Source organism: Podarcis tiliguerta (genome assembly GCF_965153285.1).
Source record: "Podarcis tiliguerta genome assembly, chromosome: 13".
Classification (NCBI taxonomy): Eukaryota; Metazoa; Chordata; class Lepidosauria; order Squamata; family Lacertidae; genus Podarcis; species Podarcis tiliguerta.
Genome location: NC_139546.1, coordinates 35,309,277 through 35,534,749, shown reverse-complemented (window position 1 = coordinate 35,534,749; position 225,473 = coordinate 35,309,277). Strand labels below are relative to the sequence as shown.

The following is a 225,473-nucleotide window of genomic DNA, read 5'->3' as shown; positions in this document are numbered from 1 at the left end:
TATCATCATCATCATCATTACCTTTATCAGCAGCACCAAAGATTCACAGCTGATGCTGCTGGGATAATGCCAAGTAAATACAGTTCGTTAAAAATGTTAATGATAACAAAACGAGACACCCACAACTGGCACCTGCGCCTTAGAACACCACCTTGTTTTCTGCACACCTCTATGAAATGCACGTAACTCTCCTTCTCACCACCACGCGGGCGCGGAGTCCCCCCTTAGTGTGAGCATCAGGATGGGTGGCGAAGGGAGAAAAGAGGTTTTGTAATGAGCCTTCATACGAGGAGTTCCTAGGACTGGCCGTGAGGGGACTGAGCGTCGGTGCTCTCTGGAGCCAGAAATCTTGAAAAGGGGAGGGAGATCTGGCTTGGCTTTCTTTTTTCCTTTTTTTTTTCTTTTCTTTCTTTTTTTTTTTTTGGGGGGGTAGTCTCGGTTCCTGAGGTCTCTTCGGAAGCTGAAGGGACTCCAACCTAAGTCAGGAGGGCTCCTGGTCTCTCTCAATGACAGCCTCGTTCAGTACACAACAGAAGATAATCCTGTTGACCCACAAGAAATGACCCAGTCCCATATTATGGCAAAACCTTTATCAGATCCTCATTAGATATCATGGCCTTATGAAGCTAATTGCCATAGTTATTAATATGAGTTTTGGTCACGTTGGAAGCATCAGATTCCTTGGATCTCCAAGTGGTAATCTAGTGAGTTTACAGAACTGGGTTTTGGGGTTCCCTTGGTATGTGGAGGAAGTAAATGGGAAGAAACTGGGAGAGGAGTAGCTGTAGACAACTGGGAGGCAAGAAACTGGGAGACAAGCCAGCAGCTGTCGTAGCTGAGGATGATGGGAGTTGTAGTCTCCAAGACGTCTGAGGGGCACCTGGTTGCCGAAGGCTGAGTCACAGGAGAGACACATCAGTGGGTTTTAAAAATTTATTGTTGTGATTTATTCATCACCTTCCGCACATGTCCCAAGGCGATGCACAAAATAGGATTGAAACAGCTAAATAGCAGTTACAAAAATAAACAGAAACAATGTGGAATGAACACAGTATGGGAGACACTTATTCATCCTGCTGGGTGCAGCAAAAATGTCTCCTGGGGAAATGTAGAGAGTGGGCTCCTGGCCTATCTCAACAGGGGGCGCTGTTCCACATAGCAGGGGCAGCCACACTGAAACCCCCATGATTTACTGTTTGGAGCTGAGCTTCTGACCACTGCAGGAAATAGGGGCCAGTGCTCAAGGAAAGTGGCAACAGGTAAAGGGACCCAGGGGCTGATGGGAAGTGAGGGCCTGAGACAGTGGGAGCAAGCTGTAGGAGCTTGTGGGAGCCCAAGGAGCAATGAAACTGATGGGGATGGGTGGGAAGGAAGAAAGGGACTGAGACTCAGGTAGATACAGCTGTAGGGGTGAAGGAAGGAGGAGGGTCTGTTTCAACATTTCAGCATGCTTTAATCTGATCCTCTGTGTGTGGGAGCTAGGACTATTCAGGGCCCACACTTTGCACGTGCTCAGAGGCACTCTTTTTAGTACAGTGGTACCTCGGGTTACAGATGCTTCAGGTTACAGACGCTGCTAACCCAGAAATAGTACCTCAGGTTAAGAACTTTGCTTCAGGATGAGAACAGAAATCGTGCGGTGGCAGCGGGAGGCCCTGTTAGCTGAAGTGGTACCTCAGGTTAAGAACAGTTTCAGGTTAAGAACAGACCTCTGGAACGAATTAAGTTCTTAACCCGAGGTACCACTGTACTACTTCATAGAATCACATGCTTCTTGAATTTTTGCATGCCATGTATTTGTTTAAAAAGCAACACAAACACACAGCCCTGCTAGGAAAAAAAGAAGTTGCCAACTTTGCATTTATTTGTTTGTCAACTGTATACCCGCACCTTTCCTCCCAAAGGAGCCTAGAGCTGCAAACAACAAATGATAAAAAACCCCTCTTCAAAACAATTCCAAATGTAGACTGTAGAAACATGCAAACATTCCCCAGTAAGCCTTCAATGAACTTCAAACCACAACCAGGCACTCAAAGAACCTGAAAAGATAAGATACCACAAAACCCCAATTTGCAACCCTGTCCCCTCCAGAAGGCAGCTGGGCCTTCCCATTCTGTTGCAGAACTGGGCTTCTTTGGTACCAGGTGCTGCAAAAACACCAAATGGCGTCCATTCCTCGCCTTGAGGCATTTTGAGTGGGCGAATGTAGAGATATATTTATCATCAGACAGTAACAGAACAGAAGCCTCCTTTTATCCTTCTCCCCCCACAGCCCACAAGCTCAGCCTCCCTCTGCTCCAGTGACAGAGATGAGGGAAGATGGAGAGAAATCTCAGAGCTGGTGAGATTGTAAACAGTCAACAGGAGGAAGGTGGCCAAAGGGTAGGCTGGAAACTGGAAAAGTTTTGAGTTGTTTCTGCAGAGGGTATTTAAAAATCTCCAGCTCCTTCTGTGAGATACGATAGCCTGAGATATTTAATTTGTAAAATTAATGTCTCAAATATGCAAACACAAAGACACAAATCACCTCCTTTATTAAAATCAATAACATGAATACAAAAACAACATATTCCTTGATCTGTGGTTGACATACTCCTCTGTTATTCTGTTCTTTAATCAAATGTGTGATCAACCAAGCTGTTTACTCTTAATTCTTCATCTATGCCCCCAAAACTGAGAGGTGTTTTTTTTAAAGAGAAAGAAAGAAAAAGATGCAGAGGTAATCTTCTCAGGGTTGTTGCCACAGTCACACATCACTTGCTTGCAGACCACTTTGGATCATGCAGTGAGGTCATCATTGTGCGTCATGAGAGGCAGCTGCCACCGCCCTGCGACACTGCCTTCTCCTTGCCTTCTCCTTCAGTATTGTGATGTCATCACACCCAGCATTTCCAGGGCCCTGATCCATTTCCTTGACTGTTGCTTGTTAATGGCAGCCAGAGAAACACTGAGTGTGATTGCCACCGCTTTATGAGTATTATCATTATTAATAATAATATTTATATATTGCTTTTCAACATAAAAGAAATCTGTAAAACCTAACAAAGCAACAATATGAGAGCAATTAAGACCAGTCAAACAAACCATTAATCAATTAAAACAAAGCATGTAAAATCCAGGGATTCTGCATAAAACAAAAGCCTTTCACACCATCTGTGTGCATGGTGCTGTACAAATAACAAGTTTGAAAGGACTCAGCCCCAAAGGACTTAAAATCTAAAAGAGACTCAGGGAAGCAGCAGGTGAAGGGGGCGAATGGAGACGTGAGGAGGCAAGGGAAGAATATGTGATTGCATCAATTAAATGTTCTTTAGCTTAGGGCAGCGGGAGATCCAAAGACTTTGTGGGAAATGTGAGGTTTGGACTTGAAGCAAACAGGACTGATGGTCACACAGAGGCATTATGGGAGGTGATTCCAGGCATGGGCAGCAGCAAGAGAAAGTGGGTAGAGTCCATTCAGGGTGCAGGAGACCCTTGGACGACTGAGCATGGTAGAGTTGGTTGGGCGAAGATCACAGGAAAGGGCCTTCTAAACTAAGTTCGTGAAATCCCACCTAAAAGAGAGTAGAAATGGGGGTTGGAGGAGCCCTCTGGAATGTGTGCTTATGCTTTGAGATCTTCAGACAAAGGGTGGTATACAGATTTAATAAATAATAACCAGGGGGCCACAGCAAGCAAGGCCCTGTTCCTGGCATCCAGCAATCAGATCTAACCTGGCAGCAGGTCCAAGGGAAATCCTCCAGTACTCAGGAAGGCTCAATTGCCCTGGTGACTTTTTCTACTACTCAATGGCGTCTTCCCTATATCATCTACTTTGGGCTACAGATTCATAGAGAGATACATTGGTTTATCAAAGGTCGGAGCAGCAATATGTAACCGGAGTAACAATCACACAATGACAACATGGCGAAAGTGAGTGAGTTGTAAGTTGATGGCAGCCACAAGTGTCCCATCTCTGCATCCTGCCCGTACCTCATTTGAGCCTGTGCATGCTACCAACCAGAGATAATCGCTGTGCCTGTTCGCTCCCCCCCCCCCATATTTCAGCAGTATCCCATCATGATACTGCTGGGGTTAACATTCGACATTTTGCTAGAGTGAGCTACCACTGTAGAGAGGCATCAGAGTTTAGCCTCCCTTCCCAGGGTTTCTAGAAGTGGGTGAATGCATCAGAAATTTGAGTGGGTGGGTAAATGCATTGAGTCCCTTGGGCACACAGAGATGAAGTGCATGGGCATGAAAGCTAAGGTGCCATGTAGGGCACAGCCTGCCATTTTAACACATACCACAGTTCCCAAGGATAGCATATTGTCAACCCCGTTTTTCACATCTAGGGAGCTCATAGCTAAGATGAAATTTGAGTAAAGATGTGAAGGCCAGGGAGGGAGGAGATGCTTGTGGGAAAGACTCAAAAGCATTTCCTCCCTATGAAATGGGGAGATGTGGGTATTTGGGGCGGAGGTGATTGGGGTTTATATCTTGTGAGCAAGTTTCTGTTTCAGAAGGATGAATGAAATAGGTTTTAAAAGAAGTGACTTGAGCTAATATTGTTACTCAGCCAATTCACACTGCCTGCAAACCTGTTAGTTCCAAGCTTCATAGGTGGTAATGTTAGTGATGACAGCATCGCTACCATGTTGGATTTGGCGGCTAAGCAATCAACACTCTTTGGTGTTAGAAATGTACTTTCAGAAGTTGCAGAACATAGGCCATCTTGATGTGTTTCGGTCCAGAAAGGCAGTCTGGGAGTCTGGCAAGCATATTGCTCCTACAACAGGGATGGGAAACCTGTGCCCTCCAGATCCCATTGACTCCAACCCATATCGGCCCCGGCCACCCAAGCCAGCCAATCTTCAGGGATCACGAGACTGTATTCGAAGGGTGTGGAAGCTCCATCCCAAAGGCCAGATTTGGCCCACCAGAGGTCTCTGTTTGGCTTGCAAGGCCATGTCCCTCCAAACCATGCCCACTTGCTCCACATTTGATGACGTACATGATGTCAGGTGTGGGGCAAATACTGATGTGGCTGAAATGGAGCAACTGTGAGCTCCAGAATTGTTCCTTTGCTGCTGGAGCAAGGAACGCTCCCACTGCTCATCTGTTGGCTTTCAGAGGTTCAAAGACCAGCTCAGAGCTGTTTGCAAAAGGGCTTTCAAAAAGCCCCTACACTGCACTTTGAAGTTGCAGCAATCTGAACTTCAACACACAGCATCATCTGATGTTGTAGTGACACTAGGTAATTGACAGGTGTGTAGCCCTACCCATGTGTCAAATTTGCCCCCCCCCAGCTTACCCTAGGGTTGGGGGATATAAGGGTCTGGCATGCTGATTAGAAAACATTTGCAAAGGTTGCTATAGGGCTTCATCTCTTGGCTTGCACAAATCTTTTAGAGCAGGGAGTCTGTCCCATCAATCTTGGCCAGTGAGGCCAATGGCTAAGGATGATGGAAAAGGTACAGGTGTCTCCCCACATATGCACATTTGACCCGTGAGTGACCACATATATATGCGGGGCTGGGAAATAATTGAATCAATTTAAACTGCAAAAAAGGCACACAAAAAGGGCAAAAATGGCCAAAGAACAGTGAGAAAGCTACAAAAATGGAGCAAAAAGAGCAATCCCAAGGACTTTGGGGTGCCAATATATTTCTGAATCACAGCCAGGCACTCCGGGGTACCCCCCCCATTGCTGTTTCCACATCATCAGCGATGAGGAAGACTGAGAGCCACCATTGCCACCATTCATGCCAGTCTGCTAAGTGCTGCTGGTTTTTCAAGGGTTCCCAGTGGTTTTGAGGGTGTTTGCAGGCTTTTCGGATTATGTTCACCACTACACGTGATTTCACAAATATGTGCGGTAGCCGGGAACGTGTAAGTGGGGAGATGCCTGTATGTGCACATGAAACACAGAAGGTTATAACTGCCCCCTTGCCAAACTATGAAAGCTCACGAACGAAAGAAGTAGTTGTTCCCTTGCCCCTTTGGGGGCTGGCTCAGACCTTGCCAGTCTGCGATGCTGCTTAAGGCCTCGCCCTCTCCTGTTGCCCAATAAATGCCTTGTCTGCCTGTTCCCAATCTGACCATCACCCTTCTTAAACTATTCCCCCACAACGAGAGCCAGGCGCAATTGTGAAGGAGCTCTGGAAAGTCAAATTTTGAAAAGAAGATTGGGGGGGGGGGAGAGAAGAGCAAGGGCGGGTGTCAGATAACACTGAACTCAGCACCCAGAGCTCAAAGTGCTGAATTGCCTTCTCTCTCTCTCTCTCTTCTCCCAAGTACATTTTCCTCCTCTAATAGCTTCATGTTTCCCTTTGCTCAGCTGTCACAGCTCACGTCCCCTTCAAAGACTCTGCTTTGAAACACAACATTATTTATTGAACAGGCAATTTGCCGGGGATGGGAGGAAGTGGGGGGGAAAGAGGTATCCCTGCCCAGTCCTGCAGATGACCCTTGATCCCTGGACACCCATAAACCAACAGGCAGTTGGCCTTTCCCTCTGGTTTCCCCCAAAACCCCTGGCACAAAACTGTGCAAAACATCTCTCATTTCCTTGCAGCGTCCCTGGGTTCCCTGCATTTTCGCGATTTGCCGACAACAATGTGCAGCAGCAGCAGCAGTTGCTGAAGATTGCTGCAGCGCCCAACAAATCCTGGAATGCCACTGTTAACTCCAACTCAGGGCAAGCCCAAGGCATTTTGCTGCCTGAGGCAAAAGATGAGAGGCCCCTCTCACCCATTCCGTGCTCGGAAGCCGACCAGACTGGTTGTTGAATCTCAGTGGATGAGACAACGTCCTCCAGAATATCTCAGGGCAAAAGACTTGCTTAGGGGGCACAGGGCAGGCTGGGTGTGACACATAGCTTTGCCATCCCAGCAACTCACCGCTGACCCCCAACACCTATATCTGCTGCTAGAGGCTGCCACCACATCCTGCCTAATAGTAGAGCTGGCCCTGGCTCCCACTCTCCCTTAGTGACCAGGAACAGCAGGAGTTACTAAGAATTTAAATGGCCTGGGTCATAGGCTCCCAACATGAATGAGCATAAATGTATGGCAGGCCTGTGGATGGGTGGGTCTAGTAGGCAGGTGCCCTGGAAGCAAAGGGTTTTTTTCCAAAAAAGGAAGAGGGAAGGGGCAAGAGACCTGGGGCCTGGCACAAGAGACCTGGGACTTCCCTTTGGGCCAGCTCCTAATAATTAACACCCCTGCCTTGCGTAGTATACATCCCCTGGATCACAGTCTCAATAATTCACTGTCCTTACTTTGGACACTTCCAGACAACCTGTTTCCTTGAGCATCCGTCCTGATTTGTTCCTGGGGAGGTTAGATGACATTGTACCAAAGCAAGGACTCAGCTACATTAGTTAAAAAACAACAACAGTGTTTTGAATGCATTATAAACATGTAACACTAGATGGCGCAGGAGAGCAAAACAAAATTCTAAGTGCTTTTCCATAGCATTTTTTTCTTTCTGACTTATTTATAGTGGGTTTTTCCCCCTGGGTGTAGATCCACCCCAAGTGTTATCCCTCACTTTCCAATGCATTTCCCCATCACTTATTGCAAAAAGTCCAATCTTTTGGAGAAGCCGGTTTGTTGCACAAGAACTCCAAACCAACCTGAATTTGTCAGCACATAATTGAATCCCACCTGAAAATAGTGATAGCCTGAAAGTGCCCGCTTTTGAGAAAGTCTTGTTAAAATGTGTTAGTCCAAGTTGTGAGTGTTGTCGTTCTTCAGAATTCAGTTGTCTGTCTGTCTGTCTGTCTGTCTGTCTCTCTCTCTCTCTCTCTCTGGGTGCCTAGAAGTTAGATCTCTGAGCGAGGAAAAGGTGAGTCTTGCTACCTCTAATGCACATGTGCACAAATGCTTGTGCATGAACACTAAGGCATAACGCAGTGTACACAACAGCAGTTTCAAATGCTAGTAAGGCTTTGAAACTTCTGTTAACAGATGGTAGGACAATTCTATACACACACCCAGCATAAAACACCTTGGTTTTGAAAAGTGGGAAATGACATGTTACTGGACACAGCAAATAGAGCCTTTGGCAATATATGGGTGCAATAGGCAGGGTGAGCATGTGTCAAAATAATAATCCCTTGTGTGCATTAAATGTTTCCCTATTTTTGTCTGTGAAATTATGGAGGGGACAACTATCAAATTTATGTCACAAACACAGCTGTCAGTCTGGGTGATAACAACTTCTGAACACTCTTCAACCTCTGATATACTTGTTCAAAAGCAGGGTTTGATTATCTCGCTCACCCTCTTAACTATAGCTCTGAACTGAAGTGGGAGCAGAGCATCTTGGCTTGCTGTGTGCAGTGTACCCAAGAGCCATTGTGAGCTAAGGGCATCCACCCAGGGCTGTGGCACAGCAACCCTCAGCCCCCTTCTGGTTCTGAGCTTCTTTTCTTCCCTGCCCCTAGGGGCAGATGGCTCTTTTAATTTTGGTTTCTCTGAGTTACTCGGTTTTCCAGTCTTAGGTTTGGTTCACTGCCCTTGCACATCCGTTTGTAATTTTTTTTGGAAAGTCCTCATGACAATTTGTCATTATTTTAATGCACAGTTCTCCTACTATATACATTTTTTTTACAAGCAATTTGCACACAATTTTGTATGTTGTTTTCACAAATATGGTGTGTTGTTGTTTTGCATTCTTTAGTACACACTTTTTGTTTGGAAAACTGCCTTGCAGAATTTGGAGAATTCCAAAAGGTAACTGGTTTTTTGTTGTTGTTTGCATATTGTTTTAGGAAGGTGCGAATCACCAAATCGAATTTCTGCCCTGTCTGCCTCCTCCTGCATCAATTCTAAGCTTAGAGCCATAAAGATGAATAGGTGCTTTCTACCAGAATTCACACTGCGTTTCAGAGACATATAGCGTAAGGTCAGCGACACTACCTTGTCCCGTGTGTGTGTGTGTGTGTGTGTGTGTTAGCAACAAGCAAATTTTGGATGGCCACTGAGGCCACCAAAGCTGAATCAGCCCTTGCTCAAGAGGTAAAGGAGATTCAGACCTGGTCTAAATATAATAAGCAAAATAAGCTGGCAAACGAAGTGATGAAAAAACTCGAAGTGTTAGTGTGGATTGTACCAATTCAGCTGGGGAATCCAGTTTCTTAATTCTCCTCCAGTGCTTTTCTTCTGGGGGGGGGGTATGCAGGTGTACGCATACCCCTAAACATTTTGTGAATCTAATTTTGGCCTCATTGAGGGGCAGTATTTCAATACGAGTAGGAAAATAAGAGTACCCCTAAACATTTTTTTAAGAAAAAAAAGCACTGTTCTCCCCTGTGCATGAAACCCCCTACAGTAGAAAAAATGGCATGATTGGGAGAGGGCTGAGCTTGAATCCTCCTCTCTGAAGTATTTTTTAATTTTATTTCTTGCTTGCAGGGATTAAAATTATTTTCTGAGGTTCTTCTTCTTGTTGTTTTCACCATACCTAAACAATAACAATTAAACGAGAAGCTGGCTTGCAGGTTCTCTGCATGCGGTGCTCAGAAGTGCTTTCCCACTCAGTCTGAAGTGGTCCAGGTTCATCCCATTATCTCTCCACCGCATCGTTCTGCGGGGTGTGCAGAGCAGGCCTCGAGGGGCTGGGAATCGAAAGAGAGTCAACAGCACTTGCTGGCAGCAAGGGGGCGGCTTTTGAGTCCTTGTTCTTTCATCCCAACACCAGTTTAAACTGCAAAGCTTTCTCTGCTGTTCCCTAGAGGAGCAAAGCATCCTTCGAATGAATCAAGAGCGTCAGCAGGAGAGTGAGAGTACTGGCCCTGTTTAGAGACCCTTCTGGACTTCGGCCCTAAAGTCCTGCAATGACGGTAACAAATGCAAGAGCCTATGATGGATGTAACTCAGGCGGTAGAGCTTGAGACTCAAGGTCGTGGGTTCGAGCCTCACGTTGGGCAAAAAGATTCCTGCATTGCTGGGGGTTGGACTCAATGACCCCTGTGGTCCTTTCCAAATCTACCGTGCTATGATTTTATTATTCTAAGAGAGCGTGTGGCCAGGTAAGAACGCTGGGACTTATGGACAAGGCCTCTTATGTCTGGATAACCACCTTGCAAGGACAACCTCTGAGCTGTGGCTGTGTAAACATGAGATCTCACCAGAAGCTTAAGGACAGTCACATGTCAGAGATCTTCTCCATGTGGTAGAGTTAGCTGGAGGAGAGCAGGGCGAGAGCTTCATCAAGGCAGCACAATGTCTGTATTTCGGTGAGAAAGTAAACATGGATGACTGCCTAGGCAATGCCTAAATCCAGGTGATTATTAGCTATCAACTAGGCTTTATGATCTTGGATGCGGGTGGCGCTGTGGGTTAAACCACAGAGCCTAGGGCTTGCCAATTGGAAGGTCGACAGTTCGAATCCCTTGGTCCCTGCTCCTGCCCACCTAGCAGTTCGAAAGCACATCAAAGTGCAAGTAGATAAATAGGTACCGCTCCGGCTGGAAGGTAAACAGTGTTTCCGTGTGCTGCTCTGGTTCGCCAGAAGCGGCTTAGTCATGCTGGCCACATGACCCAGAAGCTGTACACCGTCTCCCTCGGCCAATAAAGCGAGATGAGTGCCACAACCCCTGAGTAGGTCACATATGGACCTAATGGTCAGGGGTCCCTTTACCTTTACCTAGGCTTTATGACAGAGGTGGAGAGGTGATCCTCATGTCCCCTCCATCCTCTGTGGCTTTTCTTTGATAGGTGAGCAGAACCGCCCACCTGTCAATCACCTGGTGTCAGAATGACACTAGATGATGTGTTTTGCTTTGCAGCATGGTTTGAAATCAGACCACAGCAGGCAAAGGACTTCAGGGGCAGAGGGAGGAGATGGCAGATGGGACAGTCGTGCAGCGTTTGGGCAGTGAACTGAAGCGAGTGACTGTTTAGTCCCTACCAACTCTCCACATTGGCAACTCAATTGGCTTAGTCATGCTCGCAACATGACCCGGAAAAACTGTGGACAAACGCCGGCTCCCTCAGCCAGTAAAGCGCGATGAGCATCACAACCCCAGAGTTGTTCGCAACTGGACTTAATCACTGCCTCAGCCACCCTTCTAATACAATGTCCGGGGCAGCCGCCCCTACCACTAGGCAAAGTGAGGCAATCTCATCAGGGGACAAATGCTGGCTGTTTCTCATGACTCTTCCTGACAGAGCTGTGTATGGCACATGGCTTGATCCGGCCTCTCAAACAAGCCAGCTTCCCCATGTGTGGTCAGAGGTGGTTTTAGGATACTGTGACCAGTTTGGCTGGACCATGTGCTGTGCTGCAAGCGGTGCCACAGCAATGCTGTAGAATGGAGCGTAAGAGGCAGGGGGCAGCAAATTTTAGCATCGCATGGGGCGCCACTGAAATTGGAGAGCCCAAAGTCTGCCACTGGAGTTTCTGAGGCCCCTATTTCATTGATGGTCAGATTAAACAGCCAGCCCACTCGGCTTTGCCTCAGGCAGCAACATGCTTTGGGCTAGCCCTGACAATGTCTGCTGCGTGTCGCAGTGTTTTTACTTTGCATTAGTGGGTGGGGAATCTGGCTTTTTGTTAAGAACATAAGAGCCGCGCTGGATCAGGCCAGTGGCCAATCTAGTCCGTCATCTTGTTCTTGCAGATGCCTATGGGAAGCCCAAAAGCAAGACCTGAGCACAACCGTTTAAATCAGGCATAGGCAAACTCGACACTCCATATGTTTTTGGGACTACAATTCCCATCATCCCTGACCACTGGTCCTGTTAGCTAGGGATGGTGGGGGTTGTAGGCCAAAAACATCTGGAGGGCCGAGTTTGCCTATGCCTGGTTTAAATCAATACACCTCAGCATCTGTTTCTGAGGTCTAGTTCTCTGTGAGGGACAGGGAACCCGTGGTGCTGCAGTTGTTGTACTCCAACTCCCATCAGCCCCAGGCAGCATGGCCAAAGGTCAGGGGTGATGGGAGTTGTATTTCAGCAAGATCTGGAGGGCCACAGCTTCCCCAACCATCCTTTGGAGGCTAGAGGGTGACCTTACTCATGTATGTTATGGGGTCCATACACTGGGGTGAAGCTTTATCATCAGCCGCAGGGCTTCCTTCCTTCGTGGACAACCTTCTGCATGTCAAGAGATGGGCGTGGCCAAAGGCTGCCATGGGCAGAGCAAGGGACATGACTCTCGTTTTTGTACCGTCGGCTCCATTCCACCCATGAAAACTCCAGAGGTTTCTAAACAGCCACAAATCTTTACATCAGCCATCCAGGCAAACAAGACGCATAATCAAGGTATCAAGGACACAAGCCAACCAGCCAAAAGCATGCACTGAAGGTGCAGAGTGAGGCCCAGGGAGAGTTCTGAGGGCCTAATGATGAATGGAGGGCCACATTTGCCCCCGCCCCAGATCTAAGGTTCCTTACCTGTGTTGCAAAACCTATCAGTCCTGCTGGCTTCCTCCCGTTGCCTCTGGGATCCCAGTGCCCCTGACTATTAGTTGCTTCTCCCTCCCTCCTGCTGCTAGCTGGATGCCACAGCCAACTCAGGTAACCCAGCCCCTTCTCCCCCTATGCTTGGGCTGAGTTTAGGGCTTTCAAAAAGGCATTTTCCTTCAAGTGCATCAGTCATAGCAGCAAAAGAGGGGGGAAATGCTTCGCTCTCCTTGTGACTCCTAGCCTCTGCCCCTCTCTCTTGGTTCGCCACATTGCTTACCTCTCCTGGTCTCATTTATTCCATGTATAACACTGTGCATATGATGTGTCCTGTTGGACAAGATTAAGCAGACCTTGTCTGATTCAAGGCTGAGACGGGGGACCAGAGCTCCCTCTGCTGGCGATGACCCACACTGGTTCATTTTACTCTTGGGAAATGTTGCTCAGGGATACAGAGAGAGTGCCAGAAGGTTTGAGGCTCTTGTTGGGGGGCTGCATGCGCACAAATGCAAAGGGAACCCCAATGAGCCTGCCAGCAGCTCTGGTGTTCAATGTGATTATGAGAAGGGGGGAAACTTGCAGGTGAACACACCAGGGTTTTGTTTTTAAAAAATAAATCAACAGCACTTGGAGAAAGGAGACCCACATCCTTGCTCCTTTAGCAGTCTGCTTTCCTCTGCAGCCCCTATCCCAGCAGCAGCCCTGTCCATTGACATCTCTAAATTGTCCCCCCTTGTCAGAGGCATGAGACTATCTGAGTTCTCAGGCTGTAGTATGAGGAAGGACCACCAGTGGCCCATGAGCTTCCTTCAAGTGGTCCATGGCAGGTTGGTAAAAAATGGCAGTGGCTGTGAGTGGTTCTCAGAACCCAGCAGTCTGGCCTGCCTGGAAGGTGAAAGGGACAGAGCCAATGGAATAGCTCAGGCGGTAGAGCAGAATAATCTTAATCTCGGGGTCAAGGGTTCAAGCCCTGCATTGGGCAAAATGTTGCTGCATTGCAGGGGCTAGATGACCCCCCACCTCCACCCCTGCTGATCCCTTCCAACTTTTACAGTTCTATGATTCCATGAAAGGAGTGGAGAGGATTATCATTGCAAAAGACAGAGCGACAGGAAGAGAGAGGAGGCAAATTTAAAAGTGTGGTAAAGGTCTACGGAATTTAACACCAGTGGAAATCTGCTTATGTATTGGAATGGTTTTTACATACTTTTTAAATTGTTTTATCACTTGTGGTTTGCTGCCCTGAGCTCCTTTGGGAGGAAGGGTGGGGTGGGGTATAAATTAAATAAATGATGATTTAAAATGTAATACAATATAGAAGAAATAAAAGAAGTGTTAAAAATGGCTGGGGAAACCCAGCCAGATGGGTGGGGTATAAATAATAATAGTAGCAGTAGTAGTAATTAAAATACAAATCATAGAGCATCTACCACAGCTCATTCTAAATTATCGCCATGGGCCAAAAAAAGCATTAAGTGGTCCACCAACACGCTCTGCAGTTTTCAAGTGGTCTGCTGGAGAAAATGAAGACGTAACTAACCTAAGTGGCCTAAGCGTGCTGAGTCGAGGACTTTCAATGATGATTGAATTATTCTCTCATGCTCTCCAGCTATCTTCACAGGTACTTTGCAATTAAAAAGTATGGTGTTTACCCTATCCACTCTTATGTGTTTTTATGGGCAAAAAAATAAAATAAAAATCCCCATTAGTGACAATGAAAGATATGCCAGACCACTTTGGTCCATCTAAACCCAGCCATCTAAACTGGCAGTGTCTCTCCAGCCAAGGTCTTTCCCCAGATTGGCTTACCTTGACATTTAAAAAAAAAAACAAAAAACAAAAAACAGGGGATGGTGGGAGTTGAACCCAGGACATTCTCTATGGAAACCATGCGCTCTTACCACAGAGCTACGGGAACAAGAAAGAGAACATTTAAAGCTGCCAGGCAGTTGATCCCTCTAGCCCAATGTTGTCCTACTACAACCAGCATGGTGTCCTGTGTAGTAGTCTATCTGTTAAGTATTCTGTCTTGGCTGGGGGACTGCATGCTGAGCTTCCTGCATTTCAGGGGGTTGGACTAGATGACCCCCCGCCCCAGGGGTCCCTTCCAATTCTAGGATTCTAGGATTCCAGGCCTTGCTAATAGTCACCCTTCGCCATCTGGTGGCCATGTGTCCTCACTGCGCTTGGAAGGAACACATCTGCTATCATTTTTTATGCACACTCTGCTCATTCCAAGGACCAGCAGTCCTTGCAATCCCTGTAAGGCTACATAACCCCAGCCAGGGTTTCAGCCCCTGCTGTCCACACACACCCTTGTGGGTGGTAGCAATACACACTCAGTTTCCCATCGTCGGTGCTGTGGTATCCAGGGGCAGGGAGTGGCCAGCAGGGAAGAGATGGGTGAGGCTTTCTTTATCCAGGAAGACTTCAGGTTGTGCACTACGGGGTTCAACTGAGACTTCTGCTCAAGGGCACAAAGGCAGACATGACATTTGTAGGGTAGTGAGGTTTTCAGTAGTCATACTGCTATGCTCTGCCCAACCCACTTCCACCAAACAGTGAGGAGCTCCAGGATGCAGCAGATTCAGTTTTCTTTGGTAGGAGGTGAGCGGAGGCTTACTGACGTTTCTGTAATATTTGCATTTGTTTACAGGTTGAGCATAGGTAGAGGCATCTGGTTTAAGCCGCACAAAGCCAAAGCCCTTCTGTTGGTTCTGCATCAGATGTTTACTAGGGAGACAGGGCCCCAGGGTTGCACTTGGAAGTCTAAGCAAATGCAATGGTCACCGCATTATTCCATACTAGAAAAACCGCTGGTGCTTAGTGCCTCCCCCTCAAAAAACCCCCCAGGAAAACAGCTACCTCCTTTCCAAAATAAAACAAATAAAACACAAATAGTAAAATCACCACCCTGAGAAACAAGCAATCCAGCTCAAAGAGAAAGAAGTTCAAACATTTCGAGTAAAAGATAAAAAATATATATTTGGGAGCTGCAAGGGATCTTGGCAGGCCCCAAGGGGGCGCTTGAGGGTGCCAGAGTCCATATTGGGGACTCCAGTAATAGTGGGTATTATATACACATAGCTATAAGGGATCGGGGGGGGGGGTGTAAGGTGTAAGGGGAGTAGTACCTCTGGTGGGGGACATGTTATGCTCCTTCTGGGGCACTTTGTCCTTTCATCCCTACCCTGCACTGTGCTCTCACCTGCGGTTCCTAGGAGCTGCCAGAATGTGACAGAGGCCACACCTGGGAGTGTCTTTGACTGGCTAGCTAAGCCATGTGAGGGGACTTCCTCTGGTGTGAAGACAGGCTCCAGTGGAGTCAGCGAATGAGATCAATAGTGGGTCCATAGAATCATAGAATCATAGAATTGGAAGAGACCACAAGGGCCATCGAGTCCGACCCCCTGCCAAGCAGGAAACACCATCAGAGCACTCCTGACATATGGTTGTCAAGCCTCTGCTTAAAGACCTCCAAAGAAGGAGACTCCACCACACTCCTTGGCAGCAAATTCCACTGTCGAACAGCTCTTACTGTCAGGAATTTCTTCCTAATGTTTAGGTGGAATCTTCTTTCTTGTAGTTTGGATCCATCGTTCTGTGTCCGCTTCTCTGGAGCAGCAGAAAACAACCTTTCTCCCTCCTCTATGTGACATCCTTTTATATATTTGAACATGGCTATCATATCACCCCTTAACCTCCTCTTCTCCAGGCTAAACATGCCCAGCTCCCTTAGCCGATCCTCATAAGGCATTGTTTCCAGGCCTTTGACCATTTTGGTTGCCCTCCTCTGGACACGTTCCAGTTTGTCAGTGTCCTTCTTGAACTGTGGTGCCCAGAACTGGACACAGTACTCCAGGTGAGGTCTGACCAGAGCAGAGCAGAATACAGTGGCACTATTACTTCCCTTGATCTAGATGCTATACTCCTATTGATGGTCAAGAAGGCAGTTTCTGCACATGCAGAAGTGAGGGGCAGATGGGGCTCCTCAATTTGGGAAAGTAGCCCATCTAGGAGAAGGAAAACTCTGGTCGTAAACCTCCGCTGCATTGTGGGACATCTTCAGGAGAAGAAAAGGCAAAAGAGTAAACCCTACACAGATCCAGAGTGGACTCCCTCAAACACAGTTGGATGGCACCTTTTATGCCTCCTTGCGACAACTCCTGTTGCCAGACATATGGCTCTGCTTTCCTCCACATCAGCGGGGCTGAGAGTGAGGTCTTGTCGTCTGGGCAGCCCAGGACCTCCATGCACACTGCCCAGGCTTCTGCCCCGAGGAGCTCACTTTAGTGCTGCTTACATAGCAGTTTGACTTCACCCCCGGAGGTGCGCTCCATCGTCTCTTGAGGCAGACGGGTGCCAACAACAACATAATGGATCAGCACACATTTTTGGATTCTCTCTGGGGGTGTAGCGCAGAGGGTTGTCACGGGGAGCTCCTGAAATCCACCACAACAACTCTGATGGCAGCTGCTGCCATCGCCACCGCCTCCCCTCCCTCCCACCATTGCTGTCCCCAAGCTAGAGAGAGGGAGCTGTTTTCAAGGCGCTTTGTTCCCCAACAGGAATGGGGTGCGGGTGGGGAGTGGAGATGGCGGCAGGGGAGCAGCTGGCCAGGAGGAGGAAGAGGGGGCTGCAACAGATGCCAGCATTCAATACGCTGCTATACGGAGCTCAAAGCGCATTTGCAGTTCTGGGGGCCTCTTTTTGACTGACGTCTGTTATGTCATAGAGCTTCACTGATTACTTTAGGCTTGCATACATACCCCATCAGAAACATATCCCCCCCCCCCCCCAGAAACAAAAAGAATATTTGGAACTGTATCTCTGTGATAGGAAAACTACAGCTCCCAGGATTCTTTGGAGGTGGGATGTATGCTTTCAATTTCCTTTTAGTGCATGGTGTGTGGGCAGCCTAGGAGAGACTGCCCACGGAATGATCCAGAAGAAAGATGATCCACGAGGACTGAGAAAATACACACCTCAGTGTTTGGATTGAGAACTGTAGCAGAGCTGAAAAGCTGCAGTGGATAATTCTAAACAGGCTCCCCCAATGTTCAATATACCACAAAAATCCTTTGTACGTTAAGCAATAGCCTGGGGGGAGAGCGTTTCTGAAACAGTTAAAGCATTCTAGAAACAATCACAGTTAAAAACATCTAAAAGCAGTTACAGCTGAAAACATTCTGAATGCAATGACAGTAAATAGCATTCTTCTGTCCAACGATCACAGAGTTGCCAGGAACAATATTCTTGAACCACCAAATGCCTGGGTAAACAAGCTTGTTTTCATATTCCTCCAGCTATTTACTAATAGGGATGCAGGTATGCACCTCAAGAGGGAGGGCATTCCACAATGGGGGGGGGCTACCGCTGAAAAGGCCCTGTTAGTGTGAGTTGCTGGCATTGTCAGCTGCCTCTTCAGACTCTCTAGGGCCTTCTGTACTCCTGCTTGAGCTGCTCTCCAGGGACTGCTCACTGTTGATGGGTAGTGAAGGAAGGTGAGGACAGGTGACCTCACCTAGGCCCTAAGTCACCCCCCACCAAAGCAGGCTCAAAGCTTCTCAAAACTTTTCAAAATCATTTTCTCAGCAGCTAAGCATCAGAAACATTCCGCTCTGCTGTAACAAAGGTAGAGAAGAGTCCATTGTTTCTCAGGCCTTTCTCATGTCTTCTGGCCTTGCTAAAGAACCACATTGCAACTTACTTTCTGTCGGGGAACCATGCCAGAACAAGAGATTGAAACATATCTGAACATGCTGAAAACCCCTTGGCTTCTCACCCCCCCCCTTTCCTGGGAAGGGTGTCAAGAGTCCACAATAGTCCCAAGACAGCTTTCTGTTCATGCTCAGAGGAACTCCTGAGGGAGGAGAAAGGGGGAGGGAACTGGAAAGGGGTATATATGCTTGTGCACATGATTGTGAACTCGTGCATGTTTTTGTGGACTATCACACTTGCTCCTTCTACCAGTTCATGGATGGTAGAAATAAAACCTTTTTCTCCGAAACTATTCCTTGAGTGTCTGTTGACTCCCACTTCCCTTTCCCAGGCGCAATCTTTTTCCCACCCGAGGGCAAAGCCTCATAAGGCTACAGTAGGACCCCCATGCTCTCTTCTTGGGGTTCTTTGACTTGGATGGGAGAAGAGAAGGAGGGAGTCTCTGTCAGCTCCAGGCTGTAAGCATCCTTTCCGACATTTAAGGCTGGGCCACTAGGGTGAGTGGAGTGCTGCCTCACCAACTTCAGTGTTCACTCAGCCCATTGTCTTACTTGCAACCAGCTCAGAGGGTGGCCCTAGCTGCCAGCATCCTCCTTAAGCCACATTTATGCCCTATGTTTTAAGCACCATTATATTACTTTAACCCATGGGTAGGCAAACTAAGGCCCGGGGGCTGGATCAGGCCCAATCGCCTTCTAAATCTGGCCCGTGGACAGCCCAGGAATCAGCATGTTTTTACATGAGTAGAATGTGCCCTTTATTTAAAATGCATCTCTGGGTTATTTGTGGGGCATAGGAATTTGTTCTTTTTTCTTTTCTTTTCAGAATATAATCCAGCCCCCCACAAGGTCTGAGGGACAGTGGACTGGCCCCATGCTGGAAAAGTTTGCTGACCCCTGCTTTAACCCATCATTCTTCCCTCAAAGAATCCTGGAAGCTGTAGTTTGTTATGGACACTAAGAAAAGTTAGGAGACACCCCACCCACATTCCACTCGCAGAGCTACTGTTCCCAGAGTTTCCTGTGAAGGTAAAGGGACCCCTGACCATTAGGTCCAGTCATGACCGACTCTGGGGTTGTGGCGCTCATCTCGCTTTATTGGCCAAGGGAGCCGGCGTACAGCTTCCGGGTCATGTGGCCAGCAGGACTAAGCCGCTTCTGGCGAACCAGAGCAGTGCACGGAAATGCCGTTTACCTTCCCGCCAGACCGGTACCTATTTATCTACATGCACTTTGATGTGCTTTCGAACTGCTAGGTGGGCAGGAGCAGGGACCGAGCAACAGGAGCTCACCCCGTCGCAGGGATTCGAACCGCCAACCTTCTGATCAGCAAGTCCTAGGCTCTGTGGTTTAACCCACAGCGCCACCCGCTTCCCTTTTTTTCATATGAAGAGGGATTGCCTATTACTCCACTCTAGGAATTGGCCCAAGGGGCTCCAGGCATCACTGCTTTCCACCACTCCACAGATGAAAACAGCAGCATGCTTGTAGTATTATTTTGTTAAGATCTTCCTATTCACTTTTCTGGAAGGGGCAAATATTTTTGTATTCCTACACATCTTTTTTGGGGGGGGGGATGGTACACCTGGTGCCTGTTAAGTACCAGCTGTATGGATGCCCTCAAAGACGGTGAGCTGAATAGCCAGTTGAACAACAGTAACAAAACTTCCCAGGTTTCACAGGCTGCCTTTGTGTGATGCCTGATCGCCAGGCCTGCCAAATCATCCCTGCCAAATTGCCAATTCAAACTCAGCGTTTTGTACTGGGAAGCCTGACGGAGGCAAAACGGCTTTTTATTGACACGTGGCACTCAAACGTACAGACTGGCTGTCGGGTTTCAGGCACCATTAAGGAGAGCAGAGTGGACCGCAGCCAGATCTGACCCAGGAGCCACCATCTGCCAGGAAGATCACCTGTACAGGACTTCAGGGAAATGAATGAGAAATGCACAAGAACTTGACAAAATTATGCTTTTCCCCCCTCCTGCGTTTCCAGTTCATTTGCCGTATGTGGGGCTTGCCCTAGAGATATTCCTAGTGAATCCCACTGGGTGCTGTAGGCTTTTACTCCTTACACGCTGCCCAGCCTTGCACCCCAGAGAAGTCATTTCGGTGCGGCTAACACAGAGGTTTGGCTTCACCCTGGAGGCACAGTCCATTGTCTCTTGAGACAGACATGTGCCAACAAGCTTTTCCTTAGAAAGCAAAAGAAAGTAGTTCAGAGCCTCTGCTTTGTATGCAGAGGCTCCCAGGTGCAAACTCAGGCACCTGCAGATAGGAGTGGAAAATCTAGAAGGCCAATGCTCTGAGCAAGTGAAAAGCATCTTTTTATATTCCTATTAGAAATAAAGGGTGGTGGTCCCAGATTTTTAGGGGCGGACAGCTGCAGTCCAGTGGCTGACCACCTGCTTTGAATGCAAAAGTTCCTGTGTTCAATTCTTTGGCATCTCCCTACAGGACCTGAAAGGGATGTGGGTGGCGCTGTGGGTTAAACCACAGAGCCTAGGACTTGCCGACCAGAAGGTCGGCAGTTCGAATCCCCGCAATGGGGTGAGCTCCCTTTGCTCTGTCCCAGCTCCTGCCAACCTAGCAGTTCGAAAGCATGTCAAAGTGCAAGTAGATAAATAGGTACTGGTCTGGCGGGAAGGTAAACAGCGTTTCTGTGCGCTGCTCTGGTTCGCCAGAAGCGACTTAGTCATGCTGGCCACATGACCCGGAAGCTGTACGCCGGCTCCCTCAGCCAGTAAAGCGAGATGAGCGCCGCAACCCCAGAGTCGGCCACGACTGGACCTTTACCTTTACATGACCTGAGGTGGGAAGGAAAAAAAAAAAATCCTGAAACCCTAGAGAGCTGCTGCCAGCCAGTGCAGACAGTACTGAGCTAAATGGACCCGTACTCTGACTTTTATCAGGCACTACGGCTACCTGTCATGGATGCTTATTTGAGATTCCTGCATTGCAGGGGGGTTGGACTAGATGGCCTCTGCTGGTCCCCTTCCAGCTCTATTATTCTATGATTCTCTGTTCCAGCCAAGAAGCTCAAATGGCTCAGTCATCCTACAAGCCCAGCAACCTCACCACCTGCCACCCAGCCTTTCCTCCTTTCTTTGAAGACACCCTTACTTTTCCTGCGAGAGAAACTAGGTCAAGGAAAGATACCTCCTTTTGCAAATGACGTTTCGCACTTGTCACGGCTTGGGATCCTCATAGCAACAGCCGCCGTACTCTTGAGATGGCCTCCCCGCCCTCCGGCTCTCATCTCATCTGCACTTCCTGTATGCTCCAGCCGGGGGCAGCATTGTCTATCTGCCTGGATGTCTCGCATCCATGCGCATGTAGACGGAAGGAGATCAGATTGCTTGCAGCCCCCTTTTTTTAAAAAAATAAAATAAAAATGCTTAACTATTTAACAAGCAATGCTTCGTGAAACAAAAACAACAACAACACACACACTCCATCAATGTTTTAAGCAGCACTTCAGCTTGTGGTACATGATACTTTCGGAATTGACCGAAAAATAACAAGAGTTAGATGAAATAATAGTTAAAAATGATGTCCTTGTGTTCTCCTCCATCATCATCATAGTGTGCCAGCTGTAGAAGGACGTGGTAGGGTCTCCTTGATCGCAAGCCCCCCAACAGTCGGCATCCTGTGTGTGTGTGTGTGTGTTACTCCATCACATCAGACAAACGTGTTACTTTGGACAATGATTGCCTGCATCATTCCTGGTTAGAGCGCTGGGCTGGGGCGGCCCGGGTCCCATCCCTTCTTGGGCTCATGGCTTGCCCGGTGACTTTGGGACAGTCAGTCTCCTCAGCCTAACCCACCTCGCAGGGTTGCTGCGAGGATTAAATGGAGGCTGGTGGTTTCTATGTGTTCTGTGTGAGCTCCCTGGAGGAAGGATTGGATCAAAACGGAATGCCGCCCCTACTCTCGAAAAGGATAGAAAGGAAAGTGCAGGGGCTTAAATTCTGTGACCTGCTTCCTCTCCTACGGTAAAGGGAAGCACTCGGCATGACCTCAGAGGCACTCTTTCTTCTTCAAATATCCCTAGGGTGTGAAGGTATGGCAGCGGGTGTGGGGTCGGGAATGATTTCAAATATTTTCAGATTAAGCGCTGGCTGGATAGATGAGGCATTCATCATCATCACCATCATCATCATCATCATCATTCCACTCTTCACCCCAAGGTTCTGGTATCAGATGTGTCCGGGGTTAAATCTCACCCACCGCCCCAGCTGTCGTTCCCTTCTTAGATGCACGAAGAATCAGTAGTAAAGCGTTCTGCACATGCTCAGAGGCACCCTCTTGGTTTCACATATTATACAGACGAGCCCTTGCATTGGAAAAAAAATGGTTCTGGGGCAAAGGCTTCAATCTCATCCGATGCAGCCTTAAAACGGGGTGTGTTGGGGGGCGAAGCTCTCCGGCCACCCTCTGCCTGGCGTTCCTCCCCACCCGCGACCCTCCCTTTGCCCCACTCTCCCCAAAGCCCCGGGGAGCGTTGCTGCTCCTGCCGCCGCTGCCTCCGCGTGTGGTTATTGCTGTTTAGCATTCCATCACGCACTCGCTTCCCCCTAATCACTGCTAGGAAAGCGGTGCCTTTACCGGCAACTTCAGACCTGCCAGGAACAGCTAACGGCCCTGACTGCGCATGATTAGCTCATAAACACCACCCAAGCCAGGAAGAGAGAGGGAGAGAGCGCAGGGCCAGGACGCCTGGGTTCTCTGGCCAGGGAGCGAGGGGTCCAGAGCGCTGCTGTGTCAGGATGCCGAGGCTCTCTCACCAAGGGGGAGTGGCGAGTCGCGGCTGGCTCCGTGGCTCCATTGGGGCGGGTGCCTTTAGGGTGTGTGTGTGTGTGTGTGTGTGTGTGTGTGTGTGTGTGTGTTGGATTGCTGTAAAATAGAGATACATCTCTCTCTCTCTCCCCCCCCCCCCGCACTCTTCCCTGCCCCCAGCCATTTATATTGGATGTACTGACTCTATTGTTTTCTACTGCACACACAACTGATCGGGGATGGACGAGAGATGTTGCAGCAGCAACCCGCACCTATTCTGCATCCCTGACGCAATGTGTATACTCATTAAGCTCACACTTCTGGGAGCTACTGTGAAAAGAAGGGAGAGTGCCAGTCGCTATAACCATTAAGAGGGATTTGCAAACGACGAAGGATGTAAAAATGATCATTGTACGTCAAGCATGCCACTTTTTGCAGACTCATTCAGCACTGCATGCACATCTACATATAAACACATCTGCGCATGGGTAACATTGCCCATACAGACCCCACGTGCTCCATAAGCACTCGCCAGGACGCCATCACACTATACATTCAAACCAGGATATGTACATATAACACCATGTGTGCAAACTGTGTACACTCCCCCCCCCCGCAAAATGTACACAGACACTGTACTGATGCACACAATCATATTTGTGTGCATGCTCCTCATGTGTCAGATATAGGAATAGAAATAAACACACCCACATTGGGCATCATATATGAAGGCATTTTAATGTATGTGCACCCACCAAGGGGACACACACACATATGTACACCTTACACTGCAATAATATGCACAGACAAACCATAGCTATGCATTCGCAGTATTTACCCTTAAGGAATGATCTACCCAAAGAGACACACACGAATAACAAGAGAGCACAGATTTATGCATGTCTACTCAGAAGCAAGTAAATGTGCATAGGAATACAGCACTATACACACACTCCAGGGCAAATCCACAAGCTCCATGCACATGCCAATTTTACACAAGCATCCACCTATACATATGGGAAGGTATACACCTGCATGTCTGCACGTGCCCAAAATGTGTATACTTGGTACTGGTGTTACAATGGTTCTGTAAAATCGAGAGGTACAGTACAACAGAAGTATATTAAATAAAACTAGCAAGTGACCCCCCCCCAACCTATGTATTGCATTGATTTCTTTTTCACATTTGTATCATATCAGGGTCAAGGTGGCAGACATGGGACCGTCGCGTCTACATCACAACAGCCCTACAAGGTAAGTTACGAAGAACAGAAGAAACTGGCTTGTATAGAGTTGACCAACCTAGCCCAAGCACACTGGCTGGCAGTGTAGGACTAGCAGTGGGGTGTCCAGGGTTAAGAACACAGGTCTCTTCCAGCTGTACCTGGAGATGCCAGGGGGTTGAATCTGGGACCTGCTCAATGGAATACATGAGCTCAGCCACGGAGTTTCAGCCCCTTCCTAAGTTAGGCTCAAAACCAGCAACTAAACTAAGGATAATCGCCAAGGCTCATTCCAACCCAGGTATCTCCCTGGCCCAAGTCCACCACTATATGTGTAAGACTTGTAGCACTATAATCCTATATCCAAAATCCACAGGATCAAACATAATGTTGCTGCATAGTGAGCAAGCTTTGGAACATTCTCCGAATTCTTTCATCAGCCTAGATATTAGGCAGATAAAGGAACACAATAGTGATACCTTGGTTGTCAAACGCCTTGGTACAGGTATGTTTTGGCTCCCGTACACCGCAAATCCGGTTTGCGAATGTTCTTTGGAAGACAAATGTCCACCGCGGCTTACGCGGCTTCTGATTGAGTGCAGGAAGCTCCTGCAACCAATCGGAAGCTGCGCCTTGGTTTTCGAACATTTTCAGAAGTCGAAGGGACTTTCAGAATGGATTCTGTTCAAGGACCAAGGTACGACTGTATCTGCAGGTTATAACAAACAATGTATGTGTAATGTATATGGAGCTTTAGGGGCAAATGAGGGCCAGCAGATTTATCCTCACACGAACCCTGTGAGGTAGGTTGGGTTGAGAAACAGCAACTGGCCCAATGTTACCACCTAGCCATCATAGCCATCATTGCAGCTGAGCTTGAATTCACACCCTGAACTCCCCAGTCTCAACGAAACACCAGATCACCACACTGTAAAGTACCGTTTATGTTCATCTCCAGCTTCACTGCTGAACAGGAATATAAACCCAGGTCCTCATTCCATGCTCTTCCCAGAACACCACACTGTAAAAGTAATAGTAGGTAAAAGGTAAAGGACCCCCGGACGGTTAAGTCCAGTCAAAGGTGACTATGGGGTTGTGGTGTTCATCTCGCTTTCAGGCTAAGAGAGCCACTGTTTGTTCGCAGACAGCTTTCCGGGTCATGCGGCCAGCATGACTAAACTGCTCCTGGCGCAATGGGACACCATGACGAGTGCCAGAGCGCACAGAAACACTGTTTCCCTTCCCACCACAGCAGTACCCATTTATCTACTTGCACTGGCGTGCTTTCAAACTGCTAGGTTGGCAGGAGCAGGGGCGGAGCAACAGGAGCTCACCCCACCCAGCGGATTTGAACCGCTAACCTTCTGATCAGCAAGCCCAAGAGGCTCAGTGGTTTAGACCACAGCACCACCAGCTCCCCTTAGTTTTTGGTGTTTAGTTGTGTCTGACTCTTCGTGACCCCATGGACCAGAGCACGCCAGGCACTTCTGTCTTCCACTGCCTCCCGCAGTTTGATCAAACTCATGCTAGTAGCTTCAAGAACACTATCCAACTATATTATCCTCTGTCGTCCCCTTCTCCTTGTGCCCTCCATCTTTCCCAACATCAAGGTCTTTTCCAGGGAGTCTTCTCATGAGGTCACCAAAGTATTGGAGCCTCAGCTTCAGGATCTGTCCTTCCAGTGAGCACTCAGGGCTGATTTCCTTCAGAATGGAGAGGTTTGATCTTCTTGCAGTCCATGGGACTCTCAAGAGTCTCCTCCAGCACCATAATTCAAAAGCATCAATTCTTCGGCAACCAGCCTTCTTTATGGTCCAGCTCTCACTTCCATACATCCCTACTGGGAAAACCATAGCTTTTACTATACGGACCTTTATATTTTACTATACACCCCTTAGCAGTAGTAGTAGTAGTAAGTAGCAATAACAATAACACATTTTTATTATTATATTTATGAGATGCTTCATTAAAAATCCCTATAAAACTGCAATAAACTTAAGAGACAACCAGCCTACGAACTCAGAAAGCAAAACCAGTGATGATATTCAGCAGTAAAATACTATCTATAGCACTTCCAAGTGTTCAGAGCGTTTCTCCGTGCGCCAAGCAGTTCTAACCCCTTTAACAACTCTGTTAGCCAAGTCACTATTATTACCATCTCTCCTCTCTGAGTTCACAGCCTCGGCCTCTATTTTACAGGGAACGATGGGGGCGGGTGGAAGTCAGTGCCTGGGTAAGACCGCCTAGTAGTTAGCTCACGGCAGAGCCGAGATTCGAACCGGGAACCTTGTGGCCCGCGGACCCGTCGCTTAGCCGCTGCGCTACACCGGTTCTCATTGGATGTTCCTCTCCATGTTCCGCGCACAGGACGCTCTACCTACACCGCCTAATAGGTGCGCACGAACAAAAACTCCTGCTCCGTGCACGCGCGTCAGTGCAAACTGCCCATGTGCAGAGGGCAACCTCATGTGCAAAGTGAAGGCGGGTGGCTGGAGCGGGAGCCGTCGCGGCCACTTGGGGGAAGGTTTTCCTGCTTCGTCTCTTGGGACGCCCGGCCGCGAGGGGGTTAAACGGGTCTCGCGTGGCTGTTGTTTTTTTGCTTTTCGGCCCGCGGGATCTCCCTGCAAGCCCCTGGATCACCTTACCCAACCTCTCTTCCCTCTTCTGCAGCAGGGATAGGCGGGGACCAGCTCGCTTTCCCCTCCTCCTTACCAACAGTCCCCTCCACACTTCCAGGAATCACCCAGGAAAAAAAAAAAGGCAGGAGGGGGAGGGCGAGGGGGAGGGAGCCTAGCGGGGTTTACACAGCCACTTCCTGCCAATCAGGAGCCTGCCAGCCACCTCCGGCGGCCAATGAAAGTTCTGACCATTCATAAAAATAAATACTCTTGCCACACTCCACCCCAGCCACACACAGGCACCAGGAATCCAAGCCCCAGCGTGTCAGTTTCCCCGTGAAATATACAAGCTCCTCTTGGAACCGGAGCAGCTCAAATATTATTCTTGTAGCTCTCGCTCTCTTTCCCGCCCTTCTCCGTCCCTCCAGCTCCCAGCACGATGCAGCCAGCAGCAGCCACACGCTGACATGAGATGCGAGTTCACCGGCTCTCGCTCTCTTCCTCCTCCTCCTCCTCCTCCCACCGCCGACCAGCCCCGCTTTACTCCGCTAACGGGAAAAGCGCTTCAGAAACGCGCGCGCACATTCACACGCACTTCCAGGAAACCAGAAAGACGCTGCGATTCTTGGCGAGAGGAAACGGATCGGTCGGCCTTTCTGCGCGCACACTCCTCCCCCCTCCTCCGCCCCGAGCAACTTCCACCACTTTCGACTCCTCTTGAGTAGTCCTAATCCGGGAGGTATCCGGTGTGTGTGTGTGTGCCGGGGAGGGGGATGCGGGGGAGAGAGAGAGATTAATTGGCCCAGCCTGGGAACAAGCCTCCCATCCGGTGCGCCCCAGGCGCGCGGGGCGTTTGCAGACTCTTCTCGGCGCACCGCTTCCCCCTCCCGACCACAACCCGCCCCCCTCGCCGGCGTTGCAAGTATGGCAAAGGCAGGCGATCGGACTGGGCTCGCTTTCGGCAGAGGATCCCGCGAAGGGAAGAGCATTTTTAAATTTTGATTCCCCCCCCACCCCACCCGTTTCCTCCCTCCCTCTCTTTTCTTCCACTCTTGGAGAGACACACACAGGCACCTCGCTGCTTTCACGCCGCCAAAGGTAAGTGAGTTTAAAATAACAACGACGGCGAAGGCAATAAGAACCCCCATCCGACTCCCTGTTTTATATTGTTGATGCCAGAAGTGGGGGACAGGGCTGAGATTGCAAAGGTGGGGAGAAGACGACGAGGAGACAGGACCAGCCCGCCCAGAGCTGGAAGCGAGGAGTAGTCAGTGCCTGGTAACTTTGGCTCCTACACTATAGTGGTGGTTTTCATGTCGGGTGCTAGTCAGCCTGGGAGAAATAACTTTCTCCAAGTTTAATTTTGTATCCTCATAAAGGATTAATTATTATGAGGGTTATTAATTATTTAGGGAAATAAGGGGAATCCAGATTATAGGCAAAGCAGCACGGTGGTTTAGGTTGGTGAGGGGGTGGGGGGTAAACAAGGACTAGAATCTGTACAAATTGGAAATCTGACCAAAAAAATAATAATCAAAGAAAATGCAAACTTCCAAAACATTTAACATTTTGCTTTTGAGAGCTGACTTCTGGAGGACATTAATGTTCTATCTTTGTGGCTGTTGTAATTAAAACAAAACAATATGCACAGCCAACTTGCTACATTCAGGACTTTTCCATTTCCACCACACACGCCTTAAAAAAACCTAGTGGGATTGCACAACTGGGGAGTATTGGGAGGGAAGTGGAAAATCAGCAGGATTTTTAAATTCAGCTAACCCAACAGAAAATTTATTTAGGAGTTGGTTTTCGAACCGTAGCAAAACCTTGCTTGGAAGCCCCAGCTTATTTCCACATATTCCCCTTGTAAAGATGAACCGTGTTTCTTTGCGGTTTTGTGGAATTCTATCCCTGGTATCATCAACATCATCATCATTTGTTATCACCACCATCAAAATAGGTATTGATTGCCTTTCCGTAAACCATCCTGAAGGCATTGTTGCTGCTTTAAAAATGAAGGAGACAATAACATGTAATTAAGAGCAGCGAGAAAAGGAGGGGCCTTTTGGGGTAAAGGGTGCAACTCAGAGGAAGAGCATCTACTTTGCATTGCAAAAGGTTCCCTGGTTCAGGTGCGGCTGGGCAGGTTCCGTGTCTGAAACCCTGGAAAACCACTGCTGATGGTGCTAAGACTGAACTAGACGGACTAATTGTCTGACTGTGTTTAAGGCTTTTTACTATGTTCCTACAGTCCAACCCAAGATGTGCATATTTAAGTCCTGTTTATTTAAGTGGAAAACTTATGCCCATGCTTAAGCCTTCCGTTTTAAATGTGATCCCCTTTTCTAAAGCCTTCCAAGTCCAAAACGATTGCAAAAAAAGTTTTGCTAACAGGAAAGAGAGAAAGAAAGGCAATGAGGTGTGGCCAGCTTGGCAGCGTGTTCTGCCATTGCGATGCCGCTGTTAAGGAGACTCTTCCTTAAGTATAGAGGAAAAGGTGTGTGGGACTTGCCTTAGAAGATCACCGGTGCCAAGAATGTTCCTATGTGCCTCTTGTTTATGGTTAACCATCAAGGACTCGATTTAAACCCATGCAGAGATTCAACAGGTAACCTCCTCCAGGGGACCATTCTGCAGCTCCCCCCCCCCCCCCGGGAGTGAATTGTCCAACTGCACCCAAGGCAGAAGGAAAACCCAGAGCGCCGACTCACACAGAGATATGACAGGCAACACCCATCTGACATCTGACAGCAGCTATTGTATGACTGGAAGCTGCTAGCACAGCTGATCCAAGCACGGTTTCTCTCCTCCAGCAAAGACTGGAAAGCTATAGCAGTGACTCGCTGAGAGAGGCAGCCTTATTGTGGGTGGGTACTTCAGGCTCACAGAAACAGTCAATCATTTACTTTCTTTTTTTATGAGGGGGAAAAAAACCATAGGAAACTGACCTATGCCTGGTCAGGCTGCTGATCCATCCAGGATGTAGATCTACCTACTGCCTTTCCCATCACCTGCTACCTGATGTTTTTAAGTGGGGGTCCAGGAGTTGACCCTGGGACCATCTCAATCCAAAGCTTATGCTTCACCCACTGAGCCAATGTCCCCTTCCCCAGTTTCCTAATGGCAGGGCTTGCAGTTTCTTCATAGTGTTTGTTGCGCTTAGGTAATTTTAGACTCTGGACACTAATGGGCTCGCAGCCTGCCCCACTTTAGGCGGTCATGTGTTTTGCTTCCCTTTCTTCAGAATGTGGCAAGCCTTTCACCCCCTGTTCCTGCTGCCGAGGGAGACAGCTGGACCTCTGGCACAAAGACTTGCCCCATGGCAGCCACTGTTTGCTTGTGGCACCCAAGTTGGCAGGGACATTGATGGGTAACTTAACCGTTTCAAGGCCTGGAGACAAAGGCAAACATTAGCATAACGTTTCCATGTGCTAATGTATATGCAGAGATGGGAACATCTCTAGGGATTGAATCTGAGACTCTCTGCGGGTGCTGCAACCACTAAGCTGACTGCCCCCCCCCCTTAAAAACAAAAAATCCACCTACAGATTTCTCACTCAAATCATCCCAGATAAATTTTTCAGTTAATTTGGAGCAGAGGTTGCCTCTACTCAGTTCCTCTTCAGATTCATTTATCCCCATTGATTTCTCACAGGCCCTTCTCCAAATCAATTCTTTTTGCCCAAATCAACTCTAGATAAAGTAGTCTTAAATTAATTTATTTCCCCAGGTGATTATCCTACACAGTAACCTAGAGCTCTCTCACACACATGCATTCAATTTCCCTTGAATTCATTACCTGGCTTCAAACACTAGGGGGCATTAGAAAAAGGTCTGAACCCCCGTATCTCATGGGCCCACCTGTATCAACTCTACAGTTTGGGAATTACCAAATTCCCAATGTTTGCGTGTGGGTGTGGGGGTTTTATTTCTGCATCAGAACCTCATCACAGCCCTGCCAGCCTGTACAGGGTGCTTTGGGGGGGGGGTGATTTCTGCCTGAAAAATGATAGGTGCAGAAAGCACCGCTCAACTCAATTTTTTTCCAGGAGAGATTGGGGAACAGGGTACTGTACTAGAATCCTGCTGCCACATCCAAGCCCGTGTATCTGAACAACAGAACTGTGCTCTAATGTAATATAAATCCCCACCCTCCCTCTCAGTATTATTCACAGATGCCTCCTTTAAAAAATAAGAAGAAGAAATTCCATATATTGTTTAATTTTTCTGGAGTAGCATTCGCCACGTCGATTCTGCTGTGGGAATGAAGGCTTCCAAAAGCACTTTTCTGGCAGAGGTTCTTTGTAAACACTGGCATAGCATAGCTTCTCTCCCGCTCCCCCCAAAAGCAAGTTAACCACACCCATCCCAGTTAGTCTCCTCCCCCTAACTTTTCCAGAGGGTCTTGGGAAGCAGCTACAGTGGGATGGTAAGATCTTCCAAGATGGCGTCCAGCAGCAGAATGGTCACTGCAGCCTGATGTGTTCTTGGGGCTGTACCACTTCAGTATTGAGGCAGGAGGAATTGAACGATGGAGTGTTTTCTCTTGCACTCTGCCCACGGAAGCTAGTATGTTGGGGGAATGGTTCTTGATTTCTGTATGCAGGGATGTTTTGGTGTGGGGAAACTTGTCAAACGTGCAGCCTTCAGCTTCCAGTGGTACAGCCCTGAGGAGGCTTTACCAGGCGGAGCCTGGATATTAGCTCTAAAACGGGGGTTCAGACCTCGTCGTTGCTTTTTATGCTCACAAGCAGATACACATCGGGTGAAGTTTCCCTATCGCTACAGCTCTCTCAAGGAAAAGCATTACCTGTTGAATTTCTCCCCACAGACAGCTGGCAGAAGTATATGACGCCTACCAGAGGGGAACCAAAAATATGGCAGCCCTGGTCTAAGCCACACTTGAGTAGGCTTTGAGTCCTTATTATAGGAGACTATCAGGAGGTTCACACCTAAACGCGTGTTGATTCGGTATCTGAACCCACATAGCATAGAATCATAGAATCATAGAGTTGGAAGAGACCACAAGGGTCATCGAGTCCAACCCCCTGCCAAGCAGGAAACACCATCAGAGCACTCCTGACATATGGTTGTCAAGCCTCTGCTTAAAGACCTCCAAAGAAGGAGACTCCACCACACTCCTTGGCAGCAAATTCCACTGTCGAACAGCTCTTACTGTCAGGAAGTTCTTCCTAATGTTTAGGTGGAATCTTCTTTCTTGTAGTTTGTATCCATTGCTCCGTGTCCGCTTCTCTGGAGCAGCAGAAAACAACCTTTCTCCCTCCTCTATGTGACATCCTTTTATATATTTGAACATGGCTATCATATCACCCCTTAACCTCCTCTTCTCCAGGCTAAACATGCCCAGCTCCCTTAGCCGTTCCTCATAAGGCATCGTTTCCAGGCCTTTGACCATTTTGGTTGCCCTCCTCTGGACACGTTCTAGTTTGTCAGTGTCCTTCTTGAACTGTGGTGCCCAGAACTGGACACAGTACTCCAGGTGAGGTCTGACCAGAGCAGAATACAGTGGCACTATTACGTCCCTTGATCTAGATGCTATACTCCTATTGATGCAGCCCAGAATTGCATTGGCTTTTTTAGCTGCCGCGTCGCACTGTTGGCTCATGTTAAGTTTGTGGTCAACCAAGACTCCTAGATCCTTTTCACATGTACTGCTCTCAAGCCAGGTGTCACCCATCTTGTATTTGTGCCTCTCATTTTTTTTGCCCAAGTGCAATACTTTACATTTCTCCCTGTTAAAATTCATCTTGTTTGTTTTGGCCCAGTTCTCTAATTTGTCAAGGTCGTTTTGAAGTGTGATCCTGTCTTCTGGGGTGTTAGCCACCCCTCCCAGTGGGGTGGGCAGATTCCCTGAACTGGGCACCAGCATATATTGTTCTGAGATGGGCAACAACTCTTGGGTTCTTAATGTGTGCAGTTTGCAAATCCGTGGGAAATCCTAGACAGCTGGACAGTTCAAATTACTTGAGAATGTGCAATGAACATAACAGTGATTCCTTTCCAAAGTGACAAAAAAAGGTCTTTGCTTCCTCTTTCCCAGGAAGTAGGAAGTTGCAGGGTATGGTTCCTTTTAATGAAATATCAGTTACAAAGGCTTTGCAGCAGGTGTTTACTTATAAAAAGACAAAAACATTTTGGGAGCAAACAGGCTTATATTTACCTGGCCCCGCAAGTGCTATTTTGGGTAGTAGACTCTCAAGGTGGTACTAGGTGAACCACTACAGCCCACCCCAAGACTTCATTGCCAGCTCTTTGTGAGATTCCTTGTACGGCTCCCTATCTCCACCCCAAACTCTGGTGAGTGTTGCATTCCAAAGGAAGGAGAGTTTTCCATCCATCAAGGACCAGTATGCTGTTTTGACTACCATAGAAGCGGGTGGCACTGTGGGTTAAACCACAGAGCCTAGGACTTGCCGATCGGAAGGGAAGTTTTTAATATGTGGCATTTTAGTGTATTTTTCATCGTTGTTAGAAGCCGCCCAGAGTGGCTGGGGAAACCCAGCCAGATGGACGGGGTACAAATATTAAATTATTATTATTATTATTATTATTATTATTATTATTATTATTATGTTGGCGGTTCGAATCCCCGCGACAGGGTGAACTCCCGTTGCTCGGTCCCAGCTCCTGCCAACCTAGCAGTTCAAAAGCACATCAAAGTGCAAGTAGATAAATAGGTACCGCTCTGGCGGGAAGGTAAACAGCGTTTCCGTGCGCTGCTCTGGTTTGCCAGAAGCGGCTTAGTCCTGCTGGCCACATGACCTGGAAGCTGTATGCCGGCTCTCTCGGCCAATAAAGCGAGATGAGCGCCGCAACCCCAGAGTTGGCCACAAATGGACCTAATGGTCAGGGGTCCCTTTACCTTTACGTGCCTCTTACAAAATCGTTTTATGACCAGTCATATCCAATTCATTAAATCTTCAGCACATTTAAAGCACCTGCCTTTCCCCAAAGAATCCTGGGGACTTTGGGGGAAGCCACCTGTTGAACGGCTGTAAATGTGCCTTAAATGTATGGTGTTAGATGTGATGTCAGAAGAGGATTTGAACCCAACTCTTCCAGGTCTGATTGCATTTAAGCAGGCCTGGTTCTAGGATAAATAGCACCCTGGGGTGAGGGATGCCTGCAGAACTCCCCTTTGTGGCTGGCTTTGTAGAGTTGCCAAGTTATGCAGCTTGTGCAAAGTTGCAAAACCCAAAGGTGTAACATGCCCTTGTTGCTCCCAGGCGTTCCCAAAAATGCTCATGAAAAGATCCCGGAGCTACCTGTCAATGATTTTGCCCCAGCAGTGTAGACAGAACAGTCAACAAACTCTGAACTTAGCTGGACAACAGCACACACACACACACCCCTTCTTCAGCTTGGCACCCAAGGAGAGCAACACAGCTCATCCACCTGTATGTTTGAGCTACAGCCATTAGTTCCAAGTAATCACACAACCAGATCTGCTGCGAAATCAAACAGTCTTCTATGCTTCTGTCCAGTTTAGTAACAGGAAAAGCTTTGGAGATGTGTCAGCAGAACAAGGTGGGAGAGGGGTGAGGCAGTGGAAGGGAGAGTACCACCGTACACTGCAGATAAGATGTTCCTACAAGAGCATCTTCTCAACGCTTCGTCCCTGCAGCCTGTTTTGGATATACAATCCCCTGGGCTATGATACAGTGGGGGAAATATCATTGCTTCTTAGAATGATGGCATTGTAGAGTTGGAAGGGACCCCAAAGGTCATATCTGCAATGCAGGAATATCTGCTAAAGCATCCACCCAGCCTCCATGTAAAAACCTCCCAGGAGTGTCTGCCACCTTCCAATACAAGGGAGTCTGTTCCACTGTTGAACAGTGCTTGGTGTTAGAAAGTTCTTCCTGTAGAGTCAGGATCTCCTTTCTCGTCACTTGAATCCACTGGTTCCAGTCCTAATCTCTGGAGCGGGAGAAAACAAGTTTGCTCCATCTTCGATGTTAACAGCCCTTTAGATATTTGAAGATGATTATCATATCTCCTCTGAGTAGAACTTAGCTGGATACAAGTCATTGATTGTAATGGGTGTATTCCCTGTATGACTAATTGGATATCACTCAGGATCCTAATATGTCCTGCCTGCTTTGATATCTGGGCACCCAAATTTGCCTTTGTTCTTCTGGGTATAACTTTCATGAATGATTCCCTACTAGTGGCAAAGGTTTGTGCAAGAGCTGAGTTTGCTCAATCATAGCCAGCAAACACTGGACAACATAGCTAAGGCTTCCTGCAAGAAGTCGAAAGCTGTGAAGCCAAGTGCTCTGACAAGCTTGGCGCACTGGAATGTCAACACAATATCCTTGGTTTGATCTGGTCAGCCAAAGAGGTTTTTTTCTGCCCCCACCCCCCAAGGCCTTACCAATTTTGATGAAGTGGCAAAAAAATAAAAATTAGGTACAGCACTAGAGTGGGCAGAGAGACCCAGTGCCCTGGTTAGGTTGCAAACCACCTCCCGCCCAGTTGGCAGATTGATCTGGTGGCCACAACCTCCCATCTCAGCTGATCTGCATGGAGTTGTGTGTCTGCAAGTGTGTGAGGTGGCCACACACACCATTGATGGACAATACCTGGAAGTTTTTGGCCAGGGGTGAATGTGGCTCTCAAACCAAAAAAAAGCTCTGCTTTGGATAAAATGTCAAAGCTACTTTTCAAACAAACTTTGCTAAACCTGCTTTGTTCAGTCGTGCCGCTCTGAGATCTTTCACAGCAAATGCACAGGAATAATATGAAGCATTTTTAGTTAGCATGCCTCCATTTATGCGCATATTGAAATAGACCTATTTCCCAAGTTTCTTGGTTCTGCTTTTATGCCTTGTCTCGAGCAAAGAAGACGTGGGTTCAGGGGAGAGACCCACACCTTTCAGCTGGAGTTTGAAAGCCAGCAGGTTCCTGCTGCATGAACTGTCTCTGCCTTCCTTTTCAGATGCTGCTCCGGTAACTGACTGAGCGTCTCTCCCGGCCAACTGGAGGCGCAATGGTCCCCCTGTGCTGGTGCTGCCCGCCAGCACCTGCACCAGCTGCGGCGGCCATGACGGGCACGGCCACAACCTCCTACCACTTCAAGAGTTTCTGTGGGGAGTTTGAGCGGGTGGAAAGCGCCCTGGAACGCCTCGAGGCCAGTGGCTTCTACTGGGGCAGCCTGTCTGGGGCTGAAGCCAAGCGCCTTTTGACCTCCCAGCCGCCCGGCGTCTTCCTCGTGCGAGATTCCTCCGACCACCACCACCTCTTCACCCTGAGCGTCCGCACCAACACGGGCATCACCAACCTGCGCATCCAGCAGCAGGGCTCAGCTTTCCACCTGGAGGCCTTGCCAGGCGCTGGCCACCCCCCGGCCTTCCACTGTGTGGTCCGGCTAGTAGAGCACTATCTGTGCCTGGGAGCAGTAGAAGGGGGGCCTTGCTACCTGGAGAGGGAGGGGCAGCCCCCAGTGCCTTTGGCCCTCGCCCATCCTCTCTGCTGCAAAGTGCCCACCTTGCAAGAGCTGAGTCGCCGGGCAGTGCGTGCCAGTATGAGGGGCAGAGGCGATGCCAGGGCTCAGCTGCAGGGGCTGCCAGTACCGCAGGGACTCTTGAACTCGCTGTGCACCTGAAAGGCTCGTTTCCTTCCTAACATTCCTTGTACAGTACATAAGCAGGCCTGTCTGCACAGTGTATTGCTGGGGGCGCCTGTTTATCATTATCTTTGTGGAATAAACCAACTGGTATACTGGGGACAGCCATCTCTTCATTCATCAAAAGCCTTCAAATTCATTCTGATGCTCTCAAGATGTCAAGTATCACCAGAAGCAGAGAAAAGGAAAAAAGCTGTCTATTCCAAGACCTGGGTGGGCTTGTAAGACAAGCCCCCATCTCAAAAGCACATTCAGAGAAAGGTATAAAGAACTCCTGCTCTCAGGAGGAGTTGCATCCTTGCAGGTTCACACTTGTAATCTCCATGGCCTAAGATGTAACTGTTGCCCTAGAACAGGTAAGAGTTGCCCGATCACCTCACAGTTCTCTTCTTCACCGGAAAGCCACTAGGAGATGCACTGCCCAGTGTTAAATGTGGGGTAGATGCAGTAAATCTAGCAACAATCAGAAGTGTAGTACGTAATTTGTCAGAATAAACCTGCAGTATTCTAGGTGTGAGCAACCTCCGTTCCTCCAGATGCTGAACTAAAAGCCTCCTCATCCCTGACCACTTCTCATGCTTGTTGGGCTGATGAGAGTTGCAGTTCAGCAACATCTGAAGGGATAAAAGTTCCCCGTATCTGTTTTAATGTGCCACAAGCCAAGGTTCTTAAAACGTTTAGCTAGAAATTGTGCACTATGCTACAAATGAGAAGCCCTTGCTTCCCGTGGTGTATGGGGAAGGATGTGGGCATTCCATGACCAAGGAAAAGGCATTCTTTGTGCAGATCAGACTGGTGTTCTGTTGCAAAGGCATCCTTCTCTCCGCACCAGAGCCTTCTCCCACTCGCTTTTCATGTTTGACCACCACCACATCCCATTTTTCTACACGTGACACAAATCTTTCCAGTCACTGCCCTAAGGGCAGGTCATTACTGTAACTTGACAGGCCTCGAGAATGTTGACACAGGAAACTAGTTGTTGAGAAAAAGACGTTTTGAGGCAAAAAGAAAGTACAAGCTCAGCTAATCTGATGCTGCATCTGGCGACTCTTTAGCTTGTGTATGTTTTCATAAACAGCCTGGTGTGTGCAAAGGAATGTCACTGGGGAGCTTGGAAGAGCAGAGGGGGGCACAGATCTGCAGCAGTGTTTAAAGAAAGGAGTGGCTTCTAGTTTATTACTAGGGACTAGGCTATACCAGTGAGCATATATGCTCAATACTTGCCATGCACTCAAACCCTGTACAAACTAGCAGGAACAACCTGCTATACCAGATGTGTTAAAGCTTTAAAACAAACAAACAAAAATAATCTTAAGCTACCTTTGTCTAAAACTGTTAATAATTGAAGTTAATTTTTGTATCCTGTGCTGTTCCAGTTTACCCGAACGTTAACTTGAGCCACCCTGCCCCCATTTAAATCAACTGCAGTCATGGGTTGCCTGATTTCAATCTTATTCTTGGGTTGTAGATTCTGCATTTCTTGTTGGCAAGCCAGATCTCTTACTGGAAACTCTGGGAGTCCCTGCCAATTTGTCTCCAAGGCGAGGTGACCCAGAGCTTCAAGCTGCTCTGATAAAACTTGAAGGCTAATTTAACTTCAACTTCTGTTTGCTTGGAAGTCTCCTTGAAAGGAATGAGACACAGCACGCATGGGAGGTGCATGCAAAGTTGGCACCCAAAGCGCTCAATTCTGCTCCCGGACCCCAAATCTCTCACTTTTCCACCTGCCATCTGTTCCCGTAGATGCCTCCGGGAAAGATCCCAACTTGTTTCCTGCCAATTTCTTTACTCATCGCTCACCTTTATGCTATTTTCAGCAGCGATCGTTTCCATCTACTGGAGATAAGGGTTGCAATTCAGCTATACATATATGCATGCTAATTCCAGGAATAATCCCCCTTGAGAGTGTACAGAAAAACAAGGGGAAGTATAGTATTATGGGTCCAGGGAATGAATGACCCAGGAGGCCATTGGGAATGGCCTCTCCTCTAGATTTCAGTTTCGACTTTCCAAGGCAAGGGGGAGGGGGTTGGTGGAAGACAAAAAACAATTACTGCTCCTTATTTTTGGAGTTAACCATTTCATAGATGGAAAAGAGGCATGTATATGTTAAGAGTACAGTATTGGCCTGAAATGCACTGCACCCTCCTCAGCCACACTCCACTACTAGCCCCATGCCCAACCAACAATAGGCTGCTGCTCCTTCCTATGCAGATGTCCTGTTTGTCAAAGTGCTAGGAACCACCCTCAACCGAGCTTCTCGTCTGAACAGAGCGCCCCATGCAAGATCACTTGTTGCAGGTATTATCAGGTATTTTCGAGATGCACCCCTGACACCAGAAGGGCTACAATATTTTATCCACAAATATTTTTTATTGTATAATGTTGCAGTTAAGGCAGGCTTGATCCCCCACCAGCATGTGTGGAGGGGGGGCACCCCACAGCTTAATCTTCTTCCTCATCATCACCGCCTCCAGCACCACCCTGGCCCTTCTTGGCATTCTTCCTCTTGACGCGACCTGGGCGGCCACCACCATATGGTGAGCGGAGGGAGAAGTCAATATGCTTTTGGGAGTCCAGGCGGACGATGAAGGAAGGGATGTTCACTACTTGCTTCCTTACACTGAAGAGAGAGAAAGGAAGCAGTTACAGACGTTCCAGATAAACCCAGCAGGCAGCATTCCTCTTAAGAACGGTTTTTCACAGAACTAGAGAGCTAAAGTGATTGATCGAAGAGAGCCAAGTGAGGAATCAAGTGATCACCCCCCCCCAATTCCAGCTCTCAGGGAGCTTAAAATTTAAAAGCTCAGCATTTGGGAACATGGACATTAACATCCTGCTCCTATTATCAAAGCCAGGGTTAACCTCAGCCCCTTCCTTAATTAACACTGCAATGAATTCCTAAACATGATACTCTGAACTAAGTCCCACCATTCAATAGGCTTTTCTTACACATTAATAAGTGTTGAGCAATACAACTCAAAGCAACTATGCCCTCACAACTTTTTACTCGCAAACCTGGTCACAGAAGAAAGGTTCAGAACTAACCAACAACAGGAAATGCTTGGGAGAAACTGACTCAAGTTTGACATTTACTGCTGTTGCCCTCAGTATACATGGCAAGATGAATGCCTGGTTATACTGAAAACTGGGTGTAACAGCAGACAATTTGCTAACAAGAGGGATAACATCAACACTTTGTGCCAAGAAGGAGCAGAGTTGCTAGTTGTTACCTCTACTCCCCACACGCCAAGACCTTCGCAAGGTGTACGGCTGAGCCGCAGTGAACCTTGCCGAAATTGTTGGTGCTTTTGGCATACAGCCTCATTAGGCAGATTGCAGGGCTTTTAGGTTATCCAGGGTTCCAGTCCAGGGGAGGGATTGGTGGGGTAAAAAGACACACGGCTGGGACATGTCCACACATTTCCCTGCACAGGCCACACATAAGAGACATCAGATGCATTACTTCAGAGGTAGACCCTATCTTTACAACCCACAGCAACTCAGTCATTGCTTTTGGCTTTGTTCTGCTTAAGTGAAATGCAATTTCACTTCACCAAGGCAACATACCGGATGTGTCTTTGACGGATGAGCACCCGGGCATGGTGGATGGACTTGGCCAGGCCCAGCTTGAAGACCTGGGTTTGGAGACGCCTCTCCAGAAAATCCTCAATTTTCAGACCCAGGATGTAATCCAGCTTCATCTTGCCCTCATCCAGCACCCCAATTCTGACCAGACGGCGCAGCAAGGCATTACCTAGGAAAAGATATGGACATGTAAACAAGCTGAAGAGGCCCACACACAATTTAGAGAGTCATGTAAATCATGGGCACAAGATTCATGTAAAAAGCATTCTCTATGAAATGCTAATGACAGGTGGGGGAGAGAAGAGGAAGAAATGGCACCAAGTTGACGCCAGCATTTGAAACTCCCTTTGTTCTAGGCACATTTTGCGACAGGGAATTTCATTAGTGTGAGCAGTTTCTGAGCTCTGGGTGCAGTACTGCACCTAAGATTTCATATTAAAATTGCCACTGCTAGAAGGAAAGGAGGACCCTTTTCGGCCTCCCCACTTTCAGCCACTCTGAAGACTGGAGAAGGGACCCTCATAAGAACATTACAGGGGCAGGCAGGGGAAGTATGGATTTGTTTTTTGCAGTCTTCAGATAAGGACCAAACTATGTGAAAACTCAACTTAAGACTTTACCTGCAGTTCATTCATTTTCAGCTTTGTATTCTTGTTATAAAAAAGTGAACCTAGAAACTCTGTTGCAACACCCATAACATAGGTGCCATTTAACTCCTAGCTTTCATATCTCAGTTTCTAACACAGGGTGACATGTTTAGTTACATACTACTAAGCAGCACTTTAGTATATTACATTGACCTTGAAATCACAGTTCAAATCCTAGCTCAGCCACAAATGGTGGGCAGTCTTTGAGAAGTGAGTCCCTCTCAGCCTTAGTCTCTGATCTGAAATATGGGACTGATTTAAAAGATTCTCAAGACAATATATAAATATAATTACAGCAGGAAAAACAATACAACATAGGTAACTGATATTAATCCAATAGATCTGGTCTATTCCCTTAAGGTCCGTATAGTAAAAGCTATGGTTTTCCCAGTAGTGATGTATGCAAGTGAGAGCTGGACCATAAAGAAGGCTGATCGCCGAAGAATTGATGCTTTTGAATTATGGTGCTGGAGGAGACGCTCGAGAGTCCCATGGACTGCAAGAAGATCAAACCGATCCATTCTTAAGGAAATCAGCCCTGAGTGCTCACTGGAAGGCCAGATCCTGAAGCTGAGGCTCCAATACTTCGGCCACCTCATGAGAAGAGAAGACTCCCTGGAAAAGACCCTGATGCTGGGAAAGATGGAGGGCACAAGGAGAAGGGGACGGCAGAGGATGAGATGGTTGGATGGTGTTCTTGAAGCTACCAGCATGAGTTTGATCAAACTGCGGGAGGCAGTGGAGGACAGAAGTGCCTGGCGTGCTCTGGTCCAGGGGGTCACGAAGACTCGGACATTCGTGACCCCATTCCCTTAAATCTAACACAAGAAATAAGCACATCTGAAAGGCATTAAATATGTGTGTGTATACACACATACACACAGAGAGAGAGAGACCGGGACCTGGTAGGATTCATAAAGAAAGTGAACTCACATTCGAGATCCCTTAATCTGCTAGTAACCATTAAAGGGATCCACAACAGCAAAAGAACCATTAAAGATGCCGAAGACTGGCATGTCCAGCCCTAACATACCCTCAAAGAGACGCCTCTGATCCTTCTCATCCAGGGTGAGCAGCTCTCGGGCAGCTTTGCGGATCTTGGCCAAGGTGAACTTCACCCGCCACACTTCACGCTTGTTACGCAACCCATATTCACCTAGGAGGGGATATAAAAGTTCAAATGTAACATGCACCTGCCTTTGGAGCATAACTGTTTCATTGAACAACTCTCTCTTTTCTATCCAGGATAAACTAACCAATCAGTTTCAGTTCCTGGTCAAGCCGGGACTTCTCAAAGGGCCGCCTTGGGGTGACATATGTCTTCCGACATACCCAACTCCTGGCAACTGGCATGTTGGCCTAAAGGGAGTCCAGTCCTGTGGAGAAGAAAGTTGAGAGATCTATAGAAGTGGCAGGCAGATGAAACAAGTGAAGCAAATGAAGTTTTGATATATTTCACAGCTACTTCTCTGTATAATTTATTATTACAGTCTCTCATTTCATTTATACATTCATCCAAACCTATGACGTAGGCTAGGACAGCCAGGAATTTCAGGTCTAAAGCCAGCCTTTCCTACTTGTAAGGTCAATACTACCCAATGAACTACACCACTCAGACTGAGTTTAGGGTAAATTCAATACAGGTTTTGTTTTCTGGAGTCTAGACTGACCCTTAACTGACACTACTGGGCACCAGAGGGTCACATTTGTTCTATGTAAAGTTGTGTTGAAGCCCTGAAGGTGATATAAATCATGGAAGCTTACCCATTAGAAAGGGGAAGAATAGTTTCTTGAAGCAATATGCCAATTTGGACCACTTGCAATATCCAAAAGAAAACAGCCACTTGCAGTCAGCATTAAACACTGCACCAAATTTCAGTGCAGATACTGAATTACAGCAAACAACTAAAGTAAACTTTTTAACTATTTAAATAAACCAACAAGGCCCTTTGGCCCCTTTTAACGTCCTGTTCCCCACAAACTAAGCTAAGCAAGACCTGTAATATATGTAGCACAATTTACTGCTACTTCAGTATTTTAATATGGATATAATTTGAGCAGGAAAAAAGAGTGTGATTCCATATAACAATGGTTAAGCCCAAATGCTCCCAACTAAGCAGGGAGGTATGAAAATTTGTGAATGCTCAAAGATGTTATGGGCCATCAGTAAAATAATCTCAAAGAAAGGCACATTGCTTACTTCTCATATCAAGGATGATTTAGCATAAGCAGCGTTCACTCACCCAGCCTCTGGGAAGGAAACATTTAACACTGAATCAACTCACACTGACTAAAGTTTTGAAAACGATTCCACCAAAATTATAAAGGGAGCACCTAGAAATAGCTGCTATTTCTTCAGCAACACGTGGGGTGACACCAAGTCATAGAATTGCAGAGTTGGAAGGGACCAAGAGGATCATCTAGTAGGAATCTTTCTGGCCAACGTGACACTTGTAAAAGTCACAAGACAGGGAAGGCTAATTCCCCTTTAAAAAATAATTCAAATCACGTGAGACCGGCGGTTCGAGGGAGCGTGTTTAATCCCCACCATCCACGAATCCCCTGAATAGGCCGAGCAGCACCGCGGAAGCAACCACGCGACACGTGTGATCTGCGCACGCGGGGCTGCCCTAGTTCTATAACCCGCACATGCGCATTGAGCGAGTGAGGCGGGGGCCGCGGGAATAAAGGCTCCAACTCCCTGATTTAAAGTGGATTCGCAACCGCTAAGGCACTTCTAGCAGCTGGTTGCCGAGAACAATTTATTTGGAGTCACTTAAAACGTCCTTCTCGGCCACCGGGGCGCTTCTTATTCCCCGACACCGCGCCTCGGATCGCCGTGATACAAAACCTCCGCTTACCTTCCGACGCGCTTGACGGCCACCACTAAAAGGAAGGGAGCGGCCTACGAAGGTTGCTTATATATGTCGTGCGGTGCTCCGCCTACCGTCTCCGCTAGCCAATAGCAAGGCGACGTCTTTCTGCCTAACCTATTGGCGGAGGGCTGCTTCGCGGCGCGGTAACCAATTAGCGCTTGCTCCAAGGATGATAGAGAAGAAGACGTAGAGTGGTCGAGGGGAGCGTAGCACGTTGCATTAACAGTCCAGGAGTCGGCCGCGTCTGTGTGCCGAGTGGAGCCGCCATTGCTTTGTGGGGGTTGGAGCCCTAACAGAGCTATTCATTGGGGCCGGGGAGTTTCCCCCTCGTTGTCCGCGCCATCCCTGCCTGCGGTTTGAAGTTGGCTGAAGCGAATAAACAGGCGACCCTGCTGCTTTCTGAAACCGACTGTCTCAATGGTTCCTTATAACGCCTCTCCCCCCCCCGTGCCCTGAACCATAGAGATGCCAAAGAACCCACAATGCGTTTCCGCTCCCTTTTCGTTATAGAGATACACACAAAAAAAGTAGAGTCGAACATACCTTCGCCGCGGTTTCTCACTTCCGGTCTTTAGACCTGGCGTTCTACTCTGTTTCTATCAAAAGAAACGCGTGGCCAGTGACGGCTTTTTCTGGTTGTGTGCGTGTGTAGTATAGGATGCGTGTCAGCTCTTAGTATTTTCTGTCTCCATGCTCTCACCCAGTAGTACCCTAGTATACAGCAACTATGGCCATTCAGTACCTTATGAGAGGCAGAGGGGGAAAGATGGTGCTTTAGTCACAGCCGCTCTGGCTATTGGGTGATGGCAAGGAGCGTGTGTGCAGCAAAAAGTGGCTAATTGATTTAGTAAATAATAAGGGGCGGGGCGGGGGGACATGGGCAGAGAAAGTGTTGGGAGCTCAGGCAACTTCAGATATTTCTTTTTTTATAGAAAAAAACAATATTATACATCAGTTTACATAAACTTAAACTACGGTATATTATACATACAATACATATATTACTTACCTACATACTCAGACATTTCTTTTCCCCGATTTGATGGGGGCAGAGATGGCATGCACTGCAGAGACCTGTGTGTGTGTGTGTGTGTGTGTGTGTGTGGAGTGGCCCATCTCTCTTTGCCCACCCAGGTACTCTGCAGAACCTGGCCAGGCCTGGTGAAGCAAGCAGAAAACTGCTTGGACCCGTGCTTTCTTAGGCATGGGACAAGCGGAAGTGTGGAAGAGCCCTAAATGTCTTTGCGGAAAACTATTCCAGAGGGTCACTCCGCTGGGAAGTGGTTTGACCATAACTAGGTGATAATTCCAACTCCCACTAACATCCCGACCATCCTCCCCTAACCCTGAGACATATATGAAATCCAGGGTGTGCCTTCGCTTCTGCATTACATCAGTGACAAGCTGAGACAGCCCCATGGTTGTCATGAAAGCCATGAAGTTCAGTGCTGGGTCTTGGCATGGATGTTGAAGACCTTCAGGAACAAGGCCTTAGGGTTTTTCAGCACCACGCCCAAGACAAACTCAGGCAGCAGAGCTGTTGGGCAGCAGGGTGCATGGTATACCAGTAGGAGGCCCCTGTATGTCTTCTAGCCTTATGCCAAATGCAGGCTCTCATCGCCTGACCAAGGATAGAAGGGTTTCCTGGCTGGTCAAATGGTACTTGTGTGAACTATTTATTTTATTTACATCCCACACCTTCCTCCCATGGTGGCAGCTCCCCAACAACAACCCTGTAGTCTGTCTTGAAGCTGCACACTCACCCAGGTCTCAGTAATACGTGCCGGCACAACTTCCTTATCCATGATTTAATAGTAGATGAGGGAGATTTCATTTTAATGTGAACTGACCTGGTATTCACCAACAGCACCACCAGGCTAGAGGGCACAGTGGTTAGTCCACCAAGTGCCTGTGGCATGGGGAGGGAGTTTCAAAATCGGATCGGCAGTAGCTATCTTGGACCTCACCTCTCCACCATTAATTTAAAATACTTTATATTACAAAAATTACCGTATATATGGCTTGATTGTAGTAAAAACCCTTAAGCGATTGACAACAAATATGAAAATTATCAATAAAAACAGTTAAAACAATTAAAAACTTGTACAAATAATTAAAATTACAATAAAAGAAATTAAAATACACCAACGTCTAAGTGTCTGGCTCTGCTTGCCTATATTTATTTTCCTGTATTCTAATGTCCTTCAGTATTGCTGCTTCTGACAGTGGCAAACAGTAAAACGAACATGTTAGCAAGAAAATGATAAAGCATGTCATGAAGATAATAATATATATATAAAGCAAGGCAGCAAAAAATATAAATCCTAAAAATGCCATTGAAACTTTAAACGGCCTCGGAAAAGGAAGCAGTTTTCATCTAGCATAAGAGAGATCTAACTTTTCTAGATAGCTTGGGCACTGTACTTGTAGCATTGCTAACTTTGGAAGTAGACTACTGCAACGAGTTTTGTTTGGGGCTTCCCTTGTGTTTCCCAGCAACTTGCGCAGAATGCAACGGGCTGGCTCCTGATAAGGGTTTCATATCAACAGCACAGAACCCCTCTCCTTAAGGATGTTTAGTGGCTGCCTATATACTACTGGGGCCAAATTAAAAGTCTTACTGCTAGCTAGTTTATAAAGCCCTGAACAGTTTGCTTGAGAGACCGCCTGTCTTCATATCTAACTGTCCAGGTTTTATGTTTGGCAGGAAAGGCAGTCTCTGCAAGACAGAGGGCATTTTGTGTGAATGCACCTAGGTAGTGGAACTCCTTCCATCTGTACTTTTCTGCTTACACTTTTCTGCTTTATCTGTGCAACCCATCAGTTATTGTATATCATTGTCCAGCTCAGCTGCTGGCTAAGTATTCTTATGCTATGTGTTATGTTCAGCACCTGGGCACTCTGTTTACTATGTGGTATCTAAGCTGGTCAATCCTCCCCACTCACCTCAAGCCTCTTGGTTTGAAAAAAAAAGAAGAGATATGGTAAAGTTAAAAATAGAATTCCCCGAATGGTTGGGAGCAAGTACTCTTTGGTGAGAGAGCCCCAGGAGAGATTTTAAATCACAAAACAAGCAGCAAAGTAAAGCGTGGAAATATAGACTGACTTTTAAAATACCCCAAGTTGCTTCTAAAGTTCCCCACTTCCCTTAGCTTGGAATGAGGCCACCAGTTTGGTAAGCTAGAAATGGTTTACTTACAAACTCTTCAAAGGTCAGATTCATGTGCTTTTCCATGCAGCAGCAAGAAAATACAGGCAGTACAGTACAACATAGATTCCAAAATGGCAAGTGTTTCTAAATTATTTTTATAGAAACATAAAGATGGCTTTCTCAAGCCACATGGCTTGCAGCAACCAGCTTGGACCTCCTTACTGGTAGGGTTCACATGGTGCAATTGAGGAAACAAAGAGTTTGATAACCCTTCCACTCCAAGGTGAGGTGGAGTGATCCAGCTAAGCCTGGCAGAACAGCTTACTCTATGGTCTTAACCTCTTCATACATTAATCAGAGTTAAGCATCTTGGTTATATGAGGCTGGATATCCCGCAAGGCTCTGGTTTCAAGCTGTGGTCTCCTCTCAAATCCATTTCTGAGTTGGGCTAGAATCAGTTTTGAAGAGAGTTGAAAATGGTCTTCCATGTATGTGATATTTACACTGAAATTAAGATTTCTAATTGAACAAATGGGAGCTTGCATTTCAAGGCAAATAACAGATGCACCCCCACCCCCCGCAGCCGCCACCTGCCACGCCTCTGATTTACTTTCTTTAATGCCTGAAATTGCTAATTGTATGAAGGATGGCGTGTCTTGCTTGGCCCTGAACGACACTGAGAATGCTTGTACATAACTATTTCCACATTAACGAATGCAAATACAGCAGAACATATGGAACTCAGGAAGCATGAGACATAAGGCACTAACCGCTTCATATTATTTTTTCTTTAAATGAATGATTAGGAATGCTTCACTAAGTATCAGGCCTGGACAAATATATCTCAGGGATAGACACATTTGGATGCCTTTAAGAGGTAAATACAGTCAAAGAACAATATGGAGCAAGAACCACACATTGGATGACTAGGATTTTAACTTGTTCAATGTAAAGTTTCTTTCTTTCTTTCTTTCTTTCTTTCTTTCTTTCTTTCTTTCTTTCTTTCTTTCTTCAGTGGGTGGCTGAATTTGCCCAGACAATGAGTTTCTTTCCCCTTTCTCCTGCACTGTTGTGTTCTGGGATGTAGAAAATTGCTCTTGGCTCAGGGAGCCTGAAGGCTTGTAAATCACCCCCCTTTCATTAGACACTTTCATTTGGTAAGCAATAAAGCGCTGAGGAACAGAAAATGCTAGATAAATGAAGCTGCTAATTTACTGGGTGTCTTTTAAAGCAGAGGGGAAAACAATAAAGTTAGGTTTGTGTAAGCATTTGTTTGTGGCTCAGCCTCCTGTCCTGCTTCTATCCTTAAAGCTCCGCTTTCGCTCTCTCCCTCCCTCCGTCCCTCCAAATGATCCTCTCAGAAGACATGGCTCCAGGCATCTATTTGCCTTCAAGACAAAAGTATCCAGGATCCCTAACATCTTGTCCATTTCTCTCATGTAACTTCATGGCTGAGTGGGGATTTGAACACAGGCCTCTCTGGTCCAATCCCTAAGAACATTCAGCATATTACAGGACAACAAACCCGGGTTTACCACTAGGGGCTTAACTTTACATTATGTGCAAATGTGCACCAGAGCTTAAATTCCCTTTTGTTAAAAGAAGAAAAACGGTTTGAGGAGGGTGTAACGGAGAGTCAAGAAGTGGTATCGCGGGATGCAGGTGGCGCTGTGGGGGACGCGGGTGGCGCTTGTGGGTCAAACCACAGAACCTAGGACTTGCCGATCAGAAGGTCGGTGGTTCGAATCCCCGCGAAGGGGGGAGCTCCCGTTGCTCGGTCCCTGCTCCTGCCAACCTAGCAGTTTGAAAGCACGTCAAAGTGCAAGTAGATAAATAGGTACCGCTCTGGCGGGAAGGTAAACGGCATTTCCGTGCACTGCTCTGGTTCACCAGAAGCGGCTTAGTCATGCTGGTCACATGACCTGGAAGCTGTAGGCCAGCTCCCTCGGCCAATAAAGCGAGATGAGCACCGCAACCCCAGAGTCGGTCACGACTGAACCTAATGGTCAGGGGTCCCTTTACCCTTCACCTTTAAGTGGTATCTAGGGAGAGGGGAGGGGAACATTCCCCTTTCCCCACTCCAGATCTCCTCTCATGCAGCTCTCTCTCTCTCTCTCCACCCCCCTTCCTGGATTTCAAGGGCGTGTTTGCCTAATAGTAAAACAAACGCAAAACATAAGTGAGAACTGTACCTTTTAAACTGGCTTAACTGTCCTGATTTCCCCCCAGGAACTCTAGGTACTATAGTTCCATGAAGTGGTTTAGGGATTCCAAAGAGCAATTTCCCATCATGGTCCCAAAAGACAACCCTCAAGTTCATGGACAGAAGCCAAGGCAGTTAAACGCATCTCATACCAGTTCAAGTATGACATGTAGTCATGGTCTTAGTGAATTTTCATGTGTTTTTCATGTGGGTTTTCTGTACAGCGCTGTGACAGTAACATGTGCTGACAAATTATGAAAGTTTTCCCATTGGAAAGTTTGAGAAGGCCGTGATGGCATACACACCATACATTTAAAGCACCCCTAAAAAGTGGAAAACTCAAGAATTACCAACAATAGAAGAATGGCAGATGAAGATGATGGATTTTTCGGAGCTAGCCGATCTAACCGGAAGAGTCCGCGACCAGAAGGAGGAGGAGTATCAGGAAGAGGAGAATAAATTTAATGATTATTTAGTTAAATTTGTTAAGTTAAACTAACTGAAAACAGCTTGCAGATACTTAATGGGCTACGGATTTTATTTATGTTAAGTGATGAATTAATATGTTTAATTCCATAAGGTGAAGATCTAAGGATGTTAATGTTTAAGTTAAATTTCATAAAAATTGGGATTTGGAAAACCGTTAAAAGGACATGCAATGAAATTCAACCAAGGGGAAGCGAGGAAGTCACTTAATGTTAATAACTGTAATTTTCAATAAGGCTATGATTTATGTTTGTATGTTTTGTGTGTGTGTTTGTTTATAATATTGTGAAAACTATTTTTTTTTGGGGGGGGAATAATAATAATAAAGCACCCCTGAAAGAATCCTGGGAGCTGTAGCTTGTTAAGGGTGCAAGGAATCATAGCCTCTGTGAGGGGTAAACTAGAGTTCCCAGGATTCTTTTGCAGGGCGGAGATGCTCTTAAATGTGCTTTAAATATATGGTTTGCATGCAGCACATATTTTAAAGGCCCCATCTGCACTATCCCTTTAAAGTGGTTTTCTACTACTACTTTAAATGGTCATAGCTCTTCCCAAAGAACTCTGGGAACCCTAGTTTGCCCATCACAGAGCTATAATTCCCAGCACCTTTAACAAACTACAGTTCCTAAGATTAATTGGGGAGGTATGCTTTAAATTTATAGTGTGCATGGAGCTAGCTGCACCTCCAAAAATCCTGTTTTGAGTAGCCAACCAGTTATTGCCGGAAAGCCCACAAACCAGCCGCATGATGGCAAGGGTCCCTCTCTCACTGTATGATTTCAGTACCTGCTAGTCAGAAGGCACAAATTGTGTGTCTTCTTACTCCATGGTGCATGAGGAATAGCACCAGGTATCTGTGCGCCACCATTTTGTGTGAGTGAAACACGGTGGCAACTGGGGTCTGCATGCATGCGATTATTTGTTTATTTACTTATACTTATTTATTTGTTTATTTATTTATACACTGCTTGGCTGTAATAATAAAAAACCACTCAAAGCTGTTTACGACAAAGTAAAACAATAAAACCGATAATAATTCACAGCCAACATACAAAAGTTGAAAATGCTAAAACAGATTAAAATTACCTCAACTTTCTAAGCATCTGAGCAGACTTGTCTGAACAAGGATGTTTTTAGCAGGTGCCGAAAAGAGTATAGCAAAGCCACATGCTTGATCTCAATAGGCAGGGAATTCCAAAGTTCTGCCACACTTAAAAATCAAATTCTCACTGCAGCTTTAATGGCTGACACAGTGAAATTATTACTGTAAGCCCACAACTCACACAGGGGTTACATTCTCAGGATGGCAACTAAAGGCAAAATCACATCTAGTCAAAACCCACTGGGTTCAATGGTAGGCAGGTTTGCCAAAGTCGTTTCCCCCAGAACCCTTTTTAGGTTTTTAAAAATTATATTTGCCACATACGTAAAGCTAAATGTGCACAAGTTAAATGTGTGTAAGTTGCAGGCTTACAGTATTATTTTTTAATTGACCACACTGCGTATGATTCCAAGACCGTTTCAGCATGTGTGGAAACTGCTGCCATTTTGCACTGGATTATTTATTCATCCTGTTTGCATTCTACCTCCAACAAACTCAGGGCAGAGTATTTTTCAGCATCCCATATTTATCCTTTACAAAATCCTAGGAGGGGGCTTAGGCTGGAAGGTAGTAACTGGATCAAAACCATCCAATATGATTATCAGAGTTGAGGAAGGCTTTAACCCATGTTGAAGAGTGCCTGGCGTGCTCTGGTCCATGGGGTCACGAAGAGTCGGACACGACTAAACAACAACAATGAACCCATGTTTAAGGCTGTTCACCTTGTGGTTAGTGCACCCACTAACTCCCCCTTCTGACACCAATTGGCCACACCCCTCATTGGTCAGAATTGTGGAGGCCTGTCTGTACACAGGCCTCTTTTCAGACCAAAGCTGAATGAGTGGCTGTCAGGCAGATGTGGCCTCAGTGTCATCCAGTGCTGTGATTGTGGCTTGCAGCAGGTCCAATCCCCTGCCCCATATGTTTGTTGGAGGTGGGCCATTTGAAGATTTCTTCTCTCTGATCCGAATGGGAATCTTTCTCTGGGATGCATGAGGCAACGTGTATGGATGACCTTGAGAAAATAGTTCTGTGTGACATAAAATACAGTTCATGACACCATGGGAATGGAGTCTAGTCTGCCGTTGAGATGGAGCAGGGACTTTTCAGTGGCGGCCTCTAAGCTCTGGGATTCCCTCCTACCCATTCTGCGGTCCTTGTTCTCACATTCTGCCACCTCTTCCTTCCAGAGGACAGGGAAAAAATATATTTCATTCTGCCTTTCCTGTTTGGTTGTTTATTTGATAATTATGGGATTCTGGCACCACTGTTTCAGCAGCTGTTTCCCTTTATTCAGTGTTTTAATTTTATTGTTGTTTACGTAACAATTAATTGTTTTCACAGTAATATCGTTTTAAATCTTTTTATCACTGTTGGACACTGCTTGGTGGTCAAAAAGCAGTATGCAGCTACTGTAAATAAATACAGCAACACTTCCTATCTACGTGTAAGTCATTTTCTGCAAGCATGAAATATTGTGCATGATCTGTTATGTTTGTGTGTGTATGTTTGTGTGTGAGAGACTCTGTTTATGCCTGTGTGTGTGTGAGAGAAAGAAGGAGATTCTCCTTATGCTTATGTGTTTGTGGAATATGACACTGAATCTGGCAGATGCTCAGCGGCGTAGCACTACTTGTGTGCAAAATATCCTCTCCTCTTTTGCAGCCCTCTCTGCCTCACTGCCCTGAACCCCTCTTTTAATCACTCCATCCTTTCACCTTCTTGCTCCTGCACTCCCTACTGCTGCTGCTGTTGCTGCTGCTGCTACCCAAGAGCAGGTCTCCATGGTGATAACACCCCCCCCATCCATTCCTGCATCCTCCTCCCTTCAGCCTAAGTGACATGCCCATTGTCCAATCCACAACCCGGGCTGCATGGGAGGGCTTTGATCTCCATCAATTTCTCTGCTACCCGAAGAGCAAGGTTTCCGAAGGGGGGGGGGAACACCCAGCCTCCTTCCCCCCTTTTTCTCTTCCCCTCTTTTCCCCCCTCTTTCCTTCCTTCCTCCTTTCAACTGGGATTTTAGGTTTTTCTCCTTCACCTCTTCCCCACCCCCCTCTTCCCCACACATCTGCTTCCTCCTGTTCCCTCCCCCTCCCCATGTGAGATCACCTATTGTTACAATGGCTTTCTTCGCCCCCCCTCCATCCTTGCCGCCACTTCTCTTCAGCCACCTTTGACTATCCTCTGCCCTCCCCTCCCTCTTTATTTATTCCATTTCCCATCTCCTCCCCTTCCTCGGCAAGAAGATGATGCCTGGGGATGAGATCCAGGTAGCAGCCAGCCAAGCGGTCGCACATCCTCCGAAGGATGCAGGCGACACAACGATCTGTTGGGTACCATTGTTCTTGGCGTCTTCGGCTCTGCTCCATCCCTTCTGATGACTGATGCCCACCGTGTCTCTGCTTTTCTGTGCATTGCTGGGTGGCGGATCTCTCCCTCCCTCTCTCTCTCTCCCCCTCTCTCTCCACTCCCCACCCCCCACTCCGCACCTACGTCTTGAGACCTCTCCCCGCCTTCCTGATCCATGATCCCAGACTCCCCCTAAGATGCTAAGGCAAGGCCCCTTCCTTCTCCTGGCTGCGTCCATGTCGTATTTCAACCCAGAGAAAGCTTTGGCAGCGCCTTCGGAAAACGGTGAGTCTTCTTGGCAGGTTGCGAGGGCTCCCATTCATCTGTGACAGTGGCCACCCCTCCTTGCCTTTTGCCTCCCTCGCCTCCACCATCTGTGGCCACCTGTTTGTGTGATGGGTTACCTGCCCAAATTAGACAACCATCCCACTTTCATGTGTGCAAAGCTGGGCTTGCGGGATTTCTCGCTTCCCAAACAAGAGGCTGGCGGTGTTTTCTGGGTTAATAAATTCCATTCCGGAGAGAAGGCTGGGATTCCTGTACAGACCAAATTAATCATTGCTGGTTTTCCTCAGATGCCTATGCCGGCGGTGTTTGCTGGTTGACTGGATTCCCCCCCCCCACCCCTTCTTCCTTTCCGACCCTGGCGAGGGAAATTGAGTAGACCTGGAGGGGCTGAAGGAGTGGCAAACAAGAATAGAAGTTATTTGGGGTGTGCGAGAACAAATATGTTTTTGTACATGGTGGGGCCCATGATTAGAGCACAGCAGCAAAGATCTGGGATTAGTGTGTGAAGAAAACAAGGAATGTGTGTGTGTGTTTGTGTGTGTGTTTGTGTGTGTGTGTGTGTGTGAGAGAGAGAGAGAGAGAGAGGTGGGGAGGGGTGGGCGTGAGGTCTGTGGCATCTTGAATATATAGCATGAAGCCACATTTGGTCTGGCAGCCATCTGGAGAGAGCGGCGTGACTCACTATGGATGTGCCCTTGGCACAAGGGTCTGGTGGTGGTAGAGTTTTGTGGGAATTGGCATGTGCTGTGGGACTGCTGAAGTGCTGGGAGGGCCGGCATGCCTGAGATGGAGAAGGTACTTGGGGCCTGAAGGGGGGTTGTGAAGATGAGCTGAAAGAGAGAGGAAAGTAGAGGTTTATGCGTAAGGGACGAAAAGCTGAAGGGAAGGGTGGGTGGATATGTACTGATGGATCGTACAGGTAAGAGTAAGTGACAGGACCTCATCCACTGCTTACCCTTCTGTAAAATGGGAGCAATAAAGACTTTCCTCATAATGTTAGCTTGTGGGGTGTTTACAAGTGTGTGTGTGTGTGTGTGTGAGAGAGAGAGAGAGAGAGAGAGGGTCGGGTGGGGGACAGAGGTCACACCCACACCATACATTTAAAGCATATGAGTCCTCATAGAGCTACAATTCCCAGCACCCTTAACAAACTACACTTCCCATGATTCCTTGAGGGAAACCATGCTCTTTAAATGTATAGCATGGCTGCGGCCAGAGATTAGGACAAGGGAACATTGCTTGTGGTTTTACTGGAAGTCACTGCCTGGCCTGTTGCGTGAAACAGGATGTTTGCATTGGATCAACTTTTGGTCCGATCCGATAGGGTTCTTGTTTTCTGCGAGACAGAAATAATCACAAAGATTAGTTCCTCGCAGTGAATTCTGAAACACTGTTGGATCAAAAGGCCTGTCAAACAGGCCAGGAGTTTTATCTTCCTTATACCCTTAAAGGACATTCAAAACACATTCTTTTCATCAAAGAATTCTAAGCTTTGTAGTTTACCCCTCATGAGTTGCAGTTCCCAGAAATCCTTAAGAAACTACACTGCCTCAAATTCCTTGAGGGGGAGGGGAATGTGCTTTTAATGTGCTTTAAAGCTCTAGTGTGTATGCAGCTTTGGACAAATTCAGTGTTATTCTTGACAAAGTAGCTAATGAGTTTTATTTCAGGATCCTGTCACCCCTACTGTTCCAACAGCTGGAAAGTTTTTTTCCTGAGTTATAATCAAAGCCCTTTCTCTTTCTCTTGCAAAGCCAGTGTGTTCCCTCATGTACAACCCTTCCAATATTTCCCTCTCTTTTTCACCTCTCGTTCTGTACATGCTCTGGTGCCATACTGCAGGCTGGAGTGGTGGGACTCAGGCTACCATTGGCTTACTTGCCATGATGTCACCCGGAGGGTAGGGCGTCCTGGGTTGAGACCTTGGGCCTTTTTGGCCCAGATGCTTTCTTCTGCAGACAAGGGCAGATAAATCCATAGGGAAACAAATGATTGTTCTAGTAGCCCATTTAGGGACAGGCTAATCAAGGCCATTTGGGTGATGTCAGAAGAAGCAGTTTGGTGGGAAGCCCCATGACTTCATGATGGGCTCGGGACAGAGAATGTGACATTTCTCTTTGCTTCATCAAGAAAAAGTCTATGGGCTCACCACAGACTGTTTGCCAGGCTTCTCTTAATGTAGGGATTCATATATTTTCCCTGGAAAATCCAGCTGGATTTCCAATTCTGGTATAACTTTTTCCATGTAACCACCCCCAAGCCTTTAGAAAAGAGACACCTCCAACTAGAGGATTAAACTGGTTTAACGGTCAATTCCCATTCCTACAAAACCCTGGGAATTGTAATTATTTTGGAGGAAGGGGCTAGACACCTCAGCATCTTCACCAAACTACAGTTTCCAGAATTCTTTTTTTTTGGGGGGGTGGGGGGAGTAATGGCAGTTAGAGAGGTATAAAACAGTTTATATAGCCATGGCAGTATATTGACTGTTTTAGGTTTTTTTTCAGTTTTAGATCTGAAAAATACATCTGCACAGTTTAGAGTTCTGCTTCTGAGGCACCAAATGGACAGGTGGTTGGCAGTGAATGGAAAGTGGGATGGATAAAGTAATTGACAGGGAGTTGGTAAAAAGTTTCCATTGGGAAGACCCGGCCTCAGAACCCAGCATGTCAGGGCAAATGTCAGGACCCTCCTGGATGGGTGCCACCATCCTTTCATATAAATTTTGCCTAAGCATTTTGATAGGGGAGCAACTGCTGCCACAGCCATCTTTATCACCTAGAATGTCTCTAGGCCTCAAGTCCATGGAACCCAAAGGCATTCTGAGGGGAGGGAAAGATGGTGGCAGCTATAGCTGCTTTCCTCAGCTGCTGGTAACCTTCTGGGGTGTCCAAGTGAGGTTGTGGGGAGTGAGAATTGGTAGGGATGGGTGGTGGTGCTGAGCCCAACACGCAGCAGAGCAAGTGGCAAGGCACTGGTGTCTTCATTTGTCTGGAAAGACCCACCAGCATGGCAGTGTGGAGGACTGGAGGAAAAACTTGCTGAGGACCCATTCACACTGGGCGCTGTAGGGCTAGATGTCAGGAGGTCTGCATGTGGGGAAAAGAGGAGACTGGAGTCACGTGGCTGGGAGGGTAAGTAGTACTGTAGTTTGTTAAGAGGATGAGGAGTGGAGGAATGTTTATGATGATGAATGGAAGGAACGGTTTCTGCCCTGGTCTAGGGAAGTGTGTAGCCAGATTTGTGGTGGAACCGGATTAAACACGAAATAACAGATGAGTGGAGAATGGTGCTGTAGGTCCTGAACAGATGTGTAAGGGCTGAAACCACAGAGAATTTGTTTACATTTGGGGGGTTGAAAAACACACACACACACCCCTGACATCTGTCCTCCATTCCCTCTCATTGACTGCATCTCAGTCCTAAGATGTAGAATTCTGGAAGAAAATTTGAATGCTTGCTTATTTACTCTCACTCCCAGTCCTAGCGTTAGGCAGAGTGAGGCGGCTGCCTCAGGTGGTGGATGGTGGAAGACAGGCAATGGCAGCGAGGTGTTGGACAAAGCTGTGTGTTCCCTAGGGGTTTCTCTGCACCTCCTAAGCACGTACGCTGCCCTCAGGCAAGGTGGAGGAGGCTAGCCTGTCGCCTGTCTTCAGCTCTCAGGCTGCATATGCACCATGTCTTCAAAGCACATTGAAAGTACATTGATTCCCCCAAAGAACCCTGCGAATTGTAGTTTACCCCTCACAGAACTATAGTCCCCAGCACCCTTAACATACTGCAGCGCCCAGGATTCTGCGTGGGGAAGCAAGATGCTTTCAATGTGTGATGTGTGTACAACCTAGTCTCATTTCTTCTATACAAGTAATAGGAGGGTGTCATCTTGTATTTTGCCTTGGGCAATGAAGAAAGTTTGGGTCAGCCCAGCTGCTTTGGCTGATTCTTATAAATGCCATATTATGGGTTGTGGACAAACCTAATGAAGCCTTATTTACCTAGGGATCCATTAGCCACGCCATCCCCTGGACCTCGGAGGGAACAAAAGTACCAGGAAAGCAGAATCTTCTTTGGAGAAAAAGAGTTTATTGAGATCTGAGCACAGAGTCAAGGTCTGTACTCAGAGACAGCCTGCTGGTTAGTTCCTAGAAATACACTGGCTGTAAAGCAAGACACTTCAGCAGACTTTCTTATACCCCCAGACTTCCCCAATCGGCTAGCAAATATTGCTTGCTTAACACATTTTATTGCTTGCTAAATATTCCTGTCTTTCTGCTAAGCCAAGCACTCCCTCCCACCTCCTTGTACACGTGTTCGCTAGCTAAGCATTCCCTTCGTATCTCTTCTTATCTAAAGCAGAAGTAAAGCAGGAAACATCTTGCTAGTGGTTTTTAGTTGACAGCAGTTTTTGGCTAGGCAGGAAACGACCTTCTGACCTGTAACTAGCATCAGCAGTTTCAAGTAGCTGGTTAGACAGGAAACGGCCTCCTGACCTGTCTGATTTAGACTTTGCAAATAACTGCATTTTTGGGTTTGAGCTTGTGTAACCATCCTAGCAGAGTGCCGGAATTTACTATGTGTAGATAATATTTGAGAGCAACAGAATAAAATATTGAGAGAAACCTTTCCCATCTCCCTTTACTCCGTCCTCTTCTTTTGAACAATCTATTACTTAGATTCGTTCTGGGGTAGGGGTCTATATTCTCTCATTACAGCAATCACGCGAGGTCCCATCATGCGAGACATCATCTTTTTCATCATATGTTGCAGGCATTGCATTAAGCAGGGTATACAGAAGCAGAAAAGCAATAGAAGCATTATTGGGCCTATTCTCCCCACAAATACGATACCGTTCATGCCAACAGAAATACGAGAGCATCCATATGACAAGGGCGGTACATATCACTCCTACCCACCAAACCCAATATCTCCATGGTTCCTCCCACCAATATTCAGGGGGTGTGCTCATTGTTGAAGAGCCCACTGATATTTGTGCCCGACTACCTGTTGAGCCTCAAGGATGAGAGCCCACCGGTGAGCTGATGCTCCCACTATGTGGGTCAATTTTTCTATTAGCCCTGTTGGGTGGATTGAACTCTCGTGCTGCCTCCCTAGTGACCAGAGCATATGGAAGCTGAAATCCTGGGGTGGCAATTCTTACTGGCACTTGTTTAGTAATTTCAATGCACACCTGGCTCAGGCTCCCATCTATCACCTGGGTTAAGAGTAGGACCTGGTCTATCAAATGAGGTTGGTACAGTGCTCTACCTTCCAGATAACAGTTGACTACCCTCCCACAACAGCAAGAGCGGTACAGAACTAGATAGATTTCGATCGTCTCTACAGCTTCCCGTAAGAGCACTGTCCACGCATGCTGGTCAGTGGTGTGGGAGAGGAGCCACAACGGGGCAGTGGGGTGTCTCAATACGGTAATCTCATCAAATCCCAGTTTCCAATAGCCATAGAGCACGCCATCTCTTACCACCGGCAAGACGAACCAGTCGTAGCAGAGGCCAGCAGGCCAATAGGGTTGGTATGGTTCGGTAGGGTCAGGGCAATAAGACATAGAGCAAGTCAATAAAGAAAATAAGAGAGAAAAGAGAAAGTCTTTGTAACTGTCCTTGTGATGATTAGTCGCAGGATCTCGTTGCCCGTGGCCTAACGCTTTTCCTGGTAGCGTCAGACACAAGGTGATGATCAACTTCAGAGGGTCAGCGGGATTTCTTTTGCAAGTCCAGACACCCTTCTTCAGATGCGTGTGATGTACCCAGGGGATCACCTCGACTACTTTCACTGCAGTTAGGGATGAGGGGGTCGCCAGACGCTGTCACTCAGAGGGACTGGTGAACCGGCTCAGCGAGACTGCCACGGGACTGCAGGTGTACGCTTGAGGGAATACCTGGAAAGAAAGCAAACACACACAACAAACACAGGGATTGCACTTGTTCTTGGGTGATGTGATCTCCCATCTGCCCAAACCGGCGGGGATGCCTCGGACGAAAGGGGTTGGCCTGCCATATAGAAGTTCAAAGGGTGATAGTTCTCAGTCTCTTGGTTGGCGCACAGGGCACATTTTGGGATATAGCAGCAGTTAGTTATAGCAGCAGTTAGTTGAGGTAGAATATTCTCCCAAGGTGCGCCTTAGCAGCTGGGCCTCCCAAATGGGTGGACTCGTGGTAATTCTTTACAATTGTGCTGGCCAGATGTTGGGGCACAAAAACACGGCTGTCCGGTCCTTCCTGGAGCGTTGCTCCTTCTTGGCTGGTCCACTGCTGTTCATCAAGGGTGTAACGTGGTTCCACATCGTCTGGAGTGAGTTCTGGTACCAATATCAAAAGTCCCGGTGGTGCCTCTAAATTGGCTGGAGAACAAATGTCTACGTTGGGGGCGCTGCCTGCGGGCGCCCCTCCCATCCAATTCTTCACCGTGCGTAGAGATATCAGCAAGGCGGTCGTCACTGGAGGGGATCTTCAGGATGCTGAGACACAGTCCAATCTGAAGCAGCTTTCTTATGTGGTGGACCCAAGGGGTGGTGCCAGCGACCTTCACAGCTGTGGGTGTGGAGAGCAGATGGGCCCTTCCAGCACGGCGGCAGTGGTGCCTGGGACCAGTCTCATCCACACCTCGTCACCTGGCTCAAACTGGTCATGCAAGAAGTTCGGGCCTGGGTTGAGAGAGAAAATCTCGAGAGAGAGACTGTACATAATTGTTCAATTCCACATCTTGAGCAGGGATAGGTGAAAGCATGCACACATAAGGAACCGGTCTCCCAAACATCACTTCAAAAGGGTGACAAGTGAATACGTTTCAATGGGAGGCTACAGACTCTAAGCAAAGCCAAGGGCAACATGGACACCCAATTAGACCCTGTTTCTTGGGTCAATGGTTTTTTTTCAAAGTCCTGTTCATCCTTTCCTCTTTTCCAGAACTTTGGGGCCTATATGCGGTACCCACCATCTTCCTTCTTCACTGGCAACAGTGGGGTGTTTCACTGTGATTGGCATTGTTTCAAGATTCCATGTTGAAGCAATCGCTTCAAATGCACCCACACTCCTTCAGCTGCCTGTCGTGGGATGGGGTATTGGTTTTTATCTTTCGCCCATAGTCCAGGGTCAACATCATGAGGCAGGCTAACAGGGAGGATTCCCTCCTCTTCTTTTACCATCATCAAGCACCAATGGTCTCCCAGGGGCATTTCTAAAGAAAACTCTCCTGCTGGTCCAGTTGTCATCATTACTTCCCCCATTGGTTGGAAGGAAATCTGGGCTTGTAATTTTGTTAACAAGTCTTGGCCCAATAAAGGAATGGGACACTCTGGTATATACAAAAAAATTGTGCTGGACTACTTGGCCACCTAGGCAGCAGGTAACAGACTGCAAAAAACGGGGCCTTTTGTGATTTACCTGTGGCCCCAATTATATTAACCACTTGGTTTGTGGGTTTTGTTACAGGCACAGGTAAGACTGAGTGGGCAGCTCCCTTGTTCACCTTCTCCTACCTGTAATAAGGTAGCTAGGTTAAGGGCTGTGGTAACCTGAAACTTCAGGCGTGAATGTAATAACAGCATCTGGCACTTCCTCATTTTCGCTTGTGATAGGAAATAGGTGCCTTTCATGTCAAGTAAGGCTGGGACTGCATGTGGAGTCACACAGGTGGTGTCCTGTCCAAACGTGAATTTTATCTGCCTTCGTGAGTAGGGTGGCCACTGCCACAATCGCTTTCATACAGGGGGGGGGGCAATCTCTGTTCTGTTGGGGTTAGCTTCTCTGACAAGTATGCGACGGGTTGCTGCCAATTTTTCAGTTTCTGGCATAAGACTCCCTTGGCTACCCCCTGGTCTTCATCTATGAACAGCGTAAAAGGCTTCTTGGGGTTTGGATGCCAAGCACTGGGGCTTGTTGTCACTTTGAGATCCTGAAAAGCCTGCTGCTGTTCCCTGCCCCATATAAAAGGATCCTTCTCTATTCCCTAGTTGACTCATGCAGGGGCCAAGCAATGCTTCTGTAATTAGTAGTGAGTCCAGGAGATATTGTTCATCATCATAAGTGGGATTATAGGTTTAAAAAAAAAAAAAATCCCTTCAAACAATTTTACGATCTTTGCTGGATTCTCCTCAAAAGAGGGGTTCTGATTTCTCCAATTACAAACATCTGCACTTGAAAAGGGTATATGCTGGACCGTGTAGGTCTGTGGTGCCTTCGCTTGTTCAGCTGGGACAGGGGCTGGTGGATCATAAACCCTCTGAAGGGGCATTTCTCCAGTTGCCTGATCCTTCCTGGTTTTCTCATACTATCTGTGAGACATAATTCTCTTCGCCGCCTGTCCCCACTTACGTTGCCATCTCTTCCTCTTTTCAGGGGTGCAGCATTCTGCTGCCTCAACTAACAAGGGGCTTACATCCAACTTCTTCCTCAAATGGCTTTACAAACTCCTTTAGTCTCTTTTTCTGTCTTTCTGTCCACATTTTCTTTCCTTGATTCATATCATCTAGTGTCTTCCTAAACTCTTCGTTATCTTCCTCATCTTCCTCTTCTTCCGTCTCACTATCCTCCTTCGCAGGTCCTCCTCCCCCCTACACCAGCACCTCCCTGTGCTTCTTGATCTTGGCCTGGGGGGGGGGGTTTTGGAGGGGCTGTTGGTGGAGTGTAAGGTGGTGGCTTAATCACTCCCCCTCCTCATCTTCTGGGTCTTCTAACACCAGAGGCTTCACTGTACAAATCCTGTTCTGTGTGTTGCTGTCACAGCAAGACTTTAGCCATGGTAGATTCTTTTCTTTACATTGGTCTTCCATGTAGAGATATAGGGGATCTGGTCTGGGTGGACATTTAATATATTTTGCCACAGGGGGTTGATTTGCCACAGGGGGTTGATTAATTGCAAATCAAAGCCACGCAGTTCTCTGGGTTGGCAAGTCCACCTCACATAAAGTTTTGAGTCTCTGTTTTTTCAATGTGAATCATCACTCTTTGTGGCTGTTTTCCAGTTATTAAAAAAGCATTCCAGAGGAATACATTGGCTTGCTCCAGACCCTATTTTTTTTTTTTTTTTTTTTTTTTTTCTTCAGATACTCCGCACCTGACTGGGCTGTAAATTCTTTCACAGTTCACACGATACAGATTGTGGTCTGCACGAGGTCGCCCTGGCAGAAAACGCACAACCCTGCAATCGCTCGGCCAAGGGGAGCGCTAGGCCCCGACCCACACTTGACAACAATTCAGTCACTGGAGTATCTGACACACAACATGTCAACAAAACACTCAATTCCCTCTGCCCCATTCCCTTTCCCAAACCTTTACCAATTCCTTTCCTGGTGGCATTCTTACTGCCGGGCACTCTACTGCCAACTACCAGGTGAGGCTGATCAGGCCTCTGGCCCTTTCCCTCGGGCCCCTAGCCCTTTCCCTCGGGCTTACCTTTCTCCGCTGCGGACCTGTCCCCTCGGCGCCGTTCTGTCCTCTTGTTCTCCCTCAACTAGATGTCTCCGCTCCAGGACGGTGTGGCAATCTCCCCCTACAAACTGGCAGGGTGTGCACCGGAAATGCGAACGCCGATTGGAGCTGTTCACCTTAGTTGAGCCTGGCCCTCCGGTCCGTATTTGGGGAGGGGGCTGATCCCGGGCGAGCCCCCAAAGAAATGAAGCCTTATTTACCTAGGGATCCATTAGCCACGCCATCCCCTGGACCTCGGAGGGAACAAAAGTACCAGGAAAGCAGAATCTTCTTTGGAGAAAAAGAGTTTATTGAGATCTGAGCACAGAGTCAAGGTCTGTACTCAGAGACAGCCTGCTGGTTAGTTCCTAGAAATACACTGGCTGTAAAGCAAGACACTTCAGCAGACTTTCTTATACCCCCAGACTTCCCCAATCGGCTAGCAAATATTGCTTGCTTAACACATTTTATTGCTTGCTAAATATTCCTGTCTTTCTGCTAAGCCAAGCACTCCCTCCCACCTCCTTGTACACGTGTTCGCTAGCTAAGCATTCCCTTCGTATCTCTTCTTATCTAAAGCAGAAGTAAAGCAGGAAACATCTTGCTAGTGGTTTTTAGTTGACAGCAGTTTTTGGCTAGGCAGGAAACGACCTTCTGACCTGTAACTAGCATCAGCAGTTTCAAGTAGCTGGTTAGACAGGAAACGGCCTCCTGACCTGTCTGATTTAGACTTTGCAAATAACTGCATTTTTGGGTTTGAGCTTGTGTAACCATCCTAGCAGAGTGCCGGAATTTACTATGTGTAGATAATATTTGAGAGCAACAGAATAAAATATTGAGAGAAACCTTTCCCATCTCCCTTTACTAGCTGTTGACATTTTAAAATGTGCTTTAGAGAAAGACCCTGTCCCCTTTCTTCCTCTGCCTCTTGCCTCCCCTGCAGATGGTTTGTCCCAAGGCCGGGCTCCCCTGGCCCCTCCCTATGCTGTGGTCCTGATCTCCTGCTCAGGCTTGCTGGCCTTTATCTTCCTCCTCCTCACCTGCCTGTGCTGCAAGCGGGGCGATGTGGGGTTCAAGGTGAGCCTGGTTGTGGGGATTTGAGGTGGTCATGGAATGCTTTGGGGAAGGGATGTTGTTGTTGTTATCTGCTGAAAGGCATTTGTGGCTTGTATTCTGTGAAGCTAAACAGCATCATGGATTGGAGTGTACAGTTTCCTAAGCAAAACCTATAGCCCTCCCATTAGTCCCTGAAGGACAGGGATGATGGGAGGGACACAAGTTCCCCATCCCTCATGTTGGTGAGAAGACCTTGTACCAGCGGTTAACCACATTGGGCATTTCCTGTGGGCCCCATTACTCTAAAGTGCTCCTCACCAGCCTGATCTGCTGCCCACTAGCTCACCATTGGGTTCAGCTCCACCCCATAGCAGTTGGCTAGCAACCTCCACCTCCTTGCTTGAGCACTGAGAAAGGGGGCAAAGGGTCCTTCTTCTCAGATTCTGGCATTCTTGGTGAGATGGCTAGGCATTGCCTGCGCTAGTGCGGTTTGCTGTGATAGCTAAAAAGGCTTTTGAAAATCATTTATCTTTTTGAAAAAGTTAATAATCATAGACTTGTACAGTTGGGTCCAAGAGAATTGTCTAGTCCAACTCTCTGCAATGCACGATTCTTTTGCCCAAAGTGGGGCTCGAACCCACAACCCTGAGATTAAGAGTCTCATGCTCTATTAACTGAGCCGCAATAGTAGAAAGGAGCGCCAAAGGTCAGTCCTCTGTGTTTAAAAAGTCTTTCGAGCCGCCATGGCAAACCACAGAAGTGACGCCAGGGGCATTCTCCAGGCCACCACATCACCAAAATGCTTGTCTTTATAAAGGATGTCTTTGGCCCTTTCTCAGAGCCCAGGTGCTGAGGGAGGTGTTATTGTAGCTGTGAAGAATGTTTTTAAACAGGATTAAGAGAGACGTCAGGGCGGAAGGGAAGAGGAGGGCGGCAGTGTTGTCCCACCAAGGGGAAGATCAGGTGCAGCAGGGGTAACTCTGGTGATGGTGGTGTTGCATTGGCCATGCCAAGGTCCCCATTAAACCTGGCACCAGCCCTGTTGGTGGGTTCTGACGCTTAGGGATGGCAAGGCCATGGGGAAACACTGAGGTTGCTAACTCAGGCAACAGACTGGGAAATAATGGGGAAACCAGCAGAATATCTTATCATCCTTACACTCACCTCTGCCCACCTGGCAGGAATTTGAGAACCCTGATGGAGAAGAATATTCTGGAGAATACACACCACCTGCAGAGGAGACGTCCTCCTCTCAGTCTATCCCGGATGTCTACATTCTGCCTCTCTCAGAGGTCTCTCTCCCGTCCTCCAACCAGCAGATGCCCAAAACAGGTAAGATTCATTGGAGAGGGCATGCATGCACCTGCCTGTCTCTTTATTTGCTGATTTGCTACTGGGTTAGGTTCAAGGTACTTGTGTTTATCCACAAAGTCCTAAACGACTTGGGCTCAAAGTGCCTTGGGGACCACCTGATTCCTCATGCTCCACCTTGATCACTGGGATCCTCTGATGGGGCCCTTCTGGTGGCTCCCCATGGCCCTAAGGATCAGTTGGCCATCTCTAGGTCCCAGGCCTTTTGTATGGCAGACCTTGCCCTGTGGAGCTGCCTACAAATGGAGGCTTGGCAGGAACCATCCCTCTCTTCCTTCAGATGTCGTTTGAAAACTTTTTCTTTTACAATATCCCCCCCTCCCCTCATAGCCAGCCGGTATTTATTGATATTTATTGCTGTTATTATGGCTCCTCTGATTTTACCCTTATATGTGTACTCCGCCTAGTTCTATTTTTATGGAAGTGTGGATTATAAATTTGTAAAAACAAACAAACAAATCCCACACCAGCTTGGCCCCATATAGATGGCAGACACGCTAGTGGAGGAATGGGGAGCTTTTGGTCCTTCAGACGCTGTTGAACAACAACCTCCACCAACCCTGGCCATTTTCTGTGTTTGCTACGGCTGATGGGAATTGTAGTTCAGCAACATTTGGAGGGCCAAAGGTTCTCCATTCTTGCCCGGTATGATAGGTGGCCTACAAAGGGAGAAGCAGCGGTCATTATATTTGCCAGGAAGCTGGTACCATCCTGCCCCATCAGCTGCTGCTGCTAGCTTATGTCCCGGTAGCTTGTCTATTAACCTTTGAACGTGGGGGGAAACGAAGTTGGGAGGTTCATGCTAAAGTCATCGGGTCATGACATTGACTTCTGTTACTTTTTTTTGGAAAATAATATTTATTACTTTTCCAACAATTTAAACACTACAAAACAAAACAAAAACAAAACAACAACAATGCAATACAATACAAAACACTACATATCACTAACACATTAAACTAACAAAACCAAACAAGAACAGTTTAAAACACCTCAAACAATTTCAATATCTTATCTTTCATTCACTTATTTCACCGACCTCCTCACACCTTCCTTTTTGTATACCACTTCTATCAATTGTTTCAGCAATTCCTTTTCATCTTCCTCTGTTTTCTATCCTATAATTATCTTAACACATTCTAACCTTATTTTTTCCTTTAATATTCTATTAATCTATTTATACTTAAATCCTTATAACATTTCTACTAAAGCCATATAACTTCATTCCAACATTCTTCTAACATTCATTAATTTTACAGTATTTCTGTAAATAGTCTTTAAACTTTTTCCAGTCTTCTTCCACCGACTCTTCTCCCTGGTCTCGGATTCTGCCAGTCATTTCCGCCAGTTCCATGACATTGACTTCTGTTACTGCCACGCTCTGCCTCTCTTTCAGATCTAGTTAAACACTTGGGACTCAGCAGACAACACCTCAGTTATTTGCAGGAGATTGGAAATGGCTGGTTTGGAAAGGTGAGCAAAAGCTTGTTGTTGGGGATGTGCTTTTTGTTGTGGGACCCAAGGTTCTTTCCTGCGGGCTCCAGTTTTATTCTCAGGGAATATGAAGAGCCACTGTAAGTTTAAAAATAGCAATAATTTGAAATATTATTATGCAGCTAACAACAACAACAACAGAGTAACAGGACACTTATGTAATGCAGATGCACAAAATGAAACAACAGTAAATAAAACAACAACCATGGTTACATCCACACCATATATTTTAAAGCACATGGCTTCCACCAAAGGATCCTGAGAAGTGTAGTTTGTTAAGGTTGCAGGGAATTGTAGCTCTGTGAGGGGTAAACGACAGTTCTGCAGATTCTTATGTCCTTTAAATGTGCGTTAAATATTCTCTAACTGTGTGGTGTGGGTGTGACCAGTCACTTGCACAATACAGGAAAAATAAAGAAATCTCAATATTGGGTGGAAAGGATAAAAGAAAACCTACAGCCATCTTACATTTAAATAACCAGGATCGAGAAGGTCCTCTCTCTCCAGTTGCCACCTGCCTAAATTTAGATTAGAGGGACATAGAGGGAAGCCTTCAAAAATGAACAGAAGGTTCAGTGAGTCTTGTGTGGTAAAAGGCGGTATCCAGACACAAAGCTGGGTAGGGCTTTATAGGTAATTATGAATTACCTTTGAATTGTGCCCAGAAATGAACTGGCAGTCAGAGTGGCCTTATAACAACTGGCGAGATGTGTTCTGTTTAGTTGGTTCCAGGCTGCATACATATCCCTGGCTTAAATCGCTCCCAGGTCATTCTTTTTCTGAACTCTGAAGCTAGTTTGGAAGAGAAAAAAAATGGATGTGCAATGTTTCATAAGAAATGACAGGATAGATATGGATCATGCCCAATGTCGTGTGGACACTGCTTCCCTAAACCAGTGGTAGGATCACACTGGATGGGAGCGTGTGTTCACAGCTCTGGTTAGTAACCATTTCCCCCTCTGTTCCACAGGTAATCCTGGGTGAAATATTCTCAGATTTCACCCCTGCACAGGTGGTAGTGAAGGAGCTACGGGTGAGTGCTGGGCCACTGGAGCAGAGGAAATTCCTGTCAGAGGCCCAACCATATCGGTAAGAAGCAGGAGAAACTGAAGCGGGAGGAAGAAACAAGGGGCAAAATATCCCCATATAAACAGCTACCTTATTTTGAGGCGGCTGCTGCAAGAGCTAAAGCTGTCCATGATTCCAGTAAGTGTTATAACTCATGCCAGTCTCCCCAGTAGCCCATCATCATGTAATAGGCGAGACTCCAGTAACACAATTGCAGTTGTACCTCGGAAGTCGAACAGCTTAATTCCCAAACGTTTTGGCTCCTGAACACCGCAAACCCAGAAGTGACTGTTCCGGTTTGCGAACTATTTTTGGAAGCTGAACGTCTGACGGGGCTTCCGCGGGTTCCGATTGGCTGCAGGAGCTTCCTGAGGCCAATCAGAAGCTGCGCTTTGGTTTCCGAATGTTTTGGAAGTCGAACGGACTTCCGGGACGGATTCCGTTCAACTTCCAAGGCACGACTGTACTCCCTGCTCTAAATAAAAAAGCCTGGTGGAACATAAGAAAAGGGAGGAGCATAGGAAAGAAGGAATCTTTTTTAAATGGATTTATACTCAACCCAGTCAAGCTTTGTGTTAAGTTGTGGGTGAACATATCAGACGACACAGCGATTCTTCAAACAGCTCTTGTTTATTCAGAGGCCAGAACAGAACTGAACTGAAGGGTTCAGCCAGCCTGCTTATATAGAGCTCTGGTACAACGTAACTGTAACAACTTTTTGTAACTATCCAATCACTGAACGTTACTTTCGATCCCTTATTTGCATATGTGGACCTGAACTATCTACAGTATCCCCCTGCTGCCCAGGGTGAGAACTTCAGTACATAACACTTTGCTTACTTTGGAATGTAGTGTCAGCTCTTTTTAATTTTATTTGCTAAAATGCAGTTGGGGTACACTTTCAGCCCTCGAAAACTGAGCAGAAACAGGTGCCGCCTCTTTGTGATGAATGGAGCAAAACCTTCTTTTCCCCTCCTCTTTCTGCCCTTCTCTCCATCCACCCACTTCCCTCAAGAAGCCTCCAGCATCCAAACATATTGCAATGCCTCGGCCTGTGCACAGAGACCATTCCTTTCCTTCTCATCATGGAATTCTGCCAGCTGGTAAGTATACTTAAGCCGAGAGATGAAGTTGGGTGGGAAAACACAAAAGGGATAGATTGCTCTTGCCAGGGGTCCAAACAGATCGCTGTGGGGACTGGTGGGGAAGGTTCTCCTAACATCACTCCATCTGTTTGGCCATAGCTGCCAAGTGTCCCAGGAAAAAAGGGACATTCTGTTTTTTTCACGTGAGGTTGGGGAAATTGCTTGGATCTGTAGGAAACTTTGTGCTAGCTTCGCTGACTTCACTTGCCAAACCTTTTCTCGCCCTGTGTTCCTCCAGGGAGATCTGAAACGTTACCTTCGAGCTCAGCGCAAAGCAGACGGGATGACCCCTGACCTGCTGACCCGTGACCTCAGCACACTACAGCGCATGGCTTACGAGATCACTCTGGGAGTGCTACATTTGCATAAAAACAACTACATCCACAGGTAGACGAGAGACCATGATCCTTGGGTTTTTCAGGAAATGTTGAGCTGTACGGAGCTGTGTATGGTTTAAGCTCTGGAACTCAAACGGTTTTGCTCATGAATGTGAATTTTAATGATTTGAAATGTAGTGGGCCATACTGCAGACGCGGGTGGCACTGTGGTCTAAACCACCAAGCCTCTTGGGCTTGCCAGTCAGAAGATCGGTAGTTCGAATCCCTGTGATGGGGTGAGTGCCTGTTGCTCTGTCCCAGCTCCTGCCAACCTAGGAGTTTGAAAGCACACCAGTGCAATTAGATAAATAGGTATTTCTGTGGCAGGAAGGTAAATGGCATTTCTGTGCACTCTGCCTTCCATCACGGTGTTAGGTTGCGCCAGAAGTGGTTTAGTCATGCTGGCCACATGGCCTGGAAAGCTGTCTGTGGACAAACATCGGCTCCCTCGACCTGAAAGCGAGATGTGCGCCGCAGCCCCATAGTCACCTTTGACTGGACTTAACCGTCCAGGAGTCCTTTACTTTGCTTTTACTTTACTTTACCTCTGAGAGGCAAATTCAGTCCAGTTGAGTATAACTTAAACAGGTCGGGGCAGAACAGATGTGTGAACCTGCCTATCTGCTGAGCTCTTCGGCTGAGGCCTTACTCGGAGTGTCTCACATTTGAAGATGAGGGGGACATCTAAAACAGGACTTTTTCTCTGGTGCCACCCAAAGTTTGGACTGCTTTGTTGTCATTCAGCAGAGCAGTTGTAACTGGGTGGGGAGTGACGGGTAAGGGCAAGTTACGATGCCTTATGAGGAACAGCTAAGGGAGCTGGGCATGTTTAGCCTGGAGAAGAGGAGGTTAAGGGGTGATATGATAGCCATGTTCAAATATATAAAAGGATGTCACATAGAGGAGGGAGAAAGGTTGTTTTCTGCTGCTCCAGAGAAGCGGACACGGAGCAATGGATCCAAACTACAAGAAAGAAGATTCCACCTAAACATTAGGAAGAACTTCCTGACAGTAAGAGCTGTTCGACAGTGGAATTTGCTGCCAAGGAGTGTGGTGGAGTCTCCTTCTTTGGAGGTCTTTAAGCAGAGGCTTGACAACCATATGTCAGGAGTGCTCTGATGGTGTTTTCCTGCTTGGCAGGGGGTTGGACTCGATGGCCCTCGTGGTCTCTTCCAACTCTATGAGTCTATGATTCAAGTTTTGTCTATCTTCATCTCAGTGTATCTTGTTTTTCGTTTGTTTTTAAACCCCTCCATAGGCTTCAGGGATGGGAGATTTAACTATGCCAGCTCAAGGCTGGTTTGGCTGATTAGCTTCATTCTGGGATTTTTTTGGGGGGTGGAGAAGCTTTGTACCCAGGGCCATTCCTGCTCTGCCCACCCCTGGCAAGAATGCATCATTTTACCAATGGAATTACTGCTTTACACCATGGGATTTCCCATGGCATACAGGGGGGACACTGGGTTTGGCTCCCTGCGCCAGAAAAACTCCTATCCGCCCAAAGAAGGGCACTTCTGCCCCCCTCCCTAGCCCCCTCCAACCAGTGGACCTGGTCTTGTAATGGTGCCCATTACAATTTTTTTCTACTTATTCTTTCCCCTATTTATCCAAGCTCTTGGTGGCACCTGATTAGTTAGTGCTATTCTGTTTATTTTGGGCCAATTGGCTGCATTAAATTAAATAAACAGAAAGGGAAAGCTGGTGAAGAAAGGTGCCCTTTACTCTCTCTCTCTCCATCCCCTGGCCCACCCACCTCCAAGCCACCCTTACTGGGTATTTTTCTATCCCTTCCTAGTGATCTGGCCCTTCGGAACTGCTTGCTGACCTCTGACCTCACAGTGCGCGTTGGAGACTACGGCCTGTCGCACAACAACTACAAGGTGAGGGGTGGGGCCATCCATGCCACAAGGCCCCTGCAAGTAAATTGAAATGTGTTTGCCTGTTTGCTTGTGTCTGGTGACATCAGGTTTTTTGGGGTGATCCTCCTGCATAATTTCCAATCAGCACATATATAGTAACTTTCTGCTGAAATCCCTTTTGCTATCACAAAGGATCTGGTTTATTTTTGTCCTGCTTTTGTTGTTCTGTAGCCCCTCTGGGCAGCAGTAAGATGGTAGCACTGAGGAAGCATCACAGAACTGTTAATAAAGCATACAAAATCCATCAGTAAATGCACCAATATTGTGTCAGGGACATATTGTGGAATATACCCACAGAAAGACACCTGCTTGGAAAGGCTCAACGCCCCTATTTTCATCTGTGAATCTTTGGAGAGTCTGCATCTCCAGCCCTGTTCCACCCATTCCTCATATCTGTTCATAGGAAGACTATTACATCACTCCAGACCGGCTATGGATCCCTTTGCGCTGGGTTGCCCCGGAACTGTTGGATGAGATGCATGGAAGCCTCATTGTAGTGGATCAAACCAAGCAGAGCAATGTCTGGTGAGTTGCAAAGAGACACACACACACCCCACACACCTGCGCTTGAGGGAATTCACAGTGCAACCCTATACAGTGGTACCTCGGGTTACAGATGCTTCAGGTTACAGACGCTTCAGGTTAAAGACTCCGCTAACCCAGAAATAGTACCTCGGGTTAAGAACTTTGCTTCAGGATGAGAACAGAAATCGTGCTCTGGCGGCGCAGTGGCAGCAGGAGGCCCCATTAGCTAAAGTGGTGCTTCAGGTCAAGAACAGTTTCAGGCTAAGAACGGACCTCCGGAACGGATTAAGTTCTTAATCCGAGGTACCACTGTACCTTGGTTCTCGAACTTAATCCGTTCTGGGAGTCCGTTCGACTCCCGAAACCATTCAAAAACCATTCCACAGCTTCCGATTGGCTGCACGAGCTTCCTGCACTCAAGTGGAAGCCGCACTAGATGTTCGGCTTCCGAAAAACGTTCGCAAACTGGAACACTTACTTCCGGGTTTGTAGCATTCTGGAGCCAGTTTGTTCGGCAACTAAGCCGTTCGGAAACCAAGGTTTGACTGTATGTCTATTCAGAAGTAAGCACCACCAAGTTTAATGGGGCTTACTCCCAGGTAACTGTGCAAAGGATTGCAACCTTAGTTTGCATTTTTGCACCCCTGGATCCAATTGGGCTAGAGCTGAAACAAACTTGGTTTGAAAATCCTCAAGGGAATGCTCCGAACTTTGCTTACAAATATTAAAATTTATGTTCACCATGTTCAGTGGTAGGGAACCACTGACCAGTGGGCCTAATTAAGCCCAGCAGGCCTCATATGACTCATAAGTCACGAGTCTGCTGAGTCATGACCATCTGCCCTATGTCAGGTGTAAATACGTAGCAATGTGGGGTTTACAGGCACCCCACGCCAGCTGATCTGTGCTTTTGCAAAAGCTGATCATCAGTACTTTGCCTGGTTGTGTGCCTTCAAAGCACATTTACAGGCACTCTTTGGTGTCAAACCATACCTGCAAACTTGACATTTTCCCTCTTCATTTGCAAGTGCAGTCTGACTGCAACCCTCCCCTGTAAAGAAACTTCAAAGGGCGTTCTTTGAAGACGTACTGTCAGCCTCAAACAGCTGATTGGTGCTAACACCATGCCTTCAAAGGAGCTCACTCTCAGTACCCATCAGCTGATTGGTGCTGAGAGTGAGTCTTTTCCAAGTGGTTACCTGATGTTATGACATCAGGTGATTGACAGGTGGGCACCCACTAGTTTAAAAATTGACCAGCAGGGGGTGAGGGGAGATAAGGGATCCAGCTGGATCCAGTTCAATTCTGACCTAGTTGATTTGAATTTTTAAAATAACATGTCTAGTTTATGGATGCTCTTTTGGTTTAGGGATTTTGTGAGAGTCTGGGAGCCTTATTGCTGTTTCACTTCTGCTTTGATTTCTGGTTGTGTTATTTTGTTGTTGTGTGCTGCTGTGTGATAATGTACTGCCGGCCTTTCTGTGGTCCCACTGAGAGAAAAAGGCAGGAAACAAATACAAGAAAACAAACATACACATAAATAAACCAACCTGGGGTATAGAATTTTCAATCTGCTATTTTAATACCTTATATTATTTCATTTAACACTTTTAGAATAATTTGTTGTTAATGCCCCTCAAAAACCAACATTTATAATCTTGAAATTTCAGACTTCTTCTTTTTTTTTTAATGGTTACATTTGTATTTACAGGGGAAATGGTGTCTAGTGCTACCATATAAGCTCTCAATACTGTCGTGTTCCTTTCCATCAGGTGTGAGGAACCTCTGGCCCTTCATATCTTGCTGAACTACAGCTCCCATCACTTCTGACCATTGGCCATGCTTGTTGGGTCTGATGGGAGTTGTAGTCCATCAGCATCTGGGAGGAAGGGCAAATTTACCACTGCTTTACCCCTAAGGAGTGCGAGAAGGGAGAAGGCTGTAGTGTTGCAGACATTTAGGAAACGTACTATGTGTATTCTCAGGGACATCTTAATCTTCAGATGTTCTAAGACTCAACCCTAGGTATTGTACTTCAGTGATAGAGCCTCAGCCATAGGAACCAGCTCCTAGGGCCGAGGTCCCTTTGTCCACCCCCAAATAAATTATTCTAAGAGTAAATAAATAAACTGAGGGAGCCCTTGAATAAATTATTTGAGGATTCCCTTAGTTGATGGGCATTGCCATTCACATGGTGTGTGATCAATTATGTGGGATGGGACTTACCTGAGCCCCCCAATATTTTATTCAAATTGGCACCCCTGGTTCTGCCTCGCATGCAGAAGCTACCAGGTTTGATCCCTGGTGTCTCCAGGTGCGAGCCTGGGAAAAGCTCCTCCCTGACACCTGGAGAGCTGCTGCCAATCAGACTAGAGGATACTGAGCTAGATGAGCCAATGGTTAGACTCCGTATAAGGCAGCTCCCTGCTTTCCTGAAACAAACCCCTGGGCTGCCATTTCCTTTATTGTCTGGGCTGGGATTCTTGGTTTTGTGGGGCTAAGCAAGAAAGGGTAAAAGGGGTGGGGTTATAAGGCCTCACCTATGGCACCTGCAATGATTTTCTTCTTTGTTTTCTGCTTGCAGAACTTCTCTGGAGTCCATAGTTCTGGGCTTAATCTCTCTGTTCCCTTTGTTTGCCAGGTCTATGGGGGTGACCATCTGGGAGCTTTTTGAGTTTGGCTCCCAGCCTTACCGTCACCTCTCTGATGAGGAAGTGCTGACCTTTGTCGTCAAGGAGCAGCAGATGAAACTGGCCAAGCCACGCCTTAAGCTTCCTTACTCTGACTATTGGTGAGTTGATTCTCCTCTTCTCCCTCCTGCCCCCAAAGAAAGCAAGGCCCACCAGCTGGGATACCTTCTTCCCGAGTCTCCTCCATCCTTGACATCTGTTTGGTGCCTCCAGAGCAGCTAGTGACTTGGGAGTGGCTGCTGCCCTGTGCATTAAGATTGTTCTTGTCCTCCTAACGTTCTTTCATTCTTCCCTCTCTGTGTTCCTCCAACTATTCCTCCGCTTGCCTGCCCATTTCCCTCCCTGCACTGTCATTCTGCCAGGTCTTCCTCTGGTTGTGTGATGTACCTTTTCATTGCCTGCTCTTCCAGCTGCACTGGTGGTCTGTGAATCAAATTCCCTCCCAGATTTGTATTTTCAGACCATTCTTCTGGCAACTTTTCCAGTTGGTTGTCTGTTTTTTGGGTTATGGATCTCCTTTTGGATTTTGTTCATATCTGTATAAGGACATATCTACACCACAGGCTTATTTGTAACTTTTATTCAATATTAAGCAAAGTTTTATATCGCGAAGAGAGAGAATCCCCACCATCCCAACCACAAGACGTGTGCTCGTGAGTAGGGATGGTGGGAGAAAATAGATTCAGTTCCCATTTGAAGGAGAATCTATCGCACTTTCCCAAAGCAATATGTGAACTGAAACTCAGGCATCTTTTGAAGTTTGAAATTTTGCAATGCAATTCTCCAGCCAAACTATGTTTTACAAAATGCACATATTAAGAAAAGCTGTGCCTAAAAGTGAACGTATTCGTGAAAATAATGCACAAAAATACATCATAACTGGGGGGAACGCTTGGCAAAAATGTGTATATTAGGCCTAAATTGCATATGAAACATGAGTGTATTAGGAGAAAATTGCACCAAAATGCTGATGAATTTTTGTGAGGATTAAAAAAAATCAAGTGATGTGGAAGTGGGGAAAACTGAAGACTGGAAAAATGAGAAATTCCAACTGTTGCCTTTTCATGTCTGCTTGTTGTTCTGACTGTGTCTGCTAAGGCTTCCAATTGGCTTTCCGACTGTTCTCTGTAACTGCCCCCCAACCCATCTCCTGACAGCTTCCCCACATATCACTGCCCATTCTAGTACTCATGCCCCCTTTAGCTTCTGCCTCTTTTTCTGTCTCCAACTCTATTCGCAGTGCCTGTGACCATCTTTTCTGCAACTCTATTATTATTATTATTTTTAAATGTCCCCGTTCCCTATCCCCAACCCCCAACTGTTCTCTCAGGCTATCTCCCCCCCACAACTGTTTCCCCCCTCCTGCTCCTATTTCTGCCTGTTTTTCCGACTGTTCCTCTATCCTTCCTCCGTCCCTGCCCCGCTGCAGGTATGAGGTCATGCAGTCCTGCTGGCTCCCGGCTTCCCACCGCCCAACCATGGAAGAGCTGCACTTGCAGGTGAGCTACCTGTTGAACGAGCGCTCCAACGCTCAGGCGGAGGAGAGCTTCGAGTGGCGCTGGAGCGCCCTGAAACCCAAGCGCTCCTCTTCGCCGCCCCCGGCCTCCTCTTCTTCCTCGGCGTGCCACCGCCGCCCCTCAGGAGAGATCTCAGCCTATCCGTTGCTGGACGGGTTCCACGGCGGCGACATGGACGACATCCTGACAGTGACAGAGAGCAGTGGGGGGCTGAACTTTGAGTACATGTGGGAGAAGGCCCGCCTGGGGCGGTGGAAGGGCCCTGCCTCGGCACCGCCCGACTACCCCTCCAGCAATGGCGGGCTGGCAGTGCCGGGCAGCAATCCTTTCTACGAACAGGCAACGCAGCGTGGGCACAGCCTGGAGACACCCAGCGTCGTGCCCGTCATCAGCGCCCGCAGCCCCTCCGTCAGTAGCGAGTATTACATCCGCCTGGAGGACCATGGCAGCTGCGAGGGGCCCGTCTGTGCCCCCAGCCCTGGATCCCCGCCCCAGCCTCTCTTTCCCTCGGATTGGGACTCCCACGGCGCCCCCTACCGGCCGCAGGAGCAGCCCAGTACCAACCCCTTCTTGGCCGGGGGCGGCGGGGACAGCAACCCCTTCCGCGTAGACGGCGAGATCCAGGAGACGTCCCTGACCGAGACCCCGACGTCGGGGGGAGAGGCGTTTCTAGCAGAGTCCTTGCTCACAGTGTACCGTGAGCTGGAGGACCAGCATCGCAGCTGGGATGCTGAGATGATGGAGGAAAGAGGGGCAGGGGAGACGCTGGCCGGGGACCCCTTGGAGTTCCAGGGTTCGCCCTCGTGGGAACAGGAGCCGTCGCTGATGGAGGACCAGAGCTCTGGCAGCAGCACCGACGGGGGCGGGAGCAGCATCGGGGGCGGGCGCCACAACCTCCTGCCGTGCCCGCTGTGCACCCGGGCACGTTGCACGTGCGCCATCCCTCGGGGGGACATGGTGAGCGGCTGGAGCAACCACGGGCCGCCCCTGCGGCGCCCTCACCGTGACAGCTACGGCACGGAGGACGACTCCTCGCTAAAAGTGGAGCGGGGCTCCCTATCTGACTGTCCAATGCTGCCCCCTAGAGACTGCGATGGGGATGGCGGGGAGCGCAGAGAATTCTATGACCCGCTGATGGGCACGGCGGTGAAGACCTATGAGCTCCAAGACTACCCGAAGCAGAGAGGCGGGGGGAGCGCTCGCCCACCTGGGTCGCCTTTCCCGGCCCTGCCGTCTGGCTGCTGCAATGTGATTGTTCCGGTGGAGATACCGCCATTGTCTACCCTAGCCGAAAGCAATGACGAGGAGACCATCGCGATCCTCCCGGAAGTCATCGATGGATTCTCCACTGGCCCAGTGACCTTAAGCCTCTCCCCCGCGGTACCAGACCGGCAACGGGGAACCCTAGACTCAGTGGATTCCTTGGACATTCCTTCCAACACCAGCTCCTCGGATGTCTGCAGCCCGGCATCCCACTACTCCTCTCCAGGGCAAAAGTTTGGTGACAGCGGCTACGAAACGGAGAGCACTTTCTCACCTGAGTTCATCTTCAAAGAGGAACCTCCACCGCCACCTTCTGGAGAAGAGGAAGAAACAGAGGCAGAAGAAGATTCCGGCAAACTCCCGACAGCATCCATCTCTCAGTCCACTAGTGATCTTACCTTGTCAGTAAGTGAAGAAGGGGCGGAGCTAGAGGAGGAAATAGGGAGGAGCCTGGGGCTAGCAACACCTCACCGGGACTCCGCCTACTTCTCTGACGGGGAGGGAGAACCAGCTGAGGCACCAGCTGCTGCTGGGCCTGAGGGCAGGAAGCCCACCGAGAAGGTGACGGTAGACGGAGGCTTTGTGGTCCAAGTGTGCAAGGAGCAGCTGTTGGTCACACTGCAAGAGAATGTCACACGCAACCTACTCTGTAGTCAGAGTAGGCTGCCGACTCTGAGGCTTTCTCCAGCGGCTCCCTTGAAGGAGCAGGCTGTTCTCAGGCTGTGGACCTTAGAGCCAGAGGAGGGGAAGGAGACGGAGGAGGAAGAGGCCAAGAAAAGCCATAATGGCGATGCAACGGACTCCCAGTGGCCAGAAGGGGTGGAAGATAAAGTGGAGGAAGAGGAGGAGAAGGAGAAGAAGCAGCAGCAAGAAGAGGGAAGAGGAGATTCTGAAAAGTTGCCGTCAGAACTGGAGGAAGAAGAGGAGGAGAAAAGGAAAGAAAGGGAGATGCCAAGCCAGATGGAGACCCAAAGTGTAGCAGTGCCCATCGTGGTTGAAACACAGGATGCTGCCCAGGAAGACAGATATGTAGCAGCTGAGCAGCCCAAAAAGGATCAGGAACCTGGCGTCCCTGCGAACCAAGTCAGTGAGGATATCAAAGGTGAGGGTTCCATCTGTGATTGGTGTGGAAGTAAGAACAAAGGGTTGGGATGTTCCTAGAACAAACGGAGAAAGGAGGAGCCAGCTGGGAGACAGTGGCTTAACCTATAGTCTAATTGCTGATTGGCAGTTACGCTGAGTGTCTTCAAGCCCATCAGCTGATCGGCGGCACTTGCAAAGCCCTTGTTGTGCCTTTGTACACGTCAGCAATCAGCTCATCAGTGGGCCCTTGCAAGTGGTGCCCACAAGCACTGCCTCGCTATGCCTTTCCCTGCCCCACTCCTGGCACCATAGATGATCTCAGGAGTAGGGCAGGTGGGTGTGGCTTAACAAAAAAATGTCCCCATTGGCCAAATGGGAAGACCTGCCAGAACTAATTAGACCCACAGGTCGACTTGTGTGTGTGTGCTGTTTTGGATGCTAAGGGTATCTATGTGCAAAAACAATCAGCATCATAATGTATTCATATAAATCTGTGGTGTGGCTGCGTTTGGGAATGCATTTGTGTACAGTATGGGAATGCTGACAATGAGAATACTAACAACAACAACTTTATTTATACGCCACCCATCTGGATGGGTTTCCCCAGCCGCTCTGTGCATCTTCCAGCAAAATATAAAAACATAATCAAACATGAAAAAATCCTGATACAGGGTTGCCCTCAGATGTCTTCTAAAAGTCGTGTAGTTCTTTATCTCCCTGACGTCTGATGGGAGGGCGTTCCACAGGGAGGGCACCACTGCTGAGAAGGCCCTCTGCCTGGATAGATACGTTTGGGTAGAAATTCTAGGGACGTGTTCTTAATGAAGTAACCCTCTCTTTCTGTCTCTCTCATCCCAATCCTTCCATCCTCACCTTGCTTCCGTACCATTTGGTCTTCTTGACTTCTGAATCTTGGCTCTTCGACCCAATCACTCCTCCCACCTGCTGGCCATCCTTCCATTTTGACGTCCGGCTCTTTCCTCCAGCCAAGCTCTCCCGCTTATCTCTGTCGCTTCCCCCTCTGGCCTTGCAAACGTTCCCCCCGCTTGGCGGGGGAAGGAAAGGGCCATTCTGGGAAGGAGCGGCTTTGGGGGAGGGTCCAGCACTGGGAGGGAGAGAGGCTGCCATAGCGGCAGAGGATGAGGAGGAAGATGATGCTGAAGAGGAAGAGGATGGAGGCCTGGCTGGAGGCGGAGGGCGGGGTGTCCCCATTGTGGTGAGCGAAAGCGATGACGCTCGTAACTTGCGTGGCCTCCTCAAGTCACCACGCTCAGCTGAGGAGGCGGCGGCTGAGCTCGACCGTAAGCGGAAGATGGTCTCCTTCTTTGATGATGTCACCGTTTACCTCTTTGATCAGGTGAGCTGTCAAGAGCACCAAGGTTGATGGTGTGAAAGTTTGGCCACAGTGAGGTGAGAAGGGCTTCTTTCAGTTCCTTACTCTGTCCTCCTCCCCTCAGCCATCTTGGCTCTACTCCCCTCTTTCTGTTACCACTCCTATTTTGAGGCCTGTCTTCTTACTAAGCACTCCACACTTAAGCTCCCTTGTCTACCCACAGAGCATTCATGCCCTCTTGGACCTGGTTTAATCCAAGCCATACTGACCTTTCACTTTCCCTCACGAAAACTGTTAGCCAACATTCCGTAGGCAACAGATTCCTAAATAATTCAGCGAGTTAGTGAATATTCGGTGAATAGTGGAAAATATATTATGCACAGGTAGCAGGCAGCAGCCCATATTTATTTGTAGTAGGAATGTCAGAAACATATTGAAAGTGGGAGGAGCCAGAAGCGAAAGGATTGCAGTTCTCCCACAATCTCTTGTCTTCTTCTGTATGCAGGAGACACCAACCAATGAGCTGAGTTCCCAGGGAGCTCCAGATGGTGATTCCCCCTCCCCTGGTTCAATGGCAGAACCAGGACTTGATGCCTTCCCTTCTGCTGATGGCTTCAGTGAGTATTGGGTCAAGGAGGAGAGAGTAAATGGGAAATAGTCACCAGTGGCGTAGCGTGGGTTGTCAGCACCCGGGGCAAGGCAAGTAATTTGCGCCCCCTAACCCATGGATTTGCGCCCCCTAACCCGTGGATTTGCGCCCCCTAACCCGTGGATTTGCACCCCCTAACCCCCAGATGTTGCGCCCGGTGCGGCCGGCCCCCCTGCACCCCCCACGCTACGCCACTGATAGTCACAATCCCCATCAGGAATCTGAAATGCAGAATGAGCCAGTCCAGCTGTATAGCCAAAGAAACAGTAACCTGGTCACTTCAGTCAGTGTTTGATGTGAAAATGTGAAATCAGTTTCAGGAAAATGTCCTGGGCTCCAGGGGAAGGTGGCTTCTAAGTGCGGAGGGTGAGGGGAAGTTTGTGATGGGAGCGTAGTCCAAAACAGACAAGGTCCAGTTCTAAAGCAAGGCCAGGATTTGAAGCATGAGGCTGAGCTCAAGAGGATGCTGATGGAGATCAAAAGGGCCAGAGCAGGGGTAGCCAGTGCAGAGGCCGTCAGAGGTGGCTGGACTCCCACCAACCCAAGCCAACATGGCAGATGGTCGAGGTTGGTGAGAGCTGTACTTCAACAGCATGTGGCTGTCGAACTGTGTTGTTGGGCATGCTAGTCTGCCATTGGTGGGCTGAGGGCAAGGAGGTACAGCAGAGGCAATTTGGCTGAAGGCAGGCTGGGGCCATCTTGTTATTTCGTTAATCTACTTCAGCATTGTGGAATCTGTGGCCTTCCAGACTTTTCATTGGCCATGAGGGCTGGGGCTGATGGGAGTTGGAGCCTAACTACATGTGGTGGTTCCTCATCCTTGATGCATTTATTGTGGCATATTAGCAACCATGTTTTGTTTTGTTTTTGAATTAAGGTTTTAACAACAGCACCAAAACCACTTTGTTTTCCTTTTTTTAAAAAAATAAAAATAATCAAGCGATATATAAATTTTCCGAAAAAACAAACAAAAAGAAAAGAGAAGGATTATAATTAAAATAAAAACTTACAGGATGACAGGCTGTGGCTTTCTTCTCCCAGCCATTTCATTAGGATCTAAGTTCAACTAATGGGCTAGTATAGGTTCCACCAAGTGTTTTGAAAGCAGGTGTTACCATACAGTGCGACAGCCTTGAAAGATGGTGGGCTTCCCTTCTTTAGAGGCTTTTAGGCAGAAGCTGGATCAGGATGGTTGCAAAGGAGTGGTGCAGTTGTGGGTTTCCCACATTGGCAGGGGGTTAAGCTAGATGGCCTTTGAGGTGCCCACCAGCTTTAGGATTCTGTTCTCTTTCCACAACCTTAAAAGTAAGTAAGTAAGTAAGTAAGTAAGTAAGTAAGTAAGTAAGTAAGTAATTATTTGTACCCCGCCCATCTGGCTGGGCCTCCCCAGCCACTCTGGGCGGCTTCCATAGAAACAAAAAATACAGTAAAATATCACAGATTAAAAACTTCCCTGAACTTAAGGGCTGCCTTAAGATGTCTTCTAAATGTCAGGTAGTTATTTATCGCTTTGACATCTGATGGGAGGGCGTTCCACAGGGCGGGCGCCACTACCAAGAAGGCCCTCTGCCTGGTTCCCTGTAGCTTTGCTTCTCGCAATGAGGGAACTGCCAGAAGGCCCTCGGCACTGGACCTCAGCGTCCGGGCAGAACGATGGGGGTGGAGACGCTCCTTCAGGTATACTGAAGTAAGCCACCTTCAGATGTATGAGCGAAGTGTGTGCTTCCTGTATTAATTCTGATCCAGTGCAATTTGGCAAACAGAACTTTGGGAAATATTGCCAGGATGTGTTTTGTGTTGAAATTTTTTTTTTATTGAATTCCTGAATAGTTTATTTTTAGGAGATAAACTCCTAAAAGATTTCTGCCTGAAAGCACACAGTCTAAAATTGTCACACTCAATAAGGCAGATGGTAGCACAGAGCCTTCTTGGTTATTAAAAATGGATTCAGGGCAGCTTTGTGCCGTAGCACAAATGAAGTGAAGACAGGATGCGCAAGTGATTCCATTCATTTTTATTTTAGGACATTTCTACTTGCTTTCTGTGGCCCCACCGCTGCACCCTGCAAAAGGCCTCCGAGGCAGCTTCAAGACTAAAACACACATGTATATACAAACAAATAAAAACGAGAGAAAACAAACAAATATAGTACATGAATTATCTCATTGAAATAGCAGAACAGGAACATAGCAGACTGCCTTAAACCGAGTACAGTGGTAGCTCGAGTTAAGTACTTAATTCGTTCTGGAGGTCCGTTCTTAACCTGAAACTACAGTGGTGCCTCGCAAGACGAAAAGAATCCGTTCCGTGAGTCTCTTCGTCTAGCGGTTTTTTCGTCTTGCGAAGCAAGCCCATTAGCGGATTAGCGCTATTAGCGCTATTAGCGGTTTAGCGGCTATTAAAGGTTTAAGGGATTAGCGGATTAGCTGCTAAAAGGCTATTAGCAGTTTAGTGCCTTAGAAAAAGGGGGTGGGGAGCGGAAAAAAAACCCCAGGAATCACAAGACATTTTCGTCTTGCAAAGCAAGCCCATAGAGAAATTCGTCCTATGAAGCACCTCCAAAACGGAAAACCCTTTCATCTAGCGGGTTTTCCGTCTTGCGAGGCATTCGTCTTGCGGGGCACCACTGTATTCTTAACCTTAGTTAATGGGGCCTCCCGATGTCGCTGAACCACCAGAGCACAATTTCTGTTCTCATCCTGAAGCAAAGTTCTTAACCCGAGGTACTATTTCTGGGTTAGCGGAGTCTGTAACCTGAAGCATATGTAACCTGAAGCGTATGTAACCCGAGGTACCACTGTAAGGCCTTTGGTCCATCTAGCTCACTAGTGAAGTATTTAAGTATTGCTATATGACCATGTTTCATTGTTTCCAGGGACTGTTGGGGGCCGGGGGAAAGGGGTGTGTGTGCAGCCTCATCAAGACTGCCTTTCTGCCATGTTTTATCCCTGTGCATGTCAGGACCGGAAAGCGTGTGTGTGTGTGTGTGTGTGTGTGTGTGTGAGAGAGAGAGAGAGAGAGAGAGAGATGATGCCAATCAAACCAAGGGAACAGGCTGGGAGAGGCTGTTTTCCTTATCGCTTCAATCTAGGCCTCCTTCCTACCCTCCCCGTTCTTCCTTCTCCACTCAGGTGGCAGTTTTGAGTGGGATGATGACTTCCCCCTGATGGCTCAGAACCCATCCTACGTCTCCGTGGTGCCCGACCCCAACGCAGCCAAGCCCCACCCGGTCATGTCGTCGCCTGTGCCCATGGCCCCTGCCTTGCTGCCAGCAGCCAAGCGGGCTGAGTCCGGCCTTGTGGATGCCCTGAGGTTCTCTCGCTTCACCGTCTCTCCTGCCCTTGAGCCACACCTTTCTTCATCCTGTGACACCGAATTGGGACCCACGGCTGGTAAGTGGACACATGGATGCACATGGTTCTTATCCGTGGAGCGGGGCACATGGGCCATGGCTGCGTATGTGCCATATATCTTCTCCCAAAAGATCCTGAAAACTGCAATTTTCTAGCTGGAATTGTACCTCTGTGGTTATTGCAGTCAAACCAACAATTCATGTTTTGCCAGACAGGCACATGAAGGGGCAGAGGCTCACGGAGCTTTCATGTAAAATTTGCTAGAGAGAACTCTGTGAGATCACTTCCTTTGTCTGCCTTGGCAGAAAGCTGTAAAGCTACACACTTCCTGCCTGCCTGGGCAGCCTCCTTTTCTTCATCGTGCTTCCAAGCTGATGCATACCTGAGCTCTGCAGCTCAGACACCATTTTTGAACTTACATTTCGTACTTTTGTAACTTAGTAGTTATAACCCTGCCTTCATTTTGCTACTATAATTGCTGCTTCAAGACCTAGATTATGTAAGTAAATACCACTTTTATTTGTTCACAAAACAATGTACGTGTGTGATTATTGTTGTTAAGGGGGAGAAAAGGGTATATTACCAGGGAAATCCAGTCAGCCTCAAAGCATCCTGGGTTATTGTTTCTAGGAGGTTAAATCAACCTTGTTTTAGTCTCCAAGCTTAAGTTGCAAAGGATGTGAGTTAGGAAAGAATAATCACAAGCATATTATCCTCTTCTAGGGTTTAAATCCATTCTTACACGTGGTGGGCAAACTACAGTCCATCCACTGGTACAGACAGTGGGTGACTTTCATGTACAACAATGTGAAAATGTAATGTGAAATGCAGTAGGGTGGAGTGGGGTGACCTGGTTTTAAGTTGATAATGTGCTAAAAGAAGCTTTTTCTCCATTCTCCCAGATCCCATTGAGAACTGAGACCAAGTAGAAATCGGACAACCCCGCCTCTTCTTCTCTCAACATTCAGGGACGACGCCCAGTCATCCAGTTGACTTGACCATGATGTCAAGATTTCACCCGCCAGTTCCTGTGGCGGATGGACAGACAGATGTGTTTGTGTGTGCGTGCGTTTGCGTGCATGGTGTGTTGGGGGGGCCATTGTTGCTAACTGGAGCCTGACATCATAGGGACTGTTTTTGCCCTTCCTCTCCTGCCCAACAACTCACCCCCACTTCTGGGGAAGGGGCAGAACTTTTTGTATAAACAATCATGAGCCAATGAGTGATGAGGAGGGGGGCATTTCCTCGATTTTAGGGGCCCCTGCCCAGCACTGGCTATTGAATGTATAACCCTTGTGCCCCCTCCTGGCTTCCCTTCAGCAATCTGATATGTCCCTTATAAGGACCCTCTGTGCCAAATTGAGAGGGTTGGGTTGGGAAACAGGGGTTTCCAGGAAGTGGCGTCTGACCTGCTCATGAGCCTTCTTCTGCAATTCCCCGAACCTCATCAGCTGCATCTTGGAATGTGGAACATGGCTGCCAATTTAAAACGACGACACCCTTTTTGTGCCAAATGGAACTGAATAGGGCTGGTGATCCTCCCCTTTTAACCAGCGTTATATACAAAAGAAAAGACCGTTGATTCAAACCTCGGGACAAAGTTTTGTCGGCAAAACATCATCACCAAGTCAGACACACAGCCTTGGAATTACCAGCGGACAATTGGACTCCACAAGGCAGGTGGATGAGATTTGGTTGGCTAGGGGCCCTTTGATCTGACACCTCTGCAAGGGCATGATCCAGAAGTATCGTTTTTGAGAAGAGACGCACATTGGCTCAGCACTCATTGGCATGAACTGACATGGGAGGATGTTGATTTGGTCACAACATCTACTTAGTGGCCATATAATGGACAGCCATGGGTTAATTGTCCCAGGCTGGTTGGTGTGTCATACATGGGGAAAAAATATCCATCGCTCATACTTAGCGTTGATGGAGATGGCTAGCTTTTATTGGGACTGGCCTTTTCCTGACCTTCCCAGCCCTCCACTGGTTGATATTGGGAGGTTAATAAAGGCTACTGGGCCCTACTGGGATACAGTTGAAATCACTGGAAGTTCCAGGGATTTGCGGAGCCACCATTCAATTGTGCCAAAAGCACCACGTGAAGACTGAGATTGTATTAGGAGTGGAACGGGGAGGGGTAGGGAAACTTTTGGAGTTATCTATTCCACGAACATCTTGAGATGATGGATCTGCTCACTCCCTTCTATGCTTGTAGTGGCAATATTTGGATATGTGAAGCATCGGTGTGGGGCAGGGATGGGGAACCTGTGGCCCTCCAGTTGTTGTTGGATTCCAGCGGCCATCACCCCTAGGGAGCATAGACAACTGTCAGGGATCATGGGGGTTGGAGTCCAGCAACATCTGGAGGGTGACACAGGTTCCTCATCTTTTGTGTGAGGCAGTCTGTGGGTTGGTCTTGTGGAGTGGGCAGATATATGCATGAACCTGCCTTCCAGCCTGGGTGGTGGGATTAGATGTCGACTTCCTCCTGAGCTCTCGCAGCATTGATTTCTGAAGTAAATACTCACTGGACCACAAATGGCAAATTGCTGGTTTGGGTCAAGCCTACAATAAGAGGCAGTCAGTTTTTATTCGGCAGTTTGATACAAGCTCATTCTGCCCTTCTAGGGGAAGGGTTGATTTAGGGTGCTAGCTCTTTCCTTCCCCCACCCCTCAGAAAGATATTTTCTGCCCAGATAAGAGACAGGTATTTAATTCTGAACTTGGGGGGAGAGTTCTGTATGGGAGAGAACTGTATGGGAGAGAGATAATAAAGGAGGGAAAGAAGGTGAACAGGAACTCAGAATTACCTACGGGGAGGCAAGACAGATGACCAGCCAGATGCCACAGGGAGGTGCCAAAGCAAGGCATGCTGGGAACATCCATTGCTGGTTTGTGGCAGAGACGCACCATCTTTGAAACTAGAGCTTGCACCTGCTGGCTTGCAGAGCTAGCAGCCACAGGGAGACCAATCTTCTACTTGCTTAACCCAAGGGGTCTGGAGAGATGGTGAAGCAAAGTCAACAAATGCACTTCACAGAGAGGAGTAGAGCCAGCATATTTCCAAGCGAGCTGATGTGCTTATGAGCATGTGAGCTGAGAGGCAGGAAAGCAAGTAGCTGCAAACTGGCCTTTATCCTGAAATCAAATTGCTTTATTTGGTCAGCCGGGCAGAAGTGTGTCCTCTGACCTGCAGTGAACTAGCAGCTGCCACAGGGCCCTCTAGCTATATCGAGTGGCTAAGGTGGCAATCCTAACAATCCCTGCCTGGGAGTAAGTCCCTTTTCATTCAAGAGAGCTTACTTCTGAGCAGGCACCTACGTGTACCTAAGAGCGGGCTAGCATGTGCTTCTTTTGTCAAGCTATCGCAGTGTGGCAAGGTAGATAAGGCCCTTCAGTCTGGCTACCAGAGCCTCTCATTTGAGCCTCCTGCTGCCTTAGACCAGCCAATCCCTCCCCAAAGGCATTTAAGGCACTCTGCCCTCCTGATAGGTCATAGAATCAGAGAATTGACGACTTGGAAAGGACCACAAGGATCATTTAGTCCAACCCCTTGCAGTGCAAAAGGAATCTTTTGCCTGACATGGGACTCAAACCCATGGCCCCAGAGATTAAGAGTCTTGTGCTCTAACAACTGAGCTATCCCATTAAATATGTGTTAAGAAGTCCCATGCCCATGGGAGGAGTTGCCTGGAAGCACAAAAGCTCGCAACTCTCTTTTCTTACCAGCTCCTGCAAACCTCCAAAAGTTGCCCCCATGATCTTCACCCCTGGCAACACTGGTGGGACCAAGCCACATCACTTCTGGCCCCAAACTCACAAGCAGGGCAGTATTGGTCCCCCAACTCTTTTTCCAGTCTTCACACGATATATGGCCACCCTTGGTGCCTCCATCAGGAGACCTGCTTGTCCACTGTGAGAACCCCTTTGCAGGGGTAGCCAACACGGCACCCTCTCTAGATGCTGTGGGGCTCCCAGCTCCTATCAGCCCCAGCCATCTAGGGCCAATGGTCAGGAATACGACTGGAGTTGTAGTTCAACAGCGTCTGAAGGGTGCCATGGCAGCTACCTGTAGATTAAGGGACGATGCCTTTGAGCTAAGATGTTTCCCCTTCCCCCAAAATGGCCTTACCGATGGCATCTCATTCCTAAAATTCAAACGTTTACAGGCGGTGCTAGGGAGAACAGGAAGCAGAAGAATCTAGAAAACATCCATGTTGGAAATCAGCATCCTGCTTCAGGTCTGTGTCAGGCTGGCCATCTTTGTCCTGTGTCTTGTGGGCTGATTTTAGATTCCTCACCTGCTGAGACTAAAATGGCCGCTCTGACTGAGGGTAAAGGCTCTCCCACATTAGTACCAAGTTCCCTCTTTGTATATTCTGAGGAAAGCAGATTTAAAAACAACAACAAGCACCACCGACCAGATTACCACATAACCGTGGTAGGATAACCGTTGCCAATTCTTCTGATCTGCCAAAATGAAAGAGATGTATAAACTAAAAAGGAAGAGTAGGTGGTGGCAGGGTGGGGAAGAGGACCTTAAAAACAAAAACCCACCACTGCACCCAACTCTCCATCTATGTGGATGAGTGATTCTTAGGGTGGGGGTTGAAAGTAAGTAAATAGCGGTGGGTGGGTAGATGGATGAAAGGATAGGGAATGTGACTATTCAAGGAATGGGGGTGGGAAGGGTGGCAATAGGCTGCGTAAGAATGCATTGGGGAGGATGGACTGAGGTGTCATGGACTGGGGGGGGGGAGTGGCTGGTCAGAGATGTTACTGTGGGCTGACTGTAAGGGGTGATACTTTAATGGAAGGGTTGTGGGAAGGAGTATGTAAAGATGGGGAGAGCATTTAAATATCAGAACTTAAAAAAAAAAAATCTCCAAAATTCTGCAATGGTAATAAATTGTGCATATTTGCATACATTGAATTAATTTGCCTGATTTGCCACTGGGTTCCTCCAGAGTCCAAAAATGGTTGTGGAGAAGAGGAGAGCTGTATGAGCAACAGGACCATTGGAGTGTGGCCTACATGGGTATGACGGGACAACTGCCTGAAGGGAATAAAGGGGAGAATTCAACATAGTGCTAGCCTCTTTGCAGCGCACTAGTTGCACCAGTGGAACGGCTTGTGCAAGAGAGGGCACACAAAGTAAGCATGGTGCTCATGGCTAGTTGCGTAAGAGACTGCTGTAGCGCTGCTGCTTTTTGTTGCGCAACAAGCACTAGAGCAACATGGTTGCGCCGGAATTTGTACTGCACATCATTAATGCTTGCGCAACATGCGCTGTGAGCCAGAGAAAGGCCGAAACTGGGCTACACTTCCTCTCTGACTTTTGGTAAGGGAAGGCCATGTTGGCTGGCCATTTCAAAAGTCACATTAGTCCTAGGTAAAGGTAAAGGTACCCCTGCCCGTACGGGCCAGTCTTGCCAGACTCTAGGGTTGTGCGCTCATCTCACTCTATAGGCCGGGAGCCAGCGCTGTCCGAAGACACTTCCGGGTCACGTGGCCAGCGTGACAAGCTGCATCTGGCGAGCCAGCGCAGCACACGGAACGCCATTTACCTTCCCGCCAGTAAGCGGTCCCTATTTATCTACTTGCACCCGGGGGTGCTTTCGAACTGCTAGGTTGGCAGGCGCTGGGACCAAACGACAGGAGTGCACCCCATCGAGGGGATTCGAACTGCCGACCTTTCGATCAGCAAGTCCTAGGTGCTGAGGCTTTAACCCACAGCGCCACCCGCGTCCCTAGGCACATTAGTCCTAGGCACACGTTAAAAGACTCTGCATGCTGCAGGGAGCTGGGGCCTATCACAACACATTCTCGCTGCCTTTTCCCTGTGGTATGCACACAGTGGAATGCTTCCACTTTGCACACAGAAAGGCATGGTTCCACTCTGCACATTGTGGGGTGGCTTGGTGGCTGTGCCCATGCTTTGATTGTGCACGGTATCGGGTTCATCTCCAGGTAAAAGGATTGGATGGCAGGGAATGTGGAAGTACTTTCCTTGCCCGAGACCCTTGAGAGCTACTGCCAGACGGAATAGATAAAAACACAACTTCCTAAGTGAGCAAATGCAAAATTATTTTCTTCATTTATGCATTGCATTTAGCACATGCCTGCTAGAAACGGAACAATCTAAAATTCCCATTAATGAATTGTGCTTTTCACAATTTCCCCCTGCTACCCATGCATACCTTGACCGGCCCACTGTGAGATTTGGTTTCCAGAGAATGAGAAAACTGGAGCCGGAGTAGGTTTATATTAAACTTTATTAATATTAGAATTAGGAAGTATCAACACGGAGATATATACATAGCTAATGAGAGACTCCCCCACACGGCCACGGATAGCTGCACACCTCATGTGTCCCTATGCAATGATGCTTCTTATACACACACACACACATACAAGCCCGATACCCCCAAATGGAACACATCATATCCTTTCCACACTTTGTTCAGGGCCATACCAAGCACCCAGCTATGTACACATGTACATATTTAGAGTGCATGTGTGCGCACACCAACACAGACTCATTAAATAAAAAGAGAAAGCTATTTATTGATGGGTAACTTGCTGTGAGGTACATTTGCTGAACTAATGGCCTTGTATTATCCTACCAAGAAGGGAGGAGATTTTTACTATCCAATGCTTCCCTAGATTTCTGATCTGATGCAGATGCAGCAAGAAGACTCCCTCTTTCCCCACCACTTAGGACAAAAAAAATCCAGTTTACTCAGCTGTTACACGCACATCAAGGTAAGTCACCACCTTGTAACTTAGTCACCAGCACTGGCCCATTTTTGCCCTTGGAAATATGTCAACCAAACAAAGCAGTGGGAGAGGATGGATTCTTTCCACTTGGGGGCCACAGAGCACACACAAGTTGGAATGGAATTCAGTTTGCTTTCCCCTCTAAAGGCAAACACCAGAACTCTGATTTTGTTTGAGTGTGTTACAATGAGTGCTCCTGCAAATCAAACGCTGCCATCTCTGTCATTCCTTCAAAGCAGAATGTCCCCAAATAAAAACTTCCACATCATTTCCATGCTCAGAATTTGAAAACTTTGATCTCAGGTATGAAATTCTGCAATTTGAATTCACACTACAGGCTTTCCAAGTAGAAATATCCAGAATGCAAAACCCCCCCAGAACTGACTCTACAGAAACATGCAAAACAAGAAACACGCATACATAAAACCAACGTGGGGATTGGGGTCATTTCTCTCTCGTGGAGGGGGTTCTGCCCCCCCAACATAAAGCCTGCCACCCCTAACATAAATCCTGGCTAAGCCCATGGCTGTAAGTAGGGTGAAATTAGGCATTTGCTGTTAATAAGGCACACTTCCCAGCTGCATAGGTTTTAGATAATGTATCACATTCCAAGATCAACAATCTGCTACAGAAAATTCTGCAGCTGGTTATTTCATAAAGGACATTTGCAATCGCATAGCCACACCAAAACCCCACATTTGATTCCTCTTCCCCCCCACCCCAAAAAAGCATTCTGTATTTGGCTGTCCATAGTACAATAAGTAGTTGTGCTGGGCAAACTGGTGACAGCTATCCTACTGGGAACCTCTGTCAAGGAGAGCAGCTTCAGACATTACATGGAAATGGAGGGCAGAGGGGACACACATTCACTTTCCACACTTCTGGTGCCATGTCCCAAGGAGGAACTGCAGCACCCCCCTTGCCTTGCACATGTGGACTTCCCCAGCATCTGGCGAGCGCACATCTCATAGCAGAGGAGATGAGCAAGTTTCAGTTTTGGATGATACACCAGAAACATAAAAAGAGGGCACAAAACCAGTTAGCCTTCTTCACACCCTTCTGTTCAGCACCTGAAGCCACGTTCTCGTGGATGCAATTTGGCCTTATCCAACGCATATGCCGTTTCCCTAACCCTATCCGAGCCAAACACTGGTCTTATATGCCAATTTTTGAATATGTATCACACAGATGGGCAGCTACTTCTCTGAAGCCATTTTAACCACCCACTGTAAGTTTTAATGCTGCCAGTTGCACCCACCCTGAAAGTAAATCAACATCTGAGGACAACCAATATTGCAAAGTAAAGAAAACAAAACAAGGGGATGTGGCAGAATGGCTGAGGAGGGGTCCTTGCCACCCCACATGGAACCCATTTACACAGCTGAAACATTTTATCTCCTGCGTTGACAAGCTCTGACCGCATGTCCAAAGGGCCGTGGTTCTTTCAACCTTTCCTGGCCCCTGCGGCAAAGGCCATTGTTTTGCTACGGAGTTGTGAACACCAACAAAGGTAACTACCCTGCATATTGCTTTCGTGATTGCTTATCCCGGGTCTGAAAGAGGGATGGGCCATGGACATTTCCAGAAACGGGGGGAGATGGAGGCAAGGTCAAGGACTAGGACAAACTGGCCAGGACAGGGAGTCTGCAATGGCACATCTTTGCCCACAGGGGGCAGCATGCCAGTCCTTAAAAGGAGCGGCTTGCTGGTGTGGGGACACCGCCTAGGAAATGGGACAACATGCCCTTTTCTCAAAATAGAAATAACTGCTTCAGACAAAATGTTTGCAGCTGAATTAGCCAGCTTGGGCTTTGACCAAAATGCCTGCATTTTGGTTCCCCAAGACGTGTATATTGCTGCAGATTGTTTTCTTCTCCCAGCAACTGAAGTTAAGAAACATCCTCAATTATTTTAACATTTCCCGGCTGCCTTTCTCTAATTGGCTACCTCTCCCCAAAAACTAAGGAGTCCTGACTCCTGAGTTTTCTATCTACATCTTATTACATTACTGGTTCCCCCCAAAGGTTGGGGGGGCGACAAAATCTATTCTCACAGATGGCCATATATCATAGTGTGGTGATGTTATGGTTAAATCTGCTACACAAATCAATATAAATTACACAGTGAACACGTGAAGAAAACTGGTGTTTCATGAAGGGATATTGGGGAGATGGCCGGCATTGTTTTTCTGTGAAAGTATTGCAACTTCTGGTTGAAGAGCAGTCAAAGCTCACTTCACACGGCTAGTGAAGGCGAGGTCTGTGGACTACCCAGCCACCCACAGAGAATAGCTCAGCAACCACTGCACTTCCAGAAAACCCAGGAAACCCAGCTCCTCTTTTAACGCACCACGTTGCCCTGCACAGATTATAACGATGGGCTAGTTGTCACATGAATACCATCACTCAGTAACGGCAAGTCTCAAACAGCCTCTGTAGATCAAACGCCAACAAGAGTTTTCATACGGTCTGTAGTTATTGACTTGTCAGTGGAGACTGCTCATATATTCACCCTCAAGTAGCCAAGGGCTGCTACAAGGGGGTACGTTTACTGCTTGAAGAAGGCAGGAATTCATATGTATTAGTAGGCCAACGCATACCTAATATATTGCAGAAACAACTTTCATATCCCTTCCAATTCAATGCTTTTCAATGGAGTCAGTTCACACATTCAGCTGCCAAGTGATGTATAACCACATGTTGCGTAACTGGTGTATGTTGTATGTTGAAAGTGAGAATCAGCCTTGAATTCAACCTTTCCCAAATTCTGTTTGCAATGATTACCCATTTCTTCTCTCTCCCAAACTATTCTCCCCTTCTCAGTCCCGAAATCTCTAAATTCTATACTGCAGGGGTAGACCCAGGAGACTTCCTGTTAGTGGTCCCTCTGTGGGATGAGCTCACCATAGGCAGCCTTTTTAACCACAAGGGATATATCCCTTACGTGATGTTTATTGCCATTAAGGGGCTAACATTTCGAAGGACCAGGCTATCACAACTGCAGCCATCAAGGGAGCCACCCGGGCAGCTGAACCCACACAAATTCCAGAGAAAGTGAGGCCAATTTAAGGCTCAAGGAAGTCAGGAATTCTTAAATTCCACTGCTTCTAATGAGATTTAACCATGCCTCACTTTCAATCTGGCCTCAAACGCCTTACTTAGGAATACATACCACTGAAATGATGGGGCCTTACTTCAAAATATTGGGGTGCAACTTGGATACAAATTTTTTTATTAAAAAAGGGAACTTTGCCACTGAGTTCTGAGGAACATTAATTGCATCCACACGCCCAGATCTAGTGACATGCCTTCCTTAAATAAATTTTGCAATGTGAGAAGTGGCTCCGAGTCCTCCTCTATCCCACCCTAGTTTTCTTCTCCTTCCATCTGACCTCCAGTCCCACATCCTCGATCTTTCTTCTGCCTCTGTTCCTCCAACCATTACACCTGTGCTTGCATCCTAGTGCCTTCTTCTGTCCGGTTCTCTGTCCTTCTGCTGTTGGCTTGTGTCCCCTGCAGGAAATCGCTGCCACCGAGCGCAACATACAACAGTCCGTGCCCAGTACTCTCACTGGCAACTAGAGGGGGTGATGAGGAGGCAGGCCCGGCCTGGCCTGTGGCGCCGACTCCAAGCCAGGAATGCTTTGTTAGGTAGGAAAGGCCACACGATGGGGTCAAAAGAGGAAGTGGGTGCAGCGATCTGGCTCCACCAATCGCCACACCTCTCACTGGATGAGCGGCGCGGAGCGGTCGTTGGTCACTGTACGCTTCAGCTTGATGTGAGCAAATGGGTTGGTCCTGCAGTGGGAAAGGGTAAGTCAGAGAAGGGTAAGTTTCACTGTGGCAGGAAGGAAGCACCAGATCATGAAGGATGCTTTCTGAAGATCTGGGTAGGGAGTTGTTACTCTCAGAAGTGCAGAAACCTTTCACTCAGCGTGGGGCTCAAACCCACAATCCTGAGATTAAGCGTCTCCTAGGGGTTAGCTCAATATGGCAGCAAATGAGGTGAGAATGCAGAATACAGAGAACAGACATTGGGTGGGGAAACAACACTTTTTAATGCTCTTCCATTTTAAAACAAAGAAGCTCACTTTGCAAATATAAGACTCACATTTCAGCGACAAAGGCTCTAGCCTGGCCTTTTGCCCACAGTGCTAGTTTCCTGTTTGCATGATTTATTTATTCTTAAATGTACAGGAGCATTGAAAAGCTGCGGTTTTCCCACCTGTAACCAGAAGAAGGGCAATCCATTCTCCCACTTCACTCTCCTGAATGCGTCAACTAGGCCTGAATCACAAGGCACCCCAGAAGCTTTTGGTCATGGTGCCCTGTGCCCTCTGGGACTCTTAAGGCACTGTATGCAAAATTATATCAGAATTGGGGCACTGGATGTCTCACAGGAAGAAAGACGGCTGTGGAAGCCACAGGAGGGTTTCTTACCTTGACAGGGAGCCACTTGGACTGCCAAATTCATTTGCTAGCTGGGAAGCAAAACGAGAAAGAATTGCATTCAGAGAATCCTTTCAGTTTAGGCAAAAGGCCCATAGACTCAGAGATCCAAACCCCTGAGCAGCAGATGAAGCCACAAAACTGTAAAAACTTTGCACTGCAGAATTTGCAACTTGAATTTTGAATTGTTTCTGCTCAGAAATGTTTCTTAATAGCCTTTGACCACTGGGTGGCAGCACAGGAACGTTAAGAGGACAGACGGGGCTAGGGCTCCTCTAGCGCTCTCCAGCTCCTTCTCCACACACAGCCACCCCGCAAACTCACCTGCGACAGGTCTGGGTTCAGCATGCTGTAAGGGCGCTGGCGGGATGCACTGGCACGCGGTGAAGGCCCGAAGCGTGGGCCGTCGCCACCGTCGGGGCCGATGGGTGGAGAGCCGGCTCGGTCCAAATTTCCTGTGCTGCTACTGTTCATCTTGCTAAGTGGGAAGCTGCTCAGGAAAGGGAAAGCAGAAAGTTTTAAGGCAATTCATGCCAAACGACTTTGGCTTCCTAGATCTGACCCAGGATTTCCCCCTCTCTGTGCTTTTGAGGAAACCCTATAGCCTGGGCACCCAGCCCACCCTGCTTGATCCATCTATATCTTTACCTATATATATCTGGCAGTGGGAGAGGCAGGTGAGCCCAAAGCCCACTGCAGTACAAGAATGGGAAACCCTATTCCCACACAATCCCTTGCTGACTGGCAAGTATTAAAACATGAGCTGCTCCCGCAAAGGCCAGCTGCTGGAGACCCTTAAGGCAATCCGTCTCAAAGGGTCAAAGTGACCTGCCCCTCCACCACCAGCCAAATCTCCTTCTGAGGCACCGGGCCCCCATCTCCCACCTTACCTGCTGAACGGTTTGTCAGACCCTTCGGCTGCGGGGAAGGGCCGGGTGTAGGAGAAAGGAAACCAGCCTTTCCTGTAAAAGGGGGAATGGGGAGGGAGAAACATGGGAAGCAGACATTTCAGACCAGAAGGGAAAAGGGCAAAAAACTGCTTCCTATTCTTCCTGCGTTTGAGGTGGGGCTTAAGAAGGGTCAGTGCTAAGGACAAGAAGCGGCAGAAGCAGGCGTAGCCAAGGCAGAGAGGTTTGGGGAGATCACCTAGTGGGCTAAGAAACAGCAGGGGCTAGCAGCCCAGATGATCGGGGTTCTCAAGAAAGGTGAATGAGCCTGGCTGAGTCACAAAACCAAGAGGTTGATAGCCAGTGTTCCTTGCAGAGGAGTCACAATGGCCTCACCACCAGAGGCAGTATCCCTCTGAATGCCTCTTGCTGGGAATTGCAAGCAGGGAGAGGGCTGTGAGGTCCTGCTTCCGAATTCTCGAAGGCACCAAGACGGCTGCTGTGAGAACAGGTTGCTGGACCAGACGGGCCATGAGATGGTCTCCTAGCTGGGGTTGCATCCAACCAAGAGTAGACCCCTAAAATAAATGAACCTCAATTGGTCACATTAACGTGTCTACTCTGAGTAGGACTCCCAGACCCTTATGCAAGGGAACATAAAGGTAAAGGTACCCCTGACCATTAGGTCCAGTTGCGAACGACTCTGGGGTTGCGGCGCTCATCTCGCTCTATAGGCCGAGGAAGCCGGCGTTTGTCCGCAGACAGCTTCCGGATCATGTGGCCAGCATGACTAAGCAGCTTCTGGCGAACCAGAGCAGCACACGGAAACACCGTTTACCTTCCCGCCGGAGAGGTACCTCTTTATCTACTTGCACTTTGAGGTGCTTTCGAACTGCTAGGTTGGCAGGAGCAGGGACCGAGCAACGGGAGCTCACCCTGTTGTCGGGATTCGAACCACCGACCTTCTGATCAGCAAGCCCTCGGCTCTGTGGTTTAGACCACAGCGCCACCCGCGTCCCCCAAGGGAACATAGGAAGCTACTTAACACTGAATCAGGCCATTGGCCCACCAGTGTATTGTCTACACTGACTGGCAGCTGCTGCTCATGGTTTCAGGCAGAGGTCTCTTCCAGCCCCACGTGAAGCTGAACCTGGGACCTTCTGCCACTGAGCTACAGCCCTTCATCTCAAGGGAGCTGAGACGGGCGGTTGCTGGCTGTAAGGTCCACAGAAGTCTATCTAGTCCAGTATCCTTTACTGCAGCTGGAAGCAGCTTCCCAAGGTCTCAGATGGAGGTCTTTCACATCACCTGCTCCATAAAATGTCAGAGACTGAAAATGGGACCTTTGGGTACTATTACCCTACAGGTCTTATCCAAGCTGAACAGGCCTCCCTCTCTCCCTCCCCCTGCAGAGGTTGCAAGAGACTCCTCATACCTGGTCCCTGCAAACTGCACACATGACCTGGACCCACACAGGTAAGGGTAAATTCCCACCCATCCAACAGGGAAAGCCTACCAGTTGTGTTTGTATGGGACAGAAGGGGGAGGATCTTGCTTACATTTTGGTCGCCTCGTTTTCCCCATAATGCCAGCCATCCCGTGCCTCGGTCACTAATAAAAGAATGACGTCTCCCTCTTGGAAGTTGAGCAGGGTGCTGTTCTCTCCTGCCGCATGTGAGAATATCGCCTGGACCCTCCGCCGTTCTGAACGTGGAGGCAGGACCGACAGAGGATTGATGCGGGGCAGGGTTTTGTTCTCCACTGTGGGGAGAAGGGAACAGAATTGGGATAGGGAAAAGGCAGTAGTGTTAGTGGCTCTCTCTGTACATATGTATATTTACTTCCAAGACCGAAAGAGCTGTATATAGTATATAGTTTAGCGTCTGGAGACAATAAACACTTTGTTACTTTGAACTGTATGAGAGAGGAGTTTTCCCCTTAGCTGGAGACTCTGGAAGAAGCTGTCTAATGGGAGCAGGAAATCTCTGAAGACTCTGCTAGGGCTCCACATCCTCTGATGATGCATCACACAGGTGGAGGTGTGGCAAGCTACCAACTGACTTCTACAAGTCATCAACAGTTCTTACAATCAGTGCTTTTATGGTTTCTCTTTAAGTTCTGCATCTCATCCTCCATCCTGGCCAGTTCCCAAATGGTGCAATGGTGAAAAAGTGGCCTCAAGCAACTCCAATATCGTCGTTGTTGTTTTAAGGGAATGGGCAGAATTTGTTCTGTCCTGACACTGCACAATCTGGAGTTCTGATGAGAATGCAACAGAAACATGACTGATCAGATGGCATAAATTACAGAGTGGAAGTCCCATTCCATTCATCCCAGTTTTGAACCGGTGCTGCCTGAAGAAGGAAGATGGGCTGCAGGTCAAAACCAACCTGGGGCACTTACCCAGCGTTGCCAGGCGGGTCTCCATTGACATTTTGCGTGGCATTGGCAGGGTGCAGGAATAGCTGTCGGCGGTCTTGGTCTGTGGAGGGGCCTGAGTGGTTTGTGTGGGTGGCAGACCTGATGTGATGGTGAGGGGTTCGGTGACCGGCGGGTGCCCCAAGTCCCGAGATCCCCGCCCACGGTGTGAGTCGCCATTTGGTAACGGCATCACCTCCTGGACTGAGGCACGCTGTGGAGGATTGGTGGAGGCAGAAGGGAAGAGAGAAAGAAAAGGATGGATAGGGCATCATACAGGTGAACCCTGATGCATCCTATTGCCGCACCTCCCTGCCACACAGAGAACTTATAACCTCTGGGCGAGTGTGGTCCTTCTTCATAATTGGCTAAAGTGTCACATTAGTAGTTCGGGAGCTGCCATTTGAATCCTGGCAGTAAAGAGGGAGGTTGGGGCCCCCAGGATGAGCGGCCTATTCACCAGTCCACCCCATGGACTCACGTGGTTTGGCCCCAGCTCCGAGAGCTCTTCCAGGACCTTGGAGCCAGGGAGGGCATCATTGGCTGGTATGGGAGTCCCACCAGAGAGGTTATTGGCCGTGAGCTTGACCAGGGCCAGAGCCCGCTCTGGCAAGCGGGTGGGTTGAGTGCACGATGTCTGCCAGATGGGCAACTTGGCTGCCAGCAGCTCCCGTACCTGCAAAGGGATGAAAAGAAGGTCCATGTTGCTTGTTTTTGCTTTCTTTTAGCCAACTGGCTTCCACCCCGTCCCTCTTAAGCTACTAGCGGTTGTCTGTTAGCTCCAGACTGCAGGAAGTTGTGCTGATTTCTCTTCCCCACCTCTAATTCCCAGATTTCACCTAGACTTGGCTATAGAGGAGCAGACAGCATAGTTGGGGGGGGGGGCAACACTTACTTTACCTTCCAACAGCTGTGTGGCAGCTGTTTACTGGGAGGTAGAGGGACAAGTTGGCAGGGAGGCTGGCACAGTCCAAAGCACTGGCAGTTCTATTTTTCTAATCTTCTCTAACCACAACATCACCCTGGCTCAGAATGATAAATTCCGCGCCCGTGCCAAATTCTGCAGTGCAGTTGCGGAATCGCAGAATGCACATGGCCCTTCCTGATTCGCTCTCCTAAAGCCTAAATTGGGGAGAGGGAAAGTGAAACAGGGGCTTCTAATCCCTCCTTCTGTGGTGGAGAGGGCGCAGCTCACCTTAGTGTGATAGTTGCTGAAGTGTTTGGAGACTGCACACTGGCGGTCCACCAGAAAAGAGTACCGGCGCCTCTCCTCCGTCAGGGCTGCCTTGTAGCCTTCAGCCACGAACCGATCCAGTTCGCTCTGTTTGGTGCTCATGATCTCCACATACTAAGGCAAAAACCACCATGAGAAGGGAAGGAACCATCATGTTGTAATCTGAGGCCGGACTGCTTCGCAGCGCTGTACACCATTTAGTCTCTCCTATATTACGTAGCACACTTCGTTTAATTTCATAAATGTATATCCCACCACCCTTTGACGGAAATCATTCAAGCGACTTACAATAAAATGGATGTTTAAAACTGGGGTGATTTCTTTAGGAAGCCAAAAAGTGGAGAGGGGAAGGAGGTGAAATGTGCAACATCATACTTGAAGCAAAATCGTTTTCTTATTACACTTTGTGGAAACATGTTTTGACATGTCGCCTTCTTCAGGAGCGAGTGCGAGAGATGTCAACAATGATTATTAAACTGACGATAATAACCTTGCATAAAAAAACACACTTTGCCTCAAAATCATACCAAACCAGGTATATTTAACTTCCATTCTCTCTCTAAAAAAAGAAAAAGTGAAAAAGAACTGGTGTGGAGGAGAATTCTGAATACATTCTGAATATATCTTCTAGTCTCTAAACTCTTTGGTTAGACTGAGTAATAAAACAGAGAAACTTAACCAGCAACAGAAAGGGCCAAATCAGGCACGACACTACTCACGCAATTAGCAATTTCATGATTTCTTTTTTAAAAATAATAAAATAGCAGCAAAGGAGTCTCATTTCCAATTGAGGCCACAGCAAAAGAGTCTCCTGCACCCACCTCTCTTGCTTCCTCTCCCTCTAAGCAGCCAGTACTAATACAGATCACACCCCACTTGCCTACTATTTACTTTTTAAAAACAGAACGAAATGTGTGATTGTTCATTGGGCGCATGGTGCTATGTCGAGTTTAGCCTTAACAGCACAATCTGTGCATGTTCACCTGGAAATAAGTCTGACTGATGGGTCTCACTCCCAAGCACATTTAGGATTGTGGCCAGAAACGCTTCCAAGTATTTTACTCAGTACTCTTTTCACGCATTGCTGTTATCATCTCTCCTAGTGCCCTTGAAGAATGCAACAAGTCAAAACATGTTTGGGGAGTATCACATCATATAATAAAAATTCTTTTCACTTCAAGCATCATTTTGTGGTTTCATCCCCGCCTTCCTCCTGCCTCTTTCTTCTTGGCTTTTTGACCTTTTGATCCTCTGGGCTGTTCCCTCCCCTCTCCCCTGTTCAAGGTAATTTCTTCCCTACTCTTTGAAATGTTGCCTGTGGGGTGAGATAAAACACCCTGTTGTTTTATATTCTATATCAGACATTTACCCAATGCAGTTTTCCCCTGGCTCATGGCTGGAACTGCTGTTCAGCATTTAGCAAGCTGCACAGCTCACAGAGAGATATTATTACAATCAACAGATACATTAGCATTCAAATGTACTCCTGTTCGCATGCACTAGGGAAAAACATTAGGCACCGTTTTGTTTTGTTTGCGCCGCTCACTCTCCTAGCAAAGGACACCTCCTTTGCCTCAGGGGAGTTTCTAGAATCCCTTGGCACATTGTTCTGGATTAATTAATGCGGAGTAATTGCCACTGCCTAATTCCACACTCACACAACCACCAGTGTGAATTAGGATCTGAGCTCTATCCATAGGCAAGCGTAGAGAGACGATTGTGGGGAGAAGTCAGTACTTCCTTACAATTTCAGCCCAGTTGTGAGTACAAAAGGATGGCAAAGGTGCTCTGAAACAACTAATCTAATTTTAGGAAACACAGGGCTTGTACTGATTTTATATCCTGGGAAGCTAGGGGCAGGGGGCAGTCTTATAGGATCCAGGAGCTGAAGGGTTATCTCCATACCCCATTCCCTACCAGCCCCCTCCTTGCGGCCTCTAGCCTGAGCAGGCCTTGATCCTGAAGTAATGGTTGCCGCGGCAACAAGGTTGACAAAAGGGGCCTTTCCGGAGCCAAATGCTGCTGCTAGGATTCACAGGATGGGGGTAGGTGGCGGATGGTAGATAGGGGAGACAGGGCACCAGACCAAATTGAGTCAGAGAGCGAGGAAGACGGGTGACATCTGAATCAAGGCAGGCGCACCCTTTCTGCAGCGTTCTCCATGCACAGGACTCCATCCCCTCGCAGAGAAGCTTCGCCCGACCTTTCAGGTTTGTTGTGTAAGTGTGTACCAACTGCATGTGAAGGTGGGTGTGCAAAAGCAGCACACTGCACTTGCACATGCATTCTGAACAAGCAGGGTGTTTGTGTAAGGCTCTGGGTACAGGGTGTGCATGCGTAAAGCACATGGCATGTACGATTTGCACAGGTATGCACTTGCCTGTATGTGCACTTACGGGTGTGTGCACAATGAAATACAGTATATACACGGGTCTGGCGGAGAGACTGTGTACATTTCTCTTTGTATTACTGTCAACAACCCAGGTACCCCCTCTGTAGAGATTACCTCTCCAGGCACTAAACAGCCAAAGAATGTTAAACCCTTTTAAAGACATAAACTTCTTAGTGACCCCAATCCCAGCACCCAGATGGCATCTGTATGGAGTAGCCAGGTCTTGAGCATAACCTGCTCCATTGAAAAACTTTAGAAAGCTGAACTTCCAAACAACAATATTCCTACACCTTTTTGCATTCAGATCTGTATTTTTTTGTTTACACAAACAGAACTTCCCAATATTATACATTTTCAAAATTTTGAAACACAACACATACCAGCAAGGTTGTTCTGTTGTGTACCATTTTTTTCTGTAACCTATCTGCTGCTGCTGTTGTTGTTATTGTTGTTATTATTATATGAAATGTAGCTGAAGGCTAAAATTGCAATTTTTTAATCTCATCCCGTTTGTGAGAATTGACCATTTTGGCCTTGCAGGACTACGCAAACACCTTAAAAGCTCAGCCCAGAATTGAGGTAAGTCAAAGCTAAAAAACACCATTCTCTTCAGAACTTCATGGGCTTTAATATGATATGTCACAAGATGGACTAACTTTAAATTTTAAATTTACAAGATTGATTTTATTTTTTTAAGTGAGTGATGTGCAAGGTTGTGGGTTCAATCCCAGGCATCCTAGACTGCAGGACAGGGGAAAAGACCACTGCTTGAACAGCTGCTTCCAGCCAAGGTAGATGGTAGATGGGCTAGAGAGGTCATTTGTCTACCTCAGGATAAGGTAGCTTCACTTGTTATCTTATATCTTGTAAATAAGCTCACTGAGCTTGAGGAGAGAGAGAGAGACATGAGGCTGTTCTGTCTCCTGCCCAGATAGCCTGACCTGGAATTCCACATATCCGCTTCTGGCAGGATGTGACACTCTTCCCTGAGGGAGCAAGCAACATTCCCATTGTTCTCTTAAGCACTTCCCTTTATGGAATCCCTCCCCCCTCCGCTGCCAATCTTACCTGCACCTCACGATCCCCGTATTTCTGTGGGTTTTTGCTATTCTGGCACTTCTTGCGCAGTTTTTTCAGCTCCGTCTGACACTTTTCAATTGACTCTGCTTTGGAACGGTGCTCGCCTTGGTATTTCTTCAGGGTGGCCTAGGGGAGGGAGGGCAGGCACCAGACAGTACATAGCCAGGTCAGCCTTGAAGGAACAGGATCCTTCCTGCTTCTCTGAGCCTCATTCCACATATAAATACACAGAGCAGCTCAACAGACGGGCTGTTGAGCTTTTATTCCTTTCGGATGAACAAGTAGATCAGGGGTGGGGAATCTGTCTGAGGGCCACCTTTCTGCACCAGGGGGCCGCATGCTAGGGGCAGGCAGGGGCAGAGGCAAAAATGGACAGCATTGGATGTCTTATCTCTTATCTATATACGATAGGCTACAGTTTCAGTCACACAAGGCTTTTACACATGCTCACACCTCTCTATCCAGGCAAGCAAGAGGCATTGTCTCAGTTACTGGAGGATGGGATGGAGCAGCGTCAGAGTTCAGAGCTCTGAGGAGAGGTTGTGGCATAGGGAGAATCCCAGGGGCCAAACAAAGAGCCCCAGAGGGCCGCATTCAACCTGAGCCAGAGGTTCCCCACTCCTGGACAGATGCATGTTGACAGAATGGAAAATACCTCAGGTCACACCCTTCTCAAATCAATACGACATACTGAATGGATTATTGGTTTCCCTGAGGGACAACAGCTGGGCTTGGGCCAAACTGGGTCTCTCTTGAGAGGAATCTTGGACCTGGCAGAAACAATGCTGACAGTGGACGCTTGTTTCTTCACAGCCAGTCTTAAGAGTTGAGCTACACGTCTTCACCTAGGGCAAGAGGGGGAACTTGTGGCCATCCACAAGTTCCCTGACTGATGGCAACGCTAGATGAGGCTGATGGGAGTTGTAGTTCAACCACATCTGGAGGGCTAAAAGTTCCCTGTCCCAGAGTGCCCATCGCTCAAGCTTTTCCACACGAATAGCAAGGCCTCGTTTTGGTCTTCTCGCTGGCTAGCAAGAAGCTCTCCAGAGAAGTGAAGGCCTGTGAAGAAGTGCTGACCACGGTCTCCTTTGCTTTCTCATAGACTCTGACTATCCCTCAGTCTCATCTTCCTCAGGGAATTATTGTGAGATAAAGACAAAATGAAAGAAACATCACAACCCATGCTTAGCTGAATAAATTCCTGCCTCAATGGCACTCTCTTCTGTGGATAAATTAGATACCTCCCTAATTGGCCAACTGTAAGAAATGGAAATGTATATAAACAGAGATGGAACCAGTGTTTTATTTATGAGTAAAACAAATGCAAGGCACATGCCTTCCTGGAAGCCATACTATGACACTATTTGACCTGGAGATTCCAGGATTGTTGTGACAGGCTCTGTGGTGAGGGAAAGTCATTCTGCATGTGCTCAGGGGTACTTTCCTTCATCATTATTTCAGACATTCGGGGCATAGATAGCTTCTGATACTGAGCCCTAGCAAAGATTAAGCTTCGGATAGGATATTGCACAATAACTGATGGGCAGATAAATACACATGACAACAGACAGACAAACTTGAAATGGCAGAAGAGGAGGGTTCAGATATTAATCTTTCTCTCACCATCAGATACTTGATATCCAGTTCCAGTTTGTGTTCTAGCTGGGATAACAGCTCCGAGTGGAAAAGCTTCAGCTGGGACCAGGTGACAGAGAAGCAGGAAAGGAGAGGGTGAGAGTCAGGAAGACGAAGGCCAGCACCACCCCCTCCCGCCCATAGATTGGAGGTCCCGAGAATGGCTTTTGGACATGACAAGATACCAGGATAGGTGGGGCCTGTGGTCCTGATTGGAGGCCGAAAAGGAGAGGAGGGGAAGAGGGCAGAGGTCTTAAATAGGCCCATCAGTCTGATCCAGGCAGGCCTGATGCCAGGCTAAATGGGCCCATCACATACAGATACTCACCGTTTCTTCCAGCTGCACTTGGATCTGACGGTGGACCTCAGCCATTTGGAACAACGTGTCACCTGTAGGTCAAGGTGATTGGAGGCTTAATATACCCCAGACATTCCCTGGTCTATGAAAAGGTCCTTTGTCCCCTGGACTCTGCCTGTCCCTGGATAATCTCCTTTCGGGTTAATTCCTTTCCTAGGAGTTGACCAAGGAACTCCAACCAGCTTTTAATTGGAACCAAAATGTCGATGGCAGGCATTCGTGGAAGGAGGTCTTCAACTTGGTACATACACACAAACCTGAGCACCGCTCTGCAGCTTCTGCTTTGGGGGTGCATTGTGCAATTCACACACCTGGCACAGAGATTAGATCAATGTGACGCAGCACACATCTAGATGGGAGCATCCCCTCCAAAAGAAAGTGCGATCTAGCACAGGAGCAGTTCACAGCCCTGTCGCCTAAGTAGCTAAAAGTGACAAAAAGAGACTCAGGAACATTCTTCCATATGTGGTGGATATGTAGGAAAATACAGGCATTCTGGGAGAGTATACATGCAGAGTTGCAAAAAATGCTAAAGATCTCTTTCAATAAAAAACCAGAGGCCTACCTCCTAGGAATAACAGATTTGGATATTCCACAAAAGAGGAAGGGTATCTTTTTATATGCCACGGCGGCAGCAAGAGTTTTGATCGCAGCAAAATGGAAGAGTAATGAAATCCCCTCTATTCAAGATTGGATCCAAAAGCTGACAGAATATGCTGAATTAGATGGCATATCAGAAAAAATAAAGAATAAATCAAAACAGGAATTTGTTTCTAAATGGGAGGTTTTCAAAGAATATTTGAAAAATAAATATAGTAGTTTAAATTCTGTTGCAGCATTCGAGGAACTTCAGTAATAGTAGTAAGGTAGATATAAGAAATTAGATTTAATGAGAATAAGTTTAATTATAAGAAAAAATGTGTATGGGCAATAAGTAATATGAATTTGAAGTATGGAATGGACGGGAGGTCGGGTCTTTAGTGTTAAGACCAATAGATGTTTTATTGTCTGCTAGGAGTATTGTGTGTCTATGGTTGTTTTTGTGATTAGTGTATTCGTGTTTGGTGTTTGTTTGTTTGTCTTTCTTGTATAAATAAAAAACTTTAAAAAAAAAGTGACAAAAAGATGTTTTAAAAAAGAAAAGCAAATATGTATCCTGCCTATTGGCCACAGGAGCCCTCAAAAAAAGCTTACAGCATTGTCAATCACAAATATCTTCTGTATACATAATAATCTAAGGCTGTTGTCATGCTCTGTAGTTGGGGCAGCCATGTTAGCTCCAGCATGAAACAGTGGAGTGCTGGTGACAGGCGCTTAACCGAGGGGGGAGAGGTGCTTCACATAAGAGTTCAGCAAGCTGTTTTGTGAAGCCACCCCACCCCCCGTTAAATGGGGTTGAATGGATGAAGGCAAGGCACCCCATCCTTTAAATGGGGGTGAAGGTTGGGACGAGCTGTGAGGGGATAGGTGAAAGGGAGGGTGAGGTACAAAGGGAGGTGGTTTGGCCAGGGAAGAAAGCAGGTATACAACAAAATCACAAGATACAGAAGACATGGGGGGGGGGGGACCTGCCAGCCTCTCATAGAAGACCATTCCACAGCATAACCTGGCCCCAAACCATTTAGACAGAAAAAAATGTGTCTGAACTATATTTGAGGTTTTACATTTTTAAAAACCCATCTAAAGGTGGCATTACAGTTAGGGCTGCAAGACAGGAGGAACCACGGTGGAAAATCTAATAATTATTATTATTATTTTTAAAAAAAGAAGGAACCATCAACAGATTTATAACCGGGATACACATGCAGCAGAATGTGGGCTGTACCATTTCAGGCTGCAGGTATGGATGGCATGTTTGAATGCTCAGCTACATGAAAACTGCCCAATAAATAGTAAACAGGACGAAAGGGAATGGGCAGGACTCTAGAATCTCTTATACCATACTGCATCTTATGTGCAATTTATAACTTGCAGGGAGTTGTGTTCACATGGGTCAGTGTTCAAAAGTGGCATCCCTACCTCTCCTGTGAAGTGGTACAGCCCACCCTAACGCCACAGTTTTCTTGCTACCTCCCTCTGCTGCATGGTGGAGTTGATTAATGATAGGGGCCCATTTTAATCAATCGGGCCATGACTTAAGGGCGCCCTTGTTTATGCTGGAGTCTATTTTGGTTCTGGTGTTGCAACAGGGAATTGAAAAGAGGAAATATTAAAGATTGCCTTTGCTTCTAACAATGAGCAGTAGCTTTTGTTTGTGAAATCGTACCTTATCTCGTATTTCCTTCAACATCTCAAGAAAGGGCCTGCCGCAGTTTTATTTACATGTAATTGATGGATCGTTTGACAGAACCACTAAAAAAATCTTTAGCCGCTTGGCAGCCCTATCTACAGCGGAGACTAGTACAAAACAGCTACTGCTAAAAACCACAAGGCCCCACAGCCGACGAGCTTAAAGACTAGTTTACACCGTCAGCAGAGCCAAGCAGTAACAATCTCCTTAGGCACGTGCAGTTTTAGGCTATGAGAAGCAGTGCTGAACACCAACCTGGATGGCTTTGAAAGAGAATTAGACAAATTCATGGGAGATAAGGCTCTATTGGCCACAATGGCTTATGTTCTGCCTCCACTGTCCAGGGGCAGTGTGTTGATGGACTGAGAGTGTTGATGTTGCACTCAGGTCTGGCTTGTGGGCTTCCCAATGGGGCAACTGCTTGGCCACTGTGAGAACAGGTTGCTAGACTAGATGGGCCACTGGCCCAATCGAGAAGACTCTTCTTATGGGTGGGTAATGAATGCTTGCTAGTGAAACAAAACAAAAGAACCCTTCACGCAGAAAAATAGGATGGCAGGGAGAAACTGAGGCCAGATTCTCCTCCCTGCCATGCCATTCAAATATACAAGGTTTCTTTTTTAATTAAGGAAGGATTCAAGCATGCTAACACACCCAACACCCTCGCCATTAGCCTGAAACGGCACAACCCAAAGGAAATTTTACTAAATGGTTTTGCTGAATGTGCAAACTGGCTCAACGTCTCGGTTCGCACAGAAGCAGAGATGTGGGGTCTCTGCTCTCTTGAGGCGTCATCCCTTGATGTTTCCACGATGCTTGAAGGGAAGAATTCCATGGAGTCACCAGGAACACATGGGATGCTGTCCTATTCGCCACCAATAGTCCAGATATGGGGTGTGTACATGATGAGACAAGTGCAAGTGGTATCCTCATTGGAAGCGGTTCGGCAGGTGGAGCAGAGCTGCAACTCAAGCCTTCCAGAAGATATTCCACAGCCAATTACGGGCAGCGGAAGGGGTGCAGGAGTGGCTCTGCTGGTGCCCCTGCACTGCACTGACCTTCTTGTAGCTTCACCCTTCCTTTCTCCCTCCTGGTAAGTGGCAGTGACTTGTTTGCTGGTACGCCAGTGTTGCAGTTCTGCTCCACCCAAGAAACCACTTGCGAGCAACATGAGTGACCAATACTATGTGGTTCCAAACAGTGACTAGACGCTGTGGGTTTGCTGGGGTTATGCCTGCCTGCCTCTTACAATGATGCTCGCAAAGTCACAATTTGCTAACACCTTTTTGCAAGCACAAATTTGCGCGCAAGAGTGCTCTAGGGAGAGTGCAGTAGTAGGAAATAAGTCTCTTCCCTCCAGAGGAGGCCACAGGTCGAATCAAAAACCTACCTAACTCCTTGGATCCTTGGCTGTCGCTGGCCAACTCGCCGAGTTTCACTAAGGCATCAAAATAACCCTTGGCGGCCACTGTAACTCCTGCAAGGGGTGGAGGGGTGGACCATTGAATCATAAACTCTCAACACAAAAGCTGCAGAGACCTTTCCCCTTTAAGGAACACCAACTCTGACCTGGCCTGAGGTCAAGGGCTGGACTGGGGCATTCCATTACCTGAGAGTGCTTTCTGATAGTTCTTTCCCATAGTAACAAAATTCCTTAGACTGGGGTTGAATTGGTCCAGAATCGCCTGGATACAAGGGAGAAGAAAACAAACAAATAATGCAAATCCTTCTGGCATGATTCAGACAAAGTTTAGGCACTTTAACTTCCCACAGAAAGGCTGAGGCGTGTGCTTCATTTCCTCGCTGAAATCCACAGGAATTAGAAGGACATAAGTGATTGGTTTGTCTCCTTAGCATCACAATTCTCTCCGTATTACCAGGAGAAAGGACTTCCTTGCAAAACGAGATGAATCACGAGTGCTTAGAAGAGACACATACTAACATTATTATTTATTAAATTTGTAATAAATGTAATTGATAGAGAAACTGATGGGCAAGTTTGTGAAGAAGATAAGAGTCTGAATTCTGTATGGTCTGATTTTAAATTGTATTTGATGTTAACCTATATTTTTCTTACAGTTGGAAAACTACTTTGTATAACTTAATGAAACTTTGGACTTTGAAGAAGCATGAACTCAGGATGAAAGGGAAAAATGAGCTAAGAGGAAGGCACGTTTGGCAAATCCTCACCGTGATCAACTCCCACCTAGAAGCTTATGTCCCCACTGTGGAAGAACGTGTGGATCCAGAATTGGCCTCCACAGCCACATATGAACACACTGTTAAGACCATATTCATGGAAGCCAATCTTACTCAGCTACAAGTGATCGCCAAAGAAGAAGAAAAGTGGTCTAAAAATCTTACAAATGAAAAAAAAACCAAAAAACAGAATGACATACTTTGGGAGAAGATATATAAACTGGCACAAGGAAGGGGAGAATTATACGCGGAGGCATGCAGGGAGTTGAATATGACAGAAGGTACCTGGGAAATAATACATAGACCTGGTTTACATGTCATGCTAAAACAAAACAAACCATGGTTTAGTGTGAACCTGCAGGCTCTGGGAAAGTAGATCGGGGTTGTTTTGTTCCTCCCCAGGCATTCTGAAGCTGCACTGACCTAAGCCATCATTAAGCTTAGCGTATTGTCTGGAACCAGGCTTGTGATTTCAATCTCACCTAGACCAATCACAAGCTGTAACTAAGGTTTGTCCTTTATGGCTTGCTGTTTGTCCAGGAGAGCTTAACCATAACCCCTGATGCGGAGGACAGACTAAGACAAACCACAACTTAACTCAGCATAACACTGAGTAACGAGAGAGGAGCAATGTCGCCATGGGGAGTACTCATGCTAAACCATGGTTTGACTTAGTATGACATGTGAACCAGGCTACAGATAGATGAGAAGTCTAGGAATGGATAAAGAAAGTAGCTAGGTCAAACAGCTTAGTTATCCATGTTTTCCTCTAAGGGGTTCAACTGAGTATATATATCCCTATATTTCTCAAAGCAACCCTATGAGGTGGGTTCAGAAGTGCTGAGTGACCCATGGCAACCCAACCCAGTCTAGAATGGCTTGATCAAGAGTGAGCAGAAGCCCTAAACTTTACTAAAACGTCCACATCTATAAAATTAAAATTAACATAATTTCTGCATTAAAAATAAAACAAAACTCTACAGATTTTCTTATGACCTATATTTTGTATGTTATATTGACATGCAAAAGTCAATTCATATACAGTATTTGGGAACCGAGAAATAATTGTTGATAAGGACTGTGATTTTATTCATTTCATTTTAATGAAGGAATTGGTTTTAATGTAGGGGTTGTTTTTTTTACAGGAATGCATTAGGAAAATTTACAGTTCTCCCTGACTCATGTGTGCTGCTTGGTAGCTACTGGTCGGGAAGCTATTTATCTTGTTTTGACTCCGATCAAGAGTGCCCAAGAGGGGTGGGAACGGAGAGAGGGAGGGAGGATTATCTGGACAGACAGGAATGTGTGGGAGGATGGAAAGACAGACAGGAACTGGATGAAGGGAGCAGATGATGGACAGAGGGAGAGGAGAAGGGATGTCTTGTGGAATGGAGTTGGCCTGGCCTAAACATTCACCAGAAATAAGTGGTGAAAAAGGGTCAGCTTTGGTCACAGAGCATCTACACCTCTCCCTACCCCCTATCATTTGGGGCTGTGATAGAGGGCGCCAAACCTGAGAGAGCTGCCCTGGTGCTACCAACTACTTTTTCCCTCCGGGAAATAGGAAATCAGGTCTGGTCTGCATCTAGGGTTAATGCTTGGACCCAAGCTTGCCTGTGGACCTAGGGAAGGTGCTCAGTCCCACTGATTCTTGACACTAGACTTGTGGTAGAATTAGGCATTATAATCATTTAAAGGGGAAACGGGTGGCGCTGTGGTCTAAACCACTGAGCCTTGGGCTTGCCGATCAGAAGGTCGGCGGTTCGAATCCCCACGATGGGGTGAGCTCCCGTTGCTCGGTCCCAGCTCCTGCCAACCTAGCCGTTCGAAAGCACGTCAAAGTGCAAGTAGATAAATAGGTACCACTCCAGCGGGAAGGTAAACGGCATTTCCATGTGCTGCTCTGGTTCGCCAGAAGCGGCTTAGTCATGCTGGCCATATGACCTGGAAAAACTGTCTGCAGACAAACGTAGGCTCCCTCGGCCAGTAAAGCGAGATGAACACCACAACCCCAGAGTGGTTTGCGACTAGACTTAACTGTCAGGGGTCCTTTAGCTTTTAATCATTTAAAACTGCACGTGTCTCACCTGGCCCTCATATGAAAGTTCCCTGCAAGTAAAAATCTAGCACAGTGAGGAGGATGTTAGCCAGCCCACTTCTTTTGATGCTATTTTTCTACCTACAGATAGAAACGTCAGATGCTGTAGTCAGATGCTGAATAGTCTCTTCTGCCACCTTATTCTCACCTGATTCTTTTGCTATTGCTTCATCACAAAAAGGCATTTTCACGCACGATGTGAAAAGGGATATTTTGCTTTCCTGTAATAATATGCAGGTGAACACCACAATCACATTCTGCCTTTTCTTCCATTTTCTGTTCTAAATTTACAGTATTCATATGTCTTCCTCATTAGCATGATAAGCTAATAATAAGATCTTTTAGCCTAGCAGAAGCAAAAATGCCTTCAACAACTTATTGAAGCAATGGTTAGAGTAATCAACTGAGCAGATCCAGGCCCAAACTCCTACTCAGCCATGAATTCCCATGAGTCAAGTCCCATCTTTCAGTCTAACCTCATCTCAACAAGTTGTTGTGACGATCAAATGAAGGGAGAGAGTCTTACATCATCCTGAGCTCCTCTGAGGAAATGTGAACTAAAAATGTAATAAAAAAATAGAATAAGTGGGCACTGCAACAAAATGTTAGGAATATGCAGTCCATTTCATTCTCCCTTACCACTTGGGTTTTTCCATTCCACAACAGTGAATTCTGCCTTGACTGAGCATGCTCAGTCCTCAATTTGGTTTTTTTGGGGGGGAAGGAGCTCCTCATTTTCAGGTCTCTACCCTAAATATTATTTTGTGCTCCTACAAACCTTGGGATTTTCCTAAGCCTGCTGATACCTCTTGCTCATGGGTGGTACCATTTTGGCTACATAACCAACAACACTCACAGCCCAGAGATAGAGGGAATAACAGCACTGGTTAGTACAATGTTCTCCACACACCCAAGGAAGACTGCTCTGAAGACCCAGATTTCAGACAACACCAGCGCCACTCCTGCCCCCACCTTCCCAGCCCCAAGGAGACAATGGCCCCTTCTCGGCATCTGCTTTAACAGCTGTCAGATGTGTCTCTGCTGAGCGAAGACAGCAAAGAAAGCACAGGAACCCCGGCCTATGTGCGTGCTTCCTCCCCGGATAAGAAGAGCATATCCCATCCAGTTGGAGTCAAGATGTTTAGGCAACACATCTCAGGGGAGCGGGAAGGGTTAAGTTTTCCCTCCTCCTGGCCAAGTACATTGAGGCTGGGATTTGGCATGGGATTTGCTTCATTTCCATATGGGAGAAGAAAACACACAGAAAGAGCAAAAGCTTCCAGCTCCATCTGAACTTAACCAGAAAAGCGGATAACCACAGATTTCATTGAAAGCAGGGAGCCCAGGTCAGAATCTGGCCCCACATCCTTAGCAAAGTGTCTCTTTCCAAGGAAGCGAGCAAAACAAGAACACTTTATTAGCGGTACTATTTCTATTACCATTGACGAACTTCCCTCCCCAAGTTTTTTCCATCCACATGTCCAAATGCACAGCTGAGTTTCTAATAAAACAGTGGGACCGAATGATGATGATGATGATAATAATAATAATAATAATAATAATAATAATAATAATAATAATAAAGCTGTCTGTAGCCACATTTCTCCTGCAAATAACAGAACAGGTCCGTTATCTGAGCAAAACTTTTTTTTAAAGTTCACACAACTTCTCCATCCTAATTAGGGTTTGTCTGGCCCCCCCCCCTTTATTTACTAGATGGAAGGGGGAACTTCCCAGACCTGGACGTTATTATTAACATTGCGCTACCTCGAATCCAGGGCATTTCTCTGCATTCAAAAGGTGGGGTGGGGGTGCGGGGGGGCAGCGGGGGTGGGGTGCACAAAGTGTGTGTGTTTGTGGAAATGTGGGTTTGGGGGGGGGGCGGCTTGTTGGAACAACTCTGCCCCACTGGCTTCTCCTCCCTTTTCCCTGTCCTTTCCTTTTCCGAGGCTCTGTTTTTCCAAAAAGATTTTGGGAGGTGAACAAAAGGCTGGTTAAGAACAGCCAGAAAGGAAAAAAGAAAGGGGAAAAGGGGGGGGGGGTTGGAAGGGGATTTTTTTGTGTGTGGCGGTGCTGGAAAGGCTAGTGTGCGATGGGGTGTGGATGGCAGGAGTGGGGCGGAGGAAAAGAAGGACGGAAACACAAATCAGGGACGGAGGGGGGCAGAGTGGGGGGGGGGGAGAGAAGCGGTGGAGGGGAGAGAGATGAAGGGGAGCCAAAGGGAGAGGCGGGGGGGGGGGAGAAAGGAAGAACAGGAGGAATAAACAGGGGAGAGGGCTGGCTGAGAAATGGACGGGGGCTGGATCTGGGAAGAGAGGGTCAAGGGAAAGAATGGAGAGAGAAAGAGGGAATGAGGAAGGGATGAGGAGAAGGATAGAAAGTGTCCCGCTCACTCACCCTATAGACGTTCTCCGTGAGCCGGTTTACCTCCTCCGAGCGGGACATGATGCCGGGGCAGTGAGCGCCGTGGGGCCTGGACGGGGCGTGTTAGAAAGGGGGTGGGGTTGTGTCCCCCCCCCCGGTGGGGGCCTGAGGGGTGGGTCTTAAAATGGGGGGAAGCAGGAGGGGATTGGGAGCCGGATCAGCTGGGAAGGAAAAGGCTGGGAGAGCAGCGCCAGAAATCAAACGGGATCCTTAGCAGGCGGACCACACAGATAGATAGATAGATAGATAGATAGATAGATAGATAGAGCGTGTTAGTGAGATGGGTAAAAGCGTGTCAGGCTCATATACACGGCCATTTTTATCTTATTTTTTAATAGTACACAGGGTGATGGAGGTATATACATACTGTTGCCAAATGTTGGAGAATTGGATTTTAAGGTTATCAGGAAATAAACGCCCAGGTGTGAAAAAATATGAAAGTTAGCAAGTTAGTCACGGTGATCGTCGTCTTAAATTTTTAAGATTTTGTAAGCTTTTCTCAAGGCTACAAAAGCAAAATTCAGTGTTTGAAACCCACACACGATGTCCGAAGTCTGAAAAGTTAATTTTAGCTGTGTTCAGGATGACGAGGCTAAACGATATTTATTAGGAAGATCAAATGAAGAAGTTGGTATTTTATCTGCATAAATTTAAAGAGGAGGAAAAAAGTGTCCCAAAAGCAGGAAAAAACTTCCTTAGATTAATATGGTTGTGTATGTAGAATTGCAGCAGGGATCATCTTCCTTGTTTTGATTATTCCTTATTTTCTCTCACACAGGACTCAAGGCTGCTGAAGTTTTCGAAAGAGCTTCTATTAAAAATAATAATTGAAAATGTTGAAATCTGCTGGCTTGATTAATCAGGAACCCTTTTTTCAATCAATCCAAACATTGTGAAGATATCCATCTTCCTGTCTAAACCGGGGGTGGGGAATCTTTTTCAGCCAAAGGCTGAGTTTCCTCCTCACAGGCAAACATGCAAAGGACACATTCCAGCGATGGGTGGGGCCTTACATATAAAGTGACTAATAAATTTAATCATCGCAGTACAACAGTAGTAAAAAAAATCCTATGTGGTTAGAGACGTGCCTCCCTTCACACTTGGTATGTACAAGTGGTAAAACTTGCACACAAGAAAATCTGCTGTGCAGTGTAAACAAACTTTCAAAGTCTGCAAATCAGCATTTGAACTCTGATCTTGAAGGTTCAAGTCTAGGAAATAGATATCATTGACCAGTATAGGTTGGCTGGAGAATACATGAGATGTAACACAGAGGGAGATTCCAAAAATGGTTTCCAACAGCAATGGTTTTTGAAGTTGGGCATAAGCGGCCCTGGCAGAGCTTGGCAGGAGGTTTGGCTATGCCTGCTATTGTTGCTTTCCAGGGCTGGCAGGATTCCCAGCCACGCAATGCCAGCTCTGGGCGACTCGTTTTTCCCATGGGACACTGTCCAGGCCCCCTGTAGTGAAAGTCCAGGAACTAGGACTCGCCTGCCAATCCTGTATCTCTACGGCAGTGTGTCCTGATAAGATGGGTGCATCTTGGTTTCACACTGCCCCCTGCTGGCTGTCCTTGGCATTTGGATCTGGCAAGGGAAAGCAAAAGGGTTAGGAAAATAGGCTAGGCCTACTGCAGAACTTGAGGTCTTGATCTGGGCCTGGTAGGGTGAGCCATGGAATATGCTCGTAGCACCCCAATTCCAATACCAGGGATCACTGCCTGAGCTGCCCCTGCCACACCTTGCTGAGGGCTGCAGTCTGCTTGCTATAATCCTGCCTGCACAGTGGTGCCCTCAGGGTAGGACTTGAGGCAGACATCCAAGGCCTCACTTAGCAGGAGAAGGAAGACCCCCAAGTGCAGCAGGGCCAGATAACCATGTTTTGAAGTAAGTGGAGAAATGCATATTATCATCTAAAGAATCCAACCACATGACCATTAAGCCCAGAGTCTTGAAAACATCATGTCGTGGGCTGCGACAGCACAGGAGTGGTTCCCTCAGGTGCAAAATTGTTAGGGGCGCACAGTTTCAACACCCGGTGCTGCTCAATACAGCTGCATACGTCTGTTGCTGGGCTCTGTTGAAATTCCAGAACTGCGTCTGGAAAATGGGGACACTATGGTGGTTTCCAGCACCTGGTGTTCAGAACCTTACTGCCCCACAGAGGCAGTACTGGAACCTTACTTCCCAGACTTTTATGCTGGTGACATACTTTTTTAAAGACATGCATCATTTTGCGACACAGCAATTCAGTTTTACTAGCAAAGCAGAGGTTAAACTAACCCCTTTCAGTTAGAGCGGTCGCAGACAGAGGACCAGGGAGGCTCAAAGAGGGGTTATGCATTCTGACCTCACTATGCCTAAACACCACCTGTAAGGAGCTGTCCCCCCACATCACCTAGCAATGGCCCTACTCATATCCTGGGGAAACTGCAGTTTACTAATTATTAACGTTTATATTCCCCCAACTAGCAAAAAAACCCCGACATTGAGGGCAACTGGAATGGACTGGATTCTTACGTCAGGTTACCGCTAGCAGATTATCCGGGAGCAAAGGTCCTGCTGGTGGGCGACCTAAATGCAAGGTTAGGGCCTGGTGACCCTAGTTTAGAAACTAAATATAGGAAAGTTTAGAAACTAAATATAGGAAAGTTTAGAAACTAAATATAGGAAAGTTTAGAAACTAAATATAGGAAAGTTTAGAAACTAAATATAGGCACTAAATATAGGATGCGGGTGGCGCTGTGGGTAAAACCTCAGCGCCTAGGACTTGCCGATCGCATGGTCGGCGGTTCGAATCCCTGCAACAGGGTGCGCTCCCGTCATTCGGTCCCAGCGCCTGCCAACCCAGCAGTTCAAAAGCACCCCCGGGTGCAAGTAGATAAATAGGGACCGCTTACCAGTGGGAAGGTAAACGGCATTCCGTGTGCTGCGCTGGCTCTCCAGATGCAGCTTGTCACGCTAGCCACGTGACCCGGAAGTGTCTGTGGACAGCGCTGGCTCCTGGCCTCTAGAGTGAGATGAGCACACAACCCTAGAGTCTGGCAAGACTGGCCCGTACGGGCAGGGGTACCTTTACCTTTACCTATAGGCATAAAATAGGGTACCCTAATGCCTCTGGCCCGGAGGCTTTCCAACTACCAAGGCAGTCAAAGGACCAACCCCTTTCCAGTCCCGGGAGGAGCACGGGGAGTGTTCGCACACACACCTATACACTGCAGCCGACACACTATTGTTTCGCAACACATAGTTTGGAAAGCTTTGCCATAGAGCGTAGGTAGAACATACGCATTGTAGCTAGTAGCCACTGACAGCCTGAGCCTCCATGAATTTGTCTGGTTCTCCTTTTAAAGCTCACCCATGGGTGAAAGAGAGAGCGAAAGTATCCCAGTGTTGCTCCACCTCTTCCTCTTTTCATGCCTCTGTCTGTCGAGAAGTTTCAGTTCCCAACTGGCACACCCAGGGAGTGAAGGGGCACATGGCTGACCACAGGAGGAGGAAATAAGCTGCACTTCGACTCAAACCTCACGTCCCATGGGAGAAGGAGGAAGCTTCTTCAGCAGATGAGAGAAAGACCCAAGGCTAAAGGTGGGTCTGCCCATGGCAGAATCTTCGGGGTTTGGTGGGGAGGTTTGGCTTCAGTCACAGAGGCAGCTTGAAAAACGGAATGAGTGGAAGGGCAAAGAGGAAATGATGGGGCTGGAAAAAATGGGTATTTCTCATGCCTGCCTGGTTGCTTGTGCAATAATATGCCCATGGCAGCACTCTTGCGTTCGCCGCAAGGAGCTTCCCTGACAGGCAAAAGCCCAAGAGGGCAAGCTTTCCCCCTCTGCTGAAACTGCCTTTTAGCAGTTGGTGTTTTAAAAAGAGTGAGAGATATTACGACTTGCAGACCTTACATTATGAGTCTCTGTGAACTCCGGATTTTGGAAATGATTGCTTTATTGCGTCTGACTGGATCACAAGCCTGCGGTTTCAGATTCCCCCAGTCATGCCGCCTTGAGCTTCCTCCCATGTGGCATTTACAAATCGCTCGACAACTTGAGGTTGCTCAAGGTCTGAAGCGGTCCTTTGTTTAGCTGTGGAGGTTTGCGGAGGCTTCTTTTGTCTCCTCGCATATTGTTATGCTGCTCCTCACTTTCCTGAGAGGAGAGAAGTGTGGTTTTGTGTGGTGTGTTTTGTTTCCTTTGGATGAGAGGGCACCCAGGGATGGGGGCAGGTGTTGGCAATAGGGCTTGATGTTCTGCTGGGCCAGAGCAGAGGACCCACTGCCAATCTGCGCAGCCTGCTTGCTGGTCCTCTCTCCTTGTTGCCCATCCACCTGCTGTCTCTGAGGGCACAGAAACAGAGTCAGGCCATTTGCTCCATCTGGCTCAGGACTGTCAAAACTGACTGGCAGCAGTTCACCAGCGGCTCAGACAAGGAAATGTTTTCCCACCAAGAGATTGAGCATCCGCACCTTCCGAACCCAAAGCCACTTTTCTAAATAAAATTACAGGTGTGTAAAAGCAGTTAGCATGCCGTAACCAGCATGTGTGCAGCCTCCTTATGAGGATAGGGGCAGCAGGGGTGGGGAACCATCACCCCATTGTGATCATGATCAAAATGACACACCCCAATTTGCTGTTAGCCGCAGCAGGAGCCCATGGGAGCTGCTTTCCTGATACAAATCACAGTTTGTGTGTAACCAGGATGGTGGCAGGAAGACAAGGGTTAAACTCCCCCCTCTCTGCCCACCACCCTCTGGATTCTGCTTAGCTTCACCCCTGCCCCATGGTGCCTATTTATTTAATTATTCTAAAAAGTGCAGATCAGTTGTTTCCACACATCTACCTTGGCCCTGGCCCCTGGGTGAGTAAGTGGTGACAGGATGAAGGAGAAGGAACAGCTGACCGCCATTCATCTCACTTTCTTCCTCTGTGGGCAGCTGTGGGGCTGGTTTCAGAGGAAGAAGCCAAGTGCATGGTCAGGGGCGACAGTGGCAAGGAAAGAGAAAGAGAGAGAGTTTGTGTGTGTCCATGCTGGCTGGGGCTGATGGGAGTTGTAGTCCAAATTATCAGGAGAGCAACAGGCTGGGGAAAGTTGACTTGAACCTACAGCTCTGTTTTCTCCTGCTTCCATTTCCCCTTTGTTGCATTTTAGATGCTATTCTCCTTCATTCAAGACTAACATATTTTGGGGAAGTCGCTAAAGACTGGCCTGCGCAGTGTGGAAGGGACACTTTTCGCTCCTTCCCAGGATCCCCCTGAGTACCATTGAGAAGATGTTCCCCCCTCCTATGGCAGGCGGCTCCTTTCGATATAATAGGTGGGGCATGACCAATGGCCCCTTGCTGTGCCTTAGGAATAAGGAGAGAACTTTGCTGTACCCCCATATTGCATCCCTGAGCCTTTGAAGGGGCAGGGAACCTGGGCAGCTTACCCCTGTATATGACTAGTGAATTCATATCAGCACTCCTCCTCAGTAAACCTCGCAGAAGAATCTCATGTTTCCAGCTGCCTTCACGTCAGTGCAGTGTACTAGATTACGCATTTCACCACCCTGCGTTTAACTCACTGGAAGCATGTTCATATTCTTGTTTTAGGAGCTGAACGTCTTCTGTATGAAGCTGCTGCATGATGGTTCTCTCAACCCAAGATGGAGAAGAAACAACTGCCTTTGGTCCTCTGAAACCCACAGTATGACGTACAGGAAGCACAAAGAGCTCACGATGCCCAATTTTAGACTTGTCTCCATGATGCTCTGCGTGCTGCTAGCCTTCTTGGTGTGGCCATATCAGGGCGTTCATTCTTTCGGGCTCGCTCACTGTATCCTTTCCCCGACCAGACCGGGCCTTGCTACCTGCAGTGGCCAGGCCATCTCCAACTTGACTTCTGTTACCCTCCAGCTGCCCAACTCCACCCGCTGGCTCAACGCCTCCAACAACAAAGTGACGCACCTGACCTCAACAACCTTTTCCCATCTTCCTCACTTGTTGGAACTTTACCTGGACCACAACAACATATCAGGCATTGAGTATAATGCCTTCCAAAGCTTGGAGGATCTGGAGGTGCTTGATCTGAGCTGGAACCAGCTGGAGTCTGTGGAGTCCTCCATGTTGTCCAACCTCAGGAATCTGCGTAAGCTGTTTTTGGGTCACAACAGTATCGCCACATTGCATCCCAGCTCCCTCATATCCCAGGTGGCTCTCCAGGAACTGCACCTTCCCAACAATAATCTCTCTAGTCTCCAAGAGGTGGCAACAGCTACCCAAGGCTTGGCCAACCTTACCTTCCTTGACTTGGGTTCCAATCAGATCTCTACTCCGTGTATGGGCCCCAGTTGGATTGTCTTTCCTTCCCTGAGGAACCTTAGCCTCAACAGCAATGGGATTTCCAGGCTGGACTTGTCTAACTGCTCCTTCCCTAGCTTGCAACAACTCAACCTAACCCATAACAACATGTCAGAAGTGGAGGCTGGATCCTTTCGGGCCACCCCTGTTTTGGTGGAGTTGTCCTTCAACATGAACCCCCTGGATATCTCCCAGCTTATCAATGCAACTCTCCCTAACCTAACCACGTTGCATTTATCCAGTATGAATCCACCATTAAATGAGAGCATGTCAGCAGCTTGCTCCTTCTTCAAAAGCTTACCCTCTTTGACCTCTTTGGACATCCAACATTCTCAAATGAATGACACTCAACTGAGGCAGCTGGGTTCCTGCACTAATCTCACGTGGCTGGATCTCTCCACCACGGGGTACAAGTATCTGAAAAATGGGGTCTTCGAAACATTTCAAGGCCTGGAATTCCTCTCTCTGGAGAAGTGCAAAGTCCTGAGGCTGAGCTCTAGCGCCTGGGGGAAGCAGATGCAGCTACGTACCCTGATCCTAAGGAGAAATTCCATTTCCCAGTTGGAGGATTCTGTCTTCCGTCCTTTGAACCATTTGAGCTATTTGGATCTGTCAAAGAACCACCTGACCAACCTTCAGCAGAGATCCTTTTTTGGCATGGAGGCATTGCGGACCCTCATCCTGCAGGGCTGCCAGATCACAGCTGTCACCCGCAACACCTTCCATTATGCCCGTAAGATGGAATTCTTGGACTTGAGGGATAACAGCATCAAATTAATCAAGCCCCGTGCCTTTTTGCTCAAGCACGTGGGGACTCTCCTGCTGTCAGGAAACAAAATCCTCACTGTCAAAAGGAATGGCTTTTACCAGCTGAACTCCCTGAGATATCTCTACCTAGATCACAACTTGCTTTACAAGCTATCTCGGGGAGTCTTTACACCCCTCAAAAAACTAGAAATCTTGGACATCAGTCACAACCACCTCTTTACTTACAACAAATATGATTACCCGAGTCCTTTTGTTGGTCTCCGCTCCCTTCGCAAGCTGGACCTTAGTTTTCAGAGTCCTAGACTACCCATTTGTCCCCCAGACAAAGTCCTCCAAGGCCTGGGGAACCTACAGTACCTCTCTTTGAAGGGCAACCCCAGTCTCTTGTTCCTTAACATCTCGTTTGTTAACCTGACTAGCCTCAAGTCCTTAGATGTCTCCCAAATCAGTCCATTCAATGACTCTTGGAAACCCTCATTAAATTTCTTCCAAGGCCTGGGTAACTTAAGCCAACTCTGGATAGATGACAGTGCCATCAAGGACTTGCCTGAACAAATATTTTCTGGTTTGACATCACTAGAGCAACTCTCCCTGAGCAAGAATGACCTGAGGAACATCAGTAAAAAAACGCTTGGTGGGCTGTCCTCCTTGAAATATCTGGATGTGTCTGGGAATCCCCTGACATGCTCCTGTGATAATGCCTGGTTTCAAAACTGGTCTGTGTCAGAACCAAATATCCAGGTGTCCATGCTGGGCTCATATCATTGCTTTGGCCCTGGCACGACTGACCGTCTCTTTGCTTATGAAGACTTCTCCTTCTGCTTTGAGACTAGGGGAATATACTTCTTCATTGCCACCACTGTGATCACCCTTTGCTTCCTGTTTACTGTTTTAGTCTATGCCAAATTTGGTTGGACCCTCAGACATGGCTACTACCTGCTGAGGGGCTGGGGCTTCAAGCGCCTGCGCCAAAAGGGACAGGAATACCAGTATGATGCCTACATTTCTTGTTGTAGTCAGGACCACGAATGGGTGGTGAACAATGTTCTGGAAAAGCTGGAAGTGCAAGGAGAACCCAACTTGCGGCTCTGCTTCGGGCCTAGAGATTTCGCGCCTGGAGAATATTACATAGACAACGTTCAGAATGGAATAAGCCAGAGCCGCAAGACCTTGTGTGTGGTGAGCGACAATTACTTGGAAAGTGAGTGGTGTTCGCTGGAAATCCAACTTGCTTGTTCCAAGATCTACTACCAGAGGGAGGACCCTCTGGTTGTGGTCTTTATGGAGGAAATCCCTAACTACAGGTGAGTGAGGATAGCTCATCAGCCTCAAAGGTGAGACAGGAATATTGGGTGCCAAGGCAGGAGATCTTATTTCATTCATTCCTTCTGTTTTGAACATTTCTTATCCTTTGTTTAAAATAACCCCGGAGGAGGGTACAATTCCACAAATCATAATAAAACCACAATTTAATATTAACACCCATGTTCAGAAACGCTGGGGAAGGCTACTGCCTTCGCGCCCTTGCTTGTGGGCTTCCATATGCAGCTGGTGTGGGAATGTTGTAGGTACTAGGAGAGGATATATTGATTTAATAGTATCCTTCCTAACTCATGCTTGTGAGTCAGCAGCAGAGCGACATTCCCCAATATATAGCAGGAAGCTAGTTGGTAAATTCGTTTGAATCTCTTTACTTAAGCAATCCAATCTGGCTTTGTTCAGATTGGATTTTGTTCCTGATAAGTCCCCTTTTTATCCCTCCTAAAAAATAATAATAATAAAGACACAAGAAGCTTCTTTTAAAAGTAACAAGAATTTTACTCACATTCAGTTCACAGTTGGATTCCTGAAGGCAGGCTTTAGCTTAGAGTTACAGAAGAGGGTTTGAGTTCATCCCATATGGGAATGAGCCCATGTCCTGGTGGCTGAGAGCCAGCAGACAGCAAAATACATCAGTATCAAGAGAGCATGGCATCAAGAGAAAGAAGAAGGGAGGTGGCTGAGTGACCAGCCCCTTTTATGGGTCTCCCAGGGTCACACCCACCTACCTGGTCACATGCAGGGAGAGGAAGCTCCAGACCAGGTGTGACAGGAAGTCCTCCTAGCTGTGGAGTAACACCTCCCCCCATGCATGTCCACTCTGGGCAAACAGGAAGTGTTGTACTTGACTGCTTATGTTACATCCCCCAGTTGGTGGGCCACCAAGGGAAGCAGGATGTTTTGCTTAGATTCAGCCTTTGTCTGCTCCAGCGGGACACTTCTTGAGGAACCCGTTGAGTACGTTTGGGTGTGGAGTATGGTCAGTGTGCTAAGGAATGGGAAACCTCAGCCCTGCTTTCTTTCCTTCCTAGGTTGTCTCCCTATCATCGCCTAAGGAAACTGATGAAGCAAGAGAGCTACCTCACATGGCCTGAGGACCCTGAGGCTGAGAATGTGTTCTGGACCAAACTGCACGAGGCCTTGAGCTGTGGAGAGCCAGAGGAAAACACTACGCAATTTGGCGTGACTTGTTAGGTGACGGCCGCAAAGCAAAACACTGTGACTAGCCTTCCTGGTATCGGTTAACCTACAACAGTGCTTCTCAACTGTGCGGCCTTTTAGCTAACATAGAAATCCCCCCCCTTCCCCACACCCTCTTCAAACCAGGCTCCTCTTATAAGTTTATTTGAATTTCCATTGAAATGTTGTGACTTTTAATTTTAAATAGCATTTTGCGTTTAATAATAGAAATGAACATATTTCATACTTTTATAGATGTGTGGGGTATAGATACTTTTATAGAGCCAGTGTGGTGTAGTGGTTAAGAGTGGTAGATTCGTAATCTGGTGAACCGGGTTCACGTCTCCGCTCCTCCACATGCAGCTGCTGGGTGACCTTGGGCCAGTCACACTTCTCTGAAGTCTCTCAGCCCCACTCACCTCACAGAGTGTTTGTTGTGGGGGAGGAAGGGAAAGGAGAATGTGAGCCGCTTTGAGACTCCTTCGGGTAGTGATAAAGCGGGATATCAAATCCAAATCCAAACTTTTATAGATAAATAATATTGTTGTTGTTTATACTTAGCTTGGAATATATTTTTTTAGAAATACATCCCCTCAAAAGAAGAAGAAGAAGAAGAAGAAGAAGAAGAAGAAGAAGAAGAAGAAGAAGTAGTACACCCCCTCCCTTGAGATCTTTATACAAGCCTCTGGGGTGGCAGAGCCCCACTGGTTAAGAAACACTAACCTAGAATGACATGAAGCAGAAGGAAGAACAAGTACTGCGATTGCCGCCACCAACAAAGGATGCCATGGCACTTTCCATCTCTGGATGACAGAATGTTTTATAAACGATGCTGCCTGAAACTGGACAGGGACTTGTGGGGCTCACATTAACTGGGGGAGGGCGTATAAAAATATTGAATCTAGTAAGCTGATGCCTTACAGTATTGCCTTAAAATTCATTAAAAGAAAATAATTAAATTGAGTTTTTTTAAAAAAATCAGTTGGGGATTAATCATTTTTTGGGGGGAATACATTCTGAGCATGCGTTCAAGGTTTATTGCTGCTGTGTGATGACTGGGTGTTGAAGAGCTTTAGAAACATTGTTAATATCAATAACTGCGGTTATTAGGATTGTTGTCTAAAAGGCTCGGAATTCTAATGGCAAAATTATATAATTCCCTCAGATTTGTTTGAAATGTTGTCTGTATCCTGAACGATACGCTTTTATGGGTTGCTAGTTGAAATAGCTCTTCTTGACACCTGCTTCTTGTCTGTATGTAATTATAGATGGTTAGTACGATGACTTCGATCCCAAAAGAGTAACTGGGCTGAATCCATTTAAGACACGTAAATTAATTGCACTTAACCCCACTGAAATCAATGGGAAAAGTAAATCCTATTGATTTCAGTGTGAGCTGAGTGCCGCAACCTTAGCCTCGTTAGCACAACCCAATGTGCTAAAATGTAAAATGCCTGCTACAATGGAACCAAAGTTCCCAGTTATAAATGCTATTAGATTTGGGGGCTGTAAGGGGAAAACCCAATCATGTAAAAGTGTTCTGGCAAGTTCAGTTTCCCATGTCAGATATGTGAAATCAAGACTTGTTAGAACCAACCTGTTGTGCTCTGAGGCTAGGGATGGAGGAGATGCTATTCAGGACCAAATCTAGCATATGCGCATTTTTCAAAAACAACGTGAGAATCAAAGCACAGCCATCCTCAAAATTGCTTGGGGGGGAGGGGGGAGGGAATGTGTTTAGGAGAAAGTTGCACAAATTTTCGTAAGGATTTAATCCCCGGCCCTGCAAACTGCTGCAGAAGTGTGGAGAACTCGGGTTTAAGATTGGGAAAAATGAGAAACAGAAACCCCCAAAGGACAGATGTTTCCATCCCTATCTGAGCTCTGGGCCTCCACTACTTCTGCCCTTGGGCTACGTCTGAAGTTTACCATAATCTCAATCCGATTTTTACTTTTTTAAAAATGCAAATCTAACAGAAGAAAGAAGATACTACTACTACTACTACTACTACTACTACTACTACTAATAACACCATTGCTAGCTGACATTAACAATAAGACTATATAAATTAAATATAGGCAGTCCAAATATCCAAGGAGATATCTAAATGAAATCGATGATTATAAGCCATGAGTTCGAATACTGGCGGGGGGGGGATACAGTTTGTGCTTTTGGAATATATGTCTAATATTTCCCCCCTAAGTGCACTAGAAGTACTTACGCTTCTTGCAGGGGTGGGAATAATATTGAGGCTGTTCTGAAATTTCCAGTGCTTAGGGAATTGGGATCAAACGGTTAAAATGATAATTGACCCTGGTGTTTTTAATGCGGTTGTTTCGTCTTAATATTTATGCACTGCACTGAATTGTTTTGTGCTTTTCCTCTGTTCACTCCACCAGGCCCTTGTGTGGAAAGGTAGGATGTATTGATATATCTTTCACAGATATTCCCACCGTCTTGCTATCCACACCCCCCCATGGCCTACTTGACACCCTGGCTCCCCTTATGTCCTCTTATTCTACCTGCGAATAATGGGCCCCATGTAAGCACTTTTCATTAGATGAGAAACCAGTGAATTAGTTCAAAGCTCAGACTTAGCTTCTGTGTCTCTCACTGGTAACTTAATTCTTCTGAGTGGAGTTTTAGCTTTGCAAGTCTCTTATCTGCTGGGGGGGGGTAGAGGAGGAGGAGGGCAGTGGCATGAGGAGGGGCTCTATAAAGGCTTCCAGGCAGAGGCCTTAGCAACAGGGGTGGGAGGAGGATGGGCAAGGGTGAAGGAAAAAGCTCTGCCGTGACACCTTAAGCCCATTAATTTCTCGGTCGCCAGGGGAGACGATGCTTCTCTCCGCATCACCAACGGATTTGGCAAATTGAAAAGGAAGGAGAGGCAGGAAAAGCACAAATCCCGCCTGCCCACAGTGTTGGGATACCTGCTGGCAGCTCGGTTCCGCTGGGTAGTAAAGAGCAGGTGCCGGCAAAGGAGAAAAGGCTCTGACGGCTGAGGCAACGCTACCAGATTTCTGGGGAGGGCAAGACCTGATTCGTGTTTGGTGACTTGGTGGGCCCAACTTGACTCCCTCCATTGTACGCTTCGGCTGGAATTAACGCCCACCTTCGGATCGCCTTCCTAACAGAGGCCTCTGAGGTGGCCCCTTGGGATTTTCGTTGGCCTCCTAAAAGAGGGCCTAGATGATCGAGGTTGCATCTAAATCTGTTGTGCGGCAACGTCCATGATATCTAGACCACCGGCCTCTATCTAGGATCACCTCCATCCTCCTTCCTTGGCTGCAAAACCCATTCCGGACTGCTCTCCCTACCCCCATCCCTTTCCCATCTGCCAGAGCCATCGCAGCTGTGGAGATGGCCTTGCATTGGGCGTTGCTCTGCCTCATCTTCTCCCCACTGATGCCGGCCACTGAATACGGCTTGCCCAAATTCATCTGCAGCCCTATGCCTCTGGATATGGACAACGGCTGCCAGTCAGCCAGCCAGCAGCGACACGGCGCAGGGGCTAACAGTGCAGGCAATGGGCACTGGGTAGGGACTCTTGAGGAAGCCAAGGAAACCATCTTGCACCTGCGGGAGACCGTGGTGCACCAGAAGGAGACGATCTTGGACCAGCGGGAGACGGTGCGGGAGTTGACGGCCAAGCTGAGCCGCTGTGAAGCCCATTCCCGGAGACATGTTGGGGAGCACCATGGTGGTCACCATGAAGAGAACCACAGCCATGGGCATGGGCATCACGAGGGAGTCCACAGAGGCCACCACGAGGGTGGGCATCGGACCCACCATGAGGATGGTCACAGGGGACATCATGAGAATGCACACCAAGGCCACCGCGAGGATGGGCATCAGGGCCACCATGAAGAAAGTCACAGGGGACACCATGAGGCTGGGCACCGAGATCCCCATGAAGGCATCCATGCCCGGGAGAACGAATATCACCATTTTGGGCAACGGGAGCACCATGAACTACAGGTGGGGCACAGCAACCACGATGCCTTTCGCAAGGGGGCTTCCGCTGCCAACACCATGGAGGACCCACCCAAGGAGACATCTGGGGTGAACCAGATGGAGAGGATGCTGGAATCCCTCAAGGAGAGACTGGAGCATCTTCAGGTACCAAGTCTTGTGCATCAGCCACCTCTTCTCCAGAAAACTATCCCTTATCTTTCCCAGTTATGCTTTCTTCTCATATTTGTCCATCTGTTCCTTGTCTACCCAACCACCCAACTTTGCCTCTCATTCCTCCCTCCTTTAACGTGATCACAATAAACAATGGCAGGCAATGCTCCTTATCCCTGGTAACCCCCCCTCACCTTATTTAACACACAACCCTCTATAAATCCAATGTCCAAAAACATTTCCCATCCTTCCAGATACACTTTCTCGCATCAAGCTTTCCTGCTTCCTCTTCACATCTGTGAAATGCACAAATAGATTCACACGGCTAAGTTGTCTTAGCCATAGGGATGATTTTTGGACATTGCATGTGAGAAGCAAAATTTAATATTTTGACAGTTTATCTGGAACACATTATTTCGCTCAAAGAATTCTGGGCCCTGTAGTTTACCCCTCACAGAGTTACAATTCCCAGCAACCCTTAACAAACAACAGTGCCCAGAATACTTTGAGAGGTGCTTTAAAGCTATAGTGAAGACACGGCCTATGAAGCTACCCCATCACTACCAACAATATCTGAATGGGGAAAACCACAAATTAAGGTCAATCAGTACTCCCAGGAGACACCTAGCTTGCCTGTAGTACATGCGAAAAGGATCTAGGGGTCTTAGTAGACCACAGGTTTAACATGAGTCAACAGTGTGATGCAGCAGCACAAAAAGGTAATGTATTCTAGGCTGCATCAACAGAAGTATAGTGTCCAGATCAAGAGAAGTAATAGGACTTCTGCCTTGGTCAGACCCTCCCCCACCTAAAGTGCTGTGTCCAGTTCTGGATGCCACAATTTAAGAAGGATGTTGACAAGCTGGAACATGTGCAGAGGAGAACGACCAAGATGGTCAAGGGTCTGGAAACCAAGCCTTATGAGGATGGTTGAGGGAGTTGGGTATCTTTGGCCTGGAAAAGAGGAGATTGAGAGGAGATAGGATAGCCATCTTAAAATATCTAAAGGGCTGTCACACATGGAAGATAGAGCAAGCTTGTTTTGTCCTGCTCTGGAGGGTAGGACTAAAATCAATGGCTTCTGGTTACAAGAAATAACTTTCTGACAGTAAGAGGTGTTCAACAGTGGAATGGATTCCCTTGGAAGGTGGTGGACTTTCCTTCCTTGGAGGTTTCTAAGCAGAGGTTGAGTGGTCATCTTTCATGGATGCTTTAGTTGATGCCTTGCAGAGAAGGGGGTTGGATTAGATGAAGCTCAAGGTCCCTTCCAACTCTACAATTCTATGATTCTATGAAATATTTTGGATCTCATTTCTTAAGGACACCATTGCTGACTGATCAACCTACCTACATGTCTATTCATCCATCTTCTGTAACAGAGGCCTTCATCAGGCAAGATGCTACACAAAGCAGTGGATAAAGGACGATATTCTCTGTCTTAAGGCAGTATATCTCCTGCTTAAGCCATATCGATCAGGTCCTGCTTCTTCCCACTCTGTAAAATCTCTAGAGCTGGATCATCTGTAGCTTGGTTCTCATCACAGTTTCTATACACCTTTACCCTTTATGTCTGGCAGAAAAATATCTGAATTGACTCCATTGAAAAAAATTGCGCTGAAAGTCATTTTTGTAGTTAAGAAAATTCTCTAGGTGGATTTATATCTCAGTCATCACTTCTTGTTGCAGTCATCAAGTGAAGAGCATGTGTTTCTGGCTTTATCACAAATGGTTGGCCACCATACTTTTAGTTAAGAAGTGATTCAGCCCACACCCCATGTTCCTATCCCTTGAGGGAGCCAACATCTGGCACTCCAGATGCAGATCCCATTATCCCTGACCATTGGGCTGGCTGCGGCTGATGGGAGCTGCTTTAAAACTATAGTATGGTGTAAACCCATTGTCCCTGTCCCAGTCTCTGTTGCAAGAGAGAAAAGATTGCCTTCTGCCACCTTTGTATTAAACTCTCTAAAAATAGGCAGAGATTGCAACTGAGTCCCCTTTTAATCTTCTTTTCCCTAGTCTAAACATACACAGTTTCCTTTACCTTTCTTCATACTGACTAACACACTTTCTAAACGTTTGGGTGTCATGTTGCTTTCCTGCCCTCAGGTCCACCCTCCCACTTTTTCCTTCCACCCCACTTTCCACAAACACCCTGTATTCCTTGTCTCTCCCATCAACATATCTATCTCAGCTGCTGATGTATCTCCTTCAATAAGGAAGATAGTTCACATGGTTTCTTTTCCTAACCGCAGGGATAAATGTAGGTGAAATCTTCGTTAGGACTCCATAATGGTTTGGTGTCAGTGGTCTCTCTGCCCTTTGCCTCCTGAACTTATCACAAATGACCACTCACTCAAATATACTCTGTCTGTCTATTTCCCTCCACCCCTATGGCCATATATAACCAGAGACAGAAAATCATCTTGTTTTGCTTTTACAGAAGTGAGGTTGGTGTAACCAACAGCTTGCACATGATACAGCACAAACAATGATTCCAGTTGAAGTCAATTTTCTGGTTCCAGTTGAAGTCAATTCATTTCTTTTTACAAGCTCAGTCTATCCATACAGGATAGCACTCAGCTATCTCGGTACCTGCAAATGAGCAGGTCCTTTTAGAGGCATTTTGGTCTCAGTGGGAAAATGGTCTTCAGGAGCCTTTATTCCCCCACACCCCAACACACAAACTTTGATTTCCCAAAGTGCATATCACACAAGCCACCACCCTGAGGCCTACCACACCTCCCAAGAAAGGAATAACCTGTTGACCAAGCTCCAAAATCGACAGCTGGGTGAAGCCTTTATTGGGGACTTACCACAAGACTTTTAGTTTTCCAGATGTTGTACAAAGAGAGAAGAGGCATGGGAAATAGGAACTTTCTTTTTTCAGCGTTTTGAAAACTGAGAACTTGGTGGAATTCAGTGTTGCACTATAACAAGCATGGCAGCATGCCAGATGGAACGACCCCACTGTTCCCCCATGCACTGTTCTGAGGGTTCCTTCAATCCCCTAAAACAATATTATGGGGTGTATAGGAGGAGGAGAGGGGAGAAAGTCCCATTGCACAAGCAACGTATTCATAGAATCATAGAATCATAGAGTTGGAAGAGACCACAAGGGCCATCGAGTCCAACCCCCTGCCAAGCAGGAAACACCACCAGAGCACTCCTGACATATGGTTGTCAAGCCTCTGCTTAAAGACCTCCAAAGAAGGAGACTCCACCACACTCCTTGGCAGCAAATTCCACTGTCGAACAGCTCTTACTGTCAGGAAGTTCTTCCTAATGTTTAGGTGGAATCTTCTTTCTTGTAGTTTGGATCCATTGCTCCGTGTCCGCTTCCCTGGAGTAACAGAAAACAACATTTCTCCCTCCTCCATGTGACATCCCTTCATATATTTGAACATGGCTATCATATTACCCCTTAACATATTGCCTGATGATTTTGGAGTGTTTTCCCCCCTTATGTATGGATCACCATAAGTTTTTAATGAAGATCAAAGTTTTCCTTTCCCTCCCCATCCTTCCTTCTTCTGACAACAGCCGAAACTACTGCCAGGGTGGTGGCATCACTCATCTAGGCCTTAGGAATTCTTTCTGACCGTCCTTTCCTCTCAAAGGCTATTCCTCACCTCACCTTCCTCGCAGAGTTGTTGAGACGAACAATAATAATACGTGATGAAGGTAAAGCCAGTAACGACCATGTTAAATTGGGCCTCTCTCTCACTTCGGTCCACGTTGCATGTCCCGTACCTTACAATTCATCCCCTCGTGTGGAGCAACTGCGAGATCCCCCAAAACGGCTGTCGGACGAGGGATAACAAATAGGCCAGGAAGCTAGGGGAGAGGAAACATGCAAATGGATTCGTGAAACGCAGAGGTGGATCGATGGATTATTAGATGCATAGGAAGGTTGGGAGGAAAGCAGGATAGATGAGACAAAGGAGGATGGGAAAAAAGATGAGATGGAATGAAGGACTGGCAGATGTAACACTCAGGCCCCCACTGCAAAAAGGAACGCAGGAGGTCATTTGGTGCTGCAACATTTTTAGGGGCACATAAATAATAATGTTTATATGATCTGAGAGAGCATCCTCCTCCTCTTCAGGGACAGATCAGGAGTCATTTAAGATGGCAGAATGGGTCTTGAAAACACCACAGAATGGCACTTCCATTGAAGACTATGTGCTGCCTATTCTCGTCATGTCCCCCTCCGCACTTGCCTACCTGGCCATCTGACCTGCCTCTCATTCTGTGCTCCACACCTTTCCATGCCTTCTCTCTTCACCTTCATAGCTTTCCCCTCACACACCACCTGTTAATTACCCTTCTGAGGCCATTCCTGTACAGGTCCTGCCCCTTTTTTCTCCTGTGCATATCCGGATTCCCACATTATGGCTCTCATTCTGTCTGGGGTTATATGTGGACACATACACACCATACATTTAAAGGACATTCGCCTCCACCCACCCAAAGAATCCTGGGAATTGTACTTTACTTACCACAGAATCTACAATTCCCAACACCCTTAACAAAACTACAGTTCCCAGGATTCTTTGGGAGAAGTAGTTGGATTTAGGTGTGTTTTAAATGTATGGTCTGTTTGCAGCCTAAGTGGGAAACAGGATTAATTAAGCCTTCAAAAAGGGGTGGTGGTGGGAATTGACTGGTTTGATTTTAGACAATGGACCTTTCAGATAGGAAGCCCTCCATCTTTCCCAACATCAGGGTCTTTTCCAGTGAGTCTTCTCTTCTCATGAGGTGGCCAAAGTATTGGAGCCTCAACTTCAGGATCTGTCCTTCCAGTGAGCACTCAGGGCTGATTTCCTTCAGAATGGAGAGGTTTGATCTTCTTGCAGTCCATGGGACTCTCAAGAGTCTCCTCCAGCACCATAATTCAAAAGCATCAATTCTTCGGCGATCAGCCTTCTTTATGGTCCAGCTCCAGTAAAATCATATGGGGGGTAACTTAGATGGCAGGATTCCTTCATTTCCTGGACAGAGAGGTTTAATCAGAAAATAATATTAATAATGGAAAGTGCTAAATCTGATGAGTTTTTGGCATTTAAGATCTACGTGCTGGCTCATGCATTTGATAGTGACTAATACCAAGCTTTTGCAGATATTGTTGTATTTCACTGCATTGATTTTAATAAGAAAATGTTTATTTTGCTGTGAACTACCCTGAAAGAAAATTACACAAAGCAGTGTACAAAAATAGTAAAAGCACAGAACAATAACAATGCAGTGAACTGCCCTGAGACCTCTGGGTATAGGGTAGTATATTAATTCAATAAATACTACTACTAATAATAATAATAATTCCACCACACATTTTTCTGTACAGCTGAATCTGATACGTGGTAAAAATTCTTCCTGGGACGTGGCAGGATAATATAGACTACGGATGGGGAGCCTATGGCCCTCCAGATGTTGTTCCTGGAGGATGATGTTCCTGTCATTCCTGACCATTGGCCATGCTAGCAGGGGCTGATGGGAATTGGAGTCCAACAGTATCTATGGGCTATGGGATTCCCATCCCTGAAATAGACAATCAAGCTACTCTAGGGCCACACAGCTTACACTGGGTGGGGTGGGGGTGAAGGTGGAGATAGTTTACCTGTTATTTATCTGGACTCAGTCGGGTACAGGTGGGAGAGTCATACAAGAACCAGGGAGAGAGATTGAAGTCCCTACATAGCCACAAAGCTCACTAGGTTACAGACCAAAGGAACCATGCCTCCCTTGCAACGTCCAACCCATCATGGAAGGAAAGACCGTAACTATCCCACCCTAGTTGTCCAGTAGGGTCAACTGGGTTGGGTGTCTGGGCTTACTTACCCTGGGAACTGAGTGGAAGGTGGGCACCAAACTTAGCTCAGTGGCTCTGTTTCTGGAGCATATTGTCTACAGGGAACTAAGGGGGTGGGGAAAAGCAACGTGTCTCCACTCTCTCCCCTGCAGCCCGCCAAATTGTGCAGGTTTCGCACAAGCTACAAAATGATTTTCTGTTAGTCTGCTTATTTTTCAACTTCCAGTTCAATGTGATTTGCTCTAGATAGAAATAGAACACAGCTGTACTTTGAGGTGACACTACCAAGTGGCCAAGTGCTACAAATATTATGAACACGATAAGTTTTCTTCTTCTTCTTCTTCTTCTTCTTCTTCTTCTTCTTCTTCTTCTTCTTCTTCTTCTTCTTCTTCTTCTTCTTCTTCCTCTTCTTCTTCTAGCTGTAAGGAGTCCATTTCAAAACAGGATGAAGTTTTTATTTGGTTAGAACTTTCCTTTATTATTTTCAAATAAGAAAAATACATCCAAAATCTTTCCCCAGAACTCAAGTAGGACAGGACTGACAGGTTTGGCAACAAAGCAGCAAATAACTGAGAGGTCGCTCTGGGCGTTTTTCATGGGCACTGCCAGCTTTGGCAACCCTGTACAACCTGAGGCTCAGTAGTACTAGAGCACCTGCTTTGCATGGAGATGCCCCCATGTTCAACTCTTGGCATCTTCAGGTAGGGCTGGGAATGAGGTACACACGATGACCTCTGAAGCACGTCCCATGCACATTATTTCCCCCAAAGAATTCTGGGCACTGAAGTTTACTCCTTCCTTAAAGAGTTGCCCGTTTCCAGCAACCTTTAGCAAACTACAGCGCCCAGAATTATTGATGGGGAGGGGGACAGAAATGTGCTTCTAATGTGCTTTAAAGGTATAGTGTGTACACAGCCTAAGGCTTCTTTAAGTGGATGACAGCTCTAATTGCTAGTGTTGTTGTGATTATTTAAAAGATCTTTATCCTGACTTTCCAGTGTAACAAACCTCAAAGAGATTTGTCGCTCCCATTGAAACAGTGTAAAACACCCACCAGACATACATTGACAAGGGCTAACAGGACATGGGACATTTGTTTAGGGAGGTAATTCTATAGGAGAGGTTTTTCCACAGTGGAGGCCCTAACCTCCAAAGGGCAGGGCTATTGGGAAGAGGGCCTCAGGTGAACATCCAATTGATGGGCAGCTACAAATGGTAGAAAGTGGTCTTTTAGATATCCTGAACCTAGGCTGCTGGGCTAGAATCGCACTTGCAAATCAGGATAGAAGCCAAAGACCCTGAGGTATGGAAGCAGCTTCTGTTGTGTTGCTATTTGTTGCTATCAGAGTGTTCCTATCAAAGTCTTGGTGTTGACCTTTAAAGCCCTAAACAGCCTCGGTCCAGTATACCTGAAGGAGTGTCTCCACCCCCATCGTTCCGCCTGAACACTGAGGTTCAGCACTGAGGGCCTTCTGGCAGTTCCCTTGCTGCAAGAAGCCGAGTTACAGGGAACCAGGCAGAGGGCCTTCTCGGTAGTGGCACCCGCCCTGTGGAACGCCCTCCCACCAGATGTCAAAGAGAAAACCAACTACCAGACTTTTAGAAGACATCTGAAGGCAGCCCTGTTTAGGGAAGCTTTTAATGTTTGACGGACTATTGTATTTTAATATTTTGTTGGAAGCCGCCCAGAGTGGCTGGGGAAACCCAGCCAGATGATCAGGGTATAAATAATAAATTATTATTATTACTATTATTACTATTTGTTTTATATTTATAAAAAAAAATTACAACTCATATTTACAAGACCCATAATCTGGGAAACAGCTATCATAAAACCATGATTAAAAAAACAATAATGACACCCTACAAAAAAACACACGCCACACCCAAATTGCTTGATAACTAATACAAAACATGTAAGAATTTTCTACTGAAATGCATGTCAGAACAACATTGTTTTCAACTGATACTTCAGGCATAGAGAAATCTCTGTCCTGAGGCAGGTAATTTCATAGCCTAAGCCAGTGGTTCTCAAACTTTTTTCTCTGGGACACATTTTCAGAATAAAAAAATTGCTCATTGGCACACTGGTATTTTTTTTTAATTGATAAGAAATACACTGGAAAACAAAAAGAAACGACTCCTAGAAGTGCTTGATTTATAACACAGAGAACAAAATACCGTATTTTTCGCTCTATAAGACGCACCAGACCACAAGACGCACCTAGTTTTTGGAGGAGGAAAACAAGAAAAAAAATATTCTGAATCTCAGAAGCCAGAACAGCAAGAGGGATCGCTGCGTAGTGAAAGCAGCAATTCCTCTTGCTGTTCTGGCTTCTGTGATAGCTGCACAGCCTGCATTCGCTCCATAAGAAGCACACACATTTCTCCTTGCTTTTTAGGAGGGAAAAAGTGAGTCTTATAGAGCAAAAAATACGGTACTTTCTAATATGAACATGGGGCATCCAGAAAGTATAAAATAATGTAAATATTCTGCAAATAAAAAAGTATATATTGATTATACTATACTATACTATACTATACTATACTATACTGAAATGTTTAAACATTTCTTAGGTTGTCCTTGAATCTTCCTGCCACACTTGCTATCCCAAGGTTGCAGGTTTGATCCCTGTATGGGACAACTGCATATTCCTGCATTGCAGGGGGTTGGACTAGATGATCCTCAGGGTCCCTTCCAACTCTACACTTCTATGTCTGGCCATAAGCTACTACAGTGGGAAATGACACTGGCCTGAGCCCATTTTCTTCAACTTGGGGGCTCTAGGTGTCCTTGGACTACAACTGACCATTGGCTAAGCTGGCTGGGGATGATGAGAATTGTGGTCCCAACTGATCTGGCAACCCAAGGTTGAGAAACATTGATCAAGGGGCCACCACTGAGAAGGCCCTTTCCCACGCATCTCTCTATTGGCCAGTTTTTTGTGGGTTTTTTTTGTGGAGTGAAGGGAGGAATGCGAAACAGGATTCCTGTGTTTTCTCTTAAAATGTTCAGTTTTTTCTGTGGAGCTGGAGTGCCCAGAAGCTAAGAAATCCAAGATATTTTGTTTCTCAAAAAGAGCAGAAGCCTTCAAAATATGTTCTGAATAGCACCTTTGTACGTGGTTTTATGATTCTGCTTTGTACGTGATGGCTTTTACCGAAGAAGCCTTGAAAGGAGGGACAGGACAGTTCTGCTGCCATCACTGTGGGTGGGAATAGAGATTACTAGAGCATCTGAGGTGTTAACCTGAGTGCAGTGACTAAAAATAATTCTGCTGCCCTTTTCCCTCGCTTTCCCCCTTCTTAATACGTAAGCAAGAATTAGATATCCAGAAACACACCAAACTGGATGTGGGGGTACAGTATCAAAGTTGGTGGGTCTCCCAGTTCAGGCCTGTGGGCAGGGAAGGGACTGTGGGAATTGGCAGTAGTAGCTCAAGATATTTTGCTTCCAGAAACAGAACCCAAATGTCTACCTCCCAGCCCCTGGCCCCGCTCGAGAAAACAAAACACCTGAGAAAGTCTTGCTGCATCAGTCAGACACCACTTCTTGTCCCCCTCTTGGTGTTGCCTGAAGCAGTTTGTCACACTTGCTGTGCGGCAGGGCTGGCTCCAGGTAGCTAGTGCCACAGATCTGTTGACCTGGGAATAAGTTCCATTGAACTCAATAAGGCTTACTTTTGAGTAGACACATGCAGGACTGAACAGTAACGAACTGCTTGTTTTATGTAGGCTGTGTCTTAGACAAGGCCTGATGCATTATTATTATTATTATTATTATTATTATTATTAGTCACTAGAGTGTATGATTGCGTACACAACATACATTTAAAGCACAAATGTACACAAGAATCCTGGGAACTGTATTTTACCCCCAACAGAGCTGTAAGTCCCAGCACCCTTAACAAACTGCAGTTCCCATAATCTTTTTTAGGGAAAGAATGTTATTTAAGTGTGCTTTAAAATTTAAAGCTTAAATGTATGGTGTTTATGCAGCCAAAGTCATTTAAATAACAACGAACAAGCAACACAGGTTCCTTCTCTGTGGCACTTAACAATCTAAAATTCAACACAAAGAAGATGGAGGCGAAAGTCACAAGAAGGCCATGTGTTTAGTTTGGTTATACATTCAGCAAATGAGAACTAATAGATCGTGAAGAAGGTTTCACAAAAAAGTAGCTTTCAGGAGAAGAAAGATGAGAGAGGCAACAGAAGTGTCCTGGTAGGAGGTTCTGGGGTTTTGAGGCATAGTTATAGAAATTAATGGTTGACATGTGTGCCCGTCTTGCCTTCACCAGCACAATCGGAACAGCTCTGTCTTCTCCACGTCCCTGCGCGATGCTCTCCAGAAAAAGATAAGCATCTTGGAGCATCAGATCCACGAGAAATCAAACACCTCTGAGCATCACACGGTGGGTGTGCCAACAGCAGCAGGGCTCAGGCACAAGCACGTCTCTCATGGGCACAGTGTTGAGAAAGGTGAGTGGCAGTCACACACCAGGTGTTGCCAGGGTCAGGGTGGGGAGAGGGAGTTTGGTCTTGAGACAGTGGGGTGGAGATGGATGGATGGAAGGAAGGAAGGAAGGAAGGAAAGAAGGAAGGAAGGAAGGAAGGAAGGAAGGAAGGAAGGAAGGAAGGAAGTCATCTTCAAGTATCTGAAGGGCTGTCATAGAATAAATTTGTTTTCTGTTGCTCCAGAGAAAGGGTAGTCAATGTTATTGGAGTACAACTCCCATAATTCCCCCTGACCACTGTCCATGCTGACTGGGAATTGGAATCTAAAAACTGTCAGGAGCTCATCCTACACTCGAGTAGGACTCTGGCAGAGACACATGCCCGACTGGCATGTTCTCTCCCTCCTGGTCAATCGTTCGGGAGCTTTAGAAGCTTTCTTCAGCCCGAACATCACAGCGAACGATGCCAACAGACACCGGCACACTTAGAGATCCACAGAGTCTTTGCAGCTTGCACGACAGACCTCAGCAACTCAGCATTTTGGCTAATCTACTTTATTTACATATAAACACACACGGAGCACTGCAACATGGCTCCCTCTCTCTCTAGCATCATGCAGCAAAGAGAAAACGAACAAAGGACAATAGTCCCACTTCACAGAACACAGTAACACAAACATCCTTTCTCCGTCACTTCCCACTCTGTGGACTCAAAACATATACCGTCATGTGATAGACAATAATCCCATGACTGCAATCATGGAGCAGGAATTCTAACAAAAACATGTGGAGGTCACCACTGCACTGGCAAACCCTGCTTCAGAGCCATGCTGGCTCTGAATCAAGTGTGTGTGAGTGGGCAACCTTTGGCCCTCCAGATGTTGTTGAACTTCAACTCCCCATCATCTTTGCACACTGACCATGTTTGCTGGGGGTGATGGGAGGTGTTGTTCAGCGACATCTGGAGGGCCAAAGGTTCCTGCTCTAAAATTAATTTCTTAGGCAAATAAATTTATCAGCATGTGGACCGTGGAAAAAGTGGATGCCATTATTTAATGGGATGAATCATGATCCAGTCAGAAGAGAGACGGGTGGAAGGATGTGTGGAAGGAATGACAACACAGTGGATTTGTAGATTGGTAGATCCATGGGGAGGCAGAATGAAAGATGTGGGGATGGATGGCTCGGTAGATAAAAGCAGTCATATGTGACTCATTGGCAAATACAACAAAAAGAAACATAGAATTTTTTTTAAAATGCCAGCTGACATTGTCAATAATATATTCCATCAATCCTAAATTAAATGTGTGGATCAATATACATAGTCCATATGCACAGATAGATACCTAAAATGAGACTGGCAATTACAAGCCATTCTTTCAAACACAGAAATGACAGTAAGATCTTCAAACCACTGAGTAATATCTGCTGGAGGCTTGTCCTTCGAACCTTATGGTATAAGGCTGTGCCCATAGCATACATTTAAGGCACATCCCCTGCAACGAATCCTGGGACCTGTAGTTTTGGCCTCACAGAAGTACAATTCTCAGCACTCTTAAGAAACGACAGCTTCTCGGGAGAGGGGGTGTGTGCTTCAAATGTTTGGTGTGTATGCCCATTTTATGGGCTTTCAGAATCCACTTGTCCATCTGCTGTATAGGTGGAAGGAAACTTTAGCAGCCGTGTTAACAGATATGACTGGACAGACCATGATGAATGGAGATGGACAGCTAAACAGAATTGAGTGTGAGGGATGAATGCTGTTGTTGTCCATTAATATTATTTCAGTTGCACCATCAGTGCGCATGGGGCTTTACAAAGAAGAGGCACCTGCCCCTAGGAGTGTACAACAGTGTAAAAACCCAGTACAAGGAAGTCCACAGAGAGAGTGGAGGGAGGAGTCAAATTGTGCATGGTATTTCTGGTGATCAGGCTTAGTTACAGTTGGTGGGGGGGAAGATGGGAATGGATAAAAAGAGTCTTTGGGGGGCGGATGCTTGGTAGATGAACTGGGCAGTTAGCAGCCGATGCATGGACAAACCCAATTCCCCTCCATTTCTCTGTGTTGGCAGCTCAGTCCCACATCTCTGATCCCCTCTGTCCTCCAGGAAACAAGGTGGAGAAGCAGTCTGAGGACTTCCGGGTGGGCTTCCCTCTCCGCACTAACTACATGTATGTCAAGGTGAAGCGTACGCTCCATCACGAGATCTTTGCCTTCTCCATCTGCCTCTGGCTCAAATCCAGTTCCGCACCGGGAATGGGCACCCCTTTCTCCTACTCTGTGCCAGGCCAGGCCAACGAAGTGGTGCTCATCGAGTGGGGAAATAATCCCATGGAACTGCTGATCAATGACAAGGTACAAGGAGCAAGGCCAATCTGGTAGCTTCTTGAGCTGGGTGGCGGCGGTCAGATATGTTGTGAGACTCACTGTGAGACTTTTGTGGGTGAGTTAAGAGTTTGGACCCTGGGTGACAACCTGGAGGCAGAGGGGAGGATGTGTCAGAAGGAAAATGAACTGATATTGATTTACATATATTAGTAAAGGTAAAGGTAAAGGGACCCCTGACCATTAGGTCCAGTCGTGGCTGACTCTGGGGTTGCGGCACTCATCTCACTTTATTGGCCGAGGGAGCCGGCATACATCTTCCGGGTCATGTGGCCAGCATGACTAAGCCGCTTCTGGTGAACCAGAGCAGCATACGGAAATGCCGTTTACCTTCCCGCCAGAGTGGTACCTATTTATCTACTTGCACTCTGATGTGCTTTCGAACTACTAGGTTGGCAGGAGCAGGGAGCAAGCAACAGGAGCTCACCCCCATCGCGGGGATTCGAACTGCCGACCTTCTGATCAGCAAGCCCTAGGCTCTGTGGTTTAACCCAAAGCGCCATCCGCGTCCCTTTTCTCACATATATATTTTTCTCTCATATATTAGTAACTTTGTATTAATGTAACATTTTTGTAGGTAATGGTGTATTTTTGTAATATTTTGTAGAAGCTTTCTTTTGTTGTTTCAGTTTTCTGTACACCGCTTAGAGATATTTTATAAATATATGAAGCGGTCTAGAAATCAAATAATCAAATATGTTTGAAGAATGGCCACCATGTTCATGTTTTTCTCTGTCTCATCTGCCTTTTGGGTTACAATAAATAAAAAAACAAAAACAGTTTTTTCATGATCACTTGGGCTGGAACAATTCAGTGATGTCCTACCAAATCTGAAGAGGGCCCAGCAATACAGTGGTACCTCGCAAGACGAATGCCTTGCAAGACGAAAAACTCGCAAGACGAAAGAGTTTTTTGTTTTTTGAGTTGCTTCGCAAGACGAATTTCCCTATGGGCTTGCTTCGCAAGACGAAAACATCTTGCGCCTTTTTCTTAAAACCGACAATGCATTCCTATGGGAAACCGTCAATGCATTTCCTATGGGAAACCGTGCTTCGCAAGACGAAAAAATTCACAAGACGAAAAAACTCACAGAACGAATTAATTTCGTCTTGCGAGGCACCACTGTAAATTAAAGAGACAGAAGCCTGCCTTGTTTGCCATTTCAAGTCTTCTGGACGGGGGTTCTGGGATATACAGCACAAAATGAATTCTTCACAAGGTAGACAAGAGGGAACACAGACAGGGCATTAAGAAATCTTGACCAAAGGTTTGCTGCGAACGAGAGAGATGTAGCTATAGATACCTTGACTTTTGCATTAGAATATTCTGTGAGGTACATCCTCCCATACCCAATTCTGGTTTTGGAATAAATTGTGTCAATTGAACATACCTTGATCAACAAACATCCATTCATTCACAATAGTAGCTACAACTCTAAAGTCCACAGCTGCATCGTGTCTTTATTGGAACCAGCCAAAAAGTCCCAGACATGTGGCAATGTTTTGAGTTTCTCCATAGCTCTTCACCAGATGGGATATCACACAAAGAGACAAGGAAAAGTTTGAAACAAAAAGTACACAACTAGATGCAAGCTACATTGCAAGCAGATTGCAAGCTACACAACTAGCTTAGTTTTAGATAAAAATCTTCACCCCACCATCCTATATTGCCTGATGAAGTGTTCTGGAGAACTCAGAAGTTGCCACATTGCTGTGAATTTTTGTTGGCCCTATTAAGAGTATTACCCCATTATAGACTTGGTTTCTTTTTGACAACCTTTGTCTTTTACGTGTCTTGAAGTTCAGCTTGTCCTTTGGCCACAGCCTTCAGCTAAGACCTCAGAAGGGATATTGAGGCATGCTTTAGGATTCCATTGAAGCTGGATCGGCAAAATATATTGTGCTCCATCCTTCCTATCCTCTCCCAGTGTATTGATCTCCCTCCCGAAAACGTTGGAGGTGAGGCGTAGAGAGATATTCCCAAGGCTTTATAGCTGACTGGGTATCAGCTATAACCTGCTTCTTCTAGTTCCAAGGCTGTGCAGGTTCAACATAGCTGGTGCCATTCAGATCATGATACACTTATTGCAGCAATACTCTTAGGGCTCAGCATGTTTGCTCACCCCACTTTAACCTTTTTTCTCTGCAGGCCGCCACATTACCACTGGCCATTAATGATGCTAAGTGGCACCACATCTGTGTGACCTGGTCAACCCGGGATGGCATTTGGGAGTCTTACCAGGATGGAGTCCGGAGAGGGAGCGGAGAGAACCTGGCTCCCTGGCATCCGGTGAAGCCTGGGGGTGTTTTCGTACTGGGCCAGGAGCAGGTAAATACCCCTCAATTATTACTTATAGAGAGCCATTTCTGGTTCCTCTAAATCTGGGATGGGGAACACGTAGCCCTCTAAGTGTTGCTGAATTACGCGGTGCCCCAAAACATGCATTTTTGGGTTCTGTGCAAGCATGGCTCAGAAAAAAGTGTCTATTCTGGGTTGCGTGATCTCACACGGGACATGTGATTTTGTGGAGGTCATGTGACTCATGCAGGAGCACAAACAGAAAGACGCGTGTCCTGGTTTGGGGTCTTGAGATGTTGGAAGGTGTGCTTTCATCCTTGACAGTTGGCCATACCAGCTAGGGCTAATGAGAGCCAGATTCAAATTCATGGAGGAGAAGGCCACGATCCCTGAAGGCTATGTTCTACCGCCATTCTCAGAGGCAGCAAATGCTTCTGAATATCACTTGCTGGAAACCACTGAAGGGGACACTGCTTCTGCACTCAGGTCCTGTTTGTGTGCTTTCCAGAAGCATTTGGTTGGCCAGTGTGAGAACTGGAAGCTGGGCTGGATGGGCCGCTGGCCTGGCTCAGCAGGCTCTTCTTATGTTCTTATGGAGTCCAGCGCCACATGGAGGGCCACAGATTCTCTTGCCCTGCTGTGTGTTCACTCTCTTTCCCCACTCCTCTTCCTACAGGACACTCTGGGTGGCCGCTTTGACGCCACTCAAGCCTTCATTGGGGAAATCTCAGATTTCAACATGTGGGGCCACATCCTGACACCAGGCGAGGTTTACAAGATGGCTACCTGCACCAGCTACGCCGGTGGCGACATCATCAACTGGGCCGAAGCCTCCATGGAGCTTCACGGAGGAGTAGTCAAGCTACCATTTAATGCCTGCCACTGAGAGGCTACGAAGGAAGAGGGACTTCTGGGTTCTCTAGAGGAGAGTGAAATCTAGAGGGTGGGGCTGGGCACAAGCACCCCAGGATTTTCTGGAGGGACAAAGATACCTAGTGGTTTTTTGTTTTTTATAAAAGAGGGTAGGGTTTGGAAAATAATGGGGACCTTTCCATTTGGGACAAGGGTACTCCTGGATCTCTTAGGAGAGGGTGGGGTGTATGTAGCCAAGTTTTGTGCAGGGGGATCTTCGGATCTGGAATCTAGCATGCCTGGATTTTCAACAAGGGTGCCTGATCAAAATTTTACCTTTAGAAAGTAAGCAAACATTTGGAGCATTGATGTCTGTTCTGTCGAGGTGAGGGACTTTTGTCCCAACTGTAAAATGGCGCCATCATGTTTTGGAATGGAGCACTTCCTTAATATGTGAAGTAAATGGAAACGGCATTCTCATGGTGGAACATAAAGGTAGATGCATGTAAAATAGAGGAGACTGCTTATATAGGTCTTTTGTAAGGCCTTAATAGCACAGCATTGGTTTATTGGGAAGATGATTGGAAATAGTCAGATTATCCAATCTCTGGCAAACTGAGTTTCCCAACCATCTCTAAATCTGCTTTTAAATAGGAGCTTTCTTCTGTTGCCTTTGTGAAATATGCTTGGCAGGAATTGGAGGGAAAGTTAGGTACTTTTTTGTTTTGTCTTGGAGATCTCTAACACTCCCTCCTCAGTTCAGAAGACAAGATGCTGTGTTGCTGTTTTTTACTAAACTAAATAGCCATTTATGAACTCAAACCTCAGCTTATCTGCTTCCTCTAAACAGGAAGACCTCTGTCCTTCATCCCAAACATACTGACCAATTAAATACACCCTACACATCCTATTAGGAGAGTTAAAGTTCTGTGTATCAATCTTAGCCCATCCATGAGTTATCCCAAAACTTGGTGGAGCCCGCTTCTGGAACCATTGTTGATTTTAACATCTCCTTTCCGCTCCTTGGGAACAACTTCCAGGATCTAGGCCTTCCTATAAGATTTGGGGAGGATCTGTAGGAATATTTTGCTCTCTTTGTCAATATGTATAAAACGTGTGCCTCTACACTGATGCTTCTGTCCTTAGGTGGATTCACATGACCATTTTTCTAAAGGTTTTTAACCCAGTTCCACTAGTTTGCGTATCTTAGGCTGATTTGTAAATATTTCAAGATCTGTTCACCAATTATCAAGAAAGTCAACTGTTTGAGGGAAATTATTCCAAATGTGTAATGTAGACATGCGCTGAATGAAACACAAAAGCCACGGGCCAAAGTCTAGAAGCAAGCTGATACGTGGGTTGATGGGATTTGGTCAGATTCTGGAAACACCATAAATCCATAATGCACATCACCATAAAAGCACATTTTGTTGTTGGTGGCAGCTCAGATTTTGATGCGCTGCGACAAAGGGAATGCCTGGTTGCTACATTTGCTCGTATATACAAACCCCAATTCAGTGCTTCACGTTCTCAACCCTCATTACAGCTGACACTCACAACATGCACATTAGAACACAGGATGGAAGACACAGACCAGGTTGAAAATAAGTGCTTGGTCACATGGAGAATGCCATGAACTAGTCTCATACACACATTCGAGACAGGTAAACTGCAAAAACACAGTACGTGCTGGAGAAAAACAATGGCAAAATGGTTGTACGGATCTGTATTGATTGTCATTTTAGTAAATGTAGGGCAATATATTGGACCCCTCCATTATAAATAGAAAGAGGAATACAACAACATTGTGGATAAGAGTATAAAAGTGAGGTCCAGTGCAAGAGAGCAGGTGTGCCTAGAAGCAAGGATGTCCAAAATCTCTGGAGGAGACATTGGGTGGCTGCCTATACCAGGTGTGGGGAACCTTTGCCTCCTCACCCCAATACTGGTGAACTACGACTCCCATCACCCCTGGCCATTGACCATGCTTGCTGGGGCAGATGGGAGTTGTAGTTCAGTAGAATCAGGAGCGGCAAAGATTCCCCACACCTGATTGGGACTGCAAAGGAGAAAGGGCTGAAACGGATGCGATGTTGGAATTAAATCATTTTGAAGCAGCTAGCTTTATCCATTGCAGATCTATAGTAATAGTAGGTCAGGGATCTCTCACATCACATCTGTTTTGGCTTTCAAGGGAGGGGCCTAGAAGCCAGAAATCCTAGATTTGTTGGAATCAGTGAAGGATGCAGACCAGATTTTTAATGTTTGCTCCAAATAAACACCAAATGTCTTCTCATGTGTATGTGTGTACATATATATATATATAAACTTAGCATAGGTTTTTCTATCACTCTCTCTCTTTGTAAATACTGTTTTTTTCCTGGGCTTTGATAGCGTTCATTTGTGGAATGGGTGTAGCTACATGGGGGTATGATGTTAATTGTCTTGAATTTTCATACTTCAAACTGGATGCAATAAACCTGCCAAAGAAACTGCAACCCTTTCCCACATGCTTTTTGGTCTTTGCTTTTAAGACTCCAAATGTTTCTTTCATAACACACATTGCATCTAGATAGCACTTGTCCAAGATCCCAGATATTAGCTCATGATCAAACTAGACCTTGACTTTCCTCCACATTTCTTTTAAATACTTTGGTACTTTGGTTCTCAAACTTAAATCTGTTCTGGAAGTTCATTCCAAAACCAAAGCGTTCCAAAACCAAGGCACGCTTTCCCATAGCAAGTAATGCAAAATGGATAAATCCGTTCCAGACTTTTAAAAAGAACCCCCAAAATAGCAATTTAACATGAAATTTACTAACGAGACCATTGATCCATGAAATGAAAGCAATAAACAATGTACTGCAGTAACACAATCAATCAATCAACCAGTAGCTGAACTGGGTTCCACACAGTCACAAAAACAAAACAAAAAGCCACAAAAACAAAAACGCAAAATAAATGGCAAAAACAGACCTCAGTGTAACATTCAAAGCAGAAGCGTAACACTCAAAACGGAGCACATTCGGCTGCCGAGAAAAGTTCACAAACCGGAACACTTACTTCCGGGTTTGCGGTGTTTGGGTTCCAAGTTGTTTGAGTACTAAGGCGTTTGAGAACCAAGGTAGCACTGTACAAGCATTTTTTGCAGGGCTGCTAGGCTGAGTGGAAGAATGGCAGGCTGGGGTAGATGCTGCGTTTTTTCTCCAGGAATTATTTTCCAACCTCAATATACCCCTCCCCAATAAAGGTAAAGGGACCCCTGACCATTAGGTCCAGTCGTGACCGACTCTGGGGTTGCGGCACTCATCTCACTTTACTGGCCGAGGGAGCCAGCGTACAGCTTCCGGGTCATGTGGCCAGCATGACTAAGCTGCTTCTGGCGAACCAGAGCAGCACACGGAAACGCCGTTTACCTTCCCGCCGGAGTGGTACCTATTTATCTACTTGCACTTTGATGTGCTTTAGAACTGCTAGGTTGGCAGGAGCAGGGACCGAACAACAGGAGCTCACCCTGTTGCGGGGATTCGAACCACCAACCTTCTGATCAGCAAGTCCTAGGCTCTGTGGTATAACCCACAGCGCCACCTGCGTCCCAACCCCTCCCCAATACGGTGCTCTTAAAATAGTTCTTAAGAGTGAAGGGAAACCTCTGGTTTTTCTCTTGTTGATAGAAAATCAGGTGTAGGTGGGCAGGGATTGACCAGAAAACCAGCTGGAAAGGGTTAAGCACCCCCCCCCATTCTGCTGTTCTCAGTTGCAGCCTCTGAGGCTTCTTTTTTACTTTTCAACTTGCTTTTGCTGCCTCCGAGGCTGATTTTCAAGTTTTTATAAATGACAAAATTATTGGGGGAATATGTTATCCCTGTATTGTGGGCATGGAGGCTGCAAGTAAGACACGGACACACACGTAAGATTATGACCAAGGGGAGATTTGAGCTCCCACCCAGATTTACAGCTCATGCATTTAACTACTGAATGTCATTTATGGAGTTTGACAGAAGTGTGTATGCAGCCCTAATTGCATTTCAGCTATCAAATACTGAATACCATCCCTAATATACCGTCAGCTAAGATGTACTGAACAGAGATATGAAATATTCAGTAAACGTTTGGCAACGCAGTGCAGAGAGCTTAGCAGTTTTTGACCCCGTGTCCGCTGAGCAGATGGGAGATGTTCCAGAAACATGTGTGAATTGCTATGGAGGGAAGAATAAGGGTATGATGAGCAATTGCTAATAACGTTCAGAGAATATCCAGCGGATATCTTGCATCAAAATTCTCAAGGGGAAAACCAGAGAATTTCATTGGGAGAAAAGTGATTTCAGCATTGCTTTGGCTCGTCTCCAGGCAGGTCACTCACTTGTTCTTGATCTCATTAGCAGTGGCTCAGGCCAGATCTGGCCCCTCAGCTGTGGGATGGACATGCAAGGTCAGCAGAGCAGCAAAGTATTAATAGCCTCAGGAAGGATGCATTAGTGACCCCGAGGCCAAGAGAGAGATCTAGTCTGGCTCCAGGAAGCAGGGCAGGGGGTGGGGAGGAAGGCAGCATCTTGCTTCCGTTTCTCCACAGCAAGCTGGTCTCAGGAGCTGTACTTGATGCCCACCCTTGATATTATCTGACGTTTTCCCTTTTGCTTTCCCAAATCAATACAATGCCTGGACCCAAAAGGCTCAGCTCAAATACGAAGTGAGCAGCACACATGGTTCTTCTGTGGCTCAGATTTTCATCTGAGATGGAGAAAGTTCAATCTGATCCAGAGAGGAATCCGTGTCCCCACACATGGGCTACACCCTTGAACCATATTGCACAGGGCTGTGCAAAGTCCCCCATCCTTTTGCCTGATGTGTTGCTATGCAGAGGGCCAACATCTGGCTGAAAGCAAACCCTGGAATGGCTGTTTCTCAGAGGCTGCCTCACAGCAGGGAGGTAGAGGAGAGATTTTCCTCCTTTCTCCCCGTTTGCTGCTACTGGAGTACCTCGAAGCACCAGTCTTTATAAGAGAGGATGGAAGGAAGAGATCAGTGGCTGGGTGTGGTGAAGAGGACTGGGTTGATACATAGGAGACTCACTCCAAATCTGGATTTGGAAATAAGATGAGCTACAGTGGTACCTCGGGTTAAGTACTTAATTCGTTCCGGAGGTCCCTTCTTAACCGGAAACTGTTCTTAACCTGAAGCACCACTTTAGCTAATGGGGCCTTCTGCTGCTGCCGCACTGCCGGAGCACGATTTCTGTTCTCATCCCGAAGCAAAGTTCTTAACCCAAAGCACTATTTCTGGGTTAGCAGAGTCTGTAACCTGAAGCGTATGTAACCCGAAGTACCACCGTATTCCCCCTTTTTTTTTGGAATGGGGAAGAGAATGGAGTTCACCCATCACTACGCCAGAGAGGGGGTGTGGTTGTACATTTGCTGGGGCCCCCAAACCAGCTTAACTTTCTCAGTTAGATCCCAAAGGAAGACCTTGTTCTCTCAACCTTTGATTCAAGGGTGGTAAACCATGATGTTGCTGGACTTCCAACCCCCATCATCTCCAGACCATTGGCAATGCTGGCAGAGGCTGTCGAGAGGTGAAACCCAATGATATCCTGTGGGGCCACAGGTCCCCCCGTCTAGCCCACATTTAGCTGCACTCACTGTTCCCCAGATTGGGGAAAATGATTCAGTTTACCCCCAACTGTGTGCAATCGCTCCATCTTGGCTCTTTCAGGTTCAATTAATACTAATAATAAAGACTCCTGCAACAGATAGACAAGTCTGCAGTGTTTACATATCATCCAACGATGCATACATTAAAATTTAAATAATAATTAACATTTTTTTTCTTTTTTAAAAAAGAGACATCGTCATCATAAAAGGAAATGGATTTAAAAACAAGGAAAAAAATGCCCACTTTTCTTTCTTTCTTGTTCTGGAACAGGTGGGGGCTGCTATATTGCCCCCACTCCAGCAACACAGGTATACAAATCCACAATGAGAAGTTTGCCATGGGAGGGGTGGTAAGAGTAAAATTTTACCATTGATATTGCTGTAGAACTAGTCGTCATCTTTCAATTGCACCAATTCTGGGCGTTGCCAGAGCTACCATGTGAATAGCTTCTTGTAAAAGTCCAAAAATGAGATGATTTGGAGGCGGGATGAAGGTGGGGAAGAGAGAGAAGCTGCCTGCATGTGATGCTGGAGAGAAAACTAGCCACAAATGGCCAGAGAGAGAGAAACTGGGACTCAGAGCCAAACTATCAGTGACATTAAATGCACCTTTATAATTAATATGCACTCTTTAAAAAATGCAAACAGCCATGGTGATCGTGGTGAATAATTATTAAGATCACAGTAGGGCAGGAGGAGGAATTGAATATTTTCCTTTTCTTGCTGCAGTCATGCTCATTAAAATGTGCAATTGGAGCTGCCATCCCAATGCAAACAGCAGCTTGGGAGGCACAATTTTTTGCCAGGTGATGTGTCAAACTCCCCCTCCCTGCCTGCTGCAATCCTGATAATTATCAGCGCCCCACTCCAGAGTAGCTGATATTTGCATTTAGAAAAATGTGCCTGTTCAATGCAGGCACATTTAAAGTCAGGAGTTTTTCTCAGAACTAAAAGGGGACTATGGCAAGGCAGTGAGATCTAACAGGAAAAGGGCTGTAAACTTGGAATTTCCTAGAATTGGGTTCTAGTAGTATAGAATACAGGCTTCTAGGATTTCGGGGAAGAGTGGGTGACTGATGACAGCTGCTAGGATCAAAATTTCCAGGCGCTTTGGGAGCAATGAAATAATTTAATTGTGCAAGGGGAATGGCCTGTTCAGCAGAATAATTGTAAATATATGCTTCCCATAAATTTGGAAAAGTTGAATTGAGAGAATAAAGACGGCTGGTTTGCCATCTTTAATATCAAGTGACCCGATTCAGACAGTCAATGACACATAATTTCTCTAAGTTCTAATTAAACTTGGCCCTTACCCTGTCAGTTACACCCAAATGGAATAGCTCTCCCTCTCACACACCCATATTAACTGAAAATTAATACCAAACCGTTTTCTTTTCCTTGTCCTGCCTCGAATCCTCTTGCCTTTCTTCCATATGGAAAGAGTGGATCTCATTGTGACTGAGACCAAACTACATCCCTTTTAAATCCAGGATGCCTCAAACCAGATTTACCTATGTTTCAAGGATTTAAAATGGCCGCTGTCCTAAAAAAATGCACTTCATCCCTGGCTTGCGGGTAATGGGAAGTTTAAAATGCTCACAGCAGAAAAAGACAAGGCCACACTCCTGTTGCAGTCAAAGACCTTTGCAGGCTTACAAGCACTTTGCAGTAAATTTCACCAGGTCTTCGCAAAGGAGTTTATAAACTTTAGTTGAAAAGCGCTTCACGTGGCTCTAGCAATCACGCCTCAGGACCGTAATAAGTCCTGCAGGACCCCAGCTGCCATACCCAAGGGTTTGCCTGAGGCAAGTTAAGTGGTGGAAGACGAGATTTCTAGTTAGAGAGTTGTGGGACGTGGAGGTACAATGTCCCGCCCAATAATTTAGAGCTTTATCTGGTTAGAAGCTGTAGAAGCTAGATCTTCAGCACATTCAAAAGTTCACTCTCTTTTACTCCGGGTTAATTTATACGGAAACATCACATCCTGGCCTCTGACCTCATCAACTACTTATTTGGGTTTGACTTCCTGCGGCAGGTATTGGGGAAGGTGGGGAATATCCAACATTGAACCATTCTGAATATCCAACATTGAACCACGAGAGGTCAAAGTGTGTTCAGGGAATGCTCATCTGTTTTGCGTTATGGAAGAGCCTTTTGGTTTTAGACAGGAGTCCTAACCTTGAAGTAAACTGTTTAGGGAGGGATGGGATTGGGGTGGGGTGGGGGAGAGAAAGAGAAGGAGAAGAGAGTGTTGCTTCAAATTTCAGTTCATTCCAGGCAGAACTTTGGCATCAACCACTTCCACTGTGTCGTCTCAGCACAGGAGATGCCTTCTTACAGAGATCGCTGGTCTGAAGTCAAAGTTCCCTCTCAGATTCCTCTTTCAAAGGTATGGAGGCATTTGGGACAGGGAAGCCCCAGATTTCTTGATGGTAGTCTTTGAGCATCAAAGTCTTTGAACAGAGAAGGACTTTGGAGCGGGGAAAAGCAGAACTGATTTCGCAGACAACGGTCCAGTTGCCTCTGCAAAGGTTTGTGAGTAGCAGCTCAGTTTCTTGGAAATGGCAGTGACGGCAGTAAAGAGGGACTGAAGGTTTCTTCCGACCCTGTCCCCTGGCTGTGAAGAGTCAAGAGCTGTCAAGTCACACAAATGTGCTGGCTATTCCTGCTGTAGAGGAACTGGGTAGTGTTTGACATTGTGTCAGTGTGCGCATTGGTCTGCCTGGCTCTCTGCTTCCCCCTCGTGGCTGTCAGTTATGTTCACTTCCATTCGCAAATGCCACCTTAAAGGGGTGTAGCAGTACAGCCCTTGGTACTTACTAGAGGCTCAGAGCCGGAATACGGGGAGACACAGTGTAGCTGGTTTGGCAACAGACTCTAAGGGGTGGCCTACACCTTCAGGGAAATGGGTGTGGAACAGCTCTCCAGGGACTGTACCAGCACTAGAATGCAGGTGGGGGAAATCAGGGGACCGAATATTCCCCTGTAGTAAAAACAAAAACACCTCTCCCTACAGAGAAAACTAGCGTATCAGAGAGACACACTAGCTTACTCTTGCACATGCTTTGCTCAGGTGTGCAGGATGCTGTTTTTATGCAGTTGGCCAGGGGAAACGTGCAATTTCCCGCCTGCATTCTGAAGTGGTACAGTCCTGAGAGTGCTTTCCCATCTCCTTATTATTCTGAGTATGTAGACTGGATCTAAATTGGGGAAGCATAAACAGGTATAGTCTGAAGGTCCACTCAGGCGGGGAACCTTCCCTTAATGTAGTCCCAGCGTGTCGCCCTCTCAGTCCAGATGGGGTCAAGCTGCAGAGGGGGCTTCAAAGGCATCTGCCTGAGTCTGCTGGGGGGCATAAGACAAGAAACCGCTCAGAGAGGGAGAAGCTGCCCCCCAAAACAGGAAGGCCCTCTTCAGACTCTTGCAGAGTCCCTGGCACAGACAAGGTTCCTGCCCCCGTAGGCAAATCCCAGAAGGCCAAGTGGAAGCTCTGGAGACGTGAACTAGGGGAAGGCGGGCAGAGGGCGTCGGGTGTGCTGGCATGCCATCAGGCTGGCAGAGTTGCGTGGTGGTCCAACGATCCAAAGGATAAGGGGGCAGGGGGTTGGCTGGTTGGTTTCATGGAGCTCAACGCAGGTGGGTTTGTCGGCAGGTCCTAGAGGGGATGCAGGAAGGTAGAGCGCAGGGAGGGAGGAGGAGGGGCAGGAGGACCCCCGCTTCATGCCTGCTCCTGCTTCTGCTTCACCGAGATCCGTTTCTTGCGGGCGGCCAGCATCTCGTAAAACGGATCCACGCTCACAGCAGCCCTGGGAGAGGCAAAGGGAGGAATGGGGACAGGTCAGCCACCAATCAGGGAGTTGCCAGGTCACGAGGGATGTGTGCGCATGGCGGGAAAGTCTCTGGCATTGCATGGCACTCTGCTCTGTCCCAGCACCGTGTTTTGGATGGGGGTCAAGGAGTGCTGGGATTGGTGGAGTCTGGTCCATCAGAAAGAACCGAGCACCAACCCAGCCTTGGTCTGCCGCCAGCAACCTGTCTGTCTCCTTGCTTGCACTCCACGCAGCCCATAAAGAACAAAATCAGGTAACATATGGATCTTTGACAAGGTCAGCATGATAAACACTTAAGCGGGGGGTGGGGTGGGGGAGACACAGACCGCCTGAAGTGTAGGAGATGGGATGAGGAGGAAATCAGAACACAGGCCAGACATGTGTCATTTGGGGAAAGCAGAGAGAAGCAGGAAACTGCGCGCCTGCTCCTGATGGTAGGAATGCTCCCTGCCTCAGCTAGGATGCAAGACCTCCGGTCTATTCCTTTCTTGGGAGAGGACTGTGATTCAACAGAGGAAATAAGGAAGTCTGGAGAGCCAGGATTCCTGGATTCTCTAGGCTAGGCCTGACAAACCTTTGACTGTCTAGATGTTGCTGAAATTGCAACTCATCAGTGCTGGCCACTGGCCCTACTTGCTGTGGCTGATGGGAACTGTAGTTCAGCAACTTCTGGAGGGCCAGAGAGTCACTGTATCTGCTCCAGGTCAGTGGTCTGCAGCTAGTAATGTGGGACTGACTTAAGTTACGTAGTAAGAGCAGTATAGAAACATTTGCTTAAAAGGAGTAGAAAGCTAGGGCAGGGGAAGGGAAAAAGAGAGAGAGGGTGAAATTATGTTTTGTTGTGGTCAGAGCAAAAGAGAAACATTTTGAGAAATCTTTAGTGCAATGAGAAAGGGAGCCTGTGAAGTTGGGGGTTTTCCTAGCAGGGGTTAGAATGGGTGACTCACTATCTGTGTTGCTTTTTCCAAAACAGCAAATGCATCACGCCTAAGCTCCGCAGCCACATCACGCTCTGACCGCAGCTGTTACATCACCCACCCTCTTAAGAAAGGAGGTGTCATAGCTACACTCTTCACACAACTCTTCTCAAACTGACAAATCTACTTAACTCTCATCCGATCAACCCCAAGTTTTCCTGCAATGCCACTGCAGGTCCGATTACTGAGGGAGATGCTTTAATTTCATTTTCATCTGAGAAAAAAATAGTTTAACCATCATTTAAAAGCTTTGTCCGATTCCTGATCTCAATGGCTGGGGGGAAATCAGCAAAGGAAATTTAAATGAATGTGCCAGCCTTGGGAGAAGCTCTCGGTTCGTAGCCCCAGGGTCTTCCCAAAATGTACCAGTTCTAACTTGCTCAGCTGCGATGGCCTTCTCCCTCCCTGCCCATCAGCTCCTAGGAATCCTTGCAGAAGGGCCGCAGCTCACTGGCAGAGCCTCTGCTTTGCATGCAGAAGGTGTTGGGTTCAATTCCTGGCAACTCCAGACAGGGCTGGGAGAGACTCCCTGCCTGAAACCCTGGAGAGCCGCTGCCAGTCAGTGCAGGCAATACAGAGCTAGATAGACCAATGGTCTGGTTCAGTATAAGGCAGCTTGCCTACGCTCGCTGGGAATGTAAGATCTGCAGCAGCTTTGCCTCCCCTGAGCATCATATCCCAGGCTTTCTTAGAGAAAAGGCATCTCGTAAACCAGCATGTCCACAATGCCAGATGTGCCCTGAAAAAGCTGGGAAGTCAAAAACTGGACAAGGAAGATATATATTCAAATGTCTTGGGACCTATGTTGCAGCCTGATCTAAGGTGGGTTGCAGCAGCATCGCCAGGCACCTTCATTATATATCTTTAGGCACCCAGCGAAAACGTTCCTCTTCACCCAGGCCTTTGGCTGATTAATATTTATAGCCTTTTAAATGTGTTTATTTGGGAGGGGGGGGTATTTTTGGGTTGTTTTTGTTTCAACTATTTATTTGTACTTTTACCTTATATTTTTACCTTGTGAACCGCCCTGAGATCTTATGATGAAGGGCGAGAGATGAGTCTAATAAGTAAAGAAATAAAAACAAATAATAAAAAAGAAAGGGGGAAAAAAGCGGAAAAAATGGTCCCCGAATACATTTTTAAATTAAAGCAGCTCCCCAAAAGGCTGATCAAGGTATATTTCAGGTTGAGGTTAAGGATGGGCCTGGGGAGCCTAAAGAGAGATGCCCTAGGATAAGTGAGGTCTAGAAATCTGAAGGAGGTGTGTCAAATTCTCTGGGAAGTGAGTGTGGTGTTTAAGGTTTTAAGAAGGGCTGCAGAACCTATGGCCCCCCTCCAGGTATCTCTGGATGCTCAGCTCTCATCAGCCCCAGCTGACCAGGAGTGATGGTGGTTGCATGTCCAGCAACCTCTAGAGGACCAAAGGTTCTTCATTCCTTGGCTAGAGATGGAGGAAGAAAATGCTGTTGATGGGCGTAGGATTCCCAGGACCCCCTCCCCCGAATGGAATGGTGCCTTATCCTCACTTGATGGATTTGATCCATTCATCCTTCTCCTCCTGCGTTGGCGCCGAAATGCGGTAGACCATGTGGTTCCCCTCGACCACGCGCCCGTCTGCCTCCGTCTTGCAGGCTTTGATAAGCTGGCCCTTGTTGTTGGGAATGTAGAGCTCAAAGCAATTCTAATAACAAAGAAAAGGGAGGGGAGAGAGAGAGAAGTCCCTGAGAATGGCAGGTGTCTGTGAGCAGCCTCACCTCCTGCGCTCTCTCCCGCGGTTCAGAAAGAGGGCTGGGCAGGACACAGGAGGAAGAAGGCAGGTGGGGAGGCTGACTGCACGGGATCTTGCAACCAGCAAGTGGGCAGGAACACATCATGGGATTAACGTTTTGTGTTTTCAAAATCTGCTGCTGTTAGTTACTATTAAGAGCTCCTCACCATTTTCTGTGACAGGAGGAAGGCGGAATGGAAGTTCCTTCCCCACCAAACAAAGGAAAAGTTAAGCAATTTGGTAACATTGTTAAATTAATAAGAGAGTTAGAAAATAATAATGAAAACCACTTAGGATTCTTAAATAACTGGAACTTGAGTGTCATATAAAAGGAGCGCTGGGCATTTCTAGGAATGTATTTGGCTATCTCTTAGTGCAGTTCCTGGGGAAATTCTTAATGTAGCTTAAATGTATGAAATTCAAAGGAATCTTATGGATTTTTTTTTTAAATAGACAGAAGAGGAAAGAATAACAATTGCAATGCTGCAACCCAGCACAGTGGTGCCTTGCAAGATGAAATTAATTCGTTCTGCAAGTTTTTTCGTCTTGTGAATTTTTCGCCTTGCGAAGCATGGTTTCCCATAGGAAATGAATTGACGGTTTCCCATAGGAATGCATTGACGGTTTTAAGAAAAAGGTGCAAGACGTTTTCGTCTTGCGAAGCAAGCCCATAGGGAAATTTGTCATGCGAAGCAACTCAAAAAACAAAAAACTCTTTCTTCTTGCGAGGCATTCGTCTTGCGAGGCATTCGTCTTGCGAGGTACCACTGTAGTTATGCTGATTTTCATGGGGCATCAAATAAGAGAACCACAGCCAAGATGCAAAAACAGCATACGGCAGTGCTAACTCACTGGTTTCCGAGGGTCTTCCACTTCCCGAATGCTCAGGTTCTCCAGAGGGATAATTCCTCTTGGTTCCTTGTCCTGTCAGCGGATCAAAGAGAGAGATGGAGCTGAAATGGAAGGTGCCTGAAACCTGAGCTGGGAAGGGAATGGAGAGGAGGGCAAGGGCCTGATCCAAGAAGACTTGGGGGAGGGTGCAGCTCAGACCTCAGGGCTCCTCCAGCTTCAGCCCTCTGCCACTGCAGCAAACAAGCAGGGCTGGCACCTTCTTCAAGCATTGCAGCACTTGGTCTTGGCATGCCAGATGGCACTCCCGTTCTTTTATTTGTGGCCAAGCTTTTTTTTTGGGGGGGGGGAATATGAAGGGTGGTGTGTTTGTTGCTGGCTCTGCTGACCCAGACAGGGCTGAACTTGCAGGACTATTCCCCGTGTCCTGCCCTCTCTGCCCCAAGCAAAGAACTCTGGAGGAGCTGCCGTGCTCCGGGTTTGGGAATGGCCAAAGTTCAGCTGCAGAGCATTTACCTGCTTTGCAGGCAGAAGACCTCAGGTTCATTCCCTGGTTATCTCCAGGGCAGGGCTGGGAATGTCCCCTATCTGAGACCCTGGAGAGCTCCTGGCCAATCACTGTAGACAACAGTGAACTAGGTGGACCACAAGGTCCGATTCAGTATAAGGCAGCTTCCTCCAGTGCCCTCCTCGGTCTCTGTTCCTCCCGACCCTGGCCGTTTGGCACACTTGGGCGGCAGATACCGCCCTGGGCTGGGGCTCTTGGGTGCCAGGTTGCTGGCTAAGGGTGGGAGCAGGGGATGGGAGCAGGCGGGGAGAGAAACCGTACTAACTGTTGTGTATTCAAAGTAATAGAGGCAGTTGTCAGTCAAGATGAACCAGCGTCTCTTCCACGTCTTCACTCGCCCTCCTGAAAGCAAGAGAGGAGGGAGGGGGGAGGGATTTGTGTTCGCATTGATGCGTTTTCTTTCCGCCACTTAACCCTTCCCCACCCGTGGAGCCTCGGGGGGGCGGGAAGCCATGCTTACGGACAGAGCCGACGCAACGAAAAAGATTCAGCAGAAGTGTGAAAAGAAAAGGAAACAAAATAAACAAACAAAAAGCTGACGAGGGGAGGCAAACGACAAAGGGGAATCTGAAAATGGCACCCCAGGGCGGGAAGAAGGAAACTGGCAGCAAACACTCAAAGGAACCACAAAGCACAACGGCAAGTGTGGGAGGAAGTTCCTGAAGAATAGGAGTCTGTGGGATATATTCTCTCTTTCGTTCTTGTGTGGCTTTTGCTTTGCAAGCACTGGGTATCCCAGCAGGCTACTTTGAGATGAAAGTGACCAGTGGAGGGCCTTCAGCATCCTCTAAGGCAGCCTCCCAGCAACAGCCTCTCTGCTGTTTTGCAACTGGGGGCGGGGGCAGGACTAGCCTTGTGGTGACCCCTCCCACCCCCCTTCAAAAAGAAAACAGAGCTGCAATTTGAAAAAGGCATTTTTGCCTCTAGGCAAGGTTCTTCCGGAAGAGGACTTGCCAGCTTAGGATGCTTCCAATGTGTTTTCAACCTCTATGGGAGGCAGATTTTGCTGATGAACTGGGTTCTCCTGAATAAACACCACTTCACATATTCAGTAAAAGGACTCCTAATGATATGGACCTCCAGGGAACCGCCACCAGTTTCAGCATGCAAGGCAAGCGGTTGCTACAGGCTTGAAGGCCAACTACTTCTACAAAGCTCAGACTTATCCCCAAATTCTTACTCCCAGATGCTTCCACAAAGCCAACAGACATTCCTGGCTTCAGGCAAGGTGAATACGCTCGCATGTCTGCACGTCTAGCTGGAGGGGTCTCATATATGCCACTGGGCAAATGTTTCAGCCCTTGGGGGACGCTGATTTTGGAAAAAATGCAGTTCATCCTCTTTTAAGCTCTCCATTTCGACCCAAAACAAACACACACTTGCCTTCATTCTGCTCCTCCCACCTTACCCATTAAGATAGCAGTCCTCTGTCTTTCAGATTCAGGCCCCCCTGTTAACATGGGACCCACTCTCCGTTGTTTTCTTCTTTTTCTTTTTAATAACACCTCCCACTTTCCTGCTTCTCTCTAGGGTGACCAGATGCAAGAGTGGGGAGGGCTCCTCTGCTTTTAACAGTTACAAAGAGGGTGTTTCAGCTAGGGATGTGAAGGCCTGGAAAAATTGCCCTTCCATTTCCCCACCCCTATTTGTTTCTGAAAAACTGTGTGTGTGTGAAATTTCTCAATTTCCCTTGCTTTCTCCCATGCCTTCACGGGTTAGGCTATGGGTTGCAGATATTCCTTCCCTCTTAGGGACCCTCAGAAGCGTGCTATTGGAGCCCATTTGACCCCGCATCCTGCTTTTCCACCATGGCCAATCAGATTCCTCTGGGGAGCCCTTGAGCAGGGCTTGAAAGCCACAGCCCTCTCCTGCTGTGGGTGTTTTGCTTCTGTGCCTGCAGGTTGCACATAGTCGTCTTCTTTAACAAGTACATAACAAGAGTTCTGCTGTTATCAGGCCAGGATGTTGGGCTAGCGGGGCCTTTGGGATAGCCCAGCATTCTGTTTCCACAGGTAGGACATGAGCACTATAGTTCTTGAAAATTAGAGCTGCCCTTTCTCAGCACCATAATATACTTTCTGAGGTGCAGCGACCTGAATTACACACAGCCTTCCAACAGAGAAGGTTGCCAAATTTATCGAGAGAGCAATGAGACTGAGAGCTGTTATCTGAATGACACCAGTGTTGTCACCCGGATTCCTTGCCTAGGATCTTATGATTATTATCATCATTATGTTTTATTATTATTATTTTATTACTTCTGCCAAGTTTTAAGTACTGAGATTATTAATTTACCTAGGGTTTTAATAGGTCACAAGATTTTATGGTAACTATATCTGTAATGTATTTCTGTTGGTGTTTGCCCTTTGATGCTATGGCCTGTCGGCTACGCAAATAAAGTCTACTACTCAACTCAACTTCCAAGGGCAGTCAAAGCATAGATTTATACGAAGGCTTTATGATATTGGCAGCTTTATTTCCAATTTATTACCCAAGATCCTCAGCTAGCGGTGTTTCTCAAACTTAAGTCCCCGGCTGTTGTTGGACTACAACTTCCACCATCCCTAGCTAGCAGGACCAGTAGCCAGGGATGATGGGTGTTGTAGTCCATCAACAGCCAGGGACCCAAGTTTGAGAAACACCATATTAAAAGGTATGGTATACCTGTCCTCCACTGCATCTGGCCACCCTCTCTCTGTCAGAATGCCACTACTGAAACCTGCTTTAGGTCATGGTGTGACCCATTTGTGGGTCCTCCTTATCGACCGGCTGAAGGTGAATGCATGTATACCCCTTCCAGTCAACAAAGGAACCCAAGTTCCATATTTAGTCTTCCATTCCTAGCCCCCTGAATCTGTCCCTGAGCACCCAGCACAATTCATTTCCACCCTCGCCCCCCCCCCCGCCTCCCCTCCAAAGAGCACCAGGCAAACCAGCTCTCGGCGGCAAAGCAAACATGCCCCCCTCTTCTCACCTACCTCCTGGGTTGGGGGGCAGAATTCAGACAGTGGAACAAATGTAGTCCGCGCCGTGGGACGGTGGAGGAGAGAGGGGGGTCAGGGCAGCAGTGGTGGGGAAAGAGGGGAGAAACAGAGGTGGGGTCCGGGGAGTCAGGATAGAGAGAATGGGGGTGAGAAAGAGAGAGAGAGAGCAAGAGAGAGAGAGAGGAAGAGAAGGAGAGAGAAAGAGAGAAAGGAGAACAAGTTACATCAACATAAGGTAGAAGTACATGGTCAAATCAAAAATCCTCCGACACAGACACAGGCATTTGGGGGCATCAGGAGTGGGGTGGGAGGGGCAGGCACAGGGAGGAAGGGTTTAAAATTTTATTGGGGTGGATGTAAGGTGATGGGCGTCAATTGGCTAAATAACGTAGACCCCTAAACTCTGGCACGTCACAAGAAAACCTACTGCTAAAAGTGTAGATGAGGTTGGCATTAGGAATGGTTTTCCAAAACATCAGCCTCCGCAGGGAGCTGTGGAAAAGCTGTGGTGGATCTTGACATCTTAACCAGGCCAGGGATCGGGGTTCTAAGTCCACTTCCTTCTCCTCCTTTTTCTTTTTTTAATAAAAGGTGTGTACATTATGCTCCCCACTTTTGTGGGGGGAGCGAGGGGGTTCCAAAAAATAACACTGCTTTCTTCAGATGCCTCCATCTTGAAGCTGTGCTGATTCGGCCTCCTAACACCTCTCCTCTTTGCTCTTGATTGGCTGGCCTCCAAGCCAAGGGCAGCCAATGGGCAACTGTATTGTACTGGTGACACCCCCTCCCCAACAAGGACAGAAAGGAGGATGTGGTGGTAATGAAACTTGGATTCCATGTTGCCCTCTGCTCTGAACAGGAGGTGGCTGAGGTGGAAGGTCTGCCCTCACTGAAGCTGCTCTAAGTTTAGAAGAGCAGGGTCAAGCACGGCCACCCTCACGCCAATCCCCCTGTGGAGGACAGCGGATGGAGGTCTTGAATAGGGGCTCCCACAAGTCAAGACCCAATAACTCACCTCCTATGCCTTGCCACCGCAAAGATGCCACATTATGCTTCTGGACAGCAGTAGCAGCCTATTCTGGACACTTAAATCATCTCAAGGACCAATTGCAGCCTCACCGGGCCGTATAAGGCCCTGGCCTTGGAGTCTTCCATTTGAGTTACTTGTTTCTGGTGTGAGGATACGGCGTAAGTTCCTCGCCCCCCCTTAGATAAAGAACCCCGTTTCTGACCCATCTGGCCACCGTCTGCTGCTCTGAAACGCAATCCTTGCCCATTTGTGGCTGCGCATCTATTACAGGGCTGCTTGGACAGCAACACCCATGTTCTACAATTCAAGCTCTGCAATGGCATCGCCGTTTTGGGAGCACCTCACTCACAAACAGCTCAGTACTTGGGAAGCTGCCCGAGGCAACAGATCCAGCAAACAGTGTGTCTGGGGACTACAGAGATGTGATTGTTTTCTGGCAGAAGTTATTCCGGTGGGAATTTCACTAGTAACCCCTAACTCGATTCTGGGAACTTATTATGATTAAGGAGCAGATGAACGTCAGACACTGAATATGGGACCAGTTTTAGGCTTCGGCATTCTGTAAATCCCATAGTGGTGGTGGTTTTTTTGTTTAAGAAGGCCACTTTCAAGCGCTTCAGGTTGGCTTGAAAACTTATCCGCAGCCACTGGCGAAATATTAAGATGCCAGAGAGGAGCTTTAAGAGAAATTTCAGTAGCTGACTTCTCCTACTTTTAGAGGGATTCCGAAATCCCAGCAGACCCCTCTCATCATCCTTCAGAGGAGATCCACCTCAATGAGGAGCTGGGGAGGGGGAAGGGAAGAGGAGGGAGGATCCCGGTTTCCGCCCGATCCTTGCAATCCGATGAGAAGTGGGTCCAAATGGGTCATGATGTATTTGCTGGTGGGTGGGAAAAGGGCTATTGGGGTGGATTTCAGGAGGATCCCTTTGATCTGATGAAGAGAGAGGTCATGCTTTAAATGACACAACAGGCGGGTGGGGGGGAAGAGAGGAGAGCGCAGAGACGTGCAAAGATCGCGGGGGGAGCGGGTAGCGGTGGTGGTAGGGGGAGGGCAAGGGGAAGGGCAGCGGGGAACGGAAGGGGGGAGGAAAGAGACCACAGTATTTAAAGGGGAGTGGGGGGGTGGGGGCCACCTCTCACCCAGCTTGAGGAGCCAGCCCTCGCGGTCAGGGTTAAAGAACGTGTGGGTCAGGTCGTTCCCATCGTCCTCGGGGATCTTGAAGGGCTCGTTGCGGATGCTGTCGTACAGATTCTGGGGGGGTGGGGAGGAAGGGGAGGAGTTACAGGCAGGATACAGCCCTTCCCAAGGCAGAGAGAAAAGGGGTGTGTGCTTGTGTGTGTGTGTTTTCAGTACAGCACTGAGACCACCAAAGATACAGCAGAGAAGACACAACACCAGATAGAAAAAGTGCTCACAACGAAGGGCATTTTTTTTGAAATCAAGGAGGTCAAAGCGTCTCACGAGCAGGCGGAGGATTCCCGAGTGGGGAAGACGACTACGACGGTCTCCCCCTCTCCCAGAAAAACACCCAAAGAACAAAGCAACAGGCCCATTGAACCCCCCCCCCCACCTCAGGCCTCCCCTTTCCCTCTGGCAGGCCTCTCACCCGCAGCAGCTCCTCAGGCAGGTCCCCTCCGTCGTTGATGCCGCGGTTCATGGTGATGAACCTCTCGACAGTGGGCTTGTCGCGGACGTTGGGATTGTGGAGGCTGGTGTTCAGCATGATCACCGCGAAGGAGAGGACGTAGCATGTATCTGCGGCAGGGAGGGGAAGGAACAGAGGAAAAGAACTCAGTACCTGCCTCGGCACGTCCTTCTTGTGCAGCTAATTCTGCTTTATGGCGGGGTGGCTAGCAGGCAGGCTACCTCGCTCCCCTGCCAAGGCCCTGCTGATTTAGGTTGAAGCGGCAAAATATATAAATAAATCGGTGCAAACAACTATTTGTACTGATTTTTAATTGCATGTTTGTAGCTTCCTTCATTTCTTGTATACCTCATTTCATCAATCTGAGCAAAATAGAAGATGATAAAATACAATATTATATTGGGCACCTATATAAATGAAGCAGTAAGAATAAGAATTAAAAACTGTGCAGCATCTAGAACATCTCGTTACAATTTCTACCCCAGGCAGAAAAATCTTTCAAGTAGTCTTCCAAGACTCTCTGACTTTGCAGTAATAAAAGCTTTAATTCTATGAAATATTTGTGCGTGGTGTCAATTAAAGCTGATTGCTCTGCAGCTCTAACAGTTTTCTGACTGATCCTACAAAATATAGAGGAGGCAGTGCAATTGCAGATGGTTCTACTTCTGCCCTCAGCCAGAGTTTCCTTTGTTTGCATTTGTTTGGCTTTGGTTTGTTTCCCAGCTTTTGCAAAGAGAGGAGCAAAGCAGCAGCAGGCAGGTAGGTGAAGGAGGCTCGTTCCTCTCTGGTCTTATTAAGCCAAGATATGATTGCCTGAATGTGATCAACATAACTGAATTTATTTTCCATCCCGGAGAACACAGGAGCCCCACAATTCCCAGCACCAGGTAAGAGTCGCATTCCCTTTTCCAGAGAACCCAGTACCTGTGGACTGAAAGACTCCCGGGTTGCACAGGCAATACCGCTGGGCAAAGGCCTCCATCATACGGTCAATTTTCTGGGCTTCTCCTGGCAGTCGGAAACTCCACAGGAATTGCCTAGATTGGGTTTAGAGGAAAGACGATGAACAGAGAAAAGAATGATTTCAAGGTTGTGGGTTTGAGCCCCACGTTGGGCAAAAGAGATATCTGCATTGCAGGAGGTCAGACTAGACAACCCTTGTGGTCCCTTCCAACTCTACAATTCCATGCTTTTATGCCTACTCTGTAAATACTGCGCCTATACTTTATTCTCTGTATGTAATATTTTGTCATTTTGGTCATGCAAGTTAATGCAAATATAACAGAACGGACCTCCAGGACAGTGTTGTAACTGATGACTTTCTAACCCCTTTCTAGCTCTATTACTCTGATTTTTTGCGTGTGTGGAGGGAAACATTGTTGAAAAGAAATGCCTGAAAGCCTCCTTATGGTGCCTTTCATTTGCTGCTTTCCTGCGGTGAAGCAGCTTTCCAATGAAGGTGCCCGATATAGTCACATTTACACAAGAACTATGCACATGCAGCTAACGGAATTCTGTGTACTGGATATAAAATAGCTGTGCTCAAGGAGAACGGGAGGGACATGTGACTGGACAGGAGGTTTTTCTCTCTCTCATAGATAAGGCTGCACACCCAGCATGCATTTAAAGCACATGACTTCCCTCAAGGAATGCTGGGAACTGTAGGGTTAAGGGTGCCTGGAATCATAGCTCTGTGAGGGGTAAGCTACAGTCCCCAAGAATTCTTGAGGGAAGTCATGTGCTTTAAATGTATGGTGTGTACAAAGCCTGAGCATACAAGGGCCCCACCATGTCTTCTTTGCTTGTGGCCACGTGGTGTGTCTGTGGAAAGGCAACCGTTACACTTCAAGACTGGGATGTATTTTTGAGGCAGAGGAAAGGAGCCAAGAGTGCCCATCACTGGCTGAGGAAAACGCCACTTTGCTGGTGCCATTCCCGCCTCCCCCCCCCCCCCCCAGCACAGGAAGGGAGAAGGCGAGAACCTGCAGCTAAAAGGCTGAGAGACCTATTCCAGCAAGCCAGGGCTCTCTACTCTAGAGGAGGGCTGAGGATTCCCAGACTCACCTGAGCGCCTGCACAAGGTTGAGGTCAGTAAATTCATGCAAATCGACAAAGGCGTGGAGTACTGCGATATTAAACTCCTCCCTGAATAAAAGGTGGAGAGAGCTACAGTTAAGACCTCCCCTTTGAACCCACCTCACTCAGCAAGGCCCCCACCCTTGTCTCTCTCCTGCTGACTCTACTCCCTCTGCTAGGCAAAGCTACTTCTCACCCCATCCCTATGATCCTCTCCCATGTCCTGGAGACTCCAAAGCTCCACCACCACGGTGGGTTATAAACGGTCACTTCTGTGAGGCTATTCCTCCCCCATTCCCCGACCCTTCTCACCGCTCGCCCAGGTAGTCGCCAATGGCTGTCTTGTTGAGTCCTTCCCCTTTGTAGAGGAAGCGGGCAATGTCCTCGGGGGTGGAGCGCAGCAGTTCATTTTCCACCAGGAACTGGATTCCCTGCAAAGAAACAAAACAGAGAAGCTGAGAACCGTAGGACCCAGAGCTCAAGCACGCCCCTAAACATTTAAGTCATAGAGATACTTCCCAGAGAGTACTTGGGAGGACTGGCTCCCTAACCCACTATATTGCAATTCTGAGGCAATTGCAGAGAACTAAGGATTCGTGATTCTCCCATCCAGCAAAAGGAAAAAACGTTTCCGCTACCTTTTCACAGGGGTGGGAACAGTTGGCCTTCCAGATGCTGTTGGACTCCAATTCCCATCAGTCCCTGCAAGCATGGCCAATGGCCAGGAATGATGGGAGCTGTAGTTCAGCAACATACAAAGGGCCACATGTTTCCTAAGCCACAAACCCCAGAACAGAAGCAGACAACCTGCACCCCTTGGCCTAATTTCAAAAGCAGTCAGTTCTGACCTCTGTCAAGTGTCCATTTCCTGTCAATCCACTGAGGAGGGAGGAAAGGCCAGGAGAGGGGGAAAGAAAGGGAGGCGGCGGCAGAAAGATAGTGGAGGTAGTGGCAGAAGGGATTCCATCCCACTTGTGACTCTAGCCCTGCCCTCACTTATCATGCAGTTCCTGAGAGATTAGCCCCTCCCCCCGCCAATCACATGCCTTTTATGACTCGTCATTTCCTGAGGCGACTCTATGCAACTGTAATGCCTGATCAATGTCAGAATCCAACTGCTGCATGAGAACAATAACTATCACCACAGCTTTGGGGGGGGGGGGGGACTGTGTTCCACCTGTTCCAGGTGGATGGCTGAAGGTGCTACATATATTGGTACCAGAAACAGTCACTGCATGAACACAACCACCCCAGCCACCTACTTTTTTGGGATCCATGTTGAATTTCTTGCGGCCCATCCCCATCTTCCGGTTTCTCTGAAGCGTTTTACTGTACAAGACAAGGAAGCGCACCCATCAGTCCTTTGGCCCTTGAAAGAACACAGGGGCTGCAAACCTCTAGAAGCAAATGGAAACTCTGGGGAAATGCACATGCTACTTCCCACCTGCACTCCAAAAATGGAACTGCCAGTCTCAAAAGGCCTGTGTCACATGCTTACCCCTAAGCGTCCAACCTGGCTCTGAACGATGGATTATCAGAGGTGACACTCTTTACCATGACAGGCACACTAGCAGACACTGAACATTCTCTCGAAAAATGAAGTAAGTGGTAAGAACAGCCTTGTGCCTCAGCCGACCAAAGATCCATTATGGCCAGTGCCTGGTTTCCAACACTGCCTGCCTGGCAGTTCACAAGCCCTTGTAAAAGTGGCGAAGTTCTCAAGCACTTGTAAACGGCAAAATGGAACCAGAGAACTCATTTGCTTACCCTCTGTTACTCATTAAGCAGAGAAGGGAAGTTCTAACTTGAGGCTGGCATTGACACGGGAGGAATCAGGATGTGTTCACAGCATGGTCAGCATGGGGTTCTATGGGGAACTCTACAAGGAGCTACATTTTCCCCATCATGTACCATGCATAGAAAAGGGCACTGTAGCCCAAGGTTTTCTGGGATATTTCTCTGATGGTTTAACATGGTCTCTAGCAGCTGTTGGAAAAGAAGAGGGGAAACCTGCTACACAAACAAGTATTTATTGAGGCTAGGGTTTTGAATGAATAGGAACCACTTTTCAATATGATATAAACATACATTTATGTTTGTAAATGTATTTCTGCACACCTGGAGGCTTCTCCACTCCTGGTTTCAATTAGGGCTGCAACCTAATCAAAGTCATTTTAATCCATTAATCACCTGAGTTTTGGTTGATTAATTGACTAAGCTTTTAATCACATTTGCATATGGGGGAAAACAATTATTTCTGAGGCAAAGATGTACGTGTGAGCGGAGGAAAGCTTTCTTTTAAGATGGTTGCTTGCCATCTGCAGTTTTTTAAAAACCTCTTGTACAAACACACACACACACACACACACACACACACACACACTTAAATACATGCTGCCCAATGCCTAAGGGACATCCTTCTGGTCAGCTGACAGTTTGTTTTCCCCAACATGGAGTAATCTAACTGATTAATGGATTAAATGTTGCAAGAAAATCCCAGGCAATCAAAGAATGGCAGGCAAGGAGGTATTGGGATTAGCACATTCTGAGCTTGAATGCAGATGATGCAGGAATGAGGTTAGTTGCTGCCAGAAAGGCTTGTCCTGGCACCATGATATAAACAACATTCTGCAAGCGGCCACACTCTGTACTGCAGCCCTCCAGATGTTATCACACTCCAACTCCCAGTGTTGCCGATGGTCCGGGTTGATGCAAGTTGTAGTCCTGCAGGATCTGGAGTGCCACAGGTTCCCCACACATATTGTTAAGGAATCTCTGACCGGTGGCCAAGGCAGGGCTATGTCCAAGTACACAGGAGCCTGCTTCATACAGCCAGACCATTGATCCATCTTGCTCAGTACTGTCTACACTGACTGGCAGCAGCTCTCCAGGGCTTCAGGCAGCGAGTCTTTCCCAGCCCTATCTGGAGACACTGGGGGGCAAGGGACCTTTAGCACCAAAGTGAGATGCTCTACCAGCAAGGTGCCGCCTGCAAAAGAAGGGAATCCCTCACCTTCCCTCGTTGGCTTCCAGCCCCTCCACCTCATTCATGGCTTCGCTGAGCTCATCTCGCAGCCGCTGGATTTCCACCAGGAGCTCCTGCTTCCGCCGGCGGATGTTGTCCAACTCTAGCCTCTCCTCCGGCGTCAGGTCTGGAGGCACTGGGGCAGGGGGAGAGAAGATGGGAAGAAGTGTAATATTCTAGCCATTTTGATCACACACCCTGCTGGTGGCAATGGAAGCTGCAGCATGGAGGTGGGAACCAAGTCAGAGGATACAATGGGCACAGAGTCAGCTTTGCACCCTGGAAGACCAGTGTTATAAATCAAGCAGGGAGCCTATGCAAGTCGAGAAAGGTTCCCCACTGCTCTCTCCAACTTGCAGAGGGCAATGGGGTGCAGTGTATTCCCTCCCCCCCCCCCACCGCTATCCCTCATTGTGGGAGGAATCAGAATGCCTGGATAGGGTCAGAGGCAGATAAGTATGGTAAAGAAATAGAAAAAGCATAGAAAGGGGGTTCCATGTGGCAGGTTAGGGGTAGCTAATACTTTAGATGGTTCCTGGGATTGGTGAAGAAGGAAGAACTGCCCCTGAAGCAGAGTGAATGGGAAAAGCTGAAGCAGGTGGGATTTCCATTTCTATGTCTACTGTACAATCCTATTCTACAGAAACCCCCTTGACATATAAGCAGCACATAAATTAATCTTACTCGGAAGTGCCAGTGAGTTCACTGGTAAGTTAACTTCCAGACAGGACTGCAGCCTTCCAGATAGGATTCCCATTTGAACCTGCCCAGACCCTTCTTTGCATGCCGCTTCCAGGGGAGATTTATAGTATGGTGACAAGAAAATGGGCCTTTTCTGCAGCAGTCCCCATTTATGAAATGCTCCCCCCAGGGAAACCTGCCTGGAGCCAACCTTGTTATTGTTTCAGCACCAGGCAAATGTGTTGTTTCAGCACCAGGCAGCGGACAGCACCAACAATATATTTTACTGTTACATCTTTTAAAAATAACATTGATGCAATTTTATCATTGCATTTTTTACTTTGGATGTTAAATTCTTTGGGATTTCTTCAGTCGGAAGAGATGTATGGATTTAATAATCCTAAACCTTCAAGAGTATTCTCTGGATCGGACAAAGCTTGTACACTGGAGAACACACATTCAATTAACTTATTATCACCCCCATCACATTAATAATGATCCCCATTCAGTGAGGACTGAGGAGTGAAGTGTGATCTGAGTTAGTGGCCACAAACATCTGGATGTGGAGGGTGATGGTGCTTCCAGTTTTATAATGTGGTGTAGCAATCCAGAGACAGACTTGTGAATCTCCCTCAGCCTCCAGTCTTCAATATGAGGATAGTTGCACACAAGATAGTTGCAAGGCCTGTTGCTGCCTGTAGGTCTAAAGTATCAAACCACAAAAAGGGGCCGGCCAGTGCATGATTCACCCCTCTGGGCCTGTCTCCTTCCTAATCAGCCTCTGGGGGTAATCAGGGAAAGAAGTTAGTAATTCTTCCCGGTCTCGGAGTTGGGTGTGACTGGATCATCCAAACACTCCCAATACCCAGATGTGAGTACTGCCAGATGTGGCAAAATTACCTGTCCTCAGATGAGACAGCATGGTGTTGCAGTTAACGCGCCACACTAGGACTAATAATAATAATAATAATAAGACTAAGAGATAATAATAATAATAATAATAATAATAATAATAATAAAAATAGACTAAGAGATCTAGGTCACTCCCTGGGTGACTTTGGGCCACTTACTATCTCTCAGCCTAACCTACCTACAAAGGTGAGAATAGGTGCACGTGAAAGAGAACTAGGTATGCTGCCTCAAGCCCCTTGACGGGAAGATAGGATATTAAATAAATAAATAAATACAGTGGTGCCCCGCAAGACGAATGCCTCGCAAGACGGAAAACCCGCAAGACGAAAGGGTTTTCCGTCTGCAGAGGCGCTTCGCAAGACGAATTTCCCTATGGGCTTGCTTCGCAAGACGAAAATTGACGAAAAATTTTGAGTTTTTTTTTTTGCTCCAAAACCCCTTTTTCTGAATCGCTAAGCTGCTAAAAGCATTTTAGCAGCAAAACTGCTAATCCCTTTAGCCTTAAAAAGCCGTTTTTAGCCCTTAAAGTGCCAATAGCGCTAATAGCGCTAATCCGTCAATGGGCTTGCTTCGCAAGACGAAAAATTAAAATTATTTTAATTAAAAGGATATGTTCCTTATCTCTCAGGAGCTGCTGGGGGTGAGGGAAGAAATGCACTGCAGGGGAACCTGAGATGACACAAGTTCTGAAGCACTTACATAAACTCCTGAGCGCAATTAATCAGTGGCACTAATAATTAATTAATTGTGCTCACACTGAGCTTTCATCCAGCACTGGGCTCACAAAGCAACTTCAATAAAATAAAATAAAATAAAGAATCAATTTATTGTTCTTGGAAATAATGATGCCTGACCTTCCTGTGCACTGCAAATAAAGGGCAGCCCCTTCAAGAGATAAGATCCTCTCTGACTCATTTTCCAAACATTCCTCCACCCCCGCAGAATGTTTAGCCCCGGGACACAGACACCCCTCATCCCCAAGAGAGAAATGGTACAGACCATTATTTAAATTACTGTAACTTTATTTTTTTAGTCTTCCCTCCTCCGCCAACCGAAATGGCTCTGCCGGTTAACGCCACCCCCCCCACTCAGCCAAGTGGTACGACCCACACGCCCCCTCCTTTCATTGTAATAGGTACTCCCAGCTGCTCCCAGCAATGGTACATTCCAATTCCCCCCCACTAGAATGGTACAGCCTTAAAAAAACCACCACCTCCGCCCTGACATTCGAATGCTGTACATCGGGTATGGCTCACGTCACTAGTTCCATACAATTTTCATGTCTGCTCCTTAAATAAAATGAGATGGCCCACTCGCACATCCCCCCCTGTCACTGGTATGGTTCAGCCCAGCCCCACCCCTCTTTGTAAGGGATCGGCCCCGCCCCCTAGTCTTCTCGCTCAGAATGGCTCGGCCCGCCTACCCGCTTTTCCCATTGTAGTTACTGGACGGTCTCACAATGCTCCCTTCCGCCTGCCTCGCCCTTCTTTAAGCTTCCCCGTGGCCGGGTCTCAGGGGTCCCTACCATAGATGCCGTCCTCCATGGTGACCAGAGTGCCCCTAAAGGGGAGAAATGAGAGCTCCTCACTTTCTCCGTGTCTCCTTTCTTCGGGGCTCCCAACGGCTGCGCCTTCCTCCCGCAGCAGCCTGGTCCTGCACTGAAAGGAACGTTCCGCCCCGTGCGAAGGGCGTAGCCAATAGGAAAAGAGAGACCCCGCGGAACGCCACTTGGCAGCTCGGAGAGGGAGCCAATAGACATGGCGTGCTTTTTCTCAGAATTGGGATGTACGTCCATTTCAACCAATAGACACCTCCCTGGCGGTATTGACAGGGGAGCTATTCAATGAAATCTGGGACTTCTCCTAACAGCCCGCCCGATATCTGTGGATATGCAGTCGACGCTATAGACTTTCAGCTGTCCCACCCACTCTATACGCTTACCTAGAAAGCAGAGTGATAACTCACGATGGCTGAGAGGGCGCTTCCTGGTTCCTTTCCACGCTGTTTCCATCCGTGGGAAACCACGGAGAACGCGAGCCTTTTCGTGGACCGTTGATTATGCAGTCGGACAGCCAAACAAAAGGCAGCGCCAGAGAGAGGAGTCCGTCATGCCCTTTATATCTCAGCCCGTATTTCACGCGATAAAGATAACGCGTGTGTAGCTTTTAAACGTTTTGAAACACAAAATCCACACTGGCAGCGGCTCAAGTGCAGCCCATTTCCACATCGCTGGTTGGTTTGATTATGTATAGGTGGCCGCGTGGGGCGGGGAGAGGTTTACGACAGCCCTGCAATGTAGCCTATTGTTCATATTATAAGTTATAGGCATAGCTGTCAACTTTCAGATTTGAAAATAAGGGATCAGCAGCCTCGAAAATAAGGGATCAGCAGCCTCACCTGTCCCGGGGGCAGTCTACGGGATATCTAACAATCCGGGATAGCAGCGGGAAACGGCGCTGGAATAAGGGAATTCCCCGCAAAAAAAGGGGAAAGTTGACAGCTATGGTTATAGATCGGGGTGGTTTGGATTTGCAGCCCCAAATTCCCCATACAAAACACTTGGTCGTCGAATTCCCCCTTAAGCCTTCCTGCCAGAATCCAGTTCTCGGTTGCATAACTGCAACGACGCCCCACTGGCTTCCATGCAGCAGTGCTGCGGCTTTATGTAAAATCCCTACCCAAATCCACCCTGCCAACGATCAGGGTTAAAAAAGAAAAAAGAGCACGACATCCCCTCCCCCCCAGGAGGTCACGCCCAGTCTCAAGTATGCTAGAATCCTCGATTTCTCCGTTTGTTTCCTCTTGGCAGCTCTCGCTTTTTTTCCAGTTTTAAACCCGGAAATCCGATATCCGTTTGACAGTCTATACGGCACAAGTCTATGCACTCCAAAAGATACCCTTGGTGTCCCGCCCGCGTTGCTTTATTGTCAGTCATGACGAGTGATGTGCAAAGAAGCCAATAAGAGAGTGAGAGAAGGCTCTGCCTGAGGCACGGCCAACGGCGCGGACTAGAAAGGGAACACGCTGTTGCTAAGAGGGGCCTAGGCGGTTGCCATAGACCCCCAGCAGCCTCACCTAGTAATTCAGTTGGATAAAGCAGGCCTCTTTATGAATATTAAGAATACAAAAAGTCGTGCTGTACCTTAAAGACCAACACGCATATTTAGGCATGAGCTTTTGTGGATGGCACAGTCCACTGCCTCAGAGGCACAAAGTCAATATCCTCAGTTGCTGGTGATGTGGCAAAGCTCCTCTTGAGGCCCGTTGTACAGCCAAGTCCCTTTTACTCACCAGCAATGACAAGTAACACCTGAAAATTCTCCAAGAAGCCAAGTTTTATTTCTTACATGTGTAGAAAAGGTTACAGCGAACAATCAAGAAAACTATCAGAGGCTAGAACCTCAGTCTTCGTTCACACACAGTTTATACAGCAATACAGACTAGACATGCAAAGCACCCATTGGTATGGTGTAACAGCTCACCCTAACTGCAAATACAGATGTTTCCACACTAGAGCTATCTAGGCATTTTCCTGTTTATACATCTAAAGGTCAAGCCCTTGCACATGTCTATATCTTTCATTTACACACTTCTCTGTTCTTTTCTTGATTCCTGTACCTTCAAAAATATTGTTAGCATTGTAGGCAAGTGTGGTAGAGTTGTCTTTCTTCATATTCCAGCTCCCTTCTTCCTTGCTCTCAAAACTTAATGGGGGTGGTGGTGGAGAGTGAGATATATATATACAGCATGATTCTAAATTAACACATTTACATTACTAATATGTGAATGTGTAAAAATATACACACAGTTGTCACCCCTATGTTCATACCAAGGATCTCTGAGTCCTGCCTCAACATTCCTATTATTCTGCATAGGAACATAGGAAGCTGCCTTTTACTGAGTCAGATCATTGGTCCACCTAGCTAAGCTTGATCTAATCTGATTGACTGAGACACTCCAGAGTTTCAAACAGAAGACATTCCTAATCCTACTTGGAGATGGTGAGGATGGGACTTTCTGCATGCAAGCAGGTGCCCTACCACTGAGCAATGGCCCTTCCCCTTGTTGAACACTTTGCTCTGCCAAGTGCATAGATTTGTTCTCCAATAGTCCTGTTCTACCCTGTTTGAAAAAAATCAATGAAATCTCATGCAGGTTCAGAAGTAAACTCCCTTAAGTTCAGTAGGACTTACTCCTAAATCAGTGAGCACAGGAGTGCAGCCTTATGTAGTGTTTGCTGCTTTAGTTAAACATGTTGTTGTTGTTTAGTTGTGTCCGACTCTTTGTGACCCCATGGACCAGAGCATGCCAGGCACTCCTGTCTTCCACTGCCTCCCACAGTTTGGTCAAACTCATGTTGGTAGCGTAGAGAACACTGTCCAACCATCTAGTCCTCTGTCGTCCCCTTCTCCGTGTGCCCTCCATCTTTCCCAACATCAGGGTCTTTTCCAGGGAGTCTTCTCTTCTCATGAAGTGGCCAAAGTATTGGAGCCTCAGCTTCACGATCTGTCCTTCCAGTGAGCACTCAGGGCTGATTTCCTTCAGAATGGAGAGGTTTGATCTTCTTGCAGTCCATGGGACTCTCAAGAGTCTCCTCCAGCACCATAATTCAAAAGCATCAATTCTTCGGCGATCAGCCTTCTTTATGGTCCAGCTCTCACTTCCATACATCACTACTGGGAAAACCATAGCTTTAACTATGGTTCAAAACGTGATTTCCCTGTGTGGGAAATGACACTCTCTGTACCCAATATGGTGCCTTATTGTCCATGCACATGCAGAAACCTGAAGAATGGGCAGATCTAGCAACTCCAATTAACAATGTTTTAACAAGGCATCCTCAAAGGGCAAAAGTAGGAACAATGCAGGGACCATGATTTATCGGGGCAGACAGCGTCCAGAAAATAGGGGTATGTATCCCTAATAATGTAGTCCATGCATTGGTGACCTTCAGTCTGGATTTCTGCAATGTGCTCTATGTGTGACTGCCCTTAGGCCTGAAAGTTTAGCCAGTGCAAACTGCAGCAGCTGGATTGCTGATGGGAGCTGACAGCTGACAGCATGTGGTGTCTCTGCTAAAGTATCTGCATGGGCTGCTGATGTGCTCCTGGGCTACGTTCAGGGTTCTTATATTAACATAAAGGTAAAGGGACACCAACTGTTAAGTCCAGTTGCGAACAACTCTGGGGTTGCAGCACTCATCTCGCTTTACTGGCTAAGGGAGCCAGAGTTTGTCCGCAAACAGCTTCCGGGTCACGTGGCCAGCATGACTAAGCCACTTCTGGCGAACCAGAGCAGCGCACGGAAACATCGTTTACTTTCCTGCCGGAGCGGTTACGTCTAGTCGTGGACGACTCTGGGGTTGCGGCGCTCATCTCGCTTTATTGGCCGAGGGAGCCGTCGTACAGCTTCCGAGTCACGTGGCCAGCATGACTAAGCCGCTTCTGGCGAACCAGAGCAGTGCATGGAAAGGCCATTTACTTTCACGCTGGAGCGGTACATATTTATCTACTTGCACTTTGACGTGCTTTCGAACTGCTAGGTGGGCAGGAGCTGGGACTGAACAACAGGAGCTCACTCCATTGTGGGGATTCGTATCGCCGACCTTCTGATCGGCAAGTCCTAGGCTCTGTGGTTTTAGACCACACCGCCATCGCGTCCCATATATACATATATATTATCTTGCAATTCTGCAGATCTTGCTATTCCAGCTGTAGACACCAGAGGGGGTGCTAAGATAATCTATATTAAACCCTACACTTCTCCAAACACAGCGATGGGGAATAAATGCAGGTGATCAGCAGGCTGCTGTGGGTTACTCTCATGGGGGTGCTGACAGATCTGAAGGGGAACTGACTGACTGAGATATCCTGTGTGTGAGTCTTGACTCTTTGAGGCTGAGGCTCAAGTGCCATGGGGCAGCTGGCAGGTCAGGGCAAAGAGTCATCTGTGAGCCATCTGTCTCTAATAAGTTGCTCTGTGGATGCTGATTAGTTGGATGGGGGCCAAGCAAGTTTACCAGCAATGGATTTAGTGCTAACACAGGGTGGAGATGGAGCAAATCCACACCCTTCCCCCCGGGCCTTAATTTTCTTCCTTGCCCCACATGTATTTACATATCCTCCAAAAGCAATTCTTTAGGGCGGGGATACAGTTTGCTGTGCTTTTTCTTGAGCACCTGTATTTCTGATCCTTCTCTTGCTCAGTCCTTCCACAAGTACTTTTAACCTTCAGGCTGAGTTGGAATGAGAGAATTAAAGAGGGGGGCCTCTTAAGCTTTGCCACCCTGGGACACCCAGGACTGAGTTTAGGTTTTGGAAGTGCCTTGTATAGAGGGCCTGAGCCGTTCTCCACCTTGCGACTCTTCCTTTGCAAGTCAGAGGTGGTTCAGCTGCCCATTAATGCGACACAACACCAATGTGCTTAGTCTGGGGAGGAGAATAAAGGCGCTTGGCATCACCAAAGCTATTGGAGTTGATGGAGCAGCAGGGATGCTGAAAAACTAACTACTCACAAGCCTCTCTATAGCTAAAGTTACTAGGTCTCAGGGTTTGACCTGTTGTTCCAGTGCTTTTTTTAGGGTCTCCAGAGTAAGTGAAGGTCCTGAACACAGGGGAGCAATTATTTTCTGCTTGGCTTGAGAGGTTTTGCCCTTTTCTCTGCCATCTCCCCTCTCCACAATGCAGACATTTTGCCTGGTGGCTAGGTACCCCAGGTGCCTCAAGGCTCCACCCCTTTGCTCCTAGACTCCACCCCTTCATCTCGATTCTGATGAGCTTCAGGAGACCTGGCAACCCTCTGCCCAGTTATGTGTCCCATCTCTTCAACAGTTGAGCTGCCTTTGCACCTATGTTTGTTTTCACACTTGTGACCTCCAGGGGTGAAGTCAAAACCGCTGTGTTAGCAGCACCCAAGTGCCCTCCCCGCAGCGTACGGCTGGGTGGTGTGTATGGAGGTCCTGGGCTGCACAGATGACAAGACCAGCCCCCTCAGCCTTGTTGTTGTGGTTCAAAGGAAAGCAGAGCAACACATTTGGTGCCAGCTTGGTTGCAGGAGTTGCCAAAAGGAGGTGTACAACAAGCACCATCCTACTGTCATAAGGACTCCACTCTGAGTTTGTGTTGGTTTTACTCCTTAGGCCAGGGGTAGGCAACCTAAGGCCCACGGGCCAGATGCGGCCCAATCACCTTCTCAATCCGACCCACAGATGGTCCTGGAATCAGTGAGTAGAATGTGTCCTTTTATTTAGAATGCATCTCTGGGCTATTTGTGGGGCATAGGAATTCATTCATTTCCTCCCCCAAAAATATAGTCTGGTCCACCACATGGTCTGAGGGACGGTGGACCGGCCCATGGCTGAAAAAGTTTGCTGACCCCTGCCTTAGGCTTTTCTTTTCCTGCAGATATTCCTCAAGGCAGTGGAGGTTAGGACCAGAGTTTTCCTTCTAGATGAGCTCCATCTGCCCCTCACTTCACTCTACAGTACATATAGAAACTGCTTTCTTGACTGTTGGAGCCAAACTGGCCTAACGTGGATGTAAAGTGTCCATTGGCTGCAGAGCAGGTTTGGGGAGGGTGGCAGCAGCTTGAGCAAGAGATGGCTGAAGCATCTCCTTTTCCCAGCTAGGGGCAGAGGGACTAGAATATTCCCTTGTCACACCTCTCCCTACCCAGCATCTCCATACTGGGCAATTGCTTTAACTGTTGAATTTCTGCCCATTTGGCAGCTCTTACAGGCACCAGAGCCATGTCAAGAAAACAAAAGCAGCAGAAGGAAGACTTGTGTTCAAATTCTGTGATTCACCTGCTGAAATGGGTTCGTTGCTCTTCACTCAGGTTCCCTGTTTATGAAACGAAGTTATAAAGGCCTCCCTTGAAATATTATTGGGCATGTGTGGGGTTGAAATAAGAGTCTGAAAACTTCATAAACTTCATATACTAGGACCCAGGTCACCCATTTTCAAATCCCCACACTCAGTCACGAAGCTTACGGAGTTTAACCCGCCTCACAAGGTTGCAGTCATGATAAGGGAGAGCGAAGGGTGTTGGTAATATAGGGGTAGCCCCACATGGATTTCAGGTCACCCATTGGCTGCCCTGAGATAAGAGCTTGCGGTTGACCTCTGTCCCAACCTCTGGCGACTTTCACATCCCAGTCTGATAGATGCCCTAGGCTTGGAGATTAGGGACTCATGAGAGGTTATTTTTGGCTCAAGGAGAGTGCCTTTCCACTTGATCTTGTCACCTGCTCCACAGTGACTGGCAAGGAGTTCCTGACGTCCCATCACCTCTGCCGTGCCAGTGTGAAGAGCGGGTGCCAGCACCTAAGAGGCACGGGGTGATGGGACAGGGCAGAGGAGCAGAAAGTGGCAGGCATGCAGAGGGAGCAGACCCCAGTGGGCCCCCCCTCCACCAGTGCTGGCGCAAAGCAGTCAGGATTAGCGATGGAACTGTGTCATATTAATCTCAGCTCCCAGCTGCGAATCCAATCTGAGCTCTCACCGATCTGACCTTCAGCCTACGCTGCTGTCACCCAACCGGCTTGGACAGCAGCTGTTTATAGTGGGATCACTCGTACGGCTCTGAGATGTCTCCTGCTCCGGGTTCGACGCAGAGGTTAAGATACGGATCTTTTATCTGGTGCTGGGATTATTCCCCTTCCCCCCAAGAAGTGGCCAGCAAAGTGGGAGACAGACAGATGTAACCCCTGGGCCACAGTCCTCAGTCAGGTTCTCTTGTGCTTCATTGGAATGAATGAAAGTATATCAATGGGAAGGGGTCATAGGTCAGTGGGAGAGCACATGCATTGTATATAGAAGGTCCTGTAGCATATAACAGGAAGGCTTCTCCCCTACGATCCTGGAGAACAGCTGCCTGTCAGAGTAGACATTACTAGGCAAATAGTATGACCTGATAAAAGGCAGCTTCGCCTTCAGTCATAGCTATCACTAGCATGGAGTGTGGTGGTATGGTCGGGGTGTAGCAATCATGGCTCCGCATCTCCACTGGTGTTTCTTCCTTTCCTGCCTACTTTTTTATTTATAAAAGGTAAAAGGACCCCTGACCATTCGGTCCAGTCGTGGCCGACTCTGGGGTTGTGTGCTCATCTCGCTTTATTGGCCGAGGGAGCCGGCGTACAGCTTCCGGGTCACGCGGCCAGCATGACTAAGCCGCTTCTGACGAGCCAGAGCAGTGCACGGAAACACCGTTTACCTTCCCGCCAGAGCGGTACCTATTTATCTACTTGCACTTGACGTGCTTTCGAACTGCTAGGTGGGCAACGGGATCTCACCCTGTTGAGGGGATTCAAAATGCCGACCTTCTGATCGGCAAGTCCTAGGCTCTGTGGTTTGACCCACAGCGCCACCCGCGTCCCTTTTTTATTTATTGAGTAAGGTAAATTCCATACATTTGACTTTAAAGCAAAAGTGTGTGTGGGGGGGGGGGGGGGAGAGAGAGAGAGAGAGAGAGAGACTTGGGATATAACAGCCACACCCATATTTTGGCCTTTCCCCAAATATTTAATGGGATGGTGGTGGTGGTGACCATACATACATTATATGTTTTAAGGGGCATTTCTTTCAATTTCTTTCCCTTGTTTCTGCTACAGGACTTAAAACAACAACAACACATGGGACCATTAGAGGTTGGATTTCAGTTTTTCTTTTTAATGACAACCCTTGTTTCTGTGGTGTGATTACATTTTAGGCGCCTTAACTGTCTCCTTCTAAAGAAAGACTTATTTGAAATATTGCCAGGCCATAATATACTTGCCAGTTGCTCTTTCTTTTTTAAATGCACACACATGAAAACTTCCAGTTACTTCCGCTGGAATTTTAGACAGGACTTACTGATTTGGGCTTGACAAACCAGTTTTAGGGGTGCTAAGACCACATGCAGTTTTGCACCCTGTAGGTGTGTGATTTCTGGCCATTAGATCTGAAAAGAAACACACATTTCTGAAACAAGCCGCCCTCCTGCATTTTCATAGATCCTACAAGGCCAGATACCTTCCAGCAGATCACCTGAAAAAGTCGCCTCCAGAGCTCAATGAACCCTTATTCCCTCTATATATCATAGAGCCTGATAGATTAGACATCCATGGCTCAAATCCACAAGGGGCAGGTCTTCATTTGAGCAACATTGAGTACCCCCCTTATAAGTCCTTGGAACTCCGTACAATAAACACTTTTAGCTAGCTCCCACAGCCACATCCATAATTTTATGAACATGAGGTGAATATTGTTCCTCCTGTGAAGTTTACCAGCTGTGTTTTACTTTGGTTCCCGCCCCCTTCCCTTTTTAGCATCGATAACCTCTTTAACCTCCTTCAGCAGTTCCAACTATCAAGGGGAAACTCTCAGTTTGTCCAAGGGCTAAAATGTCAGAAAATGGCCTTTCTTCCTCCCAACAGTTAGAGACACAGACACCACAGCCTGTTCTAGAAAGCCCAGACCTTGCTAGATGTGCTTTGTGGGGGGGTCAGGAACGGTGAAGCATGAAAGTGTTATCTTTTTGCTGTGTGAAGAGGCGGTGTTGGTGCTACAACAGCTGCTTTTCTCCCCACCTCCCCTCGGCCCTCCTCAGTCTAAGGACACTGGTGGCGTCACGTGGTGGCGGCTGCCTCATTCTCCAGGCTCACCCTCCGGCTTCCCTGCCTTTCCTCTTCCTCCTCTTCCTCACGGCAGCAGCTGAGCGCCACCTCGTTCTCGTAGCAGAAGGAGGCGCGAGCAGCGGTGGCTCCTGCAGGGGGCGCCCTGTATTTGCGATGGCTCAGCTCCTTGGCGCTGCACGTTGGGGTTCCGGGCACCTCGTAGGTACGGTGGAAGTGCTGGTAGTCAACCTCGTAGTGGCCGCGCCGCTCAAAGAGCACAGGCTCAAAGCGGTGTCCCCAGCGCAGCTCGCCGGGCAGGTAGGAACTGCGGCACTGAGTGGTCATTGCCGTGGCTTCCACCATGCCTTCCAGGATGACCACCAGCTCGAAGTCTGCCTCGGCCAGGTCTGCGGGGCCGTACTCGTAGAGGGGGCTTTCGGAGTCGATCTCGTGCACAATCGTCACAGGCGACACCAGGAAAATGCGGTCGGTGCCGCTGTCGAAACCCACGTTGACATCGTTGTGGTCCAGAGGGATGTACTCGCCTTCAGGGGTCACACGAGGCTGCGGGAGAGAAGGCAAAGGAAGGAGGGCATTATGTACGGAACAGGACTTGATAAGTGTGTATTCACGGTATGACTCACAGTGCCCAGCAGGAGGGGTGCCAAGTGGAATAAAATTAAGGGTGTGGGGCTCCAGGTAAGCCCCGCCCTGCATAACTGATCACATGATATGGCACACACAATTTGAATAGCAATGCCCATCAATTTTGGGAGGGCCTGCCCCCCCCCAAATATTAGGGGCTGAAGACTCCTTAGCCCCTAGGAGTTGGCTCCTATGACCAGCAGCCATTTCCAGGGTTGATTGGGAAAACTGCCACTGCAGTTGCTGAAATGGCTGCTGGCTACTGAAGACTGCCCTTTTCTAAAACACAATTCCTACACAGGAATGTAGAGGAAATAAGCAGCCTACTTGCATATGTCAACTAGACTCCTGTCCCTTTGAGAAGCACCTCCCTCATGTCTATCTTTCCTTCCAGTCCCTTCACAGTTTCCCCTCTCTTACATCAGACTCATTCATCTATTCATCTGTCTTGCCTTCCATCCCATAATACCAATGAGCTAAGCACTTGTTTTTCAAAAGCCAAGCCATGGACAGCCTACTTTTGAACATTTTGATATCTCTGTGGTAAGTGAATGGTGCCCTGGACTCCCTTGGTGGGTGGCCACCAACTGGGAGTTGTTGCCTTATACAAATACAGTGGCACCTTGGTTCTTGAACTTAATCCGTTCCAGGAGTCTGTTCGACTCCTGAAACAGTTCAAAAGCCAAGGCCCGGTTTCCAATTGGCTGCAGGAGCTTCCTGCACTCAATCAGAAGCTGCGTAAGCTGCGTCAGACATTCGGCTTCCGAAAAATGTTCACAGACCAGAGCACTCACTTCCGGGTTTGCGGTGTTTGGGAGCCTGTTTGTTCGGGAGCCAAGCTGTTTGAGTACCAAGGTATCACTGTACTTCTCATAATAAGGAGCAGCTACAACATCCTCTTTCTAGCAACAATCTGAAGAATATTCTCCACATCTGTTCACCTACCTCCAACAAACTCCTGTCCTTCTCTATCTAAAGCTCTTCATACAGCTTTGTTGCCTTTTATCTACTCATCCATTTTCCACCTTCTGGTTTAATCATCCCAGAAGAATCATTCAAAGGACTTCCAAAAACCATCTTGCTGCCGCCCAACTCCCGCCTTGCTCCTATAGTGCTGTCCTTACCTGCAGCAGCTGTGCCCGAACATGCGCCTCCACCAGGTGGCTCTTGCGCAAGTTGGCCACACGCCACATGAGGCAGAGCTTCCCGTCGCGCATGGCCACCACGGCTGTCTCGCTGAAGACCAAGGTCTCGTTGCGCTTCTTGGGTTTGGCGATCTTGACCATGATGGCCCCAATGATGAAGGCGTCAATGATGCAACCCAGAATGCACTGCAGCACCACAGCCAGGACGGCGCATGGGCACTCCTCCGTCACACTGCGGAAGCCGTACCCGATGGAAGTCTGGGTCTCCAGGGAGAAGAGGAAGGCGGCCATGAAGCTGGTGACCTCAGAGAAGCAGGGCTTTGAGTTGGGAGGCTGCTCGGGTGCAAGGTCCCCATTCATGGCGGCAATGAGCCAGAAGGTGAAGCCAAAGACCAGCCAGGAGAGCACGAACGAGAGGCAGAAGATGAGGAACATCCAGCGCCAGCGGATGTCCACACAAGTGGTGAAGATGTCTGTCAGGTACCGCTGGCCCTTCTCGCTCATGTTGACGAACTGCACGTTGCAATGGCCATTCTTCTTCACGAAACGGCTGCGCTGCCGGACGGGGGCGGGTCTGCCATTGTGGCAGCTGGTGGGGGACTCCACCGACTCCTCTTCCCGCAGCTCCCCCACCCCGCCGCCCCCGCTGAAACGACGGATGGCTTTGGCCACCCCCATATCGGAGGGATTGGCCTTTGTCCCGGCCAAGGCTAGGCCGGGCTTGGGGGATTGGTGGCCCAGCCTGTGTGTTGTGCAGGAAAAAGCTGGTGTCAGGGAGGTGTTAGCAGGTGATCGTGTGGCGCTGCGCAGAATTGTCGCTTTTGAGTAACCTGAAAGCAGAAAGAGGAGAGAGTTGGCAAAGACCGTCATTGACTCACGTCCATTAGCACATCTCCTTAACTCACTTTAAACTCTGATTCCCCCCCCCCAAAAAAAAGGATGATAAGAAGCCAAAGGGAATTTAAACTAAGGATTTGTGATTCGCTTCTACTTCATTTTAGGCCTGTTTCCTACCTTGTGATGTCATTTCACTACCAAGATGCAATGGAGCCCGTTCTTGTGAATGTGTGGGCCACCCATTCTGCTAACAGGGCATCTTGTGCCTTAGAGGGTTTAAAAGCCATCTTAACTGGTGTGCACCACATTCCTCTCAAGGCATATTTACTTTATCTTATAGAGCGGCTCAGGTCTTGCAAGGTGCTCTCCTTCCACCTAGGTTCTTAGGTTGTGAAAGTTGTTGAAACATCTCAACATTTGCAAAGCTTTATTATTGTTCATCTTTGCAATATGATTTTTGCTTGCCAATTCATTTTTTTAAAAAAGGAGGGGTTAGAATTGAGATTTATATGGAAATCCGGAAGCTGTTATCTGGGGTGTGTGGGGATATGGTTCTTAGGCATTGAGAACAATACACATTATACTTTTTACATGTTTCAGAGCTGACTAGCGGCACTGAAAAGAGATTGCAGGCTGGGACCTGGCTCAAAATAAGCCACAGTTTAATTTGATCCAAAAAATTAATCATTCTTAAACGTGTATTCTTACTGGCAATAATTATGCCCCTCCTTCACTCCATCTTAAGACTATTACTAACTTTCAGGCTTTATCGTGCCCAACACCTCTCTTCCTGATTTGCTTTCTTGTTTCTTTGCTTAACACCCACCTGCTGAAGAGTTTTGTTGAACTTGAAGGCTTGCTTGCCAGTAATTTCTAACTGCTACTCTTCCCAACATCTTTTGTAATTTTTTTTTAGAAAAAGTCAAAAATCCAATTGAGAAACTAATCAGAAGAAAAGCTGGCAATCTTAACTCTGGCTTATAACATTTTATGTTTCATGCCTTTTCTCTACTCCTCACAATCTTGCTTGGTTGATCTCCCTTCCCAGAGAAACTGGGATTGCCAACTTTTGTTCCTGTTAAGGTTACTCTATCTTTAACTCCTGTTTCAATGTATCTGAAGAAGTGAGCATGTACAGGAAAGCTTATACTCAGAACAAACTTAGCTGGTCTCTAAGGTGCTACTGGACAATTTTTTAAAAATTTTATTTATTTAGTTTGACTCCATCTTTAACAGTTACACGACAGAGGGAAATTTAGGGAGTTATGCTTTTTTCTGCCATGCAGGGATACAAAGATTTTTCCCTGCAGAAATTGCTACAATTCTTAAGTGCAGAGGTGTGTGTGTGGGGGGGGAGTACACAACTGTCAGGTAAGTCAACATCTCCTACTTTCTGCCATACAGCACAATTTACTCCAATAGACCTTTCATTTCTCCCAGAGGTCCAAGCTATCCTGAAGCTCTATATTGCCACAGGGACAGTTCAGTGGAAGAGCCCGCACTCTGCATGCAAAAGGTCCCAAGGTTCAGTCACTGGCATCTCCAGGTAAGAAAGACCCCTGTCTGAAACCTGGGACAGCAACTGCCGGTCAACAGATAACACTGAGGCAGCTTTCAATGTGACCATCCCTCCCAGAGATGTCCTGATTTCACGCTTCGTCCCATGCAAAGGCAGACAGCTGTGCAGAGTATTGTGGCAGGAGTACCTTTCCCTGATCCTACAGCACCGTGGTGCCTCCTGCAATTCTCTGTTGTACACAGCTGGTGCACAGAAGCCTTGTTCCCTGTTGCAGCTGGCTGTCCTAGAAAACTCCACTCACCTGCACAAAGCTCTCAAGCCAATGGAGGGTCTTTGATCTGGCTCCTGTGGAAGGCTTGCCTTTTGCCTGGTGTGCCTAGAAAGCATGGTCTCTAAGGGGAAGTCTTGCCTATTTATCTGGAAGCAAAGGGTGTGTGGCATGACACGCCAGGAGGCTGGGCCTCTTCCTCAAGAGTGAGCCCCCCCCCAGGCCCTTTTCCAAGATGGCTTGCAAAAGGCACCTCCAGCCCTCCGGGGCAAAGGAACCAAGCAAGACGACATCCAGCACCCGCAAGGGGGGGAAAGGATACAGAAGGAAGAAGCGAAGGCCAAAACTATTTCCGTCAGAAAAAGAGAAGATTTATGGATAGGGGATCAGGGAAAGCCCAAATCCTTTTCAAAGCACCTGCGTCGTCATCCATGCATTATTCCACCTCTGAGGTGAGTCATTGCCAGAGTTCCAACGTTTAGGTTATGAAATGTTTAGATTAATCAGTGCAAAATCTTTTGATGGATTCAAAAGACACCTCCCAACAAAGTGGAAATTGTAGACATACAGTATCTTAATTCAAGAAGTTTTAACCTTCTGCCTGAGATAAATTACGCTACATTTTCAAGCACGAGATTTGACGTAGTGGCAAAGAAACAGAGGAGAATGTGTAAGCTCATTCGCCATAAGGTGTCAAAATGAATATACCTCTATTTACATACGATCTTGTTTGTGTTTGCTTGTGTTTCATTTGGGGGCAGTATTATAATCTGTTCTTGATTTTATTGCCCCGTGGTCAAGTTAATATTGTGTTATTTACTCAAACTGTTTGAACTATATGTCTTTTGACTACAACATCTTACTGGGTGGCCAGCCCCATATTAGAAAAAGCAGCCCCACTTTCCCCACCCACAAGCCTCTCCCAAGAGATGGAACATCCATGCATCATTTAAAAACAAGGAAAGTACAGGTGTTTCCCCCCTTCAGAAGTATTTTATTCCCATGTGAACCTAGGTAGGTTTAATTCATTAGGGCTGCAATCCTATACCTGATATCTTGGGAATAAGTCTCACTGAATGTACTAGAACTTGCTTCTGAGTAGACACACACACACACACACACACACACAATTTATTTAAAATATCTGTATATTCCGCCTTGTTAAAATAATCCTAAGACACTGTACAATAAAACAATTGAGTATGATCCAATTCAGTTTATGTATTGCTTCATATTGCAAGAAGGAGTCACGAAGTGATTGACAGACGCAGAAGCATCCAAAACATACAATAAAAAAATCCATCGAAACAAAACAAATATACTAAAAGTGTTCATCCACAAAAATTAACCCAAAACAGGAAATGACCACTGCAGCCCCATAAGCATGAACACTAAAAAGAAGAACCCGAAACCAGACCACGAGTACTGTCCAAATTCCTGGGAGAGTATCTTATTTGCCTGGTGTTAAAAGGCACCAGGCAAACCTCCTCAATGAGAGCATTCCACAACTGAGGGGCCACCACCGAAAAGGCCCCTTGAATTGAATTCAAAAACGATTCAATACCGTAAAGCAATCAAATGAAAAGTATTTGTCATAATTACAATAACCAGATATCGTTTAACTGGTATCAAAGGTCAGGGAAAATGTGAGTGAACAAATGCTTTAAATAGCTGCTGGATGCTTACCACATATCTCAATGGGGAGCTCATTCCACAGGCTAGGGGTCACTCGCCTTCAAGTTGTTGTGAGATGAACTTCTCTAAAATGAGGCATAATTATTAGAGCCGATTCACCTATTCTTACTGAATAGGAAGGTCTATTTGGCAGAAAGCATTCTTTCAGCCAACTTTGCCCTAAGTTGCTCAAATTTGGTTTGCTACTAGATATTATAAGCGCATGGCACAGTGTTCCATGATCAGTCTGGTCATAACATTTTGCTACAGCTTCCACACCAGCCTTGAGGGCAGCCCCACACAGAGTGCATTGCAGTAGACCAGACCTGAAGCTACAGATACTTGGATCACTGTGGCTTTGCAATCATGGTCCAGGAAGGGTTGTAACTGGTGCACCAGCCAAAGCAAGAAAAAAAGAAGCCACTGAGACCACTTGGGCATAGTTAGATCAAACCCTGTTCACCCACCCAGGTCTCCATAATACACACCAATTTAGCTACATTTTCCATGATGAGACAGTGTATAACTGGGATCTTATTATGAACTGATCTGGCATTAAATACCAGCACCACCCAGTGGCGTAGCGTGGGTTGTCAGCACCCGGGGCAAGGCAAGTAATTTGCGCCCCCTAATCAGGTAGGGGCAGAGAGCTGCGAGTGCGAGCGCCCCCCCAGATGTTGCGCCCGGTGCGGCCGGGCCCCCCTGCACCCCCACGCTACGCCACTGGCACCACCACACTGGAAGGCCCAGCAACCCACCTGAGATATGGAGAATGTGTCAGAAGAGATGGCCTAAGCACGTTTCTATTCCCTTCTTGTTGATGACTTCCTCCCCACCCCACCTTCTTCCCTGGCCATAACCACAGTGATTAGGGCATCCTTGCCATTCCTCCCTCGGCCAAGCACACCCTTCATGAGCCAACATATTTCAGTCAGCACACCATACACACTTAGGGAGTTGTTCAGCAACCAACGTAAAACACCACCAGGCACACACATCAACGCCCATCCACCTTCACCCTGACCCCTCCTAACCAACTCCAAGTTCATCACAACACATACAGATATTAGGATCCCATCTACCACTTTGCCAGTGGCCACAACACACTGATCAGGACAATGCACAGGGTTCTGTCAACACCCAAGGCCCACAAAAACAGCCCCCCTCATCTACTCATCACTTGCTCCATGATTCATAGTCTACAGAGTCACTAGCCAGGCCTGTCGTCTCAGGGGACACAGCCAAACATCCCAGTTCCTACCCAAGGCATTAGTGTAGTTCTCATTCCAACCACTGTGGGGCGCTCTCTACTTTCACCCAGGAGCAACTCACATAGCACTCAAGTCAACTCAAACCTACATGCAAGTAACCACAAAAACTAAAAGGGGTGGCAGTGACAGCGCCTCCACACCCCCAGCCTTATCCTCCCTTGCCCCTGAGACAAGAAGCCCATGGGTTGGTAGCGTCAGAGGGTATCAATGAGGTGGCCAGTTTTTCTGAATGTTCCTTCCTTAGCAGCACAGTAGACCATTTACTAGAAAGCAGCGGCTCCTATGGGGAAAATGGGGCCTGGTGTTTTGAGCCATCTCTCCTTACTCCTGACGGTCTGGCTGCAGTCACCCACTTGCAACCGTATAGGATTGCATTGTAAGCAATGGATTAACTACAACTCATGAGATCGGTGGAGGCTTCTTTAGTTCAGTTATGATGACATGAGATTACAAAACAACAACCCTGTTGCTAGCTTTGCCCCTGTTTTGGGCTCACAACAAGGTGGTGGTGAAGAGAGCAGGTCATCCCCACCCAAACTTACACTTGATGCTCTTAGCAGGAATGTTGTTCTACTACAGGGGGATCATGACTGTATATTGGAATCTGGGACTGCTTTAGCTCATGGAAGGTGAACCTGCTGCCCTCCGGATGTTGTTCAATTGGTGGCTCTCCATTATTCTTGGCTGCTGCTCATACTGCCTAAGCCTGATGGGCATTGGAGTCCAACAACATTCAAAGAACCACAGGTTCCCAACCCCTACTTTAGATTACGGAATCCATAGGTTTTTTAAAAATTGGTTGATTTTCATTCTCGTAGATGCATCTCAGTGTTTCCTGGTGTCTAGCTCTTCCCTTGTATTTCTCTGCCATTATATATGGATACATCCCTGCCTGTGTGGCCTTTCTTTCTCCAGCTCTATCCTTTCCTACAAAGGACTTCTGTTGCGCTCTTCCTTTCCACTGAGCATGGAACTACCTCACAAATAATCCACACTTTCTTCGGCCTTTGCCACAACCAACCTGGTCCTCTTCTGAAACTAAGCTTGCCTATGTATTACAGAGTCAGCCCAGCGTGGCTCTAACCTGTCTCACAGAGTTGTTGTGGTAATAAAAAGATGGAGACGCCATGTATACAGTCCCAGACTCCTCAGAGGAATCTGTAAATGTAATTAGGAGCAACTCAGCTGAAAGCATATTCCTTCTCTTTTTATCCTCGCTTTCATCTCCGTAAAGTTGCAGATTGTAGCTCCTTGAGGCAGGCACCTGCCTTCTTCTGTTTTATAAAATGCAATGCTGGTTGATTGCGCTATGCATACATATACAAATGAAAATGGCCCTCTTTCACAAACCAGTCATGCTCCCCATTTTCTTAGCACCCACATTTCCTGGCTGCCTCATTCTTTTTTCCGTTTTGCCACCCTCCCTGTGTTTCCTCTTGGCGCCAAGAAAACCCAGGAGTCCTGCTTCCCGTTCTTCCAATCGATTCCTGATTGCTGATAGTGATATAAATGGGTTGGGCTTGAGCAGAGATGGCCAAATTTTAATCCAGGAATGCTTAAAAAAAGTAGTCAAAGTGTCATTTATAAAGGAAAAAGGGAGATCATTTTCAATAAATGCATTCCATATTGTTCCATGTTTCCTACTCTCCCGAGGAAAAGCAACATTATATGCTCTGCCTTCCTCTGGGAGAACTCTGGAGACTTGAGGCACCTGTGTTATATTTGCTTTATTTACCCATATAAAAGCAGAACATAATTGAAGGCAAGGAGGCCAAGCCAAAGGTCCCCAGAGAGCAACTTGGCTAGTGCTCCAAGACTGCCCCTGCTAGTTTCGACTAGCTCCAGCTAGAAACTCTATCTGTCTCTGTCTTAAAAGCTGCCAACTGCTGTTTCTCACACATGCACACCCCCCCCCGGCACTTAGACATGGCCCCAGGGTGTGGTTTGAAGACATACAGAGCAGCAACCTTGCTGAACTCAGAGGGTCCAGTCACAGCCTCGATGGGAAAAAAATTGGGAATCCTAAGCACACCGCCTCAAAAAATTATATAAGGGGGAAAATAAGGTAGGATATTGTCATGGATCTGGGGTACCAAAGGTCTGCTATTGAATGGCAGAAATTAATAAATGGTAGTACTGAGGTGATATTCGGGATATGAAGGGAAAATACAAGCTGCAGAACTTGTGCCAGACAAGAAATTCCTGGGTTAGCTTATGCAAACCAGCCTGGCTGCTCTAGCTAAGTGCAAAGCCATTGAGAAATAATGGGATGCTGGGTATTGGGCCATTAAAGGCCACTGGCAATTCAAAAAGCTATCTTTCCCCCCTGCTCAGAGGTGTGGACAGAGGCAGGAGATTTGGCAGGTTGCCAAGGTGATGGGGGGGCATGATGTCACAGAAAAATGTGCCCTTTTTGAAATCTGAAGGTGTTCTGAGAACAAAAAGGAGGAAGTTGCCAACAAAGGTTCGTATAGTTTAAGCCCTGGTTTTCCCAGTAGTGATGTATGGAAGTGAGAGCTGGATCATAAAGAAGGCTGATCGCCGAAGAATTGATGCTTTTGAATTATGGTGTTGGAGGAGACTCTTGAGAGTCCCATGGACTGCAAGAAGATCAAACCTCTCCATTAAGGAAATCAGCCCTGAGTGCTCACTGGAAGGACAGACAGTGAAGCTGAGGCTCCAGTACTTTGGCCACCTCATGAGAAGGGAAGACTCCCTGGAAAAGACCCTGATGTTGGGAAAGATGGAGGGCACAAGGAGAAGGGGATGACAAAGGACGAGATGGTTGGATAGTGTTCTCGAAGCTACCAGCATGAGTTTGACCAAACTGCGGGAGGCAGTGGAAGACAGGGGTGCCTGGCATGCTCTAGTCCATGGGGTCACGAAGAGTCGGACACGACTAAACGACTAAACAACAACAAGTCAGAACCCATCTTGGCACTGGCTGGAGGAGGCTGCACCGAGAGACCGGAAGCTATGACTGACTGCTGCTGTGGGCACAAGCTTGCTGAAGCTATGGGAGGGGCAATGAGAGACATCCTTGGTGTATAATGTTCTGCATCCCCTCTGTTGAAGACTTTAGGAGTAAACATGTGTAAAATAAACCATATTTCTTAAAGATACCAGCCTCCACTGTGCCTTGATTTTCCCAAGAGAAACAACCCTGGGTGAGTGCCAGGAACCCCCTGGAATCTTGCTACTGCTTGGCAGAGATTCGAGGTGGCACACAACCTCCGTAACAATATAAATGTAAGGGGGCGGGAGAAACCCTCCCTGTCCTCGGGTGGTGAAGTGCCACCTTCTCTAAACTCTGATGGGTGCAAAAACACAGGGAGTATCAGAAAACCACCTGCCAACTATATACCTCCGTTGGTAAAGTGCCAACCAACAAACCTGGTCTGTTATTAGGCTGTGAACACACCATGCATTTAAAGAACACTCCCATCCTATCATTGGAACGACAGAATACCCATATCACAAGGACAATTTCCAGCACCCTTAACAAACTGTAGTTCCCAGGATTCTTGGGGTAGGGTGTGGGGGCACGCAGTTTAAATTATATGATGTGCATGCAGCCTTACAGCAATCCAGCTAATGCAGGAATAGCCTGCCAGAAGGGTACAGCGATACCCTTTCAGGGTTTGAATAAATGCAAATCCGCATATTAATGCTGTATCTGAGCACATGAGCCTCATAATACATATTGAGCCTTGAGGAATACATATTGCTAGATGGCAACTGCTTTATCAGAAGGTGAGTTTATCTTGCAAAATATGCTTCTGTCAATACAGTGCCTATCACTGTTGGAACGGGGCCCCTGAAGCTGATTTTCCTGGGACCTGCCAAGGAACCAGGATTCCTGGATTCTGCTCTGTTGTGGCTCTAAGCCTTTGCTCAGCAGAGCACCCAGTCCCTGTGCTTGCAGTGACACGCGCATGGGAAGCTTATGCTTCCAAATAAAGCCGATGCTGGGCTTAGCGCTTGGATAAGTGGAATTTCATGACAAAGTCAGTACCTAATCTCAGACAAGATTTCTGGCCCAAAACACACTTCTCCCTCCCTCCCTCCGTTATTCACTGGCTGGACATAAGCAGGAACCTGCCAGAAGAAAAGGCTTCATATGCAGGGCTGCATGCGTTCTTTTATTTTTTTTGCAAGTTTGGAGAAAGTGCAGGATTTGGGAGCAGAAATCAGCACTCTGAGATCTCACCTTTCATTTGGGGAAAAAGAGAGAGAAAAAGACGAATGAGTTTCAAGTGTCCCCCAAAGACAATCGTGGCCTTTTGGCCTCAAACTCAGGGAATTACTTGATGGGGCAAATTTCACCTTTTGATCTGGACACGTAAAGCTAGACCTATGTTACAAGAGGTGGTAAAAATAACTAGCAGGAACTGAAGAACCTGCCTGGTTATGTTAATGACGATAGCCGAGATATACCGCTGAAGATTAAGAGATATATGCAGCTATCTAGTGGGGCCATATTTCACTGTAGTGCTGACAAGCACTCATTTGGTTTTAGCATAATTCTAACCCTGAAATGAAAAGCTATTTTTAAGTGCTGGTGGAACACGAATTACCGTATTTTTCGCTCTATAAGACGCACCAGACCACAAGACGCACCTAGTTTTTGGAGGAGGAAAAGAAGAAAAAAATATATTCTGAGTCTCAGAAGCCAGAACAGCAAGAGGGATCGCTGCGCAGTGAAAGCAGCGATCCCTCTTGCTGTCCTGGCTTCTGGGATAGCTGCGCAGCCTGCATTCGCTTCATAAGATGCATACACATTTCCCCTTACTTTTTAGGAGGGAAAAAGCGAGTCTTATAGAGCAAAAAATACGGTAATTCCTGAAGACTTCCAAAGCAGTGATTTTTTAAAATAATAATAATAATAAATGTTATAGAAACAGGCATGCAATTTATAGCACAATTCAGAAGGAAAGCTTCTCTTGCACAGTAGCACTGTTCAGACGCTCTCCGAATTTGTGCACAGGTGGGGAGTAGGATTGTGCAACTCATGGTCACTAGCCTTGCTTCCATCCTGTACACACACATTGTCCTCAGCAGGAAAGAGCATGCATGCGCACCAGTTGCACAGAAATATGCTCTGGGAACCTCTCAATGATCAGTATATTGCAGGAGGGAATCCAGCACATACCGGAACTTTAGATTTGTGCACAACGCGGATTAAAGGGCTCTGTCACTCAAGAGCAACAAATCCGCTTGGATTTTTCGAGGTTTGGAAAGTGACGAGGATCAGCGCTGAAAAGTGTGGGGGCGAACAAATGACTAGCAGGAAGACGTGTATACATATCAGGATGGATTCAGAATGAAAGCTCATTCCTGGACAATTGCCCTGCAAACAATGAGAATGGATGCTCACATACCCTCCAACCTAGAGAGGCATTTTCATCTGGGGAATGTTGGAGGTAACCAGCTCCCCTCTTTCCCCTCTCCCCTGGGCTCAGCGGCCTGTGTCGTGTTGCTGATGTCATGGCAGATATTGCTGCCCTGTGAGTTCCTCAACTTCCTGCCGCTCAGGCTGAGGGCACCACTGGCTGCCTCCAACTCCTGTTCCTGTTCCAAGGATTGTGTCCAAGACCCGTCCAAGAGGCAGTACCACTGCCACCAGGACATCTGCTTCCTCTTCCTGCTCTTCCTCCTCTGCCACTGCCAGCACTTCAGTCGCCATTTTCCCCACCTCCCACTTTTTCCTCCCTCACGAGCCCTGCTGTACTTTGCATGCTCCATGGCAGCCAGCAGCAGGGGAAATGGGATAGAAACCTGTGTCAGTCAGGGAGGGCAGAAGTGTCCAGGGCAACACAGAAGGGGAAACAGAACTTCCTTTCTTGCCAGCCTTCCCTCCCAGTCTAGGAATGGCAGCTCTGTTGCTGCTGTTAAAGCATTGTGGAGCCGAGCGGCAGGAACCTCTCAGCTGCTCTGGGGGTATTGTTGGGAACTTTCCATGAGAGCGTGAGAAGCCATGATGGCTAGTGGGTTCTGGGGATGGTCCTGGCAAAATCGGGTCAGTTGGGGGGTACGTGCTCAATAAAGACAGGATATATAATCTCACTTCTATGTAAGCTTTGTGCAAGCAATTTGGGATGAAGGCCTATCGAACAGGTTGTCTGGAGAGGTCCTCTGTCTGTGTGATCACATCTTGGATAGGCAAGGCTTATGATCACATGTTGTGCAAGACTTTGCTTCTGCTTCTGTGGGAAGGAGTAAGCTGCGTAATAATGGACTGTTCAAAGAGAAGAAGAAGAAGAAGAGTTTGGATTTGATATCCCACTTTATCACTACCCGAAGGAGTCTCAAAGCGGCTAATATTCTCCTTTCCCTTCCTCCCCCACAACAAACACTCTGTGAGGTGAGTGGGACTGAGAGACTTCAGAGAAGTGTGACTAGCCCAAGGTCACCCAGCAGCTGCATGTGGAGGAGCGGAGACGCGAACCCGGTTCACCAGATTACGAGACTACCACTCTTTACCACTACACCACACCAAAGTAGTCACCACAAAATTATCAATCAGGCCATGTGGATTTTTTTGGTTTTGTTTTTTTTTAAAAAATAGGCATTCCCTCTGTTGTCATGAGGAGGTGATCCAATGAAAATCCTTCTCCCATGACAGTCAGGATTGGTGTAATGCATCTCCCCACTTCTCATGCAGGGGTCATGATAAAAAATGGCCTTCTCTATACTTTGTATTTTTTTTTTAAAGATTCTGTGCCATCATTAAAGTAAAATATAGCTGGCCTCATGGAGCAACATTTGGAAAGATTGCTTGTGTGCGTCGGTATCTTTACCATCAGCTAGAATGTCAGCTCCAGCTGTGGCTCAATCTACTTCTTTCCTAGGGAGACAAAAGCCTATAATAAGGACCCCCAGGGCCCAGAAGGAATTGCCATATAAACTACTCCCCACCCCTCACCTGCTCCATTCCACCACCTGTAACATTCTGTAATTGGGTGGGTTTTAATGGTAAGCTGCTTTGGGTGCCAACCTTGGTTGAAAAGAGAGGTATAATAAAAAAATTACAAACCAATGAACCAAATGCAAAAATAGAGACACACTATAATCTTTTCATGGAGCGGAGAGGCAATCTCTTTGGAGGACAGCAGCACATCTGGATTGTCCTGGCTTTGGGCAGTTGTTTGTGAAATGCATTCCCTGTGTCCTGTTTGCAGTGGGCCAGAGCATGCCAAGAGGAGCCATTAAAACAGGGAAAGACCTGTAGTCTTCCAGATGTTGCACCCATCTTCCCAGATGGCTGCCCATCCCAGGGGTTGGAGTCCAATAACATCTGGAAGGGTGCACAGGTATCCGAATCTTGCATGAAAAGAGAGCAGGGGATACCTATAGGCCAAGTTTGCCTTCAGTAGCACTTTCACACCAATCTCACAGGATTCACCCCAAGGCCTTAAATCAGGTCACCTTCCATTTCAGCCCCTTTGTTGCCTGATATCTTCCTCTTTCTCTTGATTCCAGTTTACTGCCCTGCTCTCAGATCTGACCAGCAGGCTGGGATTGGCTAATGTTCAGAGCCTTAGGGCAGAATAAAGGAACTCCTACATTTTTTGTTCATTGTTCGATCTGAAGGAGATAAGAAGCACATCTATTTCTGTCAGGGAGTTCTGATGGAGCCCTGAGCTGGCTACTATTTTGCCTCAGGTGTACCTACGTGCAAAACTGTGAGAGAAAAAGCTGAAGAGAGGCCCTTATCTCAGCCTCGTTGGCTGCAGGTGGCAAGAGGTCTTCCCCAGATATGTTGGGTATTTGAGGCTGTCTGAGGTAATTTTTTACTGTGACCATCTAGTGTCTCTGCAAGGAGAATCTCTGTAGATCCCAGGAGATAGAGAAAGAAAGATAGATAGATAGATAGATAGATAGATAGATAGATAGATAGATGATAGATATTGTCTCATATTCTTTCATAAATGGTGGCAAATTATTGTGCCAACAAGGAAACAAATTAAGAGCACCTTAAGAATTTCTGGATTGCGGGGACTATCCATATAAACCTTGTCATACAATTGCGTAATCTCTGAGTGTGTAGCACCATTTTGGACACACACACACACACACACACACACATGAAAAGAGACGGCACACTGCCTTTGTAAGATATCATTATTCCTGAAATTCCTCTGGGCAAAAGAAGGATAAAAGGTCCTTCTAATGGTGTGTTGCGAAAGCCTAAGACTCAAATCTACAAAGAACTGGTTGGATCCAGCTGACCTACTCACTCTTCAAAGCACCCAAAACCTTGCCCCCTCCCCCCGCCTTCCTGCTATTCTACCATTGATGTTGTTTTATGGCTGTGGTGGAGGAGGAATGTAGTAACGATATTCCATTTACAATACCTACCGCTACAGATAGATAGCAGAATTAGATTTATTTATCTTTAAAAAAAATGAAACCTAAGTTCATCTGCCACCCGCCTGGAAAAGCTGAACTTTGCTGTGTTTTAACATATTCTGGGGACTTGCCTTATGCCCAGTATCCATGGGAAACAGATTCTTTAGTGGTGAGGAGAAGAGCCCTCTCTGGGGTAATACCAGAATTATGGAAAAGCTTTCCACATGCCGTCAAACCTTTTCTATCACGTCCATTTTTTATGTGTGTATGTATGTAAAGTGCTTGTTCCTGGATTTTTGTCTCTAAGATTCTAAGCCATTGATTTTCTGGCATTGCTCTCCTCCTGGTTTGTGGCTTTGGCCTTGTCGATAGAGACCTTTAGAATCATAGAATCATAGAGTTGGAAGAGACCACAAGGGCCATCAAGTCCAACCTGCTGCCAAGCAGGAAACACCATCAGAGCACTCCTGACATGGTTGTCAAGCCTCTGCTTAAAGACCTCCAAAGAAGGAGACTCCACCACACTCCTTGGCAGCAAATTCCACTGTCGAACAGCTCTTACTGTCAGGAAGTTCTTCCTAATGTTTAGGTGGAATCTTCTTTCTTGTAGTTTGGATCCATTGCTCCGTGTCCGCTTCTCTGGAGCAGCAGAAAACAACCTTTCTCCCTCCTCTATGTGACATCCTTTTATATATTTGAACATGGCTATCATATCACCCCTTAAAGGTCCTCTTTGCTCCTGAGATTGCTTGTACAGGCTGCATACACTTTGAGATCCAGGCAAACCGAAGCATATTTAAGTCATTGATTTCAGTTGTTGTTGGTGGGGAGATTTAAGCATAAAAGGTTCTGAGTTTGGCAGGATGGTTCCTTTTGTTTTTGTGGATGTTATTGTTTAACTTGGGTTCTTTGAGGCAATTGAAACAGAAAACTGTTTAGGTATGCATGCAACTGTTGCAGCAAGAGTTTTACTAGCACAGAGATGGAGACAACAAGACTTACCAACGATCCAGGACTGGCAGAAAAAAGATGGTGGAATATGCTGAGTTGGCGAAATTGACCGGGAAAATTCAAAACCAGCAGGACCAAACGTTTCATAAAGACTGGAATAAGTTTATAGAGTGTTTGAAAGATAATTGTAAACATTTAACAACACTGACAGGACTGATTTAAAGCTTGATAGTTTATAGAAAGCACCAATTTACAATTAACATAATTCCGTGATTATCAGAATTGAATAGAGAGTAAAGAGGGGAAATATGAAATGCAAGTAAAAAAGATACAATTTAAGGTAATCATGGGCTGGGAGGGAGGGGAGTCGAGTGCTCGCGAGAGCGGAATATAATGTGAAAAATTTGAGTATGTTATATTTATATAAAATGGAAACTTAATAAAAATGATTTTAAAAAATGAAACAGAAAGTTTTAGAAACTAATGGCGTATATATACTTGTAAGTATATGAGTTTTTATTGTAATTATTTCTATGTTTTCAACAGATTTTATATATGTATACAATTTTAATTCTTTTAATGTTTAAATGTTTTTAAATTATTGTTTCTTCTATGTTTTTAGCAATTCTTGTTTTTATCTGTGAGCTGCCTCAAGTCCCATCAGAGGAAAAGGCAGGGTATAAACGATAATAATATAATTCTCCCTATATTGTCCCGTTTGTTATCCAGCTGTTTTGAGTGCCACCTCTAACTGAGGTATCAATTGCAGCACTAAGAAGCCGGGCCTTTACATTAGTTGCCCCAAACTGGTAGAATAAACGGTTTCATCTTCCCCCCTCTCTATTGGCATTCTAGAGGCTGCAACCCCCCCTTTGTCTTTCATTTGATACTGTTTTCTTTTTAAATAATTGTGTGTCCCCCCCCGCCCCCAGCAATACACTCTTAAATATACAGAAATGTGGTTATCAAGGGATTTTAATAAATAAATCATAATAAATCCACACATCTCTCCGTACACATTGCTCTCGTTTTCATAAAGGGATTCCAGTTATCAAATCTGGGGACAGGGGAGGTGTTGCAAACTATGGGATTTCTCCAGCTATATAATACAAGCGGATGGAATTGCATCTGTCTGCTTGGTGTGTGTGTGTGTGTCGTGTGTGTGTGTGTCCCCATCTCCTAAAGCCATGCTCCTGGTCTGATTAATTATCAGGGCCGGAAAGCCAGAGTAAAACCTTGTTGCTGGTGCCAGAAGTCAGCTGCCCTTGATCGGCTGCCCAGAGGACACCACATGCTAAACTGTTCTGGTCCCTGCCGGATTTAGGATTCGGGCAGAGGAGGAGAGTGTGGGCCCTAGACAAGACGCACGGGAGACCATCTTAGGCACCGGGTGGCTCAGAATGACTTACAGCCAGCACATGAATAACACAAGGCTGTTCCTCCCTCAAGGTTATTCCAAGTACCCACGCTCTGAAAAGGACTGCATTAGCTTCTTCTTCTTCTTCTAGAAGCCATATTCTATCCAATTGCTCACTAAGAACTAATGTTAAAAGAAATACATTTTAATAAATGAGGCCACCTGTATTTTATGTTCTGACTGCCCTGCGGAGATTCCCTACCCCTCACTGCAGAAAATCTGCTGACAAACCTGGAACAGAGTCCAAGGAAGCACTAGAAATGAAAATTCGGATCCCTGGGTTCTCCTTGGTTCCACATCGAAAACCCACACACCCACACACCCTGTTCAGCTATATATCTCTGCCATCATTTAACGGAAGTTACATTTAATAATTCCATTTCTAAATGTAGTAAGTTAGACCAAGGAAGGGATTCCTGGGTTATCATAGAATTTAGTGGATTAGATTGTGAGGGGGAGGTTTACTTAATTAATACATGGATTTATTTTTTTACTTTGTGCCAGGGCAGATTAATAAACACATGTGGAATGATCCAAAGTATTCCACTGAGTCCATCGGTGCTTACTTCCTAGGAATTGTGCTTAGGGTTGCAGCCTTTAAAAGTACAGTGGTACCTCAGGTTACAGACGCTTCAGGTTACAAACGCTTCGGGTTCAGATTCCACTAACCCAGAAATAGTACCCGGGGTTAAGGACTTTGCTTCAGGATGAGAACAGAAATCTTGCTCCGGCGGCGCAGCGGCAGCAGGAGGCCCCATTAGCTAAAGTGGTTCCTCAGGTTAAAAACAGTTTCAGGTTAAGAACGGACCTCCAGAACAAATTAAGTTCTTAACCTGAGGTACCACTGTACCACAACTTTAAAAGAGCATTGCTCTGATTTAAGAGTGGTTTCTGCATTCAGATATATCACTTTATTCCTCTCAGTAAAGTTTGTTAAGAGGCTCTGAGCTATTCCACAGCAGGGCTGGGCTGACTTCAGGCTTCACAAGGTTGCTTTGTTTTTTGTTTTTTGTTACTAGAACCACAAGATCTACCCAAGGGAACCAGGTGCAAAAGACATACAGTTAGAACAAAACAACTGGGTGCTTCCCTGAGCACATTCTGAACATAGGGACTTGTTTTTAGTACTGGGACCCAGCTCACAGTCCTTTCACACAGAAACCCACTCCTTGTTAGCATTCTTCATTTCAACAGCCTAATTTTGATGGGAAATGTTGTTTCATTGCTGGTATTTTGGGGAGAAAAAACAAACGGAGTCAAAACCCCTTCCCGATCTACTGCAACTCATCAAGAGATGTACTAGTAGATCCTTATCTATCTTCTGCCTACCTCTTATAGCAGCATGAAAGCACACCTTTAGCATTTGATCTGCAATTCCTATCACAACATGCAAAATATTGCTTTAGGTCGCAGAGATCAAATGGAACATAGCAGACCTAATACGTTCTGCTGTCTTCCAGTTAAAGAATGAATGCTCTTAGATTGACTGATAATGATTGACTCAGTATGAGGCTAGAGTGTTGGATTGTGACCGGAAAGACCCCAGACTCAAACCCTTACGCAGCTATGAATTCTCCCTCAGCACAGCCTACATCGCAGGGAAGTCTTGAGGATTAAAGCGGGGGGCAGACTCTAGGGTCTAACCTGAACCTTTGGGAGCACTGGCAGGATACAAATGAGGTAAACAAAGTAAGCAAGGAGGGCTGCAATCTTATACCTGGGAATAAGCGCCATTGAAGGGGGACGCGGCTGGCGCTGTGGTTTAACCACAGAACCTGGGGATTGCCGATCAGAAGGTTGGCAGTTCGAATCCCGGCGATGGGGTGAGCTCCCGTTGCTCGGCCCCTGCTCCTGCCAACCTAGCAGTTCAAAAGAACGTCAAAGTGCACGTAGATAAATAGGTACCACTCCGTCGGGAAGGTAAACAGCGTTTCCATGCGCTGCTCTGGTTCACCAGAAGCGGCTTAGTCATGCTGGCCACATGACCCGGAAGCTGTCTGCGGACACACGTTGGCTTCCTTGGCCTATAGAGCGAGATGAGTCATCCACGACTGGACCTAACGGTCAGGGGTCCCTTTACTTTTAAGCGCCATTGAACTCATGTTTTCCAGTGGAATCAGCTCATGCACTCAACTATAAATCTGCACCATAAGCCATTACAGAAGGGTGATATGCATGCCAGTGTGAAATGACAGAAATTAAAAACTTGACTGGCATGCGGGCCCTGCAACTTAATCAGGAATGTGTCTCCTGCCCCTGTACAAACAAGTGGCACAAGCAAGCCACAGAATGGCGTGTTGTACTGAGATAATGGTTTGTTTGTTTCACAAGCTTGCATGAGGCAACAAGTCATATTATGATCTGGTTGCACTGCTGTGGCAGCCGCAAGAATGGTGGGAAGCAACACAGGAGTGGGAGGCACATTCTCAACTCAGCCAAACTTTAAAAGAAACGATGGTTTAGCATAATGTGCAAACCAGCTTACCATCTTCTTTTCCTTGAAGCTATTCAAGGCAGCACAACAGTACTTGAATCCAAAGGATCTTGTGTGTGTGTGTGCGTGTGTGTGTGCGCGCGCACGTGGTAGCACACATAATTTTACAATTTCAATGTAAGTATGGGGTTTAGTCCCTACCACAAATCCTCACCCAAATTAATACAGATTAAGCTCACTTCCCCATGTAGACAAACCCTGAGTTGAACTTTAAAGCCACTTTTTAATCTGTAATTAATCCAGGGGAGCGGAAAGCAAACACACAACCCTGTTTTGCTGAAAGTTTTAAGTTGCCTCTGGATACATTATTAATGCTTTGGGAAGCCGCTCATTTCAAGGTCAGAATAGGATGAAGGAGCCGTCTTCCGGCAACTAGAAAAAGATTTGGGCTGTGGTGGCTTCTCCTCTATAGGGGAAACCTAAAAGGGAGCCAATTTCACACTCCCATGTAGGATCGGGACCCCTACTCTGCAATTAATCACAGAGCTTCTTTAGAAAAAAATACTGAGGACTAGAAAAGGAAAATCACTATGGACTACACCCGTATTTGGGAGTAGGAGAATGGGTTTAGAGGGCATGGGTTCTGGATTGAAGGGGGAGATTTAAACCAGAGTGCATGGCTTCCAGATCAGAGGCAGGGTCTCAGTGGCGTAGCGTGGGGGGGTGCAGGGGGGGGCTGGCCGCACCGGGCGCAACATCTGGGGGGGGGGGCGCTCGCACTCGCAGCTCTCTGCCCCTACCTGGCTCACTCACTCTCTCTCACTGCAGTGCTGGCTGTGCGAATCCGATCCGAGCCGCTGGGTCGCCGCCCACTGTGGAGGGGAGGGTGCCAGGCATGTGGTGCGGTGCGGAGAGAGAGCGAGGGACTATCTGGGGGAGGGACAGTGCAGGGGGGGGCGCAAATTACTTGCCTTGCCCCGGGTTAGGGGGTGCAAATTACTTGCCCCGGGTGCTGACAACCCACGCTACGCCACTGGAGGGTCTCTAGGACAGAGTGCAAGGTTTCTGGATTAGAAGGCAGAGCTTTAAACGAGAGGACCCAGTTTACAGATTAGGCAAGCGTCTTCAAGCCAGAGGTTATGGTACCCACATTAGGAGGCAGGCATTTAAACTGGAGGCAGGGTCGTCTTACCCATAGGCGCTAAGGGCGAGGGGCACCCGGGTGCCAGGCTCTCAGGGGCGCCAGGCCAAGAGTCTGGGGCCTGAGGCTTGAGTCCAGGGAAGAGCCCGCCCGTCGGTCGGAGGGCCGCGGCGGGCTCTTCTGCTGTGGGTGGCTCTGCACCACGAGAGTTCAGGGACAACCGAGCCAGCGAGACGCTGAGGCGGCTGGCCGGCTGGCTGGCTCTGCCCTACTGCATGCCTGGGACTGGGCAACCAGGGGGGGGGGGCACCCCAGCACCACATATGCTTAAGAGACAGTCCTGACTGGAGGCAGTCGCTTGCAGATGAGGCGGCAGGGCTTCTTGGCATATTTGACACACAATGCCTCTCTTTTTGAGACAGGGGTGCCACCTGGAATAAAATATTGGGGGGCCCAGGGAAGCCCTGCTCCACATACTAAATCACATGGCATGGCACCTCCCACCCCCACTTTGAATGGCAATGCTCATTAACTTTGGTGGGGCCTGGCCCCCTCAAATATTTTCTTGGGGAGCCAAAGACACCTTAGCCCCTAGGAGTTGGCTCCCATGTTTTGAGATATGGTCCTTGGGCAGTTTAAGAAAGTGAATAAAAAGCTGATGGTAGCTGTTTCGACAGAGTGGCTTGGGAGATGACACATGTCTTCTTATATTGTAGTGTGCAACATACACATATTTCATATGTCCCACTACTGGGTCCAATCAAACTGCCATGCTATACAAATCTGCAAAACCAGCGAACAGACAGGGATGAAAGCAGAATAAATGAACATAACCCCTTGCAACAATACCTTACCATATTTAACCATGTGAAGGACTGGTTTTCATTCTCAAGCCAAAGATATGAAGGGAGTTTCTGAGGTGAGTATACCACTGGGGAACGAAAGAATCCACATATAACAAATACTCTGAAGACGCACCTACTCTTTCTGTTCCCCAAAGCACATACATTTTCTTAATGGGAAAAAAACATTAATTGGCATTGAAGGTGTTGGGTGGCCCTTGAGCCTGCCCTTTGCCTCACACACCATCTGAGAGACCCATCAAGTGTTCAGCCTCGTGCTGAACTACTGATATCCACGGAGCTGCCAGTCAGCTAAGAGTTTCTCATGCGCTGTGTCAGTCACTAGTCGCAGCAAGGAAACCAGAAGCTCTCTGCTTCTGGAAAGGAGCTGCTCAGAACTGAACTGGTTCTCCCCCCCCACCCCTTACCCTCCAAAATTTTACAGGTGAGAATAAGGACACACTTGTAACACCCTGATTCTTAACTACCCTCTGCTCCTCTGCATTCTCTCCCTTGCCCAATTACACTTTGCTGAAGCAAGAGGGTGCTTGTCCTTCGGGTTAAAGACATGCTAGGAAAACACACAACTGATTTGCAGTGTGTTACCAGCAGTTCAGCAGCAGTGTGTGAAATGTCACTGTGCAGTCCTTAAGTTTTCTTGCACGTGTACTCCTAAGAGTAAGATGCATCCACCCAGTGCTTTTTTTCTGGAGGTACACAGGTGTATGCATACCCCTAAACATTTTGTGAATCTTTGTACTTTTGTCCATTTACTGTATTTATTTCCCCCCAATTTGATCTATGAAATGGTGATTTACTTGAGACAAAATGAGAGTACCCCTAAACAATTTTTTAAAGAAAAAAAAGCACTGCATCCACCCTTCACTCAAAGGTTTCACTTCTAGAGATGACGAGGAAAGAGCTGAAACTCAAAGAGTAACTGACCTTACACTCCACACTAAGGGCATTCTTACAAAGTATCCTCAAAGACAAAAGCAGAGACAGTGACCTACAAGGGACCAGAATACTGTGACAGTCCCTGGTAAACAGGAACATATGAAGTGCCTGCTTGTTCTTCTCCATCTAATTTAAAAGGTGCAACTCTAGAATGTAGTACTCGGCACATGTATTGCTTATTTTCCTTAAGCTACAACACACACAACGTAACAGGCTGTTTTTGACTATGTAACTTCTATTTCAAACACAATTCAACATATAATATCTCACAAAGTGTCATTCCATAGACCAACACATCATGCAAACAGAACATATTAAAGTCCAATATTGTCAATGACCACATTATTCTAACGTTCCTTGTATGTAGATATAAACTGAATTTATTTTGTTCCATGTTTCCATCGTACAAGAATATGAGTATGCACGGCTGATGAAGCCCAGTTGGGTGAAACAAGGTATTATCCCGGAATCCTTGTCGTGCCATACCTTCAAGTTTTCCATCTGATCCGATATCTACATACAAGGAACGTTAGAATCCTCAAAGCAGCGATACGTGGAACATCATAAGATAAGCACACCATATTGTGGTTATTGCCAATATGCCAATTTAGGAACCGAATGGACTTTATCTCCTGACCATCCACTGGACTTTAATTTCTCTTGCTATGTTCTGTTTGCATTATGTGTTGGTCCACGGAATGACACTTTGTGAGATATTATATAATGAATTGCGTTTGAAATAGAAGTTACATAGTCAAAAACAGCCTGTTACGTTGTGTGTGTTGTTACCAGGATTGTATTTACGTAACCTAAGGTTTAGTAGTATTTTCCTTAAGCTATATCAAACTCTCATACCTGCAAGCAACTGGATGTGTTGTGCCCAATTTATTTGCCTATTCTCTGTCTGTGATCCCTTGCAACCTTGAGCCTGAGGATTTTAAGAGCCAGAGAGGGGATAACTGAGCAGGGGTGCCCATTTTTCTTTCATACAGGCTTCGCCAAATCAAACTAGATTACAGTCAGGGCTATCGCTGCTTGATCAATTAACGTTATATTTGTATAAATCTATACAAGTAAAAATAATCCTTCTGGTACAGAAAGGATACTTGCTTTGATTTTCAATTGTATTGCATGGTCTATAGATTGTGTAAAAGGCATCTTCTTAGATTCTCGAAGATTAGAAGATGCGATCCGCAAGTGGGTGGGGATTCTTCTTTTATGATAGTGTTTGGCATCTATAATTTCGATAACGACTTGGTTTTAAAATAGCACATACTTTAAAATCTGCAGCCTGATGAATCGGGCATCTTTTTAGTCAATTTAAAGTGTAACTTCATTAACCCATTACATGTTGCGAATACTAATTATTATTACCTTTCAGGGCAGCAGGATCAGGAGCTGTAGAAACTGGATCTACGCCTGCATGTGTTTTATTTTAAGGACTTGTGCCCTGCACAATTTTCAAGCAAAACCTACAGCAGCCAATGAATCAAACGCAATCTGCGGCAAGACCCACAGATACGAAACTATAAAGGCACTCCAAGTAACGAACATTTTAAAAAACCCTTAGCTAACAAATCAAAACGTCATGACAATATTTAAAATGTACGGCACAGCCCCTGCTCCTAACAGAAAACCAGAGTACTGCTTTAATGAACTGATGACAAGCTGTATTTTTGTGTTTCTGTTGTTTTCAGCAACGACATTACTTTGTTGGGTCTTATTGGTTTGAAAGCTGTCTCAGCTGGCAAGGTATCGTTTTGTTAAGTCAGTCAATAAAATGTTGCTCCACGGTGCCCTGAGGTAAGTCAAACCGCTCTTGCATAGACATAGGTAGTGTGAGCTGACAATAACCTATACAGTTAACAGGAATTTCCAGGATTGTGGCAGCAATTTGCAAATTTCTGGCTGTAGAATCCACTTTTGGTCAATGGTCACTGGTGATTTTTTTTTTTTACAATATTATGTTTTTAAATGTTTAAAAGTCTTCTGGAAAGTGCAGAGTAAAGAATAAATATATAACAATGCCAATGCATTTATGGAACTGGTTCAGTTCAAAACTTGCCTCATTACAGATGGGTGGGGTACAGGGCCGGATTTAGGTTTGATGAGGCCCTAAGCTACTGAAGGTAATGGGGCCCTTTATATGTCTAGCTGTCCATTGTCAACAACAAATTGTCACTGTTTTTTTGTGTTGTATATATGCTATGGGGTAATTTATGGACCCAGTACTTACATCATAGGAGCCTACACAACACAAAACACTGTTGCTGTATGTACATTTTATTTTATTAGTTTTTTATCATATTTTGGAAATGTACATCCAGTTTCTTTTCCTTTATTTTTTGGGGGGGCCCCCAAGAGAGTGGGGCCCTAAGCTATAGCTTGTTCAGCTTATATGTAAATCTGGCACTGGTGGGGTATAACAACAAAAACAACTTTCTCAACCTTCACACCATTTGTGCATGTTAAAACGTAATTTCTCTTAAGGAGAGGGACAACACTGTACTCCCTTTAGGAACCAAAAATGTTGCAACTAACCGAAAAGGTGGAGAACTTCACGCCTTTTAAAAATTACATGTATGAACCTAGCAGTGATTGTTATTTTTAGGTCCCATGCTATTTATTAGTCTGTTCTGAGTTATATTTATTTAACACTCGATTGGAAATAATAAATGATATAATTATATTTGTATCTTTTGCAAGCTTCACTTTTTTTTTTTATTAAAACCAGTGGTCAGTTCAAATAAATGTATACAATGTATTATTGCAATTTTATCACACCCTTCCTCCAAGGAGCTTGGGGTGGCATATATGGCTTTCCTGATGAGAATATAAAATGAGCCAAGGATTGCTCTAGTCCAGCACTTGGTTTCTCACAGTAACCAATCATATGTTTCTAGGAAGGCCACAAGCAGGATATAATTCCAATAGACCCTCCCTCTGAAGTTGTCACCCAGAAATTGGTATTCTTTGAACCTTGAGTTTCCACACATCTGTCATGATCCTCACTTTATGATCGCAGTAACCCTGTGAGAGGTATGTTGAGCAATTGTTCCAGTGATCATTCCTTTTTATTTGAAAGTGGATTAAAACTGAGGTCACTCTGGTCCTAGTCCAACACCTAACAACTACACCGCACTAGTATTGGGGTTTTGTAGGTCTACTGTCTGTGACTACTTCCGTGTAGACAAAATATATATTGGTTGACACAGATCATAAGAATCAGATGGTTGAAAGCAGACACTAACCTCTTGAATTCTGTTGAATAATCTACCCATTGGCCTCCAACTGTGAAGTCTGACTTCTGCTGAAACACCAAGAAGTCTTGTGGATTGCCACACTGTCCAAACTTTTCACGTCAGAAACTGGGACATCTTCTGGGATGGGCTCCCGGGTGAGTCACTTGACCCATGCTGCGATGTCACCCCCTCAAAATATGCTTTTGGGAGGGGGGGTGGTTTAAGATCGCGGCATGCGAGCTTGCAAGATCACAGCACCCAAAATGGCTGCTGTGATTTTGTGCAAAAATAAAATAAAATTGGGATGCCCTGTTTCTTTCAGGACACTTGGTGGGTATGGATTCCAAATGAATCAATTGATTACCGGGAAGCCAGGCAGACCCAAAACATTTTGCTGCCTGTGGTGAAGTACAAGATGGAGGTTCACATTCCATACACAGAAGCCAGCTGGATTAGCTCTTGAATCTTACTTGAACACTGGTAACAGGAGAGCACACCTGCGGGCAGCAAGCTCACCTAGAGGATGTAGGGCAGGCTAGATGGCATACACAGTTCTAACCACCAATACCTTGCTGCCGCTTTCCAGCATCTGCTACCTGAAGCAGCTGCTTCACTCTGCCTAATGGTAGGGCTGGGCCTGAGGGAAGCAATGCAGTCCCCAAACCTATCCTCAGAGGGTCTGGGATGGAGGCCTATTTATGAACTTTAGGCTGAGCAATCATAGGCTCAAATGTTCCTCCTTCTGTGGCATTCCTTGGAGAACCTAATTGGGAGCACCAAAATGTCGTTTAATACAGGGCAATCCAATCTCTTAACCAAGGGAATTAATATCTACCTTCCAGCACTTCATAGACCAAACCTTCACAACCAAACCAAAGTGTGCAAGAAAAGAAAACACGCTTGAGCAGGCGTTTAGCATGCAAATAAATTCAGAGGACTAAACAAGTAAACCAAACCACTTGGAGATGGAAGGTTAAACAACACACCCTCCAACGCTCCAGGAGCTCCATCCCATTTGATTTTGGGGAATAAATTCCCCTTGACTTCTGATATGACAACCAAATCTACCACAGGAGCTAAATTCCTCTGCCCTACGTCTTCCTTCCTTAGCTGAGTTGCAGACGCAATATCATATGGATTCACCAGCCACTGTTGACCTGAAGCAGTGACAAACCCAATTAAAATTGAAGTCCACCATCTAGAAGCCACATAGCAGCCACATAACATTTTATCTCTATTAGCCCGACAGGGAAGTGGCTGTCCTGTCCCTAGTCACAGGAATAAATCTGGCACGATTCCCCCTCACATTTAACCCTTTACTCTGTACTCATAGACAGAGGTCAGCATCAAGGTCATTGGTCTGGGTCTGCATAAGGTCGAGATAAGGTCAGGGTATAAATGCTGACTCCCAGTGGTGTCCATTTAAACTTTTATTTATTTATTTATTTATCGTCTGTTACCCCACTCAGATTACATCATAAATATATTTTACAACTGGAGCACCAGAATCATCTCAATATAAAAACATATTTTTTAAAAAACAAAAACTAACAGGCAACTAAATAAGCGTTCAGTTCACAGAAGAAGAAAAACAGACGCCAGTGTCATAGTGAGAACATTTCGTAGCTGGGGGTATCGCAACAGAAAAGGCCCTTTCTATGAGTATCACCTCAGAAATTGCGGGAATTTGGCCAATTGTGTCTGTGGATAGTCTTAATAGTCAGACAGGTTCCTAAAGAAGGCAGTACTGTATTTTGGATACCAAGGCTAAGCTGGTGAGGACTTTAAAGGAAAGAAGCAAGACCTTGCATTGGGCTCAGAAACAGACCAGTAGCCAGACTGGCAAGGAGTCAAGTCTGGCAAAATGTCATCCATTTGTTTGCTAGATTTCATGCTAATTGAAATTCCCAAGCAGTCTAGTCTGTAAGAGCATCTCCAAAAGGGCATTTCAATAGTCCTTTTTAATAAGATTCTGTATCTCTCTCATTCATCAAAGGAAGAGACAAGTATTCCCATTTCACAGAGCCAAACGCTGAGCTGGCAGGTTGTCAGCTGTCCTGACTGAGTAGGTATTTGCAGTCTAGATTTGACTGCAGCATATTGTCTTTTAAGCAGCACTGTCTACGTATAGCTGTTGGCCACCTTGCCTGGCTTCTCGGTCAATCTATATCCAAACACTGATCCATCCCTCCACATGCCTCCAAGCCACTCATCTCTAAACTTCATATCCCCATTTTGCCTCCTTCTTTCCCCCATGCATCTTTTTAGCCTCCTGTGTTCTCTGTCTTCCGCGCTTGAAACCAGAACATTATATTGATACCAGAAGTATAGTAGCAAATCTGAGGTGGTTGTTTTTCCTGCTTGTACATATCGTTTTACTCCCTTTCTATCCACTTTGATTGCTGCCGTGTGACATTCTCTCTCACATTCTAGTGGCAAACTGTTTTATAACTTGTTTTCTTCTGAAGGTGACTGGGCATCTGTGGGGTCCATTAGGGCAACCTTCTGCAAACCCTTTTGCAATCATCCTTTGAGTTCCCACCCTGGGCATCTGTTGCAAAGAAACCACTTACCCCATTACATCTGGACATCCCTGCATCTTTCCTCAGAAGTGTTTAGTTTGTTCCAGGTCACTCTTTCTCTTCTTCAGTAATGCTGCATCTTCTCTCTCTCTCCTCCTTCTCTCTCTCTCTCTCACCTCTTTTCTCTTCCTTAATTCTCGTCTCCTGGCCGTCAAGGATGCCTCTCACTCACTTTTACTCTCCTCTGCTCCCTCAGACCAACTGTTGGGAACATAGATCCCAGCTAATCCCTAGAGCATCTGTAATTTGCCTTGAGTTGAAAAGGAGGCAAGCACAAGCCCCTCCCCCTGGTCCTTTGGGATTGGCTGCTTTTGGGTGTCCCTCTCCAGCTGTTTATGGACAGCTGGATAGAGAGAGAGCCAGAATGGGGATGGGGAGGAACTGACAAATGAGGAGGGATAGGGTCCAGGTCTGCCTTTCAACTTCTTATATCTTTATATTTTCCTTCCTCTTGTATTTATCAGTTCATTCATTTTATTTTATTTCCATTCTCTCTTTGTTAAGCTCCCTTCAACCACTCTGTTTTCTCTCTCTACACTCAGCGATAAAGTGCTGAGGCCTGCAAATCAATGCATGGAAAATGCTCCCAGGGGATCAGAAACGTCCTGGTGGAAACCATTAATGGTTTAAGCTTTGGACAGTCAGGACTCATAAACTGCAGAAGCAGCCTTTCTTTTCCATATTTACCCTACCTAGACGGACACACACAGACCACACACACAGACACACACACAGACACAGACACAGACACACTGAGGCATAATTTAAAAAGAGTAATGAAAATGCCTCCTTCACGGCTTCCCTCATTTTCACAATTTACTGTCAGGTGTCATAATTTGCCAAGCTATGTTAGAAAACATCTGAAGCAAACATGATGTTTGGAGTTCTGACATTTTCTGGTAATTTTCAAAAGCCAATATCCAATTTCAGCAACTCACAGAAATTGCATCATTTTCTTAAGATATGGCCACTTAACAAAGAAAGCCTGAAAATGTCTAAGATTGTGAAAGGGGATAGGCAGAGTTCAGCTTCATTTGAGTACTTAGCAACTTGCTTTGGAAAACGTTGGCATTTACCAATAAACAATAAAAATGTGGATTTTTAAATTGACTATCAGTCAGAGGTCGCCTTTGTTTCCTGAACTTTGCTGTCAAATGTCAGCAATTTCTCACGGGTTTTCTAAAATGTTAAAGAAATATTGTATATTAAGATGGTTGGCATCTCTCTGCCTTGGGAGACAATGGAAGCGTGGGCTTTCAGGGGTGAAGTCAAGCCATTGGAGATTTACAGTGATTGCTGTGACTGTAGAGATCAATACAGGTGGGGCAGATGAAGGCGTCTGATTGTGCTGATGCAGGTATACCATAGCTTTTCTTCTTTCTGTGTATTAATAACATTCACAGAGCTTTGGCATTTACTGTCGCCAAGGGTGAGCTGAAATAACTTGCCGTTCTTTTGTACAGTGGTACCTCGGGTTAAGTACTTAATTCGTTCCGGAGGTCCGTACTTAACCTGAAACTGTTCTTAACCTGAAGCACCACTTTAGCTAATGGGGCCTCCTGCTGCCGCCGCAGCACGATTTCTGTTCTCATCCTGAAGCAAAGTTCTGAACCGGAAGCACTATTTCTGGGTTAGCGAAGTCTGTAACCTGAAGCGTCTGAAACCTGAAGTGTATGTAACCCGAGGTAACACTGTATATTTGTCCAGCAGGGCAAAAAACTTTTAAAAATATTTTTTCTGACATTTTTTGATGCACTGTTCAGAAGAACTGATTTTGTCCTCAGTGGTGTCTTTCAGTTGCCCTCAGTGATTTCATCACACAGCCAAATCTGATTGGTTGTGTAGCATCACACAACCAATTTAATATGTGATGCCAAATCGAGTGGAATTACCTGTGTGACTAATCCAGGAAGAAGATTCAGTTGGGGGGGGCACATAAGTAGTAGTAGCACCTTACAAAACAGTGGCACCTTACAAAATAAATAAATGAGTGACTTTTTAGTTTTACAGGAGACATTTCTGCGCCACCAAAATGGTAAATTTTGTCTTGAAAGCAGAGGATCTTTATTGCAACACTGACTGGAGATATATTCTGCTCATACATAATAGCTTGTTTAAAAGGCACTAGGGCTATTTTTATTTTACACAGGACAATAAAAAAGGCCTTTGAACCTTTCTCCCTCTGCCTTTGAGTGGTATTTGTTAATGCAGGACAGGCTGTGCAGGAAGAGAAAGCAAATGTCAAGCATTTAAAAAGTCTTACACGATAGACCTATTTAATACAAATAAATGTAAGTCTCCCACTTGTGCAAAAACGCCCCCCCCCAATGAATTATGTAGCACAGCTATATTTCAGTGAGGGAACAGTGCTTTCTTTACATCAAACCCCTTTCTCAACAAAAGGCTGCATTCTTAAAGCAGCAGCACACTTAATGCAGGGGCTATATCTGGGCTCTTGCACTTTCCCTTGCGTAAGGGGCCACTTACCTAGGAAAATGAATGGGGATATTGAGAGTTCACCTCTATATTGAAAAGGAAATTGCCTTTTAAGAGCAGTAGTCTTGTTTCTAGGCCAACATCTCCACCTTGTGGAGAGTTTGGAGGCTTGCATCAGCTTTTTGTATTTACCACTTTCGGAAGGATGAGTTGGGAATTCTATTTCATTCGTGCTGAGCACCCAGCCTTCAAATCTCTGTCTAACTTTATGGGACCACTTTGACCTCTGTCTAACTTTATGGAACACCACAACCACTTTGACCTGCCTGCTGTGGAACAGCTGCAAAATGTGTGATATTTTAGTAAGTGTTCTAGGAGGATACAGATTTGGTCCACTGCAGGGAGTGCGCCAGATTTGGGGTTATCTACACTTCCTTTTGTCCCACAGTCCACTTTCTCCTCCTCCTCCGAAGTGATTTTGAGTATACAGTGGAATTCCTAAAGGCCCATAAGAACACAGAGCAATATTGTACATCCCTGGCATGTGGATGGTTTCCTTTGTATGTGAAGCAATACCTAACCACCCAAGATCTTTTCCGCTGATTGAGAGCCTCTGAGAGCCTCTGACTTCTTGGGCCCACTGGAGATGATGTTATCATCCATTTCCTGTAGCTTCAGATGCAACTGTGGGCCCACAGAAAACATCAACATCTTGAGTGTTGAGGACGGCGGAGGTGAAATGAGATCTTATGGACGCTAATAGCGATCTGCTACAATGCTTGCATTCTTCGTCCTCTTCTATTGGTGAGAATCAGAAAGGCCAAAACAGTTGGTTCAAGGGAGTTAGAAACAAGGGCATTTACCAACACAACTGTGTGGGTATGTGTGTGACAGATGCAGGGTTATTATCTGAAATGAAGGGTTGTGGCTATAAATTATGCCATTTGCCATGCAAATCCTCAACTCTATATTAATCCAATTTGGATGGACTATATAGACCATTGCTTATTGATGAAGAGAATGGGACAGTGGACTCTTCATATGCTCAGGGGCTCACAAATTCTATTTCACATGGATTTCAGGTGAAGAACCTAGATTATGAAAGTATCTTCCACAGCCTGGTCTCAGTCAAGCCCTGATTATTTCTATATCTGTGTGGGGGAGAGCTTTTAGGTGAAGTGGGTGCTGTGGTCCAGCAGGAATCTTCTTGTTGTGAGTCCTGTTTTCTAATGGCTTCTTATTTTTTCAGGCTGCTTCCTGCTTCAGGAGGAGATGGATATGAAAGGTAAGAATATGTCATAGTGGAGAGGGAAGATGGTATTAGTGAATGTTGCCATTTAAACATACCAGATCTTCCACAGTGGAATGGACGCTTTGATTCATACAACCCTGTTTCACACTGTGACTGGGAGATACGGGGTAGCCATCATTTAGTAACTGCCGACACAGTGCTTTGCAATGTAGCCATTTTGTTGGTTGAGAAGCTGCCATCTCCCCCACACGCACATAGGTTGTCACGATGCCAGCAAGAGATGTATTCTTAAGGCAGACATATTTCTGCTTCCACTGCTGTGCCAACTGCTAAATGGAGGGTAAGCCACTTCTCATGATGTGAAAAGGGGTCATCTAAAATCAGTCCAAAGGAGGGTTTAATTCTGACTGCATTCTCTTTACCTAAATTGTGTTTGAAGGCAAGGTTCAAGGGTAATGCAGAAGCAGAGTTTGGGATAAGGATAGTGGTTAACTTAGTTGTGCACCAAGACCCCTGACTGTTTAAGGTAAGCAGATTTATGTTAGAGACCAGCCTACTTACCGTATTGACCCAAATATAAGCCACAGTCCCCCTCCCCCCAGATTCCGACTCTGAAAAGTTATAGTGCAGCTTAAATTCATGACCTTGCAAAAATGGGCTTTTACAATATTGCTGCTGAAACAGACATACAGTAAAACAGAACGGGTGTGAGTGCCTGCGGCATTTTAAGGGAGCGGCTTATATTCAAGCCAATATGGTAGTTATTATCTCGAGGTCCCAGGATTTAATCTTTTACTTGTGTTCGCTTAACAGCAAACAGAATTTAGAAAGACATTTATTTTTTAAAGAATAATTTAAAATAACCAGAACACAAACAAACCATTGAAAACAGTGCAGGTGACTCTAGAATTCTCTGCTTCTTGGTTAGAGCGCTTTAATGCCGAGTGATGGCCTGTGAAGAGCCATATTTTGATGTAATGTGTCGAGTGCCTCATGCATTCGGTGGAAGCCCTTTTTTCCTTCCTGATTTAGAGCTTTGCTTCTGGGTCAATGGAAGGGTAGTTCCCCCGGCTGGGTTCTGAAAGTCCCCAGGGAGGGTTGCAACCATCAAAACACAACATTAAAAACAGTTTTAAACAAGTTAAAATTACTAAAATAAGGTGGGTCCTAAAATATATATATCTCAGGGTGAACAGCTGTATACAATGATTGCTTCTATTTGCCAGCCATACCTTATTCTAGAATGCACCATTTACCCTCATCCAAGTTTTCTTTTCGAATATGCTCAGTCTCCAGGGGACTCTCCCACCAAGGTTTTAAAGTTATACATCTCCAAACCCCAGGGGTTCCTCTAATGTGCTGATATATGCCATTTGTTTCTCATTGTCCCCATTTTAGCTCCATTTCTGTCAGCACTCACCACTTGAGTTTGCTGTAAGAGGGGTGATGATTATAAGACTTCCTGGGAGCCAGATAGAGGCTGACAAAAGCTCTTGAGGGGAACAGCCAGGGCATGTGTATAAATTAAACAAATAACATGAAACATATTTTTCATTTTTAAAAACCTAAATAGAAATACAGATATTCTGAAAAAACTGGCCATTTAAATGGTTTCAGCTTTGATATCTCCTGCAATGTCTTTCCCCACTTGTCTACACATGATTTTCTTTTTGTTTCCTTGTTAATCCACTGTGATCCATCCTGATTCCTACAGCTCTGTGTATTCTACGTTGGCAGCCTCACTTGGAGACAATGTCGCCATCAAATGCATCATACGTCATCTGGTAACATATGTCTCTTTGGAGAAGGATGGAAGGGTCATAGGCTTCTCCAGAGATCATTTTGGACAACACGTTATTTTCCAAATCACTATTAGGAGCACAATGGATGCAGGGATCTACAAATGCTTCTACAATTTTGGTGGGATCAAGCAAGTCACAGATCCATTTGAGCTGCTGATAAGAGGTAAGAGACTCTGCTCAACATCCCAGAAGAGCATCCTGAGGCTGTTCACTAGTTCCTGATCCTGCTTTGATGAGTTGCACAAAGGGTACAATGGATCATAAAGCATTAGGTTCAGGTGTTACTGTACCATTAAAACATCTCAAATTGTGGAGAGCCAGTGTGGTGTAGTGGTTAAGAGCAGTGGACTTGTAATGTGGTGAACTGGGTTCGCTTCCCCGCTCCTCCACATGCAGCTGTTGGGTGACCTTGGGCTAGTCACACTTCTCTGAAGTCTCTCATCCCCACTCACCTCACAGAGTGTTTGTTGTGGGGAAGGAAGGGAAAGGAGATTGTTAACCACTTTGAGACTCCTTAAGGGGAGTGAAAGGTGGGATATCAAGTCCAAACTCCTCCTCCTCCCCCTCCCCTCCTTCCCCTCCCCTTCTTCTTCTTCTTCTTCTTCTTCTTCTTCTTCTTCTTCTTGCAAAAGCGCATCCATCCCGCTCCTGCTCCAATAATGATGATCCTGTGTAGCTGAGCACTACCAATCCCATTAATGCAAGATTAAAGGACATTGGAGCTTCGCCTCGAATAGTGTTCAGATGACTGATGTCTCACCCATTAACGCAGGTAGAGGCAGCCTACCTTGTTTCACCGCCTGAGGCAAAATGGAAAGGTGGCACTCTCTTGCCGAAGCTACCCTGAAGCCTCCCTTCCCTGGGTTGTGTGGCCGGGTCTGTGAATCAGCAATGATGACAGCGGGTTCCATCGAGCTCTTGAGAGCATTTGCAAGAAGTCACAGAGCGCACAGATCTTGCAAGATTTTGGTGAGATCTTGCAAGATCACCACCACTTCTCTGCCACTGGGATGGTGCCCCTGGGAGGGCTGCTTCTTGGGGTTTCGCTGCCCAAGGCAGCTGCCTCAGCCTTCCTCATTGGTGGACAGGCGCTGAGTGCAAGGTTAAAGGACATGGGAGCTAAATCACAAATAACATTCAGAGGAGTATAATCTAAGAGTTCTTAATTGCACCCCCATGAAATTTAGAGAAATTCTCCTTCTCCTTCTCCTTCTCCTTCTCCTTCTCCTTCTCCTTCTCCTTCTTCATCATCATCATCTCAGGCAAGCTAGAGTTACCTGTACACCACTGGTTTGCATCTTGTGGGTTTTGTTTGCAAATGGGATCAAGGCAACTATTTTCTGTAGAAGGAAAACAGGGTATACTGGCAACACTTAATTTCCAAAGAGGGAGATGTTGGGATTTATTCAAGTCTGGAAGCAATGCCATCTTGGCTGCAAACCTTCCTTCTTAAGGGCCTTCAGTGTCTGTTGTATTTCTTTACTCAGATCCCAGCTTCCCCAAACCAGTCCTCTCTCTGGAACCTGTGGATGAAATCACCATTGGACAGAGAGTCACTATGCGTTGTGGAACTCAAGGAGAAGTGAAAAGGTTTTATCTGCAAAAGGATAACTTTCAGAATTGGTCAATACACAGTGACATGAACGTGTTCACCATCAGTGATGTGAGCAATAAGGATGCAGGAAGATACATCTGCAGTTACACCTCAGTGAGGCAACCATATCTCCTGTCTGAGCCAAGTAATCCTGTGGAGTTGTTGTTAACAGGTAAAGAGGCTAACTCCACATGCACTCATCTCAACCGCAAGCCTTAAGTTTTGGAGTTTAGCTGGAGAGTTTGCTTGGTTTTTAGAATATAACTGGGGAGCTCTTTGGAGAGGACAACTGTAGGGAGCGATCAGTGGGGTGTTTGTGTGTGTGTGTGTGTGTGTGTGTGTGTGTGTGTTTGAGGAGCCAGTTCTGCATTGGAGGAAATGAGGAATAATTTACATACATATGTGTGAGAGAAAGAGAGAGAGGGGACACCTGCTGAGTTTCAGAGGGATCATGTTGCATAAACTGTGGATCCCTCCACGGAGTGGAGTCTTTGGGCTGGAGTACAGTAACAAAAGGAAACAAGAAAAACTTCCCAGAAAAGTTGGGCTGAGGGCAATGATCATCCTAAGCAACTTTCTTGTTCCATCTTCATGGAACTTAGCCACTATTGCTGTTGTTGCTGGATCCATCACTGACAAAGAAGGTGAGTTCTCACATTTTGCCTTCTGTGAGAGCTCTTGGGTTTCCAGCGATGAGTTAGCTTAAAGACAGAAACTGAAACATCTAGCCTTTTCTGCTGTGTTTGCTAGAGTGAAACCTAATGCCAATCTCTTTGCATAGCATTTTAAATACAATACATTCAAACATTATACTTTATGCATATTAAACACATCTTTAAACTATGGTTGGCCAGTGGTGTACTGAGAAAGCCCCATGCCAGTCAGCCCCACCCCCAATCTTGGCTATCCAGAAATTGTTGGACAACAATTTCCATCTTCCTTGACAGTTGACTGTGCCAGTCAGGGGTGGCATTAGAGTTAGGCAATGCTGGGCACATGCTGAGGCCCACACCTCTGCAGAGGACCCATTGACTGCCAGTTTGTATTTCTTAGTACAGAAGGTGTAGAAGTGCAGAGATCTTTCCCCTTCTACTTAATTCAAGAGGGTTCTGGAAGCTGTGAGAAAGAAGCAAGCAGAAGGTTCATGGTGTCTAGGTTATTCCTTCAGAGAAGCTGAGTACAGCTGGTTTAAATTGGTTCTGTTATCTCTTCTGTCAAGGTCATTCTAACTGTAATAATGGGCCAGCAGGAGCCTGAGTTTCACACATTTTCTTTCTCTTTCTCTTTCTTTTCCTTCTGGTGTGGTGTTCTGTACATAGTATGCTTAGTGTTAAGGTTTAGACTTATTATAAGTTATTCCAAATTTAAGTCTGTTGCAACTGGATTTCTTGGGTGCGCTCCCGTCGCTCGGTCCCAGCGCCTGCCAACCTAGCAGTTTGAAAGCACCCCCGGGTGCAAGTAGATAAATAGGGACAGCTTACTAGCGGGAAGGTAAACAGCGTTCCGTGTGCTGCGCTGGCTCTCCAGATGCAGCTTGTCACGCTGGCCACGTGACCTGGAAGTGTCTGCGGACAGCGCTGGCTCCCGGCCTCTAGAGTGAGATGAGCGCACAACCCTAGAGTCTGGCAAGACTGGCCCGTACGGGCAGGGGTACCTTTAAACTGGATTTCTTATGGATAGTGCCAGTCCTGAATGTATTGGATTTGTGACCATTATGCTCATTTGCCTTCAGTAGCAGTAAAGCTCTGCTGGAAGAAATATAATTGTCTCTGGTCTATTTTTTTTGGGGGGGGGGCGGGAATCTTGCAACGTGCTTAGGTTTTTACTCTGCTAACTATACATTGAAATCTACTCTGGATAAATACTGAGTAGAATTTCCACGACACCAACAACTCCTGGAGCCTCATGTCTTGGCTGCTCTCTCTTTCTTTCTTTCTTTCTTTCTTTCTTTCTTTCTTTCTTTCTAAATTATAACAAGACATATTACCCAAAAACATATCATCCTTCCCCCCCATTTTTCCTCCTTCCCCCCTCCCACACAACCCCCCACTCCACCTACCCCGACTTCCCTCAGTTCCAGTCTTTGGTTTCTCTAAGAATGCTGTTTTCTGCATGTTACAAAATTGTATAGATCCTCAAACTATTTAGCTGATTATTATCAATAAAAGGTTTGTGAATGTTTATTCAAAACCTGCCAAGGAGTCCAGTTCACTTTGTTGCGTCTTCAGATACTTTGTAAAGGGTTCCCATTCATCCTTAAAGTCACAGTTATCCTTGTCCCGTAGCTTATATGTCAATTTTGCCAGTTCTCCATAGTCCGTCAATTTTTGTTGCCATGATTCTTTAGTTCTGGCTGATCTTTCTCGTCACTGTATGGTTCACCTTCCTTCTCTGAGCATGCAAGCAGTGCCAAGAGTGATTAGAGGGAGCAGCAGCCTTGACCTGCCTTCTATTTCCCCTCTGGGTGTCTGTGTCAGCTGGGTCAAGAGTGTAGGGGCATGTGAATGGGCAGAGGGGCTGCCAGCAAGGAAGAGATACATCCCTTCCACAAGTGAGCTCACTGAAGGCATCTTGCCCAAGGTTCCTCCAGAAGCTCAGCGCAATCTCTGAATGTGATGGTGGTGGAGGCTTGAGTGGGAGGTTCTCAAGGATGCAGCCTCTTCCCTCTCCTCTAACTGCTTTTTTTTTTTTTTAAACAGATGATGCTCAAATCAGTCCAAATCTCTCAGTAATATATGTGGTTCTGCTCTTCCTCTTTCTGTCAGCTGGGGCCTTTCTTTGTTACAAAATAGGAGCGTGTAAGTATGACCCAGGCGAGAAGGGGATTTAAAAGCTCTTGGCCATAAATTCTCTGGGCGGTCTGAGATTCCTAGTGATATCTTGCCTAGTCCTTCATCCTATCCATCTATTTGCCGGGATAGGAAAGCCCTCCAGATACTGTGGACTAAACTTATCTTCATCCCTGACTACTGATTATGTCAGCTGGGGCTGATAAAGTAAAATATATCAGGAGGGCCACTGGTTTCTCATCCCTGACCTAGTAAGTTTGGAAAAGTGTTGGGGTGAGGAAGAGAGAAACTGGTAGAAGATAGTCCCTGTGCTCGATTTCTTTTTGCAAAACTCTTAAAATAAATTCTAGGTGCTTCCCATGAATTGTCTGAAAAAGGAAACACCTAGCACATTCTGAATTGAGATAGGTTGTTTTGGTTATTTATGGGTTTGAGAGAGCACCATCTTCCAACTGATTTGTCGTCTTCTTCTTTTACAGTAGTGAGACAAAACAGGTAAGTGATCTCAACTATTCCTCTTACACTGCACTGGACTGAAGGATGCTGGAATGTTGTTCTGAGCTTGCGAGAGAAAGAGTTGTCAGAATGCAGAACAATTGCTATTATTTGCACTCCATCTGAATGCCACATAGGGAGGTATAGTACTTGAGTGCAGAGGTTTCCTGCTGGGGTCTAGGTGGAGAGTGGGGCCTCCTGAGTTCCCTTATAGGTCCCTTAAAGGGACCCTAACCGTTAAGTCCAGTTGCAGACGACTCTGGGGTTGCAGTGCTCATCTCGCTTTACCGGCTGAGGGAGCCAGCGTACAGCTTCCGGGTCATGTGGCCAGCATGACTAAGCCACTTCTGGTGAAACAGAGCAGCGCACAGAAACACTGTTTACCTTCCCGCTGGAGCGGTACCTATTTATCTACTTGCACTTTGACGTGCTTTCGAATTGCTAGGTGGGGAGGAGCAGGGACCGAGCAATGGGAGTTCACCCCATTGCGGGGATTCGAACTGCCAACCTTCTGATCGGCAAGCCCTAGGCTCTGTGGTTTAGACCACAGCGCCACCCGCGTCCCGAGTTCCCTTATACTTTGCATCAAATGCTATGTTAAGTGTGGCTTGTGAAATGTGAGCAACAACCTCCAGATTCTCCAGGACTGAGGTTGGTAGGTTAGCTTGGCGAAGTGAGAATAGGAAATACTGGGATCTAGGGTATTTTGGTTTCCTTTGGAAATGAGCGGGCTGAATTGTGTTGATGACGTGTGCTTGGGAGCCTGAATTACTAGCTTTTCTTAAAGTCGGAAAATGTTTTCTGGTTTAGAGTGAAGGGATTAGTGTGTGAATAAAGACTGTAAGAACTGGGTGTTCAGATGATCCTTTGTAATAAGTTTTTCTTTGCCTCTCTTGGTTAGTGGTGAACACACCTTCATAGTATCGAGATCTAACAGGGTGGAAAATACGGACCGTAAGTAGTGTTGTTGGGGACAGGGCTTCTGTTCATGATACAACTTTAACAAATTGAATGATAAAGATCAGGCTTCCTCAACCTTGGCCCTCCAGATGTTTTGAGACTAAAATTCCCATCATCCCTCACCACTGGTCCTGCTAGCTAGGGATCATGGGAGTTGTAGGCCAAAAACATCTGGAGGGCCGAGGTTCAGGAAGCCTGATAAAGATACTCAAAACATCAGAGTTGACTGTGCACCATTTCTTGGGGCTCAGGAGGGACAAAGTTGACTGTCATATATTGACTCTGGACTCACCAATATTGACCCACCAATCTTAGACCTGAACATCAAAGCTGGTAAGGCCTCTGCTATTGTACTGTTGCCAGGACTTGCCTCCAAAGGTGAACAGATGTGCTTGATGTGGTGATGGGGGCACTAAGTAACTTGTCTCTTGATTATCCTGCACTGGTACTTTGTCCATTGTTCTGTGTGAACAAATGACCATGGTTACTGATGTTTTTCATTTCTCTTAATTCCCTTTAACAAGCAAGTTATAGCACACTGAATCTCGTTAATGCCAATTCCCTTAAATAAAACAAGGTGTAAATGGTTATTCTAAATACAACTAGTGCATGCTCTGGTTATCTCCCGCTTGGACTACTGCAATGCACTCTATGTGGGGCTACCTTTGAAGGTGACCTGGAAACTACAACTAATCCAGAATGCGGCAGCTAGACTGGCGACTAGGAGCGGCTGCCGAGACCACATAACACTGGTCCTGAAAGACTATATTGGCTCCCAGTACGTTTCCATGCACAATTCAGAGTGTTGGTGCTGACCTTTAAAGCCCTAAACAGCCTTGGCCCAGTATACCTGAAGGAGCGTCTCCATCCCCATCGTTCAGCCTGGACACTGAGGTCCAGTGCCAAGGGCCTTCTGGCAGTTCCCTCGCTGCAAAAAGGGAACCAGGCAGAGGGCCTTCTTGGTAGTGGCGCTCACCTGGTGGAACACTCTCCCATCAGATGTCAAGGAAATAAACAACTATCTGACTTTTAGAAGACATCTGAAGGCTGCCCTGTTTAGGGAAGCTTTTAATATTTGATAAATTATTGTATTTAATATTTTCCTGAAAGCTGCCCAGAGTGGCTAGGGAAACCCAGCCAGATGGATGGGGTATAAATAATAAATTAGTATTGTTATATTATATAAATTATTTTCCCCCATTGCTTTAAGATTTGTGGCATGGAGTTGACTCCAGTAGACACCCCCTAAGTAAGAGTCTTTGAATATGCACATAAGTTACAAATTCAAGTGTTCAGAAAACACAAGCGGGTCTGGTAACACCATGCTTCTATTTCTATACTCTTGCACTTCTATACTCAGCCATCTAGCTAACAGTATGTTCATTCCCTACACAAAACTGAGAGTCAGACACAAGCGGACTGTAGCAGTACTGAGGTGTCCATCTTTGCATTCACCTATTCTTGCCTACTTCTGCTGTTTGTTCTTGTTTGTCTTGTTTTAGAGTCACACATACAGCATAACAGAATTGCTTCTTATGTTCTAGTAGCCAGTTAGTCCCAGCAAAAGACAACTGTTTTTGCAAGTGGCATCATTATATATATTTTCGATTCCATGTTTATGTCAAAGTTAGGAGAGATGATGGCGGGGAAACAGGCCCTAGAAGTCATGCAGAAATTTCCTCAGAAGAACTTCAAGATCGGGCTGTGTATGCGAACCTTCCCACTTACAATACGGATTATCAAAATGAGACGCAGCAGGAGAAAGGCCAACTATCACAGGAAAACCAAGCAAGTGGTTCCCTTGCCGAAAGCTCCTCTCCACAATTTCACAGCATGAGAAATGAACGGCAGACAGTATCAGGTCAGAACACCCTACGCGGAGGTCCCACTGAGCTCACTGCCATCCCATGAGTAAGTTCATTGTCCTTGACTCTTACAAATTGGTTTCAATCCTCTTTGGCAAATGTGTAAGTGCTTGAATCAATGTGTACATACAGTGGTACCTCAGGTTAAGTACTTAATTCGTTCCGGAGGTCCGTTCTTAACCTGAAACTGTTCTTAACCTGAAGTACCACTTTAGCTAACGGGGCCTCCTGCTGCCGCCGCGCCGCTGCAGCATGATTTCTGTTCTCATCCTGAAGCAAAGTTCTTAACCCAAGGTACTATTTCTGGGTTAGCGGAGTCTGTAACCTGAAGCGTATGTAACATGAAGCGTATGTAACCCGAGGTACCACTGTTCAGGATTTTTCAAGGTAGCATCTTGGGAGGTTCCCTACAAGGACATGGGTTGGTTGGATGCTGTGGTCGTCTTAACTAACTCAGCCCTTCACCATTTACACTTCAAAGTGGGAAGAACATATGTAGCAAGGAGCCAACAGTACTGGTGTTGTTGCTGCCCTTGCAGTTTAGAAACCTGAGAAATACATGCCCACTTCCTCTCCCTTGGATGGAATGGAAGTAAGGAATGCTGGAATCTGAGCAAAAATGCGAAATCATTAGACAATTATCTGAGCGACACTCAGTACTGTGTCTGTGACTTTTGGGACACACACCGGGCTCTCTCTATTAGCTTCCTCCCCAGAACTTACAATGTCCACCTATTTATGCCTGTAGTGCTTGTTATGTGAGTAGGTGAGTGAATGGCTGGTGTTCCCATTTTCTTATAACAGAGGTAGTCATTCCCAGACCTCTCTCCTGTTTGTTGTGACATCATCTCTTCTTCCTCTCTCTCCTTTTCCAGGAACAGAACTTCAAGAGCACAAGACAGAAGGAAAGAGAGGAAGAAAGAAAAAGTTATGTCCACTCACCAGTTAACTGCTGAAATCAATGGGGATAATAATAATAATAATAATAATAATAATAATAATAATAATAATATATTTATACTCTGCCCATCTGGCTGAGTTTCCCCAGCCACTCTGGGCGGCTCCCAATCAAGTGTTAAAAACAATACAGAGTTAAATATTAAAAACTTCCCTGAACAGGGCTGCCTTTAGTTGTCTTTTAAAGATAGGATAGCTGCTTATTTCCTTCACATATGTCATACTGTAGAATCAGGCCCATGCAGCTTGTCTGAGACCCATCATGTTCCCCTTTATTTCTGCTCTTTTTCTACCAGAGAGAGGTTCCATTTAAGGTTTGGGACATTTTTGGGGTTACAAGCCAAACTTTAATTTCTTTAAAAAATAAATTAATTAATCAACTTTCCAATATTGTTCCAATTGCAGCCTCATTATAACAATGTCAATTTTATTCAATTAATACAATTATTAATGCCAATTATTAAAATGTCAAATTATACATTTTCATTAAACTGCTAGAGTTGATGAGTTCATTCTTCTGCATTTTTTTCTGCGTTCCAAAATTTTAATAATTTCCATTCCTTTCCATTCAGATATAATAATCCCTTATATAATGGCTACAATCTTGTGGTTCCTATTTGTGTTGGTATATTAGATAATTTATAAAGTGCTAAACCGCCAGGCAAATGTCCAGCCTAATTTTCATATTTCCCACCTGCTTCCCGTCCTTTGCTTTGTGTAAGATATTTAAAGTTTAAAAGTTATGGATAACATTTTTGTGATGTTTGGCTGGTCCCCATAATGATTTTGTCCAGTTTGTGGATTTTGACTATATATAGTTTTAATTCTATTAATGTTTATTTTTTTAATGATGGCTTCCCCCTCCTACGTTTTTAGCTGTTCTTATTTTTATCTGTAAGCTGTCTTGAGCCATTGCCAGGGGAAAGGGGGTATAAATAAATATAATAATAACAACTAATCTTATTTTGCATTTTTTCAAAAAGGAACAAGATGGTTCCTTTTGATGTTTCTGTGTACATACATGAACCTTATTCGTGCATATCTTTTCTAGCATAGTACTTAAATCTGCATTTTGTGCATTCCCACCAATTTAATGCTTTTTTAAAAAAATTAGTGCATAGTAGACTTTGTACATGAAGCAATATCTGACCGCCAGAGATGTTTAAAGCAGATTGAGAGTCAACAAGAGTCATGAGGTATTGGGTAAAAGCTATGGTTTTCCCAGTAGTGATGTATGGAAGTGAGAGCTGGACCATAAAGAAGGCTGGTCGCCGAAGAATTGACGCTTTTGAATTATGGTGCTTGAGGAAACTCTTGAGAGTCCCATGGACTGCAAGAAGATCAAACGCATCCATTCTTAAGGAAATCAGCCCTGAGTGCTCACTGGAAGGACAGATTGTGAAGCTGAGGCTCCAATACTTTGGCCACCTCATGAGAAGAGAAGACTCACTGGAAAAGACCCTGATGTTGGGAAAGATGGAGGGCACAAGGAGAAGGGGACGACAGAGGACGAGATGGTTGGACAGTGTTCTCGAAGCTACAAACATGAATCTGACCAAACTGCGGGAGGCAGTGGAAGACAGGAGTGCCTGGCGTGCTCTGGTCCATGGGGTCACGAAGAGTCGGACACGACTGAACGACTAAACAACAACAACATGTGTGAGTGCGTGCATGTGTGTATAAGTAAGTTATTAAGCCAGGGATATTCCTAAAAAATATGGACACATTTGAGATTGCTTGGCTCGCAAATAAATCGGCTTCCGAACAGCGCAAACCTGGAAGTGTTCCGGTTCGTGAGCGTTTTTTGGAAGCCGAACGTCCAACACGGCTTCCGATGCTTCCGAATGAGTTCAGGAAGCTCCTGCATCTAATTGGAAGACATACCTTGGTTTTTGAACCATTTCAGGAGTTTGAACGGACTCCCAGAACGGATTAAGTTCGAGAACCAAGGTGCCACCATACTACTCTGCCATTGTGATGAAGGCTTTTCATTTCCCTACAGCTTCCAAAGCACGATGCCCCAACTGAGACCGAAGACATCATCTATGCTGATCTGAAGAGGGAAGCCCCACATACTCAAGAGGAAGCCAGATCTTATGATGACTCTGAGGACTTAGTCTATGCTGCAGTTTTCCAGCACAACTCAAAGGGAGTCCAGGCTCAGATGGAAGATAAATAACATGGATTTCTAATAATAAGGAGGATTATTTGAGGGCTGAGAGCTAGATTTCCAGGACTCCCTGGATTGGATTGGATTGCCCAGTGAATGTCCCTGCATTCATTTCTAGCTTTGCTGTCTTTGGATTATGGGTATAGTCAGCCTACATGTCT

The 225,473-nt window shown here is 46.8% G+C and overlaps 8 protein-coding genes and 1 long non-coding RNA gene across 20 annotated transcripts; 4 read left to right on the top strand and 5 right to left on the bottom strand.

The window, feature by feature from the left end:
• Positions 1–16,337: 16,337 nt before the first annotated feature.
• LOC310663631 lies at positions 16,338–26,457 on the bottom strand. The gene is made up of 3 exons (XR_014504550.1): positions 26,272–26,457; positions 21,274–21,483; positions 16,338–18,019 (listed from the first exon to the last, which is right to left on the bottom strand). It is a non-coding gene; the product is annotated as an uncharacterized lncRNA (long non-coding RNA).
• A 573-nt stretch (positions 26,458–27,030) lies between these two features.
• Positions 27,031–36,483, top strand: LOC310663619 (suppressor of cytokine signaling 3-like). The gene is made up of 2 exons (XM_083411690.1): positions 27,031–27,832; positions 35,697–36,483. Exon 2 carries the CDS (start codon positions 35,748–35,750, stop codon positions 36,360–36,362), a length of 615 nt encoding a protein of 204 aa, XP_083267816.1. The 5' UTR covers positions 27,031–27,832; positions 35,697–35,747; the 3' UTR covers positions 36,363–36,483.
• A 2,253-nt stretch (positions 36,484–38,736) lies between these two features.
• RPS9 (ribosomal protein S9) lies at positions 38,737–43,617 on the bottom strand. Of its 3 annotated transcripts, XR_014504252.1 has the most exons (7): positions 43,480–43,617; positions 41,875–41,994; positions 41,652–41,774; positions 39,954–40,140; positions 39,789–39,811; positions 39,617–39,744; positions 38,833–39,006 (listed from the first exon to the last, which is right to left on the bottom strand). XR_014504252.1 is itself a non-coding variant. In XM_083409085.1 (5 exons), exons 2-5 carry the CDS (start codon positions 41,969–41,971, stop codon positions 38,829–38,831), a joined length of 585 nt encoding a protein of 194 aa, XP_083265211.1. In that variant the 5' UTR covers positions 41,972–41,994; positions 43,480–43,617; the 3' UTR covers positions 38,737–38,828. The 3 variants fall into 3 exon arrangements, 1 of the variants encoding a protein (XP_083265211.1); XR_014504251.1 differs by having other exon boundaries at positions 38,737–39,006; positions 39,617–39,811; XM_083409085.1 differs by lacking the exons at positions 39,617–39,744; positions 39,789–39,811 and having other exon boundaries at positions 38,737–39,006.
• An 8,386-nt stretch (positions 43,618–52,003) lies between these two features.
• On the top strand, positions 52,004–88,276 carry LMTK3 (lemur tyrosine kinase 3). Of its 6 annotated transcripts, none has more exons than XM_083409168.1 (15): positions 52,012–53,073; positions 63,445–63,578; positions 64,739–64,889; positions 66,325–66,401; positions 67,393–67,511; positions 68,506–68,593; positions 68,874–69,022; positions 70,808–70,892; positions 71,335–71,456; positions 74,098–74,247; positions 75,576–78,028; positions 78,996–79,366; positions 79,848–79,959; positions 83,123–83,383; positions 84,247–88,276. In XM_083409168.1, the coding sequence occupies exons 1-15, from the start codon at positions 52,986–52,988 to the stop codon at positions 84,261–84,263; spliced, it is 4,377 nt and encodes a 1,458-aa protein (XP_083265294.1). In that variant the 5' UTR covers positions 52,012–52,985; the 3' UTR covers positions 84,264–88,276. The 6 variants fall into 6 exon arrangements, 5 of the variants coding, with proteins under 5 accessions (XP_083265298.1, XP_083265294.1, XP_083265295.1 ...); XM_083409169.1 differs by having other exon boundaries at positions 52,013–53,073; positions 68,509–68,593; XM_083409171.1 differs by lacking the exon at positions 52,012–53,073 and adding an exon at positions 56,116–56,389.
• A 1,331-nt stretch (positions 88,277–89,607) lies between these two features.
• On the bottom strand, positions 89,608–113,692 carry LOC310662354 (BAR/IMD domain-containing adapter protein 2-like). 2 transcript variants are annotated; one of them, XM_083409166.1, is made up of 14 exons: positions 113,567–113,692; positions 108,482–108,557; positions 108,263–108,349; positions 104,553–104,614; positions 104,213–104,284; positions 102,578–102,715; positions 99,079–99,231; positions 98,365–98,559; positions 97,869–98,097; positions 97,025–97,226; positions 95,469–95,540; positions 94,903–95,068; positions 94,570–94,610; positions 89,608–93,927 (listed from the first exon to the last, which is right to left on the bottom strand). In XM_083409166.1, the coding sequence occupies exons 1-14, from the start codon at positions 113,612–113,614 to the stop codon at positions 93,855–93,857; spliced, it is 1,614 nt and encodes a 537-aa protein (XP_083265292.1). In that variant the 5' UTR covers positions 113,615–113,692; the 3' UTR covers positions 89,608–93,854. The 2 variants fall into 2 exon arrangements, with proteins under 2 accessions (XP_083265292.1, XP_083265293.1); XM_083409167.1 differs by lacking the exons at positions 108,263–108,349; positions 108,482–108,557 and having other exon boundaries at positions 113,567–113,643.
• Positions 113,693–116,891: 3,199 nt separating this feature from the next.
• Positions 116,892–123,367, top strand: LOC310662299 (uncharacterized protein). The gene is made up of 3 exons (XM_083409083.1): positions 116,892–117,180; positions 119,177–121,995; positions 123,043–123,367. Exons 2-3 carry the CDS (start codon positions 119,195–119,197, stop codon positions 123,203–123,205), a joined length of 2,964 nt encoding a protein of 987 aa, XP_083265209.1. The 5' UTR covers positions 116,892–117,180; positions 119,177–119,194; the 3' UTR covers positions 123,206–123,367.
• Positions 123,368–126,307: 2,940 nt separating this feature from the next.
• Positions 126,308–145,766, top strand: LOC310662300 (neuronal pentraxin-1-like). The gene is made up of 5 exons (XM_083409084.1): positions 126,308–127,310; positions 137,430–137,610; positions 139,694–139,941; positions 142,120–142,299; positions 142,946–145,766. Exons 1-5 carry the CDS (start codon positions 126,552–126,554, stop codon positions 143,153–143,155), a joined length of 1,578 nt encoding a protein of 525 aa, XP_083265210.1. The 5' UTR covers positions 126,308–126,551; the 3' UTR covers positions 143,156–145,766.
• Positions 145,767–148,873: 3,107 nt separating this feature from the next.
• CYTH2 (cytohesin 2) lies at positions 148,874–170,874 on the bottom strand. Of its 3 annotated transcripts, none has more exons than XM_083409362.1 (12): positions 170,647–170,874; positions 167,517–167,664; positions 165,766–165,832; positions 164,816–164,934; positions 164,492–164,572; positions 163,352–163,464; positions 162,389–162,537; positions 161,922–162,033; positions 157,030–157,106; positions 156,200–156,271; positions 155,106–155,260; positions 148,874–152,578 (listed from the first exon to the last, which is right to left on the bottom strand). In XM_083409362.1, exons 1-12 carry the CDS (start codon positions 170,663–170,665, stop codon positions 152,491–152,493), a joined length of 1,200 nt encoding a protein of 399 aa, XP_083265488.1. In that variant the 5' UTR covers positions 170,666–170,874; the 3' UTR covers positions 148,874–152,490. The 3 variants fall into 3 exon arrangements, 2 of the variants coding, with proteins under 2 accessions (XP_083265488.1, XP_083265489.1); XM_083409363.1 differs by having other exon boundaries at positions 170,710–170,803; XR_014504289.1 differs by lacking the exons at positions 148,874–152,578; positions 155,106–155,260; positions 156,200–156,271 and having other exon boundaries at positions 157,030–158,873; positions 159,183–162,033.
• Positions 170,875–178,768: 7,894 nt separating this feature from the next.
• On the bottom strand, positions 178,769–209,256 carry KCNJ14 (potassium inwardly rectifying channel subfamily J member 14). 2 transcript variants are annotated; one of them, XM_083408841.1, is made up of 3 exons: positions 208,984–209,256; positions 181,485–182,335; positions 178,769–180,279 (listed from the first exon to the last, which is right to left on the bottom strand). In XM_083408841.1, exons 2-3 carry the CDS (start codon positions 182,181–182,183, stop codon positions 179,728–179,730), a joined length of 1,251 nt encoding a protein of 416 aa, XP_083264967.1. In that variant the 5' UTR covers positions 182,184–182,335; positions 208,984–209,256; the 3' UTR covers positions 178,769–179,727. The 2 variants fall into 2 exon arrangements, with proteins under 2 accessions (XP_083264967.1, XP_083264968.1); XM_083408842.1 differs by lacking the exon at positions 208,984–209,256 and adding an exon at positions 184,163–184,477.
• Positions 209,257–225,473: the final 16,217 nt, after the last annotated feature.

What these genes read in the sequence shown, in the direction of transcription:
- LOC310663619 (XM_083411690.1), top strand. Translation starts at nt 35,748, where the DNA reads ATGGTCCCCCTGTGCTGGTGCTGCCCGCCAGCACCTGCACCAGCTGCG.
- RPS9 (XM_083409085.1), bottom strand. Translation starts at nt 41,971, where the DNA reads ATGCCAGTTGCCAGGAGTTGGGTATGTCGGAAGACATATGTCACCCCA. An exon ending in CCAGGAACTGAAACTGATTG is followed by an intron (nt 41,775 to 41,874) that starts GTTAGTTTATCC and finishes ATCCCCTCCTAG; the next exon opens with GTGAATATGGGTTGCGTAAC. An exon ending in ATCCGTCAAAGACACATCCG is followed by an intron (nt 39,007 to 39,953) that starts GTATGTTGCCTT and finishes CTCTCTCTTCAG; the next exon opens with TGTAAGGAAGCAAGTAGTGA.
- LMTK3 (XM_083409168.1), top strand. Translation starts at nt 52,986, where the DNA reads ATGCTAAGGCAAGGCCCCTTCCTTCTCCTGGCTGCGTCCATGTCGTAT. An exon ending in ACCAAGCAGAGCAATGTCTG is followed by an intron (nt 71,457 to 74,097) that starts GTGAGTTGCAAA and finishes TTTGTTTGCCAG; the next exon opens with GTCTATGGGGGTGACCATCT. An exon ending in CCGTTTACCTCTTTGATCAG is followed by an intron (nt 79,367 to 79,847) that starts GTGAGCTGTCAA and finishes TTCTGTATGCAG; the next exon opens with GAGACACCAACCAATGAGCT.
- LOC310662354 (XM_083409166.1), bottom strand. Translation starts at nt 113,614, where the DNA reads ATGTCCCGCTCGGAGGAGGTAAACCGGCTCACGGAGAACGTCTATAGG. An exon ending in TCAGCAACTATCACACTAAG is followed by an intron (nt 98,560 to 99,078) that starts GTGAGCTGCGCC and finishes ATCCCTTTGCAG; the next exon opens with GTACGGGAGCTGCTGGCAGC. An exon ending in TCTGACAAACCGTTCAGCAG is followed by an intron (nt 95,069 to 95,468) that starts GTAAGGTGGGAG and finishes TTTCCTGAGCAG; the next exon opens with CTTCCCACTTAGCAAGATGA.
- LOC310662299 (XM_083409083.1), top strand. Translation starts at nt 119,195, where the DNA reads ATGAAGCTGCTGCATGATGGTTCTCTCAACCCAAGATGGAGAAGAAAC. An exon ending in GAGGAAATCCCTAACTACAG is followed by an intron (nt 121,996 to 123,042) that starts GTGAGTGAGGAT and finishes TTTCCTTCCTAG; the next exon opens with GTTGTCTCCCTATCATCGCC.
- LOC310662300 (XM_083409084.1), top strand. Translation starts at nt 126,552, where the DNA reads ATGGCCTTGCATTGGGCGTTGCTCTGCCTCATCTTCTCCCCACTGATG. An exon ending in AACTGCTGATCAATGACAAG is followed by an intron (nt 139,942 to 142,119) that starts GTACAAGGAGCA and finishes TTTTCTCTGCAG; the next exon opens with GCCGCCACATTACCACTGGC. An exon ending in TCGTACTGGGCCAGGAGCAG is followed by an intron (nt 142,300 to 142,945) that starts GTAAATACCCCT and finishes CTCTTCCTACAG; the next exon opens with GACACTCTGGGTGGCCGCTT.
- CYTH2 (XM_083409362.1), bottom strand. An exon ending in AACCTTGTGCAGGCGCTCAG is followed by an intron (nt 163,465 to 164,491) that starts GTGAGTCTGGGA and finishes AACCCAATCTAG; the next exon opens with GCAATTCCTGTGGAGTTTCC. An exon ending in TGCCTGAGGAGCTGCTGCGG is followed by an intron (nt 162,034 to 162,388) that starts GTGAGAGGCCTG and finishes CCACCCCCCCAG; the next exon opens with AATCTGTACGACAGCATCCG.
- KCNJ14 (XM_083408841.1), bottom strand. Translation starts at nt 182,183, where the DNA reads ATGGGGGTGGCCAAAGCCATCCGTCGTTTCAGCGGGGGCGGCGGGGTG. An exon ending in TTCGGGCACAGCTGCTGCAG is followed by an intron (nt 180,280 to 181,484) that starts GTAAGGACAGCA and finishes TCTCTCCCGCAG; the next exon opens with CCTCGTGTGACCCCTGAAGG.